Genomic DNA, 288,358 nt, shown 5'->3' with positions numbered 1-288,358 from the left:
TACTTTAAAACTGTCGTCCCTTCTGGGACTGGCATACCTTAAAGGAGAACCAGCGACTTAGTTCCAAGTCGACTGCAGCGCTTCACCCTCTGTATTTTACGTAACTTCAGGTGATGATTAAAGGAAAGTAAGACGTGGTGTTTTGAAAATGCTCGCTGTCTGGGATTTAATCCATATTTGCACAGAGAGTGTTTTTTCACATCACTCCCATTTAATTACACTGCTAAGTGTTTCAGAGGGAGACATGGGAGGAGATCTGTGTGGTCTCCCAACTTCCTCACTCCCTCAAGCACATCGAACGGAGACGTGTGATTCACCGTCATTAGCATTCCACCGCTCCAAACTACCAGTGAAAAGCAGCCACAATGTCTCCATAGCTGACCCCCAAAATTTATTTTGGGATTATATGAACGTCATAATTTGTTCTTTTTCTGTTATTTTGCGGAGATTAGATTATTTACTTTTTACCCGTCTATGTTATTTAGAAAAAGGTTTAGGTTAAAGATGTAGAATTCCTCATTTTGTTCTCTAATCTTTCCATAATTGTCACCAGTAATCAAACTCCTAATATGTCAGATTTCTACTCATATAACATGGAGTTTGTAATTTAGTGATCCAAGTTGCAAACTAAGTAAACAGAAATTTTCTAGGTTGAAATGCAGTACACAATTTAGTGCATCCATAATACATTCAATTTGCTATTTTACAAGCCTAGAACCTGTCAGACTGGAATGTATTTTTCATAACAGTTTGCATGTTTATTTATCTAACAGGGTTGATTACAGTTGTGCTGAAAATACAGCATCAACCCCTTCTTGATCTGAGCATGGAACTGACACACAGTGACCTCCTCATGTTGCTCATCAGCAGATGTTTGCTGTTAAATCAGAATGTGCCAAAACATTGTTACTCTTGTCAAAAAGTATATATGCTGAATAAATATTCTTTGCACAGTAGCTGCACATGCCAGGCCAATGACAGTGCAATCATTCCCTTGGTGATTTTGTAACGTAAGTGAAGCCAGGTCCTGTCATACAACATTAATGCTGGCTTCATGCAAATCTCTCCACCTCAGCCCTTGTTTCCCGTTGCAACACTTGTCTGTCATTAATGATCACTTATGGCTTGGCACTTGGATTGTATACTTGGGACTGTTTTTGCACCGTATCCCGTGAATGATCTGGGGATTTAAGTTTGGTGCCGCTCATTATTAAGTTGCTGGAAAAGAGCCCCCTCCTAATTCTTCACATGTAATGCAAAATGTAGACTTGGCTACCTAGCAAGCTGTCTGCCCAGATGCTTTAGCCTGGAGCCACATTGACTCCTGCCTGACTACCGGTCAGCATGGCCAGAGGCACTATTCACACTGGCTCATGCCTGGGCCTGCACAGAGACATCAGTCAGCAAACTCAGTCTCACTTCTGATTCTATGAGTCCAAGGCCAAAAACTCAGATATGACCCCCAGGGACCCACTACGCCATGTTGTGCTAGCTTGCTCATGATCTCAATAACCCTATCTGCTGCCTCTTTTGAACATTGATCGACTGATTTGCACACACAGCTGCAGCCCCAGATGACTGACAGTTTGGTTTTGTTCTGTTGTAAAACCAAGTAGACATGTTATAAGGAAATGTATGTGATGACACAGAGTTGGGTTTTCTGCATTTAAAATGCTAAATGGGAGCTCACACTTTAATTCTTTTAAACGCATATTTTGTGGTGTTTGACCAAGATTTGTGAAAGTAACTGATGCAGATGCACTGATCAGGATGTAGTCTAAGTTTACATGAACGACGCTTCATTGAGAAGCAGGAGGATATAATTTTTCTTTACTGTCAACGCAGATTTTCAGACATCTTAAGGAAAAGGCAAAAGGGAACACCCTCAAGCTGGAGTCAAACCACCAGCCGAAGGCTTTCCATACACCTTTCTTACAGTCTGCTAAACTTCCATCTGTAACCATGCACATTATAGCTCAGTAATTACAATACACCTGGAGTCCTGCGCTACCCCAAGAGTTTGCTTTCTGCGTGATTGACAGATTGTTTTGGTAACGTTGCTGTGTATTTAACAAGTCAATAATCAGCTTGTGTTGAGAGGGGGAAAAACTGCAGAGAAACAAAGCCTTTGCTGTTCAGGCACATTATCATCCACATCTCATCTGCATGCCTGCCAATTTTTGTGACAAAGCGGAATCGTCATGTACCAACTTTGTATGCAACCACTGCCAGCAGACTTTGAAGGTCGCTGTCGGGAAATTTTGTTCATCATCTCCCGCCCTGCCATGTGGTGTTCTCCAAGGTTCCATCCTTGGGCCCCTTCTTTTTAGTATTCATTTACTTCCCCTTGGCTTCATTATCAGAAAACATAATGTGTCATTTCATTTTTATGTAGATGATTTACTTAACACTGAAACACAAAGACCCTAACTCTTTGACCTTTGTTAGACTGTCTTAAAGATGTCAGAGCATAGCTGGCTCTGAACTTCTTGGATTGTAATGAAAAGAAAACAGAGGTCATTATAATTGGGCCAAGTGGCCCAGGTGTTCCACCATCTGACCTGGGTCCGCTTACATCCTGTGTCAAAACAGTTGTGACCAACTTTGGGGTAAAAATTGGCACAGCTTTTAAAATGGACAAATAGATAAACGCAGTGGTGAGAAATGGCTTTTTTCAGCTGAGACAGCTTTCTAAAATTAAGTCTCATACCTTTTCGAGCTTTAGAGAGGGTTCTGCATGCATTTGTGAGCACCCGCCTTATTATTGTAATGCACTTTATGTCAGTATTGACCTGGCTTCACTGTCGCGCTTACAAATGGTCCAGAATGCCGCTGCTCATCTACTGGCAGGGACATGTAAATGTGAGCACATCACCCCTGTTCTTGCTTCTCTACACTGGTTGCCTGTCTATTTTAAAATTTATTTTAAAATTGAATTGAAATTGAATGGCCTGGCTCCCACATACCTAGCAGACCTCTTACACACATACACCCCGCAAAGGTCCCTCAGGTCAGCTGACCAGCTGCTTCTTGCTGTCCCCAAGTTGAGAGTGATTAACCGGGGCAACCAAGCATTTGCTGTGGTGGTGCCCAAACTATGGAATGAGTTGCCCCTCTATGTTAAGCTGGCCCCAACACTAGAGGTCTTTAGATCTCACTTAAAAACACACATTCTCTCTAAGGCATTTCAAAATGCTAGTCTCTAGTTAGTTTGAGTCATTTTGGGCACTGCTTTTATATTTTTTAGTACTCCTTTTATGGTTAATCCTCTTTAAATGATTATTATTTTTTTGTGTTTATTTTTTGTGTTGTATTGTGTTGCTGTCTTTTTTCTGGAAAGCACTTTGTTCAACTTTGTTTTCTTCTAAAGGGCTCTATAAATAAAGTTGGATTGGATTGGATTGGATTGGATTGGATTGGATTGGAAGGTGTGTAACAGGAAAGACTGCTCAGCCATGGTGTCCAGCTGCACATGTCCCCAACAGAGTACATTTATAGGGGTTGTTGTGCCCTCATCATTACTTGCCAAAGTGATGCATACTAGTATCTTCCTTCTTGAAGTTGATGTTGTACCAGTGACCAAAGGATTTTAGCACACCAGATAAGCTATTCAAAGAGCACTTACTTAGCTTGTGTTAGTTTGAGTCTTTACTCTTTACACAGTACACTGTAAAGTTAGGTAGCTGGGTGCTGTAAATATTAACATTCGTCATTTTATCCCCCCCACCTATTTTAGGGTCACAGCTCTCATAGAGCATGTGATAGGGTATGCTGGACAGACCACAGACACAGCGACAAGCAACCACACCTACCCACAGAATCTCCACACAGAAAAGCCCGTGATAAGAGGCCTGTACTGCAAAGCAAGATTCTGTCTTATCTGTGTAATGTCAGGGTTAACCCTGGGTATTTACTACTACGAAGGTGTTTCACTTCTCACCTTAATTTACGCTGCAAACCTAACCTGCTCTTGGACCAGGTTATGTTCCAGATTAGAGATCAACAGATATCAAATCACCATCTACTGACCAATCAGTTTTCCAAAAAATAGCATTACCTGGAAAATCCCTCAGTCCTCTGTGCATGGATAGTAGGAGAGTATAAAGTTTTTCAACAGCAGCTAATGTCTTTGCATTTCACTGTTGATCAGTAAGAAATATAAATACTTAGACACAACTTTATTCCCTTGTTCCCATTGGCTGCAAACAGTTTCACAATCTCATGCCATTGCTTTGTCTGCAGCAGCTGTGTTACTTTCAGACTGTATTACAGCATTAGACAGTTGAGCAGAATAGTTAACTTTTGTTATTATTAATTTTAATGTAATTTTCTACATGGTATTCTGTGCATTAAAATATCTGTCAGTTGCAAGGCATGATCACAGCCTTTATAACTTGCAAGTTATGTGCAATGGGGGGGAAATGCATTTCTGAAAAGAAAAAAAAAAGATTTGGGGGGATTTTTTTTGTTTTTAAACTTCTGCAGCTTGCAGCATTTTGGTTGTTTTCTAGAAGGGGATTTTTGAGGATACAGTTTTACATCTGCAACACAAACCCCAGTTTTCTCTGCAACACTGCCAGATGCTTCAACATCCCTCTGAGCTAATCTCATAATACCCTATTAGTGTCCCTGAAAGTATACAACAATATGAGATCTCAGACCATGCCGTGTTTGCACTGAGCACATTTCCAAAACATGATGGAGGCATGAATCGTGCTGGTGATGGCTATTTGTGAGGGGTTTCCCTCCCTGTCACACAAAAGGGGCTTAGCAGAGAGGCAGCATGTTCTCAGGCATTGTCTCTGGACCTGGACCACCCGTTCCCCCTTGCTGCCCCACTGTCAGCCAAACAATGCAATGGCACTACTCCTACTTTGCCCCCCAACCCCCATCCTATTTACTCAAGCAGCCCCTCCCTTCTCCCACCACCCACACTCTGGACACAAGGAGTGGTGACATGATGTTTCTTTAGTGGTGAATGTGCACTATTAGTCAACAGCTGGGCCACCATTCATTCAGATGGAAAGTCAAGTCAAGACATGGTAGCTTTGCTCAAGTAAATTGCAACAGCTTGCAGAGAACATGGAGATAGACCAACATGGTAAACCTGCAGTTTATGAACATAAAGTGCAAATTTTTAAGACACAAAAAGCCTGATATATTACTACAAAGTACTGCAAAGTGATTTCATCATGCCTAAAAAGGATAAGTGGTCACACAAAGGTGGTCATCAACTAGCAAAGTTAGCCCAGGATTTCCCCTACATGTTCACAAGAAAGAGATGGTGTTGGCAGCGTCTGACCAGTCACAAGTTATGGATAAGTGTACTGGCAGCAGAGCGGCTAATTTTGCCAAGGAAGAGTTTTAGCTTTACTATGAAGGCTAATAATCCATACTTTGTTCACTATGGAGAATGTCACAGCATTTTACAGATGCAGTGAAGTTCAGCATTTTAGTAAAAACTTTAATATTCTTGGTTGATTCACAAATTACAGTCATTTAACTTGGCATCTATTAACCTTTAAACTGTATATTGACAACATTGGATTGTTGGCTTTGTCACAAAGGCTCAAATGAACAAACTCTTCAGCTCTTATGTGTTCACTTAACTGGGGTAACAATGTGAAACTCTATATCTAGGCTTTAAGAAGAACACCTCCTGAAGTTGAGGCTGTTTATTCTAGAGCTTAAGATTGTATTCAGCCAGGAGCTGTTTAGAAGGGGGAAACATGTCAGAGTCTCCACTTACATTCAGCCCAATTAACAATACAATGGTGCAGGGATTTGCAAAGAATCAAGTCTGCCTGTTTGTCAGCATCCATTTGTTAATTATTTGTTTAAATTTGGTCCCAAACAATAATTATCACCTGCAATTAGGTCAGGGAACAGGAGAAGGGACTTTCATTAATTGTGTTTAAAATGCTGACAACACCAATTAGCCACCACGTTCGTCTCTGCTGCCACCCAAAGACCGCCTTGCTTGTTGTGGAGATGAAACTCATTATGCTTCCTCCAGTACACAGAGTGCCCTACAATACTGGTTGAGCTGGTCGACCATTCAAATTTAGCACACAGATGTAAAGTAATCTGGCATGAGGTCATGAAACTTGTGAACAGATCGCTCTCATTGTGGAAGATGATGCAGTGCCGATAACGAGCATGTGAAAAAAACACGCCCGACGGGAGTACCAAGAAAGTAACTTTTGGAAGGTCGGTATGTTTTGAAGTAGCCAAATGCCCGACTGAAGTGTCCTTGACAGACAAACATTTTGCTGCTTAGTCAGCGCACTTCTCAAAAAACAAGACACATACAGCACATAAACAAGGGATTAAAACTTAAATGGGAAGTCACTTCACTAGTGTAACACCAATAAGTGTTTATGATTGGTTGAGTTCATGAGATCTGTGCTAAACAAGAGAAAACATGATGCACTGAATAGATAGGAAAGCATGCTTGCTTGGTTTAGTACACTCTGAAGTTCTACCACACTGACTTATTTCTCTGGACCAGTAGCATCGAACATTTATGACTTTAAAAGACCTCCTGATCAGGGAGCAGTATCAGTAGAATATTTAGATACAGTTAAAAAAAAAAAACCTTTTTTTACATTCACAGCTGTCACATGTTAATGTAAGTTTACCACTCTTACACAGAGGTAGCCTCCTTTGAGCCAGAGTCAAACCAGCAACTTGAGGATACCAGCACAGCTCTCCTACAGTCCTCCGCTCTACCAACTGAGCTACCGAAGGGGTGCACCTGCAGTCTGTTAGTTTGTATATTCTACACACAGCTGTGTTGTGTAATGTTTATATAGAGAGATTTTTTTCAGTTAGAGGTTACTGCATGCACTTGACCGCTGCCAAAAACAAGGTTGCTGTTAGTAAACCAAAACAGTAAGACTGCAGGCCAAAACATCGAGTAAAAGAAAAATGAGCTGAAACCAAGCATGGACCTCAATTTAACAGATGTATCCGTTATTGCGTATTTTTGTATATGAGATGCACCCATGTAGTTCATGGATGCACCTTTCTAATTAAGCTTGCTATCTTAACTCATATGTGAGCACTACACCATGTCTTAGACACATGGTAACTTCTGGTCCCCCAAAAAACATGATGTCAATAATGCTAAAAGGGATGTTTCAAAAGTAGCTATGTCCATCTTTTATATACAGTCTATGGCTGAACCTAGAAACCTACATGGCGCCAAAGAGAAACTCCAGATTCTTTCTGTCATTATAGTAACAGTGTTAACACTGAATATACATGCTGTCTGATCTGTTTGATCTAGTTTTTAAATATTGTTTTAATATCTTTAAAATTACTTCCCACTTCCATGCAAAGTTAGGTAGCTTTAATTTTTTTCCGTTTTGCTTGGTTGATAAGCGAATGGCTTATGAAGGTCATTGTGACTCCTGAAGGGTACTGTTTCCTGTAGATGCTCCACACCCAGATTTTCCCAACCAGTGAGCAGGTTTGAACATGCACATTTCACTGGTAACTTTTATCTCTAGAGATCTCAGAGCTGTCGTGAACTGATTTGCTTAGCAAGTAAAGATAACTTAGCTCGTAATGTCAGCATCAAGTAGCCTGTGAAGTCCGGTCAGAGATATACTGAAAATGTTTTACCTCTGTTCCATACATCCAGAAACATCTCTCTTAAATCTAACCTATTAATAGGTTTAAGGAGGGGACCAGATGAATCATAAATTCACCAACTGCTCATAAATCCTTTATTGCATTATTTCAGATGAGTCAGTTGGCTAAGTGGAATGTTAATATTTCCCAGTAGTCCATGAGCTTCACATTTCCTTTTCAATAGAAAATAGAATACTTGCTTTATGACCTTCATTTTTTAGGCTAACAAGGAGCTTCCTCTACTGCTTATTACTCAGTGGATTCACACCTCCGGTGTTGTAGCTTGAATTTTACACAAACAAAACACAAGAAAAACACTCCAAAACCAAAAAAAAGGCATCAGTTTATGACATGATCCCAGCATTTTTTATGACTTCAAAAAAATAAGCTGCAGATTATTCAACATTTGGCTCAATATCCAGCAACAACCAACTATTCTACAAAGAATCAATAGAGTTGATAGTTGAAACAATGGGCTAAATTGAATTGAATATCACTTTATTTTAAAGTTGCTACTAATTCCACAAATTAAAAATGAGTCAAAACACAGTACAATAATGAACAGAGTTCATTTCCATTAAATGATAACACATTCCAGACATTTTTTTTTATATGTACTTATTCATAAATTCTTGGCACAGGCGCATGAACCTCAACCTTTGTTAATATGAATATATTGTGAGACATTTGCATAATCCACTTCATAATCCACTGCAGCACTCGGCGGTAACAAAGATAAGGAGGGGTAGCCACTGTTTCTCCTGGGAACGCTACACAGATAAACGGAGGAAAAGAGACCCACTTTCTGCTCCTATTATGAGATAAAAACAAGGGAAGGCTTTGCAAAGTTTTCACTTTCCATTGCATTTCCCTTTTAGAGACAGATGGTGGTGGAATATCATTATTTGTATTTTTTTTTTTCTTCCACAGACCCTGAAATTTACAGAATTTCCACGGAGATGAGGTGCATGGGTTATTTATGTTTCCACCACAGACACAGCATGCTCATTTTATTACCCCGCTTCTGCTTCACTGAGACACTAAAATATATTTCTTGCAGAAAGTGTTTTTCACACAAAAATTGAAAAAAAACTCCCGTGTGCAGCGAGAGGAATCACAGAGTGACAAATGAGCAAGCAGAAAGCAAACTCCCGGCTCGTCCTCAACATCACTAATGAGACCCGTTTTTAGCTTCGATATGGATGGAAAAAGTGTATGCGTGCCTGCACCTGTGTGCGTGCGTGTGTGTGTGTGTGTGTGTGTGTGTGTTCAACTTTCTGTGTGCATGAATGCATGTTTCATGACTGAGGCAGTGAAAAGCTCTCTTAAGTCCCCCAATCTTTCCAAATTGGCCTGTGGGATGATGCCACCACACAACTACATCCATCCCCACTGTGCTGCATGCATTCCTGGTGTGTGTGTGTGTGTGTGTGTGTGTGTGTGTGTGTGTGTGTGTGTGTGTGTGTGTGTGTGTGTGTGTGTGTGTGTGTGTGTGTGTGTGTGTGTGTGTGTGGACAATGGCAACACTTCCTTTTTGCCCTAATAGGCAGGGAGCCTTAGCCATTGTGGTCTGATTAGGGTTCCCATTCAAGCTCTCTGGGATTTCTAATTGCGAGGCCTTGTGCAGCAAACTCCCCCCTCACTTCCCACCCCACTACACTCCCCTCACGACTACTGTAAGACTTAATGAGACACAATTACTGCCCCCTAGGAGTCCTAGAGCAAGCCAATCACAAAGAGACCTAGACCCCCAGTGAATGGCCACTCAGCAGAGAAAGAGACAGAAAGAGGGAGTTGGAGAGAAGGGAGAATCATAAGTCCTCATTGTCCAGAGAAAGCACAGAGAGAAGCCTTTTTTTGGAGAAATATAAATGTTTTTATTTAATGCCGGCTCATAATTAGGCCCCTGAGAGGGAAAAGGAGAGCCAGAGGAGTGGAGAGGGCGGGGAGTTCAATAGGAAAAAAGGCCTGTAGGTACAAAAGAAGAAGAATGACATGTTAGACTTGCAGAGGAGAGTGGGGGAGGAGGGGGGGGGGGGGGAGGTGGAGGAGGGAGGGAGGGAAAAGGAGAAAAGGGGACAAATAGATACTGAGGTGAAAAAACACAGAGGCAGAAAAAGAGAACAAAACCAAGTGGAAAAACTTGACAGGACTTTTTTCTTTTCTTCTAGTCTTTTTAGTGTTCTAAGCCTATTTGGCGTGGGAAATGGCCTGACATTGAATGATTCGTGCCAGGCAAAGTGAAAAGCCGATGCAGTCGCTATGTTTTGCAGGTTTGGCACTTCACGTTTGGCTTAAGAGGTGAAATATTCCTCGTTTTGAGGAGCCTTTCTGCCAAAACTGTGGGAAGCAATGTAACAGGGACTGCACAAGTTTTGGATTTAGAAAGAGCTGCAATAAAAGATGAGAGACACAATTTGCAGACAGCTCTTGACTGTATGGGAACATTTACTGTATTATTCCTCTAGATTAGTATAGATATTGTTTCAGGCGGTCACGTCTGGGAAATTTTGAAGTGTTTTCACAGAAAGGAGATTGTAGTGCAAAAGCTTTAAGCCTTTTATGATGTTAACACACAGGAATAAGACACAGCGGATATCAATGTCCAAATAAAAGACGTCATGTCAATCAGTTCTCCTGAGAAATACTGCATTCTTGGTTTAATTCATAGTGTAGTACAATGCCCAGCCAGCTGGAGGAACGGCAGGTGTCACCTTCCACAAAAAAATATAAATAGATAGTATAAATAAAATGCTTTAAAGATGTCTGAGGGGTTTTTTTTGTGTGCGTGTGTTTTGTTTTGTTTTTTCTCAAGACGTGCTCGTACACAGGAAGCATCACATTCTCAGACTGCTTAGGAAAACCTCACGGGGCAGTCGTAGTCTTTGGGCAAGAATTTAATCTATGAAAATCTCACTCACTTTTTCTTGTTCTTGGCCAAACAAGCAGACGACATTGTCAGTGCGTTTTTGCCCTGCACACCCATACACACACACACACACACACACACACACACAGGCACATAAAACCCACCACAAATAAACACCCATACATACACATACACTAGTTTTCGGTGTTGTAACAGTTTAGAGGTTTCCTGCGAGGTTTGTGAACTCTAGTGTTTCTGTGTAACTTATTTTGTACATTTTTCTGTGTCAAACCCTGTTTTCTTTGGCACTTGCAGACTTTGTTCCACAGATCCACAGATATATGTCAATAGCAATATATCAATAAAAACTGATAAAGCATATTGTTAGCAGGTACGTATGGTTGTACGTAAGGTGCTGAATTTTTTTTTTGCAAACATTTTATGAGGGGAAGAGAATTAAACAAGTTTGTTCCCCCTTACAGATATATGCAATGCATATAGCACTGAACAGTCACACAACATTTGTTGACTTACAGAACAAGTACACACTGGGGGCATGTGTAAGCTTCAAAATACCTTCACATATTAATTAAACAGTGATCTGGCTGCAATGCAGCTGCATCACCACAACATGTCTGTCAAACTTCTGGTGTGCACCGAGAAAAAGAAACAATTCTTCTAGCTCTTCTCACTTTTTCAAACAAACTGCTCACTTTGTCATTATTTGGGGGGTATTTAATTAATAATCCGTGCCACACGGCCAGCGAAAGGCAGAGCAGCTAAACTGATCCAGCAGCGCAACCGTTATTAACTCATGTTGCCTCTGATGTCACTCTAGAGGGAAAGACGGCTCATTTCACTAAGTGCACATTTCCTGGATTCCTCTGTTCTCGCTTCTCTTCTTAACTTCTTCAGATGAAAGATCTGAGATGTGAGGAAATGATTTAAACGAAGAAAGTAACGCGTCTGAGATAAGATGCACTAATTTCTCTCTTTAAAATTATTTTAAGCTCAAACGTGCTCACATTCTCTTTCGCTGTGTGTCACACACACACACACACACACACACACACAAACAGACACACGCGCACACTGCCCTGGCCCCATGTTCCTTTCAGTGTGTGTAGCCTCTCAGCAAGTGACTGAACCCCCTTTGTTCAGCAGTGACCCTCTTAAGCGCAGGTTGAAGCCTGCAGCCATTCCACTTTGGATTTGGACCCTATCGCGTGTCACACAGCTAAGTCGACCAGGACCGGGCCTCTTCACTCAGACACATGGCAACAAGTACTCATTCACATCAGCAGGGTTTAAGCTAAGATAACTAATTTATGAGCAACTGCAGAGCCTGAGGTGAAAACTGCATCACGATAGTTAAAAATCGTGATGCAGTTCAATTAAAACTTCAATTAAAAATTGAAGTCTGGTTTGTGAATGTGCTGTTTAAAAGAAATTACTTTAAGGGAACAAATAAACTCAGAGTTGCTAGTTCTAACTAATTACCTTTCTAGTGACTGCAAGTAATGCTGGGCAGTCTTTACAGATTCATTCAAGTCAAGTTTCAACCAGGTCAGGTATTTTAAGGTTCTATAATATACAAAATTGAGCTAACAATTCTACATGTGTCAGATTGATTTAATATTCAAGCTAATTATGTAAATATTATCACAGACACTAAACTGTTATCTGTCCCCTTCCATAAGAATTCGTGCACAGTATGAGTTACTGGTAGTTTCCTACATAGTCACCATGAGATGTCTAACAGGGAGGAATCCTGACTTTAGAAATAAATCATCAGCTTTCAACTAACCCCAGAAAGACACATTTACATTTCACTGAGAAAACCTTTTATGTTATGACAGAAGCAAAGGAGAAAGACCACTGATGGGGACACGTGTAACATCGTGTCTGTCAGCAGGAAAAGTTTCTGATCTGCCCCAGGATTTCTCAGCTCATAAAACACATGCCTCCAGTTTGGAAGAAGCTTTTTGGATGGTTTCCATCACTTTTATGAAATGCTTAAGTAGTGAAAGTGAAAGCAAAAGACATCCTGAAACTTGAAATCAGTGTCCTGATGTGTTTTTAAAGTGATTTTGTTATTCTGATTTATACCATAGGTCTACATTTTAGTTCCTGGATGCAAGTTTTTGCAATTCTGTTCATTAAAACTGACATGTAGGGGTGTAAATTGTGAGTCAAATGAATTTAATCAGTATTTTTTGATCAAGTTAAACATGATGATTCCAAAAGAATGAAATAAAATGTTAGAAAAAGTCATTTTCCCCTGCTGCTGTCAATTGTCAGAAATGTGCAGATTCTGCGCAGGTATCAAGGTGATGCCACATGATGCAACTGATTAAAGTTCATTTGCACTGGAAACAAGCGAGCTTAACTCACCTATTTGGCGGATTTTATAAAGACTGAGAATCAAAGACGTGTTATGGCGGTTTATTTTTGGAGCTGCTTTTAACATTTTATTTCATATAAGTCTGTTGCTGCTGGAACAACACTGTCTTATGCATACAAAGTGGAATGTGTCTTTGTCAGTTTCAAGTGGCTCTCTGTTGGTTTCATCAGCTTAATCAGGTCCAACTGTGACTTAGATTGACAAGTCATATGTCAAAAGTGGATGTTTCACAAAGCTGTGCATAATTCGAAGAGCTGCTTTTCAACCTTTTCCTATTTATCCAGGAAAAGTTAGCTAATCCCCTAAGCTTTTTTCTTTGTTCTGATTTCACTTATTCAGCTCCAGACCTTTAGATCTGGCAGCAGCTCAGAGTCACTACAAAAGTGTCAAAATACAAATCTGAAAGCAAAAAAAATTGCATTAACATACATTATGGCAAGAGCATGATTTTCCCTTCAGTTAACTTTAGAATTTAGCACAGCTTAAAACCATGAACTGTGTTATTGAGTTAGCTTATTTCATAAATGCTTCATTGGGTGCTTCAAATGTAACTTCCGAAGAACTAGTATCCAGAACACACACACACACACACATACACACACCCCAGGGATAAAAGGTAACATTTTCAGACTCTCCCCTGACCAAATTCATGGATTGATTAAACAAAATCATCAGGTCTGCTGCATCCTGATTATTCTCTGCACATAAGACAGTCCACATGTATCTATATGGTTTATATGGTTGTAGCTTTGCCACTGTTTATCATCTGACATTTAATTCTGAGCTATTTTCTCCCGTTTTCATGCAGTATGCACTGCTAAAGTGCCCATATTATACTTGAGGGCCTGTTAGTTAAAAACACACACACGCACAAACACACACACACATTGCTGGAGCACTTATTTTCACCCTCCTTTTACTTTTAGCTCCTTTATCTGCAAGGCCCCATTACTGAAAAGCATGCTCTAATTGGTCATCTGAACCAGCAGCTCTGTGAGAGAGGCACAGCAAAGCAACAACTATCTGCTAAAACCTGCAGCTGTAGATGTTTGAATCTGAATCAGACTCAAAATAAAGAGCGACTCCTGCATGAGTTGCTAAGATACACAATGCACAATGCTTTGGTGCAGTACTCTTTTGCCACTTACAAAGGCCGAAACCGCAGCAGAGCCAAGGCCATCGCAAGCCTTTGCACATATTAGCAAACCTAACGGTAATGTTAGCTACATTAGCAATCCAAAATGCGAACACGCAGGCTTTTTCTGTAGTTGCAGAGCATTGTCATCATCCGTCGCCTTGATTTGGCGCTATATAAATAAAATTGAATTAAACTGAAATCAGTAAAATCGAAATTGCTAACTTTTTGAAAGGCTCAGGTTTCCTCAATGCAAAAATACACTAGTTAGTGTGATTATATCCGGTGTTCCTCCATAGTGAAGCAGTTAACACATTTGGTTCACATGCAAAAGGGTGCTGGTTGGATTACAGCTGCAGACACAAGTCTCCTTTGGAGTTATGTCAGGATGGGCATCTGTGTAAAACTCTGCTAAATCAAACATATGGTGCAACTCCTTGTGATGAAGGAGCAGCTGGTTGGTTGGTTGGTTGGTTGGTTGGTTGGAGCACCAACCCTAAAAAGCATAGACAGAGCACTGTTTTCAAGTCAAGTGTCACAGGAAGTAATGCAACTATGCCATTGTGGTCTTATCTATGCTGGCACACTTGAAAGCCTGAAAAATCTTTTGGTTTTAGTCACGACAATAAAACAACATTTCCCACAAAAAGTAAACGAGGCTTCAATATGGTTGAATAAATTGTCCATTCAAATAAAACATACATTTCTCTTTTGTTGTATGTTACTGTCTCAGATAATTGACAGTTGCACAAACACTACTATAAGAAGTTTACAAGGTCATGATCATAGTTTTCTATTGTTTAATACTGGCAGAAAAACAGAAAAATAAAGAATATTATCTACTTCTGTCCTGCTTTTATTGTTGCTTTGTTACTGCAGAAACTACGGCGTTAAACAAAACATTAACAGTCTGCATCGCATGCAGGTCGGTAATTATTATCCAGAAGTACACTACTGTTGAGGCAGTTTGCTTGGCAGGGAGGCTCACGAGTCATGTGTTGCGGGCTATCGGAGGAGTCACGTGACACGTTTTGATTTAAATTCTTATAGCCAGTACTTTTTATGTGTTTACTTGCCTGGCTGGTCTTGTTCGGATAAACCGTGAACCCCATGCAATTTCTCTGATATGTGTATAAAAAGAAGATTGTCAATTTAAAAATACAAACTTTCATGAGATCTCCTGGTTCAACATCAAGGGGACTCAAAGGTTTTGATGTGACAGAAGCAAGAAAGGCCTGAAGTCAGTCTGAGGATCAATCTTTCCTTTGACTTGAGAGTGACGTCCTTTGTCTTTAAAACAGATGCAGTAGGCCTGCACATGACAAAATGTTACTGTCACATGTCACTCTCAGTGACTTTGGCTTTAAAAGTGCGACTGATGCCTTCTTTTAGACAGAAAATTCAAAAGGAAATAAATATTTTAAAGGCGTAATAGTGTGTTTTCTTCACAAATTGTAACACTTCACATTAAATTATGTTAATACTGGAAATCTTTAAGACTAAAGTTTCTGGAAGCGTTTTCTTGTTCTTCCAACCTCCTAATATGAAGCAACAGTCGTGTGATTGCTTGAAGTAATTGAGGGCAGATTGCTCTTTGTTGATCGTTGCACAACTTTTTAAATCTCTAGAGTCCAGGCTGCCTGTCAGCTATTGGCTTCACTGAGAGTGCTGGTCATATAAAACAAGTAAAACATTTACCAGTCTAACCAGCGTTTCCTGCAATCCCAACAATGCACCCGATTTATCATTTTATACTGTCACTTTTCTCCCCTTGCAGCTCAATCAGAGAGATAAGTCAGACAACTTTTAGAGCTTGTGGAATTTTTATTAAGCTGTTTTCCCACTCCTTTTGATGAGGTGTTATTTTATTGACTTTATAACATCAATAAAGGAAAAAAGGGGAATGTTTTCTGAACTACAGCAATGTTGATTGTAATAACTTTCACACTTTTTTATTCAATTTAAAAAAAAAAATGTGAGGTCATAAATGTGGGTTTACTGCAGTTTGCACATTGTAGGTTTAGTGCTGTGAGTGTTTTGACATTTCAATATGACAGAAACACAGAATGTGGTCATCTGAAATCAAAGAACGTATGTAAACATATGTTTGCATTTTCAAACCTAAGCATTTTTTTTAAATAATAAGCATAATTCTGTATCATTCAACTGATCTCTAAAATTTTTGTTTTGTTTTTTAAACTGTGATTCAAGCTGTACTTTCACCCAGGCGGTTCAATGATTAATTTTTAGGACGCAAAGGTCATAAGAATAGAATACTGCACTAGTTTTCCACTAATGCCTGATTCAAAGGTCCTCTCATTCCTCACTTTGCTACACAACTTTTGTGATACAGTGAAAACTGCTTGGACAACCCTTTCTTTACGCTTTACAGGTTATGTGGCTGCTAGTTATACTACTATGCATTGTAGTGCAAACACTGTCAAGTCATAGATACTGAATGTGCAACTTGGGTCTAATATTGAACCCTTTTATTTAGGCATTAGCTGATGATGATAAATGTTAAGCTGGTTTCTGCTGCTGAAGATATTTTCGTCTAGAGAGCTGATGGAGAAGCCATCATTTTTTTTTTGTCTGCTCTTTGCTTTCTAGACAACTTATAAGGCTGTGATAGCTGAGAGGTTCAAGTGCTGCAAGAGGCAGAGTTATTCAATTCGGTTCAATTTTATTTACATAGCGCCAAATCACAACAAACAGTGTATTGTAATAATACAGAGAAAACCACAACCATCAAAATGACCTCCTTATGAGCAAGCTATTAAAAAAAGCTTATCCACAATTATATCTGCCATGGAAGTCTTTTGTTGTCTAAATGTGATCTTTGACAGCAGAAACATTTGCTTAATTACACACAAACAAGCACACACAAACACACAGACACACACACTTAGTCACAGCTACAAGGCACTGTCCACTCCACCAGATTTTGATGCACTACTGTGATTAATAAACCAACTATCCATTATATGCACTGAGCCTGCTCTCACGTTTTGGTTTCTTTCATCTTTTCATGCAAACTTAACTGCTGATTGTGAACATTTCTCTGTTTGTTCTGTTCATCTGTTAAAAAGTCAATTATCGTTTAGGTCTGAATTAAATTGTTTACCTCTGATTGTTTGTATTGCCCTGCAGAATTTTCAAATCTTGGCATTTCACTGATACGTGCTCGAACCTTGTAATTTATTAAATATACGGCCAACTGTGAAGAGACCCTGGGGTATACCCAGAACCCAATAGAAAGATCATACTTCTTGTTAAGCCTGGGAATACCTTAGGATACTGGAACTGGAAAGTGGGGCTAAAGAGAAGGATGACTGGAATGCCCTGCTTAGCTTGCTGCCACCATGACCTGACTTCAGATAAGCAGGATGGATGGATGGATGGATGGACGGACGGATGGATGGATGGATGGATGGATGAAAGGAAACTATAGCTTCACTTTTCTGATGTAGTCAATTCTACTCCACTTGTGGCCCCCTCTGGTTAACACAGAATATTTTCCGAAGCAAAGTGAGGCTGGTCTGATGCTACGCCCCACAGAGGAACATGGGATGAATAACATGAGGGATTTATAAACAGTAGGAGATAGAGAAGCAGGTACCAGAAGGGTTCTATGTGAATATTAAAAATGTGCATAAAACTAAAAAAAAAAGTACCTACGCTCCTATTTTGGCAGTCCCTCTTTCTTTTCCCCAACTCTCCTTCATAATATCTTTCTTTACTCGGTTTTCCCTTTTCCTGCAGGACATTTTACCGTCCTCTCCATCATCACCTAATCACCTTTTCATCCTCTTCCTCATGTCCTCAGCTGTCATTCCCCTTCCTTCTAGTTCCCTTTTTTTTTCGACCCTCCTCCTTCTTACCACTTTCTCTCCCCCTTCTTCATTTGGCTGAAGCTAAATGTCTTGTGTGAGATAACATCACAGTAGGAAATTCCGCCTGTGTTGCCAGACTGCTCAGTTTTCTCCCCAGGGCTGGCAACAATGTGCGCCCTTCATAAGTGCCTCTACAGCACTCAGGATCTCCACTCATCCTCTGTGAGCCCGGTCAAAATACCCGCCGGCGAAACCCAACGCTTACAACTCCACGCCAAAGTCACAGCAGGTAGCCAACGGGATTACTGCAAATACCCTAAACCCCCCCCCCCTACAACCTTACAGTCTTTACTTCCACGACCCCCATTTTTACTATTTGCATACAGTAAGTTTCCATTTTTTGCTTAGAGATTGGTCTCTGAACCATCTGTATAGTCCAAAATCTCTTAAGCTCTAAACTGTAAAGAAATGTAACAAGAAAGTAACAAAATGTTTTTGTCATATTAGCAGTAAAACACTGATGTACATAAACAAATATCAACATAACAAAAGAACTTTTTTAGCCTTCACATGTTTTCATATTATTTCATGAAAGTCATGTTAAACATGTTAAATGACATGGACGACGGGGTTTCCTTTTGTCAGCTTAACCATTCTGCTTCAGTTCAATACCTGAAGTGTGTTTCTTCAAAAACTCGAAGGTTAAAGTCGGTCTTATCATCACTCAGGGATTTCCAGTTTGCCAGCGATGCTGAAAGCCTGCAGATTCTTAGAATGTGATGGCTCGTGGATTAGCAATGACAAAAAGAGATCTTTCTTCTCACCTTCTGGGGTGTCACTCATTCTGAAGATAAAGAAATAAAAGAGTAAAAAAAAAAAAGTAGAGAAATGTTTTTAAATGCTTGCCTGCAGAAGTAAAATCCCTAGAGACAAATGTTTGTTTTGGAAGACGCTCCTGAGAATCAAGCACACAGCGGTTCTGGCAAATGCGCAGAAGCTACAGATGCTCAAAATATTGGAAGAGCTAATAGTAAAACTTCAATTATATTTTTAAAAGCAGAGGCCGTATGATGCACAGTATGCTCAGTTAGTTATATGCTAAGTATTACAATAAAACAACATACAGGGCAGTGGGCAGTCTATTTTTAAGAAGAAGAAGAAGAAGAAGAAACAGCCTTTATTGTCCCACAGAGGGGAAATTTGGGTGTAACAGCAGCCGCAGTTATTATAAATATAAATAAAGATATAATAATTCACACTATTAAGAAAAGAATATATATAAAATCAACAAACAATATTAACCTTAAACCTTAAATTAACCTTAATTTTTCAGATTGCTCTGAGTCTATATTTTTTTGACAGGCTGTGTCTCATAGTATTGATCTGTTTCCTGTACTGTAAACACTGGTTTAAATCAGTACGTCTTTATATAGCTCTTACTGTGTAGTACCGCAACACACAGTGTTACCACAGAAACTAAACAGTTAGCTTCAGCTTGCTGAGATTAGTAGGTTGTCGTCTGGACAGGTTGGGATGTTTGCGGGCCATATGGTATAAAAGGCTGATGTATTTAGGACTATGTCTCTATGTTTGGAATGTCCGCACTATAAGAGCTCGAGGCTCTTTGACAAAGAGGAAAGGAGTGTCTCACTCTGTCAACGTCTGTGACCTTTGGAGCCGAGTTCAGGGAGTGAGCTATGAGTTAATGTGTAAAATGCACCAGAAAATGTACAGAATCTCATTTCTGCCCCATTAGTATCATGTCATCTATTTAATTTCAAAATATCAGGCTGTGTTATCTCAAAATGAACACACATCAAAATGTTGCGCCTCAGAACAAGTTCTCAAAAAAGACATTGTTGCGCTACAATTACGTGAGATTGCGAGCCTAATTTGCAAACAAAATGCCATCAGACCACCATAAAGACCGGCATTTTTACAAGCGTCTGAACGTTCAGAGCCGTTTCTCCTCGAGTGGGTTAGCCTCTGACAGCGCTATCTCACAAATGAGGGCTCATGCAGCTGCAATCCTTGTCAACTGCAGCTCTAAATGCACCTGTCGCCAGACATATTTGAGGTGAGATAAGATTAATTACACTCTGGTGCATGCTTTATCATTGCTGAGTGACACTGCTGGAGATTGTACAGGGTCTGCACTTCCAAGGCTTCCCGTGCCATTCGGTGAATCTATCACTCTGTCAGTGATAAGTGAAAGAAAACATTCCTCATATTCACCTGCAAGGATAATGAAGTCAATCAATTGCTTCATAATCTTGCTCTCTTGGCTCATACAATGCATGATTTAAAACACTTATCTGAGCAAAGCAAGGTTATTTAAAATGTGAAAACAGCTCATTTATTATATACTCAGTAACCTCACAAAAAACTACACAAATTGCATCTGTCTGTCACAGTTTCGCCTCTCTATCCTATTCTGTCTTCACACCTCTCACACCCACCTTTTCCTTTTTATAACATACGATCTTGTCCTCCCTTCTCACTCCCCCAGTGACCCACATTTACCCCAGTAACTCACTCCTGTCTGTTTTGTGGGGGGAGAGGGGGGGGGGGGGGGCAACTCTCAGTTTACCATGAGCCTCCATGTGTGTCTTAAGCTGTGCAGACAAAAAATTAATTTAAACACATTTAAACTGAAAACAATTCAGCCAAAAGCTTTAGTTTAAAGAAAACCTCGTGCTGTAGCTGGTGTAGTGTCCACTAAAGAACAAAAATGTGGTTGTGTGTCTTTTTTCGTTCTTCACAGCAAGAAGCTCCTGGGTCCCAGTCCAGTCTGGGGCCTTCCTGTGTGGAATTTGTTCATTCTGCTTGTGTCTGAATGAGTGGAAGAGGATAGATGTTTACATAATTACACTTCGGGGGGGGTGTCACAAATCCAAAGTTACGACAATGGTAGGACTCGTGACCCGCTGCCAGGAGTTTGTTGTTTTTCTATTAAATTAAATTTTCTATTTCATTCAGTTTTATTTAGTTTTATTCAGGTTTATTTGTATACCACCTGTTCACAGCAACAGTCATCTCGAGGTACTTTTTACTGTACAGGATGATTTTGTCACATTGATTTGTCACACATTGCAATCAGTTATTTCAGTCAGTGTAACTGGCAAAGCATGGGAAGCATGGAGAAATATCGTCATTCCATATTGTGAAGCGACACTGAGAACAAACTAAGTAAACATGGAAAAGATGGACACAGTTATTTTGTTTTTGGTTATATTGACAACAGTGACAGGGGAGGCCAAAATCCATCATGAGACCCGCTGAGAAATGTACTTGAAGGGTATTAATGTTGTTAAAATGAGCCCAAATTAAATTTAAATACAGCTCCCTTCCATTTAAAAGCAAGATTAATTATACAGCGTGTTTCTGTTTATCACTGTGAAACAGCTCTGAAGTCTTTAAGTAGGAATAGTAGTAAACAATTAGTTAATAGATGTCAGTCTCCTATGAGGTCTTCTTTGGAAAATTTTCCCCTCAAGGTCGCACCTGGTCCCAAAAAGTCTGGTTAGGTTAGTGAAACATTAGGTTTAAGTTAGGCAAGTAGTTCTGGCTTTAGCTTTTAAATTGCATGTCTGAGCAATTTGGCAACTGGAAAGGGTGGTTCAGCGGCTTCTGCCAAGTTTCATCTGGGTCAAAGTTGACTCATCACCTTCCTGTGGAATGTGTCACTCCTCCAGGTACAAATATGTGTGTGCACACTGCCAACACCCTGTGTTTCATCCAGATATGGAAACTGTCATGTCCTGGGCCGTTGGCCCAGCGTTTTGTGTTAATAGTTTATTTCCTGAGTTTGTCCTCCCTGTATGTTTGTCATGTTCCCAGTGTTGTGACTTGTCTGCGTGTTCCTTGGTTTATCACTTCCTGTTTTATTTTGCCAATGTGATTTCCTTGTGCTTTGTGTTTAGCTTTGCTTCCCCTGTGTAATTAGTTTCATTTGCCTCACCTGTTGTTCCCTGCTGTTTCCTCTTGCCCTGATTACCCATTGTGTATTTAAGCCCTCAGTTTTCATTTTTTCTCTGTCGCGTCGTTGACGTTGTGTGTCCGTGTGTTCCTGTGTTCCTGTGTTCCCGTGTTCCCTGCGCCTGCCCTTCGTCTCCCTGTGCCTCCCTTCCAAGGTTTTTGTATTTTTGTGTTTCCCCAGTGGAATAAACGCCCTTTTAAGTTACCCCTGGAGTCCTGCGTTTTTGCCCTTCCTTGCCCGTTTCCTCCCCGGCCATGACAGAACGACGCGACCAAACTATGGACCCCGCAGATATAAGGACCCTCTCTGAGCAAGAAGAGAAGATCCAGGAGCTCAAGGATTTCTCCGAGAGAATTGTTCAGGCCCCCACCAGTCACCACCGGTTAATACAATTAGCTTTCTGTTGTGGACTTATTTCGTCCTCCACCTGGCTCCTCACCCATCCTGACACCGCTTCACTTGCCCATTCAATAATCATGCTCCGAAAGAACCTACAATATGAACTGCACAATATTGGCCGCCCAGTCCAGGGCAGGGACTCAAATTTTTTTCTTCAAGCCATCGCTAATGCACCTCTCCTGCAGCCAGACGGCTTATCCTCGTCTCCTCCTCTCCATGGCCCCTCATCGCCACTGGCGCTGCCTTGCTCTCAGGCCCTGCCATCTTCCATTCCACTCACCTCTCCCCAAGACCCGAGCGGTATAACGCCGCGGACATTGTCACCGCTTCACGCACAGGCCACCACCCTCCGTGAGTACCACCGGGCTCGATATTATTGCGGCAAGTGCTGAGACTTTTTCCCACTCCACCGTCGCGCAGCCCGACCTCTGTTGGCTGCCGCAAGATGTAGAAATCATTGATTCTCCTCTGCTAGTGGACATTCTGGATGTAGAGAATCGTGCCTCCCACTCCAACAGAAAGCGGAGGAAGCAGCGCACCCGGTATCGTCACGCTCCCCCCCGGTCGCGCTCGCCCCTGTCTGCTGTGATGCCAGCTCGTCTCCAGGAGCCCCAGGTTCCGCCAGCCTCTGTGAAGCTCTCTGCACCCGTTCCTGTTCCGCGGGTGGGGGCAGCCACGGACGGGCTGTCCTCTGCACCCGTTCCTGTTCCGCGGGTGGGGGCAGCCACGGACGGGCTGACCTCTGCACCCGTTCCTGTTCCGCGGGTGGGGGCAGCCACGGACGGGCTGTCCTCTGCGCCCGTTCCTGTTCCGCGGGGGGAGGCAGCCACGGACGGGCTGTCCTCTGCGCCCGTACCTGTTTCGCGGGGGGAGGCAGCCACGGACGGGCTGTCCTCTGCGCCCGTACCTGTTTCGCGGGGGGAGGCAGCCACGGACGGGCTGTCCTCTGCGCCCGTACCTGTTTCGCGGGGGGAGGCAGCCACGGACGGGCTGTCCTCTGCGCCCGTACCTGTTTCGCGGGGGGTGGCAGCCACGGACGGGCTGTCCTCTGCGCCCGTACCTGTTTCGCGGGGGGTGGCAGCCACGGACGGGCTGTCCTCTGCGCCCGTACCTGTTTCGCGGGGGGAGGCAGCCACGGACGGGCTGACCTCTGCGCCCGTTCCTGTTCCGCGGGGGAGGCAGCCACGGACGGGCTGACCTCTGCGCCCGCTCCTGTTCCGCGGGTGGGGGCAGCCAGGTCCAAGCCTTCACAGCAGTTTTCAGTGTCGTCCACAGTGCCTCTTCAGTCTGTCTCCACGCAGTCAGCTCTCTCTAGCTCTCAGTCAGTCTCCACGCAGTCGGCTCTCCCTCAGTCTGCTCCCACGCAGCCAGCAGCTCTCCCTCGCCCTCAGTCAGCTCTAGCTCCAGTAACTCTTCCTCGGTCCCCAGTGTCAGCTGTTTCAGTGCCCTCTCAGTCAGTTCCCTCAGCCCCTGTCTTAGTTCCTTCGGTTTTGGTCCCAGTTCCCTCAGCTCCTGCTCCTTCTGTAGCTCCAGTTGTGTCAGCTCCCTCTCAGGCCCCAGTGTTAGCTAGCTCTCGGTCTGTTTCCACGCAGCCAGATATCCCTAGCTCTCGGTCTGTTTCCACGCAGCCAGATCTCCCTAGCTCTCGGTCAGTTTCCACGCAGCCTGATTTCCCTAGCTCTCGGTCAGTTTCCACGCAGCCTGATTTCCCTAGCTCTCGGTCAGTTTCCACGCAGCCTGATTTCCCTAGCTCTCGGTCAGTTTCCACGCAGCCTGATTTCCCTAGCTCTCGGTCAGCTTCCACGCAGCCTGATTTCCCTAGCTCTCGGTCAGCTTCCACGCAGCCTGATTTCCCTAGCTCTCGGTCAGTTTCCACGCAGCCTGATTTCCCTAGCTCTCAGCCAGCCGCTCTCCCTCGTCCTCAGTCTGCTGTAGCTCCAGCCACCTCCCAGTCTCAGTCTGCTTCCACGCAGTTCGCTAGTGTAGCACTAGCTCGCCCTCAGTCAGCTCTCCTGTCACCCTCATCCTCACCATCTGACTCACCCGATCTATCTGCAAAGCAGCCCCAGTCGTCGGAGGAGACGGCTGCGTGCCCTGCAATGCAGCCAGGGAGTTCCGCTCAGTCCGAGCCGATGGGGGTCTCCGCTCAGTCCGAGCCAGGGGGTCCCGCTCAGTCCGAGCCGATGGGGGTCTCCGCTCAGTCCGAGCGCTCCGCGCCAGAGGGTCCCGCTCAGTCCGAGCCGATGGGGGTCTCCGCTCAGTCCGAGCCGATGGGGGTCTCCGCTCAGTCCGAGCGCTCCGCGCCAGAGGGTCCCGCTCAGTCCGAGCCGATGGGGGTCTCCGCTCAGTCCGAGCCAGGGGGTCCCGCTCAGTCCGAGCACTCCGCGCCAGAGGGTCCCGCTCAGTCCGAGCCGATGGGGGTCTCCGCTCAGTCCGAGCGCTCCGCGCCGGAGAGTCCTGCTCAGTCCGAGCCGCCAGGGGGTCCCGCTCAGTCCGAGCCGCCAGGGGGTCCCGCTCAGTCCGAGTCTTCGGAGTGTTCCGCTCAGTCCGAGCCGCCAGGGGGTCCCGCTCGGTTCGGACCTTCCGAGTTTCCTGTGTCCTTGACCGCCCTGGGCTCAGGGGAGTCCGGGCATGTTGCGGCTCTGGTGTGTCTTCGTCGTCGCCGCCGCCGCCGCTGGGGGCGCGGTCGGCCTCCAGTGTCTTCTCCTCGTCTCCGCCGCCGCCGCTGGGAGCGCGGTCGGCCTCCAGTGTCTTCTCCTCGTCTCCGCCGCCGCCGCTGGGAGCGCGGTCGGCCTCCAGTGTCTTCTCCTCGTCTCCGCCGCCGCCGCTGGGAGCGCGGTCGGCCTCCAGTGTCTTCTCCTCGTCTCCGCCGCCGCCGCTGGGAGCGCGGTCGGCCTCCAGTGTCTTCTCCTCGTCTCCGCCGCCGCCGCTGGGAGCGCGGTGTGCCTCCAGTGACTCCCCCTCGTCGTCGCCGCCGCCGCTGGGAGCGCGGTCGGCCTCCAGTGATTCCTTCTCGTCCTCGTCGCCGCCGCCGCTGGGAGCGCGGTCGGCCTCCAGTGATTCCTTCTCGTCCTCGTCGCCGCCGCCGCTGGGAGCGCGGTCGGCCTCCAGTGATTCCTTCTCGTCCTCGTCGCCGCCGCCGCTGGGAGCGCGGTCGGCCTCCAGTGATTCCTTCTCGTCCTCGTCGCCGCCGCCGCTGGGAGCGCGGTCGGCCTCCCTCGTTGGGATTTTGCTTTGTGGCCCCTTGGCCTCTGCGGCCTCCTGACCTGTGTGTTTTTTGTTTTGGATTTCCCACTGACTCCCCTGAACTGTGGACTGTTTTTTCCCCTGCTGTTTTTGTTTTGTCATAGCTCCTGAACTGTTCCTTGTTTTGACCCCCTGTTTTGGACATTGGAGCTCTCCGGCCTTGTGCTGTCGCTTTTTATTTCATCCGGTTGTTTTTTGTTTTCTCATCCCCATGTTTTTGCTCTGGTTTTTGGACTGTTATTCAGCTTGTGCCATTGCTTTTCTTTGTTCTGTTCCTTTTGCTTATTGTTTTTTGCCCTTGTGCTCTTCCCTTGCTCCAGTGCTTCCTTGTGTTTTTGGGTTTGTTCCTGACGTTGTTTGCTCCCTGGCTGTTTTTGTTTCGGGCCCTCCTTCCTGGTCCCCCGCCTCCCGCCCTTGTCTGGTTTTGTTTCTGGTTTTGGCCGTCGGGAGCCGGCCTTTGAGGGGGGGGTACTGTCATGTCCTGGGCCGTTGGCCCAGCGTTTTGTGTTAATAGTTTATTTCCTGAGTTTGTCCTCCCTGTATGTTTGTCATGTTCCCAGTGTTGTGACTTGTCTGCGTGTTCCTTGGTTTATCACTTCCTGTTTTATTTTGCCAATGTGATTTCCTTGTGCTTTGTGTTTAGCTTTGCTTCCCCTGTGTAATTAGTTTCATTTGCCTCACCTGTTGTTCCCTGCTGTTTCCTCTTGCCCTGATTACCCATTGTGTATTTAAGCCCTCAGTTTTCATTTTTTCTCTGTCGCGTCGTTGACGTTGTGTGTCCGTGTGTTCCTGTGTTCCTGTGTTCCCGTGTTCCCTGCGCCTGCCCTTCGTCTCCCTGTGCCTCCCTTCCAAGGTTTTTGTATTTTTGTGTTTCCCCAGTGGAATAAACGCCCTTTTAAGTTACCCCTGGAGTCCTGCGTTTTTGCCCTTCCTTGCCCGTTTCCTCCCCGGCCATGACAGAAACTGGGTGAACAATTAATATTTCCTCCACTGCTGCAGAAACATCTTCAACTAATTTAATTAATGACACTAAATTCAATTAATGACACCTTAAAACTGTAATTCATCATACATTTGTATACCCAATCTGCACACATACAGTACTGTGCAAAAGTCTTGAGCCACCCCTTGTTTCTTTATGTTTTGCTTAAAAATGGGAAATAGGGGCAGTGATTTATTGAAAGGTGTGCAAGGATACATAAAAATGCAGAATATAAAGCAGAAGCAGCATTTGTACAATTCTAATGGTCGCCTTTCTTCTTCAGCACAGCCTGAACTCTCTTAGGGAAGTTTGCTTGTAATTTATTCAAGAAAAATTTCCAGGTTTCTTGAAACACATTCAAAGCTCTTCAGTAACGTTGAGGTCCGGGCTCTCGGGAGGCCAGTGCATTGGTGGTGTCTTTGGGATCATGGGGTCATACTGAGAAATGAAGCTATTTTCAAGACAGACACTTTCTAGATGGTATTGTATGATGGATCAAACTCTGATCATACTTTTCTGCATTCATAATTCTGTCAATTTTGACAAGTTCCCAAAACACAACTGGCTGAAATGCAGCTCCAAACCATGGGAGAGTCTCCGCTGTGGTTTACAGATGGCTGTAGGCTGTAGGTGCAAAAATACTATTTTATGCCTGTTATTTTTGACATTTTTTTTTAGATTCAACTAAAGGTATTAGAACACATCATCTGTTTTTGCCACAGGTAGCAAAGACGCTAAGGATATGATTTAAAATTGGATCTTTTCTAAGTTGTCTGGTGTGTGTAGACACAACAGTGGTTCATTCCTTGAATTAGGTGCCTTTTCTATCCTTGAATGATTCATAGGTCAGCGTTAAGTGGCTTAACAAACAAAAAGAAATCCTTCTGAAAATGGTCAGGTACACGGTCTAGACTGAAAATGAGTGAAAAGGCATCCAATGTCTGAAGAAAACCTCTGAAAGACCTTCAGAACTGTTACTTAAGACCACTTTAAAACAATTACAACAAAGTCTGGCTCCTTGGAAGCAAAATATAAAGAAATAAGGGGTGACTCAAGACTTTTGCACAGTGCTGTACGCCGGAGCAAATGTGGGGAAGCTGTTACTGAAGGGGGAAACAGGGGTAAATATTATTCCGAATCACTGTGTGTGTGCATGTGTGTGAGAGAGCGAGAGAGAGAGTGAGCTTGGCTGACTGTTTAGACTCTGTGCAGATGTGTGTATGTGTGTGTGGGATGTCTTCCTGAGTGTGTTTGTGTGTGTGTGCCTGAGTGTTTATTAACCTGTCTGTAAAATGTGTACGTTAGTCAAATTTTTACCAAATGAGTAAAACGAGGCCACTTAAAGACTCCAGGAAATAAGCTGAGCCGTCAGACTTACTCTTTGCCTACATGTTATTTTAAGCCCAAATTACACATCATCTGATATCCGTCCTAAATGGCTTTTCCAGCTTCACTGCTCCAGGTATTTTGAGCTTGAGGGACAGCAGTAAAAAGGGGGCAGCAGGTTTAGCAGCAGTGTAAAGAAAAGAGAAAGAAAGAAAGACAAGCCCAGCTCCACTAAGATGAGGGAAATCTGCCAAATCCAATTCCCTGAGAATTAGAGGTCAAGGCCCAAGCACTACGGAGATGCTACTTATCTCTTCTTCAAACATTTACACTCACGGCTTCGGCATTTCAGGGAAGTTGATCTTACTAAATGTTAAAGGCTCCATTTGATAAAGGGCATCTAGTATAAATTAAAGCAAGAAAGGGTTAGATAAATGTTTCTTAAGTTTCTTTAAGACACAGTTCTGTCTAGTTTTATATAAAATGATAAATACCTCATCTATACATTTTGCAGCTTTAGCTTGCAAAGTTAATTACAAGCCTTGTAAATAAGTTGATCCAGATAAAAGGAAATCTGCAAATGAATACGTAAGTATGTCTGTAGACAAGGAAGAAGATTTTCGGTTATCGGGAGTGTTGCGGTTTCCATTTGTAGTCAAATTGCATTGACCAAACACATCTGATCAGACTTTGGTCGCAGTTTGTGTAAAGACCAAACGAGACAAAGCTTTGGATCAAATGTGATCTTGAAATCGAGAACTATTGTCTAGCAACAATTTTTATTATTATTAGGTTTATTAATTTATCTGCACTTTAAATAATAATGTTAACAGGAGAATCATGCAGTAGACTCAGATGAAAATATGGAGTTAGAAATGAGCATAATGGGATCCCCTTTAATGACAAGAGATACAAGGTCCTGGGTTCAAATCCACCATCTGGCTGCGGCCTTTCTGTGTTACTGGTGATTCTGAATCGCCCTTAGGTGTGAATGTGAGTGTGAATGGTTGTCTGTCTCTCTGTGTTAGCCCTGCAACAGGCTGGCAACTTATACAGGGTGCACCCTGCCTCTCACCCCATTGCAGCTGTGATAGGGACAGGCTCCAGCATCCCTGTGACCCTGAAAAGGATAAGTGGAAGAGAATGGATGGATGGCATTATTATTTATTGTTGTGCTCCTGAACTTTGTTTGATAATACTGCAAAGAATAAATTTAAATGTGGAAACATAAATACGTAAATAACATAAATACGCTGTTACTTCAGTGGCTGTTTAATTAGTCCTAAAACAGCTTCTTTGTGTTTACTAACACACGGCTCAATCAAAAATGAATAATTTGTTTTAAATGACCCCTGACACACATGCCACAGTGTTTACATATGAAAGATGCAGTGTGTCACCTCTTTTTTTTTTTTTTTTTTTTTTGCTTCAGCCTACTCCTGAGGGCCAAACTCTAATGGAACACTAATGGCTTTCAACATGGTTACATTTCTCACCTCGTCACTGCTTATGCCCTCAGAACAGCCTCGCTGAAAAGCTCCCTCTGAGGTGGAAAGCCTCTCGTAAAACACAGCCAACATCTCAGAGTTAAGTGAGCTCCGAGGTTGTCGTCACAGCTCTTAATGAATCCTCATGCCTGTTCGGGACCAGAGCCGGCCGAATGTTCCTGTTTACCGCAAGGAAGACGTCATCGCCGCTGAAGAAAGATCGTAATTATAAACATGCCATTGCTGTTTCCAGTGGTAGCAATTTAAGAACAGACCCCTGTCGCCCTAGGGTCTTAATGACGCCAGGAGAACAAGTGGCAATTTAGAAGGGTTCATGGTAACACCCTCGATACAGGGCTGGCAGCCTCCAAATTTAAACTACAGTATGGAGGGATTATGAAGGGAGACACAGGCAACTGGTCAGACTTGGCAGCTGATTTTGCCTCCTGAGAAAGGGAAGCACATAAATATCACCCTTTCACTTATGTGAATGTGTGCTTAAATAGTTTAAATAATTGTGCATGGCTTTTTTAATCGCTTAATAATATTAAAGTTAAGTTACAAGAGTGGCTGTTTAAACAGCAGCGCTGGTTAATTATAACTCAGGAAGTTATTTAAATAGCTTTTGTTCAAGTTGATTCATGAGTTGTAAGGACACAGCAATATGTCTGCAACAGTGGTGTGGAGACATGCAAGTAGTCAGTGTATTTGACCAGCCATGTATGTAATTCTGAAGGAAAAGCAAAGCATAACACCGCAATGTTGCCAATAATCCCTAAAAGTGCAGGAAAGTGTGCCTGTAAAGCCTAAAAGTCACACTGTGATCTTATTGTGTACTTTTACTTGTCGCATTGACCTGGGTATTTGTTCAAAGCAGCCTGGCTGCTCAGGTTTATTGTCTTGCTGCCAAATCTCAACAATAAGCTGGGTATTTTCCCAGTTTTGAAAATGCTGACTAAAATTATTAACAGATGATCCATAAGTAAAGTTCAGTTCCTTTTAAGTTGGATTTCATTTGTGTTAAAAATCGATGCTAATTATCTACCCATTCTATTATACTGAAACCAGGTGTGCATTATTAGCTTGAGGCAGTAACTGAATGAGCGCTGTTAAGTTATGTAAGAGAAAGTTAAACTGCTCTGCAGCAGGTTGCACTTTATAGAGGTGTTTGTATGTGTGTGTACCCCCGAAGCTAAATTCAAGTGTCAGCAGTATGAGCAGTAAGTCAAAGAGGTATTAATTTACCACTTTCTTTCTTTCTTATTGTATATTCTTTGAATGCGCACACCTGTAAAACCCTGTGTGTACCTGATCATGTGTCAGCTTGCAGCTTTAAGAGACTTAGAAGAATAAATGCTAGCCACTGCTCTGGAGTCACAGAGTTGCATTTTCTTTTTCCCACAGTTCCTTAAAGGTTTTGTTTGTTGCCTTATAAAGCGTTCCACTACCTTACATCATTTTATTTGAAGCACCCAGTGAAATCAAGCCGCGCAGATAGCTTTGTTTTAGAAATTTTTAAGAGGTCTTGCTAACTTCCACTCCCACCTTGACCCAGTCAGTTTGAAAGGAATTTGTTTCCGAGCACTCAATTTCTAACTTTATTTCCTATCTTTAAGATGCATTAATTGCTCTGTTTGTTCTTGCTTCTAGGGTTTTTGTTGTTGTAAAATCCTCAAACTCAGCTACCAAAGTAGCGTAACAGAGAACTAGGCTGGATCCTCCTGCAGCCACAAGTATAAGACAACTTTTAGGGGGATATCCATGAAGCGCTGGAGGCACACATTAACTTCCCTCGATGGCTATCAAACTTTTGTGACTGTAGGAAAGCCGACAGACAATTTGCCAGCAACCCTTCAAATTTATCTTAGGCTGCATTAGGCGATCGCAGCCTCTAGGTTGCCATCACTAGTTGCCATCAGTAGTTGAACGAGCTGTCGCCCTGCAATGATGTGAAATGTAGTGTGGACTGGACTGTGTGTAAAATTTTCCTATTTTTATCTTCATGTTATCTGTTGATTTTTAAATAAATTATTAAATCATGTTACAAGTAACCAGTGAGACAAAGTCTCACACAACTGAATATCAGGGTTAGGGGTATTCAATATGTAAAAGCCAATATTATGACACAGTTTGGCTCTTTTCTGCAAAATCTGTGTGAGTGTGAGTGTGTGTGGGTGTGTGGGTGGGTGTGTTTGGTTTCATGAGGTTGGTTAACACAGACCTGACTGTCATGGTCCTGCCCAGCAGTAGACTGATTGGATGGGAGGGATTTGTGTCAGTGTTTGCTCTGGTTAATGAGCGGAAGGAAGGTGAGTGAATACAATACACACACAGTAACACACACTATCAGTGGAGCGACACTGTGGTGGTTTATGTATGTGTGAGTGCCTGTTTGTGTTAAGGGTGACTGCCCTTAGCCTCACAACCCATCACAGGCTGATTAGAAGTCTGCCTTTAAGCAAACATGGAAGAGAACCACAGAGGAATCTAACCTGTGGAAGGAAGGAAGGGAGGAATCCTCCATCCATCACTGACCAGGAGCTGCAAAATGGGCAGGCATTGCTAGGAATTCAAATTTCCTCTGGCCATGGCCTGGAAAATGACGGCCTTCACTTTATAATAATTGCTCAAATGCTGAAGGAAAAACACATCGGGTTTCATGCAAATATCAGAAGAGTCAAATATGTCAAAATTATTCTTGGCAAGAAAGAGCATTTTAACTGAGTCTTTATTCCTGAGTGCTGAATTTCCAAGCTGTTCTGTAATTAGCTTGGTGCAAGTGACACCTCCAAAATCGGAGTCTATACTATGGAATCATCACCTATTCCCCTCAAAATGAATGCACAGATTTTACTGAAACTCTTCCTATAGCATACTTATTTATACACTGATTATTTATCCAGCCGGTGAGAACTCGGTGACAGCAGCATTCCCTTCGAGATCAAGGGTGGCGTCTGAAAGACTGCATCCAAACTTAAAGAAAGTAAACATCTTCAGAAGTCAGGAGGATCTCCATGTCTTATCTTGAAGACATACATCACATCTAATTAAACTCAGGCCTCTTCTCCCAAGCACACATGAAGTTTTAAATCAGCCAAATTACCCTGGGGACCAATGCGACGCTCATTTAAATATTCATTTAATTGCCAGCTTCAGAAAGATATTACACGAGGAGTTGCAGGTTTCAATGAAATTGGGTCAGGATGGTTATCGGTGCCTACAGAATGAGATGCTAAGAAAACCAAGACTAAGAGAAGGTGATTACATCTGACACGTAATTGTACATGAACACAATCTGAAAATATAGCTGCTAAAAGAAATTAATTTAATTAAAAATCTTGATGGCTCAATTTCTCTGGGGCTTGCATTCTTTTTTTTTTATTTATTTTTTATTTTTGAAGTGACACCAGATGAAGCATCTTCAACTCTTCTCCTTTCAGAAGTGAACCAGCAAATTAATGTTAATAACAAAATCCACCTGTAGCATCTTGTCATTTAAAGGCAACAATGCATTTACAGTGGCACAGACATGTTAATCATAGGGGAAATTTAATTTAGATGTTACAGACATTAGGAAATATGACAGTGACATATCCTGATAAGTTCATATGCATCAACTCTGCACAAGTGTCACGATTCACTGATATCTACTGAATGTCCAGAGTGTTTCTTTCTCTTGTGTGCCATATCTGACCATGACTGAATGCACTGACTCTGAGGTGAGTATGGCTTCTTGACCAGGTTTACTTTATATAGGCCAGATGTGACATATGTAGTGACATCTGGGTCACATCTGTCCCACAAAATGCTTTCCCCCAGCTCATGTCAAGCCCAGCTCATGATGTTTGGGCCACTGAGTTGTAAATACCAAAAGTAGCCCAGATTAGGCACAAACGTGTCTGCTATCTGGGTAAGAAGTCTTTGTGCTCCTCATGCCAATCAGACCTCATAAGCTGCTCTTTAAATATAATTGCATTCTGCCTTTCAAACCTAAAACAAACCACCACTTCATCATCATCAGAATGATGATAATCAACGCATCGCGTTGACTGGAACTTTATTATCTTATCTGCTGTTAACATTAAACACCAAACAGTTTCTATTGATCTTAACTCAATCATCCTTTTTATTACTGATCTAACCAAATTTTATCAAAGAAACTACTCAAGACACACAGGGTTGTGTCTCCACAGTGAGACAATTCAGCAACCACGGTGCTAATCAAGTACATTTTTGCCACATTACATTAAAGAAAGGATGGTAATGTTTGAGAGTAACACAAGGATAAACTTCCCATGAGGAAGCTACAAAGACACAGACATTTCAGAGTTTCACAGCACGCCTCAGTAACTCTGTAAGAAGCCCCCCCTCCTCCACTACCCACCCACCTTTTTCTTTGGCGACGTGAACTTTGAGAGCCCTGGGAGAATCAGGGGGAAACCTACAGAGAGGCAAGAAGGGCGGTTAGATAGAGGAGTGGCAGAGTGGGCAGCCCAGAGAATGCAGAAGCTGATTTCTAAACAGATGCAGTAATTCCATTTCCACCCTTTTAAATTTGGTATGCAGGGGGCCAGTGCGTAACCCTAAACCCACTATCGCTGTTGCACACAGAAGGGGGAGGCGCAGTCGACAGTTGGTGGCTGGGGCCGCCGAGTCTATCGGCCTTGTTAATCAATACGGGTTCCACTCTGATAGACAGCGATTGGTGTAACTGATGCCCAGCCTGCTATTTTGTTCTCTCTGGCAGCAGGAGGAGGCACCTGTTTCCTAAGACTTTCACCTGCAGTTCACAGCTCAGCTGGAGATGGCTGGCCCAGTGTGAGGCATCTGGATCAGTCCCAAAAAGTGCCTGCACAGGCATGAGAATTTCTGAGGCGTCTCATTTCTTCATGAGAAAAATGTCCCATCAGCCCCCCCACCCCCCATTCAGACAAAACGATTGCTGCTTTCAAAGTAAAACCAGCTGCATAAAGGACAATTTTAATGTGGAAGTCAATCAAGATCGCAAGTTATAATTAAAATTAATGGTGAAACTATAACAAATTCTGATTTTTTTTTTCTTACTTTGTGAATAAATGTGCTGGTAGAAACTCTAAAGCCCATCATACCACCAGTATCAAGGTTATCACCCAAAAAACACATTATTCCTTACTTTTTAATATTAATGAATTGCATTACTTTTTAAAAATACACCTTAAGCTAAACTTTCCCTATACTAAAGAGGACACACACACACACACACCTATTTATAAGTGTTCAACACAATTATCACCAATACCCACAAAAGTAAGTACAGATAGAAATAACCACAAAGTGGAGATTGTAGCGCTGCAGGTCTGAAAGTTCATCATTCTGTTGTCCGTGTGGAAAATCAAGCTTTATTTGACCGGCTAGGCTCAGCATACAATTTGCTTTATGATTATTCTGGCTGTAGCTCCGTCATGTTGTTCACGCGGATGATTGGCAGGTGTTGATGCCGTGTTAGCAGCAGTGTATGCTAGGCTACATTATGCACTTTGCCATTACTTTCTTATTTGTTAATGCAATAAAATTGAAAGTAATGTTCATATCGCTGCTCTTCAAAAGTCTCGGACCATTCTGTGATGTTTCTCCGATCCTCCATTAGTGCAGGTCACTGAAGTACATGCAATGCAAGTAATGATTTAGGTGCCGTTTACACGAGGCCGTTTTCACTGGAAACGGTGTCGTTTTGATGCGTTTCAGCCTTTCGTTTACACGATGGCATTTCAGAAACGATCCGCGTTTACACGAGGACATGTGAAACGATGAAAACGATGTAGTTCCCATGCCAGGCCACAAGTTGGCGTTGGTTTTCTCTTTGCAGTTTGTTTACGCAAGACGCGCATGCGTGGAGTGACACAGTAGGTAGTGCGGCAAATTGTTCATTACTTACAAAACGGCCAATGTGAGAGGTTTTGTGTGGACAGATGATGAGGTTGGATCGCTGCTGCACACAACGCTGAATTACAAAACGGTAAAAACACAGGAAAAGCATAAGAAGCACTCGTGAATCCGCGAGTACTGTTTATCAGTTTGCGCGTGCGCGAAAAACTGGCCGTCGCAACCATAGTGCGCATGTGCGAGTCGAGCTTTTTCAAATCACCCCGGTTTCAAGTGTTTACACGAAAACGCAAGCCGGTGCGTTTCTGAAACGCTCCACTCTGGACCCCGTTTCTGAAACACATCGTTTTCACTCTGTTGTCGTGTAAACAGAAGGGCGAAACGCATCAAAACGACACCGTTGTCGTGTAAACGCAAGGCCGAAACGCATCAAAACGACACCGTTTCAAAATGAAAACGGTCTCGTGTAAACGGCACCTCAATTTTGAAAAGTTTTCTCTTCTTTGGGCAACGACACGGTCATAACTGTAAACACTTAAATTAGCTGAAGTGTATTTAAAATTATTTTGCGTTATGTGACAAAAACTGAAGGGTGAGTGGGAATTCAGGGGAATTCAGGAAGAAAATATTTTCACTTACAAAAAGCTGCAGTTCTACTGCTACAGTTCTGCAGGTCCTTCCTTTAGGTTAGAGGAAGCTTAATTTAGACTTATTTTTAAGATAATATGAAAAAAAGGAAGATAAACTATGGGTTATGCTGTATATTATGAGGTAAATTTTCAATTTTGGGCTTAGATTGACCATTAAATACTACTAAATACTAAATACTAGGTATCTTACACATAAAATTTTGAGAAGACAACAACCATCTATATTTAGAAAGTGTCGTGTGTGTCCTGATGTGTAGACAAAGTAAAACTTTCTGTCAGATAATGGTGAATAATAAAAGCTTTTTTTCTTTTATTGGTTTAATTAGAGGCTTTTTTTATTGCCAGTTTACCCAGAAAACACACTACCCCGCCCATCTGAGAATCCAAACCCATCTGAAACAAGCACCCTTTTGCAAATACTGGAGTTTGGGGCTAATTAGTTCTGATAAAACCTGTGGATTGGAAACACACTGCCTGTCTGCCAAACTGTCTCAGCTCCATTTGAAGCTGCTGAATCCAATAAGAAGTGTGAATGACTTTAATTAGTGCTATCACAATGCTGTATTTGCCCATGTTAGCTTATTCCCTTAGAGCTGAGCTCTGAAACTGTTTGCAAACACACGCACACACACACACACACACACACACACACACACACACACACACACACACACACACACACACACACACACACACACACACACACACACACTATCCTGTCTGTTAGGCCTGTGGTGTGTTGCAGTAATCGCTGGCCCAGCATGATCTTAGTGAAACATTGCCACCAGCATTAAGACAAACAGCCCCCTCCCCTTCGAATAAGACGACCCCCTGCTGTGAGCTAACAAGACACCACACACACATATTTTCCCTGTATTTCTCCTGCATGCAAGCAGACATGCACATGTGCATGTAGAAACACTTTCTTGTTCTTTCACACATGCACCAAGTCTAAGGCTGTAGGTAGAGCTTTACAGTGTTAGATAGAAAGACAAAGTTTTGCACTACACGGGAGGGTGAGTGAGTTTACATTAGTTTGCAACTGAAAGCCAGAGAAATTAGTTTGTCCATCTGTTTTTAAACAATGAGCTAAATTATTTTCTCTTTGGATCTTGCAGAGTGAAAGTTTTGATAGAACAGGCTCTGATGATGGGGTACATAAACATTAACAATGACAGCTCTAATTTCTCTCATTTCCATCTACGGGTTGGGGTTGAAAAGTATTTGATCCACTGAATAACTTGAAAGATTGTAAATAAAAACTTATTAAAACCACTCAGCGTAGGAAGTACAGAGCAGGATCCTCTTGGGAAGACATCCATATTTTGTTTAATTCATTAATTTATTTGAGAGCAGCATTACTCGAGAAATCCTGTGAAATAAATCAAAAAGTAAATTATTATAAAATGTCCAGGTATTAATACAGCATCCTAAAATTGTAACAGAATAACTGATGTAAGTACAAGCTGTAGGATTTCCAACCTGTCCGGGTGACTTGTTGAGAATCTGTTTTGCACTACAACCTTCACAGGACAGTCCTTATTACTTGAAGATGATGCTGCAAATTTAATAACGTTTTGTTTTTGTCCTACCGTTTATTTCATGTTACATTTTTGAGGAAATGAAAATGATTGACTCAAGAGTGTTATGACCTCCGAACACCACCGAGATCACAAACATTTATCCATTAATTCCACCCCTTAATGAGTTCATTTGTATAAGTTTGAATCCTATTAGTTGGCCGTCTGCAGTCCTAATTACATTCCTTCATAATGTATTTATTGTATGATAACCTCCATCTCCTTGTTTGTAAAGGGCGGTGTGATTTTGTACCTGTGTGCGTGCTGGAGGAGCGCAAACAAGGGCAAAGTGATTATAACCCTTCCACCAGGGTGAACATTTTAAACAAACACCTATAAAAGAAACTCTTGATTGACTTGACTTACTCTTCCTCTCCGCCCAGGCTGAGGGAGTGTCCTCGTCCCGCTAGTATAAAGCCCAACGCACCCCTCTGTTACACAGCATGCAGGCAGAGTCGCGGTGCTGCACCTACACAAAGGGGAGAGAGGAGAGACTGGAAGTATCCACAGACTGTGTGAAAGTAAAACGCCTGTTTTTGGAGATCGCACTTACTAACGATTGTCACAAACTGTCTGCGTATTAGCATGAGTTTAGACGCCTTCCTGGATTAATTGGACTTGCAGCCTGCTTGCAAAAAGCAAGTTCGCTCTCACTTTGTGAAGGAAAAATCGCGCAGAGAAACAACGATGGATAGGAGCATCCCGGGATGGTGCGTGCTGTTAACCCTGCTTCTGCACGGAACGCACTGCCTGGCTGCCAAGGAGCTCCAGTGCCAGGAGATCTCTGTGCCTCTGTGCAAAGGTATTGGCTACAATTACACCTACATGCCCAACCAGTTCAACCACGACACGCAGGACGAAGCCGGCCTGGAGGTGCACCAGTTCTGGCCGCTGGTGGAAATAAAGTGTTCCCCCGATTTGCGCTTCTTCCTCTGCAGTATGTACACACCGATCTGCCTTGAAGACTACAAAAAGCCGCTGCCACCGTGCAGGAGTGTGTGTGAGCGGGCCAAAGCTGGCTGTGCGCCGCTCATGAGACAGTACGGCTTCCCGTGGCCAGACCGGATGAGATGCGACTTGCTACCCGAACAAGGAAACCAGGACACGCTGTGCATGGACTACAACCGCAGCCAGACCACCACTGTCTCTCCTGTGGTGACGAAGCCAACCAACCGGCCAATAAAGCCGTACAACACCAAAAAGAAGAGCGGTTATGGTCGCGGAATCCCCGGTAAGCCCAAGACGGCAGCGTCTACGTGTGAAACGGGGTGCTTCTGCCGTGCGCCCATGGTCCCCGTTACCACCGACAGCCACCCACTGCACAACCGCGTCAAAACTGGACAGATCTTGAACTGTGCAGTTCCGTGCCACAACCCTTACTTTACACCAGAAGAGAGGACTTTTACTGCCTTTTGGATCGGCCTGTGGTCGGTTCTGTGTTTCATCTCCACTTTTGCAACTGTAGCGACTTTTCTAATTGACATGGAGAGGTTTAAGTACCCGGAGCGCCCCATCATATTCCTCTCCGCCTGCTACATGTTTGTGTCAGTTGGATATATTGTGAGACTGATCGCTGGACACGAAGAAGTGGCCTGCAACAGAGAGAACGGCGGAGAATACATTCACTATGAAACCACTGGTCCTGCGCTTTGTACAATCGTTTTCCTGCTTATCTATTTCTTTGGCATGGCCAGCTCGATCTGGTGGGTGATTCTGTCCCTCACATGGTTTCTCGCTGCGGGTATGAAGTGGGGAAACGAGGCAATAGCCAGTTACTCACAGTACTTTCACTTGGCCGCCTGGCTCATTCCCAGCATGAAGTCCATAGCGGTTCTGGCTCTGAGCTCAGTGGACGGGGACTCTGTGGCTGGGATTTGCTACGTCGGCAATCAGAATTTGGACAACCTGCGGGGGTTTGTGTTGGCACCACTGGTTATCTACCTGTTCATCGGTACCATGTTTCTGCTGGCCGGCTTCGTGTCGCTGTTCAGGATCAGGAGTGTTATCAAACAAGGAGGCACCAAGACTGACAAACTGGAGAGGCTGATGATCAGGATAGGAGTTTTCACAGTTTTATACACAGTCCCGGCCACTGTCATAGTGGCGTGTTACTTTTACGAGCAGCATAACAGGCAGACGTGGGAAATTACGCACAACTGTACGTGCATGACGGACACGAACAGGCAGAGGCCAGACTATGCTGTGTTTATGCTGAAATATTTCATGTGCCTCCTGGTGGGTATCACGTCAGGAGCCTGGATCTGGTCCGGGAAGACCTTGGACTCCTGGAGGACTTTTTGCACGCGGTGCTGCTGGGGGAGTAAAGCCTCAGCGGGCTCCATGTACAGTGACGTGAGCACTGGACTGACCTGGAGGTCTGGGACGGCCAGCTCGGTCTCCTGCCCCAAACAGATGCCACTTTCCCGGGTTTGATCAGGTTGACAGGACGCTCAATTGCATCTTATGTCATTTGACACTAAAGACTTAAAACCAGCTTTCTGGGGACAGCGTGTCATACAGACTGAATCTTATGTTTTTATTGGGTAAATTATTAAACGTTAGTCTCCAAACTGCCAGTTAAAGTCAAGCTTTGGTCCTGAGCACTCCCCCTAATGTGAACGTTTGTTGAATTTATGCTTGTAAAAAAGTTAGAAGATCACTTTGACTTATGGAAAGTGCTCTTTCCTTGCCTTATCCCAGTGACGTCCAGGGGTTTTGAATAGAGGCTTTGAGAGGGGGAGGGTGACTAATTGTGTTGGGATTGTCCATCAGCGTGTTGTAATTAGCACATTAATGAGCGCCTAATGGCGTCTCTTTAAATAATGAGACTGTCAGCAGCAGAACAATGTACCTGGCACGAAGAATGCAGAGTCTTATCGGGGCTTAATTGAATGCACACAGCTGACAAGATCCCCCTTGTCGATAGGTTATTTGGTATCTCCTTATTCTTACTGCAAAGAACCGCTGTGTCTTAAACACAATATTCACAATGAGACTGTTCTGCTAGAAACGAGGCCGCTGCGGGGCTGTTTTTGTCGACAAGATGGATTTATACGTACGTTAATCAATGCCTTAATACTGCCTCATACGGGTTGCATTTGCGCATAAAATGTATTTATATAATTATTGGTGTACATACATTGTACATTTGTACATGGAATTTTACGAGACTGTAAATATGTATAATTTCCATTTTTGATAGAAGATTTTATTTTGAGAATAAAACTTTTATTGAATGTTTACTCCATGCTTCCTGGTCATTCTCGCCACTGCTTTCTGCCAGAGCATCTGACACTGCTAAACCTTTGTTTTTTGTTTTTTTCTTTAATTGTTGATGGCAGTATTGTAGACTGATGCGCCGAGTGCGCAAGGTGCCAAAGTCTCCCCATGTTTGTGCGCAATGGCTGAGCTATGACATTTGTAGTCATTTCTATTTAACTGAAAGATGTAAATTGCCTTTGTAGCCACGTGGGATAAGCTCTATTAAGCCTCCCTGGTCTTGCAGACTCGCACGCCGTGAGATGAGTAGAACAATATCGGCACGGCAGTGAAGAAACTACAGGTGGCCTTCTTAGTTTGAAGCCCCCTGCGCTTAAGATTTGTTATTAATTCTTGACTTCTGGCCTCTGTCGAGCTTAATGTATCACAGTTTAACTTATCTGTTTGTACACATATAGATGGGAATTATCTTCACCCACTCTCCAGTTATTCCGTTTGGAATAGGTCTACCGGTGATAGTGGAAGAGGATAGATTTGTTCTCCCCGGTGTTATTTCTGGTTTGCCGATACGAGACAGAAGGCCACCAGAAGTTAAAGAACAAATCATCTGTTTTGTCGGGACGATAAATGCTTATTATAAGAGGTTTAAGTGGACCGGCTCAGGTAACTCTCAATAAGATGGCTCATTTACAAATGCTGAGATGCCCGAGGCTTCTAATTAAGACGTCAGAGAGGAGAGACAGACTTGTAACTGCAGGCTGACACCCTCTCCGGCGCGTATAACAGTAATTACGGCTGTGCGGTGTGTGTGTGTGTGTGTGTGTGTGTGTGTGTGGTCCACTTATCCTGTGAAACATCCATTGTGGTTCTATTTTTATCCATAACGGGGGGGGAAAAATGCTGCCTCTCCCCCAACATTAAAAATCCCTGTTATTCATAAACTCAAAAGAAAAAAACTTTATGTGTTCAAAATTTCGGAGAGACTGAATTTCACTCCGAACAGGAGCGACGAGTGAAGCTATAAAATGCCGCCATCTTCTGGTCAAATGGTTGGAAGCTGTCCGCCACCAACAGCGCGCAAAGCACGAAAAGACAAACGTGTTTTTGCAGAAAGCCTGAAAATATTTCCTCTAATCTATCAGAGCATCAAAGTGCCTTACCTCTCACGCTCATGAAGCAGTCATGCGTCACAAATCTCATGGAAAATTAAATACATATTTTTACACATTTTCAAATCTTGGATGTATGTTTTAGGGAGCAGATCATAAATCAGGAGAACAATAATATTCACCTATGCATTTAAGAGGTCAAAGACTTTTCCCTGAATGTTTGTTGTTGTTTCTTATTTTGCAGTTTTTCACTTTTAGACAGTAACCATGTGGATATTTTCTCACTCCAACATTAAATGACTGATAAATGACCCGATTCTCATATAGTCCATTAGTTGTGATGGAAATGCAGCAAACAAATCAGTTACTTCCTACAGAGGCCATTTTGACAGGTTTTAATTTGTCTGAGAACAAATTACTCTGCCACTTCCTCCACCCGTGGTGAGTATATTTGTGTTTGGGGGGGGCTCCCTTAAACCCACAAGCAAAAAAAAATAATCGACAGAGGAAATGGGTTGAGAGGTCGTGCCTGATCCATCTCCTTCTAACATAAACAAGATGCTGACTTGCCAGTTCAGCTCATCGCAGGCAGATCCTACTGGTAAAATCCTGAGAGCCAAACTCCTCTCCGTTGTCTCCAATTAGGATGTTTGTGAATGCAGTCTTTGTCTAATGAACTAATTGGATGTCAAACTGTGACTGGTTCCGAATAAATCACATTAAGATGTTTGAATGGCTTACATGAGCTATTAAAGGTCACATAGCAATGGCAACCTTTAATTTCATAGTGTATACAAAGCTGGGTGGGAAGCATTTAGCTTCCATTAAGAGCCATTGTCATGCCATGGCTGATTTACAATGCAGTCTTAAGTAAACAGTGCTAACTGACAGGTCTGTGATGGACGGATGACCTCACCGCTTTCGGTCCCAGAGCATACTGGAAACAACTGCCATGTTGCTCGGAAAAGAATGAATCAGTATTAAAAATAATATCTGCACAGACCAATCATATAACTGAATGAAACTTTTTAAGTTTGACAAGATCGTGTGGCCAAATGAAAAGCTGTAGTGTTGCCTAAATCAGAACAGATTTTGTGAGCTCTACAATGCCATAACTTTAGCCTATTGATATTCTAATAAGCCTACAACAAGTGATAATTAATATCACATTATTAAAATGCATTTTTTTTTATCTATAAAACTTTTAAGGTTTCTTCTTGTGAACTGTGACAGGAATACATAAATGCTATTAAGAGCCATAAAGTTTATTCTGCGTGCTTTTTTTAAAACCTCAAATGTCTGCATGCCAAGTCATGCAAGGTGAAGGGTGCAGAGATGAGAGGTCAAAGGTCATACTTGTCTGACATTCTCTGCAGGGGCAAAAAGATCAGCCCACTCAATAATTAGTAGCTGTAACTTGATCAGTTTGCACATATCTGATTGGGCAGGATGGATTTCCCAGTAAATGCCTCAAAGATTCAAACACACTCCGTAAACATTCATCTGAAACTCTTTTTTCAGAGCTCACGGTGGAACAGTTCCTCAACATCCTGCATAGTTTTAAACGAGCTTTATGTGACTATGAATTTCTTTGTTTTCTGACAAACAGGTCCAGAGTCAGCAATATTATCTTTGACTGAAAATCTGGGTTATGACCAGGGTTTGTAGAATTTGTGGGTTATAAAAGTTATGGTTTATTACTGTTTTTGGATCATCACTTAAATTAGGCAATTAATTTTAAAAAAGTGAGAATAATTCTGTTGCGTTTGCTTCCGTTTTTTTCTGTTACATTTTAATCTGTCACTCCTTTATGAAACAGCCATAATAAATTGGGGAATTACCTCTTTAATAAAACACTGGAAAGAGATCTTTGGAGATTAATGTGCTCTATAAGAAATGTTAATTGTATCAAGGTGTAGCATCAATGTGCGTTTTAATGGTGCACAGAAAAGTTAAGCTTTGCTCGTGGTACAAGCGAGACAGATTCCAACTCAAAGCTTTTCGCCTTTTCATAATGATTTTCAGGTGTTTGCTGAAATAAATTCACGGGCATTACGGCTTCTGATTGCTGCTCTTTAATAAACTGATCTTCAGACAAGACATCAGAGCTAAGAAAAGACCTGAAAGCAATCCAGCATTTCTTCACACAGGATCATTCTCTGTTTTTTAGTCTCCCTGAATCGTGAACATCAGAGGCAGGCAGAATAGATTTTCTCTTTCTCTCTGTAGCCATCAGGGACAACCCCATCCTTCCATTCATCTCAGCTACATCCTCATAGGTGAGAAGGGTGCTGAGTAATCAATATTTTTGATGCCTCTGACATCTCCTCTGATGTGCTGCTGTGGTCAATGTGGAGTTTTCCCTTTTACTTCTCAATCTCCTCTGTCTGTCACCCACGAGATCCGGCTGCGTTACAGCACCTGAGGCGCTCACGGTCTGAAGTGTCAGCTCCAGCTGAGGATCGATGAGGAGTCAAAGTATCAACTCTTAATTTTCTGCTTTGTACTGACGTGCAGCACAGAGTCCAGGTGAGGAGCTCTTGGTCTCACAATAAGAAATGTACTAGAGAAATAAATACATATTTATGTAGAAAACAATGACAGAACCTCAAATAACAATGATGGTTCACATTTTACTGAACTTTATTTAGGTTGATAAACAGCATTTAGAGTTTTATCATTTGGCATCTCAAGAAAAATTAAATAATAAATGTATTTTTTTTATTGAAACATTTCCATGTTGCTTTCCATTATTTCTGTCAGTTTATATCCACCGGGATAAATCTTTAGGCCGAAAAAAAAAATCTCACTCCTCTCCGTTCCGTTGGCTGCTGTTCCCCTTCCTTGACCACAAGATGGCAGTAAAAGCACAAATATGTACAAAGTGCTAAAGAAGACCGATTTCAGTAAACTATTAAAGAAAATCACGGAGCAATAACTATCAAATAAGCACCCATGACTTTTGGGTTATTTTATATATATTCAAACAAGAACAAAAGCACACAGAGCTTTGTGGATTTTTTGTGGTGTTTTTAATGCAGTGACATTTTTAGACAATCATGGGTTTTCACCTTTCTGGTCAGACTTTGGTAAAGTTCTGTTTATTGTTTCATTGGGACAAATTGCACATGCTATTAAAAATCTTTCCCTGGCTTGGCTGAGAAGAACCTGACTGACCTGCACATAGTTTGTAATCTCTCCCTATCCAACACACTTGAACTGACTTGAGACGGCCCTTTGTACCTGTATCAGTGGCCATGTTGTTGTGACTGACAACAACATGGCCACTGATACAGTGTGTGTGGGGGGGGGGGGGGGGGGCTGCAGAGTGACAGCAGTCAGTGACTTTGATAAGAGATGCTCAGCTCTCACAGCTGTATAATGTTCAGATGTCCACATACTTTTGCCTTCATAGCTGTTTCATCATGGAGTTTTAGACACAACGTCTATGTGTAAACATCTGTTAAAAAGGACTAGACTGGATGGTCACCTGGTTGGCTGATCCGACCTTTGAACCCACACCAGCGACAGGCAGTCCTTTCTCTGAGCACCCAGCTGATGACGTGCCAGCCTTCTAATGCTGCTTCACATTTTAGCTGCCCCAAATAGCACAGCAGAACAATGACAAAGGTACGAGGCTTGAGTTACTGGGTCACGCATCACTGTAGGTGCTGTATTGTTTCATTCATAGTCGCTGGTTTGACCGGGCTGTCGTGGTTGTCACATGAATGAAAACCTGATCAAAATTGAGGCCTTAAAATCTCAGTGAATAGAGACAAAGGATGGTGGAGATGAGGATTTTCAGTTGTTCCATGTGGGATCTTTGTCACTCTTTCCTTTTACTGCCGCCTCGTATTTATTACTACAAAAACATGACAAAATTACAAACTGTAAAGACATCAAATTATTTTCCAGCACAGGGCTGTTTGAATGTTTATGTGGTAGTAAAGTCACATGACATTATAAATTGTGTTTAAAATGACTCTTCTTCAATAGAATAGAGCAAATAAAATACAATAAAACTATTAATAGTTGCTTCTAATGTGCGATGATGGTATCATCTGTTCTTGTTTAATCACATCACTCCCTGACTTACAGGTCAAAATGCAAAGCTTGCTTGCGTGTTGAGCTGATGTCGTTTGATAGAGGTGAGTAGGCTGAAGGCTGAATGTAACTTGAGCAAGGTTAGCTGAAGTCAGGTCATGGCCGGGTCATCAGCTGGCCAGGCGAGAGGTCAGAAGTCAGGTTGGTGTCTGTTGGTAGTGGCTGCCAGACACAGTAATCCAAACAACAGCTGAGCACCATTACTGCCGCCCTATCAAGGTCAGCCTCGATGAAGCGGCCTTTTTTTTCTTATTTTGAATAACTCATTTTCTCATAAAGAAACACAAACAGCCCAGAGTGTAAAATAAACATGCTCAGCATTGCAGGGTCTGTTTCATTCAGTAAGCAACATTAACAAAAAGCATTATAAGTTAGTTTTGGTACATCAGTGGTTGTTAGACCTTTCCATTTTTCCATCAGGAAAGAAACGTATTTATTTTTAACTTGTAGGCCTGCTGTGACATTAGATATGCTGAGCAGCTTCTATATTAAGTGAACCCACTTCTGAAATACAGAGTCTGCTCTGTTTTTTTTTTTTTTTTAAAGCACCATTAATCGATTTTAGCCACATTGAAGCAGTGGAACAAACTGAAAAGCATTTTCTCCTTGTAAAGTTTGGCATGGTGCACATGTTAGCAGACATTTGTGTACAGTATGCAAAGGCCAGTTTTCTTTCTTGTGTTAGCTCTGGTTTTGGTTTCCATCAATATCTGATAAAAAATACTTGGCTCTGTACATTGTAGGAGACACAACTTTAGGTTGTTGGTAACTTTATTCTTTATGAGAGTGGAGTGACCAGAAAACCCAAACAATTTGCTAAAAGATGATTAAAAATTAAAAAAAAATTTAAAAAAACTGTAGGAAGCTGCAGGGCTCACTATGAGCATCCTTTTTAAATTTGAATGTAATATTTTATTAACTGTAAATTTTGTTAGTCCACATTGCTCAGAACTTTCAAGTAAAGAACAGTTTTTTTATTCATGCATGAAAATATATACATCAGGCAACATATTTCATTTCTCTGACACAGTAAACGTGTGTGCAGTGGCAGGAATAAACAGCCATGCTCAGCCAATCAGACCCATGCGCTCTTGTCTCGAAAGCCACTGCTCCTACACTGTTGCCCCGCGTTTGCTGCAGCTGAATGATGGGGCAAACGCAGAATGGGTGCTGTTGCTCTTGATAGTGATCCGTTGTCTGTTTTAGGGGATAGTGGAGGTTTTAAGTGGTGGTGCGGGACAAACTGAGATGTGCTTGCAGGTGACCGAGGCGTCGCCTCTTTGCCATCTGTATTTTCTGGCCTCTTGTCATTAGCAGTGCCACTAGTTTTAAGCGTGGTCCCAACATTCACCTTTGTGTGAAGAAGCCCGCCGTTTGGCACAACTCCATCAGCAGGTTTTTCATCTCTGAAACTGTTCACCTTTGAGCTTCCACTTGGGCTGATTCTTCTGGTTAAAAGAGTGTCTTCAGTGTCTTCTGTCTCAGTTGTCATTGTAAACGTACTGCTTTGCTCTCCTTTACTTATTTCTTCCATCAGCATCTCCCTCTTCCTCCTCCACCTCACCATTGCCTTAACAGAGCTCACCAGGTCAACCAAACTTAACAGAACTGATAAGGAGGCCTGGCAGAGCATGAAGTTGAGCATTAAGTTCTTTTCTGTTGGTCTGGATATGTAGCATTCAACCCCGGATGTGCAGGGAGCCTCATAACAGAGGAAACTCTTGGAAATGGACACACCGAAGAGAAAAAACTGGGCTGCACTAAAAATAGTTTCTAGAAGAATCCGTAGAATTATAACTAAGAAGTAAGCACCGTAGAAGCGTGGCACTCCCCATTCAAGCGGGAGGTGATGAAGCAGGGTTTTATGCGAGGACAGCTCTCTCGAGGAGCCTGAATTCTCGAGGTTGGGAGGCGAACCTCCTCGATCCCTGTCCCAGCAGAAACCTCCAAAGTAGGGACATGACAAAACTTTGTGCATGATGTAGGTTGCAAACATTAAATGAGGAAGACAGAGGAGAGTAAGGTGGAAGAGCCAGAGACGGAGGACAGATACAGGAGCAAATAAGTCAAAGCACACGTTAGAGCAGCCCGGCTGCACAGTGTTACAGTTAAACCTGTCCTGTTCGTCACCAAAGAGCGTGAAGCCAGCCAGGAAGAGGACAAGCAGACGAAAAACCAGCATCAACACCCACCAGATTTTGCCTGTGATGGAGATGAGATGATGCCATTTAACAATGGTAATCATTTCAAAGCTGAGAATTAGAAGGAATTATGTAAAAAATAGGCTTTTTGTTGTATTAGAGTGCTAAATCATCATTAAACCCGCATAAACACAACACCCCAGCAGGTGTAGGTTTTTTTTGTTTGTTTACTCACAGACCACAAGTGAATAATTAAAAATCAAATATTTTTATGATCTCACTCTTTAATTTGTATTTTCTGCCAAACTGACTTTTAATAATCTAAAAAAGAGAGAGGCTTACCAATAAAAGACACATTATGACTTATAATGATGAAGAATAGCTCTGTTGCTCCCATCATCCTCATTCTTCACAGCCTCTTTTAAACTGACAAATCCAACTTCAGTTCAGTTGTTTCGAGGTGTTGTTCCTGAGCTGCTGTCCCCTTTAACACCTGTCCAAAACTACAGTGCTGACCCTCACAGCTTCCAACCACACACTGACCTCCAATGTAGTCTTACTGCCTCTTATCCCGTCTGCTGAGCCCAGGACCTGCAGAGTGAGCTATTCTTACCATGCTGCCATCAAAGCATTATTGGGATGTCTAGGTACAAGTCAACTTTACTGGTAGCTGATAGTCACACTCATATACGGCCGGACTTGTAATCTATTAATCATAAACTAACATGAAACAGCTGGTCATATCAAATTAATTAGATGCTAAAGTGAAAGGCAGCATAATTCCAACATGATCTGAAAAAAAAACATAAAAAATTAAAGGACAATGACTTATCAAATGTAGTATTTTTTTATTAAAAACACAAATCAGTCACATCCATAAATAATTTACATTTAACATGTTTCAGTTCTTGAGCTCTTTATACACTGTACAAAGTTAATTTGCAAAATAACTACAGTATATTTTCTATATTTTACCGGTTTAGCATTGAGATGTATAAGAAACATGAAAAACTAAGAATCTGCCCAAACAGCAAATCCAAAAAAACAAAACAAATGTTTTTAAAATTGAGCAGAAATGAACATATTAAGCAGTAGTAACTCATCCTGAATAAACACAGGGAACCAAGACACCCTTTATCAAGAACACATTGTTGGTCAGACCTGTTGATCAAAGATAGCAACCGTAGATAATTAGTAGATCAGAGCTGTGATGACTCGTTTACAGAACTTTGTATCCAATAATCCATATTTGTGGATATGAGAGAAGACGTGTGTGATTTGAGGCTTTAGATGATCATAAAGTTGCAGTCACACAATTAAGTGTACAGTTTTCTTTGGTTCATGTTGTTATTGTCATATTGTTCCCTTACTAAAGTGTCTCATAGAAATCCAGTAGAACTACAAAAAATAATTAAATCCTCAGACATAAGGAAAACCGCTTTTTCTTTTTTTTGGCTTACCCCCAATGTTTTAGGAAGTGTGGGTTTCTAAGGGTTTAGGACCTTCAGGCAGCCATCAAAGAGAATGTTAATACTGTAAAAGTGTCAGCGAGGAATGAAAGACAGTAGCCAGGGTTGCAGCCATTGAGCATGAGATTCATGAGACTGGAGCTTTTTAAAAGATTTTCCAGATGAACTGCAGATATGATATATACAGCAGTGCTATAATACTGCAAAAAAATACATATATATATATATATATATATATATATATATATATATATATATATATATATATATATATATATATATATATATATATATATATATATGAAGGAATGTCAGCATCAGCATCCACTGAGTGCACTTGTTAGTCCAGTATGTCATTCAGTTTTGTATAGTAGCAACGGCAAGTTTGAGTTTCACAGTAAATGTATACTGTTTTGCTAAATAAACGTGTTCAGTACAAGATAACTTTTCATCTTTTTCCCTCTCTTCTTACCTTTTTGGTCTGTGTCTAAAATAAAATAAATAACTGCTGCGTATAACTTCACTACAACCGTATCTATGAAGACTATAAAGTGTTCTTTGGAAGATGAGTTTGAGGATGAGGAAAAAAGTTTTATTCAACTTTATCTCCAGTATGGTAGAGTTCAGGAAGAAATGCTTTTTTTTTTTTTTTTGTGAACTACTCTTTTAACAGCCTACACCACTGGTTCCCAAAGCGAGGGCTGCGGCCCCCTGGTGGGCCGCAAAGGTACTGCAGGGGGGCCGCAGCACTTTCAGAAATTTAGTTTTTGAAACCTTTATTTTCCATCCATCCATCCATTCTCTTCCGCTTATCCTGTTCAGAGTCACAGAGGGGGGGATTTTCTGGTTTTTAAGGGGGCCGTAGCACTCTTGACTTTGGGAACCACTGGCCTAGATTAACAGGTTTATTTCTGCAACACTCAATTAACCACTAGATGTCAGCAGAGAGCTGCGCTGTCTCCTACCCAAAGCTTTTTCTTGTGGAGTCAAGTTGCTGAATGAAAACATGGTCTGGGTGGTAATTTTTGCTATACTGATTGTACATGTTTCAAATTGTATCTACAGGGATACTGTCACTTTTTTTTATATGTATTCTAGCCCTTTCTCTTATATGGTGTTTATCTGATCATCTCATCTCACTTCACTCCTCACAGTCACTGAAATGAGGAGCATTACAGAACATCAACATCAACCAGACTACCTGAGTATAAAGAGGTACACTAGAACTGTAAACCTTGAATATTTCCAGAGAAGATAACTTTTATTATTCTTAGTGCTGTCAAAGAAAATAAATAACCAGTTGAAAGTCCTGTGCTACACTACTGTTTGCCAAATACAGTTGAAAATGTTGAAAATTAAAGAGAATAAAGAAAAAATAACTGCAGGGTTATCAGAAAGAGAGGTTAGGTCACATCTTTGAAGTTAGTCAACAGATTTGTGTGGACAAAACCAGAAAACTCAATAGAGGCTTTTTACACTGCGACGGGTTGACAACGTCGTGTCCTCAAAAGTTTCAAACCTTTGTCTTGACCTTGACTTCCTTTGCGGTCCAAAGCTAGAATTGTCTCCACAGTTGATATGACAACCAGAAACTCCCTTCACTCTTACAGTACAGAAATATTGAGGCACTGTGAAGGCGATAAGTTAAAGTAGAAACACCCCTGGTTCACCTGATCCGCCAAAACTACAGCTGTAGTTTGCAACTGTTGACTCCAGTTGGAAAGTGTGAGGTCCATCGGTTGGTGCCAGGTTACACCCCCCTGTTCCAGGTAGTTTGTGAAGTTTTGCATCCCGGGTGCATTCACACTGAAATTCTTCCAGTGAGCACAAACAAATGTTGGTCTCTTTCTGTTTTCTCATTCAGCCAGCATCTGTAGCCTGATATCACTGCTCACTGCATGACAGTTAATCAGTGGTTAAGAGAGGATTGCAGGAATCCATCGGATCCCACATAGATTGTCCATGCTGGCTGAGCGCTTCCTGGCGGCTTTCCGCAGGTCTTTGTACTTGTCATCACATAGCCTGGATATAGCCTGCAGAGAGGACATAAATTGAGTTTAAAATATAATTTTGATTTTGTGGTAAACTGCTGCAGCTGCAACGTGCAGGGCTTTTATGTGATTGAAGCATTAAAGCTTTAGTTTCTAAAAAAAACTTTGATAATCTTGTTAAAAGGCCATAATTGTGACAATCAGGCAAAGCTGGCTGACTGTTCCAGTCTGGAACCATTTAAAACTGCTACACTGATTAACTTTGAGTCTCTATATTAGTCAGTTATTAATTAAGAAAAAAATATACATTTAATGGAAGTGAAAGCAACACAAATATATAAAGAAAGAAGAAGACTTTGAATGGAAAGCTGAACGGTGGCATCTAACCTCCAGTTTTTGAGCCTTCTCCCTGCTGAGTGGCTCCAGGGGGAAGCTGAGGTTGTTGGACTCTGAGAGGGATCGCAGGTCAAAGTAGTACTTGGCGTAGACGCTGGACGGCACGTTGATGTTGAACTGCAGCAGCTCCAGAAACTGTCGCTCCAGTTCGTTCCTGATTGCAATGATTATATCATTTCTGTGTCAGCACACTCACTAAATGGCTTTTAAAAAATGTTTTCTTTGTTATTTCAAGAGGAAAAGATGTCTCCTTGAAATCGCAAAGCATCTCTCAAATATTATATAAAATATTTAAACAAAGTCAGGTGCTGCATCTTTGGGGGCAGAGTGATTTTTCTTCCCTTTATGCATTTATCTGAAACCTGTCTGGGGATTTAAATCCATGGATGTGTGCATGCATGTAAGGCCAAATCTTACAGGAAACACTCTTTGTAAGAATTCATCAGCATGACCCAATCCCCAGCCTAATCCTAATATGCATATTAATGCTCAACTACAGTTCTAAATTTTGAGACCAATCCCATTCTTAATGCATGCTGATCACTCACATGTCCTCCACCGTGATGTCCTTGAGGATCTGACAGTAGTCAACGTTCCAAACAGCCTGGTCATCCCAGACCTTGGAGGCCAGCAGGATAGCACCCAGAACGATCCTCTTCCAGTTCCCTGGACAGATGTCGATCTCTGCATACGTCAGGAGCCTCTCCAGGTAGACCTGCACAGTCACAAGGATAAAGAAGAAAGCAAAGCAGCACACGATGGTTTAAACAGAAAAAAAATACCAGAAACAAAACAGTTTACCACCAGAAGCTGATCTGATCTAACTAATAGTGTCAGGAGGTAATAGATTATTTTTTTCCCTATGTGACAAGCTACATTCATCACTGGTCTCTGAGAGCCCACAACACACACAAGCATCACGGTAGTTCGGATGCACAGTCTCATCACCAATTTGCACACATCCCTGGCTTGTCTGAACATATCAGGGTGCAATTTGAGGCCTGGGGCCTAAACACAAACCGTGCGCCTGTGTGTATTTGGTGAATGCGAGGGCACAATTGAAAGGTCCACTGTGTCTTACCTTAGGGGGAAAGTTTTCTGAAGTAACCTACTTTTTCTTATTTGTTTCTGAGTATTTTTTTTTCCACATGACAAGATGCCCAAAATGTCTAAAAATGTTTTATTTGATGGTGCACAAAAAAAAAAACAAAACAGGAAAAAGCGTGGGTTAAAAAAAAACTCACCAATGTAACAATTGCACACTCGGCAGTGAGCTGAGCGGCACTGAACAGCGTCCTGACAAACCGGTAGATCTGCTTCTGCTCTGGATCGTGTTGGTTGTAGTCCAGCGGAACCTCTGACTTCTGGATGATCGAAAGGTCAAACGCAGAAGAAGGCAGCAGCAGAGGATGAGCGAGAAAACAAGAAGAGTTTAACATATATTTTTTAACACACAAAGCCAGGCTCTACAAATCTGACACAATCCTTTCAAAATAAGTGGCAGACCAGTCAATAGATTTATGATAAGATCAAATGCTTTTAGTGAAAAACTGAAATGGATGACATCACTTGTCTTACCGAGAGAGGGTGAAGTTTCTCATCAAAGATATCTAATAGCATTCCACCATCCGTGTCTCTGGAAAGAAACAGGACAAACATTTTTTTTTTTCTCTTCAATCCATCCACCGTCTCAAACACTTACCCAGTGCAGGCTCACAGTGAGCCCGGAGCCGGTCCCAGCTATCACAGGGCGAAAGGCAGGGTGCACTCGCTTCAATAGGTTAACCAGAGTAGTTCGGACGTGATATTTGGAAGTTTGAATTGTATAGGAGTTGGTGTTTGGTGATGCTTCCTTAAAATCCAACACCACATGTCACCATCACAGAAAGATGCAGCTATATTTGTCCAAGTCCTGAGGTGTGGCATTCTTTGAATATTTCTATTACTGAATATTTCCAGTTTGGGTTCAAGTGTTATTCTAGTGTTTGAAGTTTTGGTTTTCATTGTCATCCAAGTAATACTGAGTTTTAGTCCTTTTATTTGGATTCTTGTCAGTGTTTAGTATTCATGTTGTTTTGGATTTCTGTCTTCTGCCTTGCAGTAGTTGTTTATTTTTGTCTTATTTGGATAACTCTTATCTTTTCTATACTGCACTTTGGATCCTTCACATCTTAACAGTTCAGTACAAACTTCGACCTGTGCCAAACCTTAAATGTCATTGTGTGCATTCATTTAAAACCAGGCTGCAGCTGAAGCTTAAAAGGACAAAGACATTAAATGATCCAGACTGGGCAGCAGTTCTGGATGTAGGGTTTGGGACTGACCTAAAATACTGTGCTTATTATCAGATGCCCAGATACTGACTGTCAGTCTTTATGTAACACGAGAATCCTTACCTGTTTTTTATATGGTAGTATATTGCCAATGCTACACTGTAGGGAGAAAAAAAAAGCATTTATATGAATGGCAGAGAAGTGTGCAGGTTAAAAAGAAGTGTGTATTTTTCCTTGTGCTGTGTTACAACCATTTGATGGTGTATTTGAGGTTGGGCTGGCTGACTGTGTTATCATCTAGGAAGATGGTGGAGCAGGAGCTGTATTTCCGCCTCAGTGTTCCATGCTACACACACACACACACACACACACACACAGACACACACACACACACACGACTGTTAGAGTGTACATGTTTTTGTCTGCCTATAGCATGCAAGAGTATCATGCACAGAAGAATTGTCTGCTGTATTTAATTTATTCAAAATAACAAAGGCCAGCTTCTTTTGACAGGAAGCAGTGAGTCATTACTATGCAGGGAAACAGAAGAATCTGTGCACTCACATTATTGATGAAGAGACTCTTTCTTTTCTCCCTCACTGTAAAAAATAAAACCAGGACTGTCAACATTTGTCATTTTTGCTGCGCCGCCCAAAGCGAAAAAGGCAAAACACAAAAGCCAGCAACTAGAAACCTGTAAAACAAACTGTTTTCACAAGAAGCAAAACACTAACAACACGGTGTTAACTGCAACTAACAAAAACAGTTGCAATAAATCGCTGAGGACTTTTATACATTGGGGAGAAATGACAGTTAAAGAAAGAGTTAAAGGGTTAAATTGAAGACTGAGCTTCAACAGAGAGGGTGAAATGCACAGTTTCGCCACTAGATGGAGACAAAGTTACACTACTCACCATTCCTGTAAGGCACCTCTGAAAAAAAGAGGAACCAACAACCTTACTCCCTGATTCACTTAAAGAAACAACAGCAGAATATTGCGGAATCACTATTATATTATACTAATGCCTTACATTTTGGGGCAAGGCAAAATATCAAGGTGAGAGTTCTGTCAACTGAGCACAAAGCAAGCATTTTTAATGCCACCACCATTCTGCTAATGCTTACATATTGTAATCTGCATCTAAGTTTCTTTAAGGGGAATCTTCAGCTCTTGATAAGCATTTATCCAGGACCTTTAGCTGTTTTCTTTAGGGGTCGCCACAGCGGATCATCTGCCCCATCTCATCTTGACCCTACCATCCTCCTCCATGTCCTCCTTCACTACATGCATTCGTCTTCTCTGTGGTTTTCTTCCTTTCCTCCTGCCTGCCAGCTCCGTATTCAACATCCTTTGTCCAATACATCCACTATCCCTCCTCTGCACTTTGTCTCCAAACCATTCAACCTGAGCTGTCCCTCTGATAAATTCATTTCTAATGCTGTCCATTCTGGTCCCTCCCAATGAAAACCTTAACATCTTCAGCTCTGCTTCCTGTCTTTTTGTCACTGCCACCTTCTCCCAACCATACATCACAGAAGGTCTCACTGCTATCTTGTAAAACTTCCCTTTCACACTCTTGCTGCTATCCTTCTGTCACAAATCACCCCTGTCTCTCATCTCCACCCACTCCACCCTTCCCTGCACTCTTGTCTTCACCTCTCTTGTGCACTGTCCATTGCTTTGGATGTATTTAAACTGATCAACCTTCACTGCTCCTTGAATCTTCACACCTGTCTCCCTCTCACTCACACAAATCTATTCTGTCTTGCTTCTACTTCATTCCTCTTCTCTCCAGTGCACGCCCCCCGGCCTCTCGTTCCACCTGCTCCATACTATCACTACATATTACAGTGTCATCTATCAACCTGTCCATCACCACTGCAAACAAGAAGGGGCTCAGAGCCGATTCCTCACGCAATCCCACCCCCACCTTGAACACATCTGTCACTCCTACCGCACACCTCGCCGCTGTCTCACTGTCCTCATGCACGTCCTGCACCACCCTCACATACCCGACTGCACCACCGCAGTTCCTCTCTTGGCACCCTACCGTTTGCTTTTTCTAAATCCATAAAGAGAGTCCAACTCCTTCTGACCTCCTCTATACTTCACAACAATTCATCAGTTCAATTCAATCCATCAACTGAATATCAAATGTGATTAAATTATTTTGTTACCAGAACAGATCAAATCCTGGCAAACAGACTTCCTGTTGCATGAAGTCCTATAAAACCAAGCCACTCACCATCATTCTGTAATTTGCTGAGGAATATCGTGCTGGCCCGCGGATGGTCCGATGGATTGTACTCCATGTTCAACTCTGTCAAAACAAAAAGGAGATCTATGTCTTTCTGAAATATCAAAAATACATGCAGTTGATAAGATTATACACACACATGAAACACACCAAAAATCTGGTAACCAAAGGGCATTCTCATTAAGTTATCAAGCTACTTTTGGCTTATTCACAAGGGTTCGCCACAGCAGGTAGCTCTGCATGTTTAATATGGCAGATTTTTTTTTTTTTTTTGCACGAGAGGCTCCTGAAGCAACCCCAAATGCATCTGTGTCTTCGCCCAGAATCGAATCAGGGATCGTTTGCTTGTTAGGCAAATGTGTAAACCGCTACACCACACATTAACCAACTGCTGTATAAATTAATATCACTGTTACCATGTTAGTATGCAAACACTAGCATTTATTTCAAAGAACAGCTCACACTCCTCCAAGCCCACATTGCGCAGCGATTCAGATCAGCACCAAATTTAAATATGTTCTTCCTTTATCCATGTTTCACCTTTTCACCAAGTTTCATGACATTCAACGTGGCACTTTTTGTATAATATTGCTGACAAGCAGTCAGTACAGTAACTGTTGGGCCCTGTTTGGGCTCCTTCCTTAGTGCTGAGGGGGGAAGCAAATAACAAGAATGACTGATAAAGGATGACTAGTTTTTAAAGTTTAAACAAGCCTTTTTTACAATCACAAGTTTTGCACTTGTATGTCTGCATGCTCCCCCCCCCCCTACTCTAAAATAAATCCAGGCATGATTCATTCCAATCCAGAGCTAATCTGTATTGCATCATGGCCTAAAGGCATGAGCCAGGGAGGCATTTATGTGCACATATTATACAGCAGAAGGACTCACAATAGATGCCAAAAATCCTTTCATGCCTTGTTCATTGCAGATAACATCAGCTACTCTGAACAGAGAGCACAGCTGCTATGAGTGAGAAGCTCTCTCTTCTGTGAGACATCCTTTCCACACCCAGCAGCACATCTAAAAACAAAAGTTGGTATTGCAAATCAGTATGTGTGTGTAAATAACTGGCTAATTGAACTCAAATGTACAGCAATCGCTCTTATACACTTAACTCCACGAGGATGATATCCTGCAGAGTTCTGTATCGAATGAGAAACAACTTAAGAGTTTGCTTTTGGTGAAGTCAGCTTTCAAAAATGCCCGGCATGCAGTCTGCACTGCCAAATGTTCTGACTCCTACAATATGACAGCAAAAGATCCAGAATGAGATCCAGACTATTTGATTATAATGCAGACAGTGAGAGGGCAACATGGCCGATCATCTGTCTCAGTCACAGTGACTGACTGTTGGTGAGTTAGAAAGAGAAACAGCTGTAACACAGCTGCAGTAACAACTACATGCAGAGAAGTTCACAGTTTTTCTTGAACAGGCTTTTCTTTCTAATGAACCTACAGACTGAACATCAAATGCAAATGAGCATGAACTCTAGTTTGAATCAGCCAAATAAAACTTCCTGAAGACGACATTAACAGATGAAGGGCTAGGCTAATCAGCTGTTCGTTTATGCATGCGTTCCTGAATGATGTTTATCAAATTAGCCGTTCCCTTATTGGTTCAGGCTGCGCTGCTGTTTCCCCTGCTGCTATTTGCAAATATGAAACTGTACCTGTGATGTGGTCCTGCCAAAAGCTTCAGAAATCCACCAGGCTGAATGGACCCAGCTTGGATTAGACTTATGTCAAGTTAGCACCTTATGCAACCGTAATCAGGAGTGTCCCAGCATCCAGCAGATTTCAGCACTCACAAATTAGAGATTAAATGGTGGCTGAGCTGGTTTTCAGTCTGTCTGAGACTGACTGACCAGTCAGACACTCTCATATTTATTTATTTTTACATGAACGCACATTATTACATTAGTTATCGGAAACTCCGTAACCAAAACATAATAATAATAATACAACTGAAAGATTAAGATTGCTGAAATCGGCTTTTATATCACTGTGGTCATATAACTTACATACTGAGAGCTTGCTCCCTTTCAGTCGATGCCAGGAGTCACGATGTAAATAGAGTCAGCCAGTATTACAAAATAAACCATTTCGGGTCAGTATTTCAATCAACATTTGGGGGATTATTGGCCACGCTTTGGGTAGAGTAGGGTGTCTACTAATCGGAAGGTCTGTGGTTCAATCCCAGGCTCCCCTAGAGTGCACGATAAAGTTATCCTTTGGGCATGATACCGATACAGAACTTGCCCATGATGCTTCCATTGGAGTCTGAATGAGGCTTGTAGTAAGAAAGTGCTTTGATTGCTCAAAAAGAGTAGAAAACCACAATGTAAGTACCAGCCTCACTTATTCTATAATGTATGAGAGCTGTGCTTTAAAATTTCCCTTCCTGTGCTGCATTTGTGATAGTAACCTTTGACCTGTTCCCAGTATGTTGACATCATAACAGTGCAAAGTGGGTCTAAACTAGGCCAGCTGCTCTAAGGCCATTCTGCTTTTCAGAAAGACGTTTATACACAAACAGATGAAGTGATTTCTGGAATGCTGTGAGGAATTACACACACACACACGCGCACACACACACACACACACACACACACACACAGTGGAATGATTTCTTCCAGGTACCACTGTTGTGTCAAATATATGATGTGTGTCAGTCTGTCAAGAATCTTTGCAGGAAACCAGAAGGCCTAAGCGAGGCCACATTAGTCAGCAGGACTATAAAATACAGTATAGTATAGTATAACTGTAACTATTTACTATCTTTTGTGCACTGCTTCAGTCCTTCATCAGCCCTGTTAAAATCCCACCACAATGCAAATGTGTGATGCTTGGGGTCGACGAGTGTGCCTCACAGATCTATTTATGATTTATGTTAACTTTTCTAATAGTTTTGGTGTTTCAAAATGATACAAAAAATAAATAAAAATGGTCCTTAAAGTGTTTTAGGTTTTGTTTTGTTTTGTTTTTTGATCAGCATAGGTATTTCTGAATAAATCTTCTAGGCCAACCTGCTGGATTTCCCGGGGTGCACAACAGCTGGTGTCAAGTGTTGACACATGATATTCACCACCTCAAGTAAACCTTAATGGAGAGTTGTGGTAGGCTTTGGCACACTGAAACAAGAGGAGCTCGGCTAACCTATCGGCTGGCAAACCCACCCGTCTGCCTCACTGCTCTTACATAATGAATAAAAAACAGGCAGCCCAGTCCACTACTGCACTATAGTGTTTCCAACACCGTGTTTGTTTTGCTCCTTTTTAAGCCCTCATTTCAATATATTATTGCAACAAAGACAAATCATGAATAACGTAATCCCGAGCAGCTTATCCTAATGTACAATTACTGTAAAAATGCAGAAGAAAATATTACATTTGTAGAATTGTATGTGGTTCAGACTCACCGCCTTCTATTTTGAAGCATCTTGCTGTGTCTGAGAGCAGCAGCCTCAGCAACTATGCGCCGCTATCAGTTACCATAATCTGTTTTGTTTGCACTGATATTGCTATCGGTTTCTCCAGTTCTTCTCTTTAGGTCTGATAATTTCCTTTCTCTTTTCCATAATGGCCCAAAGGGTCAGGCAGAGCAAAAAAGTCAGTAGTCAACCTACAATAGTTGTATTTATAATAGTCTATTCTTCTGGGTTAGATGGCTGATGGTCACAAATGAAGGACTCTCAGTTTTAAATAATATATTCCATTGTTGTTCTTATTTGTGACTTTTAAGCTTCACCTGTGACTTATTAACTTATGATTATAAGTTAATAAGTCACAGAGCAGTTCAGCCTCTGAGAACAGCCTGAGCGGGCTCTAAAGTTCACTGTTATTATTGTGATGCCAGTGTTATTGTTGCAGTCTGTGGCAGCATGAACACTCACTCGCTCTCATGCAGCCAGTGATTATGTTCCCTGTTCGGGCATGTGCATTCTTTTCTCTGCTATGTACGGTACAAGAACGTGTCTAATGATAAATAAATGCTGAGAAGAAATCACTTTTTGGAAGGACTTTGCAGCTATTTCAAACAGCAGACTGATTTTTGAGTAATAGAGTCAGACTCAAGAATACAATCTGACAATAAACAGTCAAATGAATCCAGGACATCATGGCAATATTGCATATTTCAAGTGAACACATTTTTTTAACAGTATAAAAATTCTGGATTTAGATGTCATTGATCGTATTAATGCAGGATTCAGAGTTATGAGTCAGGCTGAATCTCAAGTTGAATAAATCTCACCAAATGCTCAGCCTCCTGCTTTTACACAACATTTGTTCAATCTCCGCTATCATGTCACATGTCAAACAGCTGGAGGACGCTTTTCCGAACCTTATACTATTTGAACACACACTGACCATCGGCTTACAGTGGTATCAGACCAAGTTAAACAAACAGGACTTACACACACTTTCACACACACGGCCTCGTATTCCCAGGAGTGAAAAGGGGAGCTCCCTGGGAAAGCACTGATAACATAAGCTTAACACACACACACACAGACACACTCAAATGCTGAAAATTGAGACTCCTATCTAAGGATTCTCACACAATCACGCACCATTAAGCTCCCAGTAATCACACAGTTATACACAGTCAGTCTTTCAATTCATTGTTTCCACCTAACAGCAAAAATAAAATCAATAAAATACAACTAATAAACAAATCAGCTGCATCATACTAATTATTGCATCCCTCTGCTAATCACATCTTCATTACACTATATATCACTGTTTATATTTCATAACATGCAAGGTTAATGAGAGATTCATCAAGAATCTGTGCATGAAGCAGTGTGCTAATCCTTATTTTCAGCTTCATGTAGAAGCCACAGATTGAACTGCTTTTTTTTAATAATAAATAAAATTGTCTACTTTTGGCTAAACATGTTGAAATCTTATTTCCTCATAACACATTCATTTCTTCCCTTTAGTATCTGTTTGTGCCAAACTATGACAGACGTTTTCACTTTCAGTAAGAGTTGCAACAAGAAAGATAAAACCTTAACAGTATAATGGAGATGTTTGTGTGGGTACTGGCAGACTTGCCATTCAAGCCGGGGACCAGTCACAGGGTAGGGTCAGGTGAGGCAAATTTAGCTGTGTCAGTCTGAAAATGCTTTTGATTCTGATTAGCTTTATAGTCCGGCTCGACAGCTTCCTGTAAGTCCTCATTAATTAAAACAAGATTGTCTTTTAGGAGTTTTCTGCCTCAGCAGCTCAAAGCCAACGGACCTTTCTGAAGTGATAATTAGTGGGATGAGGTGGTCTTGGTGTGTAGTGGCAGGCAAATTATTCTCTCATTACTAGTCAACCGACCAAACAAAAGCTCTCTCTCCTTCAAAGGACGAATAAAGTCTCCTTGTAATCTTTTTTTTTTGGTTTTGTTTCACAATATTTTAAGCTCTATGCTTTATCAAAGTTGTTTCAGCTTTACAAACACGTTGAGCCGAGCCAGTCATCTGTTCCCGGGGAAACACATGACTGCTAGTGCTGTAAAAATAGTAATGGCTCTTGAGGTGGAAAGAAGTGGATGCATTGTGCCTCTTCAGCAACATTCTGTAATATTCATTTTCTTACTACTTTAATTTGTCACATTTTTTTTTTTTTGCTACTTAATTTGCAAAGTGGAGCTAAAACATCTGAAAACTCCCGTTTGTTTTCATCTCTTCGTGTACTTTTTTGCTCTGCAGTGCTTTAAAGCAGAACTGTTTGCTAAAGGCACAAAAACTCTACATTTTACATGATGACACACTCGTGTCTACGTCAGTGAAATAAATAATCTTCTTCCTCTTATGAGAAAATATGACTGCACAGAGCAAACTGTGCTGTTTGTTGAGCCTGCTGTGAGCGCATGAGGAGCAGCTGATTTTTTAAAAAAGGATCTGGGTTGGTGCGTAGCATTAATGAGACATAATTAAAGATGTGGATGCGTGCATATTTCTGACTCCAGTTTATTTGCATATTTTCTGTGTTGTTGTCCTGTGCCTTTTCCACACTAACCAGCCACTTTATCAGTCATCTATCTACACACCTGCTCCCTTTTAGAGATCAGTGCAAGTATATATTCACATTAACCTTGCTAGTACTGCACAGGTCCCCCTTTTGCCTTAATTCTCCATGGCATAGATTGAACAAGGTGTTGGAAGCCTTCTTCAGAGGGTTTGGTCCATATTGACATGTAGCATCACACACTTGCTGCAGATTTGTTGGCTACCGATCCATGATGCAAATCTCCTGTTCCACCACACCCCAAAGGTGCTCTACTGGATTGAGAGCTTGTGACTGTGGAGGTTATTTGAGTGCAGTGAACTCGCTGTCATGTTCAAAAAAACAGTTTGAGATGATTTGAGCTTTATGACATGTTATCCTGCTGGAAGCAGCCATCAGAAGATGGGTGCCCTGTGGTCATGTAGGAATGGGCATGGTTAGAAACAATACTGAGGTAGGCTGCTGCATTTAAACGAGGCTCATTTAGTACAGAGGGGTCCAGAGTGTGCCGCAAAAAATATCCCCTGCACCATGACACCACAACCAGCATGAACTGTTAATACAAGGCAGGATGGAGCTGTGCTTTCATGTTGTTGACACCAAATTCTGACCCTACCATCTGAATACTCAATCTTCTATCATCCAGTTTTGGTGAGCTTGTGCAAACGGCAGCCTTTCCGGATACCCTGCCACGCCACGTTCACTTAAATCAGCTTTCTTCCACATTCTGATGCTCAGCTTGAACTTCAACAGTCTTTTGTGTGCAAGTCTAAATGCACTGAGTTGCCGCCATGCGACTGAATTAAATATTTGTATTACTGAGAAGCTGAACAGGTATACCTAAAAAAAAAAAAAAAAGTGGCCGTGAGTGTACAGTATATTCTCACTCATTCACTCCTTTATGAGAATGACCTTATTGTGTCTCATTGCTGGTCTTATTGACTGGTCTTATTTATTATTATCATGGCTTAACTTTCAAATTCTTCATCTGACTGTTGGCTTAAAATAAAGTGAAGACTGAAATAATATCTACTGTCTTGCCTGTGAAGCCGGTGAGAAGGGGCTTTCTTCTCAGTCTGAACCCACTGTCTAAACAGAAAATAGAAAAGACAGAAAGCTAACTACTGTAATTGTAACACAAAAGATTCCTAATGACTGAAGTACAAGTAATAAATAGTGGTTGAGGGGAGGGAAAGGGAGAAATCAAAAGCATATAATTGTGTTTTTTGTTTTACATTCCCAGTGTTTCCTCCACACCTCCAAGACTCTTACTCCCTTGTGCCAAAATCAAAGATAAGCCATATTATTATTCACAAGTGCACCCAAAGGAGAGGGAAATAAATAGACTCAGTTTCAGGGTTGCACGTCTCCACCAAACTAAAGACACATCAGTGTCTCTCCGCATTTGGCCTTTGACCTTTAACCTTTTTGATGTCAAATGTCATCACTTCATCCCTTTATTCTATTAGCTATAATGACCAAATGACAGTGACCGTGAGCTCTAGCCACCAAATTCAAATCAGGTCATTATTGAGTCCGAGATGGAATGGAATTTTGTTCCCAAGAAGCAGTGTGAGGTCACAGTTTGGACGAGCAAAGCATTCAAAACAATGGAGAGAAATACAACCCCAGAATATACCGCCTTCATCCCCATCTCTCCAGCACAGAGGCATAAAAATATCCATCAAGTGGAAATCATAATGCACATAGCCACGTGTAGAGGTAGATAATAAAATGCCTTTGGATGATAAATTATTTACATGTTTATGTGCAGGACATCTGCATTATGAGATATATATTTCATGTTAACAGGATAAACAAAACAAGGTTCACCAAATAACCCAAATTTGCTCTAAAACTTTAAAGAAAGCCAGTTTCCTTTCACCCCTCTGTACGCCATACCTAAATATAAGCACGTCAGCTGATGTGTGATGCCTTACAGAAACAGAAACAGTCATTTTGAGAGAGGAACACAGAGGGCTTTGTCAAAGAAAAGGCAGATTATGTGACAGCTTTGTCTCTCATTCTCACTTTCTAAACCAATGAATGTACCTTTGCATGTAAATGTAAGAACCAGCCCAAAACAGCAAAACTTGAAATCCCACTGAAACTAGCCAGCAGTTTAGCTTAGCTCAGTGAAATGATGGTGTTATGTAGTGAAGCAGTTGTCTGTCAGAGGAGGTCACTTTAGGACTCTAAGACTAAAATCCCCAAGTGACATAATAGCCCACACTGAGTCAGACACAACAGTTTCAGTTTGAGGCATGATGGGAAAATATCAGTCGAGCTATTGAGATAGTTTAACCAAGCTGAAATTCAAAGGAGGACATTTAATTATTCCATGCCAACTCATTTATGTGAGAACTTCTATTCAGTTAATAAAACCATACAAAATCATAAATCTCTACTTTAAATACCTTTTTAGGTATTTTTTCATGCTTTGGAGATAATTTATCCGAGTTTCAGCAGCGGGATCACACCTTCCTTCTGGTTCTATGACTTTTGCTCACCCCTGCCCGTATTCTGTATTCAAGATAAACTCGTCTCTAAGCCCGTATGAGCCACTGGCTCATTACCTCCAGCTTTGAAAATCCCAGCACATTTCCCCTTCAGACCCTCACTGAGCTGGGTCACGTTGCTACCAGATTCTGGTTCCTCTCGCACTTCCATCTCTCATTGTCTGGAATTTGTCCTGATCTCTTCTACAGCCACTCTGTCCTTAGTAAAGCTATGTCTGCTACATGTAATGGGCTCCCTCGCCACCCCATCAAGGTCACGAGCTGCTCTTCATCACAAACCTAACATTTGCAACAGTCTTCAAGATCGTCATGAAGTTCAGTCATCACTGCTTCTGGATGATCTCACCACCCGACCTCACTGAGCTCTATTTTTTGTGAAATTAAAATCATCTGGGAAAATACAGTCAAGCTATATATTATAGAGAAAATCTGTGGCAGTCATGTATATATATATATATATATATATATATATATATATATATAAATATACACACACACACAGTGATCCCTCATCTATCGCGGGGGTTATGTTTCAGAGACCCCCTGTAATAGGTGAAAAACTCTATTAGAGAGAGAGAGATAGGGTAAGGAGTGCGGCCATTCGGGAGGAGCTCACAGTAGAGCCGCTGCTCCTCCACATCGAGAGGAGCCAGTTGAGATGGCTCCAAGCATCTGACTAGGATGCCTCCTGGGCACCTCTTGGGCAAGGTGTTCTGGGCATGTCCTACTGGGAGGAGGCCCCGGGGTAGACCCTGGACACGCTGGAGAGATTATATCTCTGGGCTGGCCTGGGAACGCCTTGGGGTCCCTCTGGATATCCTGGTAGAGGTGGCTGGGGAGAGGGAGGTCTGGGCTTCTCTGCTTAGGCTGCTGCCCCCGCGACCTGGCCCCGGATAAGTGGAAGAAAATGGATGGATGGATGGATGGATGGATGGATGGAATTTTACAGTAATGGTTTTCTACCAAAATAACAAACTCAAGAGAGAAACATAACGCATAATTTTGCCTTTGAGTTTATTTCAATAAATGAACATTATTTGTTTGCTACTGAAAACCATCTTTGATGAAATTACCAGGCTTAGGAATCCACAATTTCTACAACCTACAAAGTTTTTTTCTTGCAACACTGTAATCTTTTTTTATCTCTAACAGTTTGCACAAACAAGAAATTCTAATTCTCTGCTAAGCAGCTTGAAAGACTCTGATCAAACCCATCGCACATCCTCAGATAACCTCTGCACACCAACACAACATTTTCTCATTTCTGTGAACTTCCCCAAAATTCAAGTGCAATTAAGCTTTTACCCAGCAGGGAGAATAAAAACAGAGACATCCTTTTACGCTGCTAAAGTTACAGGAAAACAACCACAGACATGGATGAGGTCACTGCTGGTTGTTTCTAAGTCAACCAAGATACATAACAATTAAAAAAAACAACAACATCAGAGCACTTCAAGCTTCATTCATACGCATCAGCAATACCAGCTATTTTACCCGGCACCAAACAGGCGAGATGAAATATTTCAAATAAATAGCTAATGGCTAAATGATCAGTCAGATCTAGCAGTAAATTAAATACCAAATAAAATGTGCTTGTTCCACCTTTTGGGCCATTGTTCAGACGATGACAAGCAATCTGAAGATGTTACCTCGGGCTCTGGGAAAATCTTAATGGACGTTTGTGCATTTTGTATTTTTTTTTTAAATAACAGTTAAAACAATGAGTGACAGTGGCCTCCCTGCATGTTCACATAGAGATGTACTCCCATTTAATGCTTCAAAGTCAGCCCATTCACTAAGAGACACATGACGTCTTGAAAGCAGCATGTCATGCTCTAAATTGAGGTGTTAATTCTTGGCAATCATCTGTCCCTGGAGGCTTCTTCTATCTTCTCTGACACAGGCTCACAGCTGCCTCTCTGAGTTTTCTTTTTTTTGGGGGGGTGGGGGGCAGAAGAATTATTTATTTTTTTCTGATGTTGCAGATTCTAATGAAGCCCACTAATCTGTCTGTGAATTCATAACAGACCGAACACATTAGACACGCTCCGGTTTCAATCACAGCACCACTGAGACAGACGGGCCTCTCAGCACGAGTCATCTTTATCCTCACCAGAAATGACAGTCGACTCCTTGAATCTTCTTCATGTCTCTCTTTCTTCTCTGTTAGAAGAGCATCTGGCTCCACGCTCAGACTATTATACATCCAATTAAAGCAACCACCCAAAACATATTTGGGGAAGGGGGAGGGGGTCATTTCCACTTTGCTATGCGATGTTTTCGGTGATCTAAATACACCCTCATCACAGATATTGAAGCTATATTACTGACATTACCACAGTGTAATAGAAAGCACTCGAGTTAATAGCCTCCACAGATAACGTACAGAATATAAGATGCATACGCTGAATGTTTACAAGAGGAACTGACATCATTGATCAATAAAAGGCAGGTCTCTCACCATGCTGACTCAGTGTGGATAATGAAGGCCTCCTATAGCAACATATATAAAGGAATATGGCTCCAAATGTTTTTCATTCACCTGCACTCAGCCCTTCGGCTTTAGATCATTTAGACATGATTATTTTAACGTACTGCTGAGACGTTTCCTCTTTCAGGGTGTTTTCGATTCTTTTTGGACTTTGCAGCCGGGCAGAGATTTGATAAAACGAAATCAACACACCTAAAACAAGATTAGATTGGATGTGCTCCTGGGTGAAGATCACTTATCAACACATGACTGTAAACATGGCAAAGGCGAAAGAGGAAGGATGAAATGATGCTATCAGGTCTCTCCGGCAAGTAGTGGCAAAATGTATGACTAAGAATGAGGGCCTAAAATGACTGTGGGACTTCTTGAAAAAGTGCACATAATGAGGCTGTGTCCTCTGTAACTAAAATGCAGTTCATTTGGAAGACAATTCAAAACACTTTGATGAGCTGGACAAGCAACTTAAAAGTGACTAAAAAGTGGGTCAAGTGCATCTGTAAACATGGCAATTCTACCGCTTCACGTTACCCAACTACAAGACTACACACACGTTAAAGTGTGCACCAGGCAAGTTAGCAGCCCTTAAAAAGAGCATGTTTACACGCTAGCTCTTGTGTGACTATGTCTTGGTAGACCTCATATTTAAATCTATATTGGTTATCAGAAGCTCCTTGTGATATGTGATTGTCTGTTGGTGTATTAAGATCATCATGCCAGGGACGGAGTCTGTCCATTGATGGGGAATTTTGTACAGTTTTTGAAAAAAATCCATTTATATGAAATGATTTGCCTGCGGCTGGAAATAGGCAGCCCATTTAGTAGCTGCTTTCCAGTGTGAATGGGTCAATTGTGATGCATATTAGCATGTGTCAGTGGAGGGGGCCGTGCACCATGCTTGCGGTTTGGTTCATGCACGGACTGAAAACAAAGACCAGCACAAAGACGTCTGCCCTCATGAACAGGATGTTCTGTGCAGCTCCATATCTCTCTGCAATGACACATGGGAAAGAAAATGCACACATGACCCTTGCATGTGCTCAGTTGTGCTGATGGCTGATATATCTCTGCAATTAACTCAAGAACTGTAATTCATTTTGTAAGATTTGAAAATGGGTGTGATGTGTTTACAAGGGTCCTTTCTTGCCTTTAGAATAAACAGTGTCACAAGAGTAGAAAAGGCTAAATACGTTCCCACATTGGTCATAAAACAGTTGCTATTTTATATTGAGTTAAGTTGTTGTTTTCATTAATTTATTGCACCTAAATGGAACATTTTAATATATTCCACTCCATACTATTATTAGCTATATTTCATTCATACATACATTCTCTCTGCGACTCAATTAAGCTGAGCTTTTTTGTTTTGTTTTGTTTTGTGTAGTTTATTAAACCCCAAACAAGGGGGGTCTAGTTTGGGTTTAACTCCAAAACTCATAGCCAACAAGTAAATTTCATATTTTGTCTATCCAAACACTTTTTCTTTTTTACCGTCAACGTTCTCCCTGTCGCTGATGTGCTGCAGGTTACATCCCGTCTCCTCCCTACTCAGATCCGACTCCTGATGGTACGACTCCAGCCTCGAGTGGGCATTTCTGCGGAGCTTGGGGCTGCCAGACACGCAGCAAGAGGTCGTGCTGCCCATCTTTGCCCGTTCACTACACGTATAGGCAGGAGGTTTTCATATAATCTATCCTTTCCGCTGATACGGATGCTGGAACGACTCCACCGCGCCGGTCAGCATAGATCACGAGAGCGCATTGGAAGCATCCATCGCAGCGCCCACAGATGCTGTCAAGTCCTCGATGTCCACAGTGAGCCTGTCACGAGGGATGAATATGACACTTCTACCGATGGAAGCCAGTGTATAAAACGGACCGACCTACCCCCGCGATCCCCGGCATCGTGAAACAGGGCGCATTCTGTGCGGCTGATGTGAGCGCCGACGGGCGTACAGTGATGTGCGGCTCGCCGCTGTGGTTGGCTGGCAGCGCGATACAGTGATGGGGAGGGTGCAAATCCCGAGAAAAAGGTTCCGGTTCAAGTGGGTGGATACAAACGAGACAGCAGAGAGAGAAAGTAGGGGGGGATGAGAGAGCTGATTTAATGATTTATTACTATTAATTAATGATGGCATTTAATTCCTTATGTCGAAGGGTCCACTCGTCTATTAGTCCACCATTAAACAGATGTATCCATATTAGGACGCAAATAGTAATATGCAGATTTACAGAAAGCTGTGCAGATGAGTTGTTACATAATGGTTTTTTTAGTGTGAAATGGTCCCACAGTGACAGAAAGAGACATCGTCAGGCCAGAGCATTGCGATCATTACCCTCATGAACTCTTGCTATTAAAAACCCTTCAAAATCTTGTTTCTCCCAGCTCTCTGAGGGATTGGGCGGCTCTGAATAAACACATCAGCAAATGAACCACACACAAAAAAAAAATTCGGGGAGGGGGAGAAAGTTGAAATAGGGTCATCTGCTGGCCAACTCCTTGCAGTGCAGGTATACAGTAAAACGTTTAGACTAAATTTTTATTTTATTTTATTTAGTCTAAATGTTTTATTATTTAAAGCAGATTATTTTTAACAGTAAACCACACTGACAAGTAAGTCTGAATGCTGTTAAAAACGGTAGTGACCCTGTCCCCAGTGCATGTGTGATGTAAGCTTCGTTTATACACACGTGTAATAAATATTATATGTATACAGGATTAAGGAGTGTTTCCACCGCATGGCAGATCAGGACCAAATTATCCATAAGTATAATTCAGATAGACAAATACAGATAAATCAGGTTTGAAATAAATTACACTGCCAAAAGTAAACTTGACCTCAGTGACTTCCAGTGTGATAACAAGTCCAGTCATGAAGTTTTCTCACCACTAAATATTCCACAGTCAACTGTTGGTGGCATTATAACAAAGTGAAAGCAACTGGGAGTGACAGCAACTCAAGTGGTAGGCCACGTAAGATGAGAGAGCGGAGTCAGTGGACGCTGAGGCGCATAGTAAACAAAGGTCACCAACTTTCAGCAGGGTCAATCACTACAGACCTATGAACTTCACCTGCCCTTCAGATTAGCTCAAGAAAAGTGCGTAGAGAGCTTCATGGAATGGGTCCCCATGGCTGAGCAGCTGCGTCCATGCTGTACATCACCAAGCCCAATGCAAAGCATGAGATGCAGTGGAGACATGTTCTCTGGAGTGATGAATCACGCTTCTCTGTCTGGTAATCTGATGGAGGAGTCTGGGATTGGTTGCCAGGAGAACGGTACTCATCTGACTGCATTGTGCCAAGTGTAAAGTTTGGTGGAGGGGGGTGGGGGTGGGGGTGGGGTTTTTGGTGTGGGGTTATTTTTCAGGAGTTGGCCTCGGCACCTTAGTTTCAGTGAAAGGAACTCTTGATGCTTCAGCATACCAAGACATTTTGGACAATTTCATGCTCCCAACTGTCTGTTCCAGCATGACTGCACATCAGTGCACAAACGAGGTCCATAAAGACATGGATGAGAAAAGGGCAGCTGTCCTTTAGCTTCTGTCCTTTATACACTGCTCAAAAGAAAGAAAAAAAAAAAAAGGATTAAGGAACACTTTGAAACACATCAGAGCTCAAAAAATCATGCTGGATATCTATACTGATCAAGATTGGGTAATGTGTTACGAGTGAAAGGATGCCACATCATTTGATGGAAATGAAAATTATCAACCTGCAGAGACCTGAATTCAAAGACACCTGAAGATCAGTTTGAACAAATGAGGTTTTTGTATGCATGCCCGACGCCGCCGGTGTGGGAACCAGTCAGTGGTATCAACTGAATCATCCTCCAGGAACTGCAGGCATACTCTCGCCACATGAAGCTAGGCTTTGTCGTGTACCAGGAAGAAACCTGGACCCACTGGGTCCAAGGATTTCATCCCGATGCCTTGTGGTAATCAGGAATGCCTAGCCTGTAGAGGTTTGTGCGTCTCTCCCGACCATCACTGACCCACCAGCAAACTGGTCACGCTTAACAGTGTTACAGGCATCATAACTGCTTCTCTGGACCTTTTCACATCTGTCACATCTCTGGACTGGAAGGGGTTTTTTTTAGGTGCGACTGGAACAGATTATCTTATTTTATTGCAGTCAGTAAAATGAGTTCTTTGTTAAAACGGAATATCCTGGTGAAGTTTCAACACAGGAGGGCGATCTACATTTTCCTAAAGTTAAAAAAAAAGAAAAGAAAGAAAAGCAAAAAGAAAAGGAGAGGGCAGCTGCAGTCACCTGTATGAACAGCAGAGGGCCGTCTTGACCTCTTCAGTAGAAGAGCTGTTCATGTTGTCAAGGCAGTGGGCTCCAGCTCACTAGTAGGCGGCCAGTCTCTAGGTGGAAATTTCCACTCAAGCCACACTTGACCAAAGGCCATGAAGATGTTTGAAAGGAGTGATAATGAAATATTAAATAGACTCCTACACTCCAAAATGTCCATTTTGGTTTGCTTTTCTGTAGAAGCATAAAAGAGGGGCAGTAAATGCCTCTGATTTAGAGTTTGGACAAATAGTTGCACAATTTTGCGCAGAAATTGAGTGTAATTAGTTGTGCTCTAATAGCACTTAATCAGAAGCGAAATAATTTATTTAATTTTATTTGTGACTATAAGTGAACAGTGGAAAAAACATTTAATTAAGATATATTTGATGCCACATTGTTGGGGAGTTTCAAGGTCTGTTCATGCACAGCAGTTTTCAAGGTTTCCCTCAGAGCCATTTTTCTGCCTTTCAATCTGTGTGTGTGTGTGTGTGTGTGTGTGTGTGTGTGTGTGTGTGTGTGTGTGTGTGTGTGTGTGTGTGTGTGTGTGTGTGTGTGTGTGTGTGTTTGAGAGAGCGAGTATGAAAATAAGATATGATGTTTTTGAAGCTTTAGTAGTTGTCATTACTCTAGAAGCTGAATCGACTCTGCAGAGCATATTGATACATGCGCATGTATAATCAATCACTAAATGAGACTGCAACATATGGCTATGGAGTGAAGAGATCAGTCCCATGTAAATTAAGAATCACACAGGATTGTGTGTGCTTCTATCACCATCAACCCCTCTGAGGTCACTGTTATACTGCTATGAGGTTGCTATGGAAACTGTTCATGTTCATTTGCATCCACTATTAAAAGTAATTTCCTTCTAAAAATTTAGTTGGCTTGTAAAGCAGCTTTTCAGCTTTGCTATTTGTCTTTTTTTATGTACTTTAGTTTGTAAACCAAAAATATGTGTATTCAGAAAAAAAAAAAAAAGTATTATTTGGCATTTTTAGACTGTTAGAAAGGCTTTCTCTCTTTTTTTTTTTACATTCCATCTAATGACGCAAACAGAGGTTTATTACTTTCCAAAGAGGAACTAACCTTTGCTTTGCTCGGGGAAGCAAAATAAAAGCCAAGGTTTGTTACTCTTCAGCCTGCACATTACATAATCAATGACCTTTAGGTACTGAAGGAAACTTTGAACAAGTACAACCACACTCCCCCTGAGCTACAATAGAATATACACAAAACCAAAAACTGCTACTCTTTTACAAATAGGAGCAGTAAAAATGTTTCTTGTTTAGGCTTTATAACTGAGCTGCTGAACTGAACTGCAATTGATCAGATCCATCTTAGATACTGACAAATCGCCTCAACCAAAAAAAAAAAAAAAGATGGTGGGACAAATGTGACCTTAAACTGAGCTTAATGTTGGTTCAGGCAGGTGAAGCTTGGCCCACAGTTCCAGTGTATCAACTCAACTCACAATGGTTCAGCTGATCCATTTCTGTGCATCCTACTGGCAAATCTAATGCTTCATTTGTGTTAGCCTTCCTACAGTTGTTGCTACCTCTGCAAGCCATTTTGTAACCCACCCCCACCCTGTTACCTCTTTTCACGCCGTTTTTTTATTTAATCGGTGCAAAGTCCATGGCCACTGTTGCTGATGTTTTCATGCATGCAGGGGAAGGGAGGTCCTAGAAAAAAAGCCATATCTTCAACTGTAAATTATTGCACAAGGTCAGTCTTCTTATGATAAAAGTGTTCCAACTGAAATGAAGAAATATGGCAAATATTTGTCATCAAGGCTTGTAAGTTTTATCCTTTTATTTATGAAACTAAACCCAGGGTACATGTTAGCATTCAAGGCACAAGTGCTGCACTACTTCTTAACACAACATACCTACACCGCACAGGTAGATGTATGCAGTTACATAACTACATTGAATACTTTGTCCTTGGGACCACCTGTGTGTATGCTGTGTTCATATTGTGGAAGTGACTTTTGTTCTATGAAGGCTTTCACAGTTTTGACATAAAAATGCACTGAGAGCAAGTCAAGAAATTAATGGAAAAAATGCAATATACACATATAATGTATATAATATTCCATACATTACAGATATATCTTTATTCCTAATTTCTGAAGTGTTATAACCTTGGCAGGCTGAGGTAGTTTTTTCCAGCTTCCTTCATAAAATGCTGCTTCGACACAATTGTACCAGTAATAATCATAGAATGGAATAAACCAGATGTTCTCCACTGAACAATCCAAGATGTACTCTGAGTGGCAGGGGAACACTAGGAAAACAGCACCCCCACCAAGGCTGGAGAGAAAGCAATACTAGAAGGGCATGTAGGAGAAGGATGCAATACTCACCACCGATGCTCAGTGGCTAGTGGACCGAAGAGCAAACCACAGCAACCTCCCTGAACAGACTCCAGTAACCATCACAGTGGCAGACATCCAAGAAAGAGCCTCAAATATGAAGAGCTGGACAGCACCAGGCCCTGACATGATTCACACCTACTGGCTAAAGAAGCTAACTCTACTCCATGAGCGCCTGGCAGCACAAATGAACCAGCTGCTAATGACTAAGACACACCCATAATGACTGACTGATGGCTAGACAGTCCTGATTCCCAAGGATGCCCATAAGGGACCAGTCCCATCCAACTACTGGCAAATACCCTGCCTCAGCACAACATGGAAACTCCAGTTAGGCATCATAGCAGCTAAGATGAGCAGGCATATGGCTCAATACATGGGTGGGGCCCAGAAAGGAATTGGCAGACATACCAGGGGAGCAAAACACCGGCTATTGGTAGATATAGTAGTCACTCGAGACCGTAAGACTAGACTGACCAACCTGTGCACCGCCTGGAATGATTACAAGAAAGCCTATGACTCGATGCCTCATACATGGATCCTGGAATGCCTAGAACTATACAAGATCAACAGGACCCTAAGAGCCTTCATCAAGAACTCAATGGGTATGTGAAAAACAACACTAGAGGCCAGATTCAAGCCAATTGCACAAGTCACCATCAAGTGTGATGCTCTGTCCCCACTGCTGTTCTGCATAGGCCTGAACCCCCTCAGCCAGATCATCAACAAGACTGGCTACGGATACCAACTAAGAAATGGAGCAAACATCAGCCACCTCCTCTTCATGGATGTCATCAAGCTGTATGCCAGGAATGAATGAGATATAGATTCACTGATCCACACCACATGGATCTACAGCAGTGACATCAGAATGTCATTCAGTCTGGAGAAGTGTAGTCGGATGGTAACAAAGAGAGGGTAGGTAGACAGAACTGAAGGGAATGGAGTACCAGAAGGCAACATTGCAGACACTGAGGACAGCTACAAATACCTTGGAATCCCACAGGTAAATGGGAACCATGAAGAGGCCGCTAGGAAAGCTGCAACCACCAAGTACTTAGAGAGAGTAAGGCAAGTCCTGAAGAGTCAGCTGAATGGGAAGAACAAAATCCGGGCAATCAACACCTATGCCCTGCCAGTTGTGAGATACCCTGCTGGGATAATAAGTTGGCCAAAGAAGGAGATGGAAGCCACTGATGTCAAGACAAGGAAGCTCCTTACCATGCATGGAGGGTTTCACCACAAATCCAGCACCCTGAGACTGTACGCTAAGTGGAAGGAAGGAAGCCGAGGACTAGTGAGTGTCGGACCCACTATCCTAGATGACACAATAAAGACCTATGAATACATCAGGAAGATGGCCACAAAGGATCATGTGTGAGTACCTCAGGCAGCAGAAATCCAAGAGAACAGGAGCAAGAACAGGAACGGTCATTGAAGGACAGGCCTCTGCTCGGCATGTACCACCGGCAGATAGAAGAAGTGGCTGATATAGAAAAATCCTACCAATGGCTGGACAAAGTTGCCCTGACAGACAGCACAGAGGCACTAATCATGGCAGCACAAGAACAAGCTCTGAGCACAAGATCGATAGAGGCTGGGGTCTACCACACCAGCAAGACGCCAGGTGCAGGTTGTGCAGAGATGCCCCTGAGACAATCCAGCACATAACAGCAGGGTGCGAGATGCTAGCAGGCAGGGGATACATGGAGCGCCATCACCAAGTGGCTGGCATAGTATACAGGAACATCTGTGCTGAGTATGACCTAGAAGTCCCAAGGTCAAAATGGGATACGCCCCCAAAGGTGATTGAAAATGACAGAGCTAAGATCCTGTGAGACTTCCAGATACAGGCGGACAAACTTGTGATGGCTAACCAACCGGACATCGTAGTGGTGGACAGAGGAAGAAGGCCGTAGTGATAGACGTTGCAATACAAAGTGATGGCAACAAGGAGAAAGAACACAAGAAGCTCGATGAATACCGAGGGCTCCGAGAAGAGCTAGAAAAGATGTGGAAGGTGAAGGTAACAGTGTTCCGCGTGGTAATCGGAGCAATCGGGGCATTATTTTGCACTGCTTTAACTGCACATGAATATGGCTTCAATGCTGAGGAGGAGGACGTTTCATCAATAACTGAGCTACACATCACAATCCCTGTCAAATTTGTACATTTTATTAGATAAACAAAAATATTTTTTACAATTCAAAACAAGGAAGTACATCAACAAAGAGAACACCTGGTAGAAGACAGAGCCATTTATAAGAGTAAAAACTAACTGCAGAAAATATTCAACTCATCTGATATTAAAGGGAAATAAAGGAGGCCTGGATTTTGACATCATTTGACTTTCAGAGAATTTAACAGAATGGGCACATGTCTGAGATCACAAACAATAACAGACTGTTTGGGTGGTAAAAATTAAGACTCATACCGTTGTCACTGAGCTAGTCAGTGGATAAATCCCTTACTGTTACTTAAAGAGCTTTGGCAGCCTCATTGTAACAGATGTCAGGCTCTGTTACTCCGAGGAATGCTCTTTTTTTGTACATTTGTCTACACTGTTCATGGAAAATGAAGTATTTTAATAAAATATAATCAGTGAAACAAAGAGCTACAACAGAAACAGACAAAGCATCTCCATGTTACCAGAAACATGAGCACAAAATGATACATTTGAGATTGTTTTTATGAACAAAAAAAGACAGAAGAATTGGCATTACCCTTTAAACAGAGCATTTTAATATAACAATAAGCCATAAATAACGTTTTATTCCAAAATGGATATCCATCATTTCGAAAAGTTATACTTGTTTATCAGCAGAGCAAAACAGTTATTCTTGGGGCCATACGTATTGTAAAATAATTGTTTACAAATCTGGTATTTAAATTTTTAAAACGTACATTAAGTATCTTTGTAGAATATATATGCTGTTATGTGAAATTCAGATAACTGCAATAGAATATAAACTCTAATAATATCTACACACACCCTTGGTTACTTTCTGTGCTTAATCTAAAGACCAACTGTGCTCTTTCTTTTCATTTCAAGTACTATAACTTCACTTCAGTGATGAAAAAATAAAGACTCTTTTGAACTTTGATTCTTTTGAAGTACACCGTGACTCAGTTAATGCCTCTCTATTGGTATGAAATATATTTGATGATTCTGTGCAAAAACAGCCAAACATAAGTGGATTTTTTTCTTGATGTTATCTATTTGAGCAGTGTTTAAAAGAACAAAAGCAAAAACAAACAAAAAAAAGACACATTTTTGACCAAATCAAGATTTTTTGTAACAAACAAACTGATGCAAATCCAGAAACCACTTTACTGACAAAATGCTTGATATATCTCCTTAACTGTTTTCTCTCATGAAGGAATGCAATGACCGAAAACAGGAGCATAAATAACACATAACACATAATCAGGTAAACACGCTTCGAGTTGCCTTGTTGCAGTGCTGATGGATCGGTGTAGGAGCTTGTCTGACCTCAGAGAAACTTGCTGGTTACGGGACCTGGCTGACCCCCCCCCCCCCCCGAAGGATTTTTCATAATTGCCATAAATGAGCAGCACATTTTCAGGAAGCACCTGTATTTCCTCTTCCTGTTCCTCTTCTTCAGCTGGCTCTCATTGGTTAGCCTCGCTTGTGCGCGACAGCAACAGCAAGCACAATTTGTACAACACTTGAGTCTTCACATGCAAAGAGCACAGATAAGAACAAGAGCGAAACTGGCAAGCTCAAGCTATTTGACTTCCCTACAACACTTCTGAATTTGGCGTAAATCAGGCCTGAGTGAGCAGAGAATAAAAGACAATCAAAGTAGTTTTTGTTCCAGAGTCTTTTTTGTCTTTTTTTGTTTTTTTTGTTTTGTTTTGTTTTGCTGTAAAAGTTTGTAAACTGTCGTCAACTCATGACCACAAGCGACCGCTGCTACTCAGCTTTGTGGCAGTAAATGTCCTTTAGTGCTTTTAGCTCTTCAATCAGCGTCTTGTTTTGGTTTTCCAACACAGCCACGCGATTTTCCAGACATTTGACATACTCTTTCTTTTTCCTGCGACACTCACGAGCTGCTTCCCTGGAGAGGAAACGGAAGAAAAATTTGCATGAGTCTCTAAAAGAAAATGTGGTTTAGACTTAAGACAAAATGCAAAGTATGCACAATCCATACACAATCCAACGTCTGAGGCTTTTGAGTTCGGGTTTTATTCGATTCTGCGTTTATGTTCACACTTTCTAGACAACAATTCACTTGCTGCAGTGTTTCTCAAATGTTAAAAAGTATGCCCATCATCTATGAAAGCATTAAACTTTAGCTTTGACCTTTTCGTGACTTGCTGCTTTGGCACAAAGTGTGAATATCAACCTCCAGACAGGCACAATCACGCTTATGTCAAATTTTCCAATATGCATGAATTGCAAAATCATTTAAAATATTGTTGCAAGTTCTAACGTGTTTTTTCATAGTAATCTCCTTTTAGCAAACCTAAACCGATTTATTGCCCTAAATGAGAATCAGAATTAGTTTAAGTCAGGGCTGAACATTTTTAAAACATTTAGGGCCACCAGCACTCGTTCTCTTGCTTGTAATAACATCTCCATGACTGACATTTTTAATTTATTACATAAGAGCTTTTTTTCCCCCTCCAGATATAGCTACTCTTTTTGTCTATAACCCCATTAAAGAATGACCCTAATTTATTTTCTAGTTGAAGTACTTATAGTTTCAGGAATGATCTTAGACCTCAAATACCATCTCTGACCTCTTCTTCTTCAGCTCCTACCTGTTTTTCATCAGTCGGACCTCTCTCTTGCGGGTGATCTCTTCAGCGTGCTGTGACGAGGGGCTCTGCATACTGCCTGGAGATGCAGCCATTACAATACTCTGAGCCAGGCCCGAGTTTGGTGAGCGAAGCTGGTAGGCGGGGATGTCTCCTGTAGCGGCTACGGGCAAATACAGACAAAAGCATTTGAGATCAAGATTCTGCAATATTTTTAACTTTTTGTTGTCTTTTATTAAATTACATTTTTCTAAAATAGCAAGGAGGAATCTGCTCTGACTGTCTATGAGCAGATATTTGTTCTTATAACATCAGATTTAAATTTTTTATTTACATTTTTTTTTTTATCTTCATATGCAGTCATTCTAATATTATGTTGCATAATGAGACTCATAGTGAATTCAAGCAGCCTAATGTAACTGATTTAGCAGCAGGAATGGAGAGCTTTGATTAAAAAAAAAAAGATGCTGACTCAACAAACTTCCGATCTTTGCTGCTGAAATACAAACACAGACGGTGCCAGAAGGTTTTGTTTTTTAACTTCTGTGCACACATTAGTAAGATCTGTTTTTGATTTACATAATTTGGCCTCATAAGTTGTAAATTTATGCTCAAGGATCACTGCTAACTGGTCAGATAGAGCCCAGCAGCTAAGGTTTGGCTCCGATGTGTCCAAATGCTCTAAAATCCCTTCAGTACTATTTATATTGTCAGGTTATGAAATGTAATACATGTAACTTTGTAACCTGAGGCAGTGCATAATAAACTAGTTATCAGACTTACTGTTTGACTTTTTGTTAGAGCGACATTACTGAACAACCCTGAAACATATGGTAACCAATAAATAACATGGTTGTGTTTATTCATGCTTATATATATATATATATATTATCATCTCAGCGGAATGAATTAATGATTTTTGTGCACAAGTTAGTTTGTTTCTTCACAAGATCTGGTCTCAGCACTTGGGAGGTAACGTTTCTGCGAACCACTGTTTGACTGTCAGATTGCTGAATTCTTAAAGAAAGTGATGCTAATTCTGGAGAAAGCTGAAAAAAACAAAGCGATTCTCTCGATGTGGTTTGTGCGCTGTTTGGTTTGAGTCACCGCTTGCATGACTCAACCGTGCGCTGCTCTGCCTGCTGTCTCGTAACATTTCACCTTCTCGTTTTCACTTTGTTCCTGAGAAGTTTCAGTGCTCTCCACTAATCTGCTGTCCACACACACTCATTCAGAAAGAGACACAGCAGGTACACACACACACACACACACACACACACACACACACACACACACACACACACACACACACACACACACACACACACACACACACACAGCGTCTGTCTCTTTTTCTCTCATTGTGATAACAGAATGACTCGGGCTGTGCTGACGTCAGTGTGTGCGTCTCACTCGCCTGTTTGCATTCTCTCTTCCCTGCCCGGCTTCTGTTCCAGGAAACTGGAGTGACGTCAAACCACCAACTATCTTACCCCACACACCCCCGCACCTCTCCCAGCCACCCGCTCCTTTACTTATTACCTCCTCCCTGCCTGTCTGCCCAACAACCAGTGTAGTGGTTAAAAGAGCAGGTTGTGTGTGTGTGTGTGTGTGTGTGTGTGTGTGTGTGTGTGTGTGTGTGTGTGTGTGTGTGTGTGTGTGTGTGTGTGTGTGTGTGTGTATTCGTAACAGCGGGATACAGCCTGACAGGAACGACGCTGAGCATATTAACCAAAATGCTTGTTTACTTTCTAGATCTCACTTCAGCCCTGAACTGTCGCAGTGTTTTTCCTGTGTTGCAATAGTGAGGACACCTGTGTGACCTGTGATTCATCTTCAGTTTCACAATGCATAATATGAAAGTCGAGTAAAAGTAATTTCAATTTCAGAAATTTTTTCTCTGCAGGCAAAAGCTTCTGCTCTTACAGTTGGTTAAATAAAAGAGATGCTTTTGCAATTGGAAAAATAATCTCCAAATACCAAAAGCATATTCTTTTTAAGTCTTATTCTCAGGTACAAGCAGAGCTACACTTCAAATCCCTGCTAACTAAACGTGCACAAATATCTCTCTAAAGAGCATTAAGAAAAGACTCAGTTTTGCAGAGAGCATATTATTATACATGTGAAGAAACTCTACCTGACTCAGTCTCATCCCCAGTTACAGCCATCTCTGGTTTCCAATAATCCAGCACCACGGCAGAAAGACACCTCACGACAAAAACACTCCTCTACCGTTACTCTTTCCTGCTTTACTTGTGTCCCTTTTGCTCCTTCTTCTCCTTTTCCTCTCAGCTCTCTGTATCAGAGTGCTCGCTTCCCAACTTTACAGCCTGATTACAATTACAGGCATTGACATCACAATGACATCACTCCTGCCCGCTGAAGTCAGTAAAACACCCTGGATTAGAGTTCCTCCCACCCTCCCCTCCTGCAAATGAGACACTGAAGTACAGAAACACAATGTGAGCTAGGCAGGGATAGAGGGAGGGAAGGAGGGGGAGCTAATGGGGGTGGGGGGAGGGTGGTAGTGGAGGGGTTGTATTTTTAGCTCTAGTGACGCAACTAGAGCGACGCTCAACAAACAAGAGGATATTGTGTCCCAAGCGGCTGCCATGCAAACTGTTGAGCTCCCTGCTTGAAGATATCTGTGTGTGTGTGTGTGTGTGTGTGTGTGTGTGTGTGTGTGTGTGTGTGTGTGTGTGTGTGTGCGTCTGTTTTGGAAAGTGTCAAGGAAGTAAAGAAATAGTAAACAAAGATAATGAAGGTTTTACATTTGTTTAAAATTATAGCCAAATGTCCATTACTTATCCTGCTGAATTCTACAAAACAGTTATTTAACCAAGCCTACGAAAAGATTATTAACCACTTAGATGCCTGATGGGTTTCTGGTGGGAAAATCAGCAGCTAAGATGGAAATGATGTGTGTGAGATTTTTCGTAAAACTACTCAGGAAAGTCATGCATAATTTTTCTGAACAATTTCACAAGTCTTGGCACTGTTTAACTTTACCACAGCCTAACCTAACCTTTTCAGGGCTTTTACTTTAATGTGGATGGAAAAAAAACTTGTGCTCTAGCTCCACGTAACATCAATGAAAGACTACCAGCGGAATGCAAATGACAGCAAGCTAACACTAATGTTGATTACGTGTGGATTAACCAGTGATTCAAAAGTCAATTAAAAAAAGGGAACTCTGAAGCTCTTTGTAATAGCAACATTTGTTTAAAAAAAAAAAAAAAAAAATCAGTGTTTTAGTGTGATCTGAGGTTGATTATTCACACTTCTCACTGTAGGTAAAACTTTGATTATTAACGATTCTGCGGGACATCCGCAGCCCTGCTGCTGAGCAGCTCTGTTAGCTCTGTTGTTAATACAAAGCTCTCCAGCTGGAAGGAACAAATTAGCCCAAGCACAGAGGTTGTTCTGTTTCTACCAGCTGCATATGGACTTGGACTGATAAGGCAAATATCACTAGTGTCAGGCAAAGTTACTGAAATGGCACCTACACAAACTGAAATGTGACCACTAATGCAATGAAAGGTCCCTTACAAGTCATATGCATGGGTGAGTGCTGCTTTGATCTTATCACTGACTGTAAATCAAACTTGAACTTTTCCTTCTAATTAACATGTTTCTGAAGTTTTGACTGCAACTATTTTCTCAAAGCGTCGATTCTCAGACCACAGATTTACTGCTATAGAGACATCCGTGAGAATAAATGCATGGGTTAGTTGACGTTTTGTGTGTTTGGCTCAATATCAGCAAAAGAAATGATCAGATATTAATTTCAGGTATTTTCATAATATTGTGTTTGTAATTCAAACAGGAGCCGAGCACAAACTACTCCTCGAGAGACTGCAGCTTCCATTCTGTTGCTTCTTCTCGTTCATTACTCTGATCTCCAGGTTAAAGGACGAGCGTGCACTGGTGATGGGAGTGAAGGGCAGGAACAGAAAGGAGGACAGAGAAGCAAGTTTTCACTCACAAACAGCTGAGTAAAGAATTGATTTTAAAATAGAAATAATCCAGCATGGTTCCAGAGACTATTTCCTGTAACCTCTATGACCTATATTAACATCTTGTTGGATGAAGAGGGTCTGATTTAGTCTCGTGAGCCCTGAGCTCCTTATTTCTCCTAGATATTTGCGATTAGATGGATCTGATATGTTTATAAACTAAGCTTCCTCTTTAAACAGGAAGTTGTATTTTGTTACAAGGTTGTTACTTTTTTTAATCCTCCAATGGGGAAAATGGGTTTCTTTTATAGAAGGCAAAGAAATGGTGCATTCTTCAATGCAGTAAAATACACAAACAAGCAGAAACTGAAGGCCTAGCCGAGCATCTCAAAGGAGGAAACATGGCATCTGGTGATGGCCATGGTTTTGGACCTCAGGCTGCAAAAAATGACAAAATTTTTGCCTTTATCCAAAAAATAAATCAATGCCCTAACTACAGATGATAAAACTTTTTGCTGAATTATTTGTTAGTTTTCACATGAAGCAAGAGATTCAATCTCACAACAGAACCTTGAGGAGCAGCTGTACAGAGAGAGACTGAAGAAGAAAAAGACTGGGCTGGGGCAGCGCTCACACAGCAGATGAACTCTGAAATTTTCTACAGAGTAAGCCTTCACGCCTGTCTTGATGAATTCGCGCACCAGAACAGATAACCATCCTCTTCGGTACTTTGAAGACGGTACTGCAGCTGTGTTCAAAGTAAGAGACGAACTCAGGGGAATTTTTAAGGACTGGCTGAAGATATCACTGACAGTAAAAGCTGAACTTTTACACTACATCGCGCAATGAATCCAAACAGTGTGAACACGTTTTTGGAGTAGAAGGTAAATAAATCAGTGGTGAAAAAAGCTTCAAAATTATCTGTTGCGGCCAGAGAAATTTCTAGAAACCTAATTAAGCAGAGTTACGCAATAATCTGAATCTCAAATGTTTTTAAGCACTGCAGATGTGATGTGCTGGCTGTAGGACAAATTATTTAGCTTTGGCTGTTTTCACAAAAGGTCGTAGATGTACATTTTCATTTAGAAAATCCCATAATTTTCTGAGTCTTTAATCCCACAATGTCAGATGGGGATTATCATATTAAATATTTTTTATACATGTTTTCATCTCAGCTATCATTTATGGCTTATAGCTGTAGGGAGATATATTATTTATCATGCTGAAAAACATAAAAAAAAAAAAAATCTGAGGAGCCATTAGAAAATGTTGACACATTCAGCATCGCCTGCACAGCCCTGCATACATGCTCCTGCTGTTTTTCAAAAGGATTTTTCTGATACCAATTCATATTCAACAATTCAAAGTTTCACTTCACCTTGGATGAGCACCTGTCCTCCCTGGATGAAGAGCTGCTGTGGAGAATCTCCAGGCTGAGCTGCACACTGTAGGACAGCAGCAGCAGCAGCAGCAGGCTGTGGGGTGGGACTACTGGTGACTGGCAGGTTTGGAGCCTCCTGTAGGCCTTGAAGTCCAAGGCTAGACAACTGGATGGCTCTCCCTTGGGTGATTGCAACTGTACAGGGTATGTTTTTACAGAATTCATGAGGTAAAAGTTTGTTTTTTTTTTTAATTCTGCAGCAAGTAGCATCCAAACACTATGCTCAAAATTTTATTTTCCTCCAGTTTTCACAGTCCTAATGGGAATCATTAGCATTTCCTCTTAAACACTAAGATTCTTATTAAGTTAGCCCACTGTAAACACTCAAAGCATCCAAATGTGAAAGTAAGAAGGAAACAAATACCTTTGTTAATCTATTGAAGCAATAAAATAGTTCCTGTAATTGCATGTACACAATGAACTGATTACATGCAGTGCTGTACAAAAGGTTTGAGCCACCCTCATTTCTTTACATTTTGCTAGGAAAATTTGAATAATTCGTTGAAACATGCAAATGTGAAACCTAAATGGAAATACAGTATAAAAGGGAAAAACTGAGCTTGTATAACTCTAACAAGCTTGAAAGTCAACATTTGGTATGGCCACCTTTATTCTTCAGCACAGCCTGAACTCTCTGAGGCGGCTTTCTTGTGATTTCTTTATGTAGTCTTCAGGAATAGTTCTCCAGGCTTCTTGATGTATATTCAAATCTCTTCTTTGGAATTTGGCTGTCTTTTCTTCCATTCTCTGTCAATAATGTTGAGGTCCGAGCCTCTGGGGAGGCCAATCGATGCTTTTATAGCATTGTCAGTGTGTTTGGGATAATTTTCATTGTGAAAAATGAAGCTGTTGCCAATCAGAGACAGACAGACAAACAAACAAGTAAAAAAAATTCATCTGAAAATGGTCAGGTACAAGGACTATACTGAAAATTAGAGAAAAAGCAGCCAATGTCCACAGAAAGACATTGAAAGAGCTTCGGAAAGCTATTGTTCAAGACTACTTTAAAAATGACAGGAACGTCTGGCTCCTTGGAAGCACAATATGAAGAAAGGATGGGCGACTCAAGGCTTTTTCTCTGTTCTAGAGCAGTAACTGTTAAAGGTGGCTCTACAGTGAGTAAACTGTCCATGTGTGTACTGACTGTACTGTCCTGAGCTGGTCTGGTAGATGGAGGCTGTGGGGGTGCTGGAAACTGGCACGTCATCCTCCGTCTTCTCTTCTTCAATTTTAGGAACTGCCGGTGAATCAGATGAAAGCTCGTTCAGAATTTTTCTGCCAAAGAACAGAATTCAATAAAGTAATTCCCTAAAGGCCTTTAAACATTAGCAGACTTTATATGGCATGTATCACGATTTAGTTCTCACCGATATGATGGACGCCTGGAGAGAATCTCCCGCCTTTTCCGTGTGTCTGTTACTGACTCGTCATCCTCCGGCTCCGCTACAGTAGCAAGCTGAACAAAAAGCAGGTAGTAATTAATAGTGATGAGTAATCCACATTGATTTTTATATCATTTTGGCAACATCATTTGTGTTAAGTGTTATCACTGAGTGGGTGTATCTTTCCATACACAGTCTTTTGTGGAGCTCTGGGATGCGTTTGTGAGAGATGAGCATGACGTCAAAGCAGGAGCAGCATATTTCAAGCCTTACTCTTTTCAACCCATTACACGCCTCGACCGGCATCTACAGTGCTGTGCAAGTCTTGAGTCACTCTTCATTTCTTTGTATTTTGAAAATGGTAAAAATAGGTGCAGTGACTCACTGAAACATCCAAGTATAAATGGAGTTTGTACAATTCTAACAAGATTGAAAGTCAATATTTAGTATGACCACATTTATTCAATCTCTCTTTGGCAAGCATTCTTCTAATTTCTTTAAGTAGTCTTCAGGAATAGTTCTCCAAACTCCAAAGCTCTTCTTTGGATTTTGACTGCCTTTTGTTCTGATCTCTGTCATGATCATCCCACAGTGCCTCAATAACATTGAGGTCCGAGTTCTGTGGCGATCAGTCCATGACTGATAATGTTCCATTATGTGTTTTTCTATCCAGGTCTTCTTTCACTGCATTGACAGTGTGTTTGGGATCATTGTCATGCTGAAAAATGAAGCCGTTGTCAATCAGATGCTTTCCAGAAGGTATCACATGGTGGATCAAAATCTGATATATAGGTACTATTCTGAAATGCAGCCCCAAACCATGACAGAGCCTCCACCATGTTTTTGCACATGGCTGTGGACACTCACTGTTGTACCTCACTGACCACCTCCGTGCATATTGACAATGATTTGAACCAAAAATTTCACATTTCCCTCCAGTCCAGTTATTGTGAGCCGTACCTCAGCCTGTTCTTCCTGTTTACCCTTCATTAAGAATGGCTCCTTTGCACCAGCCCCACCATTGAGACCATTTCTGATGAGGCTTTAGCAAGCAGGAGATGGATCAGCTGAAGGGCCAGATGTATCTCTGAGACCCTGCGTTAGGTATTTGCTGAATTTTTTTTCTCCCATTGTTTTCCACTTTTTTTTATTGACAAACTGCACATGATGCCAGGTTATGCCAGGTTTTCAGCTAATAGCGCTTTGGGAATCACCTTGGTGGTGCAAAATACTATTTTATGCCTGTCAACCTGTTATCGTTGCCATTTTTCACAGATTCAGCTAAAAAAAAACGAAGAAATAAAATGATGTGCCTTTGCAACAGGCTGCTAGCAACAAAGTGCCAAAAGATTTGATTTAAAATTGGTTCTTTGCTAAGTTGTCTGTTATGTGTAGAAGCAACATCAACACTGGTTCATCCCTTGAGTTAGGTCCGTTTTTATGCTGGAATACTTGATAGGTCAGTGTCAACATTCCTCTGAAAATGGTCAGGTCCAAGTACTGGACTAAGAATGAGTGAAAAAGCAGCCAAGGTCCAAAGAACAACACTAGAAAACTACTGCTCAAGACCACTTTGAAATGGCAAGAAAAGAAATCTCAGTACAAAGGTAACTCTCTAGCTTGTTGGAGAAATTGTGGAAGCACGAATGCTAATCATTATCACATATTTTGGGATTGTCAGACAATTAAAATGTACTGGAAGGGAATACATAATGCAATACGAGACATTTTAGGTAGCCATCTGCCCTTGGAGAGTAAAGTTCTTTTCTTTGGACTGGTGCCCGAAGAATGGCCGAAAAGAGACAAATATCTGTTTAATATCCTACTAGTGGCTGGTAAAAAGGCTATTACCAAAAAAATGGCTCACTCAGGAAAGCCCAACTTTGAATATGTGGATGGACATTATAATGGACATATACAGGATAGAGAGAATAACTGCAGAAATAAATCATAAGACAGATCTATTTGATTCACGATGGGAGAAATGGATAGACTATATAATATCACGCAGGCCTGATACTACTTTGGTTAACTTTATTTAATGCATGATTCACAAAAACAACCACCCCCTCTCCTCAAGCATTCATGTTCTTGATAGTTCATTGTACTATTACCTTTTTTGTAGCTCTGTGTTTTTTATTTTATTTTAATTCTATCATTACTTTCCCCACAAAATGGGACATTCAGACAGATACATGGCAATATGGTTGGAAATAGATGTATATTAATTTTCTGGATGCTGAATGTCAATAAAAATACAATTATAAAAAAAATAAATAAATAAAATGGCAAGAAAATCTGGCACTTTGGAAGCAAAATATAAAGAAATGAGGGGTGATTCAAGTCTTTTGCACAGTATTATATATAGTACCTAACTATTTTCAAAAATAAAAAAGTTACCACCTTCTTTTCCTCAAGCATTTATTTGTTTCCCCAACTGAACTGTATTGCAGGAATAAAAACAAATATAAAGTCAACCTGGCAGTGTGTCACAAGCCAGAGGACCTTCATGATTCACACTGCTGTGTAATGGATGCACATTAGGATGATGTCTGTACCACACAAAGGTGCCAGGTTAAACAAAGGTGTGTCTATTAATTGATAATAGAGTAGAGGTTGGACCTCAGCTTGTCAGGTTTATGCTCTGAAAGCAATTTTCAAGCAGTAAATAATTGTGCTGTTATGCAAAAAGTGCACACTGGTGCAGGATTTATTTAAATGACAATATAATTATTACGGGAAAAGTACAGTTAATACCAGGACTCTCGCGGCAACGAGTCAGACTCACAACTGATAGTCTCACAGATAAGAACTACAGAGTACTTTGAAATTAGTCAACAAAACCACGTTGTGGTATACATCTGTGCCATCTGATGGTGCATTTCTCAGATATAATCTATTTTCGAGCTGGTTTCCTTGAAAAAAAAATACTTTCCATGAGATGACAAAGTAACCTCTGCTTTGCAAACAGAGCTGCACAGGCAAGAAAGTGTGCTGCTGCGTGTTAACCATTGTTTCCTTTCTCAAGCCTCATATACGTACACACTAGTTTTCAAAACAACAACAACAATAATAATAATAATAATAATAATAATAATAATAATAATAATAATAATAATAATAATAATATCTTTCTGTCAGTATTTTCCCCTCACAGATCAGTGTTGTTTGAGCTGCCATTCAACCCACACACAACATCTCCCGAGTGTGAAGGTTAGACTGATGGGCTTAAACCTCAGTTCCTGCTGCATGCTTGAATCCTATTAACAGATGCACTGCATTAAACCATGAGCTCTGCAGTGTGCCGTCTACACACAGCAGTTAATTGTTCATACTGACAAAGCATAGTGTGGACAGTTTTTACTGTTTTACTGTCAGGCCCCGTTATTTTACTGACACCTGTGCATGAGACTTGCTTTCACACAGATACTTATCTTGAAACCGGTTCAAATGACTTGAGGTGTTTCTTGAGGCTTCTCTTGAATTACACGGTTTTATTTAAAACTTGTTCTGACGGCGTTGGCTTGGTTATGTTTTGACAGACTTGAGAAAAGGCCTGGACTTGTTTTCCCTGAAAACTAAACCATCAATTAAAAAAACTTCAAATGAGTTGTAAGGCGACCATGTGCCCTCACCTGGACAGTCTGGACTTGCGGTGATTGTATAACAGAGGTCTGCGGGGCCTGGATGACCCCCTGGATTTGAACTGTTTGACCAGTCGCACCAACAACGAGACCAGAAGACTCCTCTGCCGCTGACACCTTCAGGCACACATGAAACAAAAAATTAAATAACACCATGCACTGAATGAAACAAGTGAAACTCATTTTCACCTGCAACATTAAGAGCGGACTGTCTTTAACACCTCTTGCATCTCATCTGTGCACACCTTAAAGTTTGTTCATTCTGAGTTAAAACCACCTAACACTTCATCAGCACATTTGCGTGCACCTGTGCAGCTGCAGGAGAAGGGCTGAGCTCGCTGTGGTTTTCCTCTCCATCTGTCACTGAATCATTTAAACTGCCGTCCAGCCGAGACGATACCGAGTTATCCATAGTCGGTCACCTAGACAGAGAGACAAGCAAATTATTAATGCTACAACTGAAGCTGTCTTCTTCTACTTCAATGTCATTACCAGAGATAACAGACAAATAAATGTGTTTTCACGGTCCAATTTTCCCCCCAATATTCCTTAAAGATTGGCTATGTATGAAACAGGATATTGGGCCGTGGACCACCTCTAATAAACAGGCTTATCCTTACCATAAATAGATATTTAACCTAGTAATATCCCTAGAAAAAAAAGTTTTGTATGTGTTTTAAAGACCTCCTTCAGCCTTTAATTACTTTGTTCAGTACAAAACAGTTCAAGCTTTATTGACAGGAAAAAAGCAGACAGCCACGTGCAAAGAAGCAGAAATAACATTAACTGCACTGTGATGACGTGCAGACTAATGAGATGGTGAACTGGACACTTTTCAATCAGTGAGTCTAGAATATAATTCAAAAAAGGCAGAGCCAATAGAAACAAATGACATGAAAACACTGCTGATGTGAGTCAAAATTATTTGAAGCTCTGTGGTGAGAGTGAGCGTTTATTCAGCTTGTGACAAATTTGCATTATATAACTGGCAAGCTCATTAAGTGTGGCAGCCACAGGGTGAAGCTGGCAGACTGAACTGAGGCTTTTTTTTTCACACATAGGGAGCCAGACTGTTACAAACTTGAATATGATTTTTCTTGTTAGATGAATAATGACAGTGAAAGGCTGTGAAGACTTGTGTTTCACTGGGTTATTTAAAAAAAAAAAAGTTTTAACTTAGAGATCAGCTGCTGTGTCAAAGCAAAACAAAAACAGGATTAGATTGTTCTAATGTTTTATGGGATCTGTGAAACAGAAACTGGACTGATTTGAACAGCCAGCATCATACCCAGAAAGCAAATTTTAATCAAAATATTATTCACATTAAGGACCCTCGTGAAGAGCCACAGAACCCTGTTTAGTAGACTTGACTCAAGCTGTGTATACTCTGCTACTAATGGCAAACTGTTACATTTTTAAGTTTCTTACTAGTGCAAATCTAAAATATTTCAGCTAAATTAATTATGCTTCCACACCCCTTTTGCCCTAGAAATTTTCAGAACAGATCTTTTAAATTAGTTGGAAAGCTGATTTAATTTTTTCTTAATGCAGCACCCATATTTCTTAACCAGACACCCAGGTATCTGTCTTGGAAGTAAAACCTATTTACACGGTAGAACAGATCAGTTAAGTTGAGCAAATTACGCAAAAGAATGGGGGCAAAAGCGACTTCCTCTTTAGGCACACAGCTATGAAAGGTGAAAGGGTTACATTGTTACACTTTAATTTTTGAGCAGCATATTTTAGCACAATTTTAAAATAAAGCTGTGTTATACATAACGAATTTGGAACAAAAACCGAAGTCGTAGCGTTTTATATTGTGTAATATTTTACGTAGCGGTGCCAGAATTTTTATTTTGAAAGAAACCAAGTTCGCTCCACATCCGACAGCTGTTCCGCCGGACTTGACGGAGCTCAGGAAACTTAAAGAGAGGAGCTGCTGACAGTTGGGAACATTTTTTTTTTCACTCCATGATGGTCGGCAGTTCATCAGCTGTGGTTACAAAACAAAGCTTTAATGAAGCGTTTCGCAACGAGGATGCATTTGCACATTTTCTTTCGACTCTGCCCGACTGGCGCTGACCAAAAATGTGACAGCTTTGTAGCGACTTACCGAAGTTTTACGTAGTCTGACTCGTCACTAATGACAGTACGGGTGAACGGCCCGTGCCTTCGCTCACGTAGTTTCCACGTCAGCGCTGATGCTGCTGTGCCGAAAATGTCGACCGACCAGTCAGTTTAAGACCGAAGAGGGTCGAGGTGGAGCGAGAGCATTCACTCCTTCCTACTTCCTAGTTTACATTCGGCGGAAAACCCCGTGGCTAAAATCCAGATTTAAGTTGGCAAAACGCAGGGATTTGACGGGTACAAACCACGCAAGATTTTTATAATCTGGATTTAAATTTAGATCTTTATACAGTTTTCTTACATTATAGGTGTTCGCGCGGTTTTGAACTTATTCTAATTGTTTACGAAAAGCAGGCCTGGCAACAGTTTAACTCGCCTACTTTATGTTAAAGCTTTAAAAAGAATGAATATTTTTAATTTAGCATGGTAAGAAGGCATATTCAATGATATTGCCTCAAATGTTTGGCTTTTTTTTAACAGTATAATTTAAAAAATTAAACAACGAAACTCGAAGTCTGCAGTAACTTGATCGCCGATGCTGCACAACTACAATTTGATAGCGCTACAAGTTTTATAAGTTGGCGAGTCGTGTTTACAGAGCAAAGTAATGCTGCTGTCTGGTGCCTGAAAGAAGGAATTACACCTTGAAAAGCTGGTAAGATGCAGATGTTCAAGCGCGCAAACGTCATAGCACCAGACTCCAATAAGAATATAACGCTTGCGTAGGCAGTTATACATGTACCACAATCACTCAAATAGCCATGGGCATTTAATTATAGTTGGGTGTTTGATAGACTTCACAGCAGTAACAAAAAAAAAAAAAAGATTATAAAGAGTATAAACTAATCACAAAATCTAAAGACCAAATAATGTTTTACATTTACAAACTAGAGACTATTTTTGGACCAATAATGGAACCCTCACCTGTAAGCGCTACATTATAAACTTAAACTCGTTTCCTGTTGCTATTTTTTCTGTGTAATATTCCGGTAAAAAATAATGTGCAGAGAGCTGTTGGCTTACTGTAGAATCCGTTATGTACTTGCCGGATTCCTTTATTTAGCACTAACTCTGGGTGACCCCAGAGCCACCATCTGTCCTCCTGCATGCCAGGAGGGGCCACACTGTTTGAACAGTGCCCCCCACCGTTATCAAAGAGGACTGCTCTGCAGGGACAAGTTCTCTTGATCTCAAACGGTGTGACAAAAAATTTACATAATTTAAAAAAAAAAAAAAGAAAGAAAAATGTGTTATATGTGTTGGGTACAGTGCATTTAGGTATACAACAAGAGTACCATCTACATAAAGGTCTCTAAACATAGGCCCTTTGAGGGCAAATTATTTCAAGTTCAATTTTTAAAAAGTATGGCTATATAAATATTTTATAATCTAGCTACAATGACTTATAAATGAACTAAAATGTAGTTTTTTAAAAAACAATTTTGGATATATTTGATTCATGCTGTATAGGCCTACTATTACATTTACTGTAGCGTAAACCATTCTTTCATCATTATGGTGATGGTGATTAGTATTAGTCTTTGGCTACAGTGTTTCAATTTTCCCATCGACCTGTTTTGCTATCCATCATTTTGTCACATTATTCTAAAACCAGAGCTGTATTACAGGAACTGCTTTGGCTTTTGGAGACCCGCCCTACTGCTCCCTCCTCCTCCTCTGTCTCCTTGGCCTGTCCTGCGGTCAGAGGATGGGGTCTCCAGATGGCCAAGTACCAGCAACAGAAGGGGAACCCAGAGGTGGCACAAAGGCCTGACAGCAGGGAGGAATATATGACCTGGGCCAGACAGCTCTTTAGCACAAAATTAGCCTGGGATAACCACATAACACAATTTCATGCTGATAATACCATCAAAGAGGTATTTGGGCATCTGCCATGGCCGTTGCAGCTTAACTGCCATAATTCAGGAAATTGCATGACGCTTTCAGGAATGTCAAAGTTTAAAATGGATCAAGGGTAAAACTCTGCTAGCGTTTTTATTATTATTATTACCTATGATAACGTACACGTTAATGCTGATGTAATGACTCATCTTATTATAACTGTGGACAAAATGATGAAGATACAGAGACTTTGTATAAATCCGGTACTTTTTCCCAGTATGACTTTACAGATTTAAATGATCAGTTTTAGTGTCTTTTAGTGTCATGTTGCAGATAGCGTCTCTAAGGAAGCACTGTGGGGTTCTGGAACTCCTTGTCCTTGTTGTGGCCGAGTCTGCAGCCCAAAACCATATGATGTATTTTCATCCAAACTGCAAATTTAAAATGTTTAATAAAATAAATGCAACGCACAATGTAAATTATATAGATGCATATTTGAAGAAGCAGCTCGATTAATTAAATGCCATTTGCTCTCTTAGAGAAGGTTACGATGATTAAAAATCATCTTGAAGAGGTACTACAGAGGGGCACCACAAGAGGTCGCTACTGACGCAACTATGATGCTTGGTCACGCCTGACTGGTGGATACTTTAAATGTTATTAAATTGCTGCAAAATTTAAGGAGAGCTCTCTCTAGAAGCTTTTTAGCTTGTGCATCTCAAGATATTACATTTTATTAGAGACTGAACTTTGTAGCCCTTTTATATGATTAAAATGGTTGATTATATTTACAAAGTGATTTCCTGATCAATGCGTGGACTCATTTATTGAATATTCATGAAACACTGGAAGCATGAGCTCACAAATATGATATTAATGCAAAATAGCATGTAGGTGACATTTCCTGAGGTTATTTAGGACTACACATTCTCCTGGTGATGGTATATTTATGGGGATTCTGTTGCACTGAAACACATTTGCATTTATTTTTTTTTATTACTTCTGACTATTTGGAGCCAGCTGACATACTGGTGGGGTGGCTGTGGCTCAGGTGGTGGAGCAGGTGGTCTACCACTTACAAGGTTGGTGGATTGATCCCTGACTCCTCCGGTCTGCATGCTAAAGTGTCCTTGGGTACGATACTGAACCTTTTGATGCCCCTGATGTATCCATTGGATTGTGAATGTTAGAAAGTAATTAGGTATGGGTAGAGTACCAGGCCATTTACCATTCTTTAGATGTTTAATCTGTCCTCAGGGAATAATGCGTCATTCTAATTGTTTCATTTATGATAATGAAGCCAAATAAATGTGGTTACTCTTGAGGTATTAGTTCAGGCTTTCTTATCTATTGAGAACGGAAGTGAAATTTTGACTTTGGAAAGAGTAATCATCAGGAAAAATAACTCAAGGTCACCTTCTACGCCTTATATATGTAATTGTAGTTAGAAATGTCACTTAGGAGAAAAAATATATGACATATAAGATGATCTAGTGCAGTTTTCTAAAGCGGTCTTGCTTCCTCTCTGAACACTAGAAAAGTTAAAGGTCAAGGCCACCTTCCCCTCTTCACTGCATTGCTTGTTGTCAAAAGCGGATCTACTGTTGCACTGTAGCTACATGTATCTGTACCAGAACATCAGCCAAATGTTTCAAATCTTCTTTACCCCCCCCCCCCCATACACTCACACACACACACTATAATTATGTTATTTTCTTTTGCTTTGCCAGTGTGATTGCACATTTCCTCTTTTACATTGTGTACAAATGATAATAAACAAGTGCTCATACATCCAAAGGTGAGGCTGTTTAATCCATTGCGACAGCTGCTGTGGCTGTGGTTGGTGGCCTGCGAGTGCTCCAGCTGTGTTAAGAGTTAAAATAGCTTCCCAGCTGCACCCTGGCACTACATGGTGGAGCGATCCTGTTTAAACACTGACCATATAAACCACACACACATACACACACACACACTCTGCATACTTCAAATTCAGCAGTTCTCTTTTCTTGTACTAAATCTCGCAACACAGCCTTTCTTGGCTCTACTACTCATAGTGTTGAGCCAGGGGATGGCTATCCATGTAATCCATGCATGTGGTGGGGAAGCTGTTCCTGAAACCTCCCCACATTGGTTTGGACTGGTTTTTGTAAAGGGGCTTGTTTCAAGCCCAGGTGGGGCATTAGATGAAAGTAATAAAGGACTGAGTGCAAAAGAAGACGAGGCTTTTACCAAGAGTTGTGTTGTTAAATTAATTGTTATAATGGTATACGTCACTGATTAGTAAAAAGAAATCTGGACTGGTGGAGGAATCACACATAACGCCCAAGTCTTTAATTACTTATTAAGTCATTTCCTATTACCAAACCTAATCTCTGCCTAATCCTAATTCTTCCTTTAAAACCAAACTCAAGTCTTAACGTTAAAGCAGCTCCTTAAGCCAAAGAATAACAAGGTTTTCACTTTGGAGGATTTGACGCAATTTTGTCCTTGTAAAACAGAATTGCAAATTGCAGTAAGTTGCTGTCTAATGCTTTATTATCAATCAATGTATTGATTTTCATTATTTCTTTCCCCCCCCCCTCCGCTCCCCCATGGCGCCAAACATTACCCACGCTGACCACAGCGCGGAGTCACGGTGCAACTCAGGCCAGCCCTGCACGCCGTTGCATTCAAGTACCGCTCGTAAGAATCAGTTTCACAGGTTCCAAATCTTTTAATTTCTTCCCGCAACAGCAATTCTAGTTCACATAGGGTGGGATCATGTATTACTCAACACTTATCATCATCTCCGTGTTATTTCAATTTCCAAACCAAAACTTTCTGGCCAACAGAATTTCCCCAGGGTCAAAATGGGCTTTTGAGCGGATGGCTACTCATGCAAGCATGACTGATATCAATATTGTTTAGGCAATGAGTCTGTGTTACCTTAACACAGACTCATTGTGTTAAATAAAATTTGCTTTACAGTTGAGTAAACGAAACTCAGGAAAAAGCTGGAAGCACTTGCAAGCATCAGCAGCAGCAATTTACCCCTAAGTTTTAATATAAATAGATTAAACTTTTACTCGTATGACAGATGAAACGATCAAATTCCACAGGATCACAATAATAGAGTGTAATAAGAATGTCCAAGTGAAGCACTGATTAATAAAGCAATATTACCTTTATTAATTTAAGTTGGTCAACTTTAAGTCGACTTTCCCTGGTATACGTAAAGGCAACACATGACCGAGCATTAGCTCAGCAGAGAGAGAGAGAGAGGGAGAGAGAGGGATTGGGATCCAGAGAGGGAAGGAAGGAAGGAGAGAGAGAGAGAAACAGCTAAACAGGTGGTCAGAAAACACGCAGAAAACAATGTCGTCCGGCGGGGAGAGGCGGAAAGACCTTTAGTCCTCGCTTCTGTGAAGGAATACCGGGACAGCTTCGGAGCCGAACAAACAAAAACCCATGCTCCTTTTAATTTTCTCACGGATTTCTCCTCCTCCTCTCTTCTCGGTTTTGCTCCGAATCTGCTGAAGATCTCGGATACTAAACCATGAAAGTCACGGTGTGTTTTGGCAGGACCCGGGTGGTTGTGCCGTGCGGGGATGGAAATATTAAAGTCCACACACTCATCCAGCAGGCTGTCATGAGATACAAGAAGGCTATCGCCAAGGTGAGTGGCGGCTACTTTGTTTTCTTGTGGCTTTTGTTTTCCTGAAAACAATATTGCGCCGTGCAGGAGGCTCTGCGGGTACGCTCAATATGGCGCAAAGTTCACACAAATGCAAGATGAAAAGAAGAGGGGGGCAAAGAGGTGCTTGTTTCTACTCTCTTGCGCTTGGTTTGCACAATTTGATCATCTACGCGCGGAGCGTGTGCGCGTTCGCCGTGTGTCGGTGCTTTCAAAGAAAGGCGCACCGCCATTGTGGTTCTTGTGTTTGTAAACCCACAAAACTTCCACAGGGATTCTAACTGTGGCACACAACTGAGCAGTCCGTGGTTTGCTGCAGCCGCGAAGCATAAAATGTGAATTTCTAACGCGTTTATGGACGCACACACTTTTGTAGACATGGCACCCAAGTTGTGAGTCCACGGGTTCGTGCCCCTGAAAGTTGCCAGCAGAGATTAGCCTACTAGCAAGTTAGCCAGCAGGCTGCAGGAGGAGGACTGCAGGACTCAAGTGTTTTGGCATCAGGGCAATGCAGTTAGCAACCGGAAAGGCCTAATATATATATATATATATATATATATATATATATATATATATATATATATATATATATATATATATATATATATATATATATATATATATATATATATATATTCTGTTTGATGAAAAGCAATAAAGAGTCATGTTTCTGCACGTTTACCGAGTTCACTTTACTTGCACATCCCGACTTAACTTCAGACCGCTGAAGACAAATGATGGGAGTTGAACAAATCAACAGTGCAAGAGGAGAAAGAGTGAGAACACAGGCAGAGACTTTTCAAAAAGTTATGTAAGACTGTAGGCAGAATTATCAGGGAAGAAGCTTCCTTCAGCTGCACGGCTGTGTGAGCAGGCACCGGGCCCTGCAGGACACACAGGGACACTGCAGAGCCAGCGCCAGCTGACCGTTAGAGACGTGATGGACCTGACACACAAATGCAGATAACGGGGGAAGAAAAGAGAACTTGTAGCTGCAGATGACCTTTGAATGAGCTCAGTGTTTAGGGTTGGTCAGTAAGATCAGATGAGGTGATGCTGGGGGTACAGCAGGATCACAAAATAGTGTTTCCCATAGCGCTGACCATTTATGCCATCATAACGTGATGCCTTATAACTTAAAGTGTTGAAATATCAATGCAGTCTGGACTTTGAGTGACATTGACTTGGATGTACTCCTGTGCACATTTCTAAGATCAGTATGCACTGATCCTAGTTCAAAATACATGGATGGCTGGTTAGATGAGAATGACAATGAATTGAAGTTGCTGCAGATTAACAGTGGCTGTAATCTGAATAATTGGGGGTTACTGGCTAGTCTCCTTTAAGGCTCAAACATTCTTAAGCAGCTACTCAGGTTTCATGATTTATTAATGCTTTGCCCATCCGTGTGCTAACTTTAAGCTCATCTCTTTTTTGCTGTAATGATAGTGACCCAGCTAGGAGTCGTACTGTATCCTCCTCTCCCTCTCCTTTTGAATAATTCAGCGTGAGCAGCCAGGAGCAGATCTCTGCAAGTGAGCAGGCAGGTTTAAAGAGTTACTCTATGAACCTTGTGTGCTGAAATGATGCCAACTCCTTTTATTGTTGTAGAGACCAAAGTCGAGTTGTGTACAGTAGCATTTCTGAAATAGTTTCACAATGTGAAACATTTTATCAGTGGCATTTTTCCTTGTAAGCATTGCATGTGGGTAATAGGACATGAGCTGGAATGCAGTAATGTGGTCTTGTGTGTGTGTGTGTGTGTGTGTGTGTGTGTGTGTGTGTGTGTGTGTGTGTGTGTGTGTGCTTGACATTGTGCTATTCAGGACTTCTGTGATTGGAGTGTAACAGATTTCCACTTTGAAGTTTAAAAATAAAACTGTAAGACAGAAAATTAGTCAGCAGCTAGCCTGATAAGTCATTTATTTATTTATTTTTAAATAAATAATTTTACTTGTGAAAAAATAAAAATATGCCACCTAATGTAAAAAATATTTGAACAATGTTGTTTTCTTTTTGATTGTTGGGGAGATTAAACATTTATAAGATGCTGCTGTTTATAACATACTGTTAAACAAAAATTGAGATTGTGTTATCTAAGATTTACTGAGCCTAAAGCCTGACTTACTTGTAACACAATTTTTAAGGTCTGGAAAAAAACCCAATTTAAATCTTACAATAGTAAGATTAGTTTTATTGCCTAGTGCTACACAGGATTTTTTTTTTTTTTCTGTGTTTACTAGCCAGAAGCTCACTTAGCGCTCGTAACTATGCTTTTGGTTTAGCAGAGGGTGATCGTCTGGAAAAGCCCGACTTTGCTGCTGCTTAATGCAGGGCGATGGAATTGTGGTGGGAGTGGCGCCACTGCGGCTTTTGATCTAAATAAAATAAACCAGAGCTCTTCACGCACTCCTCACCCACAACAGAACGCACTGCCTCAAATCCAGAACGCTTTAGTCACTTTATCATCTTATATCTGCGTTTATTGCTTGAGCCCCACCCAGCCCATTTCATTCAACCAAGGGTGTGCAAGAGTCTCAGGAAGTCCTCTGGCCACAGATGTTGTGTTGAAGATCACAGCGTCTTTGGTCGACCCACCTTTTAATAAGAAGACCAAATTTAGGTTGGGTGTTTTCTCCCGTTTCACTGTTTGCATGGACCTTCTTGTAACTTCCCCGGTCATTAGAGAGGAATGCTTCCTGCAGAAAGGGGGGGGGTAGTCCACTTCTGAGGGCCTGTAGCCATCTCATAAGCAAGGAATTAGAAAGATGAGGACGCCAGGATAATTGTTTACATTGTGCAGTGCTCTCGCACAGACATCTGACTGGACTCGAGAGCAAACGGCTTTAATTTCTCTGAATGTCTTGGGGAAAAAAAATGTGTCAGATGATCTCTCGCTGTTATTTTTCCTTCCACAGATCATGGGGTAGATTATCTCTAATGTTCACCCGTTTAACGAAGAGTGTGGCAAGTGCTTCAAATGACACCATGTGCTGGAAACTGCTCATGTAATGCTCCAAACCTTAAAGTGGCGGGAATGTTGGCACGCCTGGAGTTTTGTTTTTTTTTGTTTTTTTTTTTTTTTTATATTTGGCTTGTTTTTCAATCCTCTTTTGGATATCAGGTGTCTGTTATGTCATTTCCACACCAGCACACAGCACATGACCATTTACAGTTTCGCAGTGGTGATGCTTCCTGTGGAGGAGACCGGGCTATTGTGTTCATACTCGACCACTGAGGCAGAGATTTAACACGGTGTTGACCTCTTCAAGACAATAGGAGTAGGTGTTTTTTAATTTTTTTTTCTTGTAAATTAATTGTTTAATAAAAGGTCTGTCACATGTCTTCAAAACCCCCAGATGGTGTCTGCAAACAGTCAGCAGACTTAAATCCAAAAATGGTCAATTAAGAATTCAATAACACAATTTAATGCTCGCTTTTGACGTCATCATGCTCTTGGATGCTCTAGCCTTCATATCAGCTGCCGTCACTTCGGCGTAGCTCATGTCGCCTAGCAACCGTGAGTGCGAAGCACAGCTGTGTAAAAACAGCTGATTAAACGGAGAACGAACTTTTTCTCCTTTTTGTGGTTTAATTTTAAGTCTTTAATTCAAAATAAGCTGTTAAAACAAGCATAACACATTTCAACATCAAGGAATACAGCTGAGAGAATGATTAATTTCCAACTATATTAAGTGAGACATTAATGTTGAATAAAACTATCCAGTTATGATGCTTAACTTTAATTTCAGGTGTTTGCTTATCACAGGAGCACTTCCACCCTTCATTGGTCTGTGTAGCAGACTGGTGGGAAAATAAACAAAATTTTGAAGTTTAAGCTTATGTATATTGATTTATTCATCAACTAAACTTAAATTAATATTTCTCATGTCAAATATTGAAGTGCGATTAAAATGCGATTAATTTTGATTAATTAATTACAAAGCTTGTAATTAATTTGATAGATTAATTTGATAAATTTTTTTAATCGAGTCCCACCCCTAATATATATATATATATATATATATATATATATATATATATATATATATATATATATATATATATATATAAATAAATAAATAAATAAAATGTAGGATATGAAGGAAAAATGTGTTCAAGTGTCAAAGCTCACACTTTTTGGGGGGAAAAAAATCTCTCAAGATAACCTCCCTCAGCATGGATCAAGCTCAGGAAATCATCAAATTTGAGCAGCTGTCAACTCCCGTTGACTGAACCCAATCTGTCCCTTGTTTTTAATCTTATCCTGATGTCATTTCAATGCGCTTTAGTGTGCTGAAGATATTACACAATTCATTACACAAATGACTGTTTTTAATTAGTGTGCAGCGGCCTTCGATGGCGGACAGGGGTTCGGAGATATGCATGCTGTGTGAGAGTTAACTGCCGCTTTTCTGGTCATACTCCAATGGATTAAAACGTTTTCCACTACATATATTCTTCATCTTTAAAAGTGAAAGCTGGCGCTATTTGGGCTGGCCCCATTTTGTTCAAACAAGCAACACAATTGCACGCATGAAATGGTACATTAAACTTTGCTTGATATTGATGAAGGATGGTGTCATAGATCCAGTGGAGCCAGCAGAAAAAGTCTAAATCAGGAGTATATGTTACTAAGACAGCATTCAGGTTTATTTCCTTATAATTCTTATAATTAAAGTGCTCCTCTTTACCACAGTCACCAAACAACCGGCACCGGGATTGACGCATAGTAGCAAACAGGCCATACATTTGTTCGCTTGTTCACGTTTTGCTCGTACATCAGTAAAACTTGCTTGTTCCTCCTGTTTTCTCGCCAGCCACACAATGTTATTGATATTATCAGGGTATTTCCAAAGTACTGACTCAGTTTGACATTATCTAAACATTTAAGCAATATGTAGTTGTGTTTGTTTGCACACGAGGCGTGTTCATACCAAGCGTGCTTTGAGGCATTATTCCAACTCTGGAAGGATGACTCATCCTCCTGCCAATCTAAAGTGATATCATTCAAGCTCAGGTGCCACAGAATGAAGTCGGAGAACCTCGCGCCACCTTTTTTAAAAAATGTTTTTAATCCGTTACAGATCGGATGTTAAAGGGTCTTTAACCTCTGAGCTCTCTAGTGCAAAGTCTGACGTGTGAGAATAATGCAGGTTGTTGTCCTGTGAATGCACAGTCAGCAAACATGCTTCATCCAGGCAGCATCCCTTGCCTGAACCATTTTCTTCAGTAGTGCGAACACATTGTCTGACCCGGTTCTCCTGACGTTGTCCTGAGTTTATGTGAAAAGGTTTTTACACACCTATTCAGAGATGTTGGACCAATATTTCTATTTGGCTATAGAGAAGCCTAAAGATGTGATTGTACAGTTTGAACAAGTCCCTCATGTCAGGTCATAAACCTTAAACATTTTACAGTTCAACTGTTGGATCATGTCACCAGGCTGTACCAGCTAGGGGTTCCTGCTTCCAAAACGAGCACAGTGCAGGATTAAAAGCTTCACTGATGATCCCCCGGCCGCTGACTTTGCCCTTGACCAAACCACTGTGAAAAATATTCTAATACATGACCTGGTACAGCATTTCATTTCCTAAAAGAGCCTGTTAAAGACACACTGGGATGAATGAGTGGAGGGGTAAAAATTAGCCAAGTGAGGCTTCCTGTGTGACGGGAGGGGGGGGGGATCAGGTTGGGACAACTCAAATACACCTAAAACAGAGTTGCATCTGCCCTGCATTGAAAATTCTGGCAAATAGCAACAATGTTGCAAAATAGGAGTTTAAGTGTAAAATTACTGGAATTGCATAAAAAGCTTTGAACAACTAAAGATATGATTATAGTCAGCAGCTCAGAAGTACCCCCCCCCCCCCCCCCCCCCCCCGGTTGTGAGAAATTCTGCCCCTTCTGCATCAGATGATGACGCTCACATTCCCACTTTTCCCACTGCGCTGCTGTGCTGTGCATTTGAACGCTCCCCCCCAATTCCAAAGTGCTGCTTCACCGTGAGGCATTTATATAAGTGAGCTGTTGTCCGTATCATGTTTGACATCATGACATTGATGTGATAGTAAAAAATTGTCACTATCATCAATTGCCAGAGGGGTTTTCCCAGGAGGAGATTGAACATTGTATGGAGTCATTAATGGGGAAGAGCAACTGTTTGGGCCAAGGGGGGGGAGGGAGAGAGAGACAGAGAGGGAGAGACATGTTAAGTAGGAGGTTGTAAAATGCTGACTACAGAGTTCTCACGTTGTGGGAAGACTGCTGCTCGCCTTTTGAAGTTCATTTACATCTCAGAAGTTAAGCTCGTGTTGTGATCCACAGCTGTTTACTTTACAGTTAACAGTTGACTGCAATGACATTTCCTTAAATTATCTGGAATACAAGAAATCTGTGTTAAGACGTGCAGTCATTAAAGCATCCCTGACAGAAGATTAAATGATGTTTCTGCATGTTCAGATGGTTGTTGGGAATACCGAGGAAATCTTGTATACTGTCGAGTTTTATGGGGCAACGTGTACTACAATAGGTGTGCTATTTAATATAAAAATGTTTTTCAACCTTAAGCTATCAAATGTTTCATGTTGATGTACTTGGATTCTTAAATTGGAAATTCTGCAGTTATGTGTAAGCTATAGCATGGTAGTAGGGTTATCCCAATAATAGACTTTCCAAACCCTCACCGATACCCAGAAATATACTCAATACTTGATACCAATTTTGATACCACAGGGGAAATAAAATTACAAAGTTAAGAGGCATAATTATTTAAAATACAGAATACAGTACAATAAAATACAATAGCACAGAGTTTTCAGAATTTTGAGAATATTGAAAATAGGGGTGTGCGATATATATCGTCTACAATAATATCTTAATTGCCATGTTAACGATGCTCGAGCTGAAGTTATCGTGTATGCTACTGACTGGGGAAAAAAAAAACACAATCCAAACGCCTCGACTCCACACGTTCACTACTTCATGCTTCAGTATAGGCTGCTGTGCATGCGCGTTGAGAGTGCCCATACTGTGTGCTAGCATAGCTGCCTAAACAACACATCTGAAGCTGGAAAAGAGTGAACACACTGCACCAGGGGAAGAAATCCAGACATCGCCAGCCTCGCAGTCTACCACCTTAGCTTTAAATTCCTAGGCAAGGATCATCTTCACTCACAGCAAGACGATCCGGGTTCGATTCCCGGCCCGGGCCTTTCTGTGTGGAGTTTGCGTGTTCACCCAGTGCTTGTGTGGGTTTCATCCAGGTACTTCGGTGTCCTCCCACAGTCCAAAGACATGCATGTTAGGTTGATGGGTCACTCTAATTTGCCTGTAGGTGTGAATGGGTGCGTTGGCTGTGCGATGGACTGGTGACCTGTCCATGGTGTACCCCGCCTTTGCCCGATGACGCTGGGAATGCCCCCCGTGACCCCCGACTAGCTTGCACTTCTAAGAACTGCAAGCTAGTAAAATATAAGACTTTTAAAAACACATTTTTAATTAATGCAAAATATTGTTTATTATCATTATCAACAAAATTACAGAAAATATCGAATATCATTTTTTTTGTCAATATCGCACAACCCTAATTGAAAGGCACAGGAAGTTCTGGTGACATCCACATGCTAGTAGAGTAAACCTTAAAAGCTGGGTAGATGCTGTGCAATTTTTATTTTATGCATCTCTTTTGAGTTATCTGCTACACTGAAAAAAAAATTGTATTCAGTGACTGCACATTTTGTGTACATGCCCACACTATACACCCCAGCTACAATTGTAAAGTTCTGTAACTCTGGGGGTCCCACACAAACAAACAAACAAACAAACAAAGATTTTATATTTTATCGATCTTTGATTTAGGGTCAGGTCCTTGTGCACCTCTGGATCTATTACAGGACATTTCGATTGCTCCCTGGAAGCAGCTGTGATTTCATCCTGGACTTCAAACTTGCATAGAGAGCAAACAATAACTTTTATGTCAAACTGACCTGGCTTATGTGTTGAGGATCATTATTAGTGACTAGCACTGTGTCGCCAAAGCACAGTTTTTATGGAAGAGCTCACTGTCTGTGTTTCATTACTGATGAGGGTTTTAATTTGAATCTGTTCCCTGTTGTCATTCTGACTTCTACTGTACCATCTTGAGGCATCTGAAAGAGCAGTTTGGTGGTAGAAAAACCTCAGCTGTGGCCAGCATGTCATTCTGAACAGGGCATTCAGCCACACCAGTACAATCTTAAATATAATCAAAATGAAATTCATGTTGAACGGTTGCCATTTTGACTCAGTGGATGAGATCCAGCATGTTGACCTCTTCAGGCATGCAACTGGCCAGGCTGGCAGCTTCAGGGAGCAATTGAAAAAATGGCAGCTATTCTGGAAGAGTTGCAGTGTTGCCCAAGGATGTGACCTTAAACTGGAGACCAGCCACATTTAAATGAGATGTGGTTTCCCATTTTTTTGTGGACTGAGCTGCCGAACTTATGGTGCAGCTAATAATCTTCCTATTAGTTGTATTGGGAATGTAGTTGGGATTCAGAGTGAAGCAGAACTGTAGACTTGAGATGTGAACTTCAGATTTGAGGCACTGAAACACCATTCATCTACATTGCATCGACATTGAAATCGGGGAGGCGTTTGTGTCTCTGTTCAGCTGAATTGCACCTTTTTGAAAATTGATTATTCGACAGTCTCACTCGTTTCACGTTGTGGTTAGTATGTGTACAGATGTGAGAATGTGTGCAGGACTTGAATATATCTCTTAAGTCCTCTTCACACATCTGTTTCTCTTTTTGTGCCAAATGTAACCATGGATGCCCTTGAGGAGAGACTGTCCGAAAATGTGTGCGTAATCCTTGTCCCAACTGGTCAAGGATTATCACATCGTGCCTCACTCTGTGATGTTAGGTTCTTGGGGGATCCCTTTAAATGTGGCCATTTGAAGTACCTCTAACCACTGTGACAGCTGACATGATTATACGACACAGAAACGTGTATTGTATGTGACCTGTAGACTTTGACTACCTGAAAACCTGGCTTGAGGTTCAGTTAAATTAAGTTTTGAGTCAGCATACACCTGGAACAGTTGGAAGGGAATAAGACGGTGATTGGGATTAAGCCCATTCATTGGACAAGCTTGACTTTTCCAAAAAGACTAAAAACAACTCCAGCTAATAGCTGTACAATGCTGAAACATACAGTGCTTAGTGAATCAGGATAATCACAAACGATCTACACTGATTCTTCTTTTTCCTGTCGATGATATCTTTTTATTGAAACGGAACATGAGAGGAAAGTTTTTCAGCTTTTCTTTAATAGGACATGTTTCCAACTGAACTCTTGACCATGATGGAGGGAGGCCTGAGTTAATAAGGGAGCAGATCATAAGACTTAATGACACAGAGAGCTTAAAGTTTAGAGAGTGCTATGTAAACGGATTACTTGAACTCTGGCGTGGGTCCAGTTAGACGAGCATTGGCACCCCAGCCATGCGCTGCAAAGTCAGCTCCATATGGAACCCGCATCCCTCAGCCGGCCTTACAGACAAAGTAGGCCATGCAGGCAGAGGCTGACAGCAGCCTATTTTAGGTGATGGATGCTTCAAAAATTATCAGCAGCACTTGAAGATCTCTTGATGAATGCTTGCATCACAGAGTGGTGTTTTGAGGTCAAGTTTTTTTTTTTTTTTTCCCCTCCCTCCCATTCGGGTTCAGCTGTGGACTTTCTTCCATAAACAAGGAAAGAGCCTGAATGTAAACTTGTTCATGGAAGAATGACAAGGAAGCTGATGTTTCTGTCCATCTCTGGCAGCACGACTTTCAGCCAGATAGTTTAGTTATGAAAGAGATTCTCAGTACGTGTTCACAGAAGGGTGTTTGTGAGAAGAAAAAAAAAAAAACCACACACAACCAGTGTAGCTGAGTGTGTTTTAAGGAGAATATAGAAGGTGACATCAAGAAAATGTAATGCCTTGGATGTTAGATGTGGATTTTTTTATTTATTTTCCCAAGTAGAGCAACACTAAAGCTGTACTGTGTTTACTTTCTAACACAAATGGAACCGTAAAACATCTGGTATGAAATGAAAAGTCACCGGCCCGTGTTATTGAAGCCATTAGCAATTTGAACGATTGCTTACAGAACAGTGTCACTGCTTTTACTGAGAACACTGCCATATTCATCTTTGTGCCTTTTGCGTTGAATTTACACAGGAGTTCTGTGGCTTCAACCTCAGTAACACTTAGACAGTCTCAGCTGATAGTTAGACTAAGCTGGCCAAGGATAACAGGGTAGTCATCAGCTTTCTCCTGTAATAAACACAGAGGGTTCATAACCTAGATGTCGTCTTGAAGAGCAGAAGGGAAAAATGTCCTCTTTGGACCCCCAAGTGATCTGCTCATTTTTATGAAGGTAGATTATAGGAAGACCTTTTTCTTTGTAAACCTTTTCTGGTTCATAACTTCATTGTCTGACACTCTCAGCTTTGCTTTGTTACTATAAACTATGTGATGTTGCCATTGAAGTTACATCTGTATCGTTTTCCTAATTATAGGGCTGCAGCTAAAGAGGACTTACTCAGTTTCCAGGTTTATTTTCTGGTTTGTTTTTTCTTGCCAATTAATTGTTTGGATTAGAAAGTAAGTCAGAAAATGTCTTTAGGACTTTTGCTTAAAATACATAAAATATTCCCTAAATTGCTGCAGTTTAATTTTTTGTCAGTCTGGGTATTTTTTTGACCGACCATTTCAGGTGTTTATTTCAGCTAAGACCTAAGTAGAGCAGAACTGATGAGCACGGTTTGGTTATTTTATAATCAGATGCCCTGTTGTGGTGTCCTTTAGCAAGACATTGAGTCCCCACCTCCCCCTCTCCTATTTGCGGTCAGTGTGAGTTGCTTTAGACCAAAGTATCAGATAGATGTAAACTGAATGTGCATTTGTTTCCACTGTGCAGACTGGCCTTGTTCATAGGGATGAGTGTCCCTTGTCCATTAAGAGGACAGACACCAACTGAAATGTCAAGGACTTGCTGTGTGTGGCTTGTTGAGCACAGGGAGAGGATTGTCTCTGAGGAATGTCAGGACACTGAACAAACAGAAGCACAGCTCGGATGTAGCGTTTCCCTCAGTGCACCCAGCTACAAACTGGGCATTTGATTGAGTCAGGAGAATATTCGTCTCAGACTGTTCCTCCTCGACTGTTGTCTATCGACCTTTTTATTTGTGTGCTTGTTTTGCTTCTGTTTGTTATTGCCTTCCTCTGGCATCTGGAATTCTTGTACAAGCATTTTTGCTGGAGTCTAAGAATGTAATTTTATTTTTCCCCTCATAACAGACTTTCTCATTCTCAGCCAGCTGTTAATTACTGGCAGCTAAGTGAGAAACCTGGTAGTATTGTGATGCAGAGTGCAAAGCTTAAACTGCCAAGCATGTTCTCCATGGAAACACAAATGCAATTCAAAGGGATGGAGGGTATTGCGTTGGCATAATTCAAATTTTTTGAAATGTGGTGATAATCGGAGAGAAGTGCCAGGTTTTGCTTTGCACCCCCCCCCCCCACCCCCCCCCCAAAAAAAATTAAATAAATAAAATAAAATCACATGCTGATCAGAGGAAAGCGGCGCCTACATTAGCATAGCACAAATGCTTAATGAGTGTAGATTAATGATGTCCCTTTAAATTGAATTCAGTACTTAGGCTGAGCAGGCTTTGTCTCCTAAATATAGGACAGAAAAAAAAAAAATGAAAGCTCTGCCTTTGACAGATGATTATTGGTCTTTGGGCTGAGCACACACATGAGGGCCTTGAACTTCATTTTTCATCCTCTCTGGGATGTCTGTAGGAGCGTTGCAGTGATGTTGCCATTGAAGTTACTAGCACTAGAGACTAGCCCTTCAGGTCATTTAAAAACTATTTTAACTTATTTGTCATGGGATCTAAAGTGTAAGAGTGGTTGTCCCTGCAGTAGGCTGGTGTCAGTCAGCTGGAGAAATCGCTCTGTGAGACAGGCATGCTGCTCAACTGGAAAAACTGCTTTCTGGCTGACCAGCTGATGCACAACATTTAGATATGTCCACCATGTGGGTACTCAAGCTAACAGTGGGCATACCATTTAATTTTCCTTCATCCTGTCATCCACATTGTTTAAATTTTGGCATGTTGGAGTTTGCCTGTGTTTCTTTTATGTAAACTTCTCTTGTGCCCTTAGGGATTCATAGACATCAATTGCAATGACTGCAATGCATAATAGAAGTGCATATTAAGGTTGTGGCAGTTTAATTTCTTCCAGTTGCAATGTGCTGATGCTGATATTGCCAATACCGGTTAAGAATTTGAATAAAAAGATGTATTAGAAACACTAACAAAAAGAAATGGTTTACACTAAGTAGCGCTCAGATAAGATGAAATCAGTCAATACTCAACCCCATTTTTAGCTGGTTTCCACCTAACCCTACCTGGCTGTAAAAAGCTGCTGATAGTATATATCGTATATCAAGATGATATCACACAACTTCAGAAATTTTGAGGTTCGTGCTGTGGGGAGGCCAGTCCATGACTTATAGTGTCTTCTATCCAGGTATGCTTTTACTGCATTGGCACTGTGTTTGTCATCATTTTCATGCTGAAAAAGGAAGCTGTTGCCAGTTAGATGCTTTCCAGATGGTATTGCATGGTGGATGAAAATCTGATGGTACTTTTTGTGCGTTCATATTTCCATCAATTTTGACAGGCTCCCAAACACCACTGTCTGAAATGCAGCCCCAAACCATGATAGAGCCTCCACTCTATTTTACAGATGGCTGTAGACACTCACTGTTGACCGCCTCCATACATATTGATGATTTGAACCAAACATCCTAAATTTAGATTAATCACTCCATAAGACCTGTTGCCCCCCCCCCCCCCCCCCCAATTCTGTTCTCATGTAATTTGGTGTACTTTAGCTTTTCTCCTTGTTTTCTTTTCTGAAGAATGGCTTCATGACAGTCACATTTCCATTGAGACCATTTCTGTTGAGTCTTTGGTGCAAAAATATAATTTTTTTTTTTTTGTCAAATTGTTTTTATCTTTGGCATTTTTCATAGATACAAGTAAAGAACTGGACACGTGTTGGTAGCAAAGTGCATAAAGAGATGATTTTTAAAGTTGGTTCTTTTGCCAAGTTGTCTGTTATGTGTAGACACAACATTGGTTCATCCCTTGTGTTAGGTGCCTTTTTATGCTTGAATTATTCATAGTTCAGCGGCTTAACAAACAAGAAAACCTTGCTTTGAAAACGATCAGCTACAAGGACTGGACTGAAAATGAGTGGAAAAACAGTCAAGGTCCAAAGAAAACCTCTGAAAGACCACCAGAACGCCTGGAGAACTACTTCTCAAAACCATAAACATAAAGAAATGAGCAGTGACTCAAGACTTTTGCACAGTATTGTATTCTGGCTTCAGGCAGTCCATGTGGAACTGGTTGCTGCCTGAGGAAGCCACCTCAGTCCAGATGGCATAGAATAAGTAGCATATCACAGTGGAAGATGGTTTTCCTGTCTTTTTTTCTCTTTCGTAGGCAGGAAATTAGTGGTGAGGAAATGCATGGAGGGGGCCAGCTGGGCTCTCAGAGAGATATTGGAGTCATTGAAATAGTGACGGTATATCAAACAGTAGATCTCAATGAAAGTTATTATTATTTATTCATTTGTTTTTTAAATTTAACTTAAAATTGAAGAAATGTTTAGTTTTAGACACTTCAGGGAAGTGGCGGTAATGATCTTCTTGAAACCAGAAATGGTGTCGACCAAAACAAACGAGAACAGCAGTGATGCTGCTGAAGAAACATCTGAAGTTATACAAAAAAAATGTCTCAGCCATTTAATTGGGATCCAGGGGAAAACTGAAATAAAAAGAAAAAAGGAAAGAACACAAAGAAATGCATGTTATTTTATACCAGTTGGTGCTCTGTTGGTGCTATTGTAAGAAAACTACAGCTATTTCAATTAGTGAGATACTTCTTACTGCAGAGCCTCACTGTAGCCAACCCGGGGATTAGATATTTTGGGGGTTCACTGGCAAATGCAGTATTTTTCCTGCTGAAGTTTCTTTCTGCAGCAAGGTTTCTGGCTTGCTTACTTCACAGAATGTTGCAGAAAGGAATGGACATAATAAAAAGAACAATAAGGTGGAAAATTTAGGATTTGCTCATGATGTAACTAGAGAATCTTCCCTGGACAGTGCCCAAATGTTCCAACATTTGCTTTCGTCGCATAAATGTTGCATGAAGTTGCATGGGAAACTGGTTCGACACATTTGTTCTAAAATGTTGTGGCGTGTGCGAGGCTTCCTTTTCAGCATTGTTCTGTAGAAATGAGTGAAAGTTGAAGAAAATGACTTCAGTAATAAACAATGCATTCTGAATACATCTGACTTGAATGCAGCTTATTTTCCTGCTGTCAGCAGAGGCAGAATAGGGCCTTTGCGGGATAAAAAGCTTACTGTGTGAAAGAACTGTGTCAGGTTTGGCCTGGGACTGCTGCCTCTTTTGACATGATCGAACAAGATTGTGAGTGTGTGCGTGTCCTTGTGTGCGTTCAGCTCTCAGGTTTGCCCGCTCGCACACATGAATTAGGACACCAAACCCAACACGCCTGGCATTTCAAAGAGGAGGCCATTTGTTGGAGACAAGCGCCCCTTTTAGACTATCCTGATCCATGCATTGAAGTGTGCCTAGAATTGCAACTCTGTAGGCTGGACTTCAATATTCTGTTGCACTCGTGTCCCAGTAAGTGAATGTATATGCACTGCTAAGCTAGCTTGGCAAGTCATACTCCTGTAGCAAATTTTATGTTTTACCGGAAGTGTTATGAACAGCGTTCTGTGAGCAAGTCAGTAAATGAGCATCCATGCATTCAGTATGCATTTGGGTTCTCCATTTGGGGAAACGAGCAGCCATTTAATGCAGAAATGGGATTAATCATCCATAAAGGCTTGTAGCTGTAAATCGTAGCATAGTCAGCCTTTTTATGACAGATATTATAATTGTATTTATTAAGTAGTGGTGCTGACAGAAGTGGCATCAGGCTACACTTCTGCAAAACAGCCTTGGAGAGGAAGTTGAGTGGATGGGTGTGTATATACCAGCATTGCATCTATACCAGAGCCCATTGTTTGAGCCATAAACCTTTGTTTAAACTTTGGTAAAGATGGTTTTGTGACCTTCGCCTCTCCATAAGCAGTTTTCACTGATGAACTTTGGACATCTTCGGGAGAATCTGGTTGGGATATTTTTCATATTTGTCATTTCTCACATGTAGCACCCAGCAGGGCAGAAGCATTTGTAGTGGATGTACGCTTGGTGTAGTTTGGGTGAGGGAGTGGATAGAGCTTGTGGGAGTCAGGACACACAACATTAGCAGCGCTATTCATACATTGGTGCAATCTGATCGTACAGCCTTTGCACAAGAGAGTTATAGCTCATTCACATCTGACATTTGGGTTCTCACATGCACCACTTTTTGATGTCAAAGTCAGGGCAGCAACCTTATCTGCTGTTACCTGTTCTGTCTTCAAGGTAATCTGTGTTTTTATTGCTTCCATCCCTCATTTTCTCACATCACCAATTATTAAAGTGGATTTGGTCGTGGGAATCTTATCAGGTAGCATGGCTGGGGTGGTGTGCTGTCATTGTTGTTGAATATTATCACTGTGCTGATGTGTGCGCTCCAAAGTGAGTGCACATGTCAACAGAAACGGTACAAGCTTGAAATGACTTGATTTACATTTAAAGTGACCCAAGCTTCAAAGTCGCATGCTCTACTTATTTCCTGATTACACGCCCGCTGCAGAAGCCTTTCCTGCTTTGTCACAACAGGAAAGCCTTCAGGCATTCTCATGATGCTTGGCTGTTTCTGGTCCTCAAACAAATGTGGCCAGATTCCTTAATGAACCATTCACGGAGTTCTCAGATGATCGCTAAATATCTTTGATCATAGTCATAGTCAGTAAACTAGGGTACGCTTGAATTTATCCACCCATCAATCAAAAGTATTTTTAATCTTATAAGTGTGCATCACAGCAAGCTGGATAGTCGGTCGATTCTGGTTCATTTGTCTTCGCTGCTTATTCAGTCTTTATTTCACAATCAGCAGCTGTGAAGTCTGTCTTGCTCTTCAAAATTCATGTGGCTAACATCGTTTTCCAAGATGCTGTTTACTGATGTGTCCACGGTTTTAAAGCTTAGTCAAAGCTCAGTAGCAAGTGAAGCTGTCACTGTGAAAGCCTGGCAGAGAGGAGGAGATGCTGCATATGCCTCTATCTCCTCCATCCAGACTCGATGGATGGAAAAAAAGCCTCCCTCCTGCCAGAGTTTGAGAGTGTAGTCCGCTTGGTTCTCTATAAAAATCTCCTATTCTGTGGCGCGTAGAGAAGATTATTTACGCATCAGAGACTTGTAAAGATGGGGCTGGGCTGATTTTTGACTTGAGTGCTTTCAAAGTGCTTTAGCGGCTAGTTTAAAAACTATTTCATTGCAGATGGCTACATTCCAAAAGCTGACATTTGGATAAAATTTAAATTTTAGCTTGACAGCAAGTGCTTTTATTGGTGACAGATCAATGTGTTAATTACGCCGTAGCTATCTATTGAACTACAAATGGGCATTATGCATGCTACAAGTGCTTTTAGCATCAAGAAAAAATGAATTTGCTAGATACAGAAAACTTTTCTGCTATCATGTTCATGTCTGTTGTCTCATTGGATCAGACAATGTACTGACCCTGCAGTTTATCCCCTTACATAACCAGTGTTAGATTTTCAGAGGGTAAATGAGTGCAGTGAGTCCTGCTTTGAACATGCTGATACATAGGATTTTGTTGGGTACTAAAGCACAAAAAAGCTAAAGTGCAATTTAAGTTTTTCTATTTTTTTTTTTTTTAAGGGGATGGATAGTGAGTAGGGAGTTGTTACGTTGTGTCCTAAAACTATTACATATGTGCATACTTGATTAGATCTCATCAGATTTTTATTATTTTTTGCCCTGTGTGCAATGCTATGATGTAAATTATAGTCATGAGTCATTTCTGACCCAGATGGATATTAAATACTTCTAGGGTTGGTATGTACTGTTATTTCATCATACATCTCAGAGAGCCAAGAAAACGATCTCCATTCACCTCTCTCGCTGTGACCTCTAACCCCCCCCCCCCACCCCCCCCCCCCCCCCCCCCCCCCCCCCCCCCCCCCCCCCCCCCCCCCCCAACCCCTTCAGTTTCTCCCCAGAGGAGGACACGACTGCAGTCTGCATCTCCGTTCCCAGTGCCTCAACCTTCCTGCTGCAACATCTTTCATCTGCATCCCAACTCTATTACCTTCCCCACCATCTGCACAACCCCACTTGAAACAACCCCCCCCCTCTCTCTCTTTCTCAGCTTTGATCCACATGGGCCTGCGCTTGAGCTTTAAACAGTGCAGTTCTGGATCTTTTTCTTGACACAAATGCATGCAGAAATGCATGCAATGACTCTCTCCCTTGGAATATCTTTATATTCCTATAGTCTTTCCTCACATTCACTTTCCTTGTTATTGCCAAATTTGAAAATGCATGCCAAATTTTCTTGAGGATACAGTATTTTATGTTTATCATATTACAAAATGAGTGCAGATGTAGCTTGGAGGATTATAGCATCTTGCTCGTGCCTTCTGTGGATGTTGAAGGATGCACTTCAGCTGTTAAGATTGCAGAATTACCTTTGTGTAGCTCGACAGCTCAACACTTGGGGATGCACACTTTTTCCCTCCTTTGTGCCTCTGTCTCCTTTTCAATAAACTTCTCTGTTTGAAGTGCATCCATAAACATTACGCAACAATGTCTGTAAGCCATCAGTGACTTTACTGTACTGTATTTTCTGCCTGTTTGGGCCTGTTTGTTCTATTTGCTGTTCGCACAGGCCTCTGTAGTCCCCATAGATGCTAACTCATGGGTCCATACACCACACCTTGGCCATGCAGTTCTGCTCACTGCTACTTGCAATTTAATTATGGATATTTGTGTGTTGGCATAAGCACGTGGGGAAATGTCGAGCATATCCGTGATCTGATGGTTGGATATCCTGTCTCCATCGGAAAGCCCCCAAAAAATTGGCTGTTAAATTCAGATTGACTGCTTCTTTGTCACTTAGTTCAAGCCTGCCAGTATTGTTAGTTAATCACATGGTGTGCGCACACACACACACACACACACAACACACACACACACACACACACACACACACACAACACACACACACACACCCCATCAGTTAACACTGTAAGTTCATGATATTTCATCATAATTTACAATTGTACTAATCAGTGTAGAGCATGAAGTCAGTCAAACGTCTGGGATATTGATCTGATCAGTTCAGTAGCAGAGGGGGTTGTTAATTATTTTCAGATGCTTTGGTGTCAATGGAATTAACAGCAGGCGCGCTAGAGGGGCAACAATGAGATGAGACAGGAGTGGTTTTACAGGTGGAGGCCACTGACATCATTTCTGACTGTTTTTTACTAGTTTTGCATTTGGCTAGGGTCAGTGTCTCTACTGGTAGTGTGATGTGATACCTGGACACTACAAAGGTAATCCAGCTCCTCCATGCTGGCACATCAATATGTGCCATTACCTGAAGGTTTGCTGTGTTTCCCAGCACAGTCTCAAAAGCATAGAGGAGATTCCAGGAGACAGGCAGTTACTCTAGGAGACCTGGACAGGGCCGTAGGAGGTCCTTAGCCCATCAGCAGGGTCAGGATCTGCTCTGCCAGATGAGCACTGCCAGAGACCTTCAAAATTACCTCCATCAGACCACTGGTGTGACTGTCTCTGACCAAACAAACAGAAACAGACTTGATGATGAGGGCCCGACCTCTTCTAGTGGGTCCTGTGCTCACTGTCTGGCACAGTGAAGACAGATTGGCATCTGATGCCACCAGGTTGCACCTCAGACTGTCCAGGAGCTCAGTGATGCCTGGTCCAGATCTGGGAGGAGATCCCCAAGACACCATATGTTGTCTTATTTGGAGCATTTCCTGATTTGTCATGCATGCATACAAGCACGTATGGTCCATACAAAATACTAAGTACCAGTTTTGAGTTGCTGTAATGAAATTTCGACATAATGGGCTAGCCTGTGCATCATTTTTTCATTTTGATGGAAATGAAAATTACCACCCTGCAGAGGGCTGAATTTGAACACACCCTGAAAATCAATGTGCCATCCTTTCATTCCATTCATATCAGTACAGATATTCAGCATGATTTTTTTTTCCCCTCATTGAGATCTGATGTGTTCTTTTCTGATGTATTGTGGTCGCCGGCTTCAACCCCCCCCCCCCCCCCCCCCCCCCCCCCCTCCCAAAAAAAAAATTAATTACTGTTAAAAATAGACCTGCGCTAGAAACGTATTTAGGAGAATGCTTACATAAAGCATTAACAACATTACGCTCATGCAGACTCCAATTTTTCAACAAAACACAGATAACACAACAGCAGCAGTCAGCTGTCTGTCTGCGCAAGCGCAAAGAGGCGGAGCCGATATAGAGACGGTGAGCTCAGGTGGAGCGAAAATAAACATTTTTCTAGCGTCCAAAAGAAGCTTCCCCCCACCCCCTCTGTAACCACCATTAAACCTTTACTGGGAAACAGCTGGAGGTCCTTCATCAACCACCTGATCAGCAAGTGAAGAAAAGAGAACTTTGTAGCCGCTCCATCCACTGCTGTTTGTTTCACACAGGGAAAAACTGCAGTACGGAAGTTAAAAGATGCAGATGAACTGTTAATACGAAAAAAGTATTTCTTATCCGATTAATCGAGTAATCAATGGAATAATTGATAGAATATTTGATTACTAAAATAATCAATAAGTTCATCCCATCTGTGAAAAGGGAAACAAAAGGATACGGTTTTTGGTATTGTAACTTGTGATAGTACTCTGGCTATATTATTACTGGATTTTTGTTTTTGAGTTTGAAATAGCCTGCTCCAGTCTCTCACAGCAGAACTCGTCTGGCAGCCCGTGTCTCCCTGTGGAACAGTGAGCTTTTATTTTGGCAGACCTCCTCTGCATCCCTCTGCTCTTCCACTTATGGATAATAGGACATATCTCAGACCACTACAAATAAGCCTCCTTATTTTTGCCTTTTCCATTTGGTGAGCTGTAATCTGATACGGCTGTGGCCACTGGCAGTTATTCCTCTCTGCTGTCAAACTGTCACATGATGCCGGCAGACAGAGCACTGCTTCTGATTCTGTGTGCGAGTCCCTGTTTTACAAAATAATCCCACACTGTCTGCCTATTGACACAACTGTTCCTACTACTTCTGCCCCCGCAAATCCTCTTGTACAACATCCCTCAATCCCCCAGATAACATTCAGTCTTATAACTGGATCAGGAGTTGTACGTGAGTAAGTCGCTTTTATTCAAAGACCGGTGACATTTTGGGTTTAGGTGTCACCAGCTGCCTTCATAGGCAAACCATTGATTTTGATGTGACTCATCTCCTGAAAGACTCTTTGTCATGTCCTTTTCATTTGGGTTGGGAAGTAGAATGGCCAAGGTGTGCGCAGGTTTGATCACAACATGTTTGGACCTGCTGGAGCGCAGGTCCAGGCTGCAGCCGATTTTGTCTGCGTGATGCAAGAAGCCTGTAAAAGATAAATGAGAATATGTCTGTCTGTTAGATTGCAGGACTTCAGAAAGGTGTAGGTGTGTTTGTGTTTTCTTAAGAGGCATAAATGAGGTGTTTGTTTGAAACCCAGTCTAGACAACTAGAACATGCAGGTTCAATGTAGACTGCAATGTTTTCAACGGAGTGAATTACTATTTGTGGCCGTAGCAGGGTGAACATGCACATATTTAGGGATGTGGCTGTGCATGCAAAACGGGGGTGCACCGATGTTTCCACAAAAGCATTTGAAACTAATGCTGTATATTCTTTGTGTCCGTAAATAACAGAGCATTAATCAGTGGCCTTCTTGTTCTCCCATGCAGTTTCAGTGGGCTGGGGGGGTAGTGGCAAATGAACCAGTTCTCCACCATCTGCAGGTTCTGGTTAGAATGGCCTTTCAGCCTTCTGCAGAGTGGAGGTGAAACCTCTCTGACCACAAGACAAGGAACGCTCTGGAGAAGCAGCTGAATGATATCGAGGACTGGCACAGTAGTAAAATAGTCAGCTGACCAATGGGGAAGCATAAAGTGGAAAGAACCAGAGCTGGCTGCCTGCTTTGGAAGCACAGGTTATATTTACTTGTAAAATAGTCACAGATGGCATCGGTCTCTGGTGGATTAAATGGAGAGCTTCACTGAGATGCAAAATATACCTGGGCAGGCATTTGTATGCGTGCCCAAATCAATCACTGACAGCCCTTTAGAGAAGAGGCCAAATGAAAACTTAATGTGTGTCACAAAAAAAGTTGAGTAAAATGAGGAAAAGGACCTTGTTGCTGAACAGAGTAAAATGCAGGTTATCAGTCTAATTCGATGCAAGGCTTTGGCAAGCAGGGTGAGATTTAACAGGTTTTACCAGGTTCACATCAGTTTTTATAACATTCAGCATGTTGGAACCAATATTGGTGGGCGTTGTAATGAATGTAATGAAATGCGTGGAAACTCTGAACTTTTTAATATTAAAAAATTGCAGTGTTACACTATTACTACAATGAGCAAGAGTTATTGCAAACTACATATGCAGCATTTTCACTATTATAAAGGAAATGCTGTAAAAACCTACAGTCAATAACCTGTTTACATTTTCATTCAAATACAGGTAGAAAAATGTTTCTAAAAATAAAAAATCAACTTAAATGGCTTTTATAGTTCTATGTCCTGCACTTTTACATGTCTGTGGGATTGCTTTATCTGAATTTTCCTTCACTTTGTGCTTCTTTTTTTTTTTTTTTTTTTTTTTTTTTTTTAAAGAAAATAACTCATGAATTGATAATCTGCTTTATTTTGTGTCAGAAAGTTTAGTGGAAAAGAAGAAGCAAGAAATGAATAAAATGGAAAAAGTGGGAGCATGTCAGGAAATGCTTTATTGCCTCTGTTGTAAATACATGAATGCAAGTGAAATGGAACAGAGATATTTTCCAGCTGGTGATGGAAGGCACATGATCTGAAAAAAGCCTTGCGTGGCACTTTAAGTTGCCACAGATGCCAAGTAGAAGATCAGTGAAATTCACGGACTCCCAAAACTTGGATTTATACCACACCTCTTAATTAATTGACCCTCCACTGCCCCATTGTGTCTCCACATGGAGAGTGCATAGGGGACGTATTGGAATTGGGCCCACCCACTCCCCTCAGGATCATGCCTCAGGATCAAGCGGGGATGACTCTTGCCCCTGCACTGCTCATTTCATCCTCTGACTGGCTGAGGCGAGAACTCCTGGGAATAGACGGGGATGATGTCATTTTTGTCTCCATGGTTTTGGTTCATGTTTGTCATCCCAAGCAGTTGGGACCTGTCACTGTTGGAGATGACCAAAGCTCTTTTTGGCTGAGCTTCTATCAGTGTCGGTGTGGACAAAGCCAAGTTTGAGACTGAGCTAACGTGGATTTAGAGCTCATTTCGGCTCATGTGTTTGAAGTGAGGAGTTTCTGAAAACACTGACACAATGATGGCGTTACTGTCTCCATAATAGGGCTCATAATAGGGCTGTTTTTAGACTGCAACAGTAATTAACGTGGTTTTGCATAATAAGTATTGCCATAGCTTGATCTATCTGATTTATGTTTTCATCTTCCAATTTTAACTTAATTAGCACATTTATTATAATGCAATACTCAAAGGGTACACACCTGTTCTCAAGTGGATTTTTTTTTTATTACTACAAGGTAACCTTTTAATAACACATAAAGGCATTTAACAGGTTGTTCTGGAAAGGAGAAGGAAGTGGCTTCCACAGCTGACAGACGGGATATCCTGCTGTCACATTCCTTCAGAAACCAGACTGGAGCAAATACAAGATTGTCTGCTGATAGCAGTCAGTCACTGAGTCAAAAAGGATGCTTGTGGTGACAGGCTTTTGTAATATGTGACAGTTGCGACTGCAGTCAGGTCTCTGAGTCTTTACTGTGCTTTTTGCCCTTGTCAGAGTTTACAGACGGGGTTGATTTACACAGAAACATCTTAGGATCAGATAAAGAAAATCCTGATAAAACTCATATGTACATCTTTGCCTGGCTGCTGTTTTAATTTTTAACTCCCCCCATCTTTTATTTAAACAATCACTAAAGGGTGTTGTACCCAAATATAAAATTGTAAAAGGCCTGGAAACGGACTCGGAAGCGAAACGTGGCACAGACTCTATTGCGATCACCGAGACGGCCTTTCAGCCGCTGATGCTTTGAGCCTGATGGCTTTGCTTTGTTCAGCCTCAATAGATTGTTCATCTGATCTGAGTCAGCTGCCTGCAGAGTCTCCTGCACCTGTCTGCCACATTCATCTCTGCTTCACCAATCCTCAACATCTGACATTCGCCTGCTATTACTTTCACAGCTTCATACCACATGTCAGTGGAAATTAAAGGCTTTGAGATCATATGCTTTGGCCTATGCTTTTGGCCTTTTTTCCTAAGCATTCAGTTCTCGTTTGTTTTAGAGAGAGAACAAAATTTGTGTGTGTGTCTGATTTAAGTCTTGACTTTGTAAAAGCCAGGAGAGTCCCACCCGAGCACCGAAGGCTGTGAACTGGCTCGCATGCGGTCAGTATTTCTGCTATGCAACTTGGGGCCAGATCCAGACATGCTTTAAAAGCGATCCGTAAAATAGCTCCGAAACAGACGGAGAGCCGATGGAGAGGAGCCAGGACTGGTGTGATTGCATTTCCTGAAACCAGTATGAAGCTGAGCGGCTGCATTTTAAACTAGTTAGATTTGAGACTTCGTTTATACCTGAAAGCCTAGAGAAAATAAAAGCATCAGTGACTTATTCCAGGTTGAACTTTAAGAGCATTGGTTTTGTTTTGGTCTCATTTGGAAGAAGCAGGACTGGACAGCTTTCTTCAGAGCATATGGCTTGATTTTAAAATGCAGTAAATAAATGACTGAAGCCAAAAATGCCAAAATTTTGCTCCTTTCCAAAATTTAAGTGCGTTTGCCTGCCTTCTATTTTAGTAAAATGAATGTCTGTTCTGGTAATCTATATTACACTAAATTATTATACTGAGATTTTTGCTACATGAAACGATTATTCACAGCCTGATATGGCTGTCACAACAATGCATATAAAGGCAAATAGGGTGCAGCTTGTGATGCTCAGTTATCAACATAATTTCTCATGCAGTTTTATCTGTACAGCTTCTTATCATTCTGGAGTATCTGTGACAATCTGATACACAAACACAGTCTCTCTCAAGCAAGGAAAGCGGGTTACTGTGCTGCAGTGTGCCTCCTTTCATGTTCCTTTGATGGGATAGGCTGCATTTACACACATGCGGCTCCACACCTCCACGCAAGAGAGCACGTGCACATACAACACGCACAAATGCACACACACACATGCACCAGCACACGCGATCCTAGATGAGGTTAAAGCTGCGGGTCATTTGCAGATTTGCGGTTTGCTGCAGGAGGGAGAACAGTGGATTTTAAGCCACAGATGTAATGTGGAAACACCACTGTGGTCTCAAGAAGAGACTCAAAGTGGAGTCATACCAACCCAGTCAGGTATTTTCAGTGTTTTCTTTAAGGTGCTGTGCAAACAAATTTACCTTTGGATTATCTTTTATTCTGTTTGTTGCAGTGAGAGACAACAAATAAGAGAGAGGCAGAGGGCAGACTCTGTGTACCCTGTATTCATGTGTCTAGTATCGTCCAGTGAATGCTGCAGTGTTATCATGTCACACTTGTGCTTTCTAGGGAAGTCCCTTGTTGGATGGGATTAGGATTATATTGGGAAAGGCTCCAATTATGCTCAATTTCTGATCCTTTGGACAACCATGAGCCTCCAAGCTGAAATATCTATATTGGTTATTATATAATATTAATGTTTTGAGGGATAAACTAAACTAAAATGACTAAGGTTCCAACTGCTCCATCTTACTGAAGGCAGTGTCATGGAGAGAGCTGGTTTAGATTAAAAACAGTAATCAAGTTTTTATTTTTCGGGGGACCAAATCTTTGAAGTGTCTCGCTCTTTTGAACTGTCCTTGAACAGTTTTTTTGACAGTGAAAGTTCACAGGATAAGCGGAAGAGGATGGATGGATGGAAGTTCACAGTTGTACCCACACTGACTCTGGACTTCTACAGATATTAGCTGCAATAGGCTATCCAAAATCCAGCAGGAACTCTAAAGAAAATCTAGGAAAATGTCAGTGTTGAGACCTGATTAAGCTGAATATGAGACGGAGAGAGAGAGAGAGAGTGAGTTTTATTGTTCCAGTGTTATAAATCATTTATGGCAGCAGGTATCACCCCCGCTGTGTCTGTTACCCTGAATCCTTCCAGAGGACGTATCCCTTTCTTCCTGCCACTGTAATTTCACCTTTAGCTGGGCAATGAAGACTGCAAATTACTCCTTCAAGGAATCAATCGAAATCATAAAACACACCAAATACTACTGACCTGTCACTGTCCTGTGCTGAGGCCTGTGGATGACAGCGCTGAGAAGAGAATTGAGTGTCAGTTGAACTTTTCAGCAGGGGTTTCTAAAACACCTGAGCTCATTGCCCCAGACTCACCTTCTGATTCTGCCTCTTCCTTCCTTCCTGTCACACTAGAAAGATACTTCCCCTTTCTCAGTATCCTCCTCATTTTCTTCTCTTCCCATCCATTGCTGTGCTGTGACATGTTTGCTTGTCAGATGTGGAAAATGACGAAACCCAATTTAATGTCTGGCAAGAGTTCTGAAATGTAATGATGGATGAGCGAGTCTACCAGCTCTGTTCTGTGTTCTGGAGAGTAAATTGTCTCTTGAACAGCTTTGTTTGCCTTTCAAAATCTTGTTCCACTGGATGAATTTGTGGTCTCCTTTAGGGTATTTAACATCTCAGACTCAACATGGACCATTGCCAGTTGTAGTTCTCAGCTTTGCTTTTTTTTAAAAAGGCTTTTTCAGAGTCTAGATGGTTTTAATCCCACCACCACTTGGACTGGATTGCAGTTCTTCTCGTTGTAGGATTAAGAGGTGTTGGGCCAGCGGCTGACGTGCTGGCAGAGGAACAGTTGGTGTCTTGACTTAACCTCTCGACCCTTGAAAGAAACCAGACTTGAAATGAATTTGTTCTAGTGCAGCTTTCTCTGGTTGACCACACGGGAAACTCTTTAAAGTATTTTTAGAATTCAAGTAAGAACTGTAAGGCCTGCAGATGATTGCCTCCTGAGGTATCTATGACCATTGTTTTCTTTTTTGATTTGCCCAGTGGAAGATTTATCCAAAAGAAGGTCGTCCTATTGGTTCAGTTGATGTTGGCTTTTTAGAAAGTGTAATTCAGTCTGGCCAAATATTTTCTGCAATCTATTCCAAGTGTTTGGCACTTTACATAGAGGCTTTATTATATATGACTATGCAGAAACACAACAACTTGTCAGTTTGAGTTGTTGTGATAAAGTAAAGCCCCTCACTTGGTGCTCCAAAAAGGATTAAATGACAGTAAGATTAACCCTGTTTTTCTGCTTTTAACTGCAGCCAAACAGCACTGTGAAAACGACTTAGTAATGGTTAGTGTTTGTAGTGAAATATTTGACCCTCTCTGAAACAGTAAGTGCCATGATAATGCCAGCCCTGAGAAAACAAACCTATAAGATGCATTAAGGCCACCTGTCTGAATCACTGGCAAATTTGTTGACATGGCCAGGGAAGGGGGGGGGGGGGGGGACCTTGAAATTGAGATTTATCAGCTTGTTTTCCTGAAACTTTTTCTGTGCTGCTGACTTCTGTGTATTCAAAGTTTAAAATAGGCCGTAATTTGGGAAAATTACTTGATTTGAGGGTTGTTAGGACTTAAACAAACACAGCCAAGTATTTCAGCATGAGAATTTAAAGCGCTCCATGGCCATCGTGTTTCACTGTGAATACCAATGACCGGTTTCTGGCTTTTTTTCCCCATAAAGGTACTGAATAAATTTCATGGATCTCATCTGAATGACCTCAACACTGCTGATGAGAAATTATTTTATGTCTCTCACGGTGATGATGTAACTTTGAAGCAACACTTGAAGGTATAAACAAGTAAACAGCAGCGTCAGAGACCTTTCAGAGCCACAGGGAAACCCACTATTTTATTTATTTAGTATTTTTTTTTTAAGGCTAGATGATTAGTTTGGGTTTTATTGAGGTAGCAGAGGCTCACTGACATCACTGTGCTTACGTGAGTATTCACCCCCCCACCCCACCCCCCCCTTCTACTCCGAGCCAGGAAAAACTGAAAGCATCTCAAGTTTATTAGCAGCCACAAGTTGCTTATTGAATGTCAGTGCAGCTGTGCCAGCTTCGCTTGCATCAAGTGTCGCGCAGCTTCACTCTGAGGAGGACTTGACTCATTAATCTGATCGATAAATGGTATTGGAAGTCGAATCCCAGCCTCAGCGTTGGGTAACAAAGTGGCACTGCAACAGTAGACAGTTGTTCTACATCCATGTCATTAAGGAGGATGTGTTTCATGTTGTTTTCCTGACTGTCACAGTTTGTTGCCACAGGCATCATGGAAAAGGCATGACACATTTCTGTCGCTGTGGTTTGGTTCTTGACAACACTGCAAGGAGATTATTTTGAAACTTCAGACATGATAAAAGAATAATATTTGCTCTTCCCAAAACCAAAATTGTTGAACGGCAACTGGCGCTGTTTAAAAATGTTGATAAAGTGAGATGCTCAGCGCCGTCTGCCACCTGTTATCTTTTTCTCACTCGAGTTTGGTGAGAAAACCTTTGCTCCCAGCATTCCCTGTGAGTCCATTGATTTTTAACATCAGCCAGTCAATGTACAACCAGTGTGAAGGTCATTGTGATGATGAGCTGCAAGACGGTGTATTCAGTGCTTCATATTGAAGAGCTTGGCTTTGCTTTCCCTACTAATGTAACCCATCAGCAGGACCAGCATCTGCTCCTTTGTGCTAGGAGGAAGAGGATAAGCACTGCCAGAGCCCTACAAAATGACCTCCAACAGGCCATTGGTGTGAATGTCTCTGACCTAAATCCAGTAGAACACCTCAAGGACATTATATTACAGCTCAGACTGTCCAGTGATGGCCTGGTCCAGATCTGGGAGGCAATTCCCCCAGGACACCCTCTGTTGCATGCCCCGATGTTGTCAGGGATGCGTATAAACATGTGGGGGCCATGCTTACTACTGAGTACCATTTTTGCTTTGCTTTCCCTACTAATGTGCTTTTTGGGGTATCTTTGAATTCAGCCCTCTGTGCGTTGATAATTTTCTTTTTCATCAAATGATTGACATCCTTTGGTTCCTAACGCACCACCCAGTCCATGTCAGTGTAGATATCCAGCATGATTTTTCCCCATCTCTAGATCTGCTGTGGTTTCAAAGTGCTCCTTTAATTTTTTTGAGCAGTGTACATCTGTGCCAGATGTGAAAGAGTGAATAAGTTGGGTATGAACCATACCAGTATTTTTCCCCCTCCAGTTTACAGCTTATTTGCTACAGATAACTTGTAATTTATCATAGTGTCTCATGCTTATTTTATTTTATAGATTTGACTGCACACTTTTCCACTGCTTGAGGTCTGTTATTTTTGTAGCATTTAAAAAAACTATTAAAGGCTCCAAAAATTTGACGGGGATTTGCCGTCAGCTGCAGTGAGCTTCACATTTGCATTCACTTTAGTAAGTTACGTAATTGCCATGATGTTAAGCAGTACAGACTTTCCAAGTCAGATTGCATTTCATTTGCATTAAATGCAATGATAAACCCTCTAAAATACCGTGATAGAATTTAAAAAGTGGGGAACTGAATATCTGGCAGCCGTACTCAGGGGTCTCTGTTTTTGTGTCTCTTGTGAACTACACTTTCCAGTTACTCCTCTCTTCCTCTCAGGCTGCTTTGACTTTCCCTGCATGTGAGGAATTAAGACATAAGGCTGCTGAGTGATTGTTCATGATTAATTAGATAAATTAGGCTACAGGCTTAAATCTCCTGACTCTTTCCCTTTGGATCACATGTGAGATCCTCTTGCATTTTTTTGCACCCCCCCCCCCCCCCCCCCCCCCCCCCCCCCCCCCCTCTCTATCATCGGATATATAATTTATAAGACCAGAGAGCTCTCTACTTGTGCCACTCAGTGCAAATTGTGGTTCACACATGCCGAAACAGAGATACCTGTGTTTGGTTCCTTTAAAGCTTAACGTGCTGGTTGCAGTCTGCTGATTAATCCCACCTGCCTTGTTTAATGTGGCCGCCCGGACGGTGTGATTTTCACTGTTTTAGAGAGTAATATGTTATACTGTCAAGTGGTTGCCTGTTTTGATCAGATATGAGTGTTTCTTTGAATGGTGACATTGTTCTCTGCACAGCCCAGCACCACTGGAGTGCCTGCTATTTTTTTAATTTGTTTTTTGTTCTGCTTTTTCTCAGTTTATTATCCCTCCATTTCAGTTTCTGAGACAAAGGCTGCAGCATTAGTGGAGTTGAATGGAAGGACAACGGATGAAAAATGGAAAGGATAGAGTGTTGGTGTTGGTGCCTCAGGCATGACTTTGATGCAATGGTTGCAAGCAAGTTTGGTGTAATAGATTGTGCAGCATGGAGGAAGACATAATTCAAGATGTTGCTGTAGTTGTCCTCTGGTGATTGTTTCGTGCTCATGTGTGTATATTTAATATAGGAATTGGTGTTTCTGGTTTTATTTAAAGAAATGCACGGCTGAAGTGCAAAGAAAACCCCAAATGACATTTGTCATCAAGGTTATGATGAAGTGATTCTGATTCAGGAAGTCAGAGTGCACAGAGAAGCACCTTTCCATCACCGCTCCTTTTCACTCTGAATGAATATTTATATGTGAAGACCACAGCGGGAGTGGACAGTTAATTATTCTGTGACTACATGGCAAGGATTGAGTCTCAGATATTCAGGCCCTTGAATTCAACTTGGCAACTTTGAAGAGGACAGTGGTATATAGTGATGGCTTCTGAAAACCTAAGGGGACCTCATGTATTTGTGTATATCTTAACTCCCGAGCATGTAACTGGCTAAAACGTATGTGCAGTTTTGGGGAGGAAGTGCTGTACGATTTTATTTTTCAGTTATTTATATATATTTTTTTTTGGCTGAAAACAAAAAGCTCTCAACTTTATTAAATGCACAAGCCCAGTTTGTGGAAAAAATGTTATTACAACACATAATGGGTTTTATAAGTAAGTCAGTAGAAAAGAGGGAAAGAAATTGCGCTTATTACTTTACATGTGCAGTGTTTTGGTCTGTGGGACTCCCAAACAATGAGGAAGAAAAGCCAATGGCAACAAAACTCAGGGGTTAAAAGATTATTGTCAAAGCGTGAGTGAAGCTTTGAAATAATAAGCATGATGTCAAGTGCCCAGCAGGGCACGCATTCAGATCGAACCAAAGTGCGCTCAACGTGAAACTGACAGCTAATAAAATTTATTAGATTACACTCAGTTCTTACACATTCATACATGTGTATCAGTCTGTCTTTGTGAGTTCTGTCTGCGGTTTTGCACACATCATGTAGCACTTGAGTGGCATTTTCCAATTTTGTTTCCCTTCTCACTGATGTCATTGTACTTCAATGAAAGGGTCTTTTGTGCCTACTCCAACCTTACTTTGACCCTACAATGCAGGAAACGTGCTGTGTGCAGCCCTGCTGTGGCTGTGCACACATCTCAACGTCGGATAAGATTGAAAGGGGAGTTTGTCGGTCTTCATGAACAGAGCGCTGACATTGTTTGCCTGTAAGATTAGGATAGGTGGTAATATCTGAAAATGTGACCTTTCTCCACTATAAAAGAAATCACTTACATTGATGACTTTATTATATATATATATATATATATTTTTTTTTAAGGTTTTAAATTACTAGACCTTATTACGACGTTCTCTAAAGTTGAGGAAACTGTTATTTATCCAGGGAGGGTTCACCTGGAAAAATAAGCATGTTCTTCCAGCAGTAACCTGTTTTATATTTTTACTGTCAGCCAAGGCTGCCTATTACTACTACACTCTTTCACTGAGCAGTACAAAGGAAAGCCGATTGGTATTTAACTCCTTTCACATATCGCAGCAATGTTACCTCATCAGATCTTGTACTAACATGAGTGCAAATATAGATTTATTCAACCTTTGAATAAAGGGAGGAGGAGCTTTATCCCACTTATGAACACAAAACCATCCACGGATTGTATACTCGATTGTTTCCAGAGGATTCCTCAAATTTAGTGCAATGAAATTCTTACTTTGTGAGTTTCCTTCACACAAGTGAAATACCTTTTGTCCTGTAAACTGCCTCAGGCTGATGACGGCTGTGTCGTCAGCATACTTAATGATGATGGAGGTGTTGCCGTGGGTGGGGACACAGTTGTAGATGAAGGTGCTATACAGGAGTGGAGTCTCTGTGCTCACTGTCTTTGTGCCCGATGTCCTGGTACCAACTCCAGGACCCAGTGGCAGAGGGAGCATATTAGTCAAAGGGTGGCGAGCTTTTCAGCCAGCCTACTTGGGATGACTTTGATGCTGAACTATAGTCACCGAATATTAGCCACAATCGTTAGCACTAGAATAGACAATAAATAGTCGGTGTAGGCATTGCGTCACCAAGACACCATGATTCTTGCAGCTATACTCATTAGCACCCGAGTCCTTTAATGTGCTCTCTTCCTTATTCTTTCTCAAAATGCTTTTTCCCCCGTCACATTTTCCCCAGTTTTATCAGGTTTTTTTGCATTATATGTTTTAATTTAAAAAATTGGAAAATTTTTCCAATGTGGTTCTGGAATAAGTCACAGAGTCTGAGCCGTTTCAAACATGTTTTCGCAGTACTAGTGAACTGAGCTGTGTTCACTTCAGTCAAGACCACCTCTGTTTGTTGGACCGATGTTTAGCTGTTTGTCACGGATTGTGGTCCGTCAAAGGTTTGAATCCTGTAATTCTGGTTCGAAACAATCTGAAAAATCCCAAAGTCTGCCTCAAAAATCTAGCTGTCAATTGCAGACACCAATTACAGGGAAAGCGATCTCAGACCTTTGCGAACTATGTGCACATATTAGAGGTCAATAAAAGGAAAAGAGTGTGTAGAGAACGTTAAACTGGGTGAACCACCTCTTTAAACTCAACGACCTTGGCGTTGTGAAATGTCAAGGTCAGGGAAACTACAGTTAGCCCAGTGTGCACACATTCATGCATCCACTTAAGTGACAAAAACCTCACTGTGTTCTCTTAATCCACTGTTCATTAGTGTAGCCTGCTGTGAGGATAAAGCATGTGTTTGCACTCGCCACAAGATGAGTGTCATGCTGTCTTGATTTTTGGGAGCTTCCACTATCTTATTTCCTTTAAGTGACTTCCTCCCCATGTCTCCATCTGTCCTGTGTTGAGAATACCTCCCCGCCCCCCACAAGCTCTGAATCCTAATCTACATGCCCTTAATTATTCTTTCAGATCTTCTGTGCTTCACAGCTCTTTCCTCTGCCCCATCTTCCTGAATTAAGAGGGAGGAGTAGGAGAGAAACTTTTTTTTTTTTTTTTTAAGAAGCACTCTGGAGACTACAAAACGGTTGTCACACTTAACTTGCAAATTAAAAATGGCACAACAAATGCTTTGGATCTTCTCTAAAGCTGCACTGATCCAGCACCGTAGGGTTAGTGAGTTGGATGAATATGCAGAGGATTCCCAGTAAGGATACACTGAAGGGGACTTTAAAAAATAAGGGACAAGTTCTAATGTGTGTCAAATGTAGGGCAGCTTTCTATTTCTTTTATTAAAACAGACTTTAAACAGAAAAAAAAGTTTGATAAAAGACAGTAAGGCAGTTCAACCCCATTTACAGTAAGATGAAGTGAGAAGTTTATTGTCACGTACACCACAAAACACAGTGGTTATAAGAGTGTGCACACTGTGCTGTGGGTTGGTGTGGTCCTTGATGATGCTATTCTCTGTTATCCGGGTATTATAAGTGCCCTCTAGTGATGGGAAGGCAGCTCCGCTGTTTTTTGATGACACGCTGGAGAGCCTTCCTGTCCTGAGTAGTGCAATTCCCACACCGCACTGTGACGGAGCGTGGCAGGATGCTCTCCACTGTGCGACTGTGAAAGCTGCTGAGGAGCTTGGAGGGAAATCCAAATTTCCTCAGCTTCCTTAGGATGAAGAGTCTCTGTTGAGCCTTCTTGACAATCTGTGGTATGTTGTAGGTCCAGGTGAGATCTTTGCTGATTTAAGTGCTGAGGAATTTGAAGGTCTCTGCCTGAGTCCCGTTGATGGCGTGTTGGTCTCTCCTCTTCTTCGCGTCAATAAATTTCACTCTGGGCCGCATCGGCTTTTTAACTGGAGATGCACCATGTTGTACATTTTGGTTTTTTTAAATTATTTTTGGCTTGTCCAGGTTTGTCTTCTGTTGGAGTTTTAGGATAGTTTAAACAAATTCAAGTCTGCCGGCCTGTCAGGCCTATACACTGAAAAGATTTTTAATTAATTTTTTTTTTTTTTTGCATTACTTACTATTCTTCTCATTAACTTCTTCTATTCTTAACCAAAGTTCTTGTACAGAAACCCCTCCAATCCAGATTGACCCTGCCATCGTAGGGTCTAACAACTTTTCCTGGTTAAATGAGGCCTGGGTGGTGAGTGAGTGGTTTCATTAAAATCTGTCCTCAGCTCATTTTGGGATTCTTACATTTATTTCCCTGTTAAGGACCAAGTTATGTATCTGGAATCCAGTTCAGGTTGGTCACTAGTTCAGAAATCAAATTTACTTGAGTGTGCTGTGCAAAGCCATAGACTGTATATAAAAGATGGATGTAGCGTCCAGGTCCGAGACTTTACTAATGCCTTAAACGGCATTCTGTTAAATGGCCAGCAGGGGTCTGTATGAAAGGAAAACAACCTTTTCTTATTAGAGCTATAACTGTAGTAAACATTTCTTTGAGTTTATAGTGAAGACTTTAAATTTTTTTTTTTTTTTTTTAAGCATGGTTTAGTGAGGGGCTACTTTTTGAGTTTCTTTAATTTCCACCTCTCACTACATCGAGTTTAAAATGTCAGAAAAGGTGAGGAGGGTAAATACATCACTGTCCTCCATCTGTAAAACCATTCCTGTTTTGGGGGTTGTCTCATTGCTGCCCCTCTAGTGCACCTGTTAACATTATTATTATTATTACATTATTAACACCAAAACAGCTGAAACTGATTAACAACCTGCTCTGTTACTTAACTGACCAGATGAGTATATCAGGTGTTTAATGGACTTAATGGTATACTCTGATTTAAAAAGTGTCTAATTTTTTGGAGCAGTATATGGCAAGAGTCTATATATATTTTACCTCAATATAAACTTTAACTGCATGAAGATTAGGATGTATTTGTGTTTTGGATAATTGCTCACACAATCACAGTCAGTTCTCTGGATGCTCAGTTTATATCATCTCAATCGATCTCTTGTACATCTGAAACACCTGAGTCTGATGAGGTGGAAGCTGACGAGACCACTTCTTCAAACACATGGAAAAAATCTAAATCTTGAAGGAACCTCACAAGAGAGTCCTCAGTGTCCTCGGTGGTTGGGTTTAGCGCAGCTCCAGGTGCTGACAAGGAGGAAGGGCTGGAAAACCCTTGAGCACTGTTGAAAGAGTCTTCGGGCAGATCCACCTCTGAATCTGTGCTGATGGCTTCAAAGCTGTCAAAGTAGTCCTGAAAATAATGAAATAATTTTACCTTGGATAACAGGGGAATTTGTCATTTATTGTGGCATGATGTACACTACCTAATCATGATTTAACACATGGTGCCGGGCACAGCGAACCCTGACAGATGTTTTAGCTGATTTGAGCGCTGTCCGTCTCACGGACATGTCACTCTCCAAACATCGATAACGCACAGGTCCTGTTGTCCCAGCCCATAATTGTCAAAAGGTTTAAAAAGTTGAAGTAAAATAACTTTCATTTATGGTCGTTTTCATTTTTGTAAAAGCTTTAGCTCTTAGAATGAGAAAATATACGATTTGTAGGAATTGAGTGATCAGATTGATGGAAGCAAAAGTTGTCTGTTGGCTGTTTTTTATTTTTTTTAACTACTTTTAACTGTAATTTTTTTTTTTTTGTATTTTGAATTTTGACATTGGCCCTAAACACTCACAATAAACGTTAAATCCGAGTAGGAAAAAGTTTTTTTTTTTTTCTGTGAAAACCACAAACATGTTTAATGAACTATTTTTATAAATTAAAATACAAATATAAGTTGTAATTTTTCAAAAACAGCAAACAGGCCTGACACTTCCAGGTGTGTCACCCCTCCTGTTGTACACCTGGAGACAGTGTTCACATTTGAGGGCAATTTGGTCAACAAGCATACCAAAAACACCTCCCCGCTCACCCCCTGCAGGGTAATGAAAAGACTATTTGCTAGTCACTGAAAATAACCATACCTCCATGTCTATAATTGCGTTGTTGAAGTAGATGTTTTCAAAGTCCATTAAATTGGCATGCAGGTAAACAAGATCCCAGTAATCCACCGTATCGTCGTCGCTGTATTCACCATCACTCCAGAGTTTTTCGGCCTCATTGTCGCTCTCATCTGACTGGGACTGTGAGCTGAGGTCTTCCAGAGACGACATGGTGTAAGATCATATACACCACACCGTCAGTGTATCAATGGATGGTGTAAAGATTGTCAAAAAAAAATCAGAATCGTTGTTGCCACAATAAATCCAGCCTGTATTTTCTGTGCTGGGCAACTGTTTGGTGCTTTGATTTGAAAAGCGTTGTGGAGTTCTGGATTGCTGTTGTGTGTTCTGCAGAGCTGATTTGTAGTTTTATTTGAGCTGAGGATCAGAGTTGTATTATTTGTAAGCTTTGTGTAGGGGCTGCGCTCGGTTTGTGTCACCTGTTGTTATTTTGCTCATAAAAAATACCAAAACAAAAAAAACCCCTCTATCTCCTACAGTTGCCTCAATTTTGTTTTGATAGTTTTCTGAAGTTCCACCAGATTAACATTTAGATTTTGGTTTCATTTGCATCAAGTCAAAAACAGCCCTAATTCACACACTGCTATTCTTGTATAACGTGCTGTCCCACTATGTCATGCAGAGCAGTGCATGTGTGCTCCGCGGGAAGTTAACAGCACCACACATGTTCATACCTGCACCGTAGCCCGGGGGGGGGGGTTTCTCCTATTTTATTTAAATTTTTAATGTGTACTGAAGGAGACTGTGTGTGAAAATTGTGTTGAAACAGTGCTTTTCAGAGCTTGATTGATTGATTGATTGATTTTTTTTGTTTTTTTTGTGTTTTTGTTTTTTTTTTTTTGTTACTGTGATTGAAAAGCAATTTTTATGCTTATAATTTCACATCATCTTTGATAGTTTCCTGGTAAGCTATGACATACTCTGCTTAATTCATGCGTGAGATAAAATACTGGTACAGCAATAACTCAATACAAGTCATACATATTTTTTTTATCAAATCATGCAGGATTTTTACAGGTATTTTTCCTCTGCAGTTACAATTTGTAATATATTACAAAATATAGAGTACTGCAGAATCACTGCATCATGAGTTATCATGGGCAGTGTATCCTGACTGCATCAAGAGTTACTCTGATTACCTCCACAAGTTTTTATACTTTTGCCCTATTGAGGGCTCCAGTAGTCGATGCCTTCTGTGATCTGTCTTCACATCTGTCCTTCATTTTTCTGCTGTACTTCGGACGAGGGTTTCAGCAGATTAGTGTCGTGAGAATCTCAGTTTTTCCCAGAGGGATCTGGCGTGAGTGAGGAAGTAGATGTAACATTAACTTCTTGTATCTGTTTTTTTTTTTTTTCCAAAAGTTGAGCGAGACAGTTTGAGGGACGATGTGTACAGAAAGTTGTAATGCCCTCATCAGTATTGCTGAAACCTTGTTTACTATGTGACTCAGTCCCTTGTCTTAAGTTTGGCACTGTGACATTTGCTGTGAGCTATTTTTACCAGATGAACTAGGCTGTGCAGAGCGACACACTCACGCACATAATTTTTATACTCTTTGATGTGCCTCACCCTGCTCTGTCTCAGTAGTGACATGCTACGGGGGACTGGATGCAGACAGCCACACATAAGTGCACAAAAAAAGCGCACAACAGCACCATTTAAAATCTAAACATAAGAACGTGCTGGGTTAGGATTCATTTAATCTACATTCATACTATCTTAAAGTGCATTACATGCATTGTATATGCGTTTCTTAATAAGCTGATGTTGTTCTCAAGTGGACAGAAGTTCTTGGAAATAAGAAAGTAAAAACCTGGGGTTTTAAATCTCTTTGAATGCTCAGTCATTGTTAATCATAAACCATAAATCGACTTGTTTGGATTTTATGGTTTTGGGAGATGCCCCAGTTGATTCAAAACAAAGTAGTAAAATGTGTTTTGGCTGAACTGGCTTAAAGGCAGTGGTTTGTGGCTTTCTTCACCACAACAATCGAAAAAGTCGGACATGCCGGCCCCGTTTCAGAGAAATACTTTGGACTGAGTGCTTTGGAAATTCTATTGTAACAGGCAGCGATAAACTGGAACACACACACACACACACACACACACAGAAAGCTGCACTAATTTGTTTGCATTGCGTTGCTGGCAGATGCAGTTCTGGTGTATGCTGGCTACTGCTTTTCTGTGTCAGATAAGTTTTACAGCTTAGCTTTGATTTTCAGACCTTTGCCTTTATTTATAGGTGAATGCGGCCCAGTATTACTCACAAACTTTAAGAATGGCTTTAAGTTTCATTTTGTTACAAATACACATTTTGATGTCTTTGAAGTGTGCCTGACAATGTGATGCTTTAGGGTGGGCTTCTGTTAGCGAGTACTGATCGATCTGTACTAAAGTCACACCTGGCTGAGCTTCTCTTTAATTTTTCCCTCCATAACACGGATAACATTTAAGGTTTCGTGTGTTTGAGTTCCATCGTTTCGATTCCAGAGGGTGTTTGTGTCTGCGGCTGCACAAAGCGACACTGGCTGTCATAAACTGACACAAACTATGACATCTGTCACAGCAGTGAGCGGGTCTGTGAGAGAAGCTGACAAGAAACAACACGCTGAAAGTATTAATGCAGCCTTTTCTCTTCTCGTCTGCTCTTTTGATGTTTGAATTCATGTTTCCACTTAGAACATTTAGACTATCAAAACAAGGCTTTTATTTATATTTTCATATTATATATTTCTTTTAGGCTGGCCTCTTATCTAGTATTAGTTTGTGAGTTAAACACATCAGACGTGTGTCTGGTGCTCTTTATAGTGAGTTGAATGTGTTGCAGTGAACTGGAACTTTATAAGTGGGTAATGAGGCTGCAACCCTCAAACAGCTCTGTGTGTGTGTGTGTGTGTGTGTGTGTGTGTGTGTGTGTGTGTGTGTGTGTGTGTGTGTGTGTGTGTGTGTGTGTGTGTGTGTGATGAAGCAAAACAGTCATTTCAAAACTTAATATTTTGTGTTCGGTGTCCTGGCATCATTTGACATATACACTTCCATGAGTGTGCACTGTACCCATCCTCCCTTTAGCTTGGAGCTGATGTGTTTGCATGTCAAGATCGCAGCGGAAATACTGGCAATTATCTGGAGTTGGATTTCCTATTTAACCACTGTATGATTGGAAGTAATAATCTTCCTTCTATTCATGCCTTATTTTGTTGTTGTAAAGCACTATGAGGTACTTTTTTTTTATTTTTATTTTTTATAAAAAATACTCCTAATAGTTACCACATTTAACTTTTTGCTCTCCTCTTTGTGTTGCATTCCAGTTTTTTAATACCCCTGTCTCTTTTCTTTACCTCTACCTTTATCCCCACTTATGTTAATCAAATGTGACCTTTTCGTGTGCTTTTCACGTCAGAAGCTTTGACATGTAATTGGACTCAATTATATAGTAGTGGTGGGTGGCATTCCTCGCAGGTCCAGATGATTGCGACTGTCTTAAAGAGCCAGCGGGGATCACGTGAATGTCACGCTAAAGCAGAGGTCCCCAACCCCCGGGCCGTGGACCGGTACCGGGCCGTGGGACATTTGGTACCGGGCCGCACATAAAGAATAAATAACTTAAATTATTTCCGTTTTACTTGTTATCTGCGCCTAAACTATATTTTATTTTGAAAAATGGGCGGATTCGCTCCGTTACTTCCCTCCATGACTTCCTCTTGACGTGTCAAGACGTTTCTGCTCACATGATACGTCACCGCTAAAATTAAACCCAGAAGCTTCGGGCCTGTCTAACGAAATCGGTTGGTTGACCTACATAACGCTTCTTTAAATTTTTGAGTGCTCAACAAGAGTAGAAAAGCGCTATGTAAGAACTAGTCCATTTACCATTTTTATTTATCAACACCGGGGACAGCAGTGAGGTAGACCCAGCCATCAAACTGACTCTCCAGCGCTTGACACCGCGGCTCTGCAGCCACGCTCCATGTGAAATCGGCCGAACCCAGTCAAAGCAGAAGCCAGCAAAAATGAGTATCAGAGAAACAAGCTCAGGGGGCTTACACTGATTCAGTGTTATGGTGAGTTGTATTTTTCATGCGCTTTATACAGTAAAAATCACCTAAGTCGAAGTCGCACAAATCGGGTTTTCGCTCTAGTTGGATGGCATCTGCAGGTCCTGATTTTTCCTAACATTAATTCCAATAAAATCATCACATAAATCCGTCGGATATTCACCTACCTCGGATGAAAAATCTGGTCCCATTGTAATAAATTTCCAGTTAAATGTGATCGCATAAACTGGATGAGTTTAGCTCCTCAGCTCCTGTCCGCCCACTTCCATGCATCGGCTCGTTCATGCACAACTACACACACACTAACAACGCCTGGAAATTGTTTTAGTGTTTATATCAGTTCATTTCACCGGGGACAATCGTGGCAAGTGTAAGCTACAAACTTGCACTTACGAGTAAAATTTCAGATTATAAAATTTGCAGAAGCAAATTCATAGATGAAGCAGAAGCCATTGCAGCGAAATTCGATAATAGACCCCAAACTGGGCCATTTGAATCCGACTGAGGTGATTTCTACTGTATTTGTTTTTGCGGTGTATCTTATTTTGAAGGCATGTTTTACCATGGCTCTAACAGCTGACCAGGGAGCGCTGTGGGCAGAGAGCCTGTTATTCATGTTGAGGCGGGATGTTACGAGAACGCTGCTGATAGAGTTGCATACGAATACAAAGTGGATTCACGTTTTTTATTATTATACGTAGAAAATATCACACTTGGTTATGGTCGTATCATTTATTTTGACGTATTTATTCGCCACACCTTAAAAGCCGGTCCGTGGAAATATTTTCTAACACTAAACCGGTCCGCGGCTCAAAAAAGGTTGGGGACCACTGCGCTAAAGTGTGTGTTTGATTTTTTTTTTTTTCCACTGGTGGATTGGTGCAAACAGATTTCTAGGGATTTCCAGTCAGTGCTGCTTTTCAAATACTGGTACAACCCTTTCACACGTTTTATATAAAACATAAAAAAAAATGCATTTATGTAGCAGTGCTTTTGCTTCTTGACAGTCATTTGCAATATGTTATGTCTTTTTGTTTAAATTGCAGTGCAAAAACACACATTTCCATGTGTCAGTTCATTTTAATACTACTGTTGAAGTTAAATTTGACCCATTTTTGCTGATCTTTACCTCTGTGTTCTGCAGGATGCCAGTTACTGGCTGCAGGTTCACCGGTTGGAGCACGGCGATGGGGGGATCCTCGACCTGGATGACGTGCTCTGCGACGTGGCCGACGACAAAGACAGGGTGAGTAATGCCTGGGAGATGTTTGTGCAGTTTTGAGGGAAAAAACCAAACAAACTTGTTTTGTTTTGTTTTTTTGTTTGTTTTTTTTCTGTTTTCCAAGGCACAGGAAGTGCTTACTGACCAATCAGATAAGAGAATTGTGTACCAAAACACCCCTTATCAGTTTGAGCTTTCATTAATGCCATCGTTAATCAAATACTCGCTATATATTTACATTGCCTTGCCTGTCTTTTACTTTGGAGATCCAGATTGATTAACAGAGTGCAACATCTGGTTTGTTTGCTTGTCTCTTTTTCTTTTATGCATTTTATCAGATGGAAGTAGATAAAGAGAAGAAGGGAGAGCAGATACTGACATGTAGTGCTGTACTGGCCAGGGATCGAGCCAGACGCTCATCATTTGGATATCTCGATGCTGCAGCACGTGTAGTTTAACCATTCTTTGTGTTCCAGTGCTGAATAATGTCAGCTGAAGGGAAAACAGTCACTTGGGGGAATTGATTAGTTTCTTCTGAAGGGGGGAAAACATCTTTTTGCAGCAGTTTTCAGTGCCTTTATCTTAATCTTTATCTTAATAAATAAAATAAAATAATTTCTTAAATAGTAACAAAAGTTAAAACATTCTTTAACTGCAATCATTGATCAGCCGCACTTCTTTCTGCAGTTTTTTTGGCCATGTTTTCCTGATGCCAGAATTCACTGTCCACTGACAGCAGAGTTCTCCGTCTGTACATAAATTATGTGATGCATTTTCAAAGCTGAAGCACTGGTTTTCTATAGTTTCAAAACTCATAACATTAAGCAGAACTTTGAGGGCCCAAAAAAGAAAACTCCAGCTAAACTTAAAGTAAGAATTTAGAGTTCAGGTTTGACCTTTGCTGTCTGCTCTGCAGCTCGTGGCTCAGAGGAATCGTTATGCTTTTGGTGGCGTCCAATCTCTCATGCAGCTCTTTCAGCTTTTGTTTATATGCCCCCATGTCTGAGTGTTTAACTACGTGAGTCAGTTCACGTGTTTATGTGTGCACCCTTACAACCAGCTGTCATGCTATTTTTTTCACATCCCTCTGTCTTTCTATGCCGTCCTCCCGTTGGTCCCTGCAGGCGTTTTCCACAGCAGAGAGAGAGAGAGAGAGTGTGTGTGTGTGTGTGTGTGTGTGTGTGTGTGTGTGTGTGTGTGTGTGTGCGCGCATTTCATACATGACAACCCGTCAGCCTCACTGTCACAAATCCACACCACTCTCACTGCTATGACACAAAATCCTTTGTGGGACTGTTAATGTTTTGCTTCTCTGCAGAGTTTGAATGTGTGTACGGCCATCAGCTGTAAGAGCAGAGCCACCTGTTTCATTTAGTGTAGCTGGTTTTTGTGTTGCTGTAACAGCTGAGCGTGAGCAGAACGTAGGGCTGTAGCAGGAAGTGTTATCCCGTTTTTTTTTTTTTGTGTGTAATTATTTATGATAATGTAAAATAAAAGCGATAATGTTACACAGCCAGTACAGAAGGTACAATTAAAATGGGGATTTTTTAAAAATTTTATAATGAATTGTCTACATTTTATAATGTCGCTTTGTCAAGTGGCTCTCATACCAAAAGAAATACCCCTTATAAGGATGTGAAGCTCCACCAGAAGCAGCTTTCTAAACATTCCTGCTCTCAAGTACCAAATATGTCCGTGAACCTCAACATTTTTGCTTTTAAATTACAATTTTAAATTCATTCCCTTTGTTTTCAGCTTTTGAAAACAGTGGATTTATGCAGGCGTTGGACTCCGGCAGGCAGAGTCTGATGTGCTTTTACTCTGATCCCAATTCATGTGAGAGAAGAGGGGAAACATAAGGGAATTAAACATGGATGAGTGTGAGTGACTCCGTGTGTCCCACTAAACATGACTGGTGGTCTCCTGGCAGCTGTGACTCATCTCTGCCATTGCACAGGAGCTTTTTAAAGACTGGAAGGAATGTCTGGCCCATCGCACAAGGACACTTTTATTAGCTTACACTGGAATGAAACAGGCCGCATGTAGTGCTCATCTTAGGAATAAAAGTACATACTTTTTATTCCGAGTGATAATTTTGCCCAGTGTTTGTGGAAGTACCACTAATTATAAACTGTGTATTTCATCAGTGCCAGAAAAAAGTGTCAGTTTGCCCTCTGTCACAGGGAATGTTTTTCCAAATGCCATGTTTTCTTTCTTTCATCAGCCCCCCCCCCCCCCCCCCCCCCCTCACACCAAGTGAGCAGTTCAAAGGTGCACGAGCTTCACTGTGAACCACAATAACATCAGTAGCAAAGAATCCACTTTTTGGCTGCTCTCACTGTAGTAGTTCAGTTGGCAGTCGTCACTTAGGGCCATAGGAAAATACCTGCTTGTGAATGTGCTGGGTTTCCTCTTCCCTTTCACCTCTGCATGTTGTTTATGGTTATTAGCCATGTGGAGCTGTGCTGGTTAATGTCTGAACGCTTGCTCATTTGATGGGTGGGTCGCTAGGTGAGTTCTGAACTGGAATAATGGAGTTGCCTGTGGTAATCTGAACTTGTTTGACTTTTTTACACCGTTTTTCATTTAGTCTAGAAAAGAGCGCAAGAGGGAGACACCAGCAGAACCACAGATAAAAAATATTTCTACTAATGGAGATTATGAAACAGCTGCTTGATTTGACTGGATGGCAGAAAGGTGGAAACTTTGCTGCTACTTTAAGAATTTGAGCGCTTCTTGCGTTCCTGTACTCTAATAACCGGAGGACACAATATATGTGCTAAGGATTGGCTGAGTAACAAATGCTTTCATCATCCATGAGGAGCCATGTTTAGAACCCAGCACCTTCTCCCTGCACTTGTGGTGTTTGTCTCCAGGAGCCCATCAAAATCAGGGTGGATTGGAGCTGCAGTCTTGCCCCAGGACACCCTTTCAGAAGAGTTCTTACTCTTAAATTAAAAAAAAAAAGGAAGCTAAAAATAAATAAATGTAATTGCAAGACCTTACACATAGATACTTTTCATAACATCCACCTTCGTGCGTGCACACAGGGATATTTTTGCTATCTTCTGTCGTCCAGTTCTCTTGACACTATTCTGACATGTACCCGCTGACATACCCGGGGAGTCTGGTGACAGGCTCGTCCTTACGCAGACTCCCGCGGCAATGTCACAACCCTAAATGACGGCACCTGGGCCGTGCCAGGACCACATTCCTCTGTGCATGTGTGCTGCGAGGGTGTGCCGCACAGCTGTGCTCGCCTTCACTCCATCAATGACAAGTCTGGCCCCGGTCAGCATGGTGTCTGGGTGTGTGGCAGGCATACTGAATATTTAGCTCTGTGTGTGTGTGTGTGTGTGTGTGTGTTGGTGTGTGTGTGTGTGTGTTGGTGTGCAGACAGCTGTGCCTCCTTTAAACATGTTAAATTTCCACGCTGTCTTCTTTGCATGTGTTTCACTTGGATGTGGAAAATTTTGAGTGTTTTTATTTTTGATTAATACGATGCACTGAACAGAAGGACCGAGCGATGTTCCTTGTATGAGTGTTCTGCTTGTGTGTGTTTTTGATTTTGATCCAGTGGATATCTTTGTCTGAGCTGAGTATAGAAGCTCCTTCCTGTGTAGGAGACGAATAGACACAGACAGGAGGGACCACTGGGTTAAATAAACCCAGAGGAGTTCCTTAAAACGACTCCATCAGTCTTCTGTTTATCCTGTCACAGAATATCAACAGACAAGCAGGCTGCCACTCACAGTTGCTATGCGTGTGCGTGCGTGTGTGTGCGTGTGCGTGCGTGTGTGCGTGTGTGTGTGTGCGCGTGTGTGTGTGGTGTGATATGATCCTTGTGAGCAAATGTCTCGACTGTCATTCGCTCAAGCCTCGCAGGGCTTGCTACTAAATTACTTAGTGCTACTTTCTTTGAAGCTCTTTCTGTACATAATTTAAGATTTTAATGTTGACATTATTAATAAAAAATATCTTTAATAGCATTTGTGCCGGAACAGAAGTAAGAAATGATCCCATTGGTGGAACAAATGATGACAAATCTATGTTGAAAGCAAGGCTGCCACCTATTTAAAAAGAAAACACACAAGTCTCTGGAGCTTGAAAAAGGCGACTGGACTTCTTTTTGTTTCTTGAAGACGTTTCACCTCTCATCCGAAAGGCTTCTTCAGTTCTCAACCAAATGGTGGAGAGACCCAGGTATTTAAACCCCTGTGGGCGTAGTCCCCTGGAGGTGGTTATGACCCTCTATTGATCATGTGCGTGAACACATGTGCCCAGGTGTGAAGGGGGCGTGGGTCATATTTAATCAGTGGTTTCAGTTGAAACCAATTTAGGACTCCGCTCCATTGTTTCCTGTGGCCTATTGAGGTCACTGGAACAAAGGTGTGAATGGGGGTTGAGACGTCTGGGAAGGGAGCTCAGGACAGCACTGTAAGCGGGGGAAAGTTGGTGACGTAATCCACCTCCTCTGTTCAATGATGGTTGTTCACAGTGGACATAGATGGCTTCTTTCACTCCTCTTTCAAACCATCTGTTTTCCCTGTCCAAAATGTGAACATTGGCATCCTCAAAAGAGTGCCCTTTTTCCTTCAGATGCAGATGTACTGCTGAATCTTGTCCTGTCGAGGTGGCTCTTCTATGTTGTGCCATTCGTTTGTGAAGAGGCTGTTTGGTTTCACCAATGTAGAGGTCCGAGCACTCTTCACTGCACTGAACAGCATACACTACATCGCTGATCTTGTGTTTGGCGGATTTGTCCTTGGGATGAACCAGTTTTTGTCTTAGGGTGTGACTTGGTTTGAAGTATACTGAGATGTCATGCTTGGAGAAAATTCTTCTGAGTTTCTCTGACAAGCCCGACACATATGGGATGACAATGTTGTTCCTCTTGTCCTTCCTATTCTCTGTAGTTTGTGTTTGGCCTTCATTCCTGTGCATCTTAGCTGATTTGATGAAGGCCCAGTTGGGGTAACCGCATGTTTTGAGGGCTTTCTTAATGTGTGTGTGTTCCTTATGCTTCCCTTCTGCCTTAGAGGGAACACTTTCCGCACGGTGTTGTAGGGTCCTGATCACCCCAAGTTTGTGTTCCAGAGGGTGGTGGGAGTCAAAGAGGAGATACTGGTCTGTGTGTGTGGGCTTCCGGTAAACTTCAATGTTGAGGCTTCCATCTTCCTCGATAAGCACCGCACAGTCCAGGAATGGTAACTTGTTATCTCTGGTGTCCTCCCTGGTAAAACGTATGTATTTATCCACTGAGTTGATGTGACGAGTGAAGGCTTCTACTTCATGGGTTTTGATTTTGACCCAGGTGTCATCTACATATCTGTACCAGTGGCTAGGTGCCATCCCTTTTAAAGAACCAAGAGCTTTACTTTCCACTTCCTCCATGTAAAGGTTGGCTACAATGGGAGACACTGGGGAGCCCATGGCACATCCATGCTTCTGTCTGTAGAATCCATCATTGTATTTAAAATATGTTGTGGTAAGGCAGAGATCTAAAAGTGCACAAATCTGATCTGGGGTGAAGCTGGTTCTGTTCAGTAAGGAATCGTCTTCCTGTAGTCGTCTTCTGACGGTCTCCACTGCCTCAGTTGTAGGTATGCAAGTGAAAAGTGAAACCACATCAAAGGACACCATGGTTTCATCTGGATCCAGTACAAGATTCTGGACCTTGTTAGTAAAATCTGTAGAGTTTTCAATGTGGTGGGGTGTGATGCCAACAAGCGGTGATAAGATGGTGGCGAGGTGTTTGGAAATGTTGTAGGTGACCGAGTTTATGCTGCTGATACGTAAATTTCAAACTCTGCAAACCAAGGCATACCATTCATCTGTTAACAAACAGGACGACACGATAAGCAATGGAAACCAAGGAAAGTGGGTGAAGAACCTATCAGACAGGGTCCTCACCAAACCAGAAGAAAATGTGCTAGCCAAAGGACTCAACTTTGCCATAGCCCCACAACAGCTTCCTATAGTAGACCTCATCACAGCGACAGAAACCGCTATAAGAAATAACAAACTTTCTCATCCTGTAGCAGAACAGATCAGGATGAAAGTTTCAGCCACTCTCTCCAGTGCAAGACTTCCTCCATCCAACCTCACCATTCAGGAGAAGAAGGCCATCACAGCCCTAAGCAAGGATCAAAACATCACCATACTGCCAGCCGACAAGGGGAGGTGCACGGTTGTGCTGAATTCATCGGATTACCACAACAAAATTACTACACTCCTCAGTGACAACAATACTTATGAGGTCTTGAGACGTGATCCCACAAGCAACTACAAGAAAAAAGTTGTTTGCTGCCTGCAACAACTTGAAAAGGAAAAAGCCATTGACCGCCCCACTTACTACCGCCTGTACCCTGGAGAAGCCACTCCATGCATTTATGGACTCCCAAAGATCCACAAAGAAGGAGTCCCACTTCGACCCATTATCAGCAGCATAAACTCGGTCACCTACAACATTTCCAAACACCTCGCCACCATCTTATCACCGCTTGTTGGCATCACACCCCACCACATTGAAAACTCTACAGATTTTACTAACAAGGTCCAGAATCTTGTACTGGATCCAGATGAAACCATGGTGTCCTTTGATGTGGTTTCACTTTTCACTTGCATACCTACAACTGAGGCAGTGGAGACCGTCAGAAGACGACTACAGGAAGACGATTCCTTACTGAACAGAACCAGCCTCACCCCAGATCAGATTTGTGCACTTTTAGATCTCTGCCTTACCACAACATATTTTAAATACAATGATGGATTCTACAGACAGAAGCATGGATGTGCCATGGGCTCCCCAGTGTCTCCCATTGTAGCCAACCTTTACATGGAGGAAGTGGAAAGTAAAGCTCTTGGTTCTTTCAAAGGGATGGCACCTAGCCACTGGTACAGATATGTAGATGACACCTGGGTCAAAATCAAAACCCATGAAGTAGAAGCCTTCACTCGTCACATCAACTCAGTGGATAAATACATACGTTTTACCAGGGAGGACACCAGAGATAACAAGTTACCATTCCTGGACTGTGCGGTGCTTATCGAGGAAGATGGAAGCCTCAACATTGAAGTTTACCGGAAGCCCACACACACAGACCAGTATCTCCTCTTTGACTCCCACCACCCTCTGGAACACAAACTTGGGGTGATCAGGACCCTACAACACCGTGCGGAAAGTGTTCCCTCTAAGGCAGAAGGGAAGCATAAGGAACACACACACATTAAGAAAGCCCTCAAAACATGCGGTTACCCCAACTGGGCCTTCATCAAATCAGCTAAGATGCACAGGAATGAAGGCCAAACACAAACTACAGAGAATAGGAAGGACAAGAGGAACAACATTGTCATCCCATATGTGTCGGGCTTGTCAGAGAAACTCAGAAGAATTTTCTCCAAGCATGACATCTCAGTATACTTCAAACCAAGTCACACCCTAAGACAAAAACTGGTTCATCCCAAGGACAAATCCGCCAAACACAAGATCAGCGATGTAGTGTATGCTGTTCAGTGCAGTGAAGAGTGCTCGGACCTCTACATTGGTGAAACCAAACAGCCTCTTCACAAACGAATGGCACAACATAGAAGAGCCACCTCGACAGGACAAGATTCAGCAGTACATCTGCATCTGAAGGAAAAAGGGCACTCTTTTGAGGATGCCAATGTTCACATTTTGGACAGGGAAAACAGATGGTTTGAAAGAGGAGTGAAAGAAGCCATCTATGTCCACTGTGAACAACCATCATTGAACAGAGGAGGTGGATTACGTCACCAACTTTCCCCCGCTTACAGTGCTGTCCTGAGCTCCCTTCCCAGACGTCTCAACCCCCATTCACACCTTTGTCCCAGTGACCTCAATAGGCCACAGGAAACAATGGAGCGGAGTCCTAAATTGGTTTCAACTGAAACCACTGATTAAATATGACCCACGCCCCCTTCACACCTGGGCACATGTGTTCACGCACATGATCAATAGAGGGTCATAACCACCTCCAGGGGACTACGCCCACAGGGGTTTAAATACCTGGGTCTCTCCACCATTTGGTTGAGAACTGAAGAAGCCTTTCGGATGAGAGGTGAAACGTCTTCAAGAAACAAAAAGAAGTCCAGTCGCCTTTTTCAAGCTCCAGAGACTACTATGACCTGGATGACTGAGAATCTACACAGACAAAACACACAAGTGTTTACAGGTATTGATCTAATGTCTTTGTGTGTGGCGCATGTGTTGTGTGGTTGATATTGATTTTTCTGAGTGCATGCACCAGGATTTGGAAGTGCTGCAGAACTGAATCCCCCCCCCGAGGCCTCTTAAGGGGCGGATGCTGACTGATGCTGAGTATGAAGATTTTTTTTTTTTTTTCCTTTCCTCGGACAGAAAACCAGTCATATTGGAAAGAAAGAGGAGTGCAGTGCAGTGAAATATTTTCAATAAAACTGGCAAATGCACGGTGATTCTTGATTTTCTGAGTTATACTCAAATTAGCTTGTGTTTTGGGGTCTTAGACCAGGTTGCTGTTTGGTGCCATCTGAGCCTGAAGGTCAGGTAGTTGGCTGAATTAAACAAACTAAAGAAAGAAGCATAGCCTCTTTTTTTTTTTTGTTTGTTTTCTGAAGCCATATTGGGAGATTGATACCATGGATAGTGCTGCCTCGAGGTGGATTTTGGTCTGGACGAGAGCCTGTGTGGCGCTCCTCCAACAACAGTTGGTTGAGATAGATGAGAGGTCATCTGATACATATGTGGTGGTTAAAAAAATAATAAAAATAGCATCTCGCATACCGAAATACATTCTCGAAGTTGCGACTGAGACTTTCCTCGAATAATTCCACAATTGTCAGTTTCATGCCAGCCAGCAGCAGCATGGAAAAAAGCCCTGGTTGTAGCAGGCATGCTTTACTTCACTTATTGTGCAGCTGTTTATGACTTTAATCCAGTTTTCAAACTCCCGGAACTGCTGCTGTAAACAGAGAGTGCGTAAGTTCCTGTGCACTTTCTATCCACTTTGTGTGTTAGGGGAAAACCCTCCACACACCTTGTGGGAAAACTATAAGTGCAGGCTGCAGAATATGATATGAACATATAATATTCATATTTCCCCAACAAATAGAGAGATTGTGTTCCTTGTTTTGGACTGCTAAAACACATCTCACTTTTACCAAACTACAGCCGAGCGGCCCCTCCTCCAGCACTCAGTGATCCTCCTCAGGGAGCGTTAGTGATGACCTCATTTATTCCAGGCTAGCCCTCCTCCTTCTCTCCCTTCTCCCTTTCCCTCTTTCTAGCCTCCTAATGAGAACAAGATGACAACTTTTGTACCAGAATCAGATGGGTGGCACACAATTTTCTGAGCAAGGCTTTCTGTATAAGAGGGGGGGCGGGGCTAGAGTAAGAATAACCAGCTCTAGAAAAGCTATGCATGAATGTACTGACTACTTTTAAAGGTAAGTAGAGTATCTCAGCTATTTTCAGTGTGTTCAGGGGAATGTGCTATAAGAACATGCAAAAAGTAGAAGTGGATTGATATATTTTTGGGGGCAGAAGCCGATACCAATATTCAGAGAGTGAAAACAAATGATTTCGATACACTGGCCAATATTTAATACACAGTATATTAAGCCATTGTGACACATGCACTGCAGCCCTGAACTCTTCTAGACAGAGGCGCCAGTGTCTGACGCAGTCATACGGGCAGTAGTTGGTCTTTAACCCGCCTGCTCCCTGCTGCAGGCTGACGTGCAAATAATGCAGCTAACATACTATATTAATGCTTCTGATTCTCCCGAACCTGCCTGAAGATCATCATTTTACACTCTTACTGCGAAGAGAAGAAGATGGCACTGTTGATTCATTTTACCTGGAATATAGTTCACACACTAGTCAGCAGCTTAACGTGAGACACTGCTTGACTTCACACCACTTAGCGATGATGCTACTCTGCTGTGCTATAATGATGTGTTACAGAAAAGTGCTGAGTATTTTAAGTCTAAGGGCTCTGCTGGACAAACTGCAATGGCCCCATTTCTAAATCAAAGCACCCTTTTCTGCAGTATGCTTAATAAAGTGTTTGACAAATCTTATATACTGTACAATCAGGCACTGACAGAAACAGGTTATGGTAAAATGTGATTGATGGTGCCTTCATAATCATGACTCCAGAGAGATCTAAATCACATTCTTCGCTATGATGAATGATTATTTAACACAGTCTGTCTATTCTGGAGGACGCTTGCAAAACTTGTCCCATCTCGCTTTATGTTGCTCCACATGAAGCAACATAAAGCTTTTACGAAATTAATTACATCTAAGTGCTAGATTAATGACGACATCCTGGCTTGACAGCAGTGCGAGGTTAACATGTTTGTCTTCACAGGCCCTTATTTTCTCCCTCTTTGTAAACCATTTAAGCTCGTTGTTTGGACTGAGTCTAACAGCCGTAGCAGACGCGCTTGTTTAAACACGTGAGGAAAAGTTGCAAATCTTAAAAAGCTGTCTAAACTCTGGAGGTGCGTTTCCGCCGCTGTGACTGGTCATGTTTGAAACAGCCCGCCTCTTGTGTTCTGCAAACAGTGGCTCTACTCACCCGACAGATGAATACAGCCTTATAGGAGTGACTCACAAGGCTCATGGGTAAAAAGCGTGTGTGCAAGTGTTCCTTGTATTGGTGGGTTGTATTATGACTGCACTGCTGTAAGAGACAAATAATACTGTGCATTTACAGCCAGTTTACGAATTTAGGGTTTCTTGAACATTCACAAGTTAAATATCTAGAAAATATAGGCAATATTTAAGCACATCTCTCTGAAATATATACTGTGTGGACATTATAAGACATGTTTCAAGTAGGCCTTTTCTGCATGCTGGCTTTGAAGTAGTCTGTGTAGTGTAAATATCATATAGGTATACTGTCTTGGATAGTATACAATTCTGTCTTTGTACTTCCCAGAAATCAAGAGGTAGTAGGTATAGGTGGGCCCACAGCACATGAAGACAATCTGCATTTTGTGGCAACATTGTTCAACATTGAGATGACTCTGTGATTTGTTATTATGTCTCTCTACTTTAATTAGGTACATTGCACTGACACTGTCTGTCTGTCTGTGTGTGTGTGTGTGTGTGTGTGTGTGTGTGTGTGCACAGTTTAGCTGTCCTACTGTTACAGACTCATTATGTCAGGGTTATGCTGCTTATGAGCTGCAGTTGATTGACACTGTGTGAAGTGCACGGTCTCCATTTCTCCTATAATTAACACCAGATTGCTTCATCAGAACTTTCGTAAGAATGAAAACCCAGTTTTAAATAAGATTTCTATCCCCAGCACCCTGCATATTATTCAGTGCTTTGTAGAACGATTACTCACCCACACTTAAGCAGTCTCAGCATTTCACCTTGAGTAATTGTCACCCACACAAATCCCGAGTCATGATTACTCAAGTGTGTTTGTGTGTGCATGCATACGTGCGTAGACTTTAAGTACATTTGCACTCTGTGCATTGTGTCTTCATCTTTGTATTATGGATCGTTTTGCATAATTGCAGGTTAGCCGTGAGGTAACATCCACAGGCCGTCATCTCCTTCTGTGGTAGCAGAGTGGGGGAGTCTTCACTTCCCTGCCACGCTCTGTGTCTGATACGGTCAGGGACCAGAGAACCCACAACACGTCTGAGGGCCACAAGACCTTACATGGATATGGAGACATAAATCCATGTGACGTTAAACATTTCTTTAACCACAGAGTTGAAGCTTTTGTCAAGATTGAGATGTACAAAAATTTCAACTAGCTGAAAGCAATGTAGAAAAAACCACAGCTTCTTAAAATTTAGTTTATTAGAATATTAGTCCATCTTTTCCTGAACTGTTACACTGAAAAGCCACTTCTTGTAGTCATTGTTATAAAGTGAGATTGGGTTGGAAACTCAAGGCTAAGAGAAGGAATCTTTTACACTGGGAATTACAATATGCACTGTTTTTGATGATAAAACTGGTGCTACATGAGAATTTGCCAAATGAATAAAAATACATTCACCTTCCATATTTGGCATATTTGGTTCACATCTGAGACACTAGCACAGCTTTATTCCAGCGACCTTTACCAATATTAGTTCAGTGCTACCTACCAGCAGTGTAAGCTCATTTACAGCTGGCACAGGGAGCTTTCAGCACGGCAACTAAACACCGATGCAACTAAAATAAGAGCAGAACCTTTTTGTGTTGATGGTGTTAAGCTGAGGTGCTTCAGTGGGGGTTCCAGGGTGTGGACAGGCATCCAGAAATCCCACTATTCAAAAATCCTTTGCACAAAAATAGCTGAGTGCTGCTGTAATCTTTATTTGTAATGTTTCTTGGTTTCAGTTAAATTGAGGTCAACGTGGTTCACATTGCCGCTATAGGAAAAATCTATAGAAGACTATATGGATGATATTGATTGGGAATAACAGTGTTAGAATAGACTAATGAGAACTTTAATCTTAATCTGTGATAGAAAAATGTTATGAGGAAACAAAGACAATGTTTAAGGAGTCAACAGAAGTGTCTGGATTACAGCGACTCACAGCAGATGTTTGTGTGTGTGTGTGTGTGTGTTGGTGGTAATGAGATTATGACCCTCCCCTCCTCTCCTTTATCTCTGCTCCTCTATCCCAACTCTTCTTCGTCCATCTCTCTGCTTTTTCTGTCCTTCCTCATTGCACTTGGCTTTTTTTTTTGCCCCCACTGCAGTATTTATGTTTTTAGCAAAGTTTTGGAAGTACTGGGTGTACGTTGTACTTTATTTGCTCTAACATAGACCTCCTATAAAAAGCTTTAAACATCATAGTTCTGAAGAAGAGTAAAAATAGACCTACTCTGCCATCTAGTGGTGATGTTGCGTCAGTGCACCCTTCAGTACTTTGGCGTGCATATAAAAGCGTTCCTTAAACTAAAGTTGGAGCAACAAAAGTGTTGACCTGCTGACTTCTGGTTGCTGCTGCATTTTTATAAATCAGAGATGTTTGCTTTAACGCTAACACAATGTCAAGGCTGTGCACCCTGCAGCTGTAGCTGAGACAAGTTTACGAACTTTGTGTTACTTTACTTTTTAGAAGGGGTATCTTATGCTACTCCTTATTTTCTAAGCTTATGTCAGATGATGTACAAGTAGCTCCTATGAGCCCAAAACTCAGGCTTCAGACTGCTCTAAACGCTCAGCCTCAGCCAGGCTTTTTTTTTGTTTTTTCCCCTCCTACCCTCGACTCGGTATATCAGTAAAAGCAGATGTTCCAGATGTGTCCCGCACATTTCAGATGTTCTGTTTATGAGGAGCAGGCCATAAGAAGGTGATCTGAAAGGGAGAACGGGCTTTAAAGGAATGATGTTCCTTAAAAAGAGAGGAACAAAAAAAGCTTGTTTTACACAGTGGGTGAACTGATGGTCTGGACCATGGCCCAGTGTGAGATAAATGAATGGTTTTGTACTGTGATTCCTGTAAAGTTACTCAGTCTAAATATATAAATATGTAGGTGACAATGAGCGTAACAGGTCCCCGTTTAAGGATTAAAAATAGCCTAATGTTTCAGGACCGGCCACTCTGGAAAAACCCTCTGAACCGCAGAAACAACAGTCTGAGACCACAGACGCAAACACAGACAGTGATACTGTTGCCTGTCCCTGCGGTGGCCGCCGCTTTGTTTGTTTTGTTAGTCAGGGGCTGGTGCTGCGGGCTGTTGCGATGACCAGTGGAGGTCATACATGCAAGAGCGCTGATTTCTCAGTGTGCTCCGCAGCACATCGGGGCGATTTCCAGTAATGTCAAACCGTAGACAGGGAAACTGTCACTGGATTTAACCCTCCCTTATTTGGTCGTGCGGTGTTTCCTGTTCATTTTAACTAAAAACTGCAGAATGTGGAGGCAGGTTGGCTCGCTTTCTACTGAATTTCGTCTCTTTCAGAGATTCTGTCCAGACTTTTTTTTTTTTTTTTTTACATATGCACGACTCCACAGAGCACCTGGCTGGTTTGTCATTTTTCTTATAAGAGGCTGAAGCTGACATGAATGTCAAACACTTCATTTAATGGTTGTTATTGTGGTTAGTTATGAAATGTTTCCTCTGCTTCATTTTTGCCTCTTGGACCCACCCCCGGTTTGTTTGCTCCTGTTATTAAAGATGTTGAAACTGACGCACACTGGTGGGGGCCAAAGCATGTGTTGTGTAACAGAAAAACTCTCCCCAAGCAGATTTTAGCACCCCCCCACCCCTTCAGGCGGTTGAAGTCACCAAGTTCAGACACTGCTTGCAGCCTTTACTCACACTCAGTCTAATCAAAGTCTCAGAAGTCTCTCAGGCATTTCAGACTTGAGACTGACTTCAGTCGCACAGCAGTTGCCCCACATTGGATACACTGAAGAAAGACACACAAATATAGAAATGCTACAAAACCAGGAATGAACAGTTCAGTATTTTATTAATTTTAACAGCTTGTTTTAAACTAAATTGTAGCCACCACTTACCCAAAAGTTTGAAAGGTGAATGTCCCAACACAGTTTACACAGGGGAAAGCAACACAAAGCTTCATTTAAATATTTTCATGTTTTCTTGTATCAGAGTCTATAAATGCATTTAAAAAAAAAAAAAAAATCATGATTAGTAATAGGACAGCATGGTGGTGCAGTGGTTACTACTGTTGCCTCACAGCAAGGTCCTGAGTTTGAGTCCACCTGGGCCAGGCCTTTTTCTGTGTGGAGTTTGCATGTTCTCCCAGTGTCTGCGTGGATTTTCTCAGGGTACTCCGGTTTCCTCCCACAGTCCAAAGACATGCCATTAGTGGGGTTAGGTTAATTGGTGATTCTAAATTGGCCCAAAGGTGTGAATGTGAGTGTGAATCGTTATCTGCCCCTTCTGTGTTAGCCTGGACAGCCTCGTCTCTCCCTGTGACAAAAGCCTGAAAAGGATAAGTGGAAGAAGATGGATGGATGGATGGATGATTAAGAACACACATACTTTTTTACTCTCCCTTTTCCATGTTAATTTACTGCCTCACTCATACATACTCTGCCAGAGGGGTTCTCACCGCGGTGACTCAGCCAACCCAGCTGTGGTCTGTGGGAACAGCCTGCACAGTCAGGAAGTGGTGTGTGTCTATTTCTGCGTGTTATGTGTCTGCATTATGTCTAAACTTGGCATGGACGGGATGCTGACACAGATCTGAGAACTGTGTGTGTGTGTGTGTTTTAAATCATCACTAACACATGTGTGCAGCTTCCACCAGAATCTTAAGTACATTGTCAGAATTGGGTACATACACTAAAATAGCAACATTTGAGAATCCTGTTGTCAGGTGATTTACTCTTGCAACAAAAATCGGAATATGCGACATGAAATTTGCTGCCTGTTATTGCGTAGCAATTTTCATGTCGTTCTTGGTAAGTTATTTTTATTTTCTTACAATTATATAGATTATTATAATCATAGGACTTTAGAAATCCACCTTCGTAGTGGCATGCGCTTCCTTTTTGCACCAGCAGGGGTCAGTGTGGGTTTAGGTTTAACAAGGCTGAGGTCGTGGACTTTCTCATCAGTGTGCTGCTTGCAGAGGGGGCAGGGCAGGAGTAATTGTGCCTCTTAAAGCTGTGAGGCCTTACATCATGCTCCCCCGGGTGTTTTCTGTGTCTGCTGGGACTGTAGTTACTGTTACGATGCTTGTAGAAGGTTCTTTTAGAGTGTTTGTGGGGGAGGACAGGAAATGCGTGATTTCATGTGTTATATTAACACTGAATGCTCACAATTCTCTGGGCCTCTGTGTGACAGAGGAGAGTAAAGGAGCTAGTATAGGACCTATAGGACGTTCTTCTTACAGTATTAACTGTAGGGTTTCTGCCATATCCTCATACATATTTCCTATGACACGTTTTTAAAACGTGCAACATGAATTGACATTTTCAGCTGATAATTAGAAAATATTCCATTGATCTTGCAACCTCCACCTTTCACGACCAACAGTCATCATTTCCTCCCTTTTCCCACCAAAGGGCAACTATAAATTTTTAATTCCTACTGCAGGAAGTGGCAGGAAAACAGGCAGGAAGTGACTGTTGGGGGAAATAAACAGGATGTTGTGATGCGAGCGGCACTGTTTGTGTAGTTACTTCCTTCCAGCGTCCGTGCTTTGATGGTCGTCAGGAATAAATCAAAGCGAGAAAATAAATTGTTTTCTCTCATCGGCAGCCGCAGATTGTACTTGAATAGAAATACCCTGTGAAATATTGCCATTGATCTCGCCATTGTAGCTGGAACGTTACATTTAAAATGACACGTAGTGAACCGAGCAAGTTCGGTTATTGTTTGTTGTTTTGCGTCTGGGGTGTTGTGTTGTTCTGCAGCATATTTTAGTGTAGTCACTGAAAATTTTTGAAGGCATTCCTCTTGTCATAGTGTTGGTCATCACACGTCTATGCATGGGAGATTTACTACCCTGAGGTTAAAATTAAGAAGGTAATAAGATTGTTAATAAAAGAGAAGGATATACAGAGGCTGAAAGAATTTTATGTGTTAGAACTTAGATATTACTTGTACAGTTTCCTAGTTTCAAAACACACAATACTGAGCACCAAACACACATGCAGTACATCAGGCATAACATTATGACTACCTGCCCAATATGGTGTTGGACCCTCTTTTGCTGCCAAAACAGCCCTGACCCGTTGAGGCGTGGACTCCACTAGACCCCTGAAGGTGTGCTGTAGTATCTGGCACCAAGATGTCAGCAACAGATCCTTGAATTCTTATAAGTTGCGAGGTGGGGCACATCCCACAGATGCTTAATTGGATGGAGAGCTGGGGAATATGGAGGCCAAGACAACACCTCAAACTCATTGTTGTGCTCCTGAAACCGTTCCTGAACCATTTTTACTTTGTGGCCAGGCGCATTTTTTTCTTCTGAAAGAGGCCAAAGCCATCAGGTCATATAGTTTCCATGAAGAGTCTGATGTGTTTGTCCAAAAGCATCACGCTCCCTCTGCCGGCTTGCCTTATTCTGAGTGCATCCTGATGCCAGGTATTCCCCAGGTAAGCGACACAAATGCACATGATGTAAAAGAGAACGCGATTCACCAGAACAGGCCACCTTTTTTCAGTTCTCTGTGGTCCAGTTGTTGGTGCTTTTGATGGGTGACAGGGGTCAGCCTGGGCACCCTGACTGATCTGCGGCTATGCATCCCCATACACAACAAACTGTGATGCACTGTGTATTCTGACACCTTTCTACCAGAACCAGCATTAACTTTTTTGGCAATTTGAGCTACAGTAGCCCGTCTGTTGGATCAGACCACACGGGCCAGGATTCTCTCCCTGTGTGAATCAGTGAGCCTTGGTCGCCCAAGACCCTGTCGCTGGTTCACTAATGTTCCTTCTTTGGACCACTTTTGATAGATATTGGCCGCTGCAGACCAGGTACACCCCACAGGAGCTGCTGATCCTGTCGTCTAGCCGTTATATTTTGGCTTTTATCAAACTTGCTCAAATCCTTACGCTTGCCCATTTTTCCTGCTTCTGACACATTCAATTTGAGGACAAAATGTTCGGTTGCTCCCTAATATATCACACCCACTAACAGGTACCGTGATGAAGTGATAATCAGTGTTATCCACTTGACCAGTCAGTGGTCATAATGTTGTGCATTCACTCAAAAATATAGACTTCCTTCAAGCATCCATTTCCACTGCCAGAGTGGTGTGAAACACAGGAAAAACTTCTTCTCATAACAAACTCGCTGACCTCTAAGAGTCGGCGTTCTTTCTAATGGAATCAGCACTTCATCTCACCTGTCAGCAGTTCATCCTCCCATTGTTACAGTGAATGTAACTCCGGTGCTCCAGCTGAGGTATGTTATGATTTGCATGTTGTCAGGGATTGCAGTACAGTTCCTGTTGTTCGCACTTCTGCCCTTTCTGTGCAGGGGTACGATGGTCATAGATTTGTCCGGTAATAGGAGAGCCTCGTGTTACGTTCATGCTCCCAGAATTCATGCTCTCCAGTGTATTCATTGGAGTGTGAATGTTGGATACCAAGCAATTGGGTATGCAATTTCTGTCACCATAATGGCATCACAAACTTTTTGGATACAGCAGCCATTATTATTTATCAGATAATTCCATTAAGGATGCATTAAGGATTAAGGTGCCAACATGGTCCATGGGTAGAGGTCCAATTCACTGACTGAATTAGTGGCGTTAATCTCTAGCAGACAGCTGCAGGCTACAATCAGCACAGTCAAAGTGGCAGCAGCCCTAAATTTAAGCCATAATAAATCTAAATGTGGGAGCATCAACAGTAGCATCAGTAGTCTTTCAGTAGAGCTCAGAACAGTTCTTTGTACCATCTGAACATACTTTTTAACTCGGTGAGATTGGCCACTTCAACATGGGAATTTGAGGAATGACTTCCACATTGGCTGGCTGGCATATTTACTATTGAGTCCAATATGTATATTGATTTTTACTTATCTATACTTATGCACCACCAGCTTAATATTGTTGAAGTCCCCCCTTGTGCCTTCAAGACAGGTCTGACCTTGGACTATCAACACAGGACCTCTAAGGGTGTCCCATGGTGTCTGGCATGTAGAAAGAAGATTATTGTGTGCTGCAGGTTGTCTGGTCAGGTCTCTGTGGTTCAGGTTTCTTGTGCTGCTCGATCAGACTTGGATCCGGAGAGGTTGTGATACTTTGCCTTGGCCTTTCCCCCCCCTGTATAATGTTTTATACTGATGACTTCACTGGAGTTTGTGTGAATGTTACATAGAAATGTGCTCCTGTGGATGTGTGAATGAGACATGCTGTATAAAGCACTTTGAATGCTCATTTAGAGTAGAAAAGGGCTAAATAAGAACCAGTCTATTTACCATATTTTAGAAGAAGAAGAATGGACACCAACTGCTCATACTTTTATCCAGTAGTGTTCTCCATTCATCTTAATGATGATTCTGTTCTGAAGACTTTGGGAGTAATTAAAGTATTCTGTCAAAAGCATCAGCTGAATAATCAAACTGTCTGTGTTTTGGAGATCACTGAGTGATGAAACTTGAGGAAATGCTTTTTATCAATAGGCTTTTTTTGTGCAGTCCCCACAATCCAGGCATCAGTACGTGGTATCCGTTGGAATCCAGTGCAATTGAGCAGCTCTCCTGGTGTCTCTTCACATATTTACTGCCGTCACAAAAGGCTTCTCAGAATGGTGTGAGCAGCATTTTGCCTGATAGGCTGGGTAAACAGATAGCAACACTATCTGGAGCCGCAGGTTGAGGGGCTGCCGGATGTGATTGAGTGCCCTGATATCCTGCCATTCGTTTATTCCTTCATTTGCAGACTCTGGGATGTGGGAATAAAGGGTAGCACCTCTCTGCGCTCAATGCATGCTAAATCCATTAGGGCTAATCAACAAGTGCCAAGTTCACCCTGGCTAGTGTTGCGTGTGCATGCACGTATGTGCTCCCCTTCTTCTTCTTCATGAGTGTTTAGCAAGCGGATTCTTGACTTAAAGCCAGCCGCTCTACTTTCTGTTATCAGATCTGAACACCACCTCTGAATGCTCCGAGCGGCAGTTGACCCAAGTGGCAAGACATCCTGTTATCGTCTGATATATGAAGTGACTAAAGTGTGGGAAGGATGTTAAGTATGTGTTTGTGAGCATTTGTGAAAGAGGTAGCGACGTAATTGCTCCTTTTGTACTGCGTCCTTTCTGGCCCTTAACAGACTTTTCCAATAATTATGCATATTTTTGACCCGTTGATTTAAATCACATATGTTTTACATTGCAACAGATCTTTTAGACATTTTTCTACCATTCTGCAATCATTAGTTTTTAGTCAGTCTAAAAAGCAATATTTAAAATACAAAAAAGTAACTGCAGATTTGATGGTTTTTGCAAGCAGCATCCATGATTCAGCCAGAGCATCCAGAAGTGCATCAAAAATAATTGCTGCACGGTCAGCAAAAAATGCAGCATGTTTATGATTTGTAGTCATGGTGCGTGCACACACAACTGTTTGGGCCTATGAACCAAATGGCTGCCATGTCTGCAGACTGTGGTAAACCTCCGGGGTACAGTTGTGGAGAAAGTGTTGGAGCATTAAAAAAAAAAAAAAAAAAAAAAGAGTTTACTATTTCCAAAATCACAAGAGACTGTGGGTTAGGCAAACGATTTCCAGATGCATTTCCAAAAATATATTTTAACAAGTCAGGTATCACAGAAAAAAATGTGAAGTTCCAAACTGAGAGGTTTAATTCATCTGTTACCGAAAGGCCAAGGCTCAATCCTCAAAATAAATATTATAAAATAATAAAAATTATTATTTAGTCAGGATGCGTATATGAGCAAAAACTCTCTACCTGCTCAGTTACTGTTAAACTCATCCCCAACATTTGGTTGCTATAACAGAGACACTCGTGAAGATGATGCAAACACAGACACACACTCGCACATACACAGAAACTCTTTCTAATCAGCTTGGTTGCCATAACAGAGACACTGATAAGTCTGACTTTGGCTTCTGGAGATCTCGGAGGACGTGCAGCAGGAGGATCATCTGTGAATGTGAGATTTGTGCTGTTGGTGCGCATGATGCACAGACTCATTATCTAAGACCCAGTCGTGACCCTCCTTGCTTCCCAAAGCACAGTAACACATGGTAACTCGAGCAGTTTAAAGAGCGTAGAGCTCATCTTTCATCACTTTATGTAGCATATCAGCTCAAAACATGTTAGACGTGTAAATCAGTGGGACATGGGAATCTCACCTTTGCACTGTAGTGATATGTTGGTTGTTTTGATGCAGGCAGCATTTGCATCAGTCATGGTGTTTAAATCTGTTGGGAATAATTGATGGGTGTAAAGTTGGGTATCAGGTGAGCCAACTATCATTTAGAAAAGCGGAATAATTGCACTGAGCTGGCTCCTTTTGGTTTAAAAAAGGGGGGGGGGGTATCAATAATCTGCATTCTTTATCACGCGAAAGGTACAAATATTTTATTATTTCTAAATGTGAGATTTGATGGTTTCCTGTTGCCATTTTGGAGTGTCCCAAATAACATTTCTCTTAGAGTAATTTTATTGACTTTACTTTTCGTTTAAAGGTTGCTTGATCAAACTCAACTGTCCTGATGCCACTGGTTTCCTTATGCGTGTTTGTTTCACCAACAATACTTATTATGAAACCGTTAACGATTAAAATGGATTTCATAAACAACACGACGGCTTCCACAACGGGTTCCATTAAAGTGTTATGCCAGGTATATTTAAACTGTCAACAGGCGGTGTATTTGTTATGGGTTTGCGCACAGGTGAGGGTGGTCACAGCAAATTTGAGGCTTTGTGGATGTTCCTACAGAGCCCTCCCGTGCTCACCAAGACCCTGCGAACCTTTGCATATCTGTAAGTGCAGAAAGTGTAACAGTAGCATAAGCTTTTTGAAAGCAACTTTCTCGATCACCAAAAACGTAAATGCCATGAGTGACACATTTTTGTTAAAGCCACAGTGCCCGGTGAAAACACCTGCAGCAGTTCTGGAAAGACAGTAGAATCTGATGATGGTTAGCTTTATCCCTGCAGTGGTCTAAAACCTATATTTTATGTGAGACTGTGTAATGGGAAAGTCAGTGTCCCCTTGCTTCTATATTTTTGTTGCTCGGCCTCGCTGCAGGCTGCTGCAGTATAGAGTTAGCAGCAGAAATGGCTGTAGTGTCCCCAGGGTTTGGTGTAAATGAGATTTGCTGGCGGGATGATTCGGTCTGAGGCAGGGCTGGAGATGGACCTTTATGAAATAACCCTCACAATCTCTCACAGAACAGCAGGGGAGAGGGCAGGCACACATGAGCACAGTGATGTGCTTAAATAAAAAAAAAAAAAAGGTGTGTGGACGCAGAGTGTCAGAACACAGACCAGAGTATATTTGGCACACATTCATGCACAGAGATACATGCATCAGCCTTCTCTTGTAATACTTTGACTCAAACAGCTAAAGTTCAAATAAGAAAGTGATATGAGTGCTTTATACCGGCATTATTTTTGATATAAACAGCCTGTAATTATCTTCATTAGCACCTTTTTTTTTTTAACCTTTATCTACCTGACTGCAGTGTGACCACGCTTGTATGTAGCAACAGTAATTGCAGTTCAATACTACATCCACACAGCCGCGCCCTACATTTGAAACCACGACCCCATTTCCTGTCATGAAACCCCTTTTGTGTAATTGTACAGCATTATTTCTGACACACAAACCACTCACCCTTAAAGAAAAAAGCAGTCAGACCCAGGGCTTGGGTTTGGGTGGGGGGGGGGACTTTTCTGCTGCCATTGCTGTTCCTGGGTTGTTCTTGCACTTGCTGTCACAGTGAGTTAGAGCACACTGTGGCAACTCATAAATAGTTCCAAATTTCCTGAGTTTTTTTTTTTTTTTGTTTTTCTTTGAATGTCCTGATAATTGTGGTCACCAAAGAAAGGACCAAATACAGCCAGAGGCCCTTCTTCTTTTTGAGGGTCGTTTTCATAAAAGGCTGCTGATATTAGAGCATTTTCAAAGTAATTTATGCCTGAGCCCGACTGCCATATCAGGCCCGCCGATATAGCAGCCGATATTGGCTATTGCCGATAAATTGGTATCTGTATTTTTAATGACCAAATATCGGTATTGGTCTTAAACTCATATATTGGTTGGGTTCTAAATTATACCTATATATTTAGTCTCCCATTCCTAGAAATGATCCTGTTTCTTTATGGTCATATGGGAGTTAAAAAATGTTCCTGGTTCTGCTACTTTTCTGATGAGGGAAATCATCTCGTTGTACAAGCCTCCTTCAATGTGTTTATATCTCTGTTAGCAGCATCATTTGATGGTAGTGCCTTCTGTAATCACAGATATCTGTCAAAGTAAGTACATTACTGACAGCTGAGCTTATTGAAGAAGCCAAAAAAGCTCTTTGTCTGTCCTGTCCTCTCCAGGTATCAGACTTCACATCCTTCTTTTTTTTTTTTTTTTTTTTCCCAAACGCAGTGAGGATTAGTGATTTCTGTGACACTGCTTTATATTTTCATTTTGACAAGCTTGGATATTCCTTCTCTCAGATTTTTGTTGACAGCTTGTAGCTCCTTTGGCTTTTCCAGCACTTTGACTCCCAAACCGAGTTTTGGCATCTCTCCTTACTACCTTCCTATTTTTGTTTCATATCCTTATTTGTGTTCCCAAATGCCTCCTTTTTCCTCCACGTCCTTCCTTGTTCTCTTTCTGTCCAACTACCTCTCCCCTTCATTCTCCTCACCCCTCCTCTTCTTGTCACGGTAATTGGCTCAGAAAAATTATGCAGACTTATTTTAGCCCTCTCTGAAATCTCTGCTTGGCTCACGCAAGATTAATTGCCTAGTAGGGAAGCAGAGCGGCACTTGTTGTCCGTTTGGTTGAATTAACATTAAAACAGAACTCGTGTGCAGCTATCTTTGAACTGCGGCCATTTCTCTGCTTGTCTGTCTCTTTTTCTCTTCCTGTCCATTTCTTCTGCTTGTTTGCCGTCTGCTTTCCCGTCTTAAACTCCTCAGTGCCACCCAGGCCTTTGCTCGTCATGGGAATTTTTGCCTTTGTCACTGTGCAACTGGGAATAGGGTGAACTTTGGTCTGACAGGGCTGATCGAGACCAATCTAGACCAAATCTGTCTGGGATCAGCCAGAGAGAAAGCTTTTTATGGGGCGATGAAGATGATGCAATTATTCCATAATGGTTGTAAGAGGAGTTTGTATGAGTATTAACTCAGTCATGGGAACTTAGTTTAGAAGCTTTTTCAGGGAGTTAAGATAAGACTCAGAGATACAGAATTGCAGCTTAGCCCGTACAAGAAGATTGAGAGGATGTGAATGGGCATGTTTGCAAATGAACTCACTGCCATAAATATGATCCTGTTTTCTTTCTTGCTTTGCCCATTTGGTCAGTCACACTCAGACGTGCACACACAAACTTGGATTCTGTGAACGTGTATTAGGAACCGCACTGTGAAACATTCTGTTTCTGTGTCCAGTCAGGGTGCACCTTCTGCTTCGGGGTTGGTGATGAATTGCACGGGCTTATCTGTCACGCATGACTAGTGTACTGAATCCAGAATACCAAGTAGATCCACAACACTGACTTTGAATATTCAGGAGCACAGAGAGAAAACTATGTCAGATGCTAAAAATGTGCTACTTTATGAATTATTTTACATCCAAAATGTTTTATTTTAACTCTCCTGGATGTTTGGGTCAGCCTTGGAATACCTACCAGTTGGACGTGCCCAAAATGTCTTATCAAAGAGGCAAATACCTGAACCACACACCTGCTGCCTTTCAGTATGGAGGAGTAGCAGCTCTACGCGGAGCCTCTTCCAAGCACCTCACCCTGAGGGTGAGGAAGCTTATTTTCATTGTGATTTGATTCTTCTCAATCACAACCCACAAATTGTGGCCATAGGTGAGGGTAGGAAGCTCAGTCAGTAAACTAATAGTTTTGTGTTCACGCTTGACTCTTTTTGGTACATCTTTCACATCACTGTACATGCTGTCTTATCAATCTTACGCTCCATTCTCTCCCCACAGATTGCAAACCTGGGGAAAAAAATGTATCTATATATACCGTATTTAGGAATACTGTAGAATAGTATAGTTATGTTGGTGTTTTGAATAAATATATTTTCCCCCAGAAATTAAAGTCCTGCTCAGTTTGGATTAAAAGGGGAGGATAAATACACAACTTTGCTTTTATGCTTGAGTTTTTGGGGAAAGGCTCAAATGAGGTTTCAGGGTGTTTCATTCACATTTTAGCTTTTCTCATAAACCGGGTGCTTCCCAAACCATGTAGCCTATCTTTTCCTAGCAGTATACATCATTTATCAAAGTAGAACTGCTGCTCAAGTCCTGTGGCTCTGCTCGGGCCTCTCACAAATCTCCTGAGATGCTGCAGACCCATTCACATTTTTAAAAAATATAGACTAAAGACAGCTTCTTAAATAGTTTCAGCTTTATACTCTGGAATTCTTGAAACTCCTTTCCCTGATATGAAATCTAGTAGTTCTACCAGGGGGGGATAGAGTTGGAGATGACTTAACATAACTTAACTACATTTGATATAAATATATCAAATGTGATCATTGCAGTTTATGATTAGATATCCCAAATATTTTAAGGGAGAGGAGGGAGTTGTGTAGTGTCAGCTCAGATGGTGTTACTAATAAAGGGGATAAAAAACCATGTTTTTACTGGCTGAATGTGATCCACAAAGGTGACGTGCACGTGCTGCCTTTTGTTTGCAGTATTTCTTCAGGATGGATGAAGGATAAATGCAGTGAAGGAGAGGCGTCTGTTGCTGCTCCCATTATTTTGTTTTCTGTAGACATTTTTCTGTCAAGCATGCAGCGTCTTTTCCACGGAGATCAGAGCCAGACAAGACGGGATCACATGCTCTTCTCTAATCCCGTCTCTATCCCTAATGCAACAGAAATGTGTCATTGCTGAGCTGTCACCGACATCCTTTTGTTCACACAGCAAATTAGCCCATTTGCTTGCTCTTCCCTCATGGCTTTGCCTCCTACAATGGCCGTTGTGTAAGGTATCGTTGTCAGGTTTCTGCTGTCTGCGCGAGACTGAAAGTGCTTATTTCAACAACAAGGGCGGTGTAGTCAGCACCACTCTTCCCATTCCCCTGGTATTCAGTTAAGTATCGGTGTCTTTTAGGACAAGAATTACTTTGCAGAGAGTAGCATAATGTGCTTTTTATTCCCTAAGTGATAGGAAAAGTATGGGATATTGGAGAAAAATGATTGTATTAAATGGGCATCTGCTGTTTAGGTACTGCTAAAGTCAAGAGGATTGCTTGTACATGTAGATGCATATTTAACCTCTAACACTTGAATTGAATACCAGTTTCTTAATGGTCACATCAGAAGACATCAAATTCCCCAAACCACAGGAAAAACCTGCATTTATCCGGCACACTGTCAATCAAGCTGTTACAATGTTTTGTTGTGAGAAAGAAGTCCAAAAATCTTTAAGCTAACAGAACAAGAACTGATACATTTCAGCAGAAAAGGTTTTGTCCTTCTACTTCCAAATTAAATAATTTAAATGGGGGAAAAAAACCCCACTGTTTGGCCCCCACTGTTTTTAGTATGGAAACTATCAAAACAATGCATTAGTTGTTTGGTGATTTAATATTGTGTAATGCATAATTAGGTTTGAAGCCTGCGGGGGAGATTAGTTCACACAGCGCAGAATGAAATCCTGGCCAATAAAAGCTGATGTTGTCTGAAATATCTCTCGGCTCTCTCTTTGTGAACTGTAAGATTCGGTGTGTGCGTGTGTAGAATTGCACCTTTTTGGGTGCATTATAAGAACTGCATTGCCTTAGAAATCAAACCATCTGACATAATTGTAGTAATTAAAGAAACTCATTTGTATTTTCTTTCTCTTTTCTCATCTCAACTTTCATCCGTGCAGGTAAGTCGTTCTCCATCCTTTAAACCTTTGTCCCGGTTCACCTGCACATCCACTGGAACCTGCTGCATGCAGCGTGCTTGATAAGTTGCATCAGAAATGAAATGTAGAAATCCCGGCTAGCTTACATTTCACCTTAATGCTATCCTCTGCTCTCTGATGCAGTGTGCTAGTTTTTGAGGGATTTACCCAGACTGAAAGTTTGGCCACTTTACAGTATGTTCTCTCACTTTCTGAACAGCACCCGGAGCACCAGGGTATGGCTGCACACTTTATTAAAAAGTAATGCGTTTCATGTTGTAGGGTAGTAAAACAAATAAAACAGATATAAGAATCTCGTTTACAAGAGTCAAAGTTTCCCTCTCGGCTGTCGTACCTCTCTCAACTAGATTTGCACTCAGAAAATTGTTCGGGGTTTTTAAATAGATCAATGACGCGAGTAGACGGGGTGACTCATGTTAATTTGCAGCACCTGTCAGAACCTAGAATTTACCCAGATTTTATAAATCCAAGCTTGTGATTGGTGCAGTTCCCAGAACAGCAGGATAAATATGCAGACAAAAAGGTGACTCATCAGTGTGCCCTTGAGCAAATGCCTTAATCAGCCACCTGCTCAGCAGAGCTGCTTAGGTCTGACTGTGGTTGCACTGGACACCTCTGAGTGAATAATGCACATAAAACATAAGAATAAGGCAATTAGTGGCAGTATCATTAGGTTTCTTCACTGTCTGTGTTTTTTTTTTTTTTTGGAACTTGACACATTTTTGTCACACAGGGTCAAAGATTATTGTTAAGATGCTGCTGGCGTTGCACTGGTCACGGCAGTATTAGACACAGAGCGGTCCTCTTTTAAAGGTCGGAGGGTTGGCGGCGGAGAAAATCACAAGTTTGGATGCTTTGAGTTTTGTACTTCATTGCTTTCAGTTGTTTTTACTCTCTTTTCACTTTCAGTCACTTGTTAGGTTTATGTACCAGAAACGTCTTGTTAAGCTGTGCCCTGTCATGACCTTAAACCTGCTTATTGGAAGAAGGTGCTTGCACCGTGTGCTTAAAGTGAGCACAAAGAGGCAGAGACGGATCAAACTGGTGCCTAAACCCTGTGCATTGTGGCATCAAAACCACAGGACGCATTGTGCATTTCTATGACACACCAGCAGCTTGGACAGAGTGGTAGTGAGCAGACTGGGTGACTTTGGTTTGGGAAGAATTGGAAATAAAATGTCTTAGGTCAAAGACATAGAAACTGACCCTGTACCATGCTCGCGGTGACGAAGGTGAAAGTAATCAAACTCACGCTCTTAATTAAATCAGGATTTTGCTGGGCAGACATAGAAAATAAAAGACAAAGAAGAGCCTTTTCTCCTCCCACCTCCGCTCAGAGTGGAGTATGACTGGGCTAATCCCAGCCCAGGTCCGCTCAGGAGTCTCCAGGGTGCAGGGGGATCTGCCGAAGCTCTCCGTCTTATTGATTTGTGTCATTCCGTCCCAGCTGCAACTTTGATGTGACAGTTTCATTTGAGCTCTGCTTATGGAGCCTTTAATTAGATTTCAGTGCTGGGGCTCCTCTCCTGAGGATGGAGGTGGTGAGAGGCAGAGATTTGATGATGGGTTTGGGGAGGTGTGTGTGTGTGTGTGTGTGTGTGTGTGAGACAGAGATGAGGAAACTTTGGGTTCTTTTAAGGTAAGAGTTAACTTCTGTGTTGGTGTGTATGCAGGTTAGAACTCATAAACTGCAGAGTTAACTTGTGGGGGTGTGTGTTTCCTCTCGAGAGTAAGTGTGGGTGTAAGCGAGAGACTCAAGGAAAACCTTGACGTCTGCACTACCTTGGCCTGGATTAAAGCCTAAACTTGCAGGGCTAATACCGCTGCACCTCAAATCCACTGGCTCTTACCTCTGACTTAGCAGAAGCACTTTAAATCTCAAGTGCACTATCTCTGGTAATGGGAAAGCTACCGCAGCCTGAAATATTCTCTATGCAAACTTTAGGTCTCCCACTGTCAACAGTGGTCATAAAAGCAGTTAGTCTGATACAGAAACAACCCTCCCCCCCAAAGTGAAATAAAGATTGATGTGTCGGTCCTTTTTTATGTCTGCTGCTGTTACTTTTTGTCATAATTCAGACAAAAAAAAAAAAAAAAGAGAAATATTTATTTGATGAGCAACCCAAGCAATAAAAAAAAATGTAGCTGCTTATAATTAATGGATTCTTGAAGTTAAGTTCCAGTAGTGAAGCTTTGCAGACCATTTCCTCACTCTGGCTTTTTAAATAAGTGAATTTACAAACATACTACCATTCAAAAACAAAAACCAACCACTCTCACTGACGGTCTATCAGCGCCCGGCTGACTTATCAGTGGGCTGATATTAGCTGATCTGAGCAGAATCGGGAAGAGGGGAAACAAGTGAATAACTACACATAAATGTTAGGGAAAACTGTTTGTTTTGTGTGCCTGTAAGGAAAAAAAAATTTGGCCAATATATCGGAAATTGGTATCCTTATTGGTCCTAAAATTCTTACATTGGTTTGGATCTACAGTCTGTTAGATCCAAAGTATTCAAGCAATCAAAGGACACTAATAACAGACAAATTAAAGCTTATTTTATATAACACTCCTCAAATTGGTCAACAGCAAAATTTAGGGGACTTTTATTCATGTCCTTATAGATGATGTAATTGAGCCTGCACTGTGCTCTGGATTGAGCATTTGCTCACTCAGAGTTGTACCTTTCTTTTAGCTTAAAAGAGCTTCTGAAAAAGGAAGTTTTCAGGATGAAGAAAACAGGAAGACCAAAATTTCACAAAATCCTTCAAACCCAGTTTTAAAGCCATGCAGCCAGTTGTAAGACATGCATAAAGCCAGTTTAAAAAAAAAAAGCATCCTTTTATTGCTCAAGACAAATCCAGTGTGTGTGTGTCATCATCTTTGAGACACTTTGTTACATTACTTTTTTTTTAAGGAATCTTTACTAAATCTTAAATCAGCTGTTCTTCTGCAATGGGACTGATGACTGTAATCTGAGTAAAATATATAGTAATGACCAATGAATTCACTTACCAGACCTCATTCATTTGTCTCTGTGTGTGTGTGTGTGTGTGTGTGTGTGTGTGTGTGTGTGTGTGTGTGTGTGTGTGTGTGTGTGTGTGTGTCGGGGGTTGGTAAGGGGCTGGGGGGGGTCTCAGATGAGTGCTAATCCCAGCAGAGTTTATCCTCTCCTATTTCAGTTGTAATATTTCCTAATCCAAATAAGGAGGTTGCATAATGAAACCATATGAGATGTAATTACTATCAAATGGAGTCAGGTTTTCTGAAAGCATCAGCACAACTATAATTTCTCATTAAGCGGCCGTCACTCCTGAGGTGCTCCCTTGGCCCTCAATTACAGCAAGGCTTGTGAGACCTCCGCCTGGCTGGAGAACGGCTGCATATGTGGGTCAGTCTTACATCTTGAGGTTTCAAATCCTCGGACAGACACGTGCACACACACACACACGGAGTCGCAGATGCTGTCTAATGACGCAGACGTGCAGTTTGAAAGTATCCCTAAATCCTTCGTAACGCAAAGTGTTTCTGCAGAGTTTTGAAGGGCAGCGTGAGGCACTAACATATTTAGTATCAGCACTTTCATTCCCACTGGTGCTGCTCTTACACAGACTGGGACTTTATTTTATTTATAATGGGTTACTGCCCACACAGCTCAGCGGTAATAGTTGTTCTGAAAATATTCTTTAATGATGTCTTCAGAGATTATGGTGGTGCAGTTTTTGGAAATCTACCATGTAGTACTTAAAGGCTGAAAAGCATGTAATAGCAGTAAATGTTGGCAATTAGTTCTACTTTTCTCCCTGTTTTGGATAAGAGGACATGGGTATTTTTGCAGGATATGATGCCAAGCTGACTTTTTGAGCACCAATATGTATATGCAACAAATACTTTTCTACATGGACTCTGAGAACAGGTTTGGGGTGGAGCAGTCTGAGTAGAGACAGGTTAGAAGAAAAAAGGCGTGTCTCTCATCCAAATCATTTTTAATAGTTTCAGTGTTTTATTGGAGCGTCCAAATGTAAAAGGTTCCAGGTTTCTAAACCTTGTTAAGAGAAATATCGCACTGCCTTTCACAAAGGATTTTAGACTTGGAGTTGGTCAACAGTTAATCTTCCATCATATGCTTGATTATTTGAAATAGAGGTAATATATCAGCATTTTGTTTACACATTTTTAGTACCTATCCTCCAAATTAACTCACCTTTTTAAATAATAATAAGTAGGCTTGCACTTTTTCCTAATAACTTTCTTCAGCTCTTCAGAGTACCAATTTGATACCAGTGTTTAATCAATAATCTGTACTCTTTGTAAAATAAAATGTATAGATATAATGTATAAATACCAGATACCATGTTGGTATGATTAATGAACTAGCACATGGAAGTCCTGTGTATGTCATCACTCTTTTAGCCAACGTGTGTGAACACAGGCTGTGCACAAACACACACACACACACACACACACACACACACACTTCATGGCCACCGCTGCCATTAATATCAGTAGTTTTCTGAGGTGATGCAGAGCTTCTCAAATTGTTTTTCTTTAATAAATGTTTAGCGTTGTAGAGCTTTTTGATTACATCTAAAAAAAAATGCAAAAAAAAATCACTTGTCACTTTCACAGTACTGTAAATGACAATGCAAAGATTAAAATAAATATGTATTTTCATCGCTGATGTAATTTGTTTGCACTGGACTCATTTCTGCTCAGTGTGAATCATTAGGCTACTACATAGTGATGGTCACGCTAGTTCCTCCTCTCCCTGCTCTTATTAGCGCACCTCCTCGCAGACACATGCTCAGTGCGTGTGGAGAGGAGGTGAGAGGAGCCAGGTGACCACGATTGTTACCGTGATTGCAGTAAAAGCTCCCCAACAAGTCTTACACTGACCATCACAAGAGGGAGAGAGAAAGAAGACCACGGGGGAAGAATTGCTGTCGACACTATTGCAAACATACAAAGAAAAACTGGACCTCTCGATTGTGTTTGTGATGTTGGAGCATTTTTAGTGCAGATTTCTGACAAAGTGTGCGGCTTGCTGGGTGCAGCCTGTTTTTTCTTTTGTTTGTTTTTTTTTTTTCCAGTGGGTGCATTTTAGTGATGTATTTATATATTAGCATTCACTAGGGCTATTGATAACCAACTGGCAACATATTAGCTGGTAATGTGGTACTTCACCTTCTCATCCAAATGTGGTCACTTCTGGCTTTGAAAAACCAATATTTACAAGACCCTAAAGTGTTGTCCCTTTGCTCCTGCCATACAGTATGTTTGGACTCTTTAGGGCTTTTAAAACATCAACGGACTCCTATAAAATCCTGTTTTTTGTTTTTTTTTGTCTCTCTTCAACTTCCTTTCTGTTCTCCCGTTCAGTCTTCCATCAACCCCCGCCTCCCCTCACTTCCCACCTTCTTTACCTCAGCTGATTTATTGCTAAAAAAAAAGAGTGGTTTCCTCTTCGCTGATGGCTGCTTCATTGTGCAACAGAAAATGCCACAACACTCAAGCCAGCGTGAGGCTTGCCAGCTGTGTTGCTGCAATCTCTCACACACACACACACACACACACACACACACACTGATTTCGGCTCACGCTACACTAACACTTCTCCCATCACCACTTGTCCAGGCCAAGGGAGTGACAGAATAATTCCCGGCAACGGGAGAAGGGAATCTGTCCAGTTCACTGTGTTCTGAGCGTCGCAGCCAGACTCTGTGAAGAAACAGCTTAGTTTAAAGCACCGTCGGCTCCATCGTGAGAGCTCGCGCTCTTTCCGCCCAATCGTTCTCATGGAAGATTGGTTTCGCCTCTTTCCTCCTTTCACCCACTTCCTCTTCATTCTTCTGCTAACCCCATCATCTCCTTGCTCCTTGTCCTTTTCTTATGGATTCCTTCCTTTTTGCTCCTTTTCTCCCCTTTTTAGTGTCTTCTATCCAAATTTATCGAGTTGTTTCCCCTTACTCTCTTCTCTGTTTAGCATCTATTTTTTTTTCAGTCAAATTTACCCTCTTTGACTATTTCCTCCCCATCTTCCCTTTGTTTTACCCTCTTCACTTTCACTTTGTAGCTGCTCCCATCCACGGCGAAAATCTACAGTAAAGCTAGAGAAGTTAAAATATGGAGATGAACTGTTAACTTTGTCTGATACGATGTTTAAATTAAGCAGCTTGCTAAAGGCTTTTGGCAGCCATCCTACTTTATATGGCAGCGATACCAGCGGCAAGTAGGGGTGAGTCTAAAGGGGGGCATGGGGTGTAGTAGACTTTATTTCAAGGCTTTAGTCTTGTTATTTTTGTGGATTTTGATTCATGTAAAATATAAATAAAATATAGATATTTAACAATATAAAAATAAACCACTTTTTTCTTCATATGCCAGTTAAACTGAGCCATTGACCTGGGGCTGTTGGGTTGGACACTGAATTATTATTAACATTAATAAAGCTGAATTTTTAATGCACAGAATATGACAGTTGTATTATTTTAATGGATCTAGGCCCAGCCATCTGTTTGCTTTAAGACTAAAGCCCAATGAACACCTTCCTGACATCACCTCTATTAGATCAAGCAGTGGCTCCATGCTGACCAAACCTATTCTTTCTATAATTTTTACTCAGACCTATATAACTCAGAGGAGTCTATTCCTAACATTCTATCAATTTTTAAAAGTTTTGGTGACATATTAGGTTACAGGATTAATTGGACAAAATTTGCATTTCTACACTTGAATGAACCAGTGAAAGCCATATCGCTGCCATCCGATATACCAGTGGTTAATATCTGTAAATATCTGGGCATCAGTGTGTCAGCATCCTTGCAGAAGATAGTCGAGGTTAATTTTGAGGATACCCTCGTGCAGATCTCCCATGATCTTGAAAGCTGGTTCTCATTGCCAAACTGTCTGAGATCTCGCATGTCTATTGTAGTGGAACATCTTAAGGTGTTATTATATTGAGTGTCTCCTTATCCTTTGCTCACTGGTCCCCCCTTCTCTCCTTGTTTCTCTTCTTTTCTTCTCTTGCCTTCTTCTGCCCCCCCCTAAATCTTATTTTTCTTTTTTTTGTCTACCTCTAATTGTACTTTTTGATATTACTGCCTACGTGTTTATTTTTGTACAAAGGCAATTAAAAAAAACATTAATTATTAACATCTACATGATCAGAATGCCTGTTTTCTGCAGCAGGAAACGTTGCATCAAAGCACCTTTTAAAGGTTTACAGACACACATACTGACTCATTCACTATCACACTTAAACATAGAGACACATGCACACACATGCACAAAAACAAACTAATCAGTCTCTGGGCCTGTGTGACTGAGGCCTAAGCTAATCTTTGTACGAGTTTTGGCTGAGAGCTGCAGATTCCTCCCAAGAGCTCAGGTTGTCTTAGCTAAAGCATGCATACCTGTAAAACATATACTGTGCATCCTCGCACACAGTATTGCCTGCTAAGTGTTGATTACTTTCTATAGAAACGGGTAATTAAAGTTAAATAGCTAAATATAGCCCTAAGTGTGATTAACAGTGATAGCACGTGATGTATGGTGCTCATTAGTTTGCTAACTTACAACCCCCACAACATACTATGTATAACCAGCTCGTCTACACACACACACACACACACACACACACACACACACACACACACACACACACACACACACACACACACACAGTGTCTTTGTGGCCGTTCAATTAAAGGAGTCCTTGTCTGTTTTTCAACCTTATCTCTGCAGGAGTGGAAATCAATACAGGACGTAAAGTGTGTCGGTGCTTTCCCCATCAGATCACCTAGGTTTCACAAAGATATGGTGTGTGTGTGTGTGTGTGTGTGTGTGTGTGTGTGTGTGTGTGTGTGTGTGTGTGTGGTTCTGGTCTGAATTTGCTCTTAGTTTATTTGGTCTAATGTGAGTTCCAAATATAAATGCTAAGCCTAGATATGGAGTCAGCCCTCCTCTAGGCGAACACAAAGGTAAGAGCTGAAGTTTTGATGATGACTCATACTGCTGCACACCTACTGACAGTTTAAAACAAACAAACAAAAAAAATAGAAGAGGTTCCTGGATAAGGTCTCCTTGAAAATACAGATTAAAATTGTATTCAGCAATCCAAATAGTATTAATTTGTCAGTATTAAGTAGGGGTAGGTGGAAAATAGCAATTGGCTCTATATTGTGTGCTCAAAATATATATTGCTGAGAGCGAGTTCACTGCTACAAACCTTATGTAAAATCCCATAAATGAGACAGAAAAGGCATTAATGTTTAGTTCCTGTTTGTGTGTGTTTTGTTTTGTTTTGTTTTTTAATCAGTTGCGCTTGCCTTACAAATACACAACTGATTTACCAGATATGGTGCATAAACATCCATCCATCCATCCATCCATCCATCCATCCATCCATCCATCCATCCATCCATCCATCCATCCATCCATCCATCCATCCATCCATCCATCCATCCATCCATCCATCCATCCATCCATCCATCCATCCATCGGGCTGGAGCCTATTCCAGCTGTCATATCATATATATTTAGCCAGCAGCTCTAGCTCGCCTGGCTTGTTTACTTTGGTAACTGAAGTGATAGAGACTGGTCACCATAGTTCAGCCCTGAAGCCTGCTGTATCAAAACTGTCTGCAGCTCTCACACGCTGTATCCTGCAGGAAGAGCTTCCCAACTGGGAAGAACGGTGTGAAGATTTCACAAACATGATTTCAAGCCCCCCAAACCTTTTTAGTTCTGGACAGTTGATAAAAATAGGCCAGTTAGCATAGATGTATGCGTGTATTTATTTATTTGTTACAAAATAATGTTATGCTTCAAGAAGTGGTGAGGCCTAGTTTGTCTTGCTTCCAGCATTAATGAAATAGAAGAGAACTCTTCTTACAATCTGTAGTATATACTAAATGCCAGAATCTGTATGCTGTTGATATACATGCAAAACTTGTCAGCATGGCGGTGCAGCATTACTCTGGTGACTCCAAATTGGCTGGATGCAAGGTAGAAAAAGCAGTCAGTGAGTTGAATGGTAAGACTAGAAAAAAAGCAATATAAATGTTTTGGTTTTTTTTTACTTTGGGTAACCTTGATGGGAAAAGAAGCTGTGCTCATGGCAGTAGAAGTATTTTGTTCTACCCATCAAACCAGAGGATCAAAACCCATCAAACTCTTACATGGGTTTCAGAAATGGGTTTGCTGTGTAGGGTCAGGTTTTTGGCCATAGGAAATGGTGTGTATGTGTTTCTGTTTGCTTGGCTTTCGTGTGGATTTTTTTTTTTTTTTTTTGTGCTGTACCAACATCTATCAGCTTTCAGCAGCTTAAATTAAACACACTTCTCACCCGGCGGAGAGACTGTCAGCACTCTTACACTGTGTTTTTTAAAGCTCCAATAGCCAGTTTAGTAGTCGCAGGTAAGTGAATGAGCAGATGGGGCTTAGTTGAGAACGAGGCTTTTCAAATTTGACAAGGGAAGATGAGCCTGAAATGAAACTCCCCAGTGGGAGTCAATAAAGAAATCTTTTATTTCATCTAACCAGATTTACAAGGCAGTTCTCCCTTTTTAGCAGTAGAAAAACAATAAAGCAAATATTTGAGTTACAAAGAACTAGTTAGCAGATATTAATTAAGCAATTACTGAAGTTTGGTGAAACATTATTGGTTGTTCTTGCAGAGTGATTTAAATACAGCAAAAAAGAACACTATTAGGAATACTGATACCTAATGAACCATCCATTCATCCTACTGAACTTACTTAGGCTACTGCAGAGGCAGTAGCCCAGACCTCCTCCTTCCCAGACACATCCTCCATCTCATCCAGGGTTACACTGAAATGTTCCCATGCCTGCTGAGAGATGTAATCCCACCAGTGTGTCCTGGGTCTACCCTGCAGCCTCCTCCCACTAGGATATGCCCAGGAGGCACCCAGCAGGCATTCAATCAGATGTCCAAACCATCACAACCGGCTCTGTTTGATGTGGAGGACTAGTGGCTCTAGTCTGAATCCCTCCCAAATGACTGAACTCCTCACTCTGTCACTAAAGGCGAGCCTGGCCAGCGTCCAGCAGAAGTTCATTTCTGCTGCTTGTATCAACAGTCTCCTTCTTTTAGTCACTACCCAGAGTTTGTGACCAGAGGTGAGGGTAGGAACGTAGACCTACCGGTGAATCGACAGCTTTGCTTTCATGCTCAGCTCTCTCGTCACCACAGCGGACTGGTACAACATCAGCATCACTGTACCCACATTGTTTCTCCTCAATCCAAGGTTTGACTAACAGATGGACTCTCCTCTCCAGCACCCTGGCTCAACTGTCCATCCCATACTGAATGGCCAGTCTGGAAATGTATGTTGATTTACTTGAAAAAAATATGTTAGTCGTAATAAAAAAAAAAAAAAGACTTGGTAACATAACTTGATAAATGTATTTGGTATTATAAACAACACAGTATTTCAGTCTGGTTGAGGTCTGTATATTGACTGGGTCATTGCAACACCTTGACTCTTTTCTTTTTCACCATGCTTGATGGTTGGTATGAGTTGTTTGTGCGGATATGCTGTGTTTGGTTTTTGTCAAATATGGCGCTGTGCATTATGTCAAAGTATCCCTACTTTGGTCTCATCTGTCCAAAGGACATTGTTCCAGAGGTCTTGTGGTTTGTTCAAACCTAAGCCATGAAGCCAAGGTTCTTTTTAGAGAGATGCTTTCTAGAAAGCAACCTTTCCAAACAAGCCCTACTTGTTCAGTCTTTTTCCTAATTGTAGTGTTATGAACTTTAATATTTAGCATGCTAACTGAGGCCTGTAGCATCTGAGACGTAACTCTTGGGTCTTTTGCAGTTTCCTTGAGCATTACACAGCCTGACCTTGGGGTGGATTTGCTGGGATGTCCACTCCAGGGTAATTAGCAACTGTCTTGAGTGTTTTCCACTTGTGCGTAATCTTTCTCACTGCACAATGATGGACTTTAAATTGTTTGGAAATGGCTGTATAGCCCTTCCCACACTGATGGGAAGGAACAGTTTGTTTATTTGTTCTCTAAGATTATTGCTGATGTCTCTTCCTTGGCATTGTGTTAACACACGCCTGAATGTTCCACACCAGCAAACTGTTGAAATGTCTGCTTTTACAGAGGTGCTCGTGTGCTTTGACTGTGTACTGTGACTGTATCAGAGAGCGGGAGAGTGTTTTCTCTTGCTTGCAGTTTTTATGCTAAGCTAAGTGACGCAATGGGTGTAGCTTTGTGTTTAACTAATAAACTAAGAGTTTACGTGCTTTGAGTGCTCCTCTAGAGTAGAAAATTGTTGCATAAGAGCCAATCCATTTACCATTTACCTTCCAAAACCTTCTTTCAACTTGATGCATTTTTTAAAATTAAATATAAAAGTATGTTTTGCAAGTAAACAAAACAAAAAATATATATGCTAATTTGTAAATGCAAGCAGCTTCCAGCTCAGCCATTTCATGCTAACTTCCAGTACTATTTCTGTCATGCATGTGGCCAAAGTTCAGTAGTACTTGAGTTGAGTAAAAAGCGGTGTACTAGGGGAACATCTTTCAGGGAATACGAGTCACAGCTCAGCACTGCTCTCATTTTGGAGAATGAATTACCTTCAGTGCCTCACTCCCTCCTGGCTCCGTCTGATTGCCGTTTTTTTCATTTGTCTCTTTGGCCTCGACTCAGGCTACACTCTGCTTTCCCTCCACATGTTTTCCATTGTCTGGATTAAAGTGAAATGGATAGTAGGTCATCAGTGTGACTGGGATTGTTCTGTTACATAGTAATCCTAAATCTGTGTTTTCTTGTAATGTTGTGTGTTTTGTGTCAGATAGTTTTTTGAATGTGAAACTGGATGTTTGATTTTGTCCGGAAAGGTTAGCTCACACCTGGGCAATGTCAGGTCTCATTCCCCCATGTTTGCGATATCTCCTCCTTCTCCTTTGTGTGTGTTTTTTTGTTAAACTCGTTGAGATCAAGGTCACAGTGTGCTCTGTCTGAGCTCACCCGGTCTCTGTGGGAGTTTGGGGTTGCGCTGCTCATCTGCCAGCCTCAGCTAATCTTAGTCACATCTGTCACACATCCAAACCACTGCCTCTTTGGCTTGTGCTGCTCAGATTAACACTTTCCCATAAAAGCTCCCAAAGTAATTGTTACAACATGCTTTCTGAGTACAAAAATGAGTCAAATGAGATTAGAAAGCCAGAGAAAGTTTTAAACAATCAGACATCTTGAACTTTCTGCTGTTTTATGCAGTTGGACACTGTCGAGAAAACAAAGTACAAGTATGCAGGGAAAAGGGATGTTTGGTGGTTAATGCAGAACATTTTGACTGTGTTTCATATTTGCTTTTCATAGTGCGCTTTCCAAATCTGCTTTGCAAACTCTGTCTAGTTTGCTCGTGTGTGAGTTGTTCTTGAGTGATTTCCCACTAAGTCTTAGTCTTTCTGAAACTTGTAGATATGAGGGCGTGAGTGGATTAGAGTGATATCTGGTGGCTGTGTCAGAATAACTTCAGACTGTTTGTTATATCAGGCATTTCTTGCATCAACTTTATTATGAAGCTAATGCAAGAATGTAGAAATGGGACTGAATACACTTTAAAATGCTCCAGAGATGGCAACATACTGAGTAAAACTTCAGAAAAACAAGTGTGTCAGTTATGAACTTTTAGAGCAGATGTTTTTAGAAGAATGGCATTATAACTCCAAGACAAAGTGATGCGAGTGATTTTGATATCCAAGACTGTCCAAAATGTTTTCATTTGAGGACGTCGCAGACTGCTGTTCAGTTGGATACTTTGTCTCCCTTGACACACTGTCTTTATGGTCCTTGTTGAAAGAGCTACAGTAGCCACATTAGGATGCTGAAGGGGGATTGGTTAAAGAGTTTGTTAAGTAGAGGGCCATTATTTGCATCTTATGTGGGAGCTTCAAACAAAGTGGAGCTGGTTAGATACAAGCACTGTGAATCACTTGGTTAGGTTTAGAAAAACATCTTTGTGAGGCTTACCTGGTGTGTTTAAATGTGACTTTAAGGGGTTCATTTACATGTACCCGTATGTGACAAGAGTGACAGCCTCATCTGTGTGTTGCCATGAACTGATTTCTCACAGGTATCTGTGGGTCAAATTTCAGTTTTGATTATGGTTTTTGCTCCTAGTGAGTATGAAACCAAAGTCTTTGTGAGGTTTCTGCCAACAAGATGTATCTGGAAAAAGTAAAACTAACATTTTGTAGATGATCTCTTATCTCTCTTATTAATGGTCGCCTTTGTTTCCCCATTGCTCGGGGTCTCTCACCTGTTATTCTTTTGCCAGCTAACTGTTGGCTTTGACTCTGTCGCTCTGTGGCTACTGTGCAGGTCCCCAGGCACACCCCATCTGCCCTCAGAGACATCCTGAGGTGGAGGCGGACCGGCAGGGACCGGCATTTGCCTTTGTGAGACAGGCTTCCCTGTCAAAAACACTCTGTAATCAGGGCCTGACTCCCAACCAGTATTTTCAGTATTTGGTGTCCTGGGAATTAAGGTGGTCTGCACTGTTCCAGTTCATTTTAAAGGCCTTGGATTTGTACCAGAGGCTGTATATCACACCACATGCTTTGCCCTTGCTATTAAAAGCTGGAGAAAACCCTACCATGAATATGTGTGAAATTTCCAGATATACCACAATGTACACGCATCTTTCTTGTCTATAAATCTGTGAATCTGTCACTGTTTTTGATGAAGTTGGTGAGTTTTTGTTTTTATTTTTGTGCAGTCTTGCTGTACAGCTGTCCACAAATGGCCACATTGAAAACTTTCTTGAGCCTCTTAAGTTACAAATCAAACCTCTTCTTTTGCAACTTTTGATAAATCGCTCTCGCTGCCTGCATGTATATATGTTACTGATTTAGCAGAAACCGTGTAACTATAACTCTTGTCACAGCCTTTTCCCCCTTTTTGGGCTCCAGAGAAAGACAGAATATACAGCCTGTTTCCTACTTTTACCTAATGAACCTGTCAAGAGTCATGTTCCTCCAGTTTCCCAAACCTCAGAGATTTTATAAACGAAATTAATATTATGATAAAATAAATATCTGTGTCACTTTTTAAAGTATATATCCATTTTCAAATAAAAAGTTCATTTTTTAAAAAACTTAAAGTGTTATCATACTGTCATCGTAAGTTTTAAGTTGCAACCATTCTGTAAAATTGATGATGTGTCCAGTCTTTTCTCCCATCACCAGATATCTCATTGTGAAACTAACTCCTCACATGAATAGTGTGGTATACTGACCCGGGAGTAACATTGGTCACTGCCTGTCTGCACTCTGTGCTTTTTGGCTCTGGCAAGCTGATGGTGAGGGTTTTGATGACTGTTGCTTTTGGGAAAAGGCCTGTTGCAACCTAGCACTTTGGACATGAAGTGTGTAACCAAGAAAATCAGTTCCAGGCTGCAGTTTCTCGATCTAAGAGGAGAGTCGGGACAACGTGCTTCGGATTAAACAGCTGCGTAGGTGAAAGTTTAGCGGTTACGTCCTTCATTTTTCTGACAGCTTTTCTTTTTGCCTTCTCACTCCCATGACGCAACCTGGTGTTGTGCCAACAAATTGAAAGGCTTTGGTTTTAAGCACTTTTTTTTTTTTCCACAGGTGGCGATTTTTCAATTAATGTGTTTTACAATAACCTGCCATTATTTGTCTCCTTAAAATTTTGATTCCTCTCTTTAATTATTAAATGTTTAGTTTTTAGTTTCCAGCACAATCTACAGTGGAACTCATTGTGGACTGTCAGCAAACCAATGAGTGCGTACTCTGACTGCTGAAAGTAGATAACACAGACTAAAATACTAGTTTTTACTAATAATTTCACAACTGGCCATGGATTAAAGGCTTGTCACATAAAAAAATAATTAGTTAAATGTTACCTTATGTCAGTCCAGGCAAAGAGTCTCTTTAAGGGAACATGTCAGGGCTCCTAATAACAATGGGAGCTGTGATTTTTGGGGGGGGGGCAACCGATTTATGGAAAATGTGTAATAATTAAAATACTAAAAGTAGGGTTTCAGTATCAAACTACTTATGGATTGTAACTTTAGCCTTTTTTGACATATTTCTAATTTATCAGACACTATCTAATTATCTAATTAGACCTCTATTCTTAAAAAAAAAAAAAGTTGGGGAAACTATACAGTGTAAACCGAATGCAATTCAGTTTAATGAGTGCCAGATCACAACAGTTGCCTGAAGCTGATGATGTGTCAATAAAATATGAGTTTATGGGTCATAGATCCATATTTTATTCGCAATAGAACATTTGTTAGTTCATGAGATTGGCCTTCTGTTCGCTTACATTTTATACAGCTTCCCATTTTTTTTTTGAATTGGGCTTTTATTGAGTTAAATAGTGCAGGTATCAAACGAATGCGTATTCTATGTAGTAGTAGATAGGTCAAGTAGAAATAGGACATTATTAATAAGGGCGCTTGCCCCTTTTACTAATTTTAAACAGATTTTGGCTGTGAAGATGTGCTGATTTTAGTATTTTCCTTCCAGTTAATTTGGGTCAGGGTCTTTTTAAATCATTTAGGCTACTGAAAAATTGCAGCCTGTTTAGGAATCGTAAGTTTCAGCAGTTGTCAGTTTAGCAGTTTTTTTTTTTTTAATAGCATAAACAGTTGGTAGAAGTTAGCACACGGCCTAAGCAAGAAAATCAGGAAAATCACAAATAATCAATTTTAAGTCTATTTATAAATATATTTATAAATGAAATAAATGTATTTCTTTCACTTACAGTTTTAGTGACACAAACACAAACATGTTGTATCTTCTCAGGATCCAGCTTCTCGTGTCTTCTTGTGACTTGCAGTGTATGTGACAAGCAGAATTTCCCCTCCGTTCAAATAATCAGTCCTGCTCACTTTCATTTTGTGTGACTACTTTTATTGATATATACAGTTTAGATTCAATAAATCTTATGAACGAACACAAAGGATATGCAGCGTGGAGCTTGACATGAGGGGGGAAATGATGTGGTCTGTTGCTGGAATATAATTCTGTGTGAAATTCTAATGATGTGACGTTATTTTATGTGACGGGGGGGGATAAATCAAACGTTCAATAGATGGACGCTCAGCCTGGAAAGATTTATGTTTTGGAGTTGATAGCCAGGACTAAGGCAAGTGTAATTTTTGGACGGCCACACCACATAAGCTTGGGGATTTTTGATGAAATAAAAATGGGCAACTGCTGATGTGGCGCAAGCAGTGACTGCGTCTTGCTAAATTCAGTCCTCTCCCCAACACACATCCGCAAGGATTAATTCCCCTTTGAGAAACCCCTGGTTTCCTCTCTCTGGCCCGGCTGCCAGCATATTGTTCTAGCCAGAGTTATGATGATGATTTATGAGCTGCAAGTGACTGCTGAAAAGTGGACTGACTCACACTTTCCGCTGTAATTTGCTTTGCAGTAATTGTTAGATTTTTTTGGCGTGTAGAGGAACATAAGTGCAAGAAAAGGGATGCGAGTTGATTAAAAGTAGATAAGGACACGTCCACTTAAACAAATCCATACACTTAAACACATCTCTAAAATTACAATATATAAAGTGCCTTGAAGCAATTGTTGTGAATTTACAGTATATAAATAAAACTGGATTAAACTGCGGTACTCAGTCACTCAGATTAGTTCATGTCTGCACTGTTATTCTTTACTGAAATTTCTGCTGTTACATACAAAATTCCCAGTGACACGTTAGGTGTAGTAACTGTTTTCTTTTTTCAAATTGCAGCGATTTGTTGTTACTACATTACCTTTAGTACTGTTATAGTTGCCCCGTAGTTGTCACATCGATCTGTTTTACAAAGGGATTTTTAGGGGAACCTTCCAGAAAGAAGGCAAACTAGCATTTCTAGGTAGGCTGTACGACCTTATGTTAGGGAGGCACTGTAGACCGTCAGCTTGTTTTTATTGGACCCATGTGAGAGAAAAAGCTTACATGTAACCATAATAAGACCTTGCCATTGTTGCTAAGGAAACTACAGTAATAGAGATAACAACAGTAACCTACTGTTAAAAGTATTGCCCATAAATTACCTGACAAATAATCCTTTTTATTAAAAATTGTAACAGTGTTCCTGTTTGCATTGCAAAAATGGAAATTACTGTTATTTTACAAGGCTTACAGTAGTATATAAGTTTGTCCTGAAACAGTGGATTCCTCAGTTGATCAACACTAATAAAACAGCTGTTGTATCGTTAATAGTTTTAAAGCCAAAATACCTCTTAGCTAAGTGCTTGCTTTTCTGGTATTTGATTTGATGGTGTTCAGATGAGGACTGGAACTGGGCACTACTTCACCTGGTGTGCACCTGTTGTTGTCAGCCTGGTCCAGCCTCTAATAAATGTGACTGTCCCGCTTTACCATGTGAAGACCTAAATCCATATAAATCCAGTCCAGTCACCTGACCAGTAATAGCTCTTGTCAATCTGTGTGTAAACTCAGTCTATTCCAATTTGTCTTCTTTGTTTGTCTGTGTGTGTGTGTGTCTGTTTATTATTGGCTCCATCTCTGATTTATTCTGTTCAGCTCAGTGGGCATTGCAGAAGATCAACAGTGCGTAGAAAGCTCACGTCAGCTCGAGTTCTGGAGGTGTAATTACAGAGCTACACAATAATCACCAAAAAAGTTCTTCCCAGTAATCTGAAGCACTTTTTAATATTTCTCTAAGAGTATTAGAAGGTGTGAAGTTTGCAATCAGCATATTCTTATTATTACCACAATTTAATGAAAGAAAAATTACAAATATAATTGTGATTTCGATAAGTAAGATTACTTTGAAAGAGAACAGGTTTGGCTAAAATTTAAGTTTGAAGTTTGGACCTATTTTCTGGAACTTCTCCCCCCCAAAAAAGAAAAAAAAAAACAAAGGAGAAAAACTGCATTTAGTGCCTCCATCAGCATGTTACATGCTTATTTTTATTGTCTTCAACTTACTGACAGAGTTCCACAGACCAATCAACACCTAATTCTCGCTCTGCGTCCTCTGTTTTGCTCAGAACTTCGCTAATTGGATGTCACCCTTGTTGCTGTGTGTGTGTGTGCGCGCGCGCATCCTCGTGTGTGCGTATGTGTTTGTGCAGCTCTCTTGTGGCAGGGTCAGGGCTGTGCTTGTCAACAAACCTCAGCAATTAGCTTTGACTCGGGGCTGTTTCATAGCTCACAGACAACAATTCAAAAGCTCCAACAGAAATAACATGAAACCTCGAGGGAGCATCCGTCAGTCATGACACTGCCCGGTGCTGCTGAAGCTACAGCATATTCACTTATTTAAAGCCCGTGTTTGGTTTGTTTCCAGGGAAAGTCTGGCAACTGATGGTGTTCCTTTTGACCTTATTTAACATGTAAAGAAATAGCAGTCAAAAGCCAAATCCACTGAGACACTAGAAGTCAACTCAGATTATAGGTAATGGATATATATATATATTTTTTTTTTACTTTTTACTTTACTGTGTGCTTTAGTGTGTTATATGAAACTGAAGCAGAATATTAAACTTGAATCCAGCCTCAGATGCTGGACATGTTGGTCAGAAATATCACATTTCAATCTTCTGCTCATGATGTTACTTCCTAAAAAATTCCACCATCCCAGAGTTTGGGGAATGTTGCCCGCCGCAATCCAACAGGAGTCAACTTTTCATGCAAATGCAAATTAAAAGACTTTAATGCATATTTTTCTTGTTTTATTGGGGGGGTGGGGGGTACTCACGGTGACTGTTCTTGAATAGCATTTATTCCTTCTCAGCGCTTGAGGCGTGTTTTACTAGTTAAAATGTTTCTTAGCAGTTATCACACTTGTAACATTTGTGACTTATTGGTGTTCCCTGCAGCAAGCATTTGTTTTTGTATTGAAAATTATTTATTACTACAGACTCATCTGCATATGGATGTATGTATTGTAAGCAAATGATCCCATGCATGCACAATTTGTGTGGAAAAACAATGCGATGCAAATGCTTCCAGTGACTTTCTGGTTTTAAATAATTAAATGATACAAAAAACTTTTGAGATCCCTGCAGGCTGTTTCAGTTGTCAAAGAATGAGAGCGTAAGGCCGTAGAATAATAATGTTCCTAAAACTGCTACTTGCTGATGAGCTGAGGAGAAACGTGTCAGGGATAACGGGCGAATGTGATTAACGATCTGTCCAAAATGTCTTTAGCGGCAAACATTTGCGTGGCTCAACAGGTTTTTAGGATTGCTGCACTCTGTCAGATATCCCAGCGCTGTCCTGCTTTTATTTTTGCATTGATAATAACCACCGATTATTTCTACTTTCAGTGATATCAGATCAGCTCAGCCTGAACACATTTATAGTGCCCACTGCAGCTGAACTGATTACCATGTAATAACAGCCACATGGGCTGAAAAAGCGCATGGGGTTGAGGGTTCTTCTTCTGTGGTGTCCTCGGGGAGGAGCCCGGGGAGGCAGGGAGTTTGCTGACTCAGCCCTTCTGGCCTGAACTGAGATTTAATGAGGGAGGAACGAAGTACTCTTACTGTCAGTCTAACGCACGCACGCACGCTCGCAAAGTTTTATACAGACACACACACCACACACTCCCTTTCCCCATGAGTCTCACTAAAGCACACACAGCTACTCTTATGTTTTACTTAACGTTCTACTATTTTTCACCCCTTCTCCTTTCTGTTTTGTCTTTATTCACTCTTTCGTTACCTCAAAAACACATACAGCCTTGTAACAGATGCAGCCTTGCCCTTTGACCTTCATAACCCTCATTAATGTGTGCACACATTAGCCCCTGGCTGTAGCAAGCTCTAATTTGAAGTAAATGTGTTTGCGTTTATGTAAAGGGACTAATGGGAAAAATGAGTCTTGAGGTCTGTAAATGTTTTTAAGTGTGTGTGTGTGTGTGTGTGTGTGTGTGTGTGTGTGTGTGTGCCCTCGAGAGTCTGTTTCTCTCACCAGGGGAGCCTGTCCAGCAAGCTATAAAACTCCACAGCTCTCAGGCTAAATGTGGCTGAAATGAAGGTTTAATGTGCTGGAAAAATGGTCGTTGGATTTGAATGGTGTATGTGTGTGTTTTTAATGGATTCTGTGGGTGTTTGTGTCTCTAAATGTAATTGTGTGTGTGTGTGTGTGTGTGTGTGTGTGTGTGTGTGTGTGAATGCATTCTTTCTATTTGGCCATATTTGTTTTGTTTGTGTGTGTGTGTGTCTGTGTTTAAGAGATGTGATTTTAGAGAACTTGATGCACTTTAATTTGCAGTGTATGCAGCCTGAACGGCCTTGAAGTGTTAATACTTTGTGCTTGCATTTTCTTTTCATCGTTAGTGTGATGAAGATGCTGTTTAGGTTTCAGTGGTGTAAAAATCATTGCAGCAATAGAAGCACAAGGACTCTGCCACTGGAATTGGTTTCATTTAATTTAGTCATCGCTTACACTTACAAATATCCTGCTATGTATTTTTATTTTTTGTTTGTTTGTTTTAAAAAGCCCTCCTGTCATTTTCTACTGCACGCTCATAAGCTTAAGAGATTCTCAAGACAGCGGTACGAGGTGTGATCGTAAAGTTTCCTGTCTACCCTCATAAAAATCAAAAACCACACTTGATAGAAATTCGGCTGATTTTCTCCGAAGGCAGCCCTCGACTGTCGTCAGAGTCAGGCCTATTCTGACCACTTGTGCATTTGCGATGCACTCTTCCAAAATCCCAAATCATCATCATCATCATCATCATTATTGATGAAGAAGTAGATTTTCTTCTCCTCTATGTGCAAGTTGGATGTCCACGGTGTTTCTGCAAGGTGTCTGATCAGAACTTTGGGGGATTAGTCTAAAAATTGCAGCCGTGCTTCCCAAAGGAGAGAGTGTCCAAATTTAACACCCCCCACCCCCAAAAAAAAGTTATCATCAAGGACCGTTTATAGAAATGTGACAAAGCTTCATCAGAGCACAAGCTTTCTACTTTAACTGCACTCACAGAGATACTTTGCATTGTTACAGCCTCCTTACGTGGAGATCTTCACTTGCAGTGATTACATTTTGCTTGAGTGTTACTGATTAGCTCTAGTCTACTATATTAAAAGCACTCATGTCCAGCGATACATATGCAACTAAAATAGTTGATTAAAGAACTGTTTCCTTTGAAGAAGTGAAATGTTTCCCTTTTTTTGAGTTCTCTCCTCTCGTAAATGTTAAACTGTTAAACTTAAAAACTCTGAAAAACACTAAATGAAACTGATAAACCTGACCTGGAAACTCTTATTACTGATGTTCAAAGAGGACTTCAAAACCTTTCACATGCAGCACAGTATGTATATTTTTCCTGAGGTGAAATGGTTGTCAGTCTCTAATTAGCTGCGTTTGGCCTCGGGGCCTTTGGTCAGTTTTTCTCTAAAGTTCAGGCCTTTCCTTCGGTCGGGATCGTGTAAATGAACCCAGATAAAATGAAGTGAAGATGTTTGAGCTGCTCGGCATCTGTGTTAGTTTTGAATGTGGTTAATATTTTGTGCATTTGGGGGCAAACTTTATCACAGTCATGCTTCTACATCAGATCTCACCATGGGGGACGCTTAGATCACATCCTCTGAATCAGCAAATGTTGGATGGATTTTTCATTTTCTTCTCGGTTAACTGAAGCCAGCTGAACACATACCCGGGCCTGGTGGGAGTCACAGAGAGATGGCATGAATCTCATCTAATCTAATAAAGGGACTCTGCAGAGGCTGGAATTAATCAGATCTGCGAGGGAGAAGGGAGAAGAGCTTTGAACATAAAGATGTTGAGTGAAAGCGTGGAAGCTTTTTGAGTGGAGAGAGAATATGATTGGACATAATGAGTGTCTCTGTCATAGAATAAAATAGGGGGTCTAAATCACCTCAATTTTCCTTTGGACTTTATGTGCGGTCCTCGTGCATTTGAGCTGTGAAGGACCACCGTGTCTTCTATTTATCTGTGGACCAATTTCAAGGCAGCTACCTCTCAATTTATAGCACATCAGCTATGATTTAGGCTTCCTGATTATACCAAACAGAGCCGATTTTGTGCCAGTGTGGTTCAGTTGGTGTTGATGCCTACCTTCAAAATCACATAGTATGATGTGTTGCAATTACTCTCATTTGCTTCTTCCTGGATTAAATTGATTAAAATCAGATTTGCAGATAATGAAGCCTCTCCTTTCCTCTGTAGTCTCAAATGTGGGGGGAAAAAAATGCACAAATCTTCTTAATGTCAAGTTCAAGTGAAAATCTGTAGGTATCACCACAAAAAGAGCTCGCCTTGTCAGTCATCAGGTCATCAAAAGCAACCCCCCCCCAGCAGTTTTCCATCATATAAGTCTTATTTATTTATTTGTGATGTACTTCTTCTACTGCTCCAGCACATCCCAGTATAACATTAATCATCTTTCTGAAATCTGACCTCCTGTTTTTTTGTTTTTTTTCCACTTCTTCCTGCAGTTAATAGCCATATATGATGAACAGGAGCCCCATCATGGAGGTGATGGCACCAGCGCCAGCTCCACAGGGACACAGAGCCCCGACCTGTTCGCTGCAGACCTCAGTGCAGGCAGCGGAGCCTCTGCTTTCCAACCTTACCAGGCCGCCAGCGAGATCGAGGTCACACCTTCGGCCCTGCGCACCAGTGAGTCCCCAGACTGGAAGGGAGAAAATGAATTTGAGAATTACATGTTTCTGGATCAAATACCATTAGGGTTGTTTGCACAGACGTGCATTATTTTTGAGAGAGGGATCATTACCTAAAGATGCAGCCAGGAGCCGCAATATTTACCGATTAATATTTAATTCGGTTCCTCTTATATTCCTTGGATCATCATCTTCATTGGAGTCAAATGTCAGCAACTACAGCAGTACAGAGAAAACACAACAAATCACTTTATCACAGCCGGAGCCGTACTGTAGCCCTCTTCATAAATTCTGTTAATTGGACAGGAGGTGCTGTTTTTTTCAGACACAGATAGCCGTTTGATCCCCGGCCAGAGTGGCTAATTGGTTCTATTCGCTGCCTCCTAAATCAAATGTGACGCCGAGGCCATTCACCTCTGCAGTTTTGCTGGCCAAGTTGCTTCTTCTACTGTAATTACTCAGAGTTTGGATGGGAAAGTGACTTGCGCAGGTGATTTGTCAATTTGTATCAAGCCAGTTCTTTTGCGCAGAAGCAAGCTTGTACACACAGACGTACACAGAGGCAAACACCCTCCGTGTTCCTGCTTTCCTGACTTCTCTTTTAACGTATTAGACCTATATACCTGCCTAAAGTGAAATCATATGCTGAAGAAAAAAATGTTCCTACCGCTTACTATTGCATATTCAATAATTATAGTTTTATTAATAAAACAATTAAAGTAGAATGACGAAAATAGAGAAAACAATAGATTTAACCTATTAAATAGAGCACATTTAATTTCCACTTAGTAGAGCATAAAAATATTCATATATAAATAAATAAAATTAGCACTAAAGTCCTCCGCTGTCTTATCCTCTAACCTTTGCATTGATTGACAGAGACCCCAGAATTTTCCTCTTTTTTTTCCTCTTTTTTTTTCCTGTCTTAACACACATGCACGCACACACACACGCCCACATGCACAGAGTGCGACTGAGGTCACTTCAGCCCTAATTGCGTTTCTGGATGAGATGCTGATTGTGAATTTTCATTAAGAAATTGAAATTTCGGGTACAGTCACACCTGCCAGATACGTCCAATTTAACTTTCCTCGTAATAAATTATAACCCTGCTTAATTGACGACTCCAAATCTCATCAGCTGAATTTTAATGGGTTTTAAGAAAAACGTCTGACATGGAAGAGAAGGAATTGGATTATTTTTTTCATAAGCACGCTAATGAGAATAGCTTTCAATCACTGATTTATGTTGGAGAGAAGGGGAGATGAGACGCGCCGGACTCTGTGGGGCTTTGCCAGTTTTTCTTGTTCAGCCCAGGAGCTCAAAAGAAAAATGATTAAGCTTATTAGACAGAGAGCTCTATTGAAATTCACAAATTGATTGATGTTCGTTTCGTGGCTTTGTTAAACTCTGCGGATAAGAAAATACTAATTAAGGGACAATACCACTGTTGTGGACACGTGAGGCTTTCAGATGCCAACTTGAAAAAGATCATCTTTTTGAATATAGCAAATATAGTAATCAGAAAACTCAGCTGGGTTTACACTGTGTGATTTTTGGCTGTCCCAGATTAAAGATGATCAGAGGGAAATAATCGTTTCTCCAAAGCCTCTTTTGCGCAGTGAGTGATGGTCAAAGTTGTCTGCTGTAACGGGAGCCTGGCACCGAATGAAGGTTGGTTTATCTCACAGTGTGGCTGCTACTTAGACCTAACAAAACAAGAGGATTCAGCAAAAAAACTGATGTGCTAATCGATGCCACGCTGGTGCCTAGTTGTGGAAGAAGAAGCATCATTTGTTTTATGTGTCAACCAGCTGTTATCACAACTGCAACAAGGAGGGTGCTGCTTAAAGTAAATGGCTGAGGAGCTGCAGCTTTGTGTCGTAGCCTGCAATTCATTATATTATCATATGATCATTGTTGGCATATGTCAAACTACACAAACTTTAGGCCAAACTACCGCCTAAATCCCTTAAGTGTTGCAATGACTTCTAAATGACATTGCATTGCATTTAATTGGGTCTTGTACTCAAAGAGAAGGCAGAAACCTGTGTTTAGCCTCCCCTGCTCTTTGTTGTCATTTACTGTGTTTTTATTGCAGCCACAGTCATGACATAGGTGTTGTCATTATGCTTTTTTTTTTTTTCTCTCACTTATGAGATGTCTGAAGTGGCGTGAAATTTGATCGCAGCTCGTGAGCGGTATCTTAAGCAGCGCTCATTAACCAAGCTGTTGTGCTGTAGTTAGAATAATTGTTTTATGATCAGTGCGTCTGACAAGACGAACAAAAGGTTAATGACTGCAGCTGTGCTGTGAGATCACAGTGGCATTTGAGATGAGCAATGACAAAGAAGGGTAGCGCCTCTTCACCCTGCCACGGTGAAAGGAGTGTCTGTCTTTGCTCAAAGCAGTGTGACTGTATGAAACCTCATAGCATTTTCCACAGCACAATGCAAATTCAGTAGATGTGGGGCTGGGACACATTAGTCTTGACTGTAATTCAGTTTGAGAGAAGCGTCCCGATGCCTCCTGGGAGTTGCAGTTTCAGCTGTAGGTGTTGTTGAGACCTGTCAGGCAGCCCGCACACCGTCCCCTCCTGAACTCCATCCCCCAAAGAGCCACCGCCTCCCACAGCTCGGAGCGGTTTATGTCCCACGCTCTCGATGACCCAGAAGCACCGCTCAGCCAAATAAATGAGTGTACGTACAAACGCGGACACATTTACACATTCCCATCAACTACTGTAGCTGTTGGCTCCAGTATTTCCAAACGCAAACATATGGTCTCTGATTTGTGTACATGCAAAATCAAAACTCATCATTAACGTGTATTCTTGTGGTGTGCGCACACAGATGGGCTTAATGTGAAAGCACACAACTCTAAAGAAAAGTATTAAGTGATCCGAAACACACATTGATGTGCAAACTGACCAGCATGTCAGGAAGCACAGGGAAGTAAACACACACAAACACACAAACCGATACAGTCAATCTTGTCATGCACCGACTCTCACAATACACACACACACTAAAAATAACTGTTGACTCAGACACACACTCTTTGGGAAGATCAGTGTTTCCTGTGTGTGTGCACACCAACATCCCAAACATCTGAAGGCTTGTAAACAGCAGTATGTTTTGGAGGAGAACATGGGAACTTGACACTTGGCTCCGTCATCCAGAAATGATACTAAAGCTTTTTAAACACTTTTAATCTTTTATAATCCGCCTCTCCTCTGTGGTCTGAGGGGTGACTCTTCAGCCGATCAAACGAGCTCGTGGAAATTTGCAGAGGTTTCTGTTGTCGTAACATTGCGTCTTGTGAAGAAGCGCAGGCTGCAGTGTTTTCCTGCACACTGCCCCTGTTGGAGTTGTTATTTGGACCCTGGCCCACCGCCCACACACTGCAACTTTTTAAACAGAGTGAAGTGTTTTAATGGAAGGCATCCACTAACGCTGGAGTTTCTCAACAGGCTCTTCCTCATATTGTTGTTCCCACACAGAGTCTGCTGCCCTGTGTTACGGGGAGATGCACTGACGGTAAAGCAGAGCTGCCTGATTAGACTTGTGGCCATATATCACATGAATTCACAATGAGATGATAATGAAATCTCAGTCTCTTTTTATTAGCCCACATTATGTTTGAGACACAAAATTTGTTCCAGCAAATTTACATCAATCATCTCCAAATCTTCTTCTTCTTAAAATTTTAACAGCTACAGCTGGAAGTATGTGTTTTATTTTTATTTTTTAAATACATAAATATCAATGTGAACTTTTCCTGTAAAAAAAACACAATATGCACTTGGATACACTTTAAGAAATAATCCAAGACCAAGGAAAACTATCCATCCATCCATTCTCTTCCGCTTATCTGGGGCCGGGTCGTGGGGGCAGCAGCCTACGCAGAGAAGCCCAGGCTTCCCTCTCCCCAGCCTCCTCCACCAGCTCATCCGGAGGGACCCCAAGGCATTCCCAGGCCAGCCGAGAGATATAATTTTTCCAGCGTGTCCTGGGTCTACCCCGGGGCCTCCTTCCAGTGGGACATGCCTGGAACACCTCACCCAAGAGGCGCCCAGGAGCCATCCTAGTCAGATGCCCGAACCACCTCAACTGGCTCCTCTCGATGTGGAGGAGACAGAGTTGGGTAGTGACCGAAAGAATAATAATAAATGCAAGCGGCAGAAATGAGTTTCCTCCAAAGGGTGGCTGGCCTCTCTCTTAGAGGGTGAGGAGTGCGGCCATTCGGGAGGGGCTCAGAGTAGAGCAAGGAAAACTATTCTTGTTTTTTTAAATTAACAAAAAGAGATACTGTAACAATGCTTTAATGCCCTGCTGTATGATTTGTCTCTCAGATATGCCCCTCCATGTCCGGCGCAGCAGTGACCCTGCTCTGATGACCATCAATGGGCCATTTAGCGGCAGTGAGTCACGGGTCCAAACGGACGAGACGCCGTCGAGGAAGAACCCAACCCGCTGGTCCACCACCGCTGGCTTCCTGAAAGCTCGCCACTCGTCTGGCACAAATAGCCTGGAAAGGAAGGTTAGTTTTCTGCCAACTGATTTTGGAATGATTTGATTTTAATGAAGGCAACGGAACACATTAAACTACATGACGGATGCCATTGTCTTTTTTAGTACAAATGCACCGAAGGTTGCTATGCATCTGTTACATATCAACATTGTGGATATATCAACATCTTTTTTTCTTTTTGAAACCTGCAGGCCCAACCCTTAAACTGTCCTCAATGCTTTGTTTTGCTTTCCCAGGCTGAAACCGATCAAAGTGTACACTCGCACCCTTCTGCTTGATTTATGCTTAAAGCCACATACCTCTCCACTATAGCTTAAGGTGTGACTAAACATATCGACTCAGACTGCAACAACTGTGATGCTAGTTATATCTAGCTTGCTTATAATACAGTAACCACAGTTCTGCCGTTTAGACTGTGATTTTCTTGTTTTCATAGCTCTGCTGAGCCAGAGACTCAGTTAAGTTCCAGTATCTTCTGTGTTTCCTTTCCTTTCCTTTCTGTAAAAGTAACTGTTCAATGTTTAATGTATACCCCATGCCCAGCAGACCCCACCGACTTGTGTGAACAATGTAGACACACCAGCTTACAAGTATACAGAGGTCACGTCTCTCTTGAAAAACAATTGTGAGCAAATTCAGTGCAGGATGATTAATCAGCCTTTGCTGTTTTTTATGTTCTGTGCATGTTTTTCACTATGAAAGGAAACATTTATTTAATGAAAAGCAAACAAGCAGCATGTCTGCTTCAGAAGAGCTTAGCTGAGAAATGTGGTAACAGTATTAGATGTAACCGTATCGGCTTTTCTCGGGAAAAACGAATCTTTTTTCCTGCAGGGTAAAGGTATGGACACGTACCGCAGTCTGCCACGAGATGCTGGGACCTGGGCCAATCAGAGAGAGTTTCAGAGAGAGACAGCCCGGTCATCGCTCAGCGCCAATCATCCCATGGTGGACCGCTGGCTGGAGAGACAGGAACAGGTAGGTGTTTGTTTACGCCAGTAAACATTATACACACACTATAAACACACTAACAGCGTTTTCCATGAAATCAGTAGATGCAGTATGTGTATTGGTCCTGAGGTATGTGTGGAAAGTGAAGTAAATGAGAATTAATCAAATGATCAGGAAGGTGAGGTACAACAGCAATCACTGCATTTGTGAGGCTTTAATGGCTTCACATGAAGCGCACACCTGATAACTTCAACTGTTCAGGTTCAGAGATTTACAGCCAGTCCTACCCTGAGACTACCCATCAGTCCCAATCTCTCTGAAAGCCTGTCTGCGTGGCCTAGATCCACTCCAGAGCCCGAGTCAGTTCTATTACTCCCCTTGGAGCTCTGCAAAAAAGGTTAAAAAGTGAAGAATTTTCACCATAAATCCATAACGAATGAGCAGTTGAGGATGGGGAAATAACATAATGTTGATATAGTAAATAACATAAGCGACCTACAGTACATATGGTTTTGTTTAACTGGATGCCGAGAACATTGCAGGGTTAGGGGATCTTTTCCCACTGGGGTCATGTATGCCATGAAGTCTAGCTGATGCTGTTGTTTTAGAATATCATGGCAAGTAATGATGACTCAGTATGACCACATGTATCATTTGGATCATATTTGGTCTTTGCACGGATAGTGTTGCAAGAAACTGTGTTGAAACGAATAGTTTTCAGTTTCATAGTTACAGCATGTTTTTTTTAAAACCTGCTGCTGTTCTGTTGGTTGGCATTTCAGCTTTGCTCTATTAGAACTGTTCAGCTTTAATGACTCGGGTTTTTAATTCGAGTCTGGTGTTAATATAATGACCCGAGGATGAAGAAATGACAGTTTGGGCGCTCTCATTGTGTAATGCAGAAGATGAAACGGAGCAAAACAAAGTGGTCCATTCTGCTTTGATCCATAATCTTTTTGAAAACTGAGCTTTCATTCAAATGTTGCACTTTAATGCCCATAGTGTAATTGAACATAAAGACTTGACTCATAAAGACATAAAGCATCAAAGTGTGGTTGCTGCGATGAGCTAATCTCAGGGTAGAGTGTGGAAAAACCTGAGACTTTCTTCCCTTCATTTCTTCAATTTTTCTTTTTTTTTGTGGTTATTATTGCTATTGTGCTTCATACCAAAAATGTCCAGGACGTAGTCGGTGTATTAGCAGTTCTTTTTCTAACTTCGTTCGGTGTTTCACTATGGGAATCGCCTTGGCGTGACCAACTACGGAAGCTCCAATGACACCACGTCTGTCTGCGACAGACCTGCCAAGCCGTGCTCAGGGCCCCGCCCCTCCTACTATCACGGCTGACCAGCTCCTCCCTACTCATTCTCGCTTTCTTCCCGTGAGAAACTACATCGGGCTCCCTCAGCGCGCCCAGGCTGGCTTGGTTAGCTGTTTAACAGTTCTCAGGCGTCCCGTAGAGGAGTACGTCGCCGAACGCAGTTCTCCAGTTTTCAGTCTGGATTGTGCTGAGTAAGTCCTTCGAAAGAAGTGTACTGGTAGTTATACACCCTGGACAGCGACCGCGTCGTGGCGAGCTGTCTTCAGCGGTCACCTGGTTTTAATTAGCAGGGTAGCCGTTGTGTGTGTGTGTGTGTAACTTGGGCTAACGCGTCACGGCGAGCTTTTCGGTGTCCGGCTAGCATTAGCTTGTTAGCGGGTCAGTACCGTGTTAGGTCTGGCTAGCATTAATTTGCTAACCGACCCTAAACAGTGTTAGGTTTCAGTTAGCATTAATTTGTTAGCTGGATCAACTGGTAGAGCTCAGCTAACGTGTCACGACGAGCTGACTCTCACGGCGACTAGCTCGGACTTAACCCCGTTGCTAGCGCTAGCTACAAACAGGCTAACGTGTCACGACGAGCCTTGTATAGCTCAGTCTCACCATCTTTCCGACCACGATGGCTACGGCTCCTACCCCCGCCAAAGGGTCAGAACCGAAGGCCAAAGAGGCTGCATCCCGCCCATGCCCCGCATCATGCGGTGCTTCCATTTCGGGCAGGGACTCTCATCCGATGTGCATAGCTTGCATGGGTGCTAAGCATGCTCAAACTTCTCTGGCGGACCCGCAAGGTTGCTCTCATTGCGCCTTGATGCCAGAGAAAATCCTGGAAAGGAGGTTGAGAGTAGCAGTGGCTAACAGCCAGGACCCCTGTCTGTCAGCCAACAATGCTACGATTGATATCCATCAGCCGACAGCCACAACGAGCTGGGCGGACATAATGGAGGAAGTGTCCCCGGTTATGCCCCAGTTGTTCGAGGGGCTCCTCGACCCAACTGAGGGTGAGCCGGCGGATGAGGATGCGGATGGCGATGCCAACTCCGACCTCCTCGGCCTAGAAGACATGGAGGAAGAGGAGGATGACTCCACCTTCCCTGCCCAGCAGTCCAGGCCCCCAAGTGGGGCTGAAGCTGTACCCCCAGTGGACAGCAACTTGTATGATGTTTGCAAACGGGCTGCTGCCAAGCTGGGCATCACATGGCCAGCAGCCCAGGCGGCTGAAGGGGCAGAACGTGACCTGTATGATGGCAAGAGGCTCCCTCCAGCCTCACCACCTGCAAAGCAGCTTCTGCCAGCAGTGCCTGCTTGCATGAAAGAAATGAGTCGCTATTGGTCTAGCCCTTTTAAGAGCAAGCTTCCTACCCAGGGCTGCTCTAAGCTGGAGATGCAAGGAATGGGTGAGCTGGGGCTGACCGGACCCCCAGCAGTTGAGCCTTCAGTGGCTTATCACCTTCACCCTAACCGCAGGTCAGTTTCAGCTTCTTCTAATATTTCTCTGCCCAGTAAGATGGATCGCCTCACCGCATCCATCTATCAAAGGATGTACAAATATTCAGCACAGTCGGTGTGTTCCCTTAATGCGGTTACACTGCTGTCAGCTTATCAGGCAGAGATTTTAGAGGACATGGGCCGTCAACTGGACTCGGGGTCTCCAAACCCGGCCCTCTGGGATGAGATCTGTGTGGTCAACGATCTCATCCTACGCTCCTCCAGGGGAGCAGTCCAGGGTTGTGGGCGTGTAATGGGTCTTGCAGTCTCAGGTGAGAGAGCTTTATGGCTAAACCTGTCAGGATTGGGAGACACTCAGAAGGCTGAAATCATGGATGCAGCCTATGACCCAGCCAAGGGTCTCTTTGGCCCAGCTTTGGAGAAAATGAGAGAGACAAGCACTCTCAGAAAGCAGGAGGGAGAAGCTTTCAATCTCTGCTTACCCAGAAAAGTGAACCCACAATCTCACCAGGTGCCTAGAGTAGGCTTCGCAGCAGCAGCTGCAGCCGTGAGGGGTAGGCAGAGTGGGGCTAAAGTTCAGAGGCAAGCGGCAAGACTGCAGCCTTCCCACCAGGTCAAGGCAGAAAACCCAAGGCCTTGGGGCAAACACTCCTTTGCAGCAGCTGCTGCAAAGAACCGAACGTCACACCCCGGGGAAGGGAAGAAGAAGCGTTCAGCCTAGCAAGCCTGCAACGTTGTGCATCACCTCTCTCTCCTCCCTCAAAGAGGAGGAAGGTGCTGGAAGAGGCAACCACACCTCCCAGGGTTCATGGTTCAGAGGCTCCTGGGGTTCCCAGTTCATCAGGAGCCCTCTCTCGGTTCCCACACCTAGTTCAGAGAGAGGAGATGTGGGGTCAAAGGTCGCAGTGTCACCATGCACTTCCCCGGTTTCATTATTCACTTCAAAGCAATCTATCAGTGTCACCAAGCACTGCCCAAAGTTTTCAGACACTTCATTGTGTTTCGGGGGTTCAAAAAGAAATAAAGTGTGCATTCCTGCAACCAGGCAGTTTGCCAAGGGCAGAATGTCCCCCCAGTTTAAAGAAAATGAAAAAAATGAAAGAAAGTCACTGTCATGTCACTACGTTCCCTGCGGAGGGAGCTGGCGCTCTTCGCGAGGGGGACACCTCCATGCGGGAGGCAGAGGTGACGTCACACGTGTTCATGGGCCCGCTCTCTGCGCGGCTGGAGCAATGGCGCGCATGCGCAGTCCATCCCTGGGTTATGGCCACCATTTCCCAAGGATACAGGCTTCAGTTCGCAATGAAACCACCGAAATTCAACGGAAAGTTGATTTCAGTGGCCAAGGGAGAGTCAGCAAGCGTATTGGAGGACGAAATTGCTTCCCTGTTACGCAAACAGGCGATCAGAGCGGTCCCGAGCGAGGAGGCTCAGCAGGGCTTTTACTCCCGCTATTTCCTCATTCCAAAAAAAGAGGGTTCCTCTCTCCGGCCCATTTTAGATCTACGTGTATTGAACAAACACTTGAGAAAGTACACGTTCAGAATGCTCACACACAAAGCGCTCTGTCGGGCCGTTCACCCAGACGATTGGTTTGTGACAATCGACCTCTCAGACGCATATTTTCACATCGCCATTTATCCTCCACACAGGAAATATCTCAGGTTCGCCTATCAGAACGCAGCATACGAGTTTCAGACTATCCCATTCGGGCTATCATTAGCCCCAAGGGTGTTCAGCAAATGTGTGGAGGCAGCGCTGTCTCCGTTAAGGAACAGCGGCATCAGAATATTCTCTTACATAGACGATTATCTGATATGCTCCCGATCGCGGGAGCAGGCGATCAGAGATTCCAGGGTGGTGGCAAACCACCTTACGGAGCTCGGCTTCAAAATCAACCTGGAAAAGAGCCGCTTGAAACCCGCACAGTATACGGAATATCTGGGGCTCATTTTAGATTCCAGATCTTATCGTGTCACGCTTTCAGAGCGCAGGATCGCATCCTTCACTCAGTGCCTCTCCCTCTTTCAAGTGGGGAAAGTCGTGCGTTTCCGGCTCTGTCTCCGCCTCCTCGGCCTTATGGCCTCGGTAATAAATGTGGTGCATTTGGGGCTGCTTATGATGAGGGATTTTCAGCGTTGGGTCACGTCCCTACGTCTGTGCCCTCACCGCCATCTCGGTCGCAGTGTAAAAATAACACCGTCATGTATAGCGGCTCTCCAACCTTGGAGGAACCCAGCAGCTCTTGCGGCGGGAGTACCTCTGGGCGCGGTGTCATCCAGGATGACCCTGACCACAGATGCATCTCTGTCAGGGTGGGGCGCAACCATGATGGGGAGGGCAGTAAATGGTGTTTGGTCTCGGAGGCTCTCTCGGGCTCACATCAACATACTGGAGCTGCACGCAGTGCGCTTAGCTCTAAGGCATTTTCTGCCGTATCTCCAGGGTCGACATGTTTTGGTGAAAACAGACAACTCTACAGTAGTTGCTTATATCAACCGCCAGGGTGGTACTCGTTCCCTGCAGTTGCACAGACTGGCCAGGGAAATAATTGTGTGGAGCAGCACAAAATTCCTCTCCCTTCGGGCAACTCACGTGCCGGGTATTCTGAACAGGGGGGCGGACCTCCTGTCCAGAGGGAACCCGTTGTTCGGAGATTGGCGACTTCACCCGCAGGTGGTGGAGCAGATATGGCAGAAATACGGCCGGGCTGCCGTAGATCTCTTCGCCTCGCAGGAAAACACACATTGCCCACTGTTTTTCTCCCTGTCAGACCCAGTCGCCCCACTGGGCATGGACGCTCTGGCCCACCCATGGCCAGACACACTGCTATATGCCTTTCCGCCTCTCAGCCTTATCTCTCCAACCCTAATCAGAGTGAGAGATCAGGGGCTGTCGCTAATTTTAATAGCGCCACGGTGGCCGTCGAAACACTGGTTAGCAGAAATAATTCAGCTCCTGGCGGGCGAACCGTGGCCGCTCCCCATCCGCCGAGACCTTCTGTCTCAGGCGCGAGGGGAGATATATCATCCTCACCCAGACCGGGTGGCTCTGTGGGCCTGGCCCGTGAAAGGTCGAATTTGAATGCTGCGGGTCTGCCTCTGAAGGTTATTGACACCATTCAGAATGCAAGAGCTTCCTCCACACGCTCTCTTTACAGTTGTAAATGGCGTGTTTTTGAAGAATGGTGCTATGAAAGGCAGGTTATCCCTTTTCAGTGCTCTGTGGTGGAGTTGCTGTGTTTTCTTCAGGATTTGCTGGACGGAGGGAAAGCTTTTTCCACAATAAAGGTCTATTTGGCAGCTATTTCAGCCTGCCATGTGGGATTGGGTGATAAACCTATTGGTCAGCACCCTCTTGTGTGTCGCTTCATGAAGGGGGCACGCCGTAAGCTCCCAGTCTCAAGGCCACTGGTCCCATTATGGGATTTATCACTGGTTTTGGATGCACTCTCCTACCACCCCTTCGAGCCAATCGAGGCTGTAGGGTTGAAATTTCTCTCACTTAAAACCGCTCTGCTGCTGGCTCTAACTACAGCCAAGCGAGTTAGTGAGTTACAGGCTTTGTCCATTCACCCCTCTTGTTTACAGTTGGCCCCTGGTCTTACTAAAGCATGCCTGAGGCCAAACCCAGCCTTTGTCCCTAAGGTGATAGAGTCATCATACAGGTGCCCCACAGTAGAACTGCTGGCATTTCACCCCCCGCCTTTTTCCTCTGTAGAGGAGCGCAGGCTTAACACATTGTGCCCTGTGCGGGCCTTGGGGTCATATGTGGACAGAACAGCTGGGTTCAGGAAATCTGATCAGCTGTTTGTTTCCTGGGCCCACCCCCACAAGGGCAGGCCTTTGTCCCGCCAGAGGCTGTCTCATTGGATTGTAGAGGCTATAACTCTAGCCTATAGCTGTAAGAGTACTCAGCCCCCATCGGGGCTTCGAGCTCATTCTACTAGGGGCATGGCTACATCCTGGGCTTTGTTCAGAGGGGTGTCAGTCCAGGATATCTGTGCAGCAGCGAGTTGGGCTACACCACACACATTTGTGCGGTTTTATAGACTGGATGTCGCTCAGTCATCCCTGGCTCAGGCAGTCCTGGAGTCTAGTGCCTCAGGTCTGAGCTGAGATCCTGGGCAGCACTGGAGCACAGCTTCGGGAGGGCTGGCGCAATCCGGGAGTGGGCTATATCTCCCATAGTGAAACACCGAACGAAGTTAGAAAAAGAACGTTGGGTTACATAACGTAATCCCTGGTTCTTTGATAACAGAGTGAGGTGTTTCACCATCACTTCCCTCCTTGCTTGGGCACGGAAAGAAATCTGCTTAGAATGAGTAGGGAGGAGCTGGTCAGCCGTGATAGTAGGAGGGGCGGGGCCCTGAGCACGGCTTGGCAGGTCTGTCGCAGACAGACGTGGTGTCATTGGAGCTTCCGTAGTTGGTCACGCCAAGGCGATTCCCATAGTGAAACACCTCACTCTGTTATCAAAGAACCAGGGATTACGTTATGTAACCCAACGTTTGGCATTATTAAATTGTAAGTGGCTGACCATCATTTGGTTTGTCAACCCTTAAAAATAATCACACGGCCAGTTGAACATGCTGAATTTGATCAAAATCAACAAGATGGTTGCTCAACTTGTTGCTCAACCTTTTCTTCACCTTCATGAAGACATTCAGCAACAATAACGGTGCACAGCAAAGCAGAACTTGAGAGGTTTTTTTTTTTCTTTCTTTCCTTATGAGAGTGTATACTATACAATTAGCTAAACTTTGCTGATGGTGTGCTCTAGTACAACATCTTAACAGCTAATCTGACTGATATATCATCATTTCCTGGTGCTAGTTCTGTAATAGCAGGCAAAGATTCTCAGGAGCTTTTAAAACAGTTTGAAAAAGTTTATATATTCATGTTGATTTATTGTCATAAGCATAAGATTTCCTGTGGAGTGCACATCTGACTCAGTGGTTGCTTCCTTTGTTTTTATATAAGCTCTTTCATAAACTGGATCTTCCACAGATGGGTTAAATGTACAGCAAGTTCTCACCATTTATTAGTGCAGGGGCCTCGTTTTCCTCCTCTGTCTTCCAGCAGGTTTTAGTTTGAAGGGGATTAAGTGGCGGAATAACTGCAGGGTGTGTAGTCGGTATTAATGACCTGCTGAAGGCCATCTGCCCTCCTAAATTCTCACACAAGCACACTCAGACACGTGCCCCCGCCCGCCACCATACGCTCATCTTGACAGCCATCACGGTGACATGAACAGTTACATTATTCTGTGTGGCCGTGGAGTGTGTGTGCGTGTGTGTGCGTGTGTCTTATTTAATGCTGCCTCTCGTTGTGATGTAGAGCTTGACAGGATGTCCTGGTTTTTTTTAATGCTTGCTCTGCAAGCCCACAGGTGGAGAGTGAGTGTGTGTGTGTGTGTGTGTGTGTGTGTGTGTGTGTGTGTGTGTGTGTGTGTGTGTGTGTGTGTGTGTGTGTGTGTGTGTGTGTGTGTGTGTGTCTGTGTGTGTGTGTCTGTGTGTGTGTGTGTGTGTGGCCATGCAGAAAAAGATGTAGTGAAACTGAATCAAAGTTACTTTACGTCATATGTTTGTTTTTTGCTAGTACCGCAGACACGGTCGTGAGATATCTCGAGTTGCTGCTGCTGACCAGCCCTGCACAGAATCTGTGTGTGCTGGGTTATGTCACTTTGATTCAAGCTCCAGATAGCTTACTTTGTTCCAGGAAGGATGGTGCAACTTTACTGCGTGATGAGAGAAGCCTTGCTTTTGTTCTGGACTTTTACTGTAATCAAATGAAAGAATATGATATATACCAGACTGAGGGAAAAACATGCTTGTTTGTCTGGTGGCATACCAGGCTGTTACTGCTGTTTTTAATAAGCTTTAAATGCTCTTATTATATTCTTGTATTGGCCAAATAACACTGCTCAGCACTAGATTTCATCCTGTTGGATTGAATTTGAATACAGAATTGTGAAAAAGGGAAACTTTGTGTCTTATATAAAAATGCAGCCCTTTAGTTTTTGTCTTTAGGCACAGTTTGATGCTGGTACCTGGAGGATATTGTTCTATTATAGTATCTCATCTGAGTCCCTGTAAGTAGATAATTATAAGTAAACTTACCAAATAGCACAGCCTATTTTTGGAAGAGGGGGGATAGGTATTATGTGGGAGTGAGTTAGTGTAAAGTGGACCTATTATGCTCATTTCTAGCTCCATATTATTATTTGTGCTGTATGAGTCACAGTTTAAAAGATACCTATTTAACTGGACCTTGAGGGAGGATTTATCAGCTGTGTAAAACAGGACTTTATAGATCGAACATAGATCATAGATTGCTTTGTTGTAACAGTGTGTCTGCGTAGAAAATCTTATACCATTGGAAAGCCTGTTTATTTCCCTTTACATGGCGCAACATCTGTATGGAAAATGCATTTGTTGGTTGAGCAGCAGAGTTGAACCCATGAAAAAACATCCAAACCATCTCTCCCAATGCCAAACAGCTTATTCTGTGATTATTGACTCTTGTTTTGAGCTTCTGGTACCCTTCTGGTGCAGACAGTCAGGCTTGTCATCATTGGAGGCAATCTCAGTGCAGAGAGAGATCGAGATGACATTCTGTAACTAGTGGTAATCTCACGTTTCCACAGTCTGGGACTCCAAGATCCTTGGAGCCGGTTGAAGAATGGGATGCCATCCTACAGCAGTGTGTGATGGAGCTGGTGACCAGTATGAGGAGGTGGTCCCAGGCTGTTGTGGCTGTGTATGTGGTTCTTCCACATGCTCCTGAGGCACCTGTTTGCTAAATGAATACATTGTTAAATTGCTAACATGTCTTGTTTCTTCAGACTTCAATCACCCAATCCTACAAACAACACCAGACTAGAGTCAACAGCAGAATAAGCTGTTTGGCGTTGGCAGTGACAATTTGGCAACCCACATACTCAACTCTGCTGCTCAGCCAACACTGGTATAACATTTATTGCCAGGAATCACTGTTACAGCAAAGAAATAATTGACCAAACACAAATTTCCTTACTTTTTGTGCTAAGTTTACTATTGTAACAGCTCATTTATATGATAGAGGATGAAGCATCATAGGTCCACTTTAAATGGTGGCACTTGTTATAGCCAAGAACAGTTTGTTTGCTATGAAAAGACCCAAAGCTGCTAGGATTGAGGTAGTTATCCAGACCAGTTGGAACGTGGTTAACACGGCTGTTTGTGCGAGGCAGCTAAGCCTCAACAGACAAATGAAGGTTAATAGGTAATAAAGTAACGTTATGACTCACATTGTGATGCTAGATTCTCAGTGTAATACAGTATTTAAGCTCGGTTCGCTCCCTGGTTGTAATAATTATCAGCCTTTTCAAGGTGTTGTCAGTATTTCATAGCCCTGACAACTGAGTCGATAATGAGTGGGAATCCCCCCCATAAAATGTGTTAAGTAGGGTACACAATCACATTCCAGTGAAAGACTGGAACAGAAAGTGGAGAGCATGCACAATAAGTAGCCAGATGTTGCAACAGCAGATCTTAGACACCCGATGACAGCTGGAATGCTGTTCGGCTGTTGTTTGGATAAACGTGATAACAGGTGGTTCTCCAGCTCCAACTCATGAATGGACACTGACACAGAGTGTGGGGTTCACTGACAGGATATGATGTCAAATGATCAATCAGTGAGCCACACCTGAATCTGTGTCAATGCTTTCATTCAAGAGTGTTTGATTTTTCACCTTCGCACCAGGCCTTACTGTGGTCACCCTGAAATAAAGCAAAGGATGGAGGGCTATCCTCACTATTTTTAGAGGCTTGGGACTCTCAGCCGCAACCCCAAGTCTGCCTGTCATAGTCTGCACACATCTCTCCATGCTCCCCCCCTCCTCCAGTGAATGATTTACCGTTGGGTGGGTGCCTCAGCTATTGGAGTACATGAAAACTAAATGAGGACCACTAACACCAAGAGCAAGAAGACGGCAAGTCTCTCTGGTTGGATATTAGGTAACAGGACATACAGGTGCTGTGAAGTCTGCATCTAACCTCAGTGAGTGGCGGGCTGGCTCATAAGTCACCAAGAAATGTGAAGCTGGCTTTAATATGAAAACTTTAACCTTCTTGAATTCATCAGGCAAGAGGCATACTCTTCTTGATTTCTAAAGCACAGTAAGGGGGTGATTTTTTTTCAGTATGTTCTCTTAATAGTGCTGATTTGGAACGCTTCATGTTTTTTTTAATGGGTGTACAGTTTCTGTATACTTTCTAAACTTCCTCTAACAGTTCATTAGAGAACCAAGAAGAATCCCTCCATGGCACAATTAGTCCAGAAAGCCATTTTCCAGCAGTGTATGAAACCTTTTGTTGAGAATATAAAATAGAACGGTATGGCGAAGAAGAATAGCAGAGCAAGAATAGAATATGCAGTGATTTAATTAGAATAGAGCAGCTTGGAATGATGAATTAAGCAAAGCAATTTCCTCAAGTTAGTTTCATCTTATCTTCCCGGAATGAATAACTTGGAACAGACAAGTATGAATTGAAGAGAAGAATTAGAATAGAGCATCATATATTGAAGTAGGCCTATTTTACTCCCGAGGAGAATTCAGCCTCTCTCATAACAGAACTCGCAGAACAGGGCATAGCTTTGCACTGAAGTGAGCCAGATTGAATTGCATTGAAATGAATGAAACTATTCTCTGCTCCAAAGTGGTTAATTGTGCGTGCCTGCAGCAGCACTGGCAGCTGACACACACACACACACACACACACACACACAGGAGAAAAAAAAAATTGAAATAAAAATTTGAGCCGCGATAGTTTTGAGCTGCGTTCACAAGCCCCCTAAACTATCAGCCTCCTTTGGCAACAGGTAGGGGGTCGCCATGGCAACAGCGAGCTGTCAGTCGAGTGTGTATTAATGAGAGCGGGGTGGAGGTGCTGAGGCTGTGTAGAGAAAAGAGGTCTGCAGTGTGCTGCTGTCTGCGTGTATATCCATAAGTCATGAGGGAATTTATGGATCTTTGCATCTATATGTGCGTGTTTATGCATTAACGTGTATGTGGCATCATGAGTGTGTATGCATTTACGTGCGCGTGTGTGTGTTTTGTGTGTCAGCTGTGAGCAGGTGTCAAAAATCCACAGTTTTTGAGTGGGTTGCAAATCGACCAATTAAGAAGAAATACCAAAAGTTACTGAACCACCTGCAGTGTTCCTGAGCTGGACCCTGACCACGCACACACATACACACACACACACACACACACATACACACACACTCACACTCACTGTAACCTGTCAGGGTCGGTCTGAGACAGCAGTCTCTGAGGACTTGTATGTCAGGGTGCTTGTGTTTGTTGCATTCATTCTATTTTTTTTTAATATTTGGAATCTGTGTGTGTGTGTGTGTGTGTGTGTATGTGCGCAGATACACATTGTTGGATTAAAAAATGAAATTAAAACTCACAAATGTACAATTCAAATGAAGGCTGCCTTTATTTTTACATAAAAATTAAATAACTTGGAGATGCATGACTCTCACAGGATAGCCATGGGCTTCTTTCTGTATGTGTTTAATCTGCCTGGAAGGCTTCCCCTGACAAGCAGCTTCCCCATTCCTGATACCTGGAGCTACATAGTATTAATACAGGAAATGCATTTTCTCCTTACCCTGTTACACTCATACATGAAAAGAAACTCAGGCATACCATTTTTTAACATTTTTTTTGGACAATAACATCGTTAAGCATTGTTCTTTCCTTTGGATTAATGATCATAACATCCTAAATAATTAATTTATTGTTGTGCTATCTGCATATTTATGTGTCACCTGGCAGATTCTTAATAGGAATGTGCTTTTAAGTGATTGGTGGACTAGGGGCTAGTTTAAACCATTACCATCTGAGGCAAGACTTCTTTCCAGAGAGCTATAAAGTAGAGTTGTGCACAATAGGAAGACATGTATTTTATGTTTCTACCAGCAGCAGCAAAGGGGGTGGATGTTGGGGGCGTGGGCATGGCGGGGGAATCACTATCCAAAAAGCTGTGGCCACCATGGCTGCAGATACAAAAGAGCACTGAGCACAAAGTAAGTTATTGTCAACTGAAAATCCAAAGGAAACAAATGTCACAGCAGGGAAGGTAGTGATTGACTGACAAGTTGGATTTTGTAGTCAAATGGCAGAGTCGGTTAAGGAATAGAGATGTTTCCTACACAGTCAGGTATGTTCCATTATCCAGCATGTAAGTGGTGGACACTCGATTCACTTATAAGTAACTTCAATGTGATTAACATTTATTATTTCCTATTTAGGACCTTTCAAGTACAGTCCTTACTGACTTTGGGCCTTTATAAAAATTACACATTTTTTTTTCAGCATTTAATTATTATATATATATATTTTTCTGGTAGCCTACATTACATAGCTCAGTGTATCACAGCATGTGATGCAGCGATCACAGAAGCTTGGTTTGCTTCAGTGTGTGTCTGTGCTGCTGCTGCGTGTCCTCAGTCATTAGACTACTGAGGGACCAAGTTATCTTTCATGGTGGGATGGAGGCTTCACACGGCTCACTGCGGTCGTCGTTGTTGTTGTTGTTGCAGACATTCTGACAGTGGGTCTGCTCACACACCTACATACCTGTGCGGGAATGCTAATGGCTTGGCACGTGCAGGTGTGCACTGCGAGCTTAGCCACACACAACAAGTAACATGTTACTTTGCAAACACGCAGTTACTGGCAAGATATTTTTATTGTCAGACATGATAAACACGCCTCAGGATTTCATTAAGACACAGAAGCACAGAACCATATACAGCTATTATAGATGTACTACCTTTCAAAGCAAAGCCAAAGTGATCAAGCGTTTGCGCTCACCTACACAATAAAAACAAATTACAGGAGAAGCGCGCACCAAAGCAAATCTCTAAGCACACAGAGATACACACACGCGCACACTGATTCCTCTACTGCTTCACGGTTAACAAGCCTCCGTGCAGTGTGTGTAGTGGAGGGTTGAGTCCCTCAGGTGCACAGTGCAGCTTTAGCAGGATAAATCATGCAAACCTGAGCTGTACACTCATAAATCACCTCAGACTATGTGAGTCTGACTCTGTATTCTTATGTGCATGCATAATGTGCACTGAAACCTGCATGTACAAGTTTTGTGGTATACCTGTGTCTGTGTGTGTGTGTATGATTTTTCTTTTTTCTTTTTGTGCAGGTGTGTAGCGTACATATTTTCTGTGTGAGGGTTCAGAATATCTGGTGTGTGTGTGTGTGTGTGTGTGTGTGTGTGTGTGTGTGTGTGTGTGTGTGTGTGTGTGTGTGTGTGTGTGTGTGTGTTGGTGTTAATAAGACAGATGACACTGATAGGTCTACATCTTTGAAAGCAGAGCAGCAGGATCAGTGTAGATTCTGTACAAGTGACCAGTAGGTGCTGCTGTGGAGCTTAGATTGAAGTGTGTGTGTGTGTGTGTGTGTGTGTGTTCTTTCCTTCTGTTTTTGTACTATATGTTGGTGTGGTGTGAATGGGTGTACAGATCAACGCTGTATGTGTGTGTTTGCAGATGCGTGAACAGGTTTAATCTGCTGTCACCTTGTTATAACGAGCCTTTAATCTTTTTTCTTCTCACTTTTCTGTTGCTGTTATTTTTATTTGAACTTTGTTATTCTGTCTCCTCATTTATAACCTTTTCGTCTTTTTTTGCCACTCTTTCAGCTTCATATGCACTGTAGATAATTGCATAGACTCTCCTTTCCATTTAATCAGTTTTGGCCATTTTTTTCCATTCGTGTTCATTGGCTTCCTTTGATGTCCAGTTGTCAAACATAACATACCTACCAAACAGTATTTCTGGTACTGTAATTAATACTTTTTTCCTTTGGACTTCTAACATTACTGATTTAAAAAAAAAAAAAAAATATCATTATTTTCACCACAAGAAAGATAAAACTCTTTTTCTAGTAATAAATAGCTTCATTAACACTTGTACAGAGTACTCAGCTAGTATACATGTACAGTCATGTTAAAAAGAAAGTACACCCTCTTAATTCTAAGATTTTGTGTATCAAGCCATAATAAAAATAATCTGGTCCTCGGCAGGTCTTAAAAGTTAAGTAAATACAGCCTCAGGTGAGTTATAAAACATGACATATTATACGGTGTCATCATTTATTTAACAAAAACTAAGCCAAAATACAGAAGCAGTGCCTGGAAAAACACCCTTCCTGCTTCCATAGGAATTAAGAGGGTAAGTTAGCAGCCAGGTGCTGCTGATCAAATACACTTAATTAATAATCAGCAAGTGTGAGCACATCTGTAAAAGCAGGAGTTTTGGCAATTTCCTGGTCTGGAGCATTCAGGTGTTAACACTGTGCCAAGGAGGAAAAACACCAGCAGTGATCATCATAGAAGCAATTGTTGCTGCTCATCAATTATTTGTTCTGCAGTGAGAAAGATTATTCATGAGAGGAAAACATTTGAGACAGTTGCCAGTCTTCCCAGGAATGGATGTCCCAGCAAATTCACCCCAAGGTCAGACCGTGCAGTTTTCAGAGAAACTGCTGAAACTCAAGTGCTGCATCTTAAGCTGGACAGGCCCCAGTTAGCATGTTAGATGTTAAAGTTCGTAACAGTACAATTAGAAAAAAGGCTCAACGAGTATTGCCTATTTCTCTAAAAAGAACATGGCAACACAGCTTAGGCAAAATTTCATCTCAACAAACCACAAGACTTATGGGACAATGTCCTTTGGAAAGTCAAGACCAGTGATGTCAGTAACACGCTACTCTAATCTGACTACTTTTTTCGGTAACGAGTAATCTAAAACGTTACTATTTGCAGTCCAGTAATCAGATTAAAGTAACTTATCCATATCACTGTGTGTTACTATTTTGTCATTGTACAAAGATAGACTTTCCTTCTCGCATCTCCGTGAGTGACGTCTGGCCGATGCTACAATTAAGTCCTGTTTTCAACATGAGGACAATAATAGCACAGCGACACAAGTGTAGATAATGGAGGGAGGAGAGAGATGCGCGTTTTCTAGCTGGAAATAGAGGCACTATTTTGAGTTTGTGTCAGCTAACAATGAGAATATCAAGGTTAGTTGTGCACTCTGTGCTGGCGACAAAGTGCTATATAGCGTCAGAAACACTACGTCAGATTTGAAAAAACATTTGGAGTCACAGCACGGCACAGTCACACTTACAGAGCGAGTCCCATCAGGTGGTGCGAAGCAGAGCTGCGACTAATGCAGGCCCCCCCCAGCACCCAAACAACAAAAGCTGGACTTCGGTACAAAACCAGTAAGTGGGGGAGAGCTGAAGAAGTTGGTCGGACAGTATGTAGTAGAGGAAATGCTGCCCTTAAACACGGTTGACTCGCCCTCGTTTCGTGGTTGTCATTTTTATGTTGAGGCGGCGGTGGGGGTGCTGTCGGTGTAGTGCTAAAAAGTGATCATCTGCCATAAAGTGATTCCGATATTTCTGTGTGCTTTCATGTGTAATGTCCTTACTTATATTGGTAAATAGAGTGCAGTCAGCATGATTTATGAAGGGCTTATATATAAAATTAAGAAATTACCTACCAATCCAGAGCTTTTTGGTCACTTAGAATATGTTTATAGAACTGTGATGTTATATCTGTTGTGATTTCTGCAGCCTTCTTTGCCAGATTTCTGTTTAAAAATACATTTTTAATGTCAATGACAGTTTTTACCTTGATAAAAAAACGAATATATAAAAGTCACTTTGCCACAAACTTACTGCAGCTTCTACCTTGTGATAGAAATTCTGTTTTTCGCTCAAAAGGTTTTGATATCATTCATGCGAGATATGTTTGACACGTTTCACAGATTATAGGTCAACAAGTCATTTACAGCCATTTAAATACAGGGAATCATTTTCTGGCAAATACCAAAAATTGCTTTTTGGCAGACGATCACTTTTTGGCACAATACTGGCAGCTGTTGAAAGTAACTAATAAAGTAACTTGTAATCTAACTTAGTTACTTCTAAAATTAAGTAATCAGTAAAGTAACTGTTACTTTTAAAAAGAGTAATCAGTAATCAGATTACTTTTTCAAGGTAACTATACCATCACTGGTCAAGACCAGCATGGAAATGTTTGACCATAATACACAGCGTCACGTTTGGCAAGAACCAACAAAGAGCATATCGACACACATACCTCATACCATGTATCAGGCCCGGTGGTGAAGGGATGATGATTTGAGCTTGTTTTGCAGCCACAGGACTTGGGCAACTTGCACTCACTGAGTTGACCGTGACCACCTTTGTATGCCAAAGACAGCATGACTCAATCTGTCCAACAGAGTGAGTGAGGGAGGTGTTCCAATGGCCCAATCAAAATCTAGGCCTCAACCTGATTGAAATATTGTGGCGGGACTTTAACGGAGCTGTGCATAAACAAAAGCCCGCGAACCTCGATGAACTGAAGCAACAATGTAAAGAAGAGTGGGCCAAAATTCCCCCAACAGTGTGAGGCTATAATACACAATATGATCCGTTCCATTGGCTTAGTTTTTCACACACTGCCTCTTCATTTTGACTTCATATATGTTAAATAACTAATGAGATGGTGTAATATGTCAGGTTTTGAATCTACCTCATTTTCATACCTGCTAAGGACACTCTTTCCTTCACATATTCTTCGACAAAAGATTAAATTCATTTATACCTTATACTGTAATCTAATATTGGGACAAAAATAGCCATTTAATAAAAAATAAAATAAAATACAAGACACCACGCTGGTGCTAGAGTTATCTGTGAGAAGTTGAAATACGATCCAGGAATATGTGGAATATGTCCATGAGTTTCAAGTGTTATCATACTGGAGATCGTCCATCTCGGTGATCATGAGGTTAAAAGCAGAACGACGCCAGCATTGCTCCGGCCCATCACTTCTGTTGCCAACGCACATGTGCTCATTGAAATGAAAAAGAGGACGGTATCTTTAAAGCCGGCCTTTCTGCATCTCATCTTTCAACTTTAAACAGACTTGAACTGTGAGAGTCCAGTTTCATGTGTTTATGTAATTAACCACGTTGGCATCTTTAAGCAGTGCGGTGAGTATTGTGTAATAATTGTTTCATGTTCTGCGTGAGGTGTTGTTTTTGATGGGGCTTTGTTTTTCTTTTCCCTGTGTTTCTAAATGCTTCTGAGGAGGAGTAATGTTGCTGTTATAATTAATATGAAGGTTACAGTAACTGCTGCTTTCACACATGACTGAAGGACAAGGACTTACAGCCTTAAAGCTGCCTGGAATAAGTGGGGGAAAAATCCGCTTGTTTGACTTGCATGTCTCCGTCCTTCATTTACAAACGTCTCAACATGAAATCCAATCTCACATATTCATCATTGTTTATTTGACATATGTTTCCGCTGCTGTTGATTGAACAAATTCTTTGCTAAAGCCCCCGTGTTTTTCTTCTTCAACCAGGAAGGCCTTTAGCAGAATAGAATTAGCGTCAGCTTTTTAAAAATTTTTAGAGCCACACATCATCATCAACTCAAAAAAGTTTCCATTTCACTTTTCATCTCTCTTTTCTCACGATCGCACTCCCTGTCTTTCTATTGATCCTCCTTTTCCCTTTGCTCTTTATATCTCGCCCTCACATCAACCCCTTTTGTTTTTATTCCTATCATTTCTCTTTTTTTTCCTATCTGTTCTTTGGTCCTCCACTCCTCGTCACCTTTGATCTTTTGGTTTTAATATGACAGAGAGCTGTGGGAGCCCAGATCCTTTCCAGCCGGGAGGGACACGGGGAAAGAGCCGGAATAGAGAGATGGAGGGGAGATGAAAGACAGCTCTCCCCCTCTTGTGGGCGCACGGTTTTCCCAAAGGGAGATCCATCTCGGGCTGCAAGCTGCTGTCAGGACATTGCAGGCACACACACAGGCATGTAATTCCATGTGGCTCACCTGCTACCAAGAAGTAATTACACCGAAAAGAGACCTGCTCCTGTTGGACAGATGGTAGCGCTTCCCCAAAACTTAATCCACCTGTTGATGTTCAGGAAGGGTTAGAAACACATACAGCAGAGACTCAAATAAACGATAAGAATCTCAGTTTTGAAGGAAAGAAAAAGAAGCTGCACTCTAAAGGCTCGACGAACAAGAGAGTTTATCAGCGGTCTATAAAACGATCAAAGCCAGACGAGAAGGACGACAACACCAGGTGCCAACTGTTATCAGGCGAGAATCAGAGATCTGACAAAAGAGGGATAGAGCTGATTATTGAAGTCTGGTGTGCTTTGGCAATGAAACCTGCCCATTGAAGAATCAGAGAGATTGTTCTGAAATGAAGGAAGACAAGTGTGCATCCAAAATAGCCGATCCCAAAGCCCTTTAATTCAAAATGACGTGCATGTAAATATGTAGCCATAAAGTTAAACTCTGACAGAAAAGATGATGCACTTTGTGTGATGATGCATTTTTTTAACAGGTGTTTAAATGATTAAAATAAAAATCCAATGGTGAACATGGATGAAATTTCACATTTTTGAGCCTGTGTTTTAGTCTCCAGTGATTTGCCAGTTCACCACAAAATGATTCATTTTGCCCCCTGTTTGAAAAACATGAATTCACATTTGCCAATTAGCTCAGTTTTGCTTTCTGTCCAGAAAAAGAGTCGAAAATATGCGTGGAAAAATTATAATAAGTGCAAATCATCAGTTGATAAGACCAAAGAATGGCAAATAGTTTGCATACTGTAAGCACCAAGTGCAATTATTTCTCTAAAAATAATAAAAAGTAATATGAGCTTCTTAAAATCGTGGCTTATGAAATGATAAATTACAGTTCACAAAATATCAGTAAGAAGAATAAACCTTTCCGATGGGATCCCAGTTCGAAATGTCATCTCATGATACTGATATTCAGTCAGAGCTCGTTTAAAGTTTTTGACTCATTAACAGTGCTGTTAGCAGCAGTTCTGCTGAAGGGATCGAATGCATTGCTGCCGGAAGCAAAAAGTCAGAGGCAGACGATGAAGAGAGACACCCCCCCACCCCCCACCCCTTCCCGTTCGACTTGTTTATATAGACGCGCTCTTCTCAGCAGCAGCCATTACAGTTTGAGTCAGTCAGAATAATGGCTTTCAATCTGACAGCTCTACGTCTGTCTGTCTGTCTGTCTGTCTGTCTGTCTGTCTGTCTGTGCGTGCGTGCGTGCGTGCGTGCGTGCGTGCTTCTTGTCACCATTATCTATAGCTGCCTTCCTCTCAGAGGGGTAGTTTGGTCAGATTTACCAGTTATTTTGCTCTATTGCAGCGGCTCTATCGGGAGTGTCATCTTGGTAAATGGTGGATAACATAACGAGCTGTGTGACTGGCCACAGGCCGTACTGGTCAACTCTGCTGGAACGGTGCACGATGAATGCACCGTGAGGAAGTTCTCTCACATCTGTTGAACGCACACAAATGAAGAAACATATCTGCAAACTTGACACAAGTTCTCATTTATATATAAAGAAAATGCTGTTTGGGTATTTGCTTTAGCCCATCAGTGTGGCAGCTAAAAGGAGTACAGGTTGATGATGTAACACCATGAAGCACTTGGGTTCGTTATTTTCATATTTTGCTATAAATAATACCTGCTCTTCATGCACTAAAAAAGCATTACCTGTGCCCTTAACAACCCAGCTCTACTCTGTCTCCAGGTGAGTATTTCTGTGGCAAAATATTTATTTATCCTTTCAGAAAACTACCAGCATAGTAGATGTTTTATGGCCATAACACCATCAGAATGTCCAGAAAATACATATTGCTTCAAACATGTTCACCACTCCCTTCCTCTGTCAGGTGTTTGTCCCATACAGAGATATGAACAGGGTGCATTAGTGCAGAGACACTTGCTTAAAAAGCTTCAGTATAATCAGTTGTGTTGTACTGTTGTGCAAATAATCTCAGTATATTTGAAGCTGACTGTTCATTTGTGACTATTTGAAGATCAGTCAGCGGATTGTTCAAATCAGGCGGTCAGTTTAAAGGAGTTACACAGCCGTCCTCAGCAGACTGAGTCTTGTTTCATTTCTGTTGAGCTGAACATGTTTGAACTCCTCATTATTGTGAACTTTCATGTTGATTAGCTTCCTGAGTTCACATCTTTAGAAGCTGACACGCACAATAGCAAAAATTCTGTGATGGCAGTGCGCTTTACTTTTATGTACCACATTTTTGCAACATACACACATGCATCCCATCCCCTTTATTTGCTCTCTAAATTAAATTAATTACACTGCAAAGTTTATATATTCATGTAAATACAATGTGTGTAGGCTTGAGCTATTCCAGATCATACATACTTCCACTCTCCATATGGGATACATATGGTTTAAAGTCATGTATTTACTTTCTTCCCCTCATCCTGTTTCTTTTAGCTGCACTCTGTCTCCTGTATTACTCTACTATATCCTTACACACACACACACACACACACTGTGTCATGTTGACATTCTCAGTTTCTGACCTACATCAGCCATCCAGGGGTGGGCAATTAATTTTCCCAATGAGCCAAGTGAGAAACTGGGGCTGTTATGGAGGGCCGTTCAAATAAGTTTATAGAGTTAAAATTAATATCAAGCAGAATCAAGTTCAGTTCATCGATGCTGCCCTCCACAACAGCCCCAGTTTCTCATGTGGCCCCTTGGGAAAATTAATTGCCTACCCCTGCATTAGCCCATCTGTGGTTGATTACTGTCTAAGTAATCCAATAATCCACAACACTGAATGCTACACAGCTTCACAGGCAAGACAACTGGCTGAAAAGCAAATATGAGAAGTGAATGAAAACTGATGAAAAAAGAAGTGGGGGGGGGGCAAGGCTGTGCCAGCATCTATGTATTAACAAGCTTCCATTCAGATGTAGCTACAGCAGCAGCCACAGTATGGGCACGATATATGCATAAAACCTGTTGCTCTTGTGGAAGCGAACATTCTTCGCATTGACTTCAGTGAAGTGTGTCCACAATTTTAGCCATTGTCACACAGGCTGGGGTCTCTCTGTTTTCCATGGTGCTGCACCTGAGAGACAGCTGCCCCTACCCCTCACACTCAGGCTCAGAGAGATTCATCTTCTGGTTTAGCAACAGGGAAAATGCATCAAATGCAAAAGTCTTACTACAAACGAAGCAGGTGGGACACGTGCGATTATTTACTAACTATAAAGTTTTTTAAAATGGGGAACTAATCGGGTGCATTAGATTTTAAAAACGCCATACGTTTCAGAGTACAGAGCAGCTACTCACAGTTAAGGGTCCATTGTGGTCACAGCGTTGGTTGTATCAAGAGCCAGCTGATATCACCACAGCCCTTTACCAAGCTAGACCCGCTGCAGTCCTCTCCTGAGCGATAGGTGTCACCACTCTGACAAATCTCTGCAGCAGTGTTGGTGAAGACGAAACAGGAAGCAAAGTGAGTTTTGTTGTGCATGATTGTGCACTTGTGTCTGAGTCATTGTCATTGGCAGTGGCATTTATAATGACCCTTTAGAAGTAGGAAGGATAATGGGACCACCGCAGGCAGCTGTGCTAAAGTTGATAAAGTAAATGGTAAACATTAGATAGTGCTGACTTGACTTGCTTTACTGTTAACCCCCAACTAGTATTTCCACCCATCTTCTCTGACTATTTGTAAATACACTGAATGACTGACACAGATAGAGAACCTTAAACTTTCTGCTGCTTTTTTGTTCTGACAACCAAAATGTAAAATGTCAGAAGACCTCAGAATCCCCTCGGATTTTTAGCTGGGAGTTTGTCATTTGTCACACTTTGAACGAGCTTTGCCGTGGCCCTCTGTCTCTCTGTGTAATGTGGTTTTTCTCTGTCTCGCTATCTGCCTGTCTGGCACTCTCTGAGTCGGTCTCTTCGTCTACTGTTCCCTTTTTTTCTGTAGTCTTTCACTTCTCTGTCCCATCACTCACTTCATCTCCGCTTCACTCTGTGGAGAAATACTGATTCACCTCTCTGTAACCTTAGTATTTTTTTTTTCCTGCAGACTATATCTCTGATAAATTTGGGAAGGAAATCAAGTTGGCTTAAAGGATCCCCCTTTGCCCTTCCCCGTGTGCTCAGTCAGAGTTGCAAAACAAGCGGGTTTGACACAACTAAAATTTTACTTCAAGCTAGGCTGACTGAGCTCTTTGGGGACATCGGCTCCTAAAATGTGAGTTTTGAAATTGCTTTGATTCCTGATGAGGCCTCCATTGTCTGCTATGTTTGAGTAAATTGCATTGCATATTTTGGTGCGCCGATACCCCTCTGCCAACCTCAGCCACTTTGATTGAATTGGATTGCAGAAATTGCAGTTGAATTAAGTGGATTGCTACAGCGGCTTTGTGGTAATTTAGGAAGTGCTGGAAGTCTCATTTTGTTCATGCTGATATTACTGTTGCCTCTTGTAGATCCATCAGGTACGTAGAAGCAGTGCAGCAGAAACAGTGCTGTATGTGAGGGGACAGACGGTGTCAGCGTTTTTGATTTTGGTTCCAAAGTTTTAAGACACCTACACATTCCTGCCATATCTGATTGTTGAACTTGTGTCTGTACCTAGAAAATCCATGGTCATCCTGGTCTCCACTCCTTTGCAAAGGCTTTCTATCCAGAACTAAGGGGCATCCTCACGGGGAGAGATTAGCAGAAATGGAATAGCCTCAGACTAAATAAGGCCGGTACCAAGTTAAACCACGCTCAACTTTGAGATTAGCCTCTATGAATTGTTATCTGCTTCTGTGTGTTGGACCCATACAGTGTATGGATGCACTTCATCCTCCACCGAGACTGTAAAAAAAAACAAACCCCAAAACAAAACACAGCACACTGAACCCGAGGCTTCAACGCAAGACTCCACAAAGCAGCGCGTAGTCTCTCTGTGGCAACATTAATCTATGGTCAGATAGCATGACCCCATAAACCAGTTTTAAGGGTCCCAAACCAACTGAAATGGGCTGAAACTGAAGGAACTCAAATGCTTAAAGGTCGTCTTTGTTTATTTTGTGTAAATGCAAAACCTGTTTTAAAAAGTTTTAGGAGGACCGATTAAGAGAGCCAAATGTGTGTTTTTGTTTTTTTAATAGTCACAGTAAGACAATACCACAACACAATAAAAGTGCCACTGACCAGAATGAAGCCTCCCCTTACATTGGAGGAAATATTCAGCCATGTCTCAATATGGGAAGATCTTATTGACTATGACTTAAGCCTCATATAAGAGAGAGAAAAATATTAAAATCTTTGTCATGCCTCTGAAAGACGGTGTTTAAGAAGAATGACATGGCAAAGATACACACAGAGATACACACAGATAATGCCACCTTGGAAGTGAAATGCATCGAGAATCACACATCTTCGATTTTTTTTTTTCCCCTTCTTCTTCTTCTGTGTCTTCGATATGCCCTTCATGCAAAACCACACAGCACACGTGAACACACGGCTTTCTCCTCTCTTTGTGTAACACCCCGACAGGCTGCCAGGATGATATAAACTCTGATAACGTCCCCTTGGCTCAATAAATCCTCGAGTTATTGACGATGCCGTCCACCCGTCTGGATCCCATTATCAAAGTGTCTTCAAAGGAGACTAATTGAATTAGTGCAGGGGTTTGTAATTGAAAGCTTGCTTTTAATGATGCATTGTGGTCCTGCACGGAGACGAGCATCAGCATTCATTATGTGCGTCTCCGCTGGGATGGATTGGACTGTCTTGTGCACTGCAATATCAAACTTATCAGGGACATAAGGTTTATGCGATCCTGCATCAAATGTTTAAAGCCAGTAAAGCTGAAATTCTTAATACGCTGAACTTGATATGGACTAGTATTCTTTATTTTTAGCTTCTTAGCTGGATGTCATCGGCATCAGTACTGCTACATCTCTGCCCTCACTGAATAAGACATCGAAGGTCACGCGCAGCAATGTTTGATCATTACATCCCCTGACAGAATGAAATGTCTGAGTCCGTTCAGGTGACCTCTGATGAACCTTTTGAGTTCTTTCAGTAAGTGTTCTGGTGAAGCTGTCTGTATGTGTGGTCTCACCTACCAAGAAATATTATTGTTGTTTTTGCCGCTTCCTGAAAGGGTCACGTGGGCACTGCCCCAGAAACTGTTTGTGGTGTTGGTGTTATTGTCTACAGTGGTATATAAATGTATATCTTTAAATCTGTATCTGTGTGGCTTAATTTGAATCAAAAAAATGTGAGGAACCCATTTCATGGTATTGATGCACTTTGGGCATCTGTATGTGTTGCTCTGCTTCAGTCTTTAGTGCTAATGCTAACAAACTCTGTCCTAAAGTCTATCACATCAATATGTTCAGGGTTGTAGGATTTTTCCTCAGGTGGGGGGGGGCTTAATGTTTACAGCAGCCCTGTTGAACTCATGGAAACACTGATATGCTACAAAGATGGTCTGGAGTTTTATTTGAAGTCCATCTTTAACTTTCATCTGTCTGCCAGCCACAGATGGTGTGTGACGGTTTTCAGGTTAGAGGTTAAAGGTTAAGGCTAATTTATTGCCTTTGGTTCAGTGTTCCATCCGGTTGTGGACATATGGAGCTCTGCTGGAGAGGACACGGATACCAGTTAACAAGGATAAGTGTTTGTATGCTTGTGTCTTAATGCAGCATTTATTTTGTCTTTGCAAGAAGGAAATTTGCATCTATTTTTTTTATCAAAGTAATAGGACTGTGCAATATGACGATATGTCAGATGATGAAATAAAAATAAACAGTTCATGGCAATATTTTTGCATCATTTGAATGACGGTTTGCAGTCTTACACGGATCCAAATAGATGCAGGCAGAAACATGGATACCAGGATGGGGTGTGAAGATGAGACAGAGCTGGGCAGCTCCAAACATAAGAAGGACCAACCAGGACAAACAGAGGAGTTTGTTCCTAAACAAGGAATGTATCATGGACCAGAAAACTGTACTTTGCAAATTATGCTGCGCACCAGTCCCACCAACAGGCGTGAACTTCACAAACCTCTTCTAGCTCATATTCAAGAACCAGTATTGAGATTTATTACAAATGAGAAGCAGAATAGAACCGTCAAACTTTAGAATTGCTGCTCCAGTACAATGTTGACTTTTGGTATTTCAGGTTGCAATATTTTATTCTACATCTGTAATAGAGCCTGGCCGGTATCAGATTATTTTGAGACTGATATCAATATTTGGCAATTTAAAAATCCACTTGAACACTTGATACTGATACATTGACAGCTAATGTTGGTCAATAAATCGGCCCCACTCTACTCTGTAATGATGTGTTTTTGAAAAGTGTTTTATACATTCAGATTTAATATTTTTGCATCCTTAATTAAACATTTGCTCATAAGTTTAAATAAGAGGAGAAACCTAAACACATAAGAATGAGCACAGTTCATTGTTTTTATGTCAAACTAAAGAACATGCACTGCACAGTAACCAGGATGTAACCAGACACGTTTGGACACTTTGTCGCTCACTAATATAAGAGCACCTAAGTTGGTGTTTTTGTTTTTTATAATCTGACAAATAAATGTCTCATTAGCCTACATGTGCAGGTATAAATTTTAATCATATATGATTGCTCCAAAATCTGCTGTTTATTTGAACTGATTTTAAAAAATGAGGCATTTCGCCAAGACTGATTTTTATGTGCGGCATCACTTTATATGATTTTCTTTCCCTTTTTTTTTTTTTAAGGAAAAAAAAAAAAACTTTGACTTGACTTAATTGGCGCTGCCAACAGTCAGCTTGACAAAGCAAATCAGCGTTTCTCATCGCTGCACCAGTTCAAAGCACTTCCTGTGAAGTCTTTCTCAGAGGTTGTCACGATGAAGGGCAGCTTCAACATCAAACCTAATGATCAAAAACTTTCCATACTCCGGAGACGTAATCATTCATATTTAAACGGATCGGGATTTTGAAATTTTAATGCCGTTTCTAAAGAAATGAAAGGATCCAGGTATGATGCCACAAATGACTGTAACTACTGTTGTTACTGATTTTAAACATTTACGCTCACTGTCACATTTAACATTCATTCCATGTCAAAATGTTTGCATTTGGTCTCCACAGATTTTTGTCAGCATCTTCAGAAAGTTCAACTCATTTCTGCAAATAACAGTCACTCCTCCATCTGTCTGTCTGTCTGTCTGAGTGTGCGCATTGTTATCAGTTCATAAGTGACAGTATGGTCAGTGTGCCAGGGCAGGGGAGTGGGCAACACTTCATTAAAGTGCAGCAATACTCCACTCAGTCTCTCTCCCATACATACACACTAAGTTCAGACCACTTCATTCAGTCAGAGAGCGAGAGAGAAGGGACAGGCCCCAGTGGATTCTCCTATTAATCTTTAATGAGCCCCCGGGCCTGAAAATTGCCTGCCTGCCTCTGCTCCTCCACATCCAGGAAACAAACAATGACTCGGCTGGAAAACACATCGGCCGCTGGACCCTCGTACCTGCCTGTCTGCCTGCTAGCCATTAACCCCCCAAATCGGCCCTGAATTATTAATGTGGCTATCCTTTGCTCTGCTCGCTCGGCCCCCTCCCAGCAACGGGAATGGGCGACGTCTTGATGGTGTGGTTTGCAAAGTGTGGTGATGCCTCGCTGTCTCCAGCTAGACTCCTGAAAGGAATGCTGAAGTAACCATTTTTGTTGTTCTTTCTGTCAAACTGGCCAAATCAAGTTCTTAATGTTTGTCTGAGAACGGCTTTTTTTCCCCCTTTTAATTTATTGTCTTAAGCTTGTCCTCTTCTCTGTAGCTGTTTTGGAGCGTTCAGTCATTTCACAGAAAGTTCATCAGCAGATGGTGTTATCCATGTTTCACAAGTAAACTTTTTATTGTATTGATGTTGTTTGATGACAAGTGGCAAATCCATCTATGCACATTAGCCCATGGGAGCTGCTATAGATGAATAATATGATGTTGTTAATACATTCTTCCCGGCACACTTTGTCTTTTATAAATGTCTCTCATTTTGTTCCTCTAATGAAATAAAGCAGCGTGTGCTGTGATGAATGTGGATCTCATTTGGTCTTCCCCAGATAGCGACTGCTCTCCCTCTCTGATGTACCCCTGCCTCACTTCCTCATCTCCTGATAAGTGCTGAATAGCAGTAGGATTAGGCTCTTTGAGGTGCCATTGTTCCTCTGTCTGCTGGATTTTCTCCGTTTCTCTGTTGTTGTTTTTGTCGTTTCTAATGTGTACGTGTGATTGTGTCCAGTGCTTGAATATGAACATTGCTGCATGGCTTTGTTGAATATTCAGTGGATGAATAGATCATGGGTTTGGAACGCATTTTTGTCAATGTCAAAATGATAAATTAGAAATGTTCTCTTTTAAAAATGTTATTACATAACTTCTTTATGATGATGTAAAAATCTTGGAATTCACTGCTGCTCTCCGCTGATCCGAGGAAGGTCTTTTAAGAGCCACGCTGGCTTCTTTATAGTGTTCCCCATAGTGCTTATATTATCAGCTCCGTAGCCAGGAGACTGAGGCAGAACACTTTAATGTTCTTCCTCATTGAGCCATTTTTGAACTAAATTTCTCGTTTGATGATGCAGAGAATATTGAACATTATTAGATCCATCTAGACTGTAAGTTACAAAACATACCATTGAAACTTTTTTGTATTTATGATGCAATTGTCTAAGTTGCCACTGTTGGACTACTGTAAGGGAGGATTTATTTAAATGATGGATGCCTAGATGCATAGATGGATGGAAGGATGGATTAAAAATGTATTATGTCTTGTAAAAATTTTTGCTTTTGTTTTATCTATGCATACAGTATTTGAGTGACGATCTCACTCAGTCATTTAAAAAGTTAATTACAAAACAATAGGTATCAGTAGAATGAACGTAAAGTTGACTTTGATGCCTCAAGCCAACCAATGTTGAAGACTTGTTGCATGGATAAGTTAAATGGCTAATAGCTCCCATCTATGGAACAAATATCCAAAAAGTTCAATATTTATGTACAACCTTAGTCAAAGCTGGCATCTCTTCAAAGAGGGCGAGGTCACAGTTAGACAAATCTGTGAGCTAAAGTCATTGTGGTCAGCAATGATTTTGCTCATGTGGCTATAAAAGCTGCTGTTTCCATCACTCTGTCCCACTGCGTGATGACATAATGGTGTGTGGTGGTTTGGTCAAAGGGTCCTCATGAGGTTGTGGTAAATCTCTGCACTGATGGACTAATCTTGGGAAGAATTCAGAGTGCACAGTTCATTAAGAAGCAGTGAGTATGCTCAGAGTGCGGCTTGGTCTCAGTGTAGTAGTCTGATACGTAGCATCACCAGTGGCTGTTGCCATGAAAGTTGGGTCAGTTTGTCACCGATGTTGTCTGGTTTAAAGCTCCATGGTGAAACTGCACACACGGACACACTTTAATAGCAGGAGCACTGGGAGTGCACTGGTAATCTAGAGGTGCACAAGGACATGACCTAGAAGGGGACATAGCCAAATTTCAATGGGGGGTTCTTTTGTTTTTTTTGTTTTTTTTTTATGGTTGTAGTTGCAGAATCATATGATTTCACCAAATACAGCACACACTGGGTTTCAGCATTACTGTTTGAACACTTATTTCATAAACCAAGGATGTGATAAACCATTTAAGCAAAAATGTGTTAAATAAAATAAATATAAATGATCAGAATCTGTAGAAGTCCAATCCAGGTGCATATCCCCATAAATATAGTACGACCATTTAATTAATATCTCAAAAGCAAAAAAAAAAAAAAACTCTAATTCCTGGGAATCTTTATTACTACCTAGAAAAGTCACATTTTTGTCAGTTTGGGAATATTGCTAACTATGGTGTAAAGAAGGTTTACCGTGTGTCATATTTGTTGATTTTTCTGTTTTCACTGTGACAGTCAGCACTTCGCGCTGCCAGGTGATGACTTCTCCATTAAAAGACAGCAACTCAAAGTTTTTCACACTCACGCTCATATGCTGCCCTGTAGCTGCGTGTCCTCCAGGCAACCAGAGTGTCATGGCAACCGTACAGCAGCCACGGTAACGGCGGGCTCATTTTCATACTGATGAGGCCAGTTGCCGGGGAGGCCCGCGCCGCTGCTGCTGCTCGCTTTTCTCTCCTCTCCAGTGTCGCCCTGAAATTTTAATGACCTCCTTTCTCTGCTTCTCATTTTTCTCCTCTTTACTCTCAGTGCATCTTGTGTGTGTGTGTGTGTGTGTGTGTGTGTGTGTGTGTGTGTGTGTGTGTGTGTGTGTGCCATGAGTGTCAACTTTGCTGTCCAAACTGACATCCACAAAGTGCCTACAGTTGATACGAGAAGAGAACAAAGGTGATGTAATTTTGATGGCTTACGCCTGTAAAGGGCATGTATTTTTATAGCCGTGGAAAACCACCTCCGTTCTGCTCCTCTTGGCTTCATTAGGTTTGCAATTAAGACCTTTTGAGTGGTGGATGGTACCTGTGTTTTTGAAAGTCTACATGCGAACAGAGAGGCAAGAAACAAGATGGACAAGTTCATACCAGGACCAGACTATGGAAGATTACCTCATAAATGGCTTAATCCAGCAGTGTTGTTGGTGGTCTTGTCCCGTTTATTGTGCCAGCTAGGAAACTAGGTTCTGAAGATAAGGCCGAGGTTTTGTTCCCTAACTCGGCACCGTTTTCAACATGTTCCTTGACACGGTGGTTTTGCATTCCTGATCTCTGAAATCTGTCTTGAAAACCTCCTGCTGTATCATAGCGGCACATCTTGGAGGTCTGTGAGAAACCGTAAGCCGCTTGGACGGCGTTCAACTGACACAAATGCTGGCAGAGTCACGGGCGAGCATGAGTGCCCAGTGTAACATATGGACCAACTGGAATGGCAGAAAATGGTGTATAGCCTCTTGTCATCATAATGTTTCTGTAAACCATAACTAATGCAAGTGATTGTCAGCCACTTTATTGGCTGGCAAGAAAAACTGGAAAATTGTTTATGCGGTTTCACCGTGCAGACATTTAGTCATGGTTGCGCGTTGCCAACAGTCCTGTGGACATCATTGAATCCTTTTGAACTAGAGCAGTATTCATCTACCTCATACTTATGTGATGGCGTAGCTTCATGTTTCAGATGATCTCTAGGCTCAAGCCCACTTGTGCTTTGTGAGTGTCACTCACTTTAAATTCTTCTTTTTGCGTTTGTTTCGTTCTAGGAGGAGGCGGCAAGAGAAGAAGAAAACGGAAGGATCGAGCCAGTTGGCCGAGCTGACTCCTGCATGGACCGCACTCCTGTGAGGTCACTAGAGTAAGTCACGTACTGATCGGCTTCCCCGTTTTCCCCCTTCGCTTTCCTGCCATTGGTAAAGAGTGCTGAAACTCAAAAAGAGACACTGATCTGAGGATCAGTCACAGTTGGGGCCTTTGCTCTCTTATGCATTGAATTACTGTATGCATGTTTTTAAAAGTATAGCGTTTATCAGTATGACACGTTGAATACAGGTTTAGACTGAAAGCCGTGATGTTTTTGGTGTTGCCACACCTACATAAACCTTCTGTGATGTTAAAGCTTTAAAGTCGATTTTACCAACATATCTATTAGCCTGGTGTGTGCAGTGATAATAAGTATGATGGACAAAACCTAAAATAAAGAAGTAACAACTTTGGCTGTTTGAGACTAGAACGTCTCTTGAAAGTTGACCGCAGTAAATCTGTTCTCCCCTTGCTTTCTTCACATAATAGGCACTCAAAAGCTAAAGCAGCAGGTTCTATATTGTAGTTGAGGTTTGTTTGTTGAAAATCTCATTTTCAGCCCTGCTTTCTGATTTACATAATTCTCTTTTGTGGGAGCAAAATGATCCTCGTCTCGCCATCAGAGCTCTCCCACGCACTAACCCATTCAGCTTCTCTTATTAACAACTGTGTTTTGTTTTGTTATTTTTGCTCTGTTGCATGCTTCCAGTTTAATATGCAGGTATGGTATTATTATTCCTATGATTTCCCAGAGACTCTGGTTTCTCCTGCCTCTTAGTTGTCAATAAGGGGCCCATTTTCCCTGGGCTAATCATAGTCATTGTATCAAAGCTGCGAATGGATTAGATTGGCATCTTAGAAAATATGCCAGTGTATGGGACAGCCTCAGAAATGCAAATGGCTGGAACAGTTTTGCTTTTAAGGGGTCAAAGGATATCAGCACCAATATTAATTTACATATAAATACTTTAACATCCTTAGAAATGCACCTGTCTGTCAGGTCTTTCATTATTACATCTGCCCCATTGCTGTGTTCAGCTTTGAGGATCGCTTTGTGCATCTTCACTCTTAATCAGTTTTCAGTTTCTAGATCAGTGGTTCTTAAATCCAGGCCTCGTGGCCCGCTGTCCTGCAGGTTTTACATGTGTCCCTGATCCAACACACCTGAATCAAATGGCTGAATTACCTCCTCAGTATGCAGTCAAGTTCTCCAGAGTCCTGCTAATGACTTCTATATTTGACTCAAGTGTGTTGAAGCAGAGACACATCTAAAACCTGCAGGACACCGGGCTGGGAGGCCTGGATTTGAGAACCACTGTTCTAGATACAAAAAGGCAAAGCATCAGTGAACTTCAGCTCTTCATACTGCAGGACTTTATTAACATTTTGGTTTGTGTTGCTTCGTATCTGCAAACACCTGCACTTATACTCAAAGTCATCATACATGCTGAAAAAACAATGTGGCACTATAACTTGAAATATTCCTCTTCAGAGACGCATGAACACATCTTTAACCTGAAAGTGTTGCTGATCAGTTCACTGATGCTCACACTTGTCAGATCTCAGTAACTTTTACTGTTGTCCTCAAGCAACCTGATATGTTGAGCCAATATTTTGTCAGCATTTTGCCTACTTTTTTTTTTTCCTTGCCAAGTTTGGCTGTGCATTTCAGCAGAGTACTGCCAGAAGACATTTTCCAGCAGAGCAGAGGAAGCTAAATTCCTCTTTAGGGATCTTATTAGCAGTACAATGGAAAACACCAAATTTTTACATATTCGTTTCTTGGAAATGTTGTTGTTAAATGTGTCTGTGCGTTGTGGTTAAATTGATTTGACTTCTTTTCTGTGCCATTTGGTTTACGAACTTTCTAATTAGCACCCAGTTTCCTCGCCGGTGTGTACAAGTTCAAACAGCACCCATTCACTTACATGCGGCTTAATTCCGGCTTTAAAAGGGCAATTTTCCACTCCACAGATATTAATGTGTCGTAGGATTAAGGTCCCTCGCCCCAAAAAGCAAACACACTGCATTTGTCTCGTTACACCCTCCGAAGATCATCTTAAATCCAAGTTGTGGGTGTGAGGATTTTTTGAAAACCTTCTTTGTTTTCCCTTACATGTGTTTGATTTATTTGGACTGCTCTGTTTTATTGTTTTGTATTTTTTTTGTCTCCTCTGACACCTCCTTGTCTTTTTTTATTTGTTTATTTGCACCACTGCACTGTTGCCATAATGTTTCTGTCTTATATTGTCTCATTTTCTGTTTTTATTTTTGCCCACATGGTGTCACCCCTCTCCTCTGATCTCCACTTCCCCCTCCCCTGCCCCCCCCAACTGTCATTCATCCGTCTCCGATCCCAGAGACATTGTCAAACTGGTGGAGGTGTCAAACGACGGTGGGCCTCTGGGGATCCACGTGGTGCCTTTCAGTGGCAGGGACCGCAGGTAAAAATATCTAGAGCAGAGCTGCTGGGCTCTTCAAACAGGCTAGAAGAGAATAAAGGAGAGAGCCATGCAGACATGGTGTCTGCAGGTTTAACTAGGGTTTAACTTCTAAAAAGGTCTTAAATTCTTTAAAATATGTCTGTGGCCAAAATAGACAAAATGACACGTAGGGCTGTTTATCCATCTAGATTCTTTTGGTGTGAGTTGCCCAGTTTTGAGGATATCAGCTGTCTGCTTACTCTTGAATATAATACACTTCAATTGCATTAGCCAGAAAATACATTTACTGTATTTAGGTTCATATCAGAAGTATTTCTACCAAGCAACATCCACCAACTATATCACTTTGCAGGAAAAAGAGTGCATCAATCCACGACAAGCGTCTTAGTCTCATTCTTGACAGTGTTACAAGATGTAAACATTAACAGTGATCTGAGTTATGTCGAGCATGACTTGTTTCCATCATATTCACGAGAAGGGAGACATTTGTGATGCAGCATGCAAAAAAAAAACAAAACAAAAAAACAGGAGCTGGGGCAAAATACTGCATGCTTTATTTACAGTTTATGCATCAGAAACTGTTCAGTTTTTCAGGCAGAGATACCTACAGACGGTGAAAAGAGTCGCTGGAAATGTTGGAAAAGTTCAGTTGTTCTCGATTGCGTCGTTGCGTTTGGCTGTTTTTGTGCACAGCCGGGATTCTCAGTCTTCATCTTTGGCTGACTGCGTCACATTTCTGCAGCCGTTATCTCCAAAACCGGCCAAAGCACACCATAACGATCACTGCAGCCCAGACAAAAGCACTGTAAAGATCAGACACTTGAGTGTTTAGATTTCTACAGGAAGGGCTTCGGTGCTCAATGCAGAACATAATTATAACATGTAGCATTACTGTTATATTCTCTATGCTAAATCAAGTTTCAGTTCTTTACTTTGATGGCCTGTGTTTAATTAGAATTTTGCTGACGTTTGCTCCTTGCTTTTTTTTTTTTTGTTTAATATATCCTTTCACTTGTAGCTGTAGTTTTTGCCGCTGGCACATATCTGACAGGTTTTATATTTAAGCAAGAAAATGAAAAAAGAAAATTGGCCACTTTAGCTGATGACTTGTCAGCCTTATTGTAGACTCATAAAATAATTCTTCCTTCGTTGAATTTATTTTCTGCTAACAAATGTCATAAAATGTGTTAATTTTGAGTTTTGCAAAAACCCCCGGAGAGAAGTGTGCTGCATTACCTCAGAAACGCACCCACACATGCCGTGCATGCCAGACATTCCTCTTCGGTGGCAAAGTGTAATAACTTCATCACTCATACAAGCTGAACGACAATCACGCACACACGACCGCCGTGTCGGCATCATGAAGCAATTTGCCAGTTTACAGTGATCAATCATGCTTGTTTAGGGTTTGCAGGTGCCCGTTTTATTTCTCCTTGGCTGCTGTCACATCAGCTTTACATTATTTAAAGAATATACTGAGTAGTGCACACATACACACACACACACATCTGTACACACACATTCAGAAGCACACATGGAACAAAGCGCTGAAGGAATTAGTGGAATTTCACATCTGGTTTGGGAAGGTCGCGATCCAAATCACGAACCCCTTTGAGGTTATAGTAAAACTATGAAGTACAAACGCCGTGCAGCTGAGTGATACAGTCTTGTTTTTAAACCTGATGTTTACATGTGAGACTTCAAGAATTTAAAAACTTATAAATCCCAGTGTTGACCAGGTTATTTAGGTCTGATATAATTTTACAGTGCCAAGATATTTCCTGCCTCAGATATTTTCCCACTGGCCAGCTGCAGCGCCACACATTCCCAGACTTCCTTTATGGATCAATCTACCCTAAGACTCGTAAATACCATCGCTGACCATAAACTCCCTGTTGTACTTTATTGAAAATCAAGATCATATCATTTTTTTCTCTCTGCCCAACTTGATCAACCTAAAAGCACATTTATAATGTGCTTTTCTGATATTGGGGAAATGTCAGTTTGGGTGGTACACCAAGATTAAGATGCCCAGCTTTCATCAGCGAAATGGCCCCTCCACAGCAAATCACATTGTGTTCTCACTCAAATTCAATCAGTGGAATTGTCTCTGAACTTTTTCAACTCCTGAACTTTTCTGCCCCCGGAGTAATCACATTCCCATTCATATTGAATTATAAGGCTAAGGCGAGGGCAAGTATTAAAGCCTAAAATCAACCCAATTTACCTAGGCAACGCTTGCTCATACTACCTCGGAAAAATCCTTGATACTCTCAGACACGGACTGTATGCCGAAGAAGACTCGATTAGGTTTGCACCGTCTTCCCTACCCGTAGCTGATTTTCTTCCTCGTACTCTGGTCTATAATCCAAAAAGCGCCCTTTCAGGTGAAGGTAGCCTCTCGCTGTGTCTGTGAGGGGAGGCATAAGCCAGTTTGCCACACTGGATTACAGAGCGACAACCGTTGAAGCTCAGCATGGCCTAGGAGCTACAGTGTGATATCCCGGCTACTGTCTGCCATCACTCTTTAATAGTGCTGGATATTTTTTTTTTTTTTTTTTTATATTGCTCTCAGAAACCACTCTGTTTACTTTGTACTCAGAAAAGGGACAGAGGAGCTTAAGAGGTTAGAAAATTAACACATGCAAAGTGTCAACCCTACCAGAACTACATTTGAGGTTTTGAATGTGTTGATTGCCTTTGAATAGATGCCTCCCCCACACACAGCCTCTAAAGCACCCTGATGCGATGCGACTATTTTCTCTCATAAGCCTCATTGGTACACTGATGATGCAAATGACAGGACCACACTGTACTCTCTTCACTAGTGCTGCATGATGAAGCAGAGGCAGCAATTAGGCATGGCTGTCTTTTTTTGCCAAAAAAAAAAGGGGGGGGGGGGCTTTTCATTAGCTTCACATTGATGATTCTTGGATAACCATCTGGCCATAGGAAGAGGGATTGTTAAAATGCTTTTCTGTGATCAGAATAATATAAACTGTATAAAACATCGTGGTTACCAGTGTTCACTACAAAGATTTTATAACCTCACATAAGCACACTGGGTCAACATTTGCACAGGGCACAAAATCAAAGTCACAGCGAGCAAATATTCTTCACCTGGCTGTCCTGGCCATGGAGTTTTAACAGCCATGTTGAATCCGTGCGCACTGCATCTTCTTGACATGAACTTTTGAACATTTCAGGACTCTTGGCTTGTTGGTCAAGCGTCTGGAGAGGGGAGGCAAGGCTGAGCAACAGGGCCTCTTCCAGGAGAACGACTGTATCGTCCGTATCAATAACGGAGACCTGCGAAACATCAGATTTGAACAGTAAGACTGCAGCTCACAGGAGCCATTGTTGAGCTCTGGTGGTCCCTGGTCTTCCTGTGTGATTGGCTTTTTTCGCACCATTGCCTCTTCCCTAGGTTTTTTTTTTTTTTTTTTTTTTGTACCCATAGTTCTAAACCATTCTTTTTGCTGCTCTCCTCTCTCCTCATGCCTATTTTACTCTCTCCTGCCAGCGCACAGGCTTCTCTGCCGCTTGTCACTGTGCTAAGCTAACCTTTCCCTATTTAACTCCTGTAGGTCAGCACCTCAATTGCTCAAGTCGTCCCTGCAATCCTCTTAGCCTTTATTCCCCTGTGTTTCAGTAACAGCTCCACTGGACTCCTATTCTTCTCTTTTCTTCTGTTGGAAGGAATGGGAGTAAATCTCCTAACATTCACAGCTTCTGCTTTTCAGTGCTGCTTCTGCCCCCCCGCCTAACCAAACTCACCCATCCGCCCATTTTCTAGATCCTGTATGATGCATGTGCACGTTTGTGCTGCATATACAGTTTTCCTTGCAATATCAGCAATGCAGTGATGCTCATGTTTTGTAATGTTCTTTTACAGGCATAAGTTTATATAAAGTGTATGCATGTTTTCAAATGCAATAAACTATTCCAAAGTGATGCACATTATGTAAGACACCTATTATGCAAAGTACCACCCACACATGAGCATGTATAGGTGCATAATCATGTATCTTGTTGGATGCATGGAACTTAAAGAGTTGGTCTTCCCAAAATTTATACAGACAACACCATAAATCAATAACACCTATAATTTCCAGTTTATCATAAGCCCCACTGGTCATCTTGATTAATTTTTGATAAGGCTTTGAGATTTTTGCTACCACTGCAGTATAATGGTGATTAATGGAGTTTTTCTTCAGCAAAATCTCTTACATGAAACAGTACTCCTGTTTGGATAATGCAAGGAATGTGCTGTCAGCAGTTTACTTTAGGAACTATTTAGTGGGTGGGAACTGTTTGCCAAAACTAGGCTGATAAACCAAAAGTATCAGTAGGGGTATGTAAGAATAATTTGTTTGAGTCAATCAACCTTTTGATTCCTGTCATGTTCCAGCAACTCCTGCTGTTGGAGCCACAAGTTATGCGACGGGTGGGAACAAAGCTTCCATACGTAGTGTTGCTACGAGTGCAACAGTTGCTCTTGTTATTTATTTTCATACGGGAGCAGATTACATCCCGTCTGACACTCGATCCAGCTTGAAATTGTAAAGACGCCGTGACGAGACCGTCCTCTAGAGGGAAAGCTGTTGGTAGCTGGGAAAACGGGCCTGGAATTTCACTGCTGAAGAAATTCTTCTTGTGCAGCTTTTGGTTGACAGTTGAGGGGTGGGGACAGCTATAGCAATTCTTGGGGCTGACCATTTTCTCAAGCGTCCATCCAGCTGTCAGCGGACCGAAGTTTGCTTTATTGAAACAGGTGGCGCTAACAAGGCTCCGTTTTTACAGGGTGCTGACAGCGAACATAAGGTTCCATTCACACCTAATGTACACGAGCTCACACCGACGGGGGTTTAAAAGAGGATTTTCTGCAAAAAGTATTCGACGGCTAGAGATCTCCTTCATCTGGAGCCAAATGAGGGGATTATGTGAGGGAGCTGTTGGGGAGGGTTCAGTCACTTTCTAGAGCCGCTCACGCTGGCAATGAGTATTAATTAACATGTCAGAATGTTCAGGTGGGCGAAGACGGATTTTATATATAGTACGGATGGCTGTGTGTGTGCTTGAGAGACTTTGGGTAGATGTGCTCCACTTGGCAAGTTTGTACAGATGAGAATTGAAGTGTTGGATTTGATTGTTAATAATAGTATGAAGGGTTGGAATCAGTTGAGTAATTGACTTTTTCTGTGCATCCATTCTTTCCCCTTTCTATTTCTGTTCCTTAAACTCTTAAACTCTCTCCCACTCTTTTTATCCCAGAGCCCAAAATATGTTCCGCCAAGCCATGCGCTCTCCTGTTATCATGTTCCACGTGGTGCCGTCATCGATGAAGGCCCACTACGAGCAGCTGTCCCATGCCGAGAGGAACACCGCGTACAACTCGGGCCGCTTCAGCCCCGACTCCCTCACCGGCAGCACTGTGTCCGGCATCGAGCACACGCCGCAAAGGATGTCCCGGCACGGCTCCCAGACACACCCGCACTCCCATCCGCACCCTCATTCCCATCCTCACTCAGATCCCACTGATGGTTACCCCCCTCTGACTCACCCCGCGGTTTCTGCGGCCAAGCCCCCGACAGGTCACGCCCACTCACCTCAGAAGGGGATAAACTCCACCCCAACAGGAGGATATGCAAAGAAAGTCGGGAGGAGACTTAGCATTCAACTGAAGAAAGGTAAGCTTGTTTCCACAAAACTGCTTGTACTCAACAAAAAGTTACTTTAGTGCTCTTAGAGGTGTTGGTTTTTTATTGGTAAATCCAGCAATGAAACAGTGTGACTAAACAGGACTCCACATTCACACTTTTTAATAAAAGTGTCCCAATTATTAATCCTTTATATTAAGGACCTTGGTATAACAATAACCTAATATATAATAAATTGTTACTAGTCCTATAAGCGCCTTAATAACATTGATTATGTATTAATAAAACTATATGCATTACTAATAGCATCATAAACATGTTTATTTTTGGTTATAAGACATTCAGGAGTTTCTTTGTTTAGTAGCTTTTCAAACGCATTCCTTGAAGGTAACTTGCTTCTTATTATGCAGATATGAGCCTAATTAAGATTAGCACATACTATATGATGCATTTATTAGCAGTTAAGTGTGCACTTATTTACTTAAGAGAGAACGGCGTCTTACTTGTGTTAATAAGCAATTTCTCATGTATGTTAATAGACATATTTCTTATTAACTGATATTTATTACAAAGCTGTTACATTTATTTGTTTGTTTGTTAAAGAATGAACAGTCAGAGTCATGTGTGCCATTTTGCCCTTGACTGATCTCTCTTTAGCCGGCTCAGTCACTATCCCAGCACTTAACCTTGTGTTTCTCAGTCTGATTGGCCATAACAGTCAGTATACAGTTTGTTTGTTTTTTAACCTAGAAAAACATTTGGAACTTTAATTATCAGAAAACATCTTCAGTGTTTCTGGGGAAGAAAAACAAGGACATCTTAACCCCTGTGAAGGGCTGTATTATGTCATTTTGTTTTTGAAGTATTCCCAAATTCTTTCCAGAGGGTCTGTGAATCTCTTCTCATGCTTTGCATTCCTCTTGGCTTTTAAGAATTAGAGAGATGCTGTGTGTGTTTTTTCTAGCCTTTTTATTCCTACTGAATAAACAAGCAGTTTTCCTTGCAAACAAATGCAGGAACACAGAAGCGTGGAATATGTGAACAAGGATGTAACAGGCTTAAAAGCATCCAGAGTTATCCGTACTGATGCAAGATGCGAACAAGTGTGTGTGATAGCAGCAGCCAGCATGTGGTAGATGGAAATATGGAGCAACAAGCGACGTTGGGGCTAAAACTCTGGGGAGCACTCCTGGTATATGCTTTGACTGACAGTGGACACAGGTGGTGCAAACCTCTGCCAACAGGATTCCAGGTGTTGGTGCCAGGTCTCAGGGCCAGAGAGCTTGTTGCTAAGCAGCCACTCGTCCCTGCGCGCTGTCAAATGCCACAGCAAAGAGTCTGACAGGGCTACACCATATGCCCGTTGAAGTTTTCACCCAAGCCTCTCTTGTGGGGACGGGAATCAAGCCAGAACATAAAACACAAAAACGCCCAGCTGCTTCTTGAAAATTCCTGACTCACAGTTCCTTCCATTTATTCTTCTCTCAGGTTTTTTTTTTTTTTTCTTTCCCCTTCTCACTCTCATCTGCCTGCTCGCTGACGACACGTGTGAAAGCACTGCTTTCTGTGCAAGATATGCCAGCAGATCTGTTACGTTCACAGTCAAAGATGTTATCTTTTCTCATTCCACCTTTGTTTGCTGTTGTTGGAGCAGACACTTACAGGGATTAACAGTGATTCCCAAGAGGCTGTTTGGCTCATCTGTTTTGTTTTGAGTACCGACTTAAGCCTACAGCTTTGAGAGCAGATTAAGCTCCTGCATTGTTTATGTGCTTGAATCAGACACCGGTCTCCTTGCAAATCCCGGGGAGTATCAAAATCAATCAAAGAATCTTATTCTGCACAGGAAATTGCTTAGGTATGTCTTAATCAAGCTAATGGGAGTTTTAAAGATCCTCCTCCCTGTTTAAATCCAGGAACTCTACAGGCATTTACCGGTGAGTTTAATGCCGCACCTCGAAAGCCTGCGGGAAGTTGATTGGCTCATCAATGCAGGGGATTAGGTAGAGGATGTGAAGCAGGATGGATAAGTGTTGTGCTACTGTTTTCATCGGTTCAGTCAGACAGGCCGGGGGGGATTAAGGCCAAAACTCCGATACAACAGGAATACTTGTTCTTAGGTTAACTTTTTTGACAGTCATACACACAGTGTCAGTTCAGATGGTTCATTTACCGAAGTATCTTTATAGTCCCTTAATCAAAATTTTTGGGAGTGCCAGTTTAGACCACTTGTACAGCTGCTCCATCCACCGCAGTTTGTTTCACACAGCGAAAAACTGCAGTACAGTTTAAAGTTAAAATATGCAGATGAACTGTTAATAAGACAAAGGTGTTTCTTGTCCGGTTACTCGATTAACTGATGGAATAATTGATAGAATACTTGATTACTAAAATAATCAATAGTTGTATTCGCACATGGGCTCAGCCAGATTATATTTATTGTCTGGACATTTCTGTCCTGGTCCTCCTGGTGTTGTCTAGAAAAGTTTGGAGCTGCAGTGCCTTTGAGAAAAAGCTTTGGTTACCTCCTCTCTAACCCTGTTGTATAATGTTTTTTTTTTCCTCTGGCTTCAATTAAAAATCAAACCAAAAGTATTACCTTTCTTCAGGCGGAACTTTTGTGTTAGCACTACATAATTGTTTATAATTATTGACTGGTTCAAACTGAGACTTTAAAAGCAGGCAGTTCCATTGCCCTACAATGTATGTACTACTTTAATTATTCACCACAAACCTACTTAAGTGCTCTACCGACAGGGTAGAGGATTTCTCCTCATTTCCTGCAATTGTAACTTGCCCAATAATAGGAAAATGTTTGTTTGTCTGCTAGGAATATGGATAATATGAGATAGAGGCCTGCGTTCCTAATGGTTCATAATGATGTACTCTTAAGAGGCTGCAGGCAAAACGTACACAAGCCAAATTACATCCACCCACATAAACATAGGTTAATAATGTAGATTAGCAACATCTCAGCATACTGACGGCCTTAAAGGCCAGGTGACAAGACAAATAAGAGTATCATTAGTATATTCTCTTCAAAACACCGAACTCAGCTTTGGTGAACTTCAGGTTAAAGCATGTCGTAAATGCTGCAGAGAGAGACATCCATCCATCCATCCATGAGACATTTCTGTGAAATTTACAGCGACTGTTGTTGCTAAAATACTGATTGCATTGTTTTTTTTTTTTCCAGCATTGTGATATACTACTGATTATATTTCCTGAAAGTATGATGTAATGAGCCAGCTGCATGCTGAGCTGAGTCAGACAGATCCTCGTGTATCTTATCACAATACTGCAGTAGTTAATTCACAGTGGCCTAAACAACTGCCTCGTGTGGATTACATGAGGTGGACCACTTTTTACTATATGATGGTGCTGGAAAAGCTGGTTAGGAGTGTGCTCTATTAAAAGAGATGAGGTACTCATTGTTAATGGGTCAAGTGTTCCCCTTGGGTGGGACAACTACATTCATACCAACCCTTTACTCCTAATGAGAGAACCCACTTGACTCTGAGCCAAATGTCTCCCAAAACACTAGCCGATATTATGCCCTCTCAGGCACAGGAGAATTTTACCATCTGCATGTGAACATATTTTTAGTAGCTTGAGATCCAGGGATACAGAAGAGAATAGAAAAGCTTCTGCTTGTGCCTCTAGATACAACCAGATTCTGTCATTCGACCCTTACTTACTCACCCGCTCATCCCACAGGCCCCGAGGGACTCGGCTTCAGTATAACATCACGGGACGTTCCCATTGGGGGCTCAGCACCCATCTATGTGAAGAATATTCTGCCTAGGGGAGCTGCTATCCAAGATGGCCGCCTTAAGGCAGGAGACAGGTTGCTAGAGGTAAGCACAGGAAGGTGCAGTAATACTTAACAAAGCGCGTGTGAGGAGGGTTTAATTTAGTCATGTAATGAAGTCTTTGATGGTGATTGGATTGTGTGATCTGGAGAGTAGATGCGCATCACGTGGAAATTGTGATTTTTATTCCAAAAATTTGAAAAACTGCAATTTAAAATATGAGATATACTCTGCCTGCCATCTGCTGAAGTGTAACAAATTCCTTCCTCGTAACTGTTTTAAATGGAAATAGGGATCCTGTAATTAAATCAAAGACTATGTTTTCACGCGCTATCTTGTGCAGCAAAAACAGAACGGCTTTTGAAGTTGCATCATCCCACATTGCAAACCATTTGCATAAAGGATTACACTGTGTAGCTCTGAATGTATGGGGTTATTCCAGCAAAACTTTCAATCCTTTTATCCTCATGTTTTTCTCACTTTCAAACTTTGTTTGAACTAGCGCTAAAATGACTAGTTGATCAACTAATCAAATTAGAAAATGAACCGTCGGTCGCTTTGATAAAAATGCAAAGTGTTGCTGTTTTTCTGTCATGGCCAAAAGGCATAATTAAACAGTTTCACCTTAAAACAGCCTGAGATAATAATCCATACCGATAATCTAACCCAGTTTAACCCAATCACTGTGTCTTCTGTTCAGGTGAATGGGGTGGACCTGAATGGGCGAACCCAGGAGGAGGTGGTCAATCTGCTTAGAGCTACACCCATGGGCGGGGCTGTGGGGCTGCTGGTTTTACGCCAGGAGGACACTTTTCTACCCCGAGAAGTGGTATGTTGGCTGCTCACCACCTCCATGGTGCATCCCCGCAGCTCTTCATCCTGCAAGCATAATGTGTTGCACATCATGACATACAGTATATATACATATACAGTACCAATCAAATTACCAATTCACATATGAATGAGTGAGTGTGTCCAAACTTCTGCGTGGCTTAGTGTAGGTTATGGGTGTGTTATTGCACATATGTGTGAGTGTTTCTGTGTGTTTTCTTGTGCTGTCACGAGCGCTGTTAATCCCTCCAGTGAGGACTGTGCCGTCTTCTCGTTTCCTAGCTAACACAGCACGCTAGCGGAGCATGCAGATTGATCGTCCTGCTTCATCGCTGCGCTGTTCTTTATTATCAAGTTGGGGCTAGCCTTAGAGGAAACCTGTGGAGCTCTGTCTCTTCTCCTTATCACCTTCGCCCCCTCCTTTCCTCTCGATTTCACTTTGTCTTACAGTCTTTTGTTATCCGTCACCCTTCCCTCCCGCTCTTTTCATTCTAATTCAGCAGTTTCCTTTTCTTTCTTCACTTTTGGTTGGTAACCTTCTCCGCGTCTGCATTTCCATCTCTCACACTTTTGCCTCCAAGCTGACTTGGTAGATTGATGGATGTGTGGATGAAAAGACAGACGCAGGGCAGGTAGCAGGCAGAGAGTGAAAAACCACCCTTGGCTTGAATATTAATCAAGCGTAGTCCTCACAGTGCAGTTTACAAACTGAAATACAACTGTTTGTGAGTGGTTTTTGGATACTACTGCTGTCACTCAGTCTTGGCAGAAGCCACTCTCAGTGATTCATGCAAACTGACGCTAATTTAGTTTTCATGTTTGTTAGAACTGTTTACATTCATCAAGTTCATGTTTTTACATGATGCCAGATGTTGCACTTAATTATCTTTGCAGAAAATACGATAGGATGCGCTGCATGTATAGCGTTAACTCAAAGTTTGTTTTTAAGGAAGGGAGCTTATAATGACCAAGACAAAAACAGGATGGCAGTACTCAGAGAATTAAGTGCCTTTTTTTTTAATGTGTGGGAGGTGAACAGTGGAGGCTGTTGGTGAGCTTTAAAGCACATTGGTGTTTACTCTACAGCAACAGTCAGGGATTCTCTGCTATCTCCCTGGCTCTGCTAGCTGGCTTTAACACACAGCTTATTGAGCACTAACGTGAGTAATGGTACCGGCCAGCAGCCTTAAATCTCTCCTCTGCTGTAACAAAAATTACTTCTCTCTGTACCATCAGAAGCCATGACAGCTAGTAGAGCCGCAAACAGCTATTCACTAGCAAGTGGTGTCAATCAAATGGCTGATTGGTGACAATTATCACAGTGAGGGATGCAGATGAGGCTATTGGCTGGCTGTCACCATGGGTGAAGTCTGATGAGGCAAACTGCCACACTGGTCGATACTCATCTTTAGATTACAGCAGGGCTTTAAGTCTGGCTGACTCTGCATAGCTGGTAGTTAGATGGCAGGATTTATTTGATCTGTGGTTATCAGCTGGAGAGGGTGGAGAGCGTGATGTGAAAGGGCTGAGATGGGATTTGAGGGAGATGAGGTCCAGTGTGCAAAATGAGCAGCTTGAGTCTCTACCGAAGGCTAGACTAGACTTTTTTCTTCTGTTTTAGAGCCCGTAGGGACGAAACAGTGTGCCAGTTAACAAAAACATGATGAGAAAAGATGTTCTAAACTCATAACAGTGCATAAGAAAGGGTCATTTAAGCTTAGAAAACCTAAAACTGGGCTTTCTTGGCACATGGCTGTGAATTAAATATGGCGGTTACTAAGCCTAATATATTAAACCTAATGTAGAGTAATGAAAAGAATTAAGTGAACAGCTGTCGTATTACAGGTGACATAATTCTCAGCAGGTATAAAGAACCCTTAATCTAAGCTGAACAATCTATTTCATCACTAATGTGAAACTATATCAATATGACACACAATGCCTTGAATAGGAAATTGAGCTTACACAGTAATAATAGACTAACAAAGAAATTGGAAATGCTATTCACATTTGCTGTATTATTATTCAAATTCCTGCATCACCAACATAAAAAAAATCCTCCATAAAATCACATTTGGTTTCACTCAGAGAGACGCAGGATTTTAAAAAAGCAGCACTTTTTTAAGATCGCCAAATTTAATGTTTTTTAAAGATTAGTTTTTTCCCCTCAAAGGCTGAGATTAATTTATTTACATACAAAACAGTGAAAAAGATTTTTTTTTTCAGAAACTCGGTCCATAAGGAGCATTTTACTTGTAAAGATTGTGGCTGCAAATTTATTCAGGTCATTTTTTTTTCTTCTGATGAAAGCAATCTGTTTGTTTGTATCATGTGGGTGAGGGCAGCTGGACGATAAGAGGATGCCCATTGGAGCAGCTCCAGAGTAAATTAAAGTGAAGGAGTAAAAGGTTGTGGCGATGCAAAGATAGCATTCGGATCAGATAAAGTCACCAAGATTTTATCTTTGCAAACACTTCAGTTGTTTCCGAGCCACAGTTGATGCTTTAAGTCTCCACACCGGCAGCAACTGCCCATCTTCCTTAGATTTGACATTTTAGTACCCTGTTTACTTAAACTGCATCACTTCACCCACAAGTTCCCGCACCCTGGCTTCTTATAGTCGAATGTTCACTGTTTCTGTCAATAAATATATATTTTTCCTGATTACTTTTGGTTCTTCTTTCCCTCCTCCATCCTCTAGAATCCTGAGCCCCAGATGCAAATCCCCAGAGATTTGGTAAGACACCGCCCGTACATTAGCCTGCACCAAAACCTCCATTTCACTTCTTTAACAACTCCCTCCTCTATTTAGCCCAACCCTCCCCTTCGCATGTTATCACCCAACTTCTGCATGCATGCGGGCTCTGCTAGTAAAGTAGCTGGTTAATCAGAGTGCAAATCAGTACCCCTATCTATAAGTGTTAGTAAGTAACAGTAATTTTAATCTCTAACCAGAGGAGTTGTAACAAGCCACAGTTTCATGGTTCATCAGTGTGTGGCTGTTGAGGCTGTGCTGCAGTATAATTTGCTCCATCACTCCCTTCAGAGCTGCATTTGCTAGTGAAGTGGAAGTTTGCTTTAGTTGCTGGCTGTGGATAAAGTTGTCAGTCTGGCCTTGTTGCTACAGACCAACTCTGATATGTGAGGGGAATAACAAACTGAGTTTAAAGTTTAGTGTGCTTCACTTTATAAGGGGGAAATGCAGTCAGTGCAGTGAATCGTGCGCAGACACCGTGACTGCTTTAATAGATCACAGCTTCTGTAATTGAAGAACTTAACATAAAGTATATAGTCTGCTATAAATGTCTGACAGATATTCTTAATCTTGGGATTGCACCCTATGGAGTTTGTTTCAGAATCTGCCTTCTGTGAATAATCAGCTCTCATCAGGATGTACAGTGTCTCCCACTGTTAGTGTGGTCTTTATGGCACGCATTACCCTAAAAGGCCCTCTACTGCAGCAGCTGTTAAAAGCTCATCTGTTTTTACTGCTCATATTAAAAAGCTATTCAGATTTCCATAACTCTCCATTTACATGCCAAATTTGATTTGTAATTTAACTGACTTCACGTCTTCACATCTGGCCTCACCTTCAGGTTGCATCTGGCTGAGTGCAGGTAATCGCTTAGGTTTTTTGCGTGGCACATTAGAAGTGTAATTGCCCAGTTAATCTGATTGGCGGTTGTACCTGCCAGCTGTGGGGATGATCCTCGTCGTGACGAAGCGTTATGGCGGGAGCGTTGTTGACTATCGTGACTGCAGCTGGCACATTTCACATGTGTGCACATGTGCAGAAAAGATGACATGTATCATTCCAAAGGAATTCGAATAAGTGCAGATGAACACCATTGTGTCCCCCGTTGCTGCCATTACAGTGAGAATTGTCACATTGTAAGTTGAAATGGTATAAGCCATTCTTGGCAGCATTGTACCGTTTGCCTTCCAAAAGGGCAGTATAAGGAAGAAAGCTTGGAATATTTATTGGGAATTAATTGGTTTATTTTTCTCCACATTTATTTTTCCAGTCATATAAAGAAAAATCTTGTTGAGCCATGTGGTTTGTGCAGCTGTTTCATGTGGTTTTGTCACTTTCTGACAGTATCTCTGTCCAAGGAGGACAAATATTCCCAATGTGTAGAACCACAATTAATGCCAACCTAGACACCTTCCCCCCCCAAAAAAACAAAAAAAAAAACAGGTTTGTATTTAATGCAATTTGCATCTTTTATGTAAGGAAATATTTCTCCTTTTCTTCTGTTTCGGGTGTTTGCTGCCCTAAAATCAATGCACCCATGTGAACTGGAGGCAGACAGATGAGAAAACGCACCACAGTCATGCTGTCTCCTCTCACACCCATTTCGTCTCTTTTCAGCTCCCCCTTTCTTTTTTTTCCCCCCTACTTTCCAAACTCCAAACCTCCAGATGAGCCTTCTCCTTACTCTTTCCCGGAACATCAACCGCCATAATGGATTCAGTGCCTTTCAGATGTTATCTGCTGTCAGGCTCCTCATTTTAAACATCTCACTGCCGATAACAACAATAGCAGCGGCACCACGATGGTGTAAGGCTTTAGGGGCAGGGCGTGGGTTCGAAAGAACAGCTTTTAATGGACATCCATTTTCAAGTAATAGATGGAAAACACCGGATAGCAGCAGTAGCAGTATCGCAACAGCCAGTTATTACATTATTATTCTATTGATTCTCCTCTTAATTTTCATCAGTGAGCAAAAGATTGTGAAAATTGCTGGTCATATGGGGGTCTTCATTAATTTTGTTCAGCCAACTGTCCAAACATTTAATTAAAACACATCTAAAACTTTTAAAAAGCAACAGATTCTGAGATTTAGCAAACAAAAAACAGGCTTAATTATATCTGTTGATTTTGTTCTTAATCTGTTTTCTGTTGTGCATCTCTGCAGTGCAGTTTGTTACGTAAAAAAAAAAAAAAGCGAACAGAATCTAGTATGTAGAGAGCTTTTAGATCTTCGGCTTTGCCAGCACTCAGCTGGGCTTTTGGAAGTTGGCACAGCATGACTCATCCTTTGAGAGAGAGCTCTGTCAGGGGTTACACGGCAGACAAAATGCAGCAACTGAAGTGGAAAAAGCACTCGGTTTATGAAATCGGTCCCATGACCCAAAAATCACACACGGTTTTACAATAGTCCAGTAGAGGCTGGCTAAAACTTTTAGTTATTGTATTGTCATATTTTTTTTTGCACAGCTCTTAATTCATTACAATAAAAAAAATTACCAGTGATTAGGATGATTCATGTTTCTTTTAGTCCTTCATCCATGGCACTAACATGACCCTCGTTACATATTTGGTCGACTCACTTTAAACCTTCCGGCTGAAAAGTCATTTTATTGCATTTAGTGTCCTAGCATCAGTAATTGGTCTGTACCGAAGGGGCTTATGTGTCTAACCTGTTGACTTTGACTGCTCCCTTTAGCATCCAAGGCAGCCTGTGACAGCCGGGACACACCACTGGCTAATAGAGGTAACTGCTGCATGACATCACCGGTGTGGGCTGTTATATGCTGTATGGGGGGGGGGCATGAAAGGCAAATGAGATACTTTGGGTGGCTGCACAAATAGACTGGGAGTCATTTAAGCAATCCATTGCTTTTCCAATGGTCTGTAACAACAAAAGACTTTGTTGTGTTTTCTGTCTCTTTCTCGCCTCCTTCTTCTCTTCAATTTCCACTGTACCGTCTTGTTTCCGTCTTTCTTAGTTCTCGTTTGCCATTCTTTTTCTCCTCCCTCTGCCCCACACACACACACACACACACACTTAAGACACACTTTAAGACTTAAATCCTCTTCTCTGCACCTGGCTGCTACAATAGAGCGCTGATCAAAGGCATCCGTCTTTACATGCCTGCTCTGATAGTTTCATAATGGGCCCATAACGTGAACATTCAGCTCCATTGTTTACGCCATTAGTCACACAGGCTTATGGAAAATTACTGCAATGCTATATTGAAAAGCCATCAGCAGGAGCAGCAGTAATGCTACAGCAACACCGTGCCAAGATGCTATCTATCACATGTGAATGCTTCCTCTGCGCATACAAAGCTGTTATGAAATGGTAATTTGTTAGCACATTTTGGTGTAATGATGAAGGATTTTTTTTTTTTTTCATGGCATGATAAAGCATTCAGCATATGATGTATATTGGCCGCCCATGACACGGCATATATTACAGAAAAATTGGCAGTATTGTTATTTATTTGTTTGTAACGAGGTCAGAAGTATGTCGGTATTGTGTAGGATGATCTTTTTTTTTTTTTTTTTTTTCCTTTCTTAATGGCAATTTGCATGACAAACCAAAGCTATGCATTCATACAACATAATTTCATTTACGGCTCATCATAAAATGAGGTCAGCGCGTGACGCATCAATACCATTTGTGCACTGCTCCTTGTTTCAACACTACACAACACATTGCACCTGATGCAGCAGGAGTTATAGCAAATAAAATGGCAGTTTTTCTCACACATTTATGGATTTTGCCAAAATGTAACAAACATTATGCCGTATTTCGTTTAAGCATCTGTGCTGGAGCACAGTTTATTTGTGAAGCAATAAATGCTGTCAGCTGTAGATGGGGTCATAATTCATTTTTGATTAATGATAAGAAAATGCACAGTCTCCAAAGTTTTCACTCCAAGAAGTTAATGAAATCATCTCACTTATTTCTGGATCGTAATAGCACCATGCTGTTTAGCAACGTTTATAGCTACAAGCCAACTCTACTGACTTGTGTAATAATTGCATCACATCTGTATATCAAAAAAATTTGAACTGATATTCCTCACTCAGCGTTTTCCACATTAGGTGTTTGGTTATTGCTACATCAACATGAATCTGCAAGAACGTCAGGCTGGCAGTATCGATGACAAGTATCCTTATTTATAGGATAAAATGCTGGTATCTTTTTTTACAAAGTTTTCAAGGTTTATGCTTGGATTAAACGCCCATTTTCTTAAGCGCTTGTCCAGCTCAGGGTTACGGGGAGGCTGAAGCCTATCCCAGGCATCATAGGGCGAAGGGCGTGGTACACCCTGAACACATAGATACTGACAACCATTCACACCAATGCGCACATGCACATCTTTGGACTGTGGGAGGAAGCTGGCGTACCTGGTGAGAAAACGTGAAAATCGCACACAGGAAGGCCCTGGCTGACCTGTGGATTCCTGTTCCCAGTCAGTCTACGCATGTGAGGTAACTGTGCCAAAGCTTAAATATTCCCAAAGCTCCCAAAATCTGCTCAGTGAGTGTATAAATAATCCCTAAAAGCCAAAAACTCAGGTGTGAGACTGCTTTAAACTTTTCATTTCAGACAGCTTTTTTTGTTCCTTTTGCATTCTTGGATCTGTATGATGTCGAGGAACATGGATATATGTAATATAAGCACAGAAGCACCACCCACCTTCCACTCAAACTTTCTATTTGCAAGGCGTAGCGAATCAGAAGAAAGTTGCCCAAAAAGAGTTAAAAGGACACATTTCAGACAGAGCGTGAACTGATGGGCTTACACCAAGTCTCAGTATAAGAGAAATACGGATTATTTTTAACTGTGAATCATAGAAAGCAACTCGAGTAGTATTCAAGATTTAAAATATGACCATAATAGCTTCCCTTTGGGTCTTTGTTGAAAGATAATATATTACTGTACTTATGTGTACTGCTTTCAGTCCCCATTAGAAGTCTTCAGATGTATATCCTAGCTTTGCATTTCATACAAAAATGATATTTCGTTTAATCTAATACATGTAGTTTAATACAGAGTACTCCCAACTGGTGGACAGGTCATCAATTACTGCAACCCTGTATACTAAAGTGTACTTTTGAGTTGGAGTTTTTTCTGGTACTGGGATATCTGTCATGTTTACTAGTGTACATGATCTGTATATTACTGTTATCACCACCTTAGGTAAATAGCAGCTTATTTTTATTTTTTTAAAGCTGTAATGTAATAAGAAGGCATTACGGGAGTTACATAACTTGTATCATTATTAGCACAGGAGAATAGCAGCAGTGATTAATGGCTGCAGCTCTGTGGCAGCAAGCTCAGTGGTGTTTCTGTGTTCTGCAGCGGCCTCGTGGTGACACATACAAGTCAATCAGAGAGGGCCATTCTACCACAGAACAGGCTTTTTGGCTTAATTAAAGTGATGTTTCAAACTGCCACCTGGCCTGTACACTCTGAGACACACACACACACACACACACGCATGCACACACACACACACAGGCACGCATGCACACAGTATAGAGCTACATAGACTATTGAGAGCCTTTGCACACCGCAAACTCTAAAATACATGAGCCATATGGCACAATTTACACAAACACGCAACACCTCAGATGCACACGCACCACTACACATTTGCACACATGTATTCTCGCACACTAACACACACAGGCATAGAGTGACAGGGAGCAGCTGCTAGTGTAATTGCTTGGGGTTGGATGAGGTTATAAATGGTTTCTAGTGGCCGAGAGGGGGAGATGGGGAGGGAGAGCTAGAAAGAGGGCAGCTGATTAGTTTTGGACTGCAAGTTGAACATGTGACTGTATGTGTGTGGATATCAGCTGATTTAGCCTCCATAATGCTGCACAGGAGGTATCTGTCAGCCTAGCCATATCATATAAGGGTAACGTTTTTGCTGAGTGCACATGCTAGAATTTCATGTGTTTTTTTTTATTCACACACAAATCATATCCACCGATACACACATGTGGATCCACTTCCTCTCTTTCCCCCTGTCACTGGCTTTTTCTATCACACACTCACACACCTGCCTCCCTCTCCTCCTCCTCGCTGTGCCAGCCTCGGCTGTGCCGATCGCAAAGGTATTTGATATTCATGGTTTATCAGCATGGAGCTACAGCGAGACGCATCAGAAAGAGTGAGAGAAGAGAGAGAAGGTGAGGAGGGGATGGGGGAGGAGGGACAAGTAGGGAGTCATGAATAGAGAAAAAAGGGAAGCAGGAGGGGAGGGTAGGAGACAAGGGGAGGTAGGGCGCAGTGGAAAGATGAGGGAAGAGGGTATGAAAAATTTTCTTCATGGGGAAAGAGGGATCTTAGCAGAAATGACAAAAGACAAAAAGTGGGCACTTTTTGGTGATTTCGTGTGGACTGTAAAGGATGAGATGGTGATGGAGATACAGAAACAGAGTCAGAATGGTTGTGCTTAAAGTAGCAATAGAAGGTCAGAAATATGGAAAGAGATTTAGAGTATGAATAAGCAGAGATTGTGCTACAGTAGGCAGCCAACAATGGTCTCCACAGCCGACTTCTCTCGACCAATTACACCCTTCACTGCCTCCTTTTCACTTTGCTCTCTCTCTCCTCTCTCTGCAATCATCACCTCCTACCCTCATTTTCTTTTTTTTTTTCTTTTTCTTAAAATTCCCCTCAACCGACTTTTCCAGATGCTGTCAAATTGACAGGTTTGTCCAGCCAAAGTCAAGCTAATCATTTCAGGCTCTGCGGTGGAAAAGAGAACGAGGAAGTGGGAAAGAGTCCGATTTCTCGTAATGCTCAAGTTTTTACTCGCTGTAGAATACAAATAAGAGTCGAGGCTTTGAAGGTGTGAGACTTGCATTAGATGTGCAGCACCGGAGAGGTTTGGGGGTGGATGGGGATGAGTGAAAAGGAGAAGGCGAGGGGGACAGAATGCCTCAGAAAGCCAGTGGGTGAGAGGGAAAAAAGAAGGGAATTTGATACGTCATCTTTTCCTGCTTTCAAATGGAAGAGCATAAAATTTTATGTTACAGCCAACATTTTGTCACCAGTCCCCCCCCAACCCACCCACCCCAAAAAAAACAAAGCGGGAAGTTATTGTGCTGCGTTACAGCCTGTTGATCCTGCTCCACACACTGTCATCACCTGTACTGGGTTTTAACAGTAATCTCATGAATCTTTAGTTGTTCTCATATATAATTTCTGTTGTCTGACAGCTGAACAAGCGGGGACCGCTCGCTTTATGGACACCACCTGTTAACTAGACAAAAACTAATTTCCTACAATTTCAGACTTCAGCGGTGGTTTTTCTCGGCAGAATTCAAACGTGAGTCTGAAGGAGTACTTTCAATAAAAGATACTTTTGGGTTTTTTTTTTTTTTTTTAGCTTAATGTCAGAGATAAAAACAAAAACTGTGGCTCCTCAAATTTAGATGGTTTGTTTTGGTTACAGCTGCAGATACAATTAAGAAGACGGGCAGCAAAACGACGAAGGCAACGGCTGAAGCAAGAAAAAGTAAATCAGAGTTGGAGAAGGGAGGTGGCAGAAAACAGCAAACGAGGAGATGGAGTTTTTTTTTTTTTTTTTAAAGGGAGAGAGACGTATAAAAAGACGGGTGAAAAAAAAAATAGGAAAAGCAGAGAAAGAAAGTGGAGCGAGTGAGAGATGCAGGCGTACAGTGAGAGAGGTGGCGGTGTCTGTCTCCTTTTGTGTTCCACATGGATTCATCCCTTTCTGTCGGCCTTTCATTCACACTCCCTCGCTCGCTCGCTCTGTCATTGTCATGCTCACACTCTCATTCTTTTCACCCTTTTCTTTTCAGCTCCTCGCCTTTTCACCCTCTCTCTATTTTCCTCCATCTCTCCTCTCAAGCCCATCACTACTTTACTTTCCATCACCTTGATTCAGCTCCTCTCACTTCCTGCCTTCCTTGCTACCTCCTGTGACTGTGTTTTTTATATATATATATATATATATATATATATATATATATATATATATATATATATATACACACCTTCCTTTTTGCTGTGTTTTCCTCTGTCTGGACTTATAGAATAATAATCAGTTGGATAATTCAGGAACTTGAAAAAATGACAATTAAGGTTTATGTAAAAGTGGGTAGAGTATAAGCAATTTGAAATAAATACCTGGGATCATGATTCAGATTTAGATTTTATATATATGAATTATGTGTGTGTGTTTTTAGATAGGTTATCAACTTTGGGGGTTTTTTTGTTGCACATAATCCTAAAACCTATCTTGACATAGGAAAAGATAACATCAGAATGTTCTTGCTAATATTGCTTGAGGCTTTCTTTGTATAAACCAGTCGGCTGAAGAAAAGTCAAGTTACACACTGTAACAAGCGTTTAGTAGTATTGTAGGAATCTGATGCCCACAGTTGTCCACTGTGGTAAAATTATGCACGAAACTTCTTTTTCTTTAAAAAAAACAAACAGTAGTCATTTCTGCACTTTAGCTGGTTAAACTAATCTTAGCTCCTCACACTTCACTCCACAGATGGTAGCATACCTGATCTGTGGCAGGCCTCTTCACTTCCTATTAAGGTGCTTTCACACAGGATGCCACATGAGCGGCATGCTCTGAAACCCATTATTTACGCTGGTTTGCACAAGCCGTAACTGCTGCCCTTGCAGCCAGTGGAAAGGGGGCATCCAGCCAGCAGCGTGCATGATGGAGGCAAAATGGAAGAAAAATTGATTATTATAGGTGTGAAGTAACTGAATCATACAGCAGACCTTTGAGCTTGTATTAAGAACATGGGAGGAAAAACTGTGTGTTTCAGATTTTTTTTCATGTGTTGCTCCCAGAAAAGAGCTACAGGACACAGACCAACATACCCCTGGAAGGCTTAAACTATTTTGCTCTGACCTCTATGGCTCCCTCAAACAGTGTACCGAACCCAGCAGTGAGAACAGTGCACATACATCCTGTGTGAGAGTCCCCTTAATGCATCAGTACCAAAACTGTCTGCAGCAATAACCTAAAGGGTGCCCCCAAGATGATCCTCAAAGAACAGGAATGGTGCTAAATGGCTAAAATACATTTTTTTTGCAGCTTCTTCAAAACAAAGAAGCTGTAAACCACTCTCACAATTTGAGCCCAATAATCCTGGCCGGAATATGCCCATGCCATGGGAAAACTTGGTCAGTCAGGTAGTTGGCTGACCTTTTTTTTCTTTTTTTTTTGTTTCTTTTTTTTTTTAGGGTGGTGGGGTGGAACCTAGACTTGTCTACCAAACTCACTGCTAACTATCATTGCTGGAAGTCTCTCTTGTGTTTTGGAAAGCCAAAAAGATCTCTGTCAGGGTTACCAGATAATCCCGTACATTAGATAGTAAAGTATGTGGCAGTTAAATTCAATCAAAACATGATTTAAAGAGGAGACTTATTTTCAACCCTGAAATAAAAAACACTTCAGTTATATGGTGTTTCTACCAGTAACAATGCCTTTCCTGTTCAATTATTCACAGCTAAGGAGTCACTTTTTAATTTGCCTTAAATTTATTTCAGCAGAATGAATTGGGGCAAAAATAATTAAATTCCTGTTGTCTTTATTATTCTGCAGCACTTCCAATGAATTGTGCCTCATATCAAATTGACTTGTGCTCTGTTTTTAATTTTGTCTCAACTTTATTACAGGTAGCATTCCTTTGTCTTTCTGAAACACGCGGACACCCTGGCGGTGCTCTTCGTGCTTCCTTGGCCTTTATCTTCTTCCTTCCTTCCTCCCCTTCCCTCCCCGTCCTTTTTACTCCATCCTCACTTTGCCCTCCTCCTCCTCCTCCTCCTCCTCCACTTTGCCTCTCCCTCCATCCCTCTTTCTCCCTCCTCGGTTGCACCCAGAGTAATTCCATCTCTCTCCCAGCAAACAAAGGGAGCTAATGACATGCTGACACCGAGCCCGATGATTGAATTCATTAGGCGTGCACAATAATTGCCAGGCGCTAGCGTGCACGCACCCATCTATTCAGAGGACAGCTGTCAAATAACAAGCAAGAGAGAATAGCTTTTTATTGTCAAGCTGGAAGAGAGAGTGAGAATGAATTTAGAGAAAGAGTGAGAGAAGCACCTGTTGTGGAGGGGAAGAGAGAGAGAGAGAGAGCACTCAGCATGTCAATTAGGCTGCTGTGTTCGTGCACGGGTACTGGGAAGTTTACTGCCTGTTTGACACACTTGGCATCGTGATTCAGGTGCAAGGTTTGTGCTTTTATTCTTTAAGTAACATAAGCACTTCTGTATGAACATTTTTAGTCGGGGCGTTTTTAGTGGAAAGGTGGGCTTGCAGTTAGTTTTGGGCTTAGGCTTAATGTCTAAACCAGAGCTCTCAGCGCTAAGGTGAGGCCTTAGTCCTTTTTCATGGTTTTAACCTCCTCTTTGGTGTTCTTTATCCAATTATGATCCAGTTTGTCCATATTTTGAGTTTTTGTTTCCTTTAAACTCTAAATTTGTTCATTTTTAGTTCGTGTTTTCCATTTTTGTCGTTTCAAGGCTGTGCTGCTGTTATTTAAAATGATTTCCCAAATTAGACTGAGCTGGAAGGCCTCATAAGGGTGACATTAATCCCAATATGCGTACAGTATATATTCAGTAATGTAATCAGCAACATGTGCTGACAGATGTACAGTTATTGAACACTTCTTAGTTGTGTACCTGCAGACGCTTCACAGTAAATGCTCTCCAATTGCATTTGCTTTGATTCACGCTGTGCTTTCAGGTACATGACAGAAGTGCTTAGTTAGCCGAGATATTGGCTATTGTGGAGCTTCATATTACCGTGCAGTCGAGGCTCGGGCATTAATGCCGTCTTTGTTACTGGTGGATGTGAAGCAGGTTCGTGTTATGTCATTTGTCGTTGGTGGAGCAGGCTATAATCTTTCTCTAAAAATCTTCTAGAGTAGGAGATGGAGCTGCAAGAAATGGCATGTTCTCATGAAAACTAGCTTCAGTCTTATTCATTACGGTTTACTCGGACTTGCAGCTTATTCTCTGGCACCGAAGATCAAAGCTACACATCCCAATTATTTTAAAATGTCATTTTAATGTCAAAATGAGTATTTCTTTAGTTTATCTGGTTCATCGTCCACTAATGAGTCTTGCGCCTTAATTATACAACAGAAGTCTCTGCCTGCATATACTAAGCACCTGATTTAACACTTAAGACTGGTAGTCTGTTTAACACTAATAAATCTGTTGTAGCTAATGAGCTTGCACTCTGATTTACCTCCGTGCTATCTGCCCTGCTGCAAATTATATGCAAGTTCCTTTCATTAACCTCAAGTAGCCAAATGAATGTCCTTTTAACTTTTGTGCTTTTGCTAACCCCAAGGAACATGGTGAAAGTATGGCAAGGCTAAAGGGGCTTTTGCTTTACTGCTTTAGGCTAAATGCATGAATGTTTTTGCTCTGGATAATTAAATATTCATTACAGTGTATGAGCATTTAACTGTATTTAAATGTGACTTTGTCTGTGGGCTCTCTGGATTTTAAAAAGTTGCTTTGTAGTTGCTGGTCAGAGTGCTTTCTCTGTTTAAATCTGTGTCTCTCTCTCTCTCATTCTTTGCCCCCCCCCCCCTCTTACAGAAGACAGAGGAGGACGAGTTGGTCCTGACCCCTGATGGGACCAGAGAGTTCCTGACCTTTGAGATCCCCCTCAGTGACTCAGGTTCAGCAGGTTTGGGTGTCAGCGTCAAAGGCAACCGCTCCAAGGAAAACCATGCAGATCTGGGCATCTTTGTCAAATCCATCATAAATGGAGGTGCAGCCTGCAAGGTATCTTCAAGGCCTCTCTTATGAATAACTTCTCAATGAGCATCTCAGTGGAAATCTACAAAAGAAAGATTAAAAATGTAGGAAAGGGTTTTTTTTTTTTCTTTGTCCCACTGAAATATCAAGATGCTCATTCAGTTAGCTCTAAATCTAAATCCTGTGTGCACCATTGGATCCTCTCTGATACCAAACCAGTGGCACTATCATTAAGTTTAGAATTAAATCCATTTGTTTTAATGCATTTTGTTGTTTGAGACTTTGTTTGCAGGCGTTTAAAGCTTTTTAAATCTTGGGTATGAATTTTCTATATATCAAGCCTCAGAAAGTAACTTTAAACCAGCTGATAGCCATGCTATGGATCTCTGGTGGTTTAACCTTCTAACAGGGAACGTGAGGTAAAATGACTTTTCTGTTTCATAGAAACGCTTAAGCTGTGATGAGATCTGTGAGCACAAAGCACCCTTTCTTCTGTGGCTGGCTGCAGTGCTGCAGTCAGTTTCAATAGTCCTTCAACTTGATTGTTTTTCATACAAATAAGCTTGTGTTGACAGCACATGATAATGGACTTGAAAGCACCGTTTTCTGCAAGACATTAGATCATGACTAGAAACAGGATACACTTAGTCAGTGAGACTGTCTGATTAGATCAAGGTTATTGTTAAACTGGAGGTATAAGTGCTTTTTATTTATCACACAGTGTGTGTATTGCTTAGTCAGTAACAAATGCACAGTACACTTTTTCAGTGCTAGCTTCAGTGAGTTTACACACCATATTATGTATTTCTTATATGTATTCCTTATATGCAACTTCTTGTCCATTAAAAGGATGGACGGCTGCGAGTAAATGACCAGTTGATTGCTGTCAACGGGGAGTCACTACTGGGCAAAACCAACCAAGACGCGATGGAGACGCTACGTAAATCCATGTCAACTGAAGGCAACAAGCGCGGTATGATCCAGCTCATTGTGGCCAGACGAGTGGCCAAAAGACATGAGGTAAGAGACAAGGCGAAAGATAGATTTGAATGTGTGTGTGTGTGCGCGCACTTTTTGATCGACTAACCTCGGTATACTGATGAAACGTGTACCTGGACAGTCACTGCTTTTTAATTAGAAATTCTGTTTGCAGATTTTTTTCCAATATTTCTTATTGATGATAAAGCCCTCTCAGATGTCTCCAGTTAGTTTGTGGCCTGCTATTTTGAAGCCTCGGGTTTAGAACCTAACCGATATATTGAGAAAAAAAAAAAATCCCCTCCCAGAGTCCATATTGATCAGTTCACTTTTCTCAAGTATTTATTTGAGGAATTTTGTGTGTGTGCATGTGTCCGTGCGTGCACATATGGCCTTTCGGAGCAGCAGACTCTTTCACACTTGGCTTTCTCAAATTCAAACCTCCGAGTTGTGCATTACAGCTGCTGTTGACTTTTCACTGCTGAGCACTTTCACTGGAAAAACTGGGGGGAAAACACCCTGCCCAAGGACATCTCAGTATTAGTTTTGGAGCAAAGAAAGGTGGTTTTCATTCACTATTAATGCTCAGGGTTTTTGTTACCAGCTGTTCTGTGATTTGGAGCAGCATAGCACCTTCTTCTGTCTGCTGCCGCCTTAGTAATGAGCCACAAAACATCAGCTTTAGATGCAGATTTCAGGTAAAGAACTGTTCTATGAGTCTGCTGCGTCCCACACTTACTATTTTAGTACTTTCATCTGTAATGGGACAAATTTGACTTTATTCTGACTAAATGCTGATGTTGTTTGTGATAGTATTTAGATAAGAGTATCTATAATCACAGTTTGTGTGTTTTTCTTTTCTCCTGTTTAAAAAAGTGAACGAATGCTGTTCCTAAATGCAGCCACTTAAATTATTAGGCCTGATTTCAATGGGGTCCTTTCTGTGATAGATGTATAACTACCCAAAGCAAACCGCTGGGAAATACCCTTATGAGCATCAATTAATTTTTTTTTTATAAAATAAAAGTAAGTAGTCAGGTCATAGCATTTTACCAACCCCTCACATTCACTCCCACCTCCTCTGAGGCAGGTGGAGGAAAGAAACACGGCTGCGAACCGAACTGCACAACTTTTCTCCTCCCCTCAATGTCATGTTTTTACATTCTCTGTACACCTTGGCCTGTCGCCTGCTTGAAAGCTGAGGCTGAATGTGTGCACCACCGCTGTGTGTCTGTAAATGGGCGCGCACGTCCGTGTGCACATGTACGCCTCTGGCACTGCCTGGCTTCTCTGCTCTCCTTTTCCAACCTGGTGTGTCAAAGTTTTGATTTCCCCTCGGTCCGCCTGGTAATTGAAAGCAGAGGCTAAGCCTGGAGGTGTGTCGTGTGTGTGTGTGCGTGCGCGAGCGCACGTCTTGTTTTATCAGCCCCTGTATATATGTGTGGTGAAGTGTGCAGTTTGTGCTTTTGTACATCCAGCTTATGCATGTATGCATTTATTTTCAGGGATATTTCTGTGCGTCCGTTTGCCAAGACATCCTGTGTGAATGCACACGCGCGCATATTGTCGACATGTCGAGGCAGTGAGACTTCTCAGAGACCGTGGTGGATGAATAAAATTCGAGCACTGGGAGCCTCGTCAATCTTTGCTTCACATGCAGAGCTGGAGGCATGGCCTGAGGCTGTCCGAGTGTCTGGTTATTTATAAAAATAGTGTCCATGACGCTGAGAAAACAAGAGGAGGAAAACAACAATTTAATTCACTTGTACTCAAAGAGGCTGCTCCGAGCTGAAGCCCCATAGGCTCAGTATAGATTAACACCTCATAACCAGCTGTCAATCAAATATTATTTAAAATCTAATAATACCCAATTACTATAGGATAAGAGCTATAACTCATTTGACATTTACTGACATATGGGATCAAATAAACCTCTATTTACTTTCCTTCCCATGTCCCCGCTCCTTACAGTCAATCTGATATCAATCTCAAATGTTTGCTTTTGCATTAATCACGAGCCCCATCACTTCCGTTCCTTCCCCCGTCCGCAGAAACGCCGTGAACTCGAAGCAGCTAACTTCCACATCACCGCTGGCACCCGGAGGGATCGAGACCTTCCAGGAGTTCAATTATCAGCCTGAATATGCAATGAGCTGCGGTGTGATTTGTCCATGTGCCCTCAGTATGGTGAATCCCATCGGCTATTACCGAGGCATTTCACCCCGGCCCCTCAGTCGCCCAATTCATTAACTACCTCATTTAAAGTCAAGAGCAGCTGCATGCCAGCAGTCACAGCACCATATGGCGACCTTTGAAATTAGTTGGTCTCCGTGGTACATTTGTTTTATCCGTGTGAAGTTTTGATTAGTTATGTTTGCCATCACTCAAACTGTTTAAACTGTTTAATTTGTGACTTTCTCCATTTGTAGTGCAAGAAAGGCATCCAACAAAATCAAGATGTGATGGTAGTAAAACTAGTAGGAACTTTTATTGGCGTCCTTCCATTTTTCCCACAGGAGCAGTTATTTAAAGAGGAAATGGCTATGCCTGTTTTAGTTTTCTACAGGAGCTGTTATAGTGCCTTGCTTAAGGGTTGCAGTGTTTATATCTTGTTAATTTACTCAAGTTCTCCACAAGAGTACAAATTTTAGGTTCTTGGATTTTGCTGCATTATTTCCAGTCTACGCTTACTGTATTACACTACATTTCACATGCTCGTGCTGTATTTTTGCTTAAGTGCATTTATTAGAAAGTTTCAACTGCAGGGTTGCATTCACATTGCATTCAGGGCTACTGCAAGGGTTTTTATTAGATATACAGACTTGCCTTGTGTATTTGACCCCAGTGAATCCGCAACATCCTGTGAAATGTTGGGAAGAAAGAAAAAATAGCTTCATTGATGATCTAAAGGTTATCTGTGATTCATGATGTGAATATGTTTCTAGTTTTGCACAAAGAGCCTTCTATTCTGCAGTCTACCTCATTACAGTGCACTCTTCTGCCAGCATCCTAACATGTGTATTCTCTCATAAACTCAAGTTATTTGTTACATCCCCCTCTGTTCAACATTTATTACAACAACACAACCATTCACTGGAGTGAAAGCAATCACTGGGCAAAGGCCTTCAGTCAAACTCAAATCCCAGCCTAGCTAGTTACAGTCATTGATTGGAGTCATTTGGCCCCAGTATTGACTCAAGTTTGACGGTGTGATTTACTGATATGCAGTGACATTTAACATAGTTGTCTTTGGAGCTGTCACCACATTCAGTAAGAAATGCAGAAACCGTACTGAATACAACTGAGTACTGAACACAAATTAATATCCAACAGACAACAGATGAGGCAAAGACACACACATGCGCACACACCTTCTCAGGTCGTACATGTGTGCATTAGTCATTCCATCTCAAATCAACATGGTGGGTTATCTTCTCATCCATTTCCGATATTTTGTTTTTTTGAAAAATGATCTGTAGACCCACTTGGGTTAAAAAAATAAATAAATAAAAAATGTCTGAGTATTGGCTAGTTAAATGACTGAATAAAAAAAGTCCAGGACTCCCAGAAAGTCCCATATTTGAGCACACACTAATAAAAAAAACTTGACGCTAGTGACGTTTTCTGAATGGTACATAGCTGAATATCACAAAGCTGCAAAATAAAGCACAAAATTCAACACAAAATTCTTATTCACAAAAATAAATAATTTACACTGGATTCAGCAAATACGACAAGTTATCATCAGCAGATGGTCTAATCCAAAATAGTACAAAATTCTGGACTTTCCAGATGGTACTCTAATTATAACCCAAAAAAAAGTGTTTTTTGTTTTGCTTTTTAATTTTGGAAGGTTGTTTCCCTGATTGTGCCATGTGGGCATTGGCCTTACGAGATTTCTCGTGAAATGAAACTAGCATTTTAAAATTTCTGTGTCTATGAACGTCTTGTTGAAAAGTATTCTACGCGCATTATTTTTGCATTATTTTGAAATACAACTATGTACCATTCAGAGGTTGCATTAGCGTGTGCTCAAATATTAGACTTTACAGGACTGCTTGAACTCTTTTATTTAACGAGTCAATACTCAAACACTTTCTGATGTCCCAAATTGATCCTGATTCATTTTGATAGTAAGAAAGACCTGCAACATTTTTTAGCCGTTTATCTTTAATAGTTTTTTGAGATATTCATATTCAAACATTTCCTCAGATTTATGAAGTTTAAATTTCACAGCACTCATTATGTGTTCAAACTTTGGACTGTAACATTTTTATGCTAATCAGAGACGGTCGAGCAGAAAATGATTTGAGATGGGATGACCCGTAAGGGTAACAGGGCAAGCAAAGGGTCTATTTGTCCAGCAAGAAACTGTCAGCATGGGTCTTAAGGGAAATGTCAACATGGTAGAAAGCTAATCTTCCCCAGTGGGAGTGGGGGGGGGGGGGGTTGGCAGCTCGGTAACAGCCTGTGGTTCAACAACCTATTGGAAATCCATGCTCATTTATCCTTGTTACCACATTGGCAGCATTAGCATGGATCGCCACCCCTATGTCCAGCCATTACTACTGAACAAATGTTAGCAATGCTAGCTCCCTTCAGCCTCGCTTGAGTAACGCTTAACGTGTAGTACTTCACTCTGTCCCCATTACAAAGGATTATTTGTTCTTTATTAACCTTTATAAAAGCACTTTCAAGTGGTTCGTTTGGTTAAATCAGGGACAGAATTAATCTCTCAGGTAGTTGAATATAGAAGAACAGAGTTCGAGAAACTGCAACATTAAGTCTAACATCAGCTTCCCGTTCACTCAGGAGACACCAGGGAGCCCGCTGGGACCCCAGCAGACTTTGAACACCTCCCTCGATGACCACGAGCGCAGAATCTCCCATTCGCTGTACGGTGGCCTCGAGGGCCTCGATGACAACCTGATGCCTCGGCAAGGCATGCTGCCACGCACAATAGGTGAGTAGCTTATTAATTTTGGCTTTTTGTTCTCACTCAGTGGCTTCTGATTACAACACTTCCTCCCTTGTTGACGTTTCTGGTCGTTCTGAGGTGCGATTGGATCACCTGCTCCTCCCGTTAATGATGTTTAAAATTCTAACCAGTTACACAGTAGAAAACATGAAGTAACATGAAAATGTCAGGCAGCAAGAGACAGATGGACAAGTGTCCCCTCGACATTTTGTTGCTTGTGTGTGTTCGGAAAGCACATCTCTGTACAGGTGTGTTGGATTTCATACCTGTGTGTTTCTCTGTTTCTAAAAAACCTATTGCTCAAACAAGCTGAGTTGGTTTGAAAACAACTGTGTGTGTGTGTGTGTGTGTGTGTGTGTGTGTGTGTGTGTGTGTGTGTGTGTGTGTGTGTGTCTTCAAGAGATTAGCAAGCATATTTGTTTCTGTGTGTAAGAGCTTTGTGCACATCTGTGCGAGACTGCATTTGTGTAGCACTTGAGTGATTGATGGATGGGTGGTTACGTTTGTTAATGTCAAAGATAGACTTCTGTACACCAGATGGAAAAACCGCATAGCTCGCCTGTTTTAATTTCAAGAAAGAACAGAATGACCCAACTGTCTTCCTACGTTTTGTCCTTTGCAGTTGTTTCTCAATTTTTCTTCTGCTGAATCATCGCAAGCCAGTCCAAACAAAAAGAAAAAAGATACAGAAAGTACTGTAAATGTAAATTAAACAGAAGATTTGGTAGAGTTTAACTTATTTAAAAAAAAAAAAAAAAAACTCTAACCAACTCAGCCATGTTAATCAATGCAACATAATCTGAAAGTGTTTTCCATTTATGCAAATTGGTTGACATTGGCGCCGTTAGCATAAACAAAAGTGTAAGCTATGAGTGACAGAGAAGGTGCTAATAGGTGAAGCTCCACCATGCTGCCACAGTGGCTGCGTTCATCCATGCTTAACAAACAGCAAGCACTCATAATGAGCGTACAGGGTCGGGAGTGAAAGCACGAGGCAGATTTACGGGAGATACGGCAGCTCTCTGCTCAACAGTGGCAAATGAGATCGCTGTCACTTTACGGCCAGACAAACTGATGTCTGAATCTGGGGTTCCATTGATTTTTGTACATGATTTTGAGGGCCATTGAAAGGATTTGGAGAAAAAGACAAAAAAGGAAAAAAAAAAAATGTGAATCAACACTTTTTAGTCAGTCTTTTGCCTTTTGTATCCTTGGGTAGGTATCATAAGAGATATGTCTATAAATAGATGAATATACAGAAGTTTTCTGTGACATGTTAATCATATGTGAGCATGCTTTGCTTGCAGGTAAGCAATCATGTCCAGAGTAAAGTAGCTGATGGGTTCTGAGTTAGTCACCAGAGTGACACGTTAGTTTTAAAAATATAGGAAGTTGTTATTGATATCTAGTTTTCTATTCTCAGCCTCCCATAAATATGATTAAATAGTCTCCAAAATGTGGAGCCGTATCAACTCATAACCTTTACAAGAAGGGGAAGGATTTCACAAAAGCCGGTGAGGCTCAACTTGAACTAAATGACCTCACTGCAGCGCTACCACAATGTTTGGTGGCATGCAGCTTGTGCCCTGTCAGGATTTAAAAAAAAAAACACACACACACACATTATGTGTCTCCCAACAGTTGCAGTATGTGCTTTGTGATCCTCTGTCACGTGCCTCGTTTTTGTAACTTCGCTCTGAATTGGCTCGGCTATGCAGAGAAATTTGGATGTGAAAGCAGCCAGAGTGCCCTGTTCAGATATTTTAATCCAGCTTCACCAGGATGGGACATCAAATGGTTGAAACCTCCAAGGCTGGCCAATGAGGGCTGCACACTTTATAATTATTATCTATCAGAGACATGTGACTCTTTTCCCTGCTTATTAAACGCCTACTGTAATCACCCCAGTGGATTTTTAAACCCCAATATATCAAATAAAATATTGTGACACGTGGTTCTAAAATCAAGTGGTTTATAAAATGATTTTTTTTTTCCCATGTACTTGAATGACTACAGATAATCAGTTGGGGCTTTTTGGAACATTGCTTTGTGGTTTTGTGAAGATTGGGAGAGGTAGGGGGAGGATTAAATCCTTATATGAACTCTTGTTTATTTTGTTGCTGTGGACTAGGCAAAGAGGATAAAGGCCAGCAATCTCAAACTTTAAGCTGGTGGACTCTGCTTTCCTTAGCTTTCCTTTAAAGGTGTTTTACACATGTGTTTTGTGCTGTCTGTAACTGCACTGTGATGGCTCAACCGTCTTATCTAAGTCTATCTTAAAAAATTAGATTTGATGGGGACAGTACCTCATTTATAATAGAGCTTTGAATTAAATTGAAAGGACTTATTCAGTTTGAACTTTAGCCCTCGTCGCATGGGGCTATTATTACATCTAGTAATTTGTAATAATTGCAAAGTTATCTGTGATCTCAATCCTGTGAAAATTTCCCAAGACTGTAATCTGCAAAGTAAAAATTACCCACCATATTTTGCCAAAAAAGGCAGTTCTGTGGTAATATTAGTCCCGTGTGAATCTTTGTCTGAGATTGTACGTGTTGTCTGCATCTTTGTTCGTCTTTCCAGAAGAATAGAGGCTGTGCTGGCGATTATAAATGAGGATCGGATGGCGGACCCTTACCAAGTCCGATAGCCCTCTGTTACGCAGGTCTGCAGCCAAACCCAAAACGATTCAGATTCACACCTGAATTTTCATCCATGCTTCTAAAGTTTCTAATAAAACTCGTTCCATATCTAATTTTTCCCTGTATTTTTGTCTGCTTACAAAATGAGTGTTTTGGCCCTCAGACCAGGTTTACCACAGTGAGTGCCAGGGTTTGATCATGGCTTGAATTTAGAAGGTCAGTTCTGCAGAACTCACAGAAGGCCTTCTTGTTTGGATTGGAAAAGTTTCTTTAATGAAAGGAGTGCTGGTTAAAATCTAATGTTTGTGTTACAGAGAGATTTATAAAGGTTTTTTGACACTATATTTGAGTGAAAGAAGAAGATCTCCAAGAAAATGTCCAAACATGGGCAAAACCACCCAAACTTTCTGCTGCATGGCCTCACACCACTACAAAATAGAGGAACAATTGTGGTGTCTTTGTGTGTAATTTGGGTCAACCACCACTTTTAAAGTGCACGTCTGGGAGTTGGACTAGTGCTCCGGCCAGTGTTTGCGTTTATAATGATGGACCAGCTGCTGGATGTATAACTTTTATCACACACGTTCTTGAACGCCTGATGATTGTGCAAGCTAACTTGTCACCCTTTGTACTTGTGTGAATTAACAGAAATGTGGTGATTGGCCAACATAAGCAGCTGTGTTATGACTGGTGCGAATACACTGGAAGGGTCTGGAAAAAGCAGATGCACGGCTCTGAGCTGCTGCTCAGAAGCTATCGGTTGAAGACTAGCAGCAGGTCCCAGATGGGAACACATCTGAACACAAAGCGGAGCTTTGCATACTCAGCAAACCTTCTTTGGATAAATAAAATTGTGTGTGTGTGTGTGTGTGTGAGAGTGCTAAGGGGTCTTTCACAGTTGCTTGGAATAAGTCGGTTCTTGCATTGTGAGAGTGCCACTAAACATAAATCATGCATTAGGCTTTCTTAGAAGAGAACTTCGCTCAGAACAGATCAGCTTGAATTTTGGCCTGTGCGTACTCACTCGATGAAGATGCCAGGGATAAGAGAGCAGCTTAATTATTCCTTCAGGCCAATAGCTTTCAAGGCCCAGCCCTCCTGGCAATAACCTCCTTACTAATTATGCAAATACACTGAGACAAGACAAAATGAAAAGGGGGGAAAAATGTTCCACATGTCTTTCACCCCATGTTATTCTCACCTTTTGCAACTTCCACTTTCATTTAGAAAGTCTTTTGTACCCCCTCTTTCCCACTTGCCAGTTCTGTGCCCCCCCTTTTGCCTTAAAGTATTTAGTATTTGTATACAAAAACATCTAATAATACCGGCGACTCTCAAATGAAATGCTACCTATTGTTCCACTCCAGCTCTGTCTAAAATTATTACAGCCGTTGGGAACAATAATGTGTGTTTATTGGTTGGATTCTCAGGTGATCTTGGGTGTATGCTCCGTCCACATGGCAGAGCCATTGTTGCTGGCCGACGACTGCCCTCGGGTGCTGGCACTAAAACAAAGAAGCTTTTTTCCTCCTTTAACCAGGCACCTGAGTTGACAGATTCATTGGTTTTCTACTCAGTAGCTGCCAGTTGATTGTACTGCAGTGATTCAAACTGTGACATTGATGGGATTCTCCGTGTTGCGCATTGGACTGCTTAGGGAAATGGGATTAAGTGGTTCTGCGAATGCACATGTGTGCAGACGTTTGTATAAAATGTGTGTGTGGATGTGGTCTGAGAGAAAGAAGTGGCCACGCTGTGCTCGGAGACCCACCCGGACTCCCAGATTCACAGTGAATAACAAACATACACAGCAGGAGGCGCCTGAAAGGAGGGCAAAGACACACACTGAAACCACTAAAACAGTTGTAGTTGCTCACAGAAGGTTAAGGGCACGCACTTGCACACTTCTGCAGATGCAGCCCAACACATTCACACTGTGTAAGAATACACACACACACACACACACACACACACACACACACACGCACAGAGATATATATAGATATATAAAAAAAATCTACTTGTACCACCCCTAACAACTCCAGGAATGTTCATCAAAAACCATTCTGAATTTTCTGAGTTATCCAGCTAACGCTACTGAAAACCTGACCTCCCTTCACCTATCAGCTATAGGGCATATCCAGGTGGTAAACGTGCTTTTTACAGCTGTTGGTGATTTTAACACATGAGTCTGTGGAGCTCGACTCTGCCAGTGGGAACTATAGTTCTTGGCTCCCCTGTGTGAGGTTCATTTTGCAGCCTCAGAGGTTGCTGCTTTGTTTACTTAAACCAAAATATGACTTCTACTGCAGACAAAAACATTTCATTAGGAAGACTGCATTTTTTTTCTTCACTCTGAATGGTGCTTTGTGTGGCACAACCTCAAGTACCATATTACATTTCCAAAATAGGATTAAAAAGTATATTGTGCATGATTCGGTTCACATAAATAAAATGTAACTGAACATTTACCAAAGACTTTTAAATTAACCTCTACACATACATTTGCACACCCTAACACACTCAATCCTCCTCATCACTCCTTTGTTTCCTCCTCTACATCAGGTCATTCACCCATGCTAGCTGGATGAAGCAACATAGCAGCCCTGCGGTCCCCTTGGTGTTTAGTTAAGAGAAGCAAACAGCAGGCCTGGCTTAGACCTCCTGGTCTCTGGCTTTTCTAAAGACAAACAAACTTCTCACTAAGCTCAGTACACAAGGCTTTTATGAAGCATTGAAGATGCCCTTTTTGATGCCAGTTTCAAAATACAGATTAAAGACAAAGTCATGTGCTGCATATCAATGAGTTTTTAAGCTGTGCTTTTCAGAGGCTGAGAAAGCGACTTTTTATTTTATCTTTATTTGTGAGGGCACAGCTTGAATTAATGATAGTGTTTTGACATAGGAACACCATTGTGCCTGCTGCCAGGCTCCTCTTGGTCTAAGCTGATTAGCCAGGAGCAGTTTCACTCTGCTTTTAAACTTCAAAATATGTTTTGTGCTTTCAAACGTTACCTTGTATTTTATTGTATTTTGTTGTAGCCGGCCAATTAAAATGTAATTGCAGTCTCGTGCTTTATATTAGTTGTCTTCTGTCACAAAGAAATAAATTCCCGAGGGCGTTTCTCAGTTCAGCTGATCAGTCTGCGTGTGTGTGTGTGTGTGTGTGTGTGTGTGTGTGTGTGTGTGTGTGTGTGTGTGTGTGTGTGTGTGTGTGTGTGTGTGTGTGTGAGAGAGAGAGAGAGATATTGTTTTTCACATTTCTCCACCTTGGACTCAAAATAAGTTGTGTGTGGTGTTTTCCATATCTGAATTATTTCAGTAAAATCCTGATTATTTGGAAATCACTGGTGAGCAATGTGTCCACTTGCAGGGTCTTCACATTGATATATATATATATATATATATATATATAAAGGAAAACTGCCTGGTAGGAAGTATGGCTCAAATGTTCTCTCTGGTAATAACTCCTGATTTATGCTTATGTAAATATGCATTGGACATTCTTGTTTTTGTGCAGTACACCGTGGCTGAGTAGTGATTCATCATTGAGATGCATATTTATCGCACACACCTTACTGGACTGTAAGAAGAAGCAAGACTTTAATTGGAAATATGCCAATAAACCATATTATTCTTCATACATGCAGCAGAAAATCATGAGAAATAAAACCAAAAGTCTGCTTTACTTTTACAAAGTTGTCACATCAAGCTGTAAGATTGTAACGCTGTGCTCTGGGGAGTTGAAAATAGCCGCTTTTTCTCGAGGACTAACATAAGAATGTGAGAGGTACAAGGCTTCTGTTGAAGTTGGGAACACAGAAGAAGGACCAAAATACACAAAATGCAGCAATGACAACATTAGAATAATGAAAAATAATAATCTTATTCCCTCCAGGAAACTATCAACTCTCACCAACCGTCAACATGCCGCAGGATGATACTGTGATCATAGAGGATGACCGGCCGCCGCTCCTCCCACCCCACCTTTCTGACCAGTCGTCCTCGAGCTCTCACGATGATGTCGGTTTCGCAGCTGATGCGACTTCACCGTGGGCCAAAGAGCTGCCCAATCAGAATGACGGGTAGGCAAAGTGTAAATAATTGTTTGTGGTTAATATTTTATTTTTTCACCTTCTGATAGCTTTACATTTCCACCAGGTTGAGTGTGGCTTCTGTGTTGCTGGACACATGTGAGACGTTTGGCTTCTACGCTTTGAGCCCGACAGGCTGTGGAAGAAGTGGTTTACACTGTTGTTGCTTAAATCTAACCAAACAGCGTATAATATGTGAAAATAATAAAGGAAAAAGAGTTCTCTGAAGGAAGACTTCTCCCCCAACATGTTAGTTTTTATGGCTTCACAAGACCTCACAACACCTGTCACACCAGGAGGTCGTATAAACCCTGTAAGTTCAATCTGGTGCATTTGGAGGGCAACTCCACTCTAAACCCACGTTCCTGCAACTGTTCCTGAAAAGTTTGCATTATTGCCCAGAGCACGTCAGCTTGCCCTCTTCTCATAGCGCACCCCATTGCCATCTCTGCCTGAGATGAGCAATGCACCAAATAATAAAGAAAACATCATTTATTAGACCAGATTACTTACTCCCATTACTTCACGGTCCATTTCTGATGTGCCCGTTGTAAGGGCTCCAATATACTGTATACTGACACCTTCCCACTTTAGTCAGCATTAAAGAGGACATATCATGCAAAATCCACTTTTTTTTAGCCCTTAAATACATTTTTTGTGTACTTTGAGTGTGTAGGAGTGCAGAAAATATACATTTATTCTCTCCCGGTGCTGCGTAGATATCTTTATATTCTTTTTGGGTCATATTTTTCAGTCTGTTCAGTTTTTTCTTGTCTATTGCATCACAGTATTCGCTATGGAACTGCTAAACAGGCTCATGGACTTCTGGCTAGCCAATTTCGTGAATCCGCCTTTTTTTTTTTTTCTCGCAGCAATTTTGTAGTCCAGATAAAATATACTTAATCAAATTATTGCACATCTTTAATTGAGTACAGTGAGTATGAGTTTCCTTTTGTGGGTGTTAAATAGTAGTTTCCAACGTATGGACACTATAGTTAAACTATGTTCCATATTATAGGTAGTTGGTATGGGTGTAAATACAGTAATAACACACTGTTGCGATGCATTCATTTGAAGGCGTGGTTCTGCAGGTTCGTTGTCTTCAATCACCTGCTCCGGCTCGAACACGTAAGGCTGGAAGTCTTCCGTTGTTGGCATCTTTAATAAACTTGGGAATAAAAGGTTTCTTTGCCAGTAAATAATCGTATCGCTGCTATCAAACTACAAAAATGGCCGAACGGGGTGGAGTGGAACACTCTTCGACCTGAAAAGGGGCGGGGCTTGAAATTTAAAGCGACCGCACCAAAACGAGCTGCTGTAAGACGTGCCTCAGAACAGGTGTAAACGAGGGGTCTGTGGAGCTACAATAATGAGGAATTCAGACCAAAGCATTGCAGTTCTACTTTATACAGACCACAAGTGTAAGATTTACATATGAAAAGGAAGGATTTAAAAGCATGATATGTCCACTTTAAAGTCTTCAGCAGTTTATTCTGCAGCTGAGCCTCGGGCACCTCTAACACTCACCTGTTCACTGGTTGCGCTTCTGACTAGTGGTCACAGTCCGGCCTTCGTCAGAGTCACTTAAATCCTCATGATTGCTCATTTTCCCTGTTTTCACATATCAGCTTCAAGCACTAACAGTTCGCTTGCAGTCTAGCATATCTCGCACCTTGAGAAGTAATAATCAATGTTATTTACTTCTTCTGTCAGGGTTTCACCGTTGTGGCTTTTTGGCATGCGTGCAGGTTGTTTATTGTGGGTCTCCCCCACCTGATTGCTCTTTGATTGTAAGCAGTGATTCCTGGGGCAGCCACTTTCCTTTTTTTCCTACTGTCCTCTCAGCCTGATGTCGAGGAGCCCTTTTCTGCCGCAGTGATAAGGACACGTCTGTCTGTTGAGACTCTATCAGTGTGTCAGTGTCAGATGTTTTTGTTTTGTGCACGTTTTGGTTTTCTTCCGCTGTCATTTTTCTGCCGCCTTTAGCTACTCCTTTACTTTCTTCAATCCAGAAAACTCGATGGCCCCTGTCGTCGCTCCTCCTGTCCTCTCAGTTCTGCAGTTTTTTTTCTTATTTTAGTTTTCCCAGTTCTGCTCTCTTCAATAACTTTCTTGCCTTTTTTCTCATATTTCCCCCAATCCATATTCCACTACTTCCAGTTGCTCAGCTCCCATCATTTTTTTTTCTTGCCCTTCATTTCATGTTCAGCCTTGTTTTTCCTACTTTGAAGGCGCTGAGTTCAAAGAGGACAGGTTTTTTGAATGCCTTTGAATTTCTTTACTTCCACTATGTTCAGCTTTTCTTCTTGCTGTTTTTCTTTCTCTTCTGCCTGTAGAATGTCTTTTATTTACCTTGATTTTAAATCCCTTTTATAAAGAAGTTGCGATGACCTTTGTAAAGTGTTTTTGGAGTCATTTATGCTGTTGAACTGATTGTGGCCATATAATTGTTTGTGGTGATTTCCGTGTGTGAGCTCGAGTCCATCTCATCTTACTTGTCGTGCTCTCCTTCCAGCTTTGTGAATCCAGATGAAAATCATGCAGATGGTGCTTTCCAGCGGGAAGGTTTTGGACGCCAGAGCATGTCGGAGAAGCGCACCAAGCAATTTGGAGATGCCTCCCAACTTGAAATCATCAAGACCCGCAAGTCCAAGAGCATGGATTTAGGTAGGGTGTTTAAAAACTTCCTACTTCCTTCCATCATTCAAGTTATACTTAAGAAGTCAAAGATTTTCCAGGCGGTATGATAATACCTGCTTACCTTTATACACTCTCTTGAGTTATTCATACGGTTTCCTCTTTCATATTCATATAGATTTTAACATCTTAAATGCATCTTAAAACAGAGTCGATGTCTTTAAGATCCAACTTGTACTTATTAAGAAATTCAATTTTGATATGTTAAAGTTTAGAAATATTAAGTTTATTTCCCACTGATATATAAATGCAAAGCAAATAATCCACGGGGACCTGTTACTCCTAATAATAAAAGAAAATTTGGGCAAATTAGTAAAAGCATATACACCATGAGTGCTGTACCCATTGTTTGGTTTGTTGGTTAAGGAAAAGTTGCATCCCCGGCTCCTGAAACTTCTTGGGTAAAATCAGTGTTTAAAGGTCATTTGATAAATTCAGTACACCCAGTTAACTAGTTTAACCGGCTTTCCTTTAACCTTGAGTGCACATCCTTGCATGCTCCTCATGTACCTCATATTTAAATATATTCCACCCCCTTGCCTCTTGGTACGAAAACGCACTCGGCATCTCTCGCCAAAGTCAAGAACTTCACTTTTTTGATTCACCTTGAAGTGGCTTCGAACAGTCGCTGATTGCTTTGGCTGCAACAGTCTCTCTGCTCGCACTCTCTATAATCATATCTAATCTTCCCGACCAGATTGCCGCTGTGTGCCATGTTGATATCACAACAAGTCTGATTGCTATCCTCAAACCCACTTTTCATTTCCCATCTCCCCCCCCTCCGACCCCACCCCCTGGTCTCGCATGACTTCCGATCCTAATTGAGATGAAGCCCATTCTGATGTTTGCAGCACTACCTTTATGTTGCATGTGGAATGTCATTGGCACTAACTGAACCCCAAATGTTTGTATTCCTTCTCTCTTCCCTCCCTTCCTTTAACAGTAGCCGACGAGATTAACCTCACACCTCATCCCGAGACCAACACAGGTAAGGAACGGTGCACTGAAAGGTAGAATTATAAAAAAAATCATATCAACCATCATATTTACATTCGTAAGCTGCATCTCAGAGGTGTGGTAACGAGGGGTATAGGTGATATTGGCTTTACATGTCATGTAAATCAATTGTTCAGTCATATAAACATCCTGAAGGGAGTACTTATAAAGGATGTTACTCACATACTTTATAAGTCCTACATATCATCTTAGATCCATCTTTCCGTCACTCTTTGCATTATAAAACAAAATTGTTTAGCAACTCATTACACAACTTTTTGGGAAACCTTTCTAACTGCAGAATGGAGGAGGCTTCATAACCTGCCTGTGTGGGTTTTACTGACAAGATCGATTCACAGTGGGTACAAGGCACGGATTGTACAGGAACAACAATGGCAGACATTAAATTAAACATTGATCTGCAAACATAGATTCTGCAGCTTACTTGCAGGATTTGTTTTGACAGTTTTCCCACTGCCCTAGTCTTTATGCATTTGCGTAGTGTTCCCTGTGTTTGGCTCGCTTGCTGGCAAGACAAATCCGTCAGTTTGCAAAGTGAGGACTTGCAGCCCTTTGCCGCAGTTTAAGGTCATTGCTGAACATTGTTGTGAAAGCGGTTGGGTGACTACACATTTGATTTTCTCCCTTTTTTCCTCAAATGCCGCTGATACACTAATTATTCTGAGAGCGCGTGCTCGTAGAGGGAGAGCAGAGAAAGCCTTAACTCTGTCCTTGGTTAAGGCAGTGAGTTGACAGCGAGTCATCAGTCACTGTCAAGTCTTGTGTGTTGTCGCTGTCGCTTCGACTGAATAAAAGGGTCTGCCTCTGAAATCAGTGACACGGACAGAAGGACGGATCCCACTGAAGGAAGCTGCGCAGAGAAGGAGAAAGAGAGAGATGAGAACTTTAGACTTTTAGGAATAAGATGTTTTGGGGCAGCTCACAGTAACACGTTGAGAGAAACAAAGTGTGAAAAACAAACAAATAAAAACATAAGATTGATACCATGACCGATATTTTAATACTTTTATTGAAAACTTTTTTTTTTTTTTTTTGTAGCGTGTGGGTGATTTTGTTTCCAACTTTTAATCATGTTATGATGGCTTGAGTCAGCGAGGATGGGAGTGTTGCATATTTTATAAGCTGTATCTGCCAAATGATGGCAACAGATGAGTCAACTGTACTGTTGCATAATCTGGTAACAGCCAGGAAAAGTAACAACTTGGCATGTCATCACATCTTAAAACCTATCAAGTTCTCATGCCTGAAATGACAAAATACATTATTCATAATAGTTTAATAACCGGTTTCTTTAAGTTGTACATACAGTTGTTTGTTTTTATGGGAGGGAAAACATCAGCGCCAAGTTTGATTGAAGCACGATGCATCTGATGTTAAAGTCAGACGCTTTGTATGCACAGCTGTCCATCTCAGCTTGCTGATTAAAATCCTGCATTTTTTTTTAAAGGGGCAGAAGCATTTTCACTGCTTTGCAGCACCAATAATAAAAAAACCCCAAACATCTACTATAAAAAGGGTGTTACGTACATTGAAACTGAAATGGTTATTGCTCACAAATGACTGAAAGAACACAAGTAGTGACCGATAGGATCCATTCTACTAACTATCCCTTGGATCTGAAACCCATTTAGCATGAAACTAGTTTAGTTGTTGCAGTTTCTACTGGTCTCCACTGGTCCCTCAGCGTCCTTGTTTCATCCAGCACTTGTTGAAAAATGTTCAGTTAATAATTGCCTACAAAGGCTGAATTTATTAAATTTAGTGTGAAATTCATAAAAAAAGGAGCTTCTGAAGGCTGGAATGGAATTCCCTTTCCATTCCCCTGTTGGATTGCCTAATAGATTTCACCCTTTTTTTTTTTTTTGTTGTTTTTTTTAAAGTGCTCAGTGTTTATTTTTACTTTGTTGGCCTCTGGTGTCACTTTACCAACTTTTTTCAATATTTGAACTCTCCACTAAGTACAAGTGATCCGTGGTCCATTTAGCAAAGTCAAAACATGACCATCATGCTGAAACCAAAGACTGTGACAGCTATGAGAGGAAATATACCAGCCCTCTTCTCCTAAGCCTTGATTGACGGAGATGTTTGTTGGCACAGGCCACTGCCACATGTTGAACAAGGACACTTCATTGACGGAGGACAATACTGGACTGTTGGCAGTATCCAAAACTGCACCCAGATTTTGTAGCGCTTTTATGAGGCATCCTAAATCTGTGAGAGTGTGTCCTCTGAATGATCCCTGTAAAGTTCACATTACAGACGCATTTATATGAATTTTTGGAAGTAGGAAATGTTTCCTGGACTGAGCTAAGTGCTATTCTTGAAACATGATTCAGTATTTCTTGTGGGGATTGGGACCTAAACTGTTGAGCAGCAATCACTGACTATCATAACACTGACCAAAACTTCTTACAACAGGAAAAAAAAAAAAAAAACCTTGACATGACTGCTGACTCGATCTACCATTCTGCCACCAACTGGGCTAGTATAGCATGGATAGGGCCTTAACCCATCAGCAGGACCCGTATCTGCTCCTTTGTGCAAGGAGGAACAGGATGAGCCCTGCCAGAGCCCGAGGACCCAACGTCCTCTGTTGGGCCCTGTGGTCACTCCCCGGCACCGTGGAGCCTGGTTAGGATTTGCCATAGAATACCAAAATTGCCACTGACGCCCTGTGCTTTTTCACAAATGAGAGCAGGTTTCACCCTGAGCACAAGTGACAGACATAAAAGCCTGGAGAAGCCATGCAGACCGATGTGCTCGTTGTAACATCATTCAGCATGACCGGTTTAGTGGTCTCGGGAGGCATATTCCTGGAGGGATGCTTAAATCTCTACAGGCTAGGTAACAACACCCTGATTCCCTTTAGGTATCGGGATGACATCCTTGGACCCATTGACAGACCCTATGCTGGTGCAGTGGGTCCTGGGTTCCTCCTGGTGCACGACAATGCCCGGCCTCATGTGGTGAGAGTATGAAGGCAGTTCCTGAAGGATGAAGGAATTGATATCATTGACTGGCCCCCACGCTCTCCCCACATAAACCCAATACAACACCTGTGGGACATTATGTTTCGATCCATCCGACGTGGCTGAAACAGTTTCCACCTCAGACTGTCCAGGATCTCGGTGATGCCGTGGTCCAGATCTGGGCGGAGATCCCCCAGGACACCATCTGTATCTCATTAGGAGCATGCCCTAAAGTTATCAGGCATACATACAAGCGCATGAAAACTGCTGAGCTCCATTTTTTCACTTTGTTTTTTGGGTATCTTTGAATTCAGCCCTCTGTAGGTTCCCTACAGAGAACATCCTTTCGTTCCTAACACATTACTCATCCCATATCAGTCTAGATATCAACATTATTTTTTCCCCATTGAGATCTGATATGTTTTCAAAGTGTTTCTTTAATTTTTTTGAGCGGTATATGAAGATTTTAAGACACTAGTTTTTTACTTAGAAATCACCAATCTTTTAACATATTGTAATATATACAAAAGGGCATCCCTTGGAATACCCAACCAACTATGGCATTACACTGTTTGCTGCAAAGACATGACGGCGGCGGTGAAATCCGAAGCCATCAGATTGTCTTTATGCAGACAGTTTGATAAAGCTGCTGTTCCCATGTTTTGAATCTCTTTGGACCAGCTTGCTGCTACATTTGTTGTTTCAGGGCTCTTGAAGCTTAACTTTGTAAAATAATGTTATAAAAAAATAAGGTAGACTGTCTCAGCACACCTTCAATGATGATCTAAATCTCACCGGTTGCCAACATGTGACTAGTGTTCTGTATACTTGAAAAACAAATGCTAGACTCTTTCTTTCTTTTTCCCAGAAGTCCTCAGCTCTTAGTGGCTCTGTGGCTGAGCTGAATAAGATTTTAGAAGTCCTCACCAAGTTACATGAAAGTCAAGTCTTATAAAGAAAAAGTTTTTTTTTTTTCTCTTCATGTTTGTGACTAAATGCCATTTGTCAGATCTCCAACTCAGTGTAAACTATTCTTTCTTTTTTAAGACTCCCACTGAAGTGTGACTTTTGTGAATGGCACTGGGCAAAGCCTTTAAATAAAGTGGTGTGTGCAGCGTGAAAAGCCTATCAGGCCGGCTCTCAGTGAGACGTTAAGGGAACAGGACAGGCTGATGAGAATGAATGGGAGGCCGCTAACCCACACGCTTGTTCATTCTGCATGTATTCAATTTTCCAGCGTTTTTTTTTTTTTTTTTTTTGGGGGGGGGGGGGGGTCAGTGTGAGTATGCGGCCTACTTTTTTTTTTAAACTATATATATATATATATATATATATATATATATATATATATATATATATATATATATATATATATATATATATAATATAGCATTTTCCCCATTTTAAAGAAGACTAAAAATCTGAACACTTTTGCTCTGTCTAGTTTTATATGCTCCCCCTGAATCTCCTGACTTGTCGTACTGCTTTGTTTTCTTCCTGTCTTTGGCATTTATTTTTATGTCACCTCCTTCTACTCCAAACTTTGTGCTATTCTTTCCTACCCTATCTCTTTCATTCAGGCTTCTGTGCCGTGACACTCTGGATATTCTGTCAGGACTTGTGTATTTTGCAGCCTCCTGGTACACTTGGCTATGAAGTGACACCACCCAGGAGATTAGGGACTATTTCATTTACCTCCCAACCTCCTCACCTTATCTTTTCTCCACATTTATTATTCACCGTACATGTTCTGAGCCTGTGAAAGGTGCCATATGGGAGCAAAAATTATACCTGCACCACTGTAGGAATAGTCTTAGTTTAATTAAACTGTCATGTTTCTCCAATTTTGCTGATGGTTATTTTCATTTAGTGTCACACCTTGTAATGAAATCTGTACTCGGTCAGTGGCAGTGTTGCACATGCGTACACACACACACACACACACACACACACACACACACACACACACACACACACACACACACACACAATCGATATGCTTCCTTCTTAGTGAAACAAGAATGCCAGGTTTGATTATGGTGCATTGTTGTCAAAGATTATTGCTTATTGTTCCTTAGGAGACTGCTCATGTTCAGGTAAACCAGGTGTTTCTTATGTCACTCTCCAGCACAGTAGTACTTTGACTGTTTTTTTTCCTTAAAAAAAAAAAAAAAAGAATTTTTATTTATCTGATTCTTAAGGGGGGTGGCATGGTGGTGCAGCGGTTAGCACTGTTGCCTCACAGCAAGAAGGTCATGGGTTTGAATCCAGTCTAGGGCCTTTCTGTGTGGAGTCTGTGTGTTCTCCACATGTCTGCGTGGGTTCTCACTGGCAACTCCAGCTTCCTCTCACAGTCAAAAAACATGCATAGGATTAGGTTATTGGTGATTCTAAATTGACTGTAGGTGTGCATGTCCGCATGAATGGCATCCTATCTGGGGTATAGCCCACCTCTCGCCCTGTGACAGCAGCCTCCCCCCTCGATGGATGAGTCCTAGTTTTTATTTCTCTGCCATTGTTTCGAAACTGAATTGAGAAGATACCTCACATTAGTACAATGTTCATTTATTTGGATCAACTCTGTTTTTGTTGGCGTTTACAAGAAATTAAGCCTTTAATCAACAATGGACATATTGCATCAGCTGTTTATGTACTGTATATAATTTTCCTTTGGCTTGTGTGTTTTGTTGGCAGCATCATACTCTGTGTCCTGATGCTGCTGTAGATGTTCACCTTGAGGGAATCATTTGGTTGGTTGGAATAAATCCCAGACTGTGAGAAAAGAAACTCGTGTACTGTACCACAGCAGGACTGCAGCTACATAAAATCAAAGCAGACACACTGGGAGGAGTCTGAGGTCATACTTGGACAGCTTTAGTTGCTGGTCATTTAGAATTGGCAGCAAGTGCTGTTGTTGTTGTTGTTAAATATGTGTGGCATTGCTTAGTCAGTATTTGTGGTGGGAAAAGTAACACTCTCATCCTCTATATCTGTCCTCTGAAGTCATCCTGTCACATACAGTAACTCTTGCTTTGCTTTCTTTTGCATTGCATCATCATTCATTGTCCTTCAGAATATTTTAAAAGTGCCATATTGTCCTCTGGTACTTTGATTCAGCTTTTTTTTTAATGGTTTGCATTTTCCACAGCAACTCTGTTTACCTTCTGTCTGAAGAAAGATTGCCTGGTCAGCAGGACCAGAGAAAACAAGGCAACACGGGTTATGGGCCAGCCCCCCCCCCCACTACAGGCACCGCTCTCTAAGAGCTGTTGGCTTATGACAAAACTCCAGCTGTTCACATTTGAAGCAAAATAGGACCCATAAAAAGAAGAGACTCTTATATCTAACATAGAATGCAAGACAGCAGGCAGTGTTTCCAATACTGCTTAGATTGCGAACATTTCTTTCTGATGTGTGGACAACCAGGAGAGTCATGTAGGTTACATATTAGTGCAAAATGCAACATGAAAACCAAGCAACTCACACTCAGTCTTTGTTGGTTAGTTTCAAAACAGCATTAAAGTTCCCAACTGTTTTGATTACCGTGGGCATACAATCAAAGTTAATTATAGCATTAACCTTATAGAGCCACAATAGCTGCTTAATGTACCAACTCTAATTTCGTATTCTTGTGGGGACGTTGCCATTGAAAGAAATCCACTGGGTCATCAGTCCTCTGATGGCAGGAGTGCATGAACAGTCTTGTGATCACTCCTAAAGCCAAAAAATGTAGTGTTCTTTGCTCGTGGCTGATGTATTTTTGAATAATGGGAGACTGTGAGTCAGCTGCTTGCTGTTTGAAAGTGTCAGAATAGCTGCTAGGCAGGCAGTATACAGACGTGGTACACCTGGATGAGTAAAGGATGACGAGGCTGAGCGAGGCATTTCGCGCAGCTCGGGGGCAGTGTGTTCTGTGGGGAAAAACTACTTTATTTAAAAACAAAAAACAGCATCATAATAAATAAATGATTTTAAAGCAAAGCCATAACAGTAAAAGTGACATTGATTTTATTTATTTTCCATATTTTAATAATACAGCAGGCAAAAAGTGAAGACGTTTAAGTTTACATCCAGGCCCTCTTTATTTATGCTACATTTTTGCTGCACATATTTTGCCTTAATCCACATGAAGATGATGCATGTTGGCTATATGAATAACTTTGTAGTCTCTTATGTAGGCATAGAAATCAAGTCTAGGGCATACTACAGCAAACAGTACTAATTAGTATTAATGAAGATAAGGCCACCACCAAGGATGGAGAAATTCTCCTTAAAATTGTAAATTTAGTTTAAGTCTGTGCCACTGTATCTCCATCAGGTTCTTCCACAAAAGATGTTGGACCATCACTGGGCCTAAAGAAGTCCAGCTCTCTTGAGAGCCTCCAGACAGCTGTAGCAGAAGTAACCCTCAACGGGGATGTACCCTTCCACAGGCCCCGCCCTCGTATCATCAGGGGGCGGGGCTGTAATGAAAGCTTCAGAGCAGCCATCGACAAATCCTATGACCGACCGGCCGCCACGGAAGAAGACGACGAGGGCATGGAGACACGTAAGGCGTCAAATGTTCCTTATTGACTTTTAAAGAGACTGTGCCTCTTTTTGCAGCATCACAGGTTCAATCCCGCGATGACTGAGGCACCCCCCCCCCTCCAGCAGGCAGGAGGAGGACCTTCAACAAGACACTTTCACCTGCAACGTGCCACGTGAAATGATATGTTTATGACGCCTGTGACATTGCATTATGGGTTACTAAAATGATGCTGAATCACACTAACAGCAGCAATGATGATTCCCTGCAAGAGTCGTTATTGAAATGTCAGTAACCTGAAATTTTCATGTGGCTTTCATGCTTGTGCATGGGAGTGACAGCATTCTGGCTAAAGCTCAATATCTGGCAGCTGATATTATCATTGCTTGTTGCAATGGCATGTCACCTCCAACCGGTTGCAGCAGATGACTGCCCCTCCCCAAGCCTGGTTCTGCTGCAGGTTTCTTCTTGTTAAAAGGGGGTTTTTCCTTCCCACTGTCACCAAGTGCTGCTTATAGGAGGTCACCTGATTGTTGAGATTTTCTCTGTATTATTGTACTTTACACTATAAAGCACCTTGAGGTGACTGGATTGAATTGACTTGAATATGGGTGAGTCCGGATATAACCTGTACTGTACAGTGCCTTGCGAAAGTATTCGGCCCCCCTGAACTTTTCAACCTTTTGCCGCATTTCAGGCTTCAAACATAAAGATATAAAATTTTAATTTTTTGTGAAGAATCAACAACAAGTGGGACACAATCGTGAAGTGGAATGAAAATTATTGGATAACAAATAAAAAACTGAAAAGTGGGGCGTGCAATATTATTCGGCCCCTTTACTTTCAGTGCAGCAAACTCACTCCAGAAGTTCAGTGAGGATCTCTGAGTGATCCAGTGTTGTCCCAAATGACTGATGATGATAAATAAAATCCACCTGTGTGTAATTAAGTCTACTTTCGCAAGGCACTGTATCAGATAACAGATGTGTCACACTTTCATTAAGGGGCAACTTAAGATGAGGAGTGAGAGGATCTTCCATCTTTTGGGAAATCTGTTCACGTGTTAAACTGCAATCTCCCAGTTCCCAGTTTAAATGAATTTAAATAAAGGTTACATAGGATAACATGATAAACAGAACTGAGACGGCAATATTGGGTATTTTTAAACTGATGTGCTGATTGTGCAATGACTCTTCAACTGTTCAATAACTTAAGTGTTACAAAAGTATGAAATTATTTAATTTCGGTAGATAACACACCATAGTGTCATAAAATAGAACAAATGTGTTACCTTTCACCATGAGTCTGTGTCTAATGGTCTCTAATGGTTTCTGTCTCATTGTAGAGCAGAGCTCTTTAAGCTCTTCTAATATGCATTTAAATTGTATTAGACTCTTGGTGCTTAGACATAATTGCACATTTATGACTTATAGATTTTCATTTATTAAGGTTATTGATTTTCAGATGTGCTACAATCCTCCTTAAAGCTACCTGTTCATTGGTTAACAAGAACGCGTTCTCCATCCTCCTCCATTCTTCTTCCCCTGTCCTCTTTTGTTTTTATTTCTCTCTCTCTCTGTAGTGGAGGAGGACACTGAGGAGAGTTCACGGTCAGGGAGAGACTCCGTGTCTACAGTAGCAGACCAGACCCCGCTGTCCAGCACAGAAAAGCCGCTGGTCAATGGCACAAACCGCACCAAAGAGGAGAAGAAGAAGGACAAAGACAAGGGAGGGAAGGACAAGAAGAAGCCGGAGGGAGGGAAGGAGAAAGACAAGGGAAAACCCAAGAAGGGGATGCTGAAGGGCCTCGGGGACATGTTCAGGTAAAGGTTTAAAACCTCTGAAGTGAATAATAAGCAGACAAGTCCTCATTAGGTTTTACACTAATACATTTTCAAGGCATTTCTCTAAATGCAATGTCAAGATTTTGACATATGCAAACATATTTAATTATTTCTTTGAGCATGTATGTAGTCAAACACTAATCCTCACTCAAAGGCCTTTTTTAGTACAATTTTTTTTCTTCAGTATTTTTACTAGTTTGCGTTCTACTTCAACTTTGAGTGACCTAAACACACAGTGTGTCCACATGTCATCTTGCGTTGCTGGAAGTGCATTGTGCAGCAGACAAACTCTATCGTAAAAGGGTTTTTATTTGGGTGGAAAAAGCATACCACCTTTTTTTTTTTTTGTTTTTTCCTTTACCCCACCACCATACCTTTAAGAGTGAGTACCTCACAGAATCACAGTGAGAGTTCAATATCAGTGCTTGTGTCAGAGCTACAGTGATCGATACTGATACAGCCTTATTGAGTGAGCTTTGTGTTCTGTCTGCTGTGTAAAGAACAAGAACCCTAAATCATTCATTACAGGTCTAGACATGGACAACCTGAACTTTCTATTTTTCAGACAGATGTAACATTTCGTCTTACTTTTGGAACACTTGGATGGAAGTGAAAGACCTACGTAATGGAGACAATTGACAAGCTTGTTATACAACCGTGGCGCTGCTAAATAGTCTGAGAAAACCTTAATTAGACTCCCAGACAACTTGACCTTTGTGGTTTATCTCCCTCTAATTAATTTCTTTTCAGCCTCTGATATTTCAACTGTTATGCTCTCTTATATCTAAATGTTTCTTTAACACAAAGGCATACACACACTCACTCTCATTAGACTCCCATCCCAATCCTCATTACTATTGGTGTACAGGTCATTTAGTCTGCAGGTCTTTTCATCTGATTTGTTGGAAAGCTTTGGATCCTGGCAGTAATTTATCTGTCTGTGACTCAGACCAAAGTGACAGTGACACGGACTGGGAAAACAGTGAGTATATCAGACAGACTATCAATATTTGATGGAGGAAAATAATGAGGTCCACAGAGATGAGGAGATCACGAAAATATGTGAGAAATAAGGACAGGGTTTGGTGCAACAGGTAGTGAAAGAGAAACGCAATCTTCTGATACAAAGCAAAGGGGGAAAAAGAGCTTTTACCATATTGTAAGGGAAAGGAAGGAGATTCCATGGATTTGAGGTGGATTTTAACAGTGAAAGGTCAACATGTATTTGGAATTTTATATATGAATCATTTAAAATATACAGTGCAAAAGATTTAGTCACTAAAATTAACATTAGAGTGCTGACAAAAATTACAACAAACTTTACACAAAATGCACTAAACAGAAATATCTAAAATGCCAAGAATGATAAATAATCAGAAATTAGCTAGATGAGCCAACTCTAAATGCTGAAATTATTTTGTCAAGTTAAAGAAAAATCAGTTTGACAAGATGGATCTAATATATGAATCTTCAGCTCCGTATTTTTATTGTTGGACTCTACTAAGGTAGCCTTGTATAATTTAAGGTTTAAATTAATCCTTATTTATCTTCGACTGGGACTTGGTGCAGCCCCTAAACCAAGCTCCTTTAATCTCACTTTAAGCCAGCTTTGTTCTGATTGGTTGCCCCTCGCAAACAGGGGGATGTGTGGCTGAGATGACCATATTGAGAAAATCCCCTCAGTGACATCATACAGAGCCAGGAGCAGAAAAAGAACTGACAAAAATTAAACTTTATGCCCTTTGTGGGCATCATGCTGTCCAGAAATACCAATCCACTGTAGCACTATAAAATATGCTGAATGTATCCTCAGAATAAATAGGAATATTATGCAAAGTACAGAAAAGCGAGTGCAGTGGGTGAGAGTTTACACATATACTGTAAATAAGGGAAGACAGTGCAGTAAGAGTGTGTGAGAGACATACATACACTACACTGGGATACAAATCAACAAATACTGTGAATAATTCACACTTGTCTACAACTTGTAATAATTAGTAGGGAATGTACACATGAATGAAGTGTGCTTGGTAAATGCTGACATGCAGGGGTTTATAGGGGTGTGCAATCTGGAAATACATGCTGGATTTTGGATTTAAATTTACAAGGAAACTCATCCATACAGTTGTGGTCACAGACAGCTGCACACTGCAGTAATCTTCTGTACTCTCTTACACTCAGACTCAGTTTTGTTCTTCTCCTCCCATATGTTAATGATTGGCGCACATTGTCAAAGTATCAATGTTGTCCTGCTCTGATTGGCTCAATATTTCCCACATCAGATCAGATCCATTAAGACGCCGTCTGCCTGTTTGATCCGCGCGCAGTGTTTACTGGCCGAGACAGCTGTATGCACCAAAATAATGATGTGAGACACATTCAATCCATCTGCCTGTGTGTGTGTGTGTGTGTGTGTGTGTGTGTGTGTGTGTGTGTGTGTGTGTGTGTGTGTGTGTGTGTCTGTGTGTGTCTGTGTGTGTGAGTGTGTGTGTGGGTGTGTGTGTGGGTGTGTGTGTGTGTGGGTGGTCTGGACCTCATACTCAATCTAAGGGACACATCCCAAAAAGTATTGCATCAGTAGTAATGAACCAACTTAAAGTTAAAGCCAGCACCTAAAGAAGTTCAAGTCTTGCCTTATCGAAGCTATAAATTCATTTTACGTCATTTAATGCTCAGGTTGTGGGACCTTTTATAATTCATAGTATTGGGAAAGAAAGTGTTGTAGCAAAGATGAAAATCAGTAGTGTATTATTTACATCACTGTTTGTTTATTTAGAGAAATTAAACTGGTGGAGACCCAATCTGGATATAAAGTGTGTAGTGTAGCTTTTGTACTTTTTTTTTTTTTTTTTTTGCAATGAAAAAAGAACAAGAAAACACTGCAAGCAGATTCTAAAAGGAGCATCGAGAGGAAAAACAAAGGAAAAACGAGTCGCATTAACACCCACACTGTGTGAGTGAAAGGTGATTTGTGGGACCTACAGTTTAGTGAACACCACAGCAGTGAACATTTAGCAGCAAGTATGTTACTAAAAGGGAAGGAGGTGGGGGGGTCAGAATTTGCATGTTGCATTTGTCAGTGTCAACACGTCATGATGAAACTTAAGGCAAAGGCTGGGTGCACTGACAACAATGGCATAGTTTTTTAAAAGTGCATAAAGTTGCGCCCCTGTCACACTGTGCAATGGGATGTGAGCAAGTTGGATCCCCAGAGTGGCTCTACAGCATGTTAAGAGCTCCCGGTGAGTGTCGTGTGTTTGAGCGACGCAGCGTTTGTGAGGGAAGGTTTTTATGATGCACGAGTGTCAGGGAGCTCACACTTTGATGTGTTGGCATGTAGGAGGGGTGGATCAGGAGTGGGAGACCCTTAGAAGTTGGAGGACCGCGTGTTTGTGTGTGCACGCACGTGTGTGTGTGTGTGTGTGTGTGTGTGTGTGTGTGTGTGTGTGTGTGTGTGTGTGAGATCAACAGAGTTGCCACTGCCTGACCCTCTCATGTCTCGAAGGCCTCACACTCGGTCCCAATCAAAGCATCACCATCAGCCTCTGCCAACAGTGTAGTCTGCCAACTGTAGCCCTCCCTCCCCTCTTTCTCTCTCTCCTCTCTGATCATCACTTGGACACAGAAGCGACTCCCAGACTATGGGCTTGGCATCTGCAAACATGGTCATTGCCCAGAAATTTGTGGGTTACACTAAATTTGCAGCGGTTTTTAGTGCTTGTCTGTGTGCGAGTAAGTGAAGCAGGGTTGAACTTGGAGATGGCTTGAACAGCGACGAGGAAAGATTAGTCAAGGATGAAAGGACGGCAATGCATCATGCTCTGTTATTTTGCTCTCCGCAAGAGAAAATGCTAATAATTATGATCCTTACAGTGTTAGCTGCAGTTAATATTGTGCTCATTGTGATGTACTGAGTGTAGTGCCAGGTGTTCCTGCAAATTAAGACATTCAACCTTGCAACACTACACCAACTGCATGAGTAGAGTTAAGAAAGCAGCAGCAGCATTTTCAGTGCTTTCAAGTAAAGCTTTTGGGAGTAGGTCACAAGAAATTGGGCATTGGTCAGTGACTACAACACAGTGAGTGTGTTTACACTCTTAAACTGGATTAAAATCAGTTTCAAATACAGTTTAGATCCCATTTTTCCCACACTGCAACCTCAAAGACTAATAACATGAAACTAATGCAGGATGAAAAAGTGAGCTTATTCCCATAAACTCTCATGTTAAAACGCTCAACTTTAAAGCAGAAGTAAAACTAAGATCGGCCAAATGGAGCTAAAATCAAACTTCAGGATGTAGAGTCTACAAACCACTGGGAGACATCTTCGTTGCTCCATCGATCATTATATGTAGTTTATGGTTTATCTATGTGTAGTACAAGACAAATGTGAGCCAGTCTGCAGACTCAGCATACAGCTGGATTGATTAAAATATTTTAAAACTGTGTAACAGCTCCATCATTGAGACAAATGACTGAAGAGTGCAGATGAAACGGCTCCTGTGCAGACATGAATTTATTTTGCTAATTTCACAGCAGAAAAAAAAATGCTGGATTGATGGAAACTGTAGCGATTACTGGAGAGATTCTTAAAACCAGTGCAGCAAAAAATTTAAAGGTGGCCTCGGGGTGACAGAAGACACAATCTTTGCTTTCTGAACAGTAAAGCTACGCCTCAGCTTCATGGGTATTCATGTTATCTTTATCCCATCTGTGTCCACGGCCAGTGAGTGAGCGTTACCTGTCTGTGGAATTAGTTTATCTTCAGTAAAATCACCGGGCAAGTAAAGTCCGTCTTGTTGATGGTGCGTCTCTGCCCCACGGAAATCTAAAACAAGTTACTTTGCAATTAAAGTTGCTGCTCACGCACATCTGATTACGCAAGTCCCCAAAAACTGTGCACCACACTACCAAAAAAACTTGTTTTCCCTTTTTGTGCTATTAAAAGGATTAACTGTGACACACGGGTGGTCTGCTGAATTGAATCAGCTCAGTCCCTGACATTTTGAAGCGATCCTTTCAAACCAGTCAAAGCCTCTTTATCGATGCTGTTGCACTCACAAGACGAAGCGGGCCTAACTGTGCCTGGAATATAAGATTATTAAAAGCCCTGGTGTCATGGTTAATACTCTGTCTCCTCCTCAAAGTTTTCCTTTTCAGTCATAAATCACAGCGTGCGGGTGTTTTGTGCGTGCGTGTGTGCGTGTATGTCAGTGCTGTTTTTTAAAGGGGCTGTTAATGAAAGTTAGTGGTGTGGAGAAAGTGTCAACCATCTCTCGTCGTGATAGATCACTCCTGCTCTTAGCATTAGCGGCGGGCTGTCACTCTGAGCATTTCAGACAGCCGCAGTTAAATTAATCAAGTAATGGCCCTTAGTCTGTGCCCCTCCTCCTCCCAGCCGCATTTATTCCTCCTCACTTCTGTCTCTTGGCTTTTCTGTTTGTCTTGTACACTTCATGGCATCAGTACATGTTGTCTTAGTGGGTTAGTACTTGGCGTGCCATTCAAGGAATAATGGGGAAGTTGTGTAGACAGTGTGTGAATGGAAAAACTAATTTGTGAGGCTTTTTTTTTTTTTTGGTCTGTAATGGATATTGGATGGTAAAGAGATGACAGGAAACAAGCGTGCAATATGCAACACGGGCCGAACTCAAAGCAGCAGCCGTGCTGCATGGCCGGTCCCTCAGATCCCAGCTTAGTGCATTATTTTATTGTTAAAAAAGCTTTTTAAAAAAAAAAATATATATATATATATATATATATATATATATATATATATATATATATATATATATATATATATATATATATATATATATAAATAATTACTTATTTCATGGAGGAAGTTTGTGGATTAACTTCACAAGCATTAGCCCAGTTTGACAAGTTCCAAGCACATGATGAGATCGTGTTTATAAGTAAAGGGTATTTTTCATCCTTCTTTTCCTGCTCACCTACTGTTATTGATGACACGCTTCCTGATTTGAAATGTGAATCTGTTGAAACAAGGAGCCAGCAGCAGTAGCAGCATTATAGTGACACAGCATAAGTCAAATATGGGCACATTAGTAGCCTTTCCTTTTACATTTTAAGTAAATGTGTAAAATAACTGATTAACTGTTTAGTTTTACAGTAACTAAAGTAACTTACCATTGTAACTCTTAAGGAGACGCACAATATTGTGATGCAATGAAACTGAAAGCTCTTTTCTATCTGGGATGTTGCATCATGGGTCGGGCTTTTTTAGCCAGCTGCTTAAAGCCCTTCTTCTGTATGAGTGCAGCTCTCGGGCGCTCCGGTGATGCTTGGTTGAATAATTTGTTTACTTTTGGGTTGCACATCACCAGCTGCTCGTATCTCCTCCTCGCCTGCCGTGGTAGCCTGGTCGTATCCAACTGTGTGTTCTTTGGTGGTGAAACACGTTTGTTTCCACCTTTGTTGGGAATGCATGAAGTGCTGTGCTTTGTTGGAGGTTGCTGAAGTGGCTCCCCTTTGTTTAAGGTGCTAAATCATCACAGGAGGCCGACACACGACTCTTGTCTCTTTGTTGTGCTCACAAAGGAATGCAAACACATGGCCTCACTAAAGCGTGACATTTTTATATAACATAAAAATTTATGCCGGTATTATTGCAAGTGACATGATGTGGCACATCTGCCAGCACATTTATATAAATATTAACAATATATTGGTGACTCCTAAAAAAAAGTGATGGAAAGTTAAGTTGTAACCATTTTTTATTTTTTTTTATGTGATCTTTGATTGACATCAGTGAATAATTACCATAAACTTATTATCCTCATTTGTTTTCATGTCCAGATTTTTAGCATTTATTTTATTTTTCCACAGAGAGAATTACACAATTCAAATGACTTTTATTTAATTTTGCATTTTCCTCTCAGGCCTGCATTCATTTGTTTTTCCTCTCTCACCTGTTCCCCCATGCACTGCCACGTTCTTCTTTCTCTTTTATTGTGCGGTGTTAAACTCACTCCTACACTCTCTCATCTCTGTGCAAGTTCATTTGCTTGTTTTTGTTGGTTCTTCTTGTTCTTCTCTTATCGATTTACTTTTGTATTTACTTTCATTGTTTTCAGTTCTTTCTTCTGTATTGATTTCCATGCAAACCACAGATTCACACACCTCTCATCTCAGTGTTTTTCTTCATTCTCTTTTTTTTACTTACATTTGGGCAATTTAAACTTTCTCTTTATTCTTTAAGCGCGCTCCGCTTTTGGGGTTTTCACTTCTTTTGGTTTTCTTTTGATCCTGTGAGTATTCCCTCTTTCTTCTGAAGCTTTCACAGACACACACACACACACACACAGTCCTTTTTAATGTAGTCTTTATGTACTTTGCCATAGTTTAGTTTTTAGTCTTAACGGTTCATTCAACAAGTTTCTCTTGTGCGTGTTCATTTTTTTCCTCTCGTTCACTGTCTTCCACCTCTTTCATTAACACACTGACACACCTCTTTGGTTTTTTTTCCTTAGCGCTGTCTCTTTCGAAGTCGTAGATATTCTCTGCGGACCAATTTCCCTGTGAATAATCACGGCGGTTCATTGTAGAAGCGAGCGCGCTGCCAAAGTCATTTCTTCAACAGGCTGCAGCTTTATACTGAGTCAATCAAGCTGAAATATCTTTGCAGTGCCTCCTATTTTGTTAAGCGTCACTCCCTCCCCATGAATATAATTACTGTGATGGGCTGCATCTACGCCTTCGCCACAACTTTAAAAAGAACTGAATTGGGTTTGAATTGTGAGAAGTACTTTTCAAATGCTTCATTTGTGGGCTTGATTGACTGTTAAGTCATAGCTGCGGGCTGTTTTTGTGATCAGACATTTTGCCAGATTTGTAGAATTTGGGTTATTGTCAACGTTCTGGCACGTCTCTGTCTCAGAACTATTTTGCATCACATTAGCTGATTAAGATTTTCCTGCAGCAGCACCACCACCTCTAACTTTGTCTAGTCATGCAACTACAGTATCAACTTGTGAAGAAGACTCATTTGATTACAGGACCAAAACAAAACGAGCATTACAGTGAAGAGTAGTAACATTAATGTAGCAGCGGATATTAATTGTTTATGCTTTTGTTGCTCCAGGTTTGGGAAGCACCGAAAGGATGAGCGGCCGGGGGAGAAGATTGATCGTAAAGGCTCCAGTAAGTGGAGGCCGGAGGAGACGCAGGTGTCGGAGGAGGAGACCATGAGGATGAGGATGGAGCAAGAAAGGTGATGCAACTTACTACTTTCTTTTAATACCATTAGTTGATATCAACTACATGATCGAAGGTATGTAGACGTCTAAATATTTGAACAGATTGTTGATCAAAATAAGATTTTAAAATATTTAGCTGAAGTAACTGTTCAGTGCAGGTAAGTTGAGCTCTTCCGTGCCAAACTGGGGAAACAAACTTGTATAGACCCAGGTCCTCATGAATGTATTGACTGGTGTGCTGGAGACACCTGTCACCTGGTGTTCTTCTGATTAGCCCCCTTTTTTTGTGTGCAGTTGTGTGCACATATGTGAAGACATTTCCAAAGCCTTTCAAAATACATCTCAATGAAACTCAGCAAGCAACCACTTAAACGAGGATAAAGAAACAAAACCAGGCAGTGTGGTGATTGGGATTTATGCTGTAAGGACACCCCCCCACCACCACCCCCCACCACCACCACTCTAATCACAGACACCAGAATCACCAGAGTCCAAACCTCATAACACAGAGCAGTGATGAGACCCCACACGAGTCCCCGAGTGGCTGCAACCTACACCAAAGGCCAAGAAGCACTGGACAACTGCCCGCTGAGCCAAAAACATGCACGAAGGTCTCCACCAGTGCCCGGGACCCTCGCCAAGACACAACAGAGGCCAGACAGCATATCCCGTCTCCCCCCCCCCGAGGCAGCATGGGCACCCAGAAAGAGGAGCCCACAGCACCAAATGTGTCAAGGGACAGCGAACGGACCCAAAGCCCAGGAAGGACAGCAGCCAGCATGGTGAAATGGACATGGTAGAACACGAGAAGACTCAAAGCAAACGTGCTAGCATGCAGCTGTATGAGGAAAACTTTGTGTGCACTTACATGAAGACGTCTCCTTACTGGCAACAAGGGCAAACCAAAACCATGAAAAGAGTGCCACACACAAAGTATCCAAAAGTGTGTGAACACTGTTTATCCGTATGTTGTACCTTAGTTATGATTTTATTTCTCTGCAGTTGTTTTCAGTGATACTCGACCTGAACAGTCAACTAGAGTCTTAGTTCACTTTTTGACCTTTGGGATTCAGGTGACAGAATTAGATACGCGTTGGTCTGACATGTATCTCACTCACATCCCTTTCCTGCTTTACTGCAAAGAGCTGTTTTCTGCTTTGTAACTCTGTGCAGTAGTGATGTGTTAATAATTTCATAAACCAACAGTGTCTGTGTTTAAATAATGAACAGATGGTTAAAGAACCTATGGTTTCTTTTGCACCCAAAACCAAAAGGCCTCAAGTGGCAAGTCGTTTTCCCACTCTACCCCACTCTTTCCCCACCAAAGGAAATGTCAGGCAGGCACAGCGCCATTTTTTTTTTTTTTTGGGGGGGGGGGGGGGGGGGGGGGGGGGGGGCAGTTTATAAATGCCAAGGCCATTACAGCCCTGCCAGTTAATTAATTCCCTTGCTCTTGGTGTAGGGCAAGAGTCATTACTTCCCACAGTTGCTTGTTATGAAAATTTAGTTTGTAGTCTTCTTTTACGCCTGCAGAGCAGATAGTCTAATAATATGATAATGGCTGGCTCTTTATTTTTAATTGGTATAAAGTTAACGCAAAGGCCACGTCAGATGATTTAGTTATGCTGGATATAGTTAAAAGTTCAGAACGGTCCTTTTGTGTGTTAATCCCATCCCAGGCGCCTCTGTTATTTCTTGTCCTCAAATGTCAGAGTCACATGTGTTTGTTACACACAGCCTGAGCTATTGAAACCTACTCGGGACTCCATTATTTTGTTTCACACACAGGAACATTTGTGAATCAAGTGACATGTAGCCTGCTGTAATGTTTTTCGTGTTTACATTCAGAATTCAAAGTGGATTAAACTGCGTTTCCTTTCCTTACGTTTTTGGGTTGAGTTGTAGGTGGGTTATCCATTTTGTCTTAGTGTGAACGATTTTAGCTGTGTAGTGGTCTTGGGGTTTTAAAGAGCCAAAAGAAATCTGGCTGAATGGTAAACGAGAAACCAAAAAATGTCCAAAGAACAGTAAGAAGTTCTTGCTCAGAGCAGAAATTGTAGTTGTTCTGAAGTCAATGTGTTTGTTGTTTTATGAAGTGCTGGATGTTAGATTCACTCCAACCAAACGCGCCTCATCCCTTGTTTGTATTTAGCCTGAGATATACCGATATTGACGGGGAGATCCCGCTGAGCACACGCTCAGACTCTGGCTGCTTTGGTGTTAAACAACGATCCAGTTTGCTGTTTCGCCAAGCCGCTCTACAGAGGTTTCGCTGGGAGCTTCGGCACCTCACTGCAGAGGGTATCGATTGACCATTGCTGGAGGCTGTGGTTAATCCAGCTGTGATTGACTAGATGAATGGATTTCCTCACAGGTTTAGTTCTCAGGTCTCAGAGGACCCTGGCCCCAAGCCAGACAGACAAATTCAGACTGACAGCTCAGATAGTAAGCTACTGTTAGTGATTATTTGAAGAAAAGATACAAATATACATGTAGGTATGATGATGATAATTTTCTGTTCTCACAAATTTATGTTGTGATTTGATCTTAATCAGACAGTCTTTTTTTTTAAATTACTGTACTGGCAATACTACTTTAAGACCTCATAGTACTGTTATCCTAATATCGCTTCTCGCTCTCAGACTGCAGGCTTACTTGTAGTTCTTAGAGTTTCTAAAAGTAGAGTGGGAGGCAGAGCCTTCAGCTATCACCCTCTCCTGTGGAACCAGCTCCCAGTTTGGATTTGGGGAAACACACCCTCTGTATTGTTAAGCTCAGGTTTAAAATTTTCCTTTTTGATTAAGCCTTTAGTTGTTGCTCGATCAGGTGACTCTGAACCATCCCCTTAGTTATGCTGGTATAGGCTCCACTCTCCACTCACCTCTTTTCATTCCTCATATGCCCAAACTGCATGTGTTTAAATGTTGTCTGCTTAGTCCCATAAAGTTTTGTCCTTTTCTTTCTTCTCTTTCCTCTCTTCCCCCAACCAGCTGTGGTAGATGGCTGCCCTTCTCTGATCCTGGCTCTGCTGGAGGTCTCTTCCTGTTAAAAGGGAGTTCTTCCGTCCCACCATAACCAAGTGATTGCTCATAGGAGATCGTCTGATTGTTGGGGTTTTTTTTCTCAGATATTGTACAGTCCTTACCTTATAACATAAATAGCCTTAAGGATACTGTTGTTGTGAATTTGCGCTTTACAAATAAAATTCAGCTGAAATTGAAATTCAGGTTTATAGATGACTGACAATATAGATTTACACAATTTAATGGAGAGCATTGCTTCAGGACTATTGGTTAACCCTTATACCCTTTAAATGCCAGTTTTATTATGTGAATGACTGCGTTTTTGCCACAAAGGTGTCCAGAGGAAGTATCTCGCATTGCATAAAAAATAATAATGCAATCAAAACAATTTTGTTGCTAATCTTTGACATATCCAAGGCTCTAATCACCACCAATGTGCCATCCATTTATTGTTTGGTATATGAAAAATATATATTTTTTTTTTTTTGCAAAAAAAAAATACAATCATTCACATAATAAAACTAGCATTTAAAGGGTTAAAATCCTGAAAATTATTGATTGATTGGTATTTTTGAGTAGGTCTGAAGTTGATTAAGTGATTTATGAAAAAAAAAAGATTTTATAGCAGTTTTTAGGTGCATGTCCAGAGGGTGCAAAATGCACCACGAGAGTATGAATGACATGTAAGAGTAA

At 41.7% G+C, this 288,358-nt stretch overlaps 4 protein-coding genes across 11 annotated transcripts; 2 read left to right on the top strand and 2 right to left on the bottom strand.

Moving 5' to 3' along the window:
• The first annotated feature begins 37,845 nt into the window (after window positions 1-37,845).
• Window positions 37,846-40,632, top strand: LOC115796459 (frizzled-8-like). The gene has a single exon (XM_030752880.1). It carries the CDS (start codon window positions 38,078-38,080, stop codon window positions 39,821-39,823), a length of 1,746 nt encoding a protein of 581 aa, XP_030608740.1. The 5' UTR covers window positions 37,846-38,077; the 3' UTR covers window positions 39,824-40,632.
• A 9,437-nt stretch (window positions 40,633-50,069) lies between these two features.
• On the bottom strand, window positions 50,070-69,332 carry LOC115796186 (cyclin-Y-like). Of its 3 annotated transcripts, XM_030752473.1 has the most exons (11): window positions 68,851-69,332; window positions 56,339-56,413; window positions 55,007-55,024; window positions 54,657-54,691; window positions 54,344-54,438; window positions 54,216-54,251; window positions 53,398-53,455; window positions 53,064-53,183; window positions 52,368-52,534; window positions 51,811-51,973; window positions 50,070-51,465 (listed from the first exon to the last, which is right to left on the bottom strand). In XM_030752473.1, exons 1-11 carry the CDS (start codon window positions 69,002-69,004, stop codon window positions 51,349-51,351), a joined length of 1,038 nt encoding a protein of 345 aa, XP_030608333.1. In that variant the 5' UTR covers window positions 69,005-69,332; the 3' UTR covers window positions 50,070-51,348. The 3 variants fall into 3 exon arrangements, with proteins under 3 accessions (XP_030608333.1, XP_030608334.1, XP_030608335.1); XM_030752474.1 differs by lacking the exon at window positions 55,007-55,024; XM_030752475.1 differs by lacking the exons at window positions 54,657-54,691; window positions 55,007-55,024; window positions 68,851-69,332 and having other exon boundaries at window positions 56,339-56,375.
• Window positions 69,333-76,594: 7,262 nt separating this feature from the next.
• Window positions 76,595-91,471, bottom strand: crema (cAMP responsive element modulator a). Of its 2 annotated transcripts, XM_030751339.1 has the most exons (8): window positions 91,352-91,471; window positions 89,546-89,660; window positions 89,230-89,355; window positions 85,580-85,668; window positions 85,357-85,487; window positions 84,150-84,347; window positions 78,819-78,978; window positions 76,595-78,112 (listed from the first exon to the last, which is right to left on the bottom strand). In XM_030751339.1, exons 2-8 carry the CDS (start codon window positions 89,648-89,650, stop codon window positions 77,968-77,970), a joined length of 954 nt encoding a protein of 317 aa, XP_030607199.1. In that variant the 5' UTR covers window positions 89,651-89,660; window positions 91,352-91,471; the 3' UTR covers window positions 76,595-77,967. The 2 variants fall into 2 exon arrangements, with proteins under 2 accessions (XP_030607199.1, XP_030607198.1); XM_030751338.1 differs by lacking the exons at window positions 84,150-84,347; window positions 85,357-85,487; window positions 85,580-85,668; ... (1 more) ...; window positions 89,546-89,660; window positions 91,352-91,471 and adding an exon at window positions 80,953-81,238.
• A 5,024-nt stretch (window positions 91,472-96,495) lies between these two features.
• On the top strand, window positions 96,496-284,660 carry pard3ab (par-3 family cell polarity regulator alpha, b). 5 transcript variants are annotated; one of them, XM_030751149.1, is made up of 23 exons: window positions 96,496-96,862; window positions 137,676-137,777; window positions 186,740-186,923; window positions 191,280-191,467; window positions 192,293-192,436; window positions 223,368-223,459; window positions 224,114-224,125; window positions 225,765-225,848; window positions 229,055-229,180; window positions 231,123-231,538; window positions 235,226-235,365; window positions 236,021-236,149; window positions 238,853-238,888; window positions 241,602-241,649; window positions 250,515-250,703; window positions 251,526-251,696; window positions 256,467-256,617; window positions 263,173-263,359; window positions 265,884-266,035; window positions 267,009-267,053; window positions 274,370-274,600; window positions 276,162-276,402; window positions 284,528-284,660. In XM_030751149.1, the coding sequence occupies exons 1-23, from the start codon at window positions 96,743-96,745 to the stop codon at window positions 284,658-284,660; spliced, it is 3,321 nt and encodes a 1,106-aa protein (XP_030607009.1). In that variant the 5' UTR covers window positions 96,496-96,742. The 5 variants fall into 5 exon arrangements, with proteins under 5 accessions (XP_030607009.1, XP_030607010.1, XP_030607011.1 ...); XM_030751150.1 differs by lacking the exon at window positions 224,114-224,125; XM_030751151.1 differs by lacking the exons at window positions 224,114-224,125; window positions 241,602-241,649.
• The last annotated feature ends 3,698 nt before the right edge of the window (window positions 284,661-288,358 follow it).

This window comes from Archocentrus centrarchus, chromosome 17 (genome assembly GCF_007364275.1).
Source record: "Archocentrus centrarchus isolate MPI-CPG fArcCen1 chromosome 17, fArcCen1, whole genome shotgun sequence".
NCBI lineage: Eukaryota > Metazoa > Chordata > Actinopteri > Cichliformes > Cichlidae > Archocentrus > Archocentrus centrarchus.
The sequence above is the reverse complement of the archived record's forward strand: the minus strand, read 5'-3'. Positions and strand labels throughout refer to the sequence as shown.

Bases quoted from the DNA above. Each gene is read 5' to 3' on its own strand.
- crema (XM_030751339.1), bottom strand. From the start codon at position 89,650: ATGGATAACTCGGTATCGTCTCGGCTGGACGGCAGTTTAAATGATTCA. The intron at 85,669-89,229 runs GTGAGGGCACAT...CTTTTTGTTCAG, and splicing joins CGCAAGTCCAGACTGTCCAG to CTTGCTACTGTAGCGGAGCC. The intron at 78,979-84,149 runs GTGAAGTGAAAC...ATTTGCCCGTAG, and splicing joins AGGACAGGTGCTCATCCAAG to CCGCTACAGGAGACATCCCC.
- pard3ab (XM_030751149.1), top strand. From the start codon at position 96,743: ATGAAAGTCACGGTGTGTTTTGGCAGGACCCGGGTGGTTGTGCCGTGC. The intron at 137,778-186,739 runs GTGAGTAATGCC...TTCTTCCTGCAG, and splicing joins TGGCCGACGACAAAGACAGG to TTAATAGCCATATATGATGA. The intron at 274,601-276,161 runs GTAAGGCGTCAA...CTCTCTCTGTAG, and splicing joins CGACGAGGGCATGGAGACAC to TGGAGGAGGACACTGAGGAG.
- LOC115796459 (XM_030752880.1), top strand. From the start codon at position 38,078: ATGGATAGGAGCATCCCGGGATGGTGCGTGCTGTTAACCCTGCTTCTG.
- LOC115796186 (XM_030752473.1), bottom strand. From the start codon at position 69,004: ATGGGCAGCACGACCTCTTGCTGCGTGTCTGGCAGCCCCAAGCTCCGC. The intron at 53,184-53,397 runs GTAAGACAAGTG...TCGATCATCCAG, and splicing joins AGAAACTTCACCCTCTCTCG to AAGTCAGAGGTTCCGCTGGA. The intron at 52,535-53,063 runs GTGAGTTTTTTT...GTGACTGTGCAG, and splicing joins AGTGTGCAATTGTTACATTG to GTCTACCTGGAGAGGCTCCT.